At 36.7% G+C, this 288,358-nt stretch overlaps 16 protein-coding genes and 1 long non-coding RNA gene across 18 annotated transcripts; 7 read left to right on the top strand and 10 right to left on the bottom strand.

The window, feature by feature from the left end:
- Positions 1-21,242: 21,242 nt before the first annotated feature.
- On the top strand, positions 21,243-23,037 carry LOC123662372 (all trans-polyprenyl-diphosphate synthase PDSS2-like). Its single transcript, XM_045597218.1, has 2 exons — positions 21,243-21,589; positions 21,983-23,037. Exons 1-2 carry the CDS (start codon positions 21,350-21,352, stop codon positions 22,946-22,948), a joined length of 1,206 nt encoding a protein of 401 aa, XP_045453174.1. The 5' UTR covers positions 21,243-21,349; the 3' UTR covers positions 22,949-23,037.
- Positions 23,038-26,959: 3,922 nt separating this feature from the next.
- Positions 26,960-31,395, bottom strand: LOC123662434 (all trans-polyprenyl-diphosphate synthase PDSS2-like). The gene is made up of 5 exons (XM_045597277.1): positions 31,310-31,395; positions 31,082-31,250; positions 30,043-30,346; positions 28,684-28,839; positions 26,960-27,516 (listed from the first exon to the last, which is right to left on the bottom strand). The coding sequence occupies exons 1-5, from the start codon at positions 31,393-31,395 to the stop codon at positions 26,960-26,962; spliced, it is 1,272 nt and encodes a 423-aa protein (XP_045453233.1).
- A 15,225-nt stretch (positions 31,396-46,620) lies between these two features.
- LOC123662307 (exosome complex component RRP46) lies at positions 46,621-50,406 on the bottom strand. Its single transcript, XM_045597165.1, has 5 exons — positions 50,286-50,406; positions 49,853-49,979; positions 49,266-49,374; positions 47,998-48,196; positions 46,621-47,272 (listed from the first exon to the last, which is right to left on the bottom strand). Exons 1-5 carry the CDS (start codon positions 50,380-50,382, stop codon positions 47,148-47,150), a joined length of 657 nt encoding a protein of 218 aa, XP_045453121.1. The 5' UTR covers positions 50,383-50,406; the 3' UTR covers positions 46,621-47,147.
- A 415-nt stretch (positions 50,407-50,821) lies between these two features.
- On the top strand, positions 50,822-69,588 carry LOC123662093 (nuclear export mediator factor NEMF homolog). Its single transcript, XM_045596981.1, has 18 exons — positions 50,822-51,035; positions 51,861-52,032; positions 52,452-52,654; positions 53,282-53,418; positions 53,804-53,979; positions 55,325-55,519; positions 55,950-56,132; positions 57,507-57,736; positions 58,394-58,589; positions 60,272-60,450; positions 61,805-61,976; positions 63,117-63,243; positions 63,669-63,979; positions 64,275-64,344; positions 66,602-66,801; positions 67,466-67,618; positions 67,889-68,016; positions 68,994-69,588. Exons 1-18 carry the CDS (start codon positions 50,980-50,982, stop codon positions 69,190-69,192), a joined length of 3,087 nt encoding a protein of 1,028 aa, XP_045452937.1. The 5' UTR covers positions 50,822-50,979; the 3' UTR covers positions 69,193-69,588.
- A 6,742-nt stretch (positions 69,589-76,330) lies between these two features.
- On the bottom strand, positions 76,331-84,632 carry LOC123662223 (radial spoke head protein 6 homolog A). The gene is made up of 13 exons (XM_045597098.1): positions 84,502-84,632; positions 84,234-84,423; positions 83,885-84,010; positions 83,695-83,783; positions 82,559-82,646; positions 81,565-81,649; positions 81,167-81,300; positions 80,236-80,355; positions 79,722-79,875; positions 79,227-79,372; positions 78,241-78,455; positions 77,350-77,494; positions 76,331-76,472 (listed from the first exon to the last, which is right to left on the bottom strand). The coding sequence occupies exons 1-13, from the start codon at positions 84,630-84,632 to the stop codon at positions 76,371-76,373; spliced, it is 1,725 nt and encodes a 574-aa protein (XP_045453054.1). The 3' UTR covers positions 76,331-76,370.
- Positions 84,633-84,716: 84 nt separating this feature from the next.
- Positions 84,717-87,024, top strand: LOC123662224 (mitochondrial GTPase 1). The gene is made up of 4 exons (XM_045597099.1): positions 84,717-85,424; positions 85,555-85,763; positions 86,337-86,524; positions 86,747-87,024. Exons 1-4 carry the CDS (start codon positions 85,021-85,023, stop codon positions 86,942-86,944), a joined length of 999 nt encoding a protein of 332 aa, XP_045453055.1. The 5' UTR covers positions 84,717-85,020; the 3' UTR covers positions 86,945-87,024.
- A 16,589-nt stretch (positions 87,025-103,613) lies between these two features.
- Positions 103,614-114,868, bottom strand: LOC123662022. The gene is made up of 3 exons (XR_006744432.1): positions 114,855-114,868; positions 104,109-104,110; positions 103,614-103,736 (listed from the first exon to the last, which is right to left on the bottom strand). It is a non-coding gene; the product is annotated as an uncharacterized LOC123662022 (long non-coding RNA).
- On the bottom strand, positions 104,215-113,966 carry LOC123662021 (flavin reductase (NADPH)). The gene is made up of 4 exons (XM_045596913.1): positions 113,809-113,966; positions 113,597-113,671; positions 111,534-111,920; positions 104,215-104,497 (listed from the first exon to the last, which is right to left on the bottom strand). The coding sequence occupies exons 2-4, from the start codon at positions 113,667-113,669 to the stop codon at positions 104,340-104,342; spliced, it is 618 nt and encodes a 205-aa protein (XP_045452869.1). The 5' UTR covers positions 113,670-113,671; positions 113,809-113,966; the 3' UTR covers positions 104,215-104,339.
- Positions 114,869-115,144: 276 nt separating the features above from the next.
- On the top strand, positions 115,145-130,481 carry LOC123662058 (rRNA biogenesis protein rrp5). The gene is made up of 20 exons (XM_045596946.1): positions 115,145-115,353; positions 115,421-115,564; positions 115,910-116,065; positions 116,773-116,920; positions 117,694-117,813; positions 119,009-119,172; positions 119,745-119,852; positions 120,760-120,897; positions 121,536-121,668; positions 122,275-122,463; positions 123,608-123,699; positions 124,110-124,265; positions 125,024-125,143; positions 125,669-125,749; positions 125,836-126,840; positions 127,150-127,362; positions 128,239-128,367; positions 128,955-129,210; positions 129,689-129,854; positions 130,288-130,481. The coding sequence occupies exons 1-20, from the start codon at positions 115,279-115,281 to the stop codon at positions 130,445-130,447; spliced, it is 3,753 nt and encodes a 1,250-aa protein (XP_045452902.1). The 5' UTR covers positions 115,145-115,278; the 3' UTR covers positions 130,448-130,481.
- Positions 130,482-130,584: 103 nt separating this feature from the next.
- Positions 130,585-131,573, bottom strand: LOC123662194 (N-alpha-acetyltransferase 80). The gene is made up of 2 exons (XM_045597073.1): positions 131,460-131,573; positions 130,585-131,240 (listed from the first exon to the last, which is right to left on the bottom strand). The coding sequence occupies exon 2, from the start codon at positions 131,231-131,233 to the stop codon at positions 130,640-130,642; it is 594 nt and encodes a 197-aa protein (XP_045453029.1). The 5' UTR covers positions 131,234-131,240; positions 131,460-131,573; the 3' UTR covers positions 130,585-130,639.
- Positions 131,574-139,852: 8,279 nt separating this feature from the next.
- LOC123662176 (EEF1A lysine methyltransferase 1) lies at positions 139,853-141,936 on the top strand. Its single transcript, XM_045597060.1, has 4 exons — positions 139,853-139,922; positions 140,110-140,269; positions 140,669-140,819; positions 141,258-141,936. Exons 2-4 carry the CDS (start codon positions 140,117-140,119, stop codon positions 141,599-141,601), a joined length of 648 nt encoding a protein of 215 aa, XP_045453016.1. The 5' UTR covers positions 139,853-139,922; positions 140,110-140,116; the 3' UTR covers positions 141,602-141,936.
- Positions 141,937-148,597: 6,661 nt separating this feature from the next.
- On the bottom strand, positions 148,598-207,947 carry LOC123662259 (kinesin-like protein Klp98A). Its single transcript, XM_045597125.1, has 28 exons — positions 207,761-207,947; positions 206,012-206,081; positions 203,352-203,462; positions 179,846-179,954; positions 172,313-172,320; positions 170,533-170,772; positions 169,959-170,134; positions 169,510-169,637; positions 169,104-169,213; positions 168,655-168,825; positions 167,958-168,197; positions 166,640-166,829; positions 166,134-166,305; positions 165,781-165,937; positions 165,425-165,598; positions 163,080-163,205; positions 162,213-162,332; positions 161,072-161,219; positions 160,372-160,504; positions 159,587-159,821; positions 158,211-158,298; positions 157,163-157,311; positions 156,497-156,705; positions 155,982-156,138; positions 155,549-155,588; positions 153,533-153,699; positions 149,139-149,327; positions 148,598-148,633 (listed from the first exon to the last, which is right to left on the bottom strand). Exons 1-28 carry the CDS (start codon positions 207,805-207,807, stop codon positions 148,598-148,600), a joined length of 3,900 nt encoding a protein of 1,299 aa, XP_045453081.1. The 5' UTR covers positions 207,808-207,947.
- A 621-nt stretch (positions 207,948-208,568) lies between these two features.
- Positions 208,569-209,978, top strand: LOC123662003. 2 transcript variants are annotated; one of them, XM_045596902.1, is made up of 3 exons: positions 208,569-208,679; positions 208,862-209,034; positions 209,843-209,978. In XM_045596902.1, the coding sequence occupies exons 2-3, from the start codon at positions 208,872-208,874 to the stop codon at positions 209,908-209,910; spliced, it is 231 nt and encodes a 76-aa protein (XP_045452858.1). In that variant the 5' UTR covers positions 208,569-208,679; positions 208,862-208,871; the 3' UTR covers positions 209,911-209,978. The 2 variants fall into 2 exon arrangements, with proteins under 2 accessions (XP_045452858.1, XP_045452857.1); XM_045596901.1 differs by having other exon boundaries at positions 208,579-208,679; positions 208,851-209,034.
- Positions 209,979-214,670: 4,692 nt separating this feature from the next.
- Positions 214,671-241,683, bottom strand: LOC123662220 (bromodomain adjacent to zinc finger domain protein 1A-like). Its single transcript, XM_045597095.1, is given in 24 exon segments — positions 214,671-215,134; positions 215,568-215,731; positions 216,339-216,475; positions 216,669-216,739; positions 216,883-216,982; positions 223,412-223,578; positions 225,214-225,326; positions 225,693-225,967; positions 226,296-226,499; positions 226,770-226,902; positions 227,649-227,810; positions 228,888-229,073; positions 230,537-230,715; positions 231,586-231,777; positions 232,449-232,683; positions 232,888-233,012; positions 234,535-234,704; positions 234,880-235,018; positions 235,250-235,535; positions 235,923-236,122; positions 236,490-236,739; positions 237,326-237,515; positions 241,045-241,374; positions 241,571-241,683. Coding segments are annotated over 24 exon segments (4,251 nt in total). The 3' UTR covers positions 214,671-215,004.
- Positions 241,684-246,501: 4,818 nt separating this feature from the next.
- Positions 246,502-271,480, top strand: LOC123662308 (DNA-directed RNA polymerase III subunit RPC1). The gene is made up of 27 exons (XM_045597167.1): positions 246,502-246,545; positions 248,491-248,626; positions 249,197-249,346; positions 250,536-250,877; positions 251,643-251,797; positions 252,598-252,775; positions 253,369-253,506; positions 256,316-256,513; positions 257,172-257,296; positions 258,229-258,340; positions 258,679-258,911; positions 259,652-259,752; positions 260,048-260,183; positions 261,152-261,265; positions 262,274-262,393; positions 262,717-262,796; positions 262,977-263,090; positions 263,374-263,531; positions 263,863-264,035; positions 265,641-265,745; positions 266,097-266,286; positions 266,769-266,987; positions 267,473-267,591; positions 268,208-268,420; positions 269,149-269,242; positions 270,782-270,982; positions 271,198-271,480. The coding sequence occupies exons 1-27, from the start codon at positions 246,502-246,504 to the stop codon at positions 271,408-271,410; spliced, it is 4,161 nt and encodes a 1,386-aa protein (XP_045453123.1). The 3' UTR covers positions 271,411-271,480.
- A 1,859-nt stretch (positions 271,481-273,339) lies between these two features.
- Positions 273,340-284,078, bottom strand: LOC123662233 (retinol dehydrogenase 13-like). Its single transcript, XM_045597105.1, has 8 exons — positions 284,018-284,078; positions 278,914-278,989; positions 278,286-278,412; positions 277,189-277,325; positions 275,957-276,113; positions 275,244-275,412; positions 274,468-274,672; positions 273,340-273,945 (listed from the first exon to the last, which is right to left on the bottom strand). Exons 2-8 carry the CDS (start codon positions 278,985-278,987, stop codon positions 273,813-273,815), a joined length of 1,002 nt encoding a protein of 333 aa, XP_045453061.1. The 5' UTR covers positions 278,988-278,989; positions 284,018-284,078; the 3' UTR covers positions 273,340-273,812.
- LOC123662433 (patj homolog) lies at positions 281,838-283,823 on the bottom strand. Its single transcript, XM_045597276.1, has 2 exons — positions 283,415-283,823; positions 281,838-283,345 (listed from the first exon to the last, which is right to left on the bottom strand). Exons 1-2 carry the CDS (start codon positions 283,821-283,823, stop codon positions 281,838-281,840), a joined length of 1,917 nt encoding a protein of 638 aa, XP_045453232.1.
- Positions 284,079-288,358: the final 4,280 nt, after the last annotated feature.

Below are 288,358 nucleotides of genomic sequence, written 5' to 3'. Positions count from 1 at the left end.
GACATTTAACTTTTTGAAGTGAATCGTCTTTTATATCACTAGTTTGGCAAACAAGCGTACGGCTCACCTGATGGTAAGCGATTAAAATCAAAATCAAAATCAAAAATAGTTTTATTCAAATAGGCTCCAAGAGTACCTACTTTCGAATCGTCATTTTACAAATTAAAACTTTAAAAATAAATTATTATTTTTGTAAAAGTGAAGCTACCACCGATTCGGAATGTAGATTCTGCAGAAAACAATCGGCAAGAAACTCCGCAGTTACTCTTTTGAAAATAATATATAAACTGTGTTTTAGTACAAAATTACGGAAACGTTTACTTTGCGCAGTCGAAAACTTGGAGTTACAATTTTGTTATTCCGTCTCGTGTTTACAATGCGATTATTACTATTTATTTCAAAACAATAAATATTTTGGTAGATATACATAATATTGTTATAAATATACTGCGACGCGATCGTTAATATGTCCATCTTTTGTAAAACATCCCGTAGGGAGACACGAGCTCCAAGATCGTAAATGCCGCGAATAATTACCGTAGCTTATAGACGCCTGCAACACCAGAAGAATCGCAAGCGCGTTGCCGACCCAATCCTCAATCCCCCCAGGAGCTCTGGTCACCTTACTCATCAACAGGAACACAATACTGCTTGAAAACAGTATTATTTAGCTGTGATCTTCTGTAAGGTCGAGGTACTACCCCAGTCGGGCTGCTCCATATTTTGAGCAAGAAATTCCTGCTGTGCCCTACCTCAGTTAAAGTCTACCAGTCTTTAAGCGCATGAGGGTAAAATTTTCACGGATGAAACGGCAACGTTTTGATGAAACGGTAACGCTTTTATCAATGGCGCTGGAACGGAAATCTAAAACTTTAGATTTGTATCAATGTAAACGAGACTTCAAAATTAGTTCGCCAAAGAAGTTTCACTTCTGACATTGTACCTTGTACACGCGCATTTTTTTTCCAATTGTTGCGTTTTCACTTTATTGTAGGATTTATTATTAAAAATAACGACAGCAAAATTAAAATTAACAAAAGAAAATGTAACTTTTTGCTATTTCAACCTTTAAATGCCAAAAATGTTATTCAGTACAAGATCGTATAAATAACAATGATGTTGGGGGCTGGCACGTCTGTGTAGACAAAAGTCCCTAAAAAATGGTATATTGTCGTTTTTAAGTGTAACTGTTGAGATTATTTTTGGTTATTCACAATACCTATATTCCGAATGATATTTACTGTAATATAATTATTATTATTGTCTAATGATTATTTTAATGGTGTAATTTTTACATTTTTTAAATCAATACAATTGTCATACATATGTATCGAAGTCATTTTTGCGGTTACTGCTATAAGAGTAATAATATTTATAATTGTATTTGCTCGCAAACGAAAAAAAACCGACTTCAATTGCAATGACAAGTAATACAACGTAGATCGACGAAAAAATAGTCAAGTAACTACGCGTTATCAAAGATTACTCAAAAACTTGTAATCAGATCTCGATTAAATTTAAAGGTGAACACATGCTAAACATCAACTTTTGATTAAATTAAAAAACATCAAATTCGGTACACCCAGTAAAAAGTTATGCCGTGTAATACAACGTATGTCGACGAAAAAATAGTCAAGTAAAAACACATTTTTAGATATAACTCGAAAAGTAGTTGTTAGATCTCAAATAAATTTAAATGGGACGAAATGACACGCGCCCCCTTTCGATTAAAATTTTTTTTGTCGAAATCGGTCCACTTAGTCAAAAGTTCTGAAAAAAAATTAATAAAAAAATACAATCGAATCTAGAACCTCCTCCTTTTTTTGAAGATGGTTAAAAAATAGTGACGTTTTCGTGAAAGCAACGACGACTGCGTTGCCACAACGATCACAGCACTGGTTTTGTTGCTGTTGCGCTGGCGGGTTCGATCTCTGCACATGACAAACATATGTACTGACCATACAGATGTTTGCTGTGGTCTGGGTGTTTGTGCAGTCCTATTGGGTCTCCCCACCGTGCCTCGGAGAGCACGTTAAGCCGTCGGTTGCGGTTGTTATCATGTACACTTGATAGCGATCGTTACTCATAGCTCGTGGATCCTCTGATCCTTCTCCTAAATGGCGAAAGAGGCCTATGCTCAGCAGTGAGATATTACAGACTAAAGCGTGAAAGCAAAAATATCAGAAAAAAAGTTAAAACTAAATTCTGGAGGGGATTCTATATTTTTATATGATAAAGAAGGTATTTAATCTTTAAAAAAAAATATTTTGAACCAAAAAAGTAAGAAATTAGGAAAATAATTATCGTCATCTACACAACCAAATTCTCACATGCATAATTACTTCTACGACAGATAATTTTATATTCAATTTGTGTAATTACATTTAAAAAAAAAGATTATGTAACCGCCTTTTAGACACATTTCTTTTTTTTTTTTTGTCTAGCATTTTTTATGTTACAGTATTGTTTGTGGTTGTACAATAAAGTATATTTGTATTGTATTGTATGTAAATTGTTTTTGAATATGAATTGAATAAATGTAAAGATAAAAATACTTTTTTATTGATTAAAACTGATGCGTCAAAAACGAAACTGGAAGATTGACGGGAAACTATTCATCTATAACTACAAATTCGTTTTATGAAATATTCAGTCTGTTGCAAAGAAGTTGCATTTTTGTTCATCAGTTCTCTTGTTAAGAAGAAACTCTCGACCGTGTCATGTGTTATGTAGTTGGTATATTATTTCATCATTATTAATAATTTCAGGAATTATAATAATTAACAAACAAAACGTGTACGTACTTTCAAATCACAATCCAAATACTCTTAAAATGAATATCTGTGTATATGTAATATGTGTAACCACTAAGAGAAAAAAAAAATCTACAAATAAAAAATATAATTTATTTTATATTGAAATTTAAATTTTAAAATATAAGTTGAGGTTGCTAGTTTATAAGTCTAGGTACATTACCTAACTAACCTACCCAACGTTAAGACGTAATTTTTTATTATATTAGTTGATATTTTTGCTACCTTAACTTTCTTTTATTTTTGTAGTTTTTTGTTTCTGTAAATGATATTATTTTTACGTTCACTAAATGTGTGAATACCTTATGGCGAAATAAATGTTTTCATTTCATTTCAAAAACATTGTAACCGCGTTGTAAATTTCGTATGAAGTTAAAGAAATGTTTTATATGAAATAAATTTATGGAGTTATTTATAAAGAAATATTCTTGGACAGATTATTCTTCTGTAAATATTATCATATAATTTAATATAACGTATTCATTCGACAAAAATACGAGAAAAGTATGCAATATTGTTATCAATATATGTACGTAATTTTTATAGCACAGCTATATATTATTATTATTTATATTATTTTATATACTTCAGAGCATTTTATCAAATTTTATTATAGCATATAATACTAAGGATGTCAAAAAAGTAAAATAAAAAAAAAACATTTAATACAGAATGACTTGGAGACGATCTTCAATATTAGACACACTTTCGTTTAGTACCTGAAAAAACTTATCAATATTGTTTATACCTTTAAAAATAAATAAAGAATAAAACAACAGAAGCTCTATCTGTATACAAGTTTACAAGGACCTTCAAATTGTAAATCTACTTAATAGAACTAGTATTTCTTCCTATAATAAAATATTTTCTTTTATAATTATAATTAAATAAGTATTAGTTTCACTAATATATCAGAAAATATTGTAAAAATATATTTGAAAAATATATCTGAATAAACTTCGATACGCTACTTCTAGCGACATCTATCGTCTAATAGCTAAACTGATATACATAAAGGTTCTGTTACGTCTTTCGTCTTATATTTTCATTCATTCTATAATATTGCAATTAAATTCTATATACTGCTATTATATGTTAAAATATTTGTATCAATTAAGTGTATAAAAATATTAAAATCATTGAACAGAATGCTCAAATAAAGAGTTTAGCAGAAAGACGTGTAATTTTTTTTTTTTTATTGTAAATGATTTTTCAACTCGAAACTATATTTAGCTTTGTTTGTAAGTATCTTATAGATATAATCATAAAATAACCTTTTATGATATCAATGATCACCTTTGTTTTTAATTTATCATTGAAGACGTTTAAACCGATCATAACGCTTACCCGGTGCAAACTTGATAACGTCTCGGTAAAAAAATTGCTTAGAAGATGAATTTAAATTTAATTTTCTTGTCAGGATACTCGAGTCATAACTATGTGACCAAAAATGGGTAAGATGGGTAAGATAACAAAATGGTCCACACCTTAGTGCATCATATATGAAGTGTTAATATAATAATTGTTTCAATTACATACAACGTAAGTAGACGAAAAAAATTAACAAACGCACTAATCGTCACTAAGATTTTCGAAGGATCCCCACGATTTCTCTGAGATTCCATCATCAGATCCTGGTTTTCTTATCATGTTACCACCCTTAGGATATCATGTGTAACACATAATGATCATGTCATAGTATTTGTAGAAAAGCGAAGGAAAAACAATGTTCTGTAAGAATAAAGAATGAGCACACTTCATATATAGTTTGAGCAAGACGTCAATGTTCAGGAGTTCAGCATTTTTTTCTGGCTTACAATAAATAATTTATGATGTAATAATACAATTTCTCATCAGTTCAAATGCTTTTGAGAGTGTGAGCTCCTCTTAGTCAGACGTTCTAGAGTCGATTTATTCCAAAACAAATACCTCTAAGATTGAGAATTTATTTTAATATAGTTATGACAATCACTCTGTGTTCAGTTCAGCTTATTTCAGTCCACTGCTGGACATAGGCTTCCCCAAGTTCGCGCCAGACATCTCGGTTTTCCCTAATCCTCGTCTAGCCTCCACCTGCAATCTTACGTAGATCGTCGGTCCAGCGGGCCGGAGGACGTCCCACACTGCGCTTGTCAAAACGCGATCTCCACTCCATGAGATCTTGCTTGATGATGCTTCAATGGCCATCGGTCCTGCGAAACATGTGACCGGCTCACTGCCACTTAAACTTGCTAATTCTGTGGACTATGTCGGTTACTTTCGGTTACTCGCGGATAGCCTCATTTCTTTTTTTTTTTTTAATTGGGTTCACAAATTGATTGATACAATATTTAAAAAAAGGTTTTTGTGTGTAGCAATTTGAAAGATGTACAATGTTCATACTTATTACAGTGAACACAGCATACATTTCTAATCCTAGAACCCCAAACATAGCCCGTTCTACTCACGTTTAACGACTTTTATCTACAATATAATATTTCTATGAGATCTTAATGCTACTAAATCTTTAAAGAACACGATTGAAGACTTGAAACCTATTACGTCTTTAAGACCGATTCTTCATAATTACGAGCAATTCCTTTCCAAACAATTAGAAAACACAGCTTCTGTTTCCCATAAAGTATATAACATAAAAACAGACAGATAAATCGATTCCTTACTTTCGAATATAACTTTCATTTTTACGAGCAACACTTAACACACTAGAACAGAAATGTAATAAACTCACTTTTTAATTTATATTTTTATGTGAAATGTTATCTCTACATGACACTCTATTACTTAAGTAAAACTAATTGTCTTTTGTTCTTCAATTTATTATAAAATTATCTAAGAGTTTATGTACTAGTTTAGTTCGGTAGCTAAATGACTAGTTCCTAAGAAGGTTTTAAATGGAGAACTGTAATCATAAATTGCAACAAAACGTACTAAAGTTTTAACTCAAAAAGGTTTTTAATGAAAATATTTCGTTTTTTTTTTTTTTTTTTAATATTTATGGAAACATAAAAACTCTTTATTTGATTATTGAAGTGATTTTGAAGCTTATTTGAATAAAGAAGTTTCTGATTTTGAGTTTTAATTACACGATCTCAAATTGTATTTTTTCACTATCGATCAGAAGTATGTATAACAAAATAAATAAACACGTTTCCATTGTTATTTATTAACGTATTTGAATCATCTCTCTTTGATAGATTTATATGACATTGTATTATTTATGTGAGAATTATTATTTTTTATTTCACATTATTTGTAATAGCTTTTTTATAAATTTACGCAGTAGTATTTAATACAATAATTATAAGATAGCGTAAACAACTCGTGTAAAGTTACTTATGATTAGAACTAGACGTTCTTTGCATTTTACAGTTTTTTTTTTCATATACAACAATGACGACAAACAAGCGTACGGCTCTCCTGATGGTAAGCGATTACTGTAGCTTATAGTTCCACTACCACCTTGGAACTTAAAAAGCCGACCGATGGCGGGATAACCATCCAACTGCTGGCTTTGAAATACACAGGCCGAAGACGGGCAGCAGCGTCTTCGATGCGACAAAACCAGCCCTGCGGTCACCAACCCGTTGGCGCGAACTTGTGGAGGCTTATGTCCAGCAGTGGACTCTATTAGGCTGAAGCGAGTGAAGTGAGTGAGTAGCTTATAGACGTCTGCAACACCAGAAGCATCACAAGCGCGTTGCCGACTTCCATTCCTTCCGAGAAGCTCTGGTCATCTTACTCACCAACAGGAACACAACACTGCTTGAAAGCTGTACTATTTAGCTGTGATCTTCTGTAAGGTCGAGGTCATCAGTCGGGCTGCTATAGACTTTGAACAAGATATTTCCTACTGTAACCTATCTCAGTTAAATTTTTATTTCGATTAATTGATAATATTGATATGTCTTGCTTTGTTCTATGAGTATGTAACCTTTATAAATAGGTACTGTTAATTATTGACAAAGCCTCTCTCGATAAACCAATTTTAAATGACTTTTGTTTTCAAGTTGGTTTTAAAAAGCTGAGATTCAAACTAGAATAAATCGTCATCTTTACTTATATAATAATAACAAAAAATTGGATTCATTGTTTCTTTTATGAAAATCTTAAAAATAACTCGATTGATTTTAAAAATTCATTCACTTGTAGAGTGTTACCTGAGTGTCGTAGGCTATATTATAACGTATGAAAACGGAATAAACAAAAAAATATTGAAGTCGGTTGTATGCGGAAAAGTTCCTGTTAAATATTTTGTATGACAACTGCATCATGCCAACACTATTCAAATCAATACCAGTATCAAAATTATGGTATTTATAGTTGATAAAAATAATTGGACTTACGAGTAGTGTCGCTGTATTTCGTGCAAGATATTACTAATTTTGTACTAAAACACAGTTTATATATTATTTTCAAAAGAGTAACCGCGGAGTTTCTAGCCGATTCTTCTCTGCAGAATCTACATTCCGAATCGGTGCTAACTTTTTTAAATATAATAATCATCTTAAAATTTTAATTTATAAAGTGATGATTCGAGGGTGCTTTTGAAGTCTATTTGAATAAAACTATTTTTGATTTTAATTAAACGGGTAAAACCGAGGGTAAAGGTAACAGTACAGGTAAAATAACCGAGTATAATAAAAACAGTATTAAAAAACGAGCAAACGCCTAACAAACGCGCACTAAATACTCAGATAGCGGCGGATCAAACGCGCCACATTGTACATTGTACGCTAATGCGCTATTCAGACGGATGGATGGACCTTGTTACTATATACAGCTCATATAACTCTCTATATACTAGCTGTACCTGTGACTTTATTCGCATTCTCAATACTTTAGAAGATGCAGTATATACTACAGCTTAAGTTGTGCTGTGTTTTCAATAGTTTCTGTACATTCCCGGTGTCAACTTATGGACGACGAGTGACCGTATATTTGCGCCAACTCGGCGTTTATATTATAATTAAATTTATTATTTTTTTGCATGTTGAGCAATAAGTTCAGTTCACATATAACTCACTCAGTAGCAATTCTTATTATTTTTTAACTATCATTTATTTTATTAATAAACATTTTTGTATATCATTTCGTGTATCATTTAAAGTTGTGTGGGACACCGTACAACTTATTTGGACTAATTACTGAGGGTAATGATGTCTGTATTTAATTACTGCTCCTTTCATTAAGCTTAAAGATGAAGCACTCCAGCTTAAGATGAGGTGTATGTTCAAAGTTTCCTTTAAATTCCAGGTGTCAAATTTGGGCAAAAGACTGAGGGCTCTGATGTCTTTGATTCCTAAATTAGTATATCTCCTTAACTAATACAAGTAACTACAATATTTACGGAAAAACTTATCCGTCAACTTTCTACAATAAACAACTAACCAGAAAAGAATAAATAAAGTATAATTCAGTAAAATTATACTTCGATTATAATTTCCTCTCCCAAGGATCGTATGGAATAGCCCCCGAATTCGGTAATTTGAAGACGGTTACAAAAGACAAGCAAACACGCAATATTAAAGATAACTCAAATTTAAATGGAACCAAATGACAAGTACTAGTTTTCGATGAAAATATAATCATAAAAAATCGGTAAACCCAGTAAAAAATTGTAAGGTAATACAACAACGGTCAACGAAAAATTAGTCAAGTTAACACGAATTATTAGAGATAGTTAAAAAAATACTTGTCAGATCTCAATTAAATTTAAATGGGACCGCATGACAAGCACCACCTATAGTCCTAAGTCGAATTGAGAAACTCCTCCTTTTTCGAAGTCGGTTAATAACAACAGATATATAAGTTGTGTATTCCGTACTTGTATGAAAACGATAAACTACTACGATAATTTATTGTGCGGCTAAACAGTACAGTACAGTAAATCAGTACTTGATAACAGATTTAATAAGTTCATAAATTGTTATTTTTTAAGCCAATATTCCAAGCTTTAAGATGCATCCAAGGTGTGACGAAAGGTTGACGAATTAGTCACAGCACCTGACCGACTTTATTCTGGCTTTTTTTTATGCAACTAGATTGGCAAATAAGAGTACGGCTCACCTGATGGTAAGCAATTACCGTAGCTTTTAGACGTCTGCAACACCAGAAGCATCACAAGCGCGTTGCCGACCCTACACCCAATTTCCCTCAGGAGCTCTGGTCACCTTACTCACCAATAGGAACACAACACTGCTTGAAAGCAGGATTATTTAGCTGTAATCTTCTGTAAGGTTGAGTTACTTCCCCAGTCGGGCTGCTCCAGGTTTTGAGCAGAATAATTTCTGCTGTGCTCTACCTCAATTAGAGTAATTAATGTCTATCTCCTACGCTCATTCTATTAATGACTGTTGTGTAAAAGGCATTACATTTTGTTATCTATGTTATTATACTTAGTATTTTTTTACTTATTTCTTTTTTAATTTAATTGTATTTACTGTTTATATGTGTCTGAAAATTTTCTGCGATTTATGTGATGGCCCGATTAAATATGTATCTTTCGTTCTTTCGTTCTTATTTTATTAATTGTGAGTATTCGGCTAGTTTTCTTTCGATGCTGTAGATACCTATATAGAAGCCACGCCTTAAAAACGTCGCAGTTCCTACTAAGTTACTTTTTTAACTTTCTTATGAAACCTTTTTCAAAATACTTCTTTAGGAGGTATAAATACATTATATTTTATCTGTTTCATTGTGCTATTTTACTGTCAATAATCTCTAATACTTTATTTAATAAATTGTATCTATGAGTTCTAGTTCCTTTGCATCCGTTAAAAATAATGTATATCGAGTCTTAAAAGTCAACAAATACATACTAATAATATTTTCAAAGGAATATTAAAACTTAAATAACTATTAAAACCCATTCTAATAATAACGGAAAACGTATAAAAAATTCAGGACTCCACGTCTAAGTCTCCTAAAAGAAATACTACTACTACTACCTAAGTATATTTCTTCATTTATTTTTAAGTACAAGTTCCATTTGCGTTATCAATATTAAAATTACTTACAAATAGTACAAAAAGTTTAAAAACTTGATGAAAATATAAATAGCATATTTCAGAGCAAAAGTAATTTAAAAAACTAATAAGTTATGAATGTAAAACGATTATTATCGCCTTTGGCTAAATTTAAAAACTAAAATGCCTTATTATGAACCGCCTGCGGCGATCATATGGTTAATTATAGCCGCCATTTTGGGTTAAAAACATGGCGAACAAATTTTCGTTTAATATTTTTTATTGTATGTTAAAATTTTGTAATAAAACACGTTTAAAATTATTCAATATTAATCGTAATTTATAAATTAGTATTTCGTTAATGTTTAATATATTCTTTTTTTGTTTTATAATTATTATTTTTTATTTCGTTTCTAATTCTAAATTACGACTCTTACATTCTAATCGAAAAATCACATACTACATAGGTACATAGAATGACTGATGACTTTTATTAAGAAATAACTTAACTTTTGACAGTTCGCATTAATGTTCCATTAAGCTAAAAATTTTTAGTTACAAAAAAAAGAAGAACAAAAGTTAATTTTAATTACTGAAACGTTGTAGGTTCGTCGACCTCAAGAACAAAAGCCTTCCGCGACCCGTCGAACCCTCGCGATCGTGATAGCCTATGTAACTCATTATATCCGATTTAATTTTATATTTCCAAGCGTCCATTAGGCCTCCATTCACAATCAGGCATCAAGACAGCTCGCCCGTGCCTGAGCGCACTACATGAAAAAAGAAAAAAAAAAGCCCGCGCTCGTTTACGGTACACAGATACATATAGACTCAACATGGTCTAAGACATCTGTCAATAAACTTATAATAAAACACATTTTTTTATTATTGTATGTTTATTTTATATTAGTTTTGTACAGAATAGAAAGGATAATCTTTAAATTATTTCAACTTACACAGACAGACATACAGAATTCACAAAATACATTTACTTTTTGACAAACGAGACTCAAGTACCCACTACTTATTATTTTTAATTTTCTATACTTATTTGCCTCTTTTATACTGTTGTAAGCCTATTTATAAGTATTTTATATTCGCGCAAAAATGTGTGTACAACATAATTTTCTTACGATTTCACTATAATATTTATTCTATAATTACACTCAACTTCTAGTATACTACTAAGATGCAAGCTATAGCAGTTAAAGTTAAATTACAGCTATGAGACCCCATTACAATTTCGTACTGCAGATTTTGCATTATGCCAGAACCAACATAACAAACAAAAAATTTTAAACATAGTTGTTTGGCTTCTATCGCTCATATAGAGATTCCTTTATTCGTTTCTCTAAATATCTCTTATGTACAGACATTAGCCGCTTACAGTTTTATGGCATGGATTACATGAACCAAATTCAATACGCGTCTATGTGTTAACTTGTCTATGGTCAAGGATTGTCTGTCCTTGACTAACTCACAGGCAGCTATTCTCCATCTCTCTCACCAGGCTGTAATATAACATAATTGCTTTTAAATGGATAGGATTGGTTATTGAGAATATCCAAGAAGCAATTTGCCGAAGGAGCGTACTTCACTATTGAAAAGGTATCTCAAAAATAGCTCTATGAATATTTATAATCTGCGACCATAATTTTTCTTTTTTTAATAAAAATATAAATATGCAACAGCTAAATTGATTTTTTCTTACGTTGAAATATGTAAGTACTTACCTACTTAGTACCAAGTAACGTAACTAAAAATAAAATAAGTATAGGTAATACTTATCCAGTCGTATGTAAAAAATAATTATTCAAAAATAATATCATTCTTAGTAATTGAATTAAAATAAAACTAGACTAAACGAACTTATTAAAATATCAAAAATAAACCAAAAAAAAATCTTGATAACATTATCATTTAGAAGTCGTTTAAAATACTTCCATATTGCTAAACGTTTTAATATTAAAATATAGATAATGAATAAATATAACAATACTAGCTGACTCGGCAAACGTTGTCTTGCTGCTAAACGCTATTTAAAAATAGTTGCTGGTAGAAGGGTGAAAATTTAGGCTTGTATGTATTTTTCAACGCCAAATCATAATAAAATAAAAAATAAATAATTTATCTAAAAATTAAAAAAAAATACGGGTGGACTACCCTTAACATTTAGGAGTATGAAAAATACGAATGTTCGATTCTCAGACCTACCCGATATGCACACAAAATTTTATGAGAATCGGTCAAGCCGTTTCGGAGGAGTTTAACTACAAACACCGCGACACGAGAATTTTATATATTAGATATATAAAATTTTGTATGAAAATCTCATTCAATCCCATGAAATAAAAAACTTCTATAAAACACACCACACATCAGGTATATTCCACAGGCTTGGAATGTGGATTCTATAGTTTTTCCTTTCATGCTTATTCGTTTCTGCAAAACATCCATTCCGAATCGGTGGCAGTTTCACTTTTAACAATAATTAATGCCTACTCGCTACGCTACGCTTCAGCCTGTAATATCCCACTGCTGGGCATAGGCCTCTTTACCCATGTAGGAGAAGGATCAGAGCTTAATCCAGCACGCTGCTCTAATGCGAGTTGGCGGATATATTCCCTACTATGAGTAACGATCGCTATCAGATGTACACGATAACGACCGGGTCCGACGGCTTAACGTGCTTTCCGAGGCACGGTGGGGAGCCCCACAAGGACTGCACAAACAGACCACGGCAAACATCTGCATGGTCAATACAAATTTTGTCATGTGCGGGGATCGAACCTACAAAGTCAACGCAACTGCCACAAACCAGTGCTGTGACCGTTGTGTCAACGCGTTTTTTATTCATAAGTGCTTTGAAGCCTTCTTGGATAAAGTAACTTTGGATATTGATTACAATTGAAAAGGATCAGCAAGAATCTTTCAGCTACCAAAAAAATGAGTTAGCTTTAGACCACACGACTGAAGTAAAACTTATTTAGCTCCGTCTAGCTTATATCTCCCTCTCAACTTCAGTTCGTCTCGCCTGATAACACTTTTCATAACGCTCTCGTCACACATTCACCCGACTTCCCGACTCAAGCGTGCGTAAGGAAGTTTTACTTCAAAATTGCTAATTCAGTCATATTATGGTACATGATATCCGCGTTATTAAACACACTGAGTTCAAACATCATCATCATCATCATCATATCAGCTCACGGACGCCCACTGCTGAGCATAAGCCCCTAATGCTTTCCATGACGATCAGTCCTACGCAGCACGCATCCAGCGACTTTCCGCGACCTTAACCAGATCGTCGGTCCACCTCGTGGGGGGCCTGCCAACTCACTGGGCTGGGGCACTGCCCGGTACGCGGTCGCCAGTCGAGAACCTTTCCGCCCCATCGGCCATCGGTCCTTCGAGCTATGTGCCCTGCCCATTGCCAATTGAGCTGTATGACCCTTCAAGAAATGTCGGTTACCCTGATATTCCTACGTCTGTCCTTCATTCATTCTTGCTGAGTCATTTATCATAATTTATACCAAAAAGACTTTTATCTGCAATTAAAAACTATAGTCACTTAGTCATCTTTAAAATTTATTTCATTTTTAAAACTAATAATATGGTTTGGTCACTATAAAAGTTTATTAAACTTCAAATAGGTACTAATGGCTATCATAAAATCTCACAGAGACACCTCTCATTTTAGATATATATGCTACTTAAAATATCATTCGTACCAATCGGAGCGAGTCCGGTTTTTATATTCGAACTTGTTAACTTCCTACGTAACTACATAGTTGTACAGTCCACTCTGTACGTAGCTGTAGTAACAGTACACTAATGAACTACTTCAGGCGAACGTGATTACATCCTGATTGCTTGACGTCCGTCGTGCTATAAAACTGTGGTAATAATTAAATAGCGATATATATCAAATATATTTTTATACAAATAGTATAAGTATTAAATTTTGGAAATTAAATTTTATGCTGTTCATTCATAACATAACTTTGTAAAAGAAATGACAATCTTCAAACTTAACCTCTACAACAATTACTTTAAAAAAAATCGGTCCACCAAAATCAAAATCAAAAATAACTTTATTCAAATAGGCTTAAAAGGCACTATCGAATTGTAATTTTACAAATCAATATTTTAATATGAATATTATTTCTTCACAGAAGAATCGGTAAGAAACTCCGCAGTTACTCTTTTGGAAATAATATATAAACTGTGTTTTAATACAAAGTTAGTAATATCTTGCATGAAATACAGCGTCACCCGTTCGAGAGCTTTGACGCCACAGACGCACAGACGCATATTTGGTTAAAGTTGTAAAACCCATCCATTATAATGTAACTTTTTCGGATTTTATCGCGGTTTATTAGATTTTTTACATGCCGACGTTTCGGATACTTTAACGCAACCATGGACACGGGAGGACCATCCTTCCTCCTCCCGATATTTTCAATGTCTGTCGTTATTCATTCTGACTTCTAGGGAATTCTTTGCCGTTGTAAATGTAGTTACGGGTAGAGTCCAAAAACCCAGCAGTCAGATTTGAAAAATAATTTTGTGGCAAGGCCTGTTTGCTGACGATGTTTATATAATGTAAAATCTACGTGCTATGACTAATGTAAGCAAATCATTTATCATGAAACTGATTTGTAACAGGTGTTTACCGGAAAATTTAAGAAAAATGATAAAGTAATAAAGTACTTAAGTATATAGTATGATGGAAATGTTAAGGTCGAATAAAAGTCAAAATATTATGTCGATTTATTTGTAAGTGCGAAACGCAAATAGGCGCTAATAAAACTCGATAGAGATATAAAGACACTGTGAATATACACACATCTATTGATATTAATGTAAGATTAACCTAAATATTATCTTAACATCAATTACGATACTATTATTTTCAACGGTTTTCAACCAACTCTTAAAAATAAAATATGACAGTTTAGTAGATATAATCTAAAAAAGTTTTAATTTGGGACTTAAAACTGTTTATTAAATTACTAGAACAATAAAAACGTTGTCTTAACTAGAATTCTATTTAAAACCTACTTATTCCAAAGTCCATATTAGACACAAATATTAAATAAAATATAACAATAAACGTAAAACAACTGACGTTCCACTTTAAAAATCAATTAATAGTTAAAAACTTTTTTTACAAAAACGGCTAAAAAAGAAACTAAGGATAAGAATTTACAGCACAAAAGAAAAAGAAAAAAAAACAAAAATAAAAATTAATCCCTCGCAGAGCTCGGCCTCAGTCAATCAGAAATGCGCCGATCAAAATGCGGACTAACTTTTTATACGTTTTGCGGCAGCACCGAATCCCGCAACAAATTGCACATACATTTTGTTTTTAATTGCTAAGGACGAGCCACCGTCTTCGCCAGGGGCCTCTCGACCTTATTTTTGAATTATTGCGCGCAGACACGTGATTGGCCGGTGTAGAAGCGTTAACGCTCACTACCCGGTATTTTATTAGCATACGGTGGAGATAAGATCACTTATAAAATACCTAATTGCAGCAGCGCTGTCTCGCTAAATACCTCCGCCTGTCTTTCTTATTCAAAACGGGTAACAAAACACTGGCTCGATCGATACTATCTACGGGCTTTGAAAAAAATAAAAGGTCACGATCGTTTTGTTGATCTTTTAGTGCATTTGATATTTATTTTCGAATTGAATAATGTTTTATTTTAAATTTATTTAATAATTATGTATCAAGTGTAGTATATAAATGTGTTTTATTTACTGGGTAATAGGCAATGTTTAAATCAAGAAAAACATCATGTATAATTTGATTACAAAAATTAAATTAGAAACTACGAAATTAAAAATATGTAGCATACAACAAGTGAAGTGAATGAATTTAGTAATAAAGCGCGTAGTAAAAGATCGTGGGCTTAAATACATTTTAGTTGTATTCTTATTTACAATCTTGCTGGGATAAAGAAAGAGATAAGATATATGTGAACAGTTTGTCGAGCTGTACAAGAAGTAATGACTGACTGATTTCTGAGTAGCATTATTAACAGCAATGAGCATTCATCTTAAGGTGGGTTAAAAATGTTCAGGGTAGTCCACTCCAATTTTTTTTTTTTTTTTTTTTATATTTAGATAAATTATTTATTCTTTATTTTATTATGATTTGGCGTTGAAAAATACATACAACCCTAAATTTTTATCCTTCTACCACCAACCCCTATTTTTAAAATAGCGTTTAGCGGAAAGACAACGTTTGCCGAGTCAGCTAGTCTAATATATAAAATTCTCGTGTCGCGGTGTTTGTAGTTAAATTCCTCCAAAACGCCTTGACCGATTCTCATGAAATTTTGTGTGCATATCGGGTAAATCTGAGAATCGAACAACATCTATTTTTCATACCCCTCAGTTACTTGGGGAGGGGGGGTTAAGAGGGTTAGTAAAATATTATGAAATTTTGTGTGCATATCGGGTAGGTCTGAGAATCGGCCAACATCTATTTTTCATTCCCCTAAGCTATATTTGGGGAATTAAGCAGGTTAAAAAAATATATGGCAAAACAACGTTTGCGGGGTCAACTAGTATATATATATCTGACTGCTGACGTTGCCGTTGGTTGTACAATAAAGTATATTTGTATTGTATTGTATTGTACACTAGCTGTTACCTATGACTTGACTCGCATAAAACCGTCCGGTTTTTCTTTTCGAGAGCATTACTAAGGGTCATAAACGCGCTTCTGATGTTCCTTTGATGCTAACTCCTACTAATATTAGAACTTCGATGCTGATTTATGACAAACGTTGATGAAAGTCATGTGTTTGTGTGGACAATAAACAAATGATTCTCTGTTTACTTAAAATTATATTTATATAAATAAATATATTTTAAGTTAAGCAAAGAAAATGAGACTTATAAAAGCGATCTTAAAACTAGAAGATCGATTTCCTAGCAGTTAGGCTACAGATAAATAATTGTAGAAATATGTTAAACACATACATACATATAATCACGCCTCTTTCCCGTAGGGGTAGGCAGAGACCACTTCTTTCCACTTGCTACGATCCTTACATACTTGTTTCGCTTCATCCACTTTCATTATTCCCTTCATACATGCTCGTCGGTTTAGGGTACTCTTGACCTGGCCTTTTTTCAAGACGTCCCCGATTTGGTCTTGAAATGTCCGCCTAGGTCTACCCCTTCCAACACTTCCACTCACACTCGCCTTATACACTTTTTTTGTCAGTCGTTCTTCATTCATTCTCTCGACATGACCAAACCATCTCAGCATACCTTTCTCAATTTTTGTCACTACATCTTCTTTCAGACCACACCGTTTCTTTATCTCACTATTTCTCATCCTGTCACTCAGTTTAACTCCTATCATACTTCTTAACGCTCTCATCTCAACTGCATTTATTCTGCTTTCATGTCTCTTCTGCCATACCCAACTTTCACTTCCGTACATGAGTGTCGGAAGCAACACCCCCTCATGCACAGCCAAACGAGCCTTTTTAGACACCTTCCGACTGCTCATAAAGGAGTTCAAAGCTCCGTTCACCATGTTTCCTGCATTCACTCTTCTTTCAATATCACTCTCACACTTTCCATCTCTTGTAAACTTCGAACCCAGATACACAAACTCATTCACCTGTTCAATTTGTTCATCTCCAATCACGATATTACAATCTGTCACTACCTCATCTCTTTCAAACACCATCACTTTCGTCTTCTTTACATTCATCTTCATTCCCTTTCTAACAAAAGCTCCACTCATAGCAGTTACCATCTCCTGCAACTCCTCGGCCGAGGACGCAAGTAGTACTTGGTCATCAGCATAGAGAAGACATTTGACGAGTAACTCACCCATTCTCAACCCACTTTCATTCTCTTTTAACTCTGTCAAGCAATTGTCCATGAACAAGTTAAACAGCCACGGTGACGCTACACATCCCTGTCTAACACCTTTTTCGATATTAAACCATTCAGTGTATGCCCCGTTTATCCTCACACAGGCACTAGAATCCCTATAAAGAGATTGTAGTGCTCGCACGAGTGCGCCGCTCACACCGTACACGGACAATGCTGACCACAATTCATTCCTCGCCACTCTATCATAGGCCTTTTCCAGATCCACGAACGCGCAATAGACCTTTTTGTTTTTTGCTAAAAACTTTTCGGCTATGCACCGCAAGGAAAAGACCTGATCCGTACATCCCATTCCCTTTCTAAATCCCGCTTGTGCATCCCATACTTTTTCATCTGTTACATTCACAACCCTTTCAATCAACACTTTCGCATACAATTTACCGACGACGCTGAGAAGGCTTATACCGCGGTAATTTATGCAGTCCTGCCGTGACCCTTTTCCCTTATACAACGGCACGATTACGGCTTTGCACCAGTCTTCCGGTACTTGCCCATTTCGCCAGCACAAACTGAAAAGGCAGTACAGCTGGCTAGCCACTATACCCTGTCCAGCCCTCAGCATCTCGACGGTGATCCTGTCATACCCTGCAGCCTTACCTAATCTCATACTTTTCAGCGCTACACTAGTTCATCCATGCTTATCTCACTTTCATCGACATTTATACTACTCTCAATGGAAGGTGCCGGATGTTGTACCTGCACTTCCTCTCTTTCAAACACACTTTCAAAATACTCTTTCCATCTCTTTAACACACATTCTTCTCCATTTATAACGCTCCCATCTTGACTCCTGATTGTGCTCAGCTCCGAGGGAGAAATTTTTCCTCTGGCTGTTTTGATGGATTTCCAGAAAAACTTAATGTTTGACTGGAAATCTTCAGTGAGCCTCCTATCAAAATCATCCTTTCGTTCTTCTTTCTTTCTAGACACAACTTCTTTCGCTACTGATTTCAATGTTTTATACTTCGTTCTTGCTTCCTTTACCTCGTCATCCGTTGCCTTTTGAACCTTTTGGTTAGCTTTTGTTGCTAACCAATCCAACCACGCTTTCTTCTTTTCTTGCACAGCCTTTTGTACATCTTTATCCATCCACACATTATAGTTCTTTCTTCCTTTCCTTCTTTTAGCTACCCCGCACACCTCAATAGCACTATTCACGACCCCTTTCTTAAAAGTCTCCCACAAATTCTCAATCACACCTATCTCTTCTATGCCTTTAAAACTTTCTTTCAGTTTCTCTACATACTCATCTTTCTTTTCCTTTCCTTGTAGATTTTCCACTTTTATTCTGGCTAAAACACTCGTAGGCTCGGCCCCTCGGTGGCGCCATCGTTTAAAGAGGCCACGTATTCGGGTTATGACCAGGAAGTGGTCTGTGTCGAGACCAACACCGCGGTATGCCCGAGTGTCAAGCACTTTCTTTCTCAGTCTTTCATCCACAATTACAAAATCAATCATACTTCTAGACTCACCCTCATCTCTTGTATACAAATGGATCTTTTTGTGTTCAAACATTGTGTTGACCACGCAAAGATTCCATTCCAAGCATACTTCAAGCAGACTTCTCCCATTGTCATTCACTCTTTCGTCCCCAAACGTACCCAGAACTCTTTCATACCCATCACGCTTTACTCCAACCCACCCATTAAAGTTCCCTAACATTACGATCCGTTCATTTTCTCCGCATTTATTCAAGACCTCTCTCATGCTATCCCAAAATTCCTCTCTCTCTTGTTGGTCTTTTAATGACCCACCTCCGCGCAGATCCGTCGGTGCATAGACCCCAAGGATAAACAAGCGAGTGAGTCCGACTTTCAACCTAATCCAGAGGAGTCTTGGGCTTACACATTCATGCTCCATCACACATTCAACCATTCGAGAGGAAAGGATCACACCAACTCCCTGACAGGCTCGGCTGGTTTGGGGGACTCCCGACCAGTATGCCGTGTAGGGTCTATGTACCGTGGTGTCACACCCTTTCCTCTTGGTTTCATTCACGCACAAAATATCTATGAATCTTTCATCCATCATCTGACATACTTCATCTACCTTACCATCCATTCCTCCTCTTACATTCAACGTAGCAAAGCGGCTCTCCATGGGCCGCTTTTCGCCCCCGCGAGAAACGAGACGTGATGGGTGGCGAACCACACCGCGCCATTTTTGTGAATAAAATTTTTTCGGTTATCCATTGCGTTCCCACGAGTAGCTAGGGAAAAGTTTGTCCACCCTGGCAGAGCCCCGCATGCCAGGGTAAGGCTGGCCTTATTCTAGGTCGCCCGGTCCCAGGGCAATATGGCACGCTTACGACTAGGCTTGCCCCTAGCCATGCATCCATCCGCGCGGCAGACGTTGGATTGGCGGGGAGGGTAGGAATAGGGAAAGGGAAAGGATAGGTGGTGTGAACAAGGAAGATTGGTAAGTTAGAGTGGGAAAATAGGAAATGTAGGATATTACCACCCAGGAGTGCAAGGGATAGGGCAGTAATAGCTAGGGAAGCCGGGGTCGCATACCCGTATACCATACCACAACTACCGGACAGGTAAGTTGGGATGAGTATCCCATGGCTAAAATATGTTAAAACAGAATATAATAATCGTATAATTAGACTACATAAAGATGTACATAGAAAATAAATATATAACTAAATAATGAAAACGAGTTAGACCAATAGATAAAATAAATCAGCCGGTAAACATCTTATCGTTGGGCGGAATCCTCTTCTCCATGAAGGATAAAATTTCGAGCTTATGAGTCCATGTAGTATCTATGCTAACAAGTGAATGCGATAACTTTACGTGCTCTTCAAAGCTCGTTGGCAAGAAACCAGAAGGATAAAATAAAATTATTAAACAGATACAAATATCTGGTCCGAGTAGGAATCGATGCGATTAACTAGACCATTTGCGTTAAGACGACTTGCACCGCTACGCCAAGATAATACATGCAACCTTATAACAATAACGCATATTCTAAGCTTGCAACATTAATCAGGCGCTTGGTGTAGTTATAAAATATGCGATTTCATCCATTTCCAAAACTTTTTAAATTCATAGACCAGGGAGAATGCTTACGTTTCTATGAGTTATTAAACGTTTTTAAATAAACAAATTAACTTAAAATTTCAAAATTAGATCAAATATAAATATATAAATAAATATCTATAAATTCTATGATTGAGTTTCTGTAAGCAAATCACTAGTAAAAAGTATTAAAGTAAATTAATGTGTTCTGTGTATCACAGTAACGGTGTTGCCTTGCTGTTTCTTAATTTGACTGCACATTCTTTATTAAAAACAAAATAATAAAAGAAATATAATGTTTTTGTAGTGTATGCGTTCGGCAGAATATAATTCTATTACACAACATTCAAAAAACCTATTTACCCTTATAATATCATATTATGAATCAGAAGTATTCTGATATTTCTGTTAAAATAACCTGCAAATTTTAAAAAACCACTGTCACTTTCAATGAATTCTTTTTGCGTTACTGAACGCAACGGAGAAACGTCAAAATAAGTAGTGACATAATCGCAAGAACGTAAGGCGCGCGGTGTACATTTTTTGATCATTAAAGTTAAAAACGTAACATAAACCAGGCGTGAACTGTTTATAAAATAACATTCGTGTACATTACAAAAATATGTCGTACGCTATGATCCGACATTTGAGGAAAACAGCCATGTTATCTCAACAAATCAGGGTTGAAAGCACCATGACCAACCTAACTCAGGAAGAATTCGTTTTTCGGCCTCCCTTGGCCCAGTGGAGTAAAATTATCAGAGAAGCTGAGAAAATTGTGGGATACCCAACATCTTTTATGAACTTGAGATGGCTATTAAGCGATGAATTTGCCAATTTAGCCGTGCATTTGCGCAAAATTGTAAGTAACATTTTTTGTAATTTATCTGATTATTATCTAATTACCTTACCTTAATTAACCAAATAGCTAAGGAATTTTAAAATTAAAATCGTTTATTCAATGTGAGTGCTTATTACATTTTTGTGTTTTATAATAATGCAAATTTTATTTTGATAAAAAAAATTATTTTAGAATATCCTTGAGTTCAATGAGATTCTTATTCTTAAAATTTAATTTATAACTTGTCAAGGCAATATGCCTTATATTTTTTTAAAGTAATTATTACGTAATATTATGTAAATGATTTTCCTGTTTATTATGCAAGGTTTCATTCTAATATCACGTTTATATAATTCTTTAATATACACAATTTATATGTTATCAAGTGTAATGTGCTCATGCATATGTTTGTAGGTGGGAAGCAACCATCCAATAATGAAGACGGCAAAAACAGTGTTGTACAATGAACAGAATAACTTACAACCCTGGGGTCTCATAATTCTACTCCTCGCTAAAGCTATCAACCCCGCCACACACTCAATTCAAACAACCACATTAAATGAACATCAACGTATGCTAGCCGAACTAACGGAAATGATCCGCACAGGCCACTACATACACAGAGGCTTACTAAACATACCCATCGAAGAACGAGACAAAAAGATAGATACATCAATGTTTGCAAACAAAATTGCCATTTTAATCGGTGACTATTTACTTGTAACTGCTAATGGTATGCTTGCACGCTTAAGAAACCAGGATCTATCATATTTAATATCAACAGCACTACGAGATCTAAGTGAGGGGGAATTCTTTGGACCGAGAGATAGCCAAAACATGCCTTTACCCGGTAAGCCATTAAACAGAAGTACAGATAGCTTTAAGATCAACTGTGACACAATACCATTGAACGTTACGGATATATTAGGATCACCGATTCGTGAGTGGACTTTACGGACTATGTATAATGGAGGGTCGTTATTCGGTCGAGGCTGTGAAGGTGCGGTTTTATTAGCAGGGAAGGATGTTGCAGAGCAAAAGAAAGCCTATTTATTTGGCTGCCACTTGTGCCTAGCGTGGCAAGCTGCCAGTGAGCTACCAAAATTTGCCCCGGAAAACAAAGAACCATTTTCCTTAGTTAGTGCCCCTGTTTTATTTGCTTTAAACGAATCCCCAGAATTATACAATGAAATAAAAGATACGAACAATGTTTCTAGTATAAATTTTGCAGATTTGAAAAACAAAGTATTAAAAACTGACTCAATACAAAAAACAAAGTTACTGTACACTCAAAATGCAGATAAGGCAAAAAGTTATATCGAAATGTTTGGAGACAATCAGTCGGTAGATACTATAAAAAGATTAATAAATACAATATAGTATAATTTATAGGTTAAGATATAAATACAGTGCTTGTATTTGAGGGTTAATTTGCCAAAGTTAATGAGAATTAAATGCTGTTATAACCATTTTATTTATTGTCCTCTTTTGATGATTGTTCTCTACCAAGCGTAGAGTCCGATATCCAAGAATAACTAACAATTTTCAAGTATTATATGAAGTCATATCATATTAATTTTAAAAAACGTTTTTAAAATTGAATTTGACCAGTATAATTAGCATATTTATAAACACCGAAACGTATTTTACGTTTTTAATCATTTTTTATAGAAAAATATATCTTGTATTAAAATAAAACCTTAGATTCAATACTATGCAGTTAGTAAGTCTTATCTAATTCACAAGTTTCAATCTGTTAATGTGATAATCAAATAGATAACCGTTACACCTGACAGTAGATATACTGACATAGTGATAATGTGATAACAAATAAAGCAGACCATTGATGTTAAGATTGTTGCATGTTTGCAGTTGGATAAATACAATTCACAATAATTGTGTTTGTAGGCAAACGAAAAAAAAGCGACCTCAATTATATCGTCAAGTAATACAGCGTAGGTAGACGAAAAATTAGTCAAGTAAATACGCATTATCAAAGATTACTCCAAAAGTTGTAATCAGATCTCGATGAAATTTAAATGTGAACACATGATAAACACCGGCTTTCGATTAAATTAAAAATTATCAAAATCGGTACACCCTGTAAAAAGTTATGCGGATTTTCGAGTTTTCCCTCGATTTCTCTGGGATCCCATCATCAGATTCTGACTGCTTTATCATGATACGACACCAGGGATATCTCCTCTCCAACAAAAAAAAGAATTATCAAAATCGGTTCATAAACGATGAAGTTAAAATAGATATATACGGTTGAATTGAGTAACCTCCTCCTCTTTTGATGTCGGTTAAAAACAGTATGATATCTGTGAAAAACAAAGAAATTCTTCTCATACTCATTTGTTAATATTGATATTGTTATTAAGGTATTAAGGTTTTTTCTATATTTGTAAACTTAATATAATATAAGAGATTTATTTACACATAAATTTGCTTAATTTTTTATAGAAACCTACCAGGAGTCGTGTTTTTGTATTAGTGATATAATTTTCATTATTATGAATTCATTGATGTTAGTAAAATGCCGAAAAATAATCAAAATAATTCGCGAAAATCTATGCGACAGGCGTAATATGAATGGTAGCTTTATATAAAATAAACTATAAGTGTGAATAATGTTAATTATTAAATTAAAGGTTAATCAAAAATGTTGTGTGCACTCGCGAGAAATATGACAATGCATTTCAATTGCTTCATGTTTTTTAACATTTTGTTATTTTGCTTGAATTATTGTTAAATCATGATAATTAATTATAAATTGTAAGTTAGCAAAAATTTTCAAGTTTTAATATTACTATTGTATATTTTTTGTACTAATTTGAAACGTAATATCCAAAGATTTTATTGTTTTAAATATACATATTACGGGTTTTATTTCTTACAATGAGAGGGCACAACTTAAGTAATTTATTTGATGAGACCTAATCTAGTTGCATCGCTTTACTGTTATTATTATTACTTTTTATATATTTATTATTATTGTTATTACTTTTTATCGGCTAAGTTTGAAGATTTATTTTACACATATACTGGCAATTAGAAAATATTATGTGGAAGGTTATACACCCCAATTGGAGTAAGTGCTAGATCTACACAGTAAATTTCCCACATTGTACCCTCCTGTTAGTTATACCGTCTTTGAAAATATTGTAATTTTTTTTTATTTGTTGAGATTTGTAACCTTGTTTAGTTCAGACATCGCTTCCTCCTTAACTGACCATGTTCATGACGTTTAAAGTCACTTGATTGCAAGACCCTGACCTTTAGTTAACAGTTACGAAACAGCTGTTTTTTTTAACCGACTTCCAAAAAGGAGGAGGGTCTCAATTCAATTTTTTTTTTTATGTGACTTTACGGTGTGGTAGACCAATTTTGATATTTTTTTATTTATTGAATGGTAGTATGTGTCATGGTTCCATTTAAATTTAATTGAAATCTATCAAGTACTTTTCGAGTTATGTCTAATAATGCGTATTCACTTGACTATCGCCAACCCGCATTGGAGCAGCATGGTGGATTAAGCTCTGATCCTTCTCCTACATGGGGAAAGAGGCCTATGCCCAGTAGTGCGATTTTACAGGTTGAAGTGAACTTGACTATTCTTTCGTCTACTTACGTTGTATTGCAATTGAAATCGGTAAATTTTTTCGTTAGCGAGCACACACAATTATGGTTGAATAAATGTGATATTTCTTAAAGATATTATAATGTAGATGTGTTTAAGTTGAGCGTGGAAAAAGAACTGTGAAATATAGTTATTGATAACTATTCTAGTAATAAAGAAAATTACAGTTTTTTGGCAAATTATTTTAAAGAAAATATTGAAAGCTGATTTTGATTTTAGATAAATTATTATATTTATTAGTTTTGCCATGAAATCACCTCCTTGATAACAAATAAGTTTGTGGACTAAACTAAATGTTAATAATTAAATTTAACAAAAACAATTCAATTTGGCTATAGCATTAAATTTATTTTGTTAATTTAATTTTCTTTTTAAATAAATATTTGAATTTAAATAAATAAATCGATGAATTTGTGGATTTTTCAGCTTGTTAATGTTTATTACTAGTAGCTCTAGAGTTAGTCAAAGTGCTTTTATAATTTTCCACCGGGAAATAAAAAAGGGCGCCAAAGGAACCCAGTCTGTCACAGGGTTTATGTATGAAACTGAGTTTTTTTTTTTTTTTTAGTTTTTAGCTTTTTCCTAAAAAGTATTTACTTAAAGAATACTTAATGTGCGAATTAAATTTGCACTATTTTATGATAGGTATTTTTTGTCCTTAATGTTTTTTTTTTTTTTTTTGTTGTCATAATAACAACCATTTTTTTATTTGAGCCTATCGATTTAACGTTTTACTACCGTATTTTTTACGTATCCTTTCTTTGTGTTTTTGTAGTGTTTTGTTTTTATAATGAAGTGTTACATATACACCTTATTAAAAATGTTAAGAATAAAATAATTTATAAATAATATTTTTTTTTATTACATTGAATAAGGGTATTTTTGTGATATACATTTAAGAAAATGTTATAATAAAAAATATGGGATGTTAAAAATGTTTTTATTTTCCACAAAATCTAATAAAAACAATAATATTCGGAACGCAGTTGACATGGCGCTTGTTTCATTTCCCGCCCATTTCCTAGCCGCCATATTATCGGTTCAGAAATGAACATTTAATTTATTGTGTCATCGACATCACATCACGACTGACACCAGAAAGAGATTTGTATATCTTCCGTTAATTTAAATTTTACGGGTGAATGTTATTAATTTTAAATTAAAAACAAAAAAAAAAGTAACTGTAACTAGCTCTAAATATCTATTTAATTATCATACATATTCTCCAACAACCTATCTGGTCTAGTGGTCCATGTAGGCAACTAAAACACCGACGATTTAAGGTTCGATTCCCGTTCGGGGTGGATATTTATATTTGTACAAATATTTCATTCCCGTTTGGATGTCTGTAATGTGGGTGTCGTCTTTGTGCCTCGAAGAGCACGTTAAGCGGTCGGTCCTGGTTACTATCATAAATACTTGATAGCGATCGATATTCTTAGAAGGGAATATATCGGCGAACCCGCAGTGGTGCAGCGTGGTGGATTAAGTTTTTAACTTCATACACTGAGAATGAGGCATATGCCCCACACATATAATCCAAAAGGAATTTTAAAAAAAATCTCAATACTAAAATTGTTTAGTCCCAGAGAATATTATTCATATTAAAAACTTATTCAATAAAATTGAGATTAAAACATATTAAAAGAAAATAAAACATACTTCTAAAATACATTATTTATTTTTTTAATAACACAAAAGTTAAACGCTATGTTCGATCAACACCCTCATAATCGTAATTTGTTTTTTTACTGCATATATTGAAGAGTTTCATCGTGTATCATCAACGCCATCTTCTGTATTGCATTTCGTGCATCATCTATTGGGAACCTGTCACTAATCTTCAATATGGCAGCCGTTTCATCCTCTAGAAACAAAGTCAAATATTCCAAGGCCCTTGTAGATCTCACCGCGTAGTACAATTGCTTGTATTCGATCGGCCTTTTCTCTATCTTTGCCTCCAATATGTAGCTGTACACCGTTGGATATTCCCAGATAGCCAAGACCACGGGCGCACCAACTAAAGAATACGAGTATGGGTGTGTGAAGAAGTCTCTCACGTCGAGATAAAGTTGCCAAATTATTGCTAAGTGGCCGCCAAGTATGTACGCGTCTCTCTCCATCTGCTCTCCTCGACGTGCCAGCTTCATGGCACCCTGGCATCCTTTGCCAAGCAGACTGCCAGACGTGAGCATTGTGCGTAATAGAAATTCATCTTTTCCTCGACCAAGATAATCGTTTGAGCCAAGTTTGCTGAGATTGTCTTCACTTTGCCAGTTGTAGTTAGTTTTGAAATCGTTGCTAGCTACCAAGAGATAAATTATTAGTTAAAATTATAGAGACTAGTGGTTGCCAAGTGTTCGGAATTCGACCATAATTAATTTAAATTATAAGTTTAAACATTCTTTTGTTTATTATTTGTTGTCAAAGTCTATACTTTTGTAATAATAAACAAAAGAGTATATATGTGTCAAATACATGGTAGTGTGTGTAATATTTTTCTTTATTGGTTTCATGTATTTTTATGCACAATTTAAAAAATATATTAGCATTCTGCAGTCCTCGATATAATAAAATATAAGTGTGCGAAATTTGATACTCCTCCGTCCGCACAATTTTCGTAAAAAGGGATAGGTACAAAGCTTTTGCTTCACGTTATAAGATTTAGTCTTTAATCAAAACAATTAATTGATTGTTGCACCTCATGGTCATATCAGTATAGCTTTCGATCGCATCAGAATGTTGGGAAGAAAGTCTATTTGTTATTCTGGTACTCTAGACATTTTTATATACCAAATTAATTACAATCTTTTCAATAGTTCTTGCTAACAAATATCCATCAAAACTTAATAGTAAATAAAAATGATTAAGAGAGCTAAGTTACAACGTAACTGTAAATTATTTTCGATTATATAATTAAATTTCCAACGCTGCGCATATGCAATAAAACATAATCAAAATTCCTCCACTAGAAATGTAAACATTACGTAAGCACTTCCGTACATAATTCGAGTTAGAGAATGTGAAATACGTAACATGGACAATTGAACACACTAAGGTAACCTAGATGAATAAATTATAATTCATAGATATACGTAAAATAAAACTGTAACGGGACCAATTTTTATTATTTTTTAAGACAGTTCTATAGACATTTTTTATATTTTTTCCGTATATCTTTATTGAGCACACACTCATTAATCACACTGATTTAATCTACTAAAGATGTATTGTACTGGACTGAAATTTTTTATATATACTGACTATTGGACAACTGAAACCAAAGTAGAGCCCAAGCTTAAAATCGACACAAAATTTTTCAAGTCGGGTCGTCTTCAGGTTTTAATATTAGTATACCTAGAAGTGTTTATCTCAATATAACTTGTCTGAAGCAGAGAATTTAGTTTTGTATAAAGCAAACTATTCTTAACTTTCTTGAAAATTTTAGACCCTTTATAATTTATTGTGGTACCTTTAGGCCTACTCGGCAAGGGATTGTTCTCATAATCACGCTCTCCCAAAAAGTCACCCTCGACGAGGTCCCGGAGACCAGTCGATATAAGTTCAGTTACGTCGTTATTACGAAGCTTACCCAAATTCTTCAAACATGTCGCTAGTAGATAATCTCCTAAAATAATAATCGATCATTACTTACTGGAACTACCTACACCTTTACACACAGTTTCACACACAAATTTTCTTATCCATTTTTCTCCTACAATTACAACAAAAAAATCAAAATTATTTTATTTAAGTAGGCTTCAAAAGCAGCAGTCATTTTACAAATTAAAATTAAATTAGTTTTAATCAATGAATTATAAATAGTGTTCGCCTAGTGATCGTAATTCGATAATTTAACAAAAAACTATAAACATGGGTGTATGCGTGTGTGTCAAATGCATGGTAGTATGTGTAATGTTTTTTTTTATTTATTTATGTAATGTATTTTTTTGCATAAATTACAAAAAAATTAGCATTCTGCACTCCTTCTCTATATAAACTATAAGTGTGCGAAATTCCATACTCCTCCGTCCGTGCGATTTTTGTAAAAAGGGGTACAACGTTTCTGCTTCATGTATTAATATTATTGTTATAATTAAAAGTTAATCTACCGTCAACTCGAAATGTAGATTCTGGAGAGAAGAATCGGTAAGAAAGTCCCCAGTTACTCTTAAGTTACCGTTTAAAGAAGGACTTAATCTTTAAATTGACGTGAGTTGGTTTAGATGATATTAGATCAAAAACTTGTTTAAAGAATTCGAACACATTACATGACCTTTCTTTGAACACAAAGCACTGCAAAATTGCTGCAGCAACTAATTCCTCGAGACAGACATTAAAACGAGTGTATCGTGATATATTACTGACAAGGTTGTTTTGTTTCTGGCAACCATAATTTTTGTTATTTATTATCAACTAGCTGACCCCGCAAACGTTGTTTTGCCATATATGTTATCAACCCCTCTTAGATTAACCTCCCCCCATTTTATTTGCTGTATGAAAAATAGATGCTGGCCGATTCTCAAACCTACCCGATTTAGACAAAAAAAAATCATAAAAATCAATCCAGCCGTTTCGGAGGAGTATTGTAACTAACATTGTGACACGAAATTTTTTTATATAAGATTTTTCATTGAATTTCTTGTTCAATCACAGTAAAATATAGCCTATGTCACCCCTGAATTGTGTAGCTTTCTGTTAGTGAAAGAATTTTCGTGATCGGCTCAGCATTTGCGAAGATTACCCCCTACATACAAACAAAGCTAGAAACTTTACCTCTTTATAATATTAGTATAGATAACCAATGTGTAACTTATCTCCAAATACTCACCAGTCAAAAGAACAATTTTATTTCCGTACAAAAGATCATTGTATTTATCCCCATGTTTTTCCTTATCCTGCAAATTGGCCATCGTCTTATGTATTATGTGACCAGTTCTCTTCATCTCGACGATTTCGGCTAAAGCTCTCTGAGCGTGGAGAACTCCAGATGTGTGCTGATCATTCGTATGGTCCCGGGGTAACCCGGCGGCTTTTGATACTAGGAGAATTATCAGACCGACGGATTGGAGGTTGCTTTTAGAACCGATGAGTAGATTTTTAGCTGACTTCAAGAGTGGGTGATTTGTTCCAACCTTTGAATTAAAAACTTTTATCCTTTTTTTATACAGCTAGGTCGGCAAACAAGCGTACGACTCACCTGATGGTAAGCGATTACCGTAGCCTATAGACGCCTTCAACACTAGAAGCATCGCAAGCGCGTTGCCGACCCTACCCCCAATCCACCCCAGGAGCTCTGGTTGCCTTACTTACAATAGGAACATAACATGCTTGAAAACAGTATTATTTAGCTGTGATCTTCTGTAAGGTCAAGGTACTAACCCAGTCGGTCAACTCCATATTATGAGCAGGAAATTTCCTACTGTCCCCTACCTCAGTCAAAACTTTAACCTTTGATTATATTTAGTAATAAGTAATTACAATTAAATTGTAGAAGCATTATTAAATGTTGTTATTTTTATCAAAGACGTAGACATTGTTAAAAAATGTGTACGAATTTTAAATCCCGCTAAGCAAATCGGTCACCAACCCGCCTGCCCAGCGTGGTGACTATGGGCAAAACACATGAGTGCACGTTATTTTTGGCGTAAACTTGTGGAGGCCTATGTCCAGCAGTGGACTGTATAGACTGTAATGATTGAAGCATATTAAAATTTTATTTGTAAGTTACAAGACCTCCTAGCAAATAATTTTTAACTTTTTTTGTTCTTTAACTGTCTAAGAAGACACGACACTCTGTATAGAATTCCTGATTAGAATTGGGCATTCTTTTAGCTCAAATTTGCCAAACATTATACAACTCAACTAACCAATTTCCTTAAATGTATAGCCGTATTTGCTATTTCGTCGTTTAGCAACCATCTCAAATTGAGGAATGAAGTTGGATAGCCAACTATCTGCTCGGCTTCAGTAACAACATCGCGCCAATCTAGCTCCTCTCGCTGACCAGCGCCGACTTTACTCCAGCTTGGGTATGACCTACACAAGCAGATTATAAAAAAGTGTGCTGGCAACTCCGACTTACGACTGGAGTTTACTCCCTTACAACGATGATCGTGATATTGAAAAACTGCAGATACTCACTTAGACACATGAGTGGGCAAATCACATGAGTTCGCGCCATTTTTGCGCGAAGTTAGAGAGGCCTATGTCCAGCAGTGGACTGTTATAGACTGAAGTGATGATGATGATATGGTGGTGCTCACTTAGATAATTAATGTATGGTTAATTACAGAAAATGCAATTACTCTATTATCCTAAATTTTGCTTAAGCCAAAATAACGAGTGTGCTTTAGACCACACGACTGAAGTAAAACTTCTTTAGCTCCATCTAAGTTATATCTCCCTCTCAACTTCCGTTCGCCTCGCCCGATCACACTTTTGTAATGCTCTCGTCACGCATTTACCAGCTTACTCCCCAAGTCAGGGGTGCTTAAACTTTTTTTTTTCATCGAAAGGTGGTTCATGTCATATAGACCCATTTAAATTTAATTGAAATCTGACTAGTACGTTTCGAGTTATATCTAATAATGCGTATTTACTTGACAAATTTTTCCTCGACCTACGTTGTGTTATACCCCATAACTTTTACTGGATGTACCAACTTTGATTATTCTTATTTTAATCAAAAAGTGATGCTTATCTTGTAGTCTTATTTAAATTTGATCGAGATCTGATAACTACTTTTTGAGTAATCTTTGATAACGCGTATTTACTTGACTATTTTTTCGTTTAACTGCGTTGTATTACTTGTCGATGTAATTGAAGTCGGTTTTTTCCGTTTGCAAGCAAACAATTATAGTTGAATAAATGTGATATCTTCAAGTTAAATTGGTTCTAACTATACACTTAATATTTTACCTTTTTATAGCAGTACTTCTTGCGAAGATTTTGTAATTACATAAACACAAAAGTTTAAATGAAAGCATGAAAATAATTAACAAGTTATTGATATAAAAATAACTTTAATCAACAATGTTTAGCCTTTCATTATTGTCAAAGAAATGTACAGAGTAATAATATAATGTTGATGACCATTCTTCTTTTTCCAAAAAAGTTTTTAATCAGTTTCTTTCCTGCCAGAAACATGAAGTATACAACACATACTTACATTTTTTATACATTCGTATGTTATTGAAAGAAGTAATCTGCAGTTTCAGAAGAGAGCTATTGAAAAAATTAAACGTAAGTAACTTATTTTTTATACAGTATTAGTTACCTACTAGTACCTCACACGTAACTCATTAACATTTAGGAGTACAAGTTTTAATTACAGGTTCAAAATTAAAGAAGAATTACAGGTGTCACCTGTAATTTTACTTCAAGGATAAGGCTTAGACTACAATATTTTAGGTCATCAAGAAAAAGCTTTGGCTTAATAATGCATCTGCAGACCGAAAGACACATTGTTATGATTTGTGTGTAAATTATCTGATAGGTATACCTATATAATAATAAAATAATAAAGTTTCACACTCAATGACCCCCAGTAGGATTTTCTTCTATGTCGGGGGTCCGGAAACACACAACACACATGACAAACATCTATATGGTCAATACAAATGTCTGTAGTGAGCGGCGATCGAACTCGCGACCGCCAGCGCAACCGATGCACTAACGCGTCGTTATATAATTATGGTCTATTGAAATAATTATACCGTATTTACCATGGTTGTTGTTAATCATTTTAATTCACAATTGGCACTATTAAAAGTGCCACAATCACAGATAGGTACTTCTGTTTTAAAAGCAAATCATTGCATTAGTGACCAAGCAAGTTCAATAACGTAATTATTTTAAAAAGTACGTCGTGAGACGAACTCAAGATCGTAAGTAGCAGTATTTTGACCAGCCTTATTACCTATATATATAGGTCGTAACATAATATTTAAAAAAAAAGTTTATTTTTGTTCAATATTAATTTCTTACAGTTTGATATACCGTATGAAACAATTTAAAGCGACTACCCTATAAATAACGATGACAGAGTAATTGAAACGCCTTCATTAATTACTAAGTTACAAAATTAAAAGAGACCTCAAACGGAAAACATAAATGCAACAGTCATAACTGTGTTATTAAGTTAAATAAATAAAGCAGGTTTTACTTCTAGAACGTTGACATTTAATAATTGTAACTGAAGTGAACTGTAATTAAAAAAATATAAATAATATTTATGTTATTATACGTTATGTTTACCTTGCATGGAAAGTATTTATTATTACTGTAATTAATTTAGTCTTTAGTTATGTTTAATTATAAAAGAATATAAAAATAGCTTAGTCAATCAAAAAAAAGAATGAATTTTAATGTATAATTGAAAAAAAAAACGGACTCCATTTTAATTCTTATAATATGTTACTGGATAGATTACAATTGTATTCTAAGGGTCTGTTTTACCAGTTGTGGTTAACTCTATTTGTCAGATAATGGTACGGAAGTTTATGATTTGTTCTTTATCACCATCGGATTCCATTAAATTGTGTAAAATTGTTGTTTTCATAATTGTAGCGAAACAAGTCTTAATATCTATTTTGTTAATAGTAACAATAATATTCTGTTCTAAATAATAAAATTTTATTTATTAGGAATTAATTTTAAAAAAAAAAGTACTACGTGATATCTATATTCAATACAAAATTACTCAAATGGAAGTTTTAAGAAATAGATATTATAAATTATAACAATGAAGATGATAGGTAATAAACTTTTGCCCTTTAACTTTTTTTAATAGGTACGTATAATAATTAAAGCAAGGGACATCGCAGGTATTAGCTAGCTTACGTACAAAGTTTGAATATTGCCTTTAAACATTCTGAAATTTAAAAAAAAAAAAACTTAAAAAAACATCTGCATTTAGACCATGACCATAGACATAACAAAATAACATTTTTTTTTTTCCAAGTCGAGTCGGCGGGGTTGCTGCAATTAAAAACGCGCATGCTATCATTAGCCGCTCGGTAAAACGCTGGTGTTTATAATTATAACGAAATAACACGTATGCTCAAGAAAACGGAGATAGTTGGGGGGAATCAGAATTTAATTTTATAATTACGGACAGAATTCAATGGATGGAATTGGATTTAATCTCCGTTCTGATCTCAGAGATGGATATGTGTTCGTAATCTAAGTTGTAACTTTTTCTTTCTTTTTTTTTAAACGTGTGTGCACCTTGATGGTTGATTTAATCGTTTAATAAGGAGGTTGAAGCTTAACATTCTACAACATGAAACAGAATACACATTGCCCTTTATTTTACATATTCTTCATATACTTACATTAATTTTAACGAATTACATTTTATAGGCTTAAAGGTATTTATAAAGTATAATATGAAGACCTATGACATATTATTTATAGTAAGACATAATGTTTATGTAAGATTATCAATAGATTGTATATTAAATAAGGACATAATCTAAGAAATAAATCTTTAGACTTGGAATATATCTATTTCATGTTTTTTTTTTTTTGCTCGCGTTAAAATAAATAGGTACTATAACTTTATTTATATAGATAATAGGGCTGTATTATAATTATAAATATTAAAATTCATACCTCGTATTTTGTTATTAATTTTATTGACACTATTCATATTATTTTTAATTTTTTTATTAGATACAGTTCACTTTAATTACAATTGTAAAATGTCAACTCTGTTTAATATATATTAAAATTAGTATATAAATTATTTAATTTACGTTATTAAGGTCGACCAATGTTTATATTTATTAGCTACACAATTGCCTTTGACATGTGAGATTTAATATTATCATTATTTATTACTATTTATTCATTTTTATTTAATGCTATCCTAAATCTCGATAAACAGTGAGTAATTATGTGCCCTTTAACACTTAACACTGGGCTTGTCCGAATTGAACCCGCGACCTTTGATTTCGGTACACCTGTTATATCCACTGAGTCATCTCGGGTCTCTATAAAATGTCATTGATAAACTGATTTAATTCAATATTCGAAAGAACAGCCAAATAAATTTCTATTTCACTTTTTTTTTGTATAAACTATGCAAGTGATTCTTATATGTAAATAATTGTGTTTATATTGTTTCCATTTAATTATCGAAAAACTTATTTTATTTATATAGCTCGCTTTTAGCTCGTTATGTTCAGGAAAAGGTTTGTACAAAAAAAAAACAATAGGTATAATCACGCTTTTTGTTTCAGCTGGGATAATAATTATGACGATAACAATAAAAGGCTGCCGATATTTTATACAATGTAAATACATAATACGTAATTAATTAATAATAAATAAGCAACGGTAGCGTCCATGTTTCAATAAAACAGATTATTTATTGTCGATTTTGAAATATTGTTAAACGTCCTCTTCCAACATGGCGTCCACGGTGGTCAGCTGATGGCGCCACGCAGAGCTCTCGGAGTATTGCGTTGTAAATTATATATTTTACAACGCTGAGTTTTAACCGCTTATGTTTTATATTTTGATGACCACATTGATAAATTAATATATACCTACCTACATATCAATATATACAACCTTCTAGCTAGACTAATACTAAAATCCAATGACTTAAATAAGCTTTCGTATATGAAATACTTATGAAAGTATAGCAACGTCGTTGCCGCAGTGGTTAAGGCAATTGGTTGATGTACAACATTCAATGTTCGAACTTGTCTACTTATTACTACTACTATACTTTCTTTGTATAACTAACCCGTTGGCGTAGTTTGTAGTGACCCTACTTTCTGCTCCGGGGTGGGGGTTATAGGTTCGATTCCCACCCCGTGTCTAAGTGTAATATAAATATTTATTTATTTATACATTATTTATATGTATGTTTATCGTAAAATAATATATTATAAATTTTGTAGCTATACCAGTCGGCTGTTACCTATAACACAAGCATTAAGTTGCTTACTTTAGTAACAAATGACCATGTGTATGTTGAATATATTTATTTATAAGTTCTAAAACTGTAGATATTTGGCAATGCTACTAATGATTGCATATAATTACAAGAAAAAGAGTTTAATTTTGAAATTGAAAACTAAAACTCGTATTATTTTTATAAAACACATTCCCAATAAATACATAAGGAACACGATAAAAAAATCAATGTAACACATAATTTCGTACATAAAGCGTCAGCCATCAGTCACTCGTCGGGCACATAATTTAAAAAACCGAAAGATGGTCGATTTACGACGCCAGTAGGCGCTTCGCCACGCCTTTAAATTATATTGGTAATTTTCACTAAACCAGTACCTAATACCTACCTTCGTAGTGGACGAAACGATATTAAAATGCAAAACATCGTGGCCGGGGGTAGCGTTACCAGTGTAAAAAAGTTATTCACAAATTATGGCAACTCTTTCATCGCCATTTTTATTTAAGTTAATTTCAGAGCGAGCTGGTTTTTCTGTTGAGATACCTACGCGTATGTTTTGTTATGTAGTGTTTTGTTTTCAATTCTGTTACAAGCTGCACATAGTGGTTTTACTTGGGCAACGTCCCATTCCAATCCAAAATATAATAAACTTAAGTAGCTGATAAAATCTAAGATTGCGACAAACCGGTAAAATTGGCCGTACTTGTTATTTTACATTATTAACATTATTCATCATCTACATATCAAGTTGTTTTTTTAATTCAACTGTATTTTTGTGTGTTACCTCTTAACTTTTATTGCGTACTGGTGCTTGTCATGTATAGTTCCATTTAAATTTGATTGAGATATGACTAGTAATTTTGAGTTACACTTATCCCTAACTAGCGATCCGCCCCGGTTTCGGACGATTGCAAAAACTATTAGTGTTCCTCTACTACATTATGCATGTATTATACATATAAACCTTCCTCTTGAATAACTTTATTTACTAAAGAAAACCGCATCAAAATCCGTTGCGTAGTTTTAAAGATCTAAGCATATCTACAGACGCGGGAAGCGCCTTTTTTTATACTGTGTAATGATAATGCGTATTTAATTGATTATAATTTCAAATTTCTCCGTTATACTAGGTACATGTCGATGTAAAATGTAGTCTTTTTTTACGTTTAAGAGCAAAGATAATTATTGAATTTAAAAAGAAGCGTCTGTCGAAACATTTAGGTTAAAATCTAATATATAAAATTCTCGTGTCGCGGTGTTTGTAGATAAACTCCTCCGAAACGGCTTGACCGATTCTCATGAAATTTTGTGTGCCTATTGGGTAGGTCTGAGAATCGAACAACATCTATTTTTCATCCCCCTAAATGTTAAGGGTAGTCCAGACCTTAATTTTTCATTTTATTATGATTTGGCGTTAAAAAATACATACAACCCTAAATTTTCACTCTCCTACCACCAACTCCTATTTTTTAATAGCGTTTAACGGCAAGACAACGTTTGGCGAGTCAGCTAGTATTAGTAGAATTTACAACAGTATGTACGCATTTAGAAAGAGATTTGATTATTCATTATACCTCATATCTATACTATCTTTGTAAACCTTCAATGTTATTATCCTATTAATGTCCCATTGTTATGGAGAAAACAAAGATACGCTGTATAGAAAATTAATGATTACGTACACATCGTACAGCTTTTGAAAGACACGGCTTAGTCATGATAAGATGTACCTACTACTGCTAGTCTTTTAGGAAATATAAAAAAGACAATTCGCTTCAGCCTGTAATATCCCACAACTGGGCGTAGGCCTCTTTCCCCATGTAGGAGAAGGATCAGAGCTTAATCCACCACGCTGCTCCAATGCGAGTTGGATATATTCCCTACTACGAGTAGTGATTGCTATCAGGGCTATCAGGTGTACATGATAACAACCGAACTGGAAAGAAGACAATAGCAGATGAAAATACTAAAGTCTAAGTCGAATACGATCGATTTGCTAATACGATCAGGGCTTTTATAACTCGTTGGAACTGGGCTAAGTGCCCTTTCATGGAGTCAATTACGCACAGTCCCTAACTATTCTTTATTCAAATGTATGATGGTTTTATGTAGTATATTTTATGTAGGAATTACTGCCATCATCGGCGTTAATGTTTACAACTATTGCTGTCGTAATGAGTTGTTTCATGATGTTTTAGAGCCTAAGTTACGACCATTATTATTAACATCAGTTTAGCAATTTCCTAATTTCGCCTAGAAGCAAATCTTCATAATAATGGATGTTATAAGTTACTTTGTAATTAGGTATTAGGCAGACGCCGCGTTGGTGCAACGGTCACAGCACTGGTTTGTGACTGTTGCGCTGGCGGTTGCGGGTTCGATCCCCGCACATGACAAACATTTGTATTAGCCATACAGATGTTTGCCGTGGTCTGGATGCTGTTGTTATCATGTACACCTGATAGCGATCGTTACTCATAGTAGGAAATGCATCCGCCAGCCCGTATTAGAGCAACGTGGTGAATCATTCTCCTATATTGGCTAAAAGGTAATAATTAGGTATATGAGTCAACTAATATAAATAAAGTCTAATAATTACACAGTATAAAACAAAGTTGATTCCCGCTGTCTGTATGCTTAGATCTTTAAAACTGCGCAACGGATTTTGATACGGTTTTCTTTAGTAAATAAGAGTGATTCCATAAGAAGGCTTATATGTATAATACATGCATAATATAGTAGGGGAACAGTGACAGTATTTGCAACCGCGCGAAGCCGGGCGGGTCGCTAGTTTTATTTAAAATACTTCCAAGTAAAGTAAAATTTATTCGATGCATATTTCACAGCAGGTTGCCAACACGATGTTAGTCCTAAAATCTAATCGGACATTCGTCGCCTCGACGCAATCCGCATAGTTTAGTATTTAACCATTCTATTGCCAATGTTCCCACGAGATCACTAGAATCTTTATTAGACGTTCAGGTGACTAGCTATGTCCTAGAAAGATAACTCTCGTTTCTAGTGATGTTTGCATTTGTTACTGAATAGTTTTCTCACGCGGTTTCGTTTACGATTGATATTTTATTGTGTTAGACGCTTATAAGTTGATCTGGCCAAGCTAATTGATTGATTAAAAAAATCTTAAAAAGCCTTTTATAACTCTAAGTTTTTAACCGACTTCAAAAAAGGAGGAGGTTACTCAATTCGACCGTATATATTATATTTTTTTATGTATGTTCGGGGATAACACCGACTTTTATGAACCGATTTTGATAATTCTTTTTTTTTTTGTTGAAAAGGAGATATCCCTAGTTTGGTACCATGATAAGGAAACCAGGATTTGATGATGGGATCCTAGAGAAATCGAGGGAAACTCTCGAAAATCCGCATAACTTTTTACTGGGTGTACCGATTTTGATGTTTTTTAATTTAATCGAAAACCAATGTTTATCATGTCACATTTAAACATCGAGATCTGATTACAACTTTTGGAGTAATCTTTTATAATGCGTATTTACTTGACTATTTTTTCGTCTACCTACGTTGTATTACTTGTCGATATAATTGAAGTCGGTTTTTCTTCGTTTGCCTGCAAACAATTATTATAACTATGTTTGCATCATCATATTTGCATCATGCATCTATATTTTTTTTCCTTGAATTGACAATCATTTTGTATCAATAATTTAATACCTACACCATTATAGTTGCACTTGTTGTTGTTTTATAGTTACACTTTTCGGACGTGTTTTTTGTAGTTGATACTTATATGTATTGGGTATTCTTTTTTCCCATCGATTTAATTATTAATTTAATTAATTAATTATTTTAATTAGCAAATATGAACTAATAGTTGTTGCTTGTCAATTGAGAAGAAGCAGCTACTTAAAAAACGAGCGTGCTTCAGACCACACGACTACAGTTAAACTTTTTAGCTCCATCTATATGTATAAATCTTTCCTTCGCTTCGTCCGATCACACTTTTCGTAACGCTTTCGTCACGCATTTGCCAGCTTACTCAGAAAGAAAAGAAGTCTTACTTCAAAAAAATATTGCTTGATTTAACAGAAGTGTACTCCATAGGTAACGATATAAGGCTCGTAGCCTAAAAAAAATATGGGAAATGAAATGATGCTTATTATATTATTATACTAGCTGTGCCCGCGGCTTCGCCCGCGCTGAAATTAGTGTGTCACAAAGTTTTTCCGGCAAACTTCCAGTGAAACTCTCATCAAAATTGGCGTAGCCGTTCCATAAACTTTCCTCTTGCCAATGGTGGAGCCCTCTCTCGTATGGTGAAACCGCATGAAAATCCGTTCAGTAGATTTTGAAGGAATCGATCACATACACTTTTGGGGACTTTATTTTATAATACACTAACTATTGCCCGCGGCTACGTCCGCGTGGTTATGAATATGCATTACTATGAAGATGTTTACCGCAAATTATTTTTTTATTTCAGTAACTTGAAATGCTTATCAAACTGAGTAACTTTTTAAAAGGCACAATTTAGTATAATTTAATAGTTATTTTTATAAAACCTCTCTATACACCACATTTTTAGTTTTATTTTCAGGCTGTATATGTTTCATACAAACTATCAACTCCAATTAAACTCCCTTAGCGGTGGAATATCGTAAAATCCGTTCTTAGCGGACGTCTGCTAACTATAATCTACCTCCCTGCCAAATTTGCTGCCAAATCTTTGTCCAACCTGGATGGATAGACCACCCAGCGGTTTCTGAGTTCTCGTGATGAGTGAGTTAATGACCTTTCTCTTTTATATATATAGATTACGATGCATTATTTGGACACCTCCTCACCATCTATAGAGAATATATTTTAAATTTCAAGTCTCTTACATCAAAAACAAAAGACTTACATACAAACTTCCGATCCCCGTTTTATCCCCTTAAGAGTCGATTTTCGTAAAATCAGTTCTTAGCGGATGTCTACGCCCTATAAGGAACCTGTCTACTAAATTTCAAGTTTGTAGCTGTTATAGTTCCGGAGATTTCGCGATGAGTGAATCAATCTACCATCCCCCGTTTTAACCACAAAAGGGAGTTGCTTTCTAAAGATACATTATTTGGACACCTTCTCACCATCTAAAGAGCAAACATTTTGAATTTCAAGTCTCTTACTTCAAAAACATAGGACTTTCATACAAACTTCCATGCCCCGTTTTACCCCCTTAGGGGTTGAGCTTCATAAAATCAGTTCTTAATGGATGTTTACGCCCTATAAGGAACCTACCTGTTAAATTTCAAGTTTGTAGCTGTTATAGTTCCAGAGATTTCGTGATGAGTGAATCAATCTACCATCCCCCGTTTTAATCCCAAAAGGGAGTTTCTTTCTAAAGATACATTATTTGGACACATTTTCATCATCTATAGAGCATACATTTTAAATTTCAAGTCTCTTACTTCAAAAACATAGGACTTTCATACAAACTTGCACCCCCCGTTTTACCCCCTTAGGGGTCGAGTTTCGTAAAATCCGTTCTTAGCGGATGTCTACGTCCTATAAGGAGCCTACCTACCAAATTTCAAGTTTGTAGGTGTTATAGTTTCGGAGATTTCGTGATGAGTGAGTGACCTTTCGCTTTTATATATATTATTATTATTATAGATTGACGCTGAAAGGCGCTTAGAGTGACATTTTACATCGCTTTTAGATGTTTTTGTAAGATACAGGTAGACCATCATTCACTGTAGGTAAAAAGTAGGCGAGATTTATGTATTTAATTTTAGTGTTTTATTATTTCAATTCAATACAATTTCATTCACTTAATAAAACATTTTTCTTTTTAAATATCATAGCAATCTTGTAGCTGTCACGCTCACTTTTCTTACATACCTACATAAAATATAGAAAAAAAAAATCAATATACAAACATCTTTAACGTTATAATTTTGTAGTGGGTAACATTTACAAATCCTGATTCCAGTGCATCTCGTTAGAATGTCGTAATTGTGTGGTTATTAAGATAAGGTCGTAAAGATTTGTTATGGCAGTGATGTTCGGACGAACATACAGTGCTGCTTATTTAGTTATTTTACATAACGAGTCCATATTACTAACTACATATAATTCTGATATTATAATAATTTAAACGTAGGTTAACCTAATTACCTATGCAATAATTTGCGAAACGCATTTATTACGCTCGTAAGTAAACTTTTTTTTAATTTCACCTTTTTTGTCAATATTTTCATTTTTTTTTTGTAACACAAAAGGTTATCAAAACGAAAATAAAAAAGAATTATCCAATTGGATACACTCGTGCAGAAGTTACGCACATACACTTTGAGGATTCATCTTGATTTACATAGGTATATAGATAATGTTAAAAATCAAAATATATACGATATTTGTTTTGATATTTCTTACGTTAATTCTTAGTATTATATAAAATATGAACGATTGATTAGAATGACAAGACTAAAATTATAAACACTATCAACCTATTAGCATCTTAATTAAAAGTTTAAGAGTTTGTCCGTCAATTTTCAATCCGTCCCATTGCGTGTATCTACATATCAAATTGCATATAATACCGTTAATTGATTCATGTAAGTGTCAGACCACTGTCAGACTGTCAAAGATAAAGAAATATATATATAAAAAAAATAAAACTGTAGAACGTTTGTACTTGTTTGCAATTGTTATGATGATGATGACACGTTGGCGTAGTGGTCACGGCAACCGGTTAACGCTCTAAAGATCACGGATTACATCCCTGTACAGGACAATTTTTTGAATTTGTATAATATGTATTTCCGGACCCCTAACACACGATTTTCATCCTAGTGGGTGCGGTAGAGTGTAATATTATTAATTAATATTTATTTTTTAATGTTAATGCAACAAGTAAAAACAGCTGATACGATTAATACAATTCCCAATTAACATAATCATACACACATAACAATGTACCTACATTTGTTTTATTATATAAGTAGTGCACAATTAAATATAACAATCCTAAAATGTCAAGATATTCCTTGCTATTCACCATCCATGTGCTCCTTCATTACTGCAGCGAATAATTTATCACACCATCAAAGGTCGCTCGCAAGGTGAACAGTAGTATTTGAAAGGCGCAAATAGTTTAGACGTTTTAATTGGCGGTAAAATGACCAATTTAGTTTGAATGTTCAGTTACGCGATATCAGTAACAGAACAATAATTGTTTTTAAATAAATTTTAATATTGCATTTGAAGAAATTGATCTGACATAATTTAAGAATATTTAAAAAAGGATTTTTTGTAAGGCATAGATTTTTTTATACTGTGGCTGTTTGCATTGACTTTTGGTTTTTTTTTCTTTTGGGACATGATGATGAGGGGCAGTATTATTTCCAGCCAGATTAAATTAAAATAGACATTCAAATAGATTATTAAACGAAATTCTCCCATAACCTGTAAACATTCATTTAAATATCGCATGCCGTAACCATTTGATTCAAAGCGGTTGATTCTTACGGACAATGCAGGAACCGGTAAATAGAGCAAAAATGACGCTCGTCGTGGAATCGCCATCAGCGGCGACATTTAAATGAGCGGCGGCGCTTTTACGTCCGCCATTTGCATCCGAGATCGCGTCGATCGGCCATCTTGCTCCTTTTTTTCCCGCCAATGCGTTGCTACTTTTAAGTAGGTATAGGGTACACTTAGAAGTACCTATAAATTATTGTTTATTTACTTTCTTAAAGAATACGTTTCAACCTGTAATATCCCACTGCTGGGCATAGGCCTCTTTTCCCATGTAGGAAAAGGATCAGAGCTTAATCCACCTCATTACTCCAATGCAGGTTGGCGAATATATTCCCTACTATGAGTAAGGGTCGCTATCAGGTATTTATGATAACAACCGGAACCGACGACTTTACGTGCTCTCCAAGTGCTTTACAAGGTCTGCACACACACCAAAACCACGGCATCTATCTATACGGCCAATACAAATGTGTTTCATGTGCGGGGATCGAACCCTCAACCGCCATTATAATAGCCCCAAAACCAGTGCTGTGACCGTTGCGCCAACGCGTCGTCTTAAAGATAAAATCTATAAAAAATTGTATTCGTAAAAAACTCTTCAAACTTGTAATAAATTAAAAATATTTATTTGTACGGCTATGTCTGAAAACAAGCGTACCTGAGCCCCAGGAGCTCTGGCCACTTACTTACAAAAGGAACACAACACTGCTTGAGAGTCGTATTAATTAGCTGTGACTTTCTGTATGATTAAGTCTTACTTCTTCTTTAAGTACTTCCTCTGTCAGTTTGCTCCAGATTTTGATCATGATATGACCTTCTACGCCCTACCACAATAGGTACCTGCTGAAATGTAAATATATTTTTTTCTTTAATCATCAAACTAGCTGTACCTGGTGTGTCAAGAACTTTACACGAAAACAATTTATATTACTTTCTGCCGCATCTTTTATATTCGGGAGCGGCTTCACAAAGGACGCCATTCAATTATTCAAAGTGGGTACTCCTGTTTTGAACTAACACAACGATATAGATAATTAAACATTGTATTTTCGTAGTTGACGCCGTTAACTAGTACAACTATTAATACACAACAAAAAGCCACAAAAATGTGACGAGAAAGTTCTATTAACGAAGAACAAAACACTTGTTTTTAAATATTTGTTTCTAGTCTGATTTTTTTGGGTATTCCTACCGTACTTCGGAAATCGGTTGATCCCAATGGAATGATAAATAATCTGCCAACCATTAATATGTAATATTTTTCCCATATGGAGTTTAAGCTACCTAACAGTGACATTTACGAGCATTTTTTGTTCAATTCAATTTCACTGTATGATTTAGAAAACGATTAAATTCATCAGTAGGGTATGCGTATGTGTGATAACTTGTACACTATTATGATAAGCTCTGGTGGGGACCGTTGGACAAAGCTCTTTCCTCAATTAAAAAGAAATTTAATCCGCTACGCAACCAAATTTTTTCTTTACACTAAAACTAGCGACCCGTCCCGGCTACGCACGGGTGCAATGCTGATACTATCAACAACAAAAGATACGTTAGAAACCTCTAAAATTATCAGTGTTCCTCTCCCATATTATGCTTGTATTACACATATAAACCTTCCTCTTAAATCACTCTATCTGTTTAAAAAAAAAAACTTAAAAAAATTAAAATCCGTTGCGTTGTTTTAAAGATCTAAGCATACATAGGGACAGACAGCGGGAAGCGACTTTGTTTTATACTATGTTAAGAAGGTGCCAAAAAAGCGTATGTTTCATCTGATGGTAAGCTGTTACCATCGTCAATATCGCCAGAATCTTACGCACTACTTACTTGATAGCATTATTATTTGGATGTGAGCTTCTGTAAGATTGGGGTACTTCCCCGATCGAGCTTCTCAAGATGTTTACTGTGCCATAGTTCAATAAGTCTTAGTGATGTCACTACAGTCACAATACGTGAAATTGGATACACTAACTGATATACTACTATATCTACGATAGGGTGGACATCGAAATAAAAAAAAACATCCTTGTCATATTTGTTTATTAATTATTTTTAAAGGTATAATTCAACCAGTTTGTCAAATTAATTTCGTTTAATTTGTAACCTTACACTATAGGTTCCCAACGAGAGCAGTACCCCCCTAAAATTGTGTTTATTAATCTATACAAATAAATAAAATTAGCGTAACTGTTTCTAATATTAAATAACCGCTTTTTACTAAAGTCATATGTATCACAGGGTACATATGCCAAAATAACATTTTTTATAATTTTTGTTTGTCTGTCGGTCTGTTTGTTCCGTCTAATCTCTGAAACGGCTGGACCGGTTTTGATGGGATTTTCATTGGTCGATAGCTGATGTAATAAGAAGTAACTTAGGCAACTTTTAATTTAGATTTTTTTTTTATAACTCTGCGATCTAAACAATATTTTTTTTTGTTAAATTCCACGCGGACGAAGTCGCGGGCACAGCTAGGAACTACATAAAATTGGTATAATTTTAAGTATTATGTGAAGGGTTTGGAATTTTGTTTTCTTGTAAATGGGGAGGTAGTCTATTAAAGATCAGGAACTTATTCTATACAGCGACATTTAAAAAATATCAAATACTCGTAATTCCTTATAGATAGTAGTTTCTAGATATAATTAGACGGCAGTGTTGTTTAGGAGTGTAAGTTATAAATTTCTACTAGAAAATTTAAAACAAAATGTTACTAATACACAAGTAAAAATCGAGAGTCGAAAGTAGTGACTTATTTAATCTTTAATTTTTTTTTTTTTTTTTGTAATGTTGGTATTACTGTAAATATTTAAAAAATTACAAGAAAATATCAAAATTGGCGGTAACGTAATTACATTTTATCAAGTATCTTTGTAATTATATCACGCGAATACTATTATTATATTTTATTAATTCATGGAAATGATACGTTCAATTTCTTGATACATAGTCAATATAATTAACACGTAGTTTATTTTGATTATTATAATTAATTTTATTTAGTTACTTCATAGAAATATATCGACATACCGGGTAATAATTGACAATTCATATACATAACTCTTTTCTTAAAATTAAATTACAATAGTTAACATACTAAAGACATTTTATTTAACTTAAACAAATTTTACCAGTGCTTGTACTTGAGAATTGGAACAAATAAAATGCCTTTCAAAGCTATACTGACACAGAATATAAATCCTAAAAAATATTTTCAATTTAGTGTAATTTAAATAATACACTGCTACAAATACTTCCTCAAAAACTGGCAACACTCTGGAGCAACTGCTCTGCTATTTAACATCACATGGATATGTCTGCTTGTTTGTCCCCATTCTCATAAAAAATGCATTTAATTTTACATACTTTTGTGGGAGGAACTGTGGAAATAGACTTTATTATTTCTTGGTTTTAAGTATGTCTTAAAGAAACGTAACTTTATAAAGAAACTTATTTAAATATTGAAATTTAACAAAAAAAAAAACAATAGTTTACTGTCATATAACATTAGAATATTTTCTAACAATGTCTCTGTAGAAGTCGAAGACGACGTCGCTGGCGAGGCGACATCTGGCGAGTGCTTCTTCATACGTGTCTTCGCTGAAACTACCCTCCGTGAAGCCTGGCAACAGATATAAAATACAGATTGTAAAGAGTACAGATTATATAAGAACTAAAATTAATGGAATAAACAAAACGATTTAATAATCATTACTTTTAAAATGTTTGTCTGATTTCACTTATCAGAGACTATATTTTATTGTAAAACTTGACTATGCTTTGTGCAACAAAATTTGACACATAGTATTGTTGAAATTATTAAGTATATCTACTTATCAATTCATAAAATAATATAACATTTAGATAATCCGAGTATAAATATATCATCTTTTAGTTTAAAAAAATACACCTATACATATTTGCAACACAACTTCAAAAGTAATAAAACTGAGTGCCAGTAATAACAAAAATATGTTTATTTAACTAACTGTGGTAGGGTATAGCAGGACATCCTGCTTAAAATCTGGAGCAGTCCGACTGGACTCGATCTTATAGAAGACCACAGCTAAATAATACCGCTTTCAAGCCAAGTTCTGGTCCTGTAGTGAGTAAGGTGATCAGAGCTCTTGGGGGGATTGGGCGGAGAGTCGGCAACGCGCTTGCAATGCTTCTAGTGTCGCTGGCATCTATAGACTACGGTAATCACTTACCATCAGGTGAGCCGTACACTTGTTTGCGAACTTTCGACTTTTGAATTCTGGTAATCTGGATATCTATTTTACCTATAAATCATAGCTGTAACTATTAAACACTTTAAAAGTAATAATAAAACCTAAATCAACTAACCAGTGACAAGATTCTTCTCCCGGCTTTCAAAGACGAAGTTCAATAGTGCTTTCGAGTTCTGCACTTGTTGATAATTCGGCTCGAGTACTAAATTACCGACATCGTCTACAGCGCAGCTGACTGCTGCGACCATATGCCTCATTGCCATTCCGGAGTTGAGGAGAGCTAGGCACGCACAATTGACTGCGCAAGTTAGCAACTAGAAAAAATAATATTAGGAAGTCTATAAGTAAAGAATATTGAAGAGGTTACTATTATCTAGTAGTTAGAGATAATTGACAGATTTACTGAAAGGCAGTTTTAACTAAGTTACCAAAACCTTCCGATTTATTAATTCTTTAATATCGTTATATTTTATAGTAAGTGTTTATAAAATTGTTTCTGTCGAGGCAAACATTAACACGGAACGAAAAAAGGAAATCGTGTGATTCGGTCAAGTCGACGAGACGTCAACGCGTCTCACGATACTGAATTTTTTTTCACAGTTAATTAAAAATAATAACAGTTATTGACAATCAAAATCAAAAATTCCTTTATTCCAATAGGCTTCAGTGCTGTGTGGTTACGGCAGTAAAGAATATAGCCACCCTTCTCTTCCCGTGGGTGTCGTAAGAGGCGACTAAGGGATAACACAGTTCCACTACCACCTTGGAACTTAAAAAGCCGACCGACGATGGCGGGATAGCCATCCAACTGCTAGCTTTGAAATACACAGGCCGAAGACGGGCAGCAACGTCTTCGGTGTGACAAAGCCAGCCCTGCGGTCACCGATCTGCCTGTCCAGCGTGGTGACTGTGGGCAAAACACACTAGTTCACGCCATTTTTGGCAGTTGACTGGGATAGGTTGAAGTGATGATGATGATGAATAGGCTTCAAAAGCACATTCGAATCTTTATTTTACAAATTACATAGACGTAAGTGCTACAGATTGAAATTTTTTTTTTTGTCTATATCTATTTCACTACATCATATCTATATTCAAAGACTTGCATTATGTTTATGTTGGATGTTAGTTTCTATATGTGGTAGCTTGTTTTTGGCTTTTTTTGATTTTTATTCTGTACTAGTTGTACCCTGCGTGCGTTTTTTTTTGACAGTACCAACCTTTGTGGGCTCATGCACAACACTTAGCTGAAAGATCATGACATGATCAAATGCATAGTTTACGTTTCTATAAAGGACATACAAACAAGCATTCATTATATATATAGATTAGTTATAGTTATAAAAATTAAATCTTAATTTTTCTGTTTCTATTATAACTCACCCCACCAAAGTCCTCAAGTTCCTGTATAGTCAGAGAGATCCCAGTCCGTGGGTACATGGTACCAAGTATTGCTGTTTCACATGTCTGCCTTATCACATTCTCTTTAAACCTGTAATATTTAAATATATTATTATTACATATATAATAACTATTACAAATATATACTTATATTCCCTTTTGGTCTAATGGAAAAAATGTATAATTTTATTCAAATTCATTCAACCCCAGGCAGAAAGCTAGTCATACCTAGTTTTAGTACATACAAATCATACAAACAAACAATACACTACATGGAAAAGAGGCCTATGCCCAGCAGTGGGATGTTACAGTCTGAATCGTTTATTCTTCATATGTTAGTCTAAGTGTTATAATATACTGTTCAAAATATAGTACTGTAATAATACCAAGTAAATTTTTTAACATCTATTAGAGAGACTGAAAATAGTTTGATTGAGTTTTTGTCTGTATGACTTTTACCTTTGAAACTATATCTCTTGATTTATTTAGAATCACTAATAGAAAGTACAATACAGTATAGTATTAGAGAAATAGTGTAAGTATAGAAAAGTAAGAAAATATAAACATACCTATCTGCTACTGAGGGCTTTCCACCTTTACTGCAGAACAACACTTCAAGGGTTGCTTTTTCAATACTCTGGCTGGTCGATTTGATGTCCAAAGGACCGTTTACACTAACCAGTACTACTGTCTCGCCTGGAATTGTTATATTTATTTATTAAACATTATAATAAAAGTATATGATATAAAGTATAAACAATAGCCCTACTTTCCCCTACAGTATTATGAGTTCCAGACTACCTCGAGGTGGGTGTCTTATTAATATAGGTATTTGTATAAGTAGATTTATAACAGAAAAAGTTGTGTATATCAGCCGTTACCTATAAGACGAGGAGTATGTTTACACCCCGTAAATATTTATTATTAGTTTTAAAACATCATTAAGATCAATTAGTATCATAATTTTAAACAAAAGGATCTTGAAACACTGTATGACTGTACCTTGAGCTAAAATAGCGGAACCGTCTGATTTACTAAGATAATTAAGTTCACACTTCATAGGCCTCAGTTTAAAGTTATTTTCTTCTTCTCCACCCATTTTTAATTAATTGTAGAAATTATTTAAAAATTCGAATTACTTTTTGTCATAAAATTATTTTCGAATAAACCACAAAATAAATAACCTACAAATTATGAAAACATTGAAAACAAACGTGAAGTTGAACTTAGTGTTTGTGTTACTATAGCAAAAATCAATTAAGTATTTACTAATTATCTAATTTTACCCATTACGATATTTGTGATTGTTAAAAATCAATTTACCAGACTTTTATATTCATAACATCTGATAAGATACATCTTACTCATTAGTGGTTTTATTTTTTATTAGAAAAAAATTATATTTTTAAAATATATTAGTAACTGGCAATATTTTTCAGCAATAACTTTGACAGTTGGCTTAAAGGTCCAGATACCAGGCCATAAACTCCAAAAAAAAAAAAAAAACTTTGACAGTTGTCTCAGTAATCATATGTGACACCTGGGTGACATCAATGAGAAAAAAATACGTGCAATTGCAATATTACGTTGGGTTACTGGTTAGGTGATCGCTGAAACGAAAATTTTAGTATTATACTAAATATTGGCATGAAATTGCCTTTAATTAAACTTATGCGATTATAGTAAATAAATCAAAATGAAAACACGTTTTAATACGTACGATATAGTGTGCATGGTGGCCGAATTACAGAGGTGATCAATTTTCCTCTTAAATTAATCGTGTTCCTGTGAATATTAGGCATAAATATTAAAATGTCCATATTTATAAATAATATTTCATTACTAGAAGTATGAAATCTTAATAGAATTCTCTTGAAGAAATAAAATTTCATATTTCGTATTCATCAACTTCTTGTTGACATTGCAAAACTATTGAAATTGCATTATGCTGCGAAATGTTTCATAATTATTTACCGAAAGCGTTTTCTCAATTCCGGAAATGGTTTGAACCACAATGATCTCTAAATAATATTTTTTAAAGTTTATTTTGTAATTATTATAGTATTAAGAAATTCCAAAAGAAATATTTTTTAATTCTGTTAAAAATTACAATTAAATCTTTTAAGTCATAAATTAGATTTTAGTATATCCTACACTGTTAAAAGTGCATTATATTTAATTTTACGATTTAAATAACCATTCGTATGATTTATTTTTTTGTTACCCACACATGAGGAAATTCTAAACAATTTTTAATATCATATCAAAACCACAGTCGCTTAGACCGAATATAAAATCATCATATCAAAAATTTCGATCTAGCGGTTACATCAGTTCATAGCTTAATTGGCTAAAGCACCAACACGGTAAGTCGGAGATGCAGGTTCGATCCCCGCTGGAACGGCAGAGTTTTGATATGATATTAAAAATTGTTTAAGAAACCATTTTTCATTATATTAGTATTTATTTATTTTGAGAATACAGCTTTGTAAAAAAATTAGGTACCTTAACATTATAACTTTTATTATTAAATAAATATAGCACAACAGCAATACTACATAATTGTATTATTTTCAGGCTGATAGGTATGAGGGTAAACCAGGTTTACGATATAGACAACAAAACCTACGTGATTCGGCTGCAGAGGTCTGAAGAAAAGTCAGTCCTATTGTTGGAGTCGGGGAACAGATTTCATACAACACAGTTTGAGTGGCCCAAAAATGTAGCCCCATCTGGGTTTACTATGAAGGTATTAATAAATAAAAAAGTTGTGTGTGCAATTCACACACGTCAGAAGTGAAACTTTAGAAAAGTCAGAGGAAGATAGGTCGTAGCAACTTGTTCTATCGACGATGATCACGGTATCGTGAAAAGGTCGTAAGAGCCATTAAAAATGCTTAGGCATTTTGAGCAGTAATGTTTTCTATCTCCTCTGCTATACATTACTGTATTTCTTTATCGTGACATATTTTCGTTTTCTCGAATTTCAAACCACATAATCTTAAAGAAGTTTCACTTCAAAAAATATAAAAATAAAATAAGCAAAGAGTAAACAATAGACAGTCTAAATTTAAAAAAAAATGAACATTTGATGATTTTTTTTTGTGATTAATTTTATGCTAAGTTTGATCAGTACAAAGTTGTATAAATCATTTATAAAATTTTTAGCTTCGTAAACATCTGAAGAACAAACGTCTAGAGAAATTAACACAGCTAGGTGTAGACAGGATAGTGGACTTACAGTTTGGCAGTGGTGAAGCAGCGTACCATGTCATACTAGAACTGTATGACAGAGGAAACATTGTTCTGACAGACTATGAGTGGACTATTCTAAATGTTCTGAGGCCTCACGTCGAGGGTGACAAAGTGAGGTAATTAACATGTGCAGACATTAATGAAAAAAGACTTCTAGATAGAAGTATAATGTAATTTTTATTAAAAGAGTCACTGCCCAGTTTTTTGTTGATTCTTCTCTGCAGAATCTACATTCCGTATCGGTGGTAGCTTCACTTTTACCTTTAACTAATTATGTAAAACAAATTTAATTTTTAAAACTACGATTCCAAAGGGCTTTTGAAGCCTATTTGAATTATTTTATAGTAATTTTGAATTTATTGAAGCTAGGAATCTTGGTCAAAATTAAGAGCAGACCGACTGGGGACGTACCTTGACCTTACAAAAGATCTTATACTTCTTTCAAGCAGTGTTGGGTACCTGTGGTGGTAAGGTAGCCAGAGCTTCCGGGATACCTTCCCTAGCCTATCGCACTGCACTTGAAATGCCCCTGTTGCAGGTGTTCATGGCCTATGAATACTTACCACTTAACCTAACTTTAATTGGACTGTCTGTTTTCCTTGTCCCCTTTCTAGTACAAAAAAAGTAGTTAGTGAACACATTTAACACTAAAAATTAGTGTTTAAATTACAACAAATTTTCTAATAGATTCACGTTATACTGTATGTAAAATATATTTAAATTTTTTTTGTCTTCGCTTATAGGTTTGCAGTTAAAGAAAAGTATCCGCTAGATAGAGCAAAGACAAGCTATAAAGCTCCCGATGCAGAAGCGCTGAAAGAGATACTAGGAAAGAGTAAACCAGCAGATAATTTGAAAAAAATTCTTAATCCAAATCTAGGTAAGTTTTAAGATCTATAACAAATAAAATATGATATAGATTTGTCTATATATTTTCAAATCAGTGACTACGGAGTTTCTTGCCGATTCTTCTCTGCAGAATCTACATTCCAAATCGGTGGTAGCTTTACTTTTAAAAATAATAATCATTTAAAAATTTAATTTGTAAAATGACAATTCGAAAGTGCTTTTGCTTTTGCTGAAGATGCTACTTTTATTTTTTTATAACATTAGTCACTTTGTTAAGACTTTTATTGGTTCGCGAAAGTGTGAATAGATAAATAAATATATAAATATGTCATGACCCTCTACCGGCCATTACAGTAATTTTCACATACATATCACTTTCCTTCTATACTTATTAATTTTGAATTCAACATCGACAGAGTATGGTGCGGCTGTAATAGATCACGTATTACTTGAAAACAGCTTGACTGGTAACATGAAGATATCTCAAGATCCTAACAAGGGATTCTATCTAGAAAGAGATCTGGACAAACTTGTCACCGCACTAAAACAGGCAGAGAGAATGATTGACGAAGGAAAGAATCAAACTGCAAAGGTAAAATTAATTATATTTTGTTTCAGCCTTGTCACTAGGTTGGCAAACAAGCGTACGGCTCACCTGATGGTAAGCGATTACCGTAACTTATAGACGCCTGCAACACCAGAAGCATCGCAAGCGCGTTGCCAACCCAATCCCCAATCCCCCCAGGAGCTCTGGTCACCTTACTCACCAACAGGAACACAATACTGCTTGAAAACAGTATTATTTAGCTGTGATCTTCTGTAAGGTCGAGGTACTACCCCAGTCGGGCTGCTCCATATTTTGAGCAGGAAATTCCTGCTGTGCCCTACCAAGCCTGGCCCAATGAACTTCGTACCGCAATTATTTTTGAAGTAAAACCTCTTGACGCACACTTGACTTGTGGAGTAAGCTGGTGAGTGCGTGATGAGCATTACGAAAATTGTGATCGGGCGAGGCGAAGGGAGAAAAAGAGATAAACTAGGCTAGGCTAGGTGAGCACACATTTTCTGTCTCTTTCTCTCATAGCCAGTTACGTTTCGTATATCTAAGACACTGCAGGCCTATTGCCAAAGAAGTTTTACTTCAGTCGTGTGGTCTAAAGCACACTCTTATTTTTTAAATCAATGTATTGTTCTTTTTCCAAATTTTCTTTATACAAATTGTGTCCTGACTGTAGTAACAAACGCAAAAAAAAATAACATCCGATTTGTTGCCACGTTTATAAGCTATTTACGTGTATATATTTCGGATATTCACTTTTTATAAAGATATCAATAAAATTACTATATAAACAGTTTTCATTATTCATTATATTGATATATTTAATTTAATCTTCCTGAACCATATAAATCCATAGATTTAGTTTTTCTAGGCAGTCTAAGGACTGCTGGCTTGAATTGACAACATATCAAAAAACTTATCATATATGAGCAATAAAATGCTATTTTTTTAAAGGCACAGACAATGCGATGCTTTAAATTTAAAAAAAAATTATATGTTGTGTACGGTTTACCGCACATTCAGCAAAATGATTGTCTTTGCAAACTAATAACCTTAATTTAGGTTATTTTTTACGAAATTGCTGTTTGCCTGATTATGACGTCTGTACTTCTTCTATATAATACTCAAAAATAATCGTAATAAACTTAGTTTTAGATCGACTTTCGTTGGGTTTGGTTTACCTCATGACTTTCCCTCACATGTCATCTCTCACTCTACCGTAGACTGTACCATACAGGTTTTTTTGGTCCTTCGAGCCGGACAAATGTGTATGGTACATGTGTGATTGAAAAAATTTATGTGTAACTTAAAAAAAAAAGAGTTCGATTTTCATACAATATTTCGTACATATTATTATTAATGTGTTTCAATCTACCAGGGCTACATAATTCAGAAGAAAGAAGATCGACCAAACCCAGAAGGAGGTGGTCCAGACTTTTTGCTAACCAACCAAGAGTTCCACCCGATGTTGTATGCCCAGAACAAGAATCAGCCTCACACCGAGTATGAGACTTTTGACAGAGCCGTTGATGAATTCTATTCAGCCCTGGAAGGGCAGAAGATAGACCTCAAGGTAATGTAGTAGTTTTTTTTTACATAATTACCTCGGCAAACAAGTGTACGACTCACCTGATGGTACGCGATTACCGTAGCTCATAGACGTCTGCAACACCAGAAGCATCGCAGTTTGTTACCAAAGAGCTTGGTCACCTTACTTACCAACAGGAACACAACTCTGCTTGTAAGCTGTATTATTTAGCTGTAATCTTCTGTGAGGTCGAGGTACCCCAGTTGTGGTAAATTTTTAGTTTTGTCGTAATTTACACCATTTATTAATACATAGTTATATTCTGTATAGACTTTAGGTCTATATAACATAGACTACACTCGTTTCTTGATATACTGATAAAAATTAAGCACAACGGTATGGTTAACAATAGTAATAGTTAACAGTAGTAGCACGATACATCAGTTATAAATTAAAAATTTATATATATATTTAGACAATCCAAGTGGAAAGGGAGGCGCTAAAAAAGCTCCAGAATGTTCGCAAAGATCACGACAAGCGTATCACCGAGCTGGAACGTCTCCAGTTGGAGGATAGGAAAGCGGCCGAGCTGATATCCAGGAATGAGCATCTCGTTGAACAAGCGAGACTTGCTATACAAGTTGCTATCGCTAATCAGGTAACTATGGTCTTATTAAAACGCGATTTTTCGAAGTTAAACTTCTTATTTGACTTTGAAACGTTTGACTGTGTTGACTTGCGCGAAGTATCTAAGACACAGTGAATGCCCATTGCTAAAGAAATTTTACTTCAGTCATATGGTCTAAACCCGCTATACTCAAACTGCGGCCCGCGGGCCGCATGCGGCCCGCCGGGCTTTTGTTGTTGGCCCACCTGAAGTTATCAATTTATTGTAAGCCAATTTAAATTTTGTGCCCATTAGAAAACGCGCGTTCTGATCAAAAATGTGAGACGATCCAAATTGTAATTACTCTGAGTTTTTCGATGAGTTCATTCATTATAAAAACGACACTAATCTTGAAGTTTTGTTTAAAAAAAAGGGAAAAACAGAGAATATGTAGAATTTTGGAGTATTGTTCCTCAAAAGTATAAAAACGTCCAAAGATGTGCCCAAATTCTACTAACATTTTTTGGATCTACGTATGAGTGCGAATCGGCTTTTTCAAAAATGAAAACCACAAAGAACGTTTATAGAAACAAACTTACAGATTCTCATCTGGAACATGTAATAAAGATAGCATGTAGCGCTAAGCCAGATCTTGAAAAAGTTTTAAAAAGTGTTCATAAATACCAAAATTACATTAACTGCATTATTAACTTGGAATTTCGTTTTAATTAAAACCTAAATAGTTTTTGCTTGCGGCCCGCGACACCATGACTGAAACGTGTTTGTGGCCCCTATAAAAAAATGGTTGAGTATGTCTGGTCTAAACTCACTCGTTTTTTTATTTACACATTCTTTATAAAATACAATTTTTGTTTATGTATGTGGCAACTCACATTCAAACACAATACAACATATTATACATTTTTCACTCTACACACAAACGTAACGCACGCAAACATTAACAACATACGCACACAAACACACTGTACATTCGCACACGAATGCAATGTATTAACTCAAAGCTTGCTTTTAATTATAACCTTTATTAATATGTGCATAAAGCGCTGTAAACTCTTTTCGTTTTCAATACGAGTACTTTTCGTCGCTGCATTCGTTTTTTTTCAATTTTCTCAATAATAAATTATCATTTTTAGTTCGGCTAAACTCGATAAAAACAAAAGCTGGAAATAAGATTTGTATTCAGGAATTACATCAAGACCAGCGTTTTGAATATATTCCTAAAGATATTGTTAGAAACTATGAAATTATAAATAATTATGTACAGCTGTCAACAGAACACAAATTCTTATGTATATAGAGATACATATATATACAGTAATTAATAACCCTAAAAAACTTACTTACATAAACATATTGTTAACACACAAACGCTAAACAAATTTAAATGTTTTCTTCAATTTTCAGATGTCCTGGGATGATATTAACCTCCTAGTGAAGACGGCTCAAGACAACAAGGATCCCATCGCCTCCTGCATCAAACAACTGAAACTGAACACCAACCACATCACCCTGCTACTGCACGACCCATATGATGATGGTAGTGAAGTTGGTGATGGTGATGAAGATGATGGACGGTTGAAACCGATGACGGTTGACATTGATCTGTCTTTGACTGCGTTTGCTAATGCTAGACGGTGAGTTCAAACTTTTTTTCTCTTTAACACACACACACACACACACACACCCTGTCGTCTGTTCCTAAAGTAAATAACCCTAATGCTTGTTCTAGGTAACAGCCAACTTTAAAAGCTATTTTATTTTTTTATTTTGATAAATATACGTAGAAAAAATCTTACTAATATTATAAACGCGAAAGTTTGTGTGTAAGTTTGTGTGCTTAAACTACGTATCAAAAACTATTACTCAAATAGCGTTATCCACAACTAGTGCAACAGGCCCATTAGTATTTAGATTATGTTATTCAAATACCAAAAATCTAACTTGTGTTCACATCACTAAAATGTATGAAATATATAAAATATTTTTATATTTATTGAATTTGGAAATTAAATTTAATATAACAAATATACTAAATTTTCATTCCGTAATACCCTTGAAAATTTTCAAATCGTAAAAAATATATATTAGTCAACTAAATAAAAAAAACGAGTGTGCTTTAGACCAAACGACAGAAGTAAAACTTCTTTAGCTCCGTTTATGTGTATATATCTTCCGTTCGCCTCGCCCGATCACACTATTCGTAACGCTCTCGTCACGCATTCACCAGCTTACTCACCAAGTCAAGCGTTCGTAAAGAAGTTTTACTTCAACAATAAAATTTCTCTCATCAGATACTACGATCAAAAGCGTACAGCCGCCAAGAAACAACAGAAAACGCTCGAGTCAGCGGATAAAGCGCTTAAAAGCGCTGAACGTAAGACTAAACAGACGTTGAAGGAAGCGCACACGATCAGCAACATCACTAAAGCAAGGAAGACGTATTGGTTCGAGAAATTCTACTGGTTTATTTCGTCGGATAATTATTTGGTAAGTTTATAGTAACGGTCAGGTAAGGTGACCACTGAATCTAAATCCATCAACGGTAGCTGATTGTAGGTAATCACGGGTTACGCTAAAATAGTTCACGTCTCCTGACCAGTGAATCTCAATCTTTTTTATTCCCCACACACAATAGAAAGTCCCACAATAGAAAAGATTGAGAACAAATTTGAATTTTTTTTTAAATAATTTTGAAATACACAAGAAAATTTAATTTTTTTTTTCCTTCTGTTACACTGTAAAATTATTTATGCATTTTTTTCAATTCAAATCAAATGTTAATGTTAATCAATAATTACTTATCTATACCCCTGACCGTGACATTAAAGGCAATCCTTCAGCTAGTTCATCTGCCCTATCCAAATCTAATTAAATGATTCGTACAAGACTTACAAAATTCAATTATTACCCTCTATCTCATCTTTGCTATGTTGTTTATCTCTTTCAAACCTTTCCATTAGAAAGAGATACATCTGCACTCAACTGTCATCGCTATACGATGCAGGCGAATGCGGACGATAAGTAATCTGTAAATTAAATTGCTTATCCGCCTTTAATACCGTTTGTCATAAAGAGACAACACTCTATTTATACTCAACGCTATTACCGTCCGTAAACGTTACTTTAACCGCTTCAGACGAGTACAGATCACGTTTAATCTCTCATCTCGCTCTAATGGAATTCGTTAAAAAAAAGACAGAACACGCTATCGGTAATAGTCGCCATTGCCGTCCGTAAACGAAACTCACCGTTTTAGACCAGTCACACCAAATCTTTCATCTCGCTCTAACGTAAGTCGTTTTGTGATATACCTTTTTGGGGAACACTTCGCTACAGATGGTATTTGTAGATATATAATTATTTTTATTTTTTATTTTATTTTTATTTTTTTATTTAGGAAACAAACAGTTCCATAATACAAGGAAAAAAAAACTTATACAACTGATACAAAAACCAATAAAGTTTCTAATAGTAAATAATTCATCAATGAGCTAAAAAGCACACATTAATAAGAAATAATTGATTAATTACACATTGAAAATATAAATAAGTTCAACAGTAGTAAATTGAATAATCGGGTAAATAAATACGAATAGAAACATTTTATACAATTATCAATTGAATAATAAATAATTAAAAGATAACAAATTCAGTTATATACAACATAAATTAATCATACCAACTACAAATACAATTGTAATGAAGTTAATTTAAAACAAAATCAAACTAACCTACAAAAATTTATAACATTTATTTTATTTATTTATTATTACTTTTCTTGTAATAAACGAGTTTTTTTTTTATAACTTTATGAAAATTTTATATTTTAATTTCGATAATAGTTTTTGTAGTCTATATTACTGTTCTTGTAAATTTATACTTCGTTTTTTTTTTTAATTAATTGTATTAACTTATTATTTATTTTTGTTTAAAAACTGTCTGCGATTTGTATGATGTCCCAAATAAATGTGTTCCTTTCTTTCTTTACGAGTGTGCCTTAGAACACAACACTGAAGTAAAACTTCTTTAGTTCCATCTAACTTATATCTCAACTCCCGTCAGCCTCGTCCGATCACACACTTCATAACACTAGTCACGCATTCACCAGCTCACTGTCCAAGTGAAGCGTGGGTAGAGAAGTTGAACTTCGGTACTTCCGCCTGCCGCAGGTGATCGCGGGCCGCGACCAGCAGCAGAACGAGCTGCTGGTGAAGCGCTACCTGCGCGCCGCGGACGCCTACGTGCACGCCGACGTGGCGGGCGCGGCGTCCGTGCTGCTCAAGTGCCGCGGCCGGCCGCCGGCGCCGCGCGCGCTGCTCGAGGCCGGCCAGGCCGCCGTGGCCTACAGGTGACGCGGGTGCCGCTTAGCCTTTTCGAAGTCAAACTTCTCTAGGCTACCTGGCATTTATTATTTGTTTGTGTATATTATATTTATTTGTATTACACATATATTAACTTTTATTATTTAATTTATAAAATATTATTTTTTATATATATTTAATAAACAAGCACATCCGCACGATACCCGTAGTATACGGCGTATTTGACATTAGTTATTTCTCTCGCGATTTTTATATTCAAATTAATTTGTCATTTCTTAAAAAACGCTCTAGAAATAGCACACAACGCATGATCGAGAATTTTGACAAAGACTAGCGAGAAAAACGTAATTTGATTTTGTAATAAATAAAACTGTGGATATCGAATAAGTATATATTGTTTGAGTGCTAAACTGTAAATAAATATATTGTTTAACTCCCAAACTTCTTTTGACGCATGACGGTACAATTTTTACGGATGAAAGGACAACGTTTTCGTCGAACAACAGTTAATGTTGTTTTCGGTAGATAGAGCCACCTAGCGTGTACTATAGAAAGTACAAAGGTTGTTACATTAATATCGATAGTATTACATTGCAAACCAACTAGATGGCGCTGGCAAAAATCGCCGCTGGAAATCTAAAGCTTTAGTTTTGTATAAATATAAACGAGAATTAAAAATTAGTTTGCCAAAGAAGTTTCACTTCTGACATGTGTACTTTGTACGCACGCACTTTTTTTTAAAAATAAACTACGCCTCTAAGACATTGTTCAAAGTCCTTGTCTACTAATAACTCATTCATGCCAGTTCTCACATTTATGCTTCTCAGACTTTCATTCTGCATACTAATTTTCTTCTATCATCTATCCACATTCAAACTTTTTTTTTAATATATCAGTTTTAAAATCCATGGGCTCTTAAGTGCCCATGCCTTTTTTATTTAATTTTTTGATTTCCCTTTTTGAGGCCGTCTAAACAACGTCTAGGGGTTGAAGGATAAGGTTGACAACGCGCTTGCGATGTCTTGTATTGCAGGTATCTATAGGCTACGGTAATCGCTAATTATCAGGTGAGCCGTGTGGCACATAATTAAGTAAGATTTTTTTTTTCATGACGAATAATTCTTTATTGTCACATTTTCGTAAAGCACTTTCACATTACATCATACAGCCTCTTAAACTTCATTTAATGATGGTCAACGCCCCACAGACAGTGCGCGGGTACATCTGTTATACTTTTTCACGCCGCTATAGGAAGGTTAATGGGCGAAAAAATCATATAAAAGACAATAATAATTACACTCGAATATTAACCCCAAATTCCAATTTACTACTAACCCAATCTCTTTCTACTAATTATCCAATATAAATGGTCTCTTACAGCGTTGCGTGGGAAGCTAAAGTTCTAACGCGAGCGTGGTGGGTGTTCGGACATCAAGTGTCGAAGTCAGCACCAACCGGAGAGTATCTCACAACTGGCTCCTTCATGATCCGCGGCAAAAAGAACTATCTCCTACCTGAGCAGTTGCAGTTCGGGTTCAGTTTTATGTTTAGAGTAAGTTTTGGACATTGGTTACTGGATATTGATAGAGGTATTCAAATATATAAATAATTAAATAAATAAATATTTACAACATACGCTGTCATCTGTTTAAAGTAAGCAACTTAATGCTTGTGTTGGTAACAGCCGAATGGTATAATTACCTTTTTTTTGATAAACTATAAATACTATAAAAACTATAAATATATATATTACACCTAGACTCGGGGTAGGTAGCGAACCCACAACCCCCCCGGAGCAGAAAGCAGGGTCACTACAAACTGCGCCAACGGTCTACTCAAATTTATGGGCTGAGTTGTTCAAGTCCGCTCGGTGATTTAGCTGCAGTTCGAATTAGGCTTTAATTTTAACAAGTGGACATGTTGTAGTTTAGCATTGATGTACAATAGATGATGCATCAAATATTGCGTAAAGCATAAATGTATTGCCCGAACAATACCACTAATTATTAGTACCCATCTAATTTTATCTGAGGTAGGACACAGTAGGAAATTTCCTGCTCAAAATCTGGGACAGCCCGACTGGGGAAGTACCTCGACCTTACAGAAGATCACAGCTAAATAATACTGTTTTCAAGCAGTGTTGTCTTCCTGTGGTGAGTAAGGTGGCCAGAGCTCCTGGGGGGGGATTGGAGGTAGGGTCGACAACGTGCTTGCGATGCTTCTGCTGTTGCAAGCATCTATAAGCTACGGTAACCACTTACCATCAGATGAGCCGTACGCTTTGCGGACTTGGTCGTATAAAAGAAAAAAATTAGTACTACAAATTATCCCCTTAATGAAACCGTCAAAAGAGTATTTAACATTCCTATGTAAAGTAGAACTTTGGTATGTTTTTTTTAACTATTTCATTTCGGATGTAGCGTGTGTATTAATTTTCCATAGGCTTAAAGAAATACTGACGAAAGTAGCTACTATCCATTTTTTTTAACGTGGGGAAAATCCATTATGGATCTCCAGCGCGGTGGCGCCAGAGGTACCTCGCCCCAGCGGTAGGCCCGGACAAAGCCTCCGGAAAGTAGCTACTATCCATAACTTAACCCATATTATATTTTAGTAAAATTCTAATAATCCATCGATTTTCGATTACAACATTAAGATTTCTAGTTTTAACGTAACAATATATAAATGACAGTTGGAAGATAGCTGTATAGAACGTCACCGAGATGAACGGAAGGCGATCGTGCACGACGACGCGACCTCTGACGTCACTTCCACGCAGGATACGGAGGAGGAGCAGGAGATCGTCGTTTCCGAAGATGGTAGTTTGATATCTACTTAATCAGTAATAACTACTTACGTGTCGTAAGAGGTGACTAATGGATAACATAGTTCCGCTATCACCTTGGAACTTAGAAAGCCGACTAATTGCGGATAACCATCCAAATGCACAGGCTTTAAAATACACAGACCAATGTCGGACAGCAGCGTCTTCGGTGCGACAAAGCCAGTACTGCGGTCACCGACCCGCCTGCCCAGTGTGGTGACTATGGGTAAAACACATGAGTTCGCGCCACTTTTGGCGCTAACTTGTGGAGGCCTATGTCCAGCAGTGGACTACGATAGGCTGAAGTGATGGATAGAAAAAAGCTAAAATGTCTATTCTGCTGTGTACATAGACAGTTTTTTTTATTTTTTATATTTCAAATAGGTATGATTTAATTAAAGTAACTCGGTTATCTTCTAGATGAATCATCAGACAAAGATGATTCCAAAAAGAGTGCCTTAAAATCAATATCCGAAGAAGCAACTGAAATATCCAATAGTGAACACAATGAAGAGAAATCATCAAAGATCAGTTCAAAAACTTCTACAGACAAAGAAATCAGACAAGAAGAACCAAATAAACCAAAAGAATCTCCAAAGAAAAATATTAGTAAAGAAAATCAAGAAGAAACTAAGGAAATCAAAGAAGAAATAAAAGAGAAAGAGGGCAGTGATGAAGAAAGTGATTCTGACGATGACTCTGACACCGGAGTGTTTGATACTCATATTAAGGTATTTGTAATGTGTATTCATCAGTTTTATTATCTTCATAAATGTTTTTTTTGTAGATTATGAAATCATCAAAAGATTTGACTAATAGATTTTGGGTATTCCCCTCGTTCTCCATGTTGGAGATGGATCGAACTTGTTCGAGGTCGTCACCCATTATTACTTTTAGGATTACATGTTATCCGGGGCAAAGTGGTGAGACCCACAAGGATACATCTAGACCGGAAATAAATATTTATATAAAAACAAATTAATATCCACGCCATGCGGGAATAATAATAGTACTCATAATTTCCAGGTGGATCATGGTACTGGTGAAGTTATCATCGCTTCGAAATCCAGAACAGTTTCAGAAGTATCTGACAGAAGTAAGTTAAAACAAATACCATACAACACAATTTTCTTATAATTGTGTTTGCAGGCAAACAAAGAAAAATCGACTTCAATTATATCGACAAGTAATAGAACATAGGTAGACGAAAAAATAGTCAAGTAAATACGCATTATCAAAGATTACTCCACAAGTTGTAATCAGATCTCGATTAAATGTGACCACATGATAAACATCGGCTTTCGATTAATTTAAAAATCATTAAAATGTACACCCAGTAAAAAGTTATGTGGATTTTCGAGAGTTTCCCTCGATTTCTCTTAAGTTATCCCCGAACATACATAAAAAAAAATATATATATATATATATATATACGGTCGAATTGAGTAACCTCCTTCTTTTTTAGAAGTCGGTTAAAAAAGAGAAATATAATAGAGATAAAAGTTGGGCTCATCGATAAATTCTCCATTATTAACTTGTTTCAACTTGTTATAATCTCTATACCATTTCTTTCAACTTTTCAAGCTTCAGTGTATATTTGTCAGTAATTAGACTATACAAAATCATAACTTTTTTGACCGACTTCCGTAAAAGGAGGAATTTCTCAATTCGAGTATATACACATATATTTTTTATGTAGAAGAACTTGACTGGGTGGGCCGATTTTGATTTTTTTTTTTTTTTTTTTTGTTATCGAACGCTGATGCTTATCTTGTAGTCCCATTTATCCCGAATTCGATCGAGATATGATGATTACTTTTTGAGTAATCTTTGATAAAACCATAGATCAAGTAAAAAAAGGTAGATAACGCACCTAGAACAGAAAACTGAAGCCACTTTTTTAAAGATGTGTGAGTGAGTGAAGTGTTGACACCTTTTAAAAAAAGTCCCTAAAATTTTTATTAAACAATTAATTTAATATAGGTAAAATGGGTATGTGAAAATAAAAACCTATTTATAGTTTTAAATAAATTTACTAAAAATAAAACAAAAAATCGGTAGAATAATAAAAAAAAATATTCGTAAGATAATCGTATGAATGGACACTTCCTATCCCCTCTGTTTATCTCTTTTCAGTTTGCAGTCGGTTTTTTTTAACTATTTTTCTTAAACCTAGAATCCTTTATGTTGTATAAGTTTTTTAAATTTTTGTCGCTTAGAACTCAGAGTCATCGTCATTGTTTGCATTTTACTAATATGATGTAGTCTTATATTCAAATATTTTTCAATCACTAATCGTATTAAATTGACTTTATGCGCATGGCCAGCATAATCGTGGTTATTTTCTCAGTCTTACAGCCGCTACCCATTCACCTCTTATTAAAATATTCGTTGGAAACCTAAAACCATGAAATTTGATAGTAAAATATGGGTACCTAGTTTACTCAAAAATTGTAAAAAGTTAAAACATAAAACAAACGAGTTAATAATTCATAAATATATTTTGATTTTTTTATTTTCAATTTATGTAACATAAAATAACACGAGAAAAAAAAAATAACTGTGTCTACTTTTTACTTAATTATTTTTCTGATTGCGTACAATTTACTTACCCACATTTTGGGGTATTGAAAAAAAGAACTACTGGCAACACTCTTGTGGTACGTCATTTCGTGACATTGAAATTATAACCTCAATATTATTTTGGAATAACAATAAATTTAAAGTTTTATATGTACTTACGTGTGAAACGATATTCATTCAGATTTTTTGTTTACTTTGGTATTGTTTTTGCACCATTTAATCACACAAGACGGCATTTTATAAGCAAAGTTACTGTATGAAGCCTCGTGACATACTAACGAAAATGAGCGTAGTTTGTTGCATATGTGTGCGTGAGCGCGTGTATTTACTTGGAGCCGAGTTTTGTGGCTTCACTAACAACAAAGGCCGCGCATTATCTACTTTTTTTTACTATATCTATGGATAAAACGTATTTACTTGACTATTTTCTTTGTCTACCTACGTTGTATAACTTGTCGATGTAATTGAAGTCGGTTTTTTTTTTCGTTTGCACGAAACACAATTATATTATTAGCTGTAATGCCGGCGTAGATAGTAATAGCTCTAATATCTTGTTACAAGCTTTATTCTGATTAACGGCAGAATAAATATTACACAATAATGGCAGTCAACCAACTAATCTTCTAAATACATTTTCTACCCTCTTGGTACAAACATAACTAAATACTTTACTACCCTAATTAAATAAATACCTGATAAAAATTAGTCTAATTATCTGTGTATAAGTTTAATTTTACTTTTCAAATTTCAATTGTTAATATTTATAACAGGTGACGATTCAAAACTCCTCTCTTTTCCGTCTCTACCAAAGAAAGGCGGAAAGAAAGCGCAGAAGCAACAGAAGCAAGAAGTTAAGAAAGAAGAAAAGCAAGGTCCGAAGCGCGGGCAGAAAAGTAAATTAAAGAAGATTAAAGAGAAATACAAGGATCAAGACGAAGAGGATCGGGCGCTGATGATGGAACTGTTAAAGGTGGGTTGGAAATTGAATTAGTGAGAATATTTGGATGTTGAATTTTATGAAAAAATACAATTATGTATGTTACGTTATAAAATATTAAATAAAAAAAACGAGTGTGCTTTAGTCCACATGACTGAAGTAAAACTTTTTTAGCTCCTACAGTAATATTCGAAACTATTATCTTCACTAACTTATCACACACCCCAAGTCAAGCGCGCGTAAAGAAGTTTTACTTCGAAAAGTTATTTAGAATTAATGAAATTGATGGTTGTATTAAAAAGAATAGTTAAAACTTATTATTCGGTACAAGATTGTATGAATGATAAAAGATGTATGATATTACCAATTTTGTACTAAAACACAGTTTTTTAAAAGTGTAACTTGAGAGTGCTTGTATAAAGTAATTATTGATTTTAATCTCAAGATATAAAAATGTAAATTCATTCCATTATATTTTAACCAAGGATATTTGGGAAATAAATATATTATTACGACTAGCCGTGCCCCGAGGTTTCATCCGCATTAATTTAAGGAAAAATTCATAATCCGCGGTAAACAAACTGTCAAAGACAAAAAGAATTTTCAATTGGAACCAGTAGTTCCTGAGATTAGCGCATCAAACAAACAAACTTTTATATTTCTAATATTGGTATATTTTATGTTACTATTGTTGCAGCCGGATAAAGGTTCAAAGGAGTCCAAAAAGGCCCAAAAACAAGAGGCGAAGGGTGGTAAAGGGAAGTCTTCGAAGACGAAGATGCCCAAAATCCCTGCACCCGCGCCAGTCTTATTGGAGGCGGAGTCCGATGGAGAGGAACCAGAGCCCGAGGTGATTGTAATATTATTTTAGCAGTTGAGGTAGGACACAGCAGGAAATATCCTGCTCATAATCTTTCCTCCCGGTCATGTGATAGTGATCGTTACGCATAGTAGGGAATATATCCATCACTCGCAGTGGAACGGCATTGCGGGTTAAGCTCCGATTCTTCTCCTACACGGAGAAAGAGGTTTATGCCCAGCAGTGGGATATTACAGCAGACCCAGTGCTAGTACCAGGGCCCAGTGCTATACATAATAATATACGATTATGCCCCTACAGCTGGACCAAGCAGCGCCAGACGCCGACTTGGAGCTCCTCTGCCAGCTGACCGGCTGCCCGCTGCCCGACGACGAGCTACTGTTCGCAGTCCCGGTGGTGGCGCCCTACTCCGCCCTGCATAACTACAAGTTAGTATTAAAGGCATGGCACAGCAGGAAATTTCCTGCTCAAACTATGGAGCAGCCCGACGATGGTACCTCGACCTTACAGAAGATCACAGCTAAATAATACAATTTTCAAGCAGTGTTGTGTTCCTGTTGGTGAGTAAGGTGACCAGAGTTCCTGGTGTGAATTTGGGATAGAGTCGGCAACATGCTTGTAATGCTTCTGGTGTTGCAGATGTCTATAAGCTACAGTAATCGCTTAGCATCAGGTGAGCCGTATGCTTGTATGCCAACCTAGTTGTATGAAAAAAAATTTATAAATATAGTTTCTAAATCTCGTGCATTGGTATTTAAGTCAACTGGGAAGACTATCTTGATTATAATTAGGAAATATTTTACTACCCCTTGTTTAGTGTTAAACTAGTTTTAGTGGATTTCGGAAGGATCGCGTAAGTGCTTAGCGTCCCCGCGATCCCGCCCCAGGCGAGCGAAGGAACACCCCAGAGGTTTTAGTCCGTGCGAATCGGACATACCCTCCAGCTCCCCATAATGATTTAATATTCTACATAGCTTACAAAACAAAGTATATACAGTTATGTATATTTTAATATATGTTACAGATAATTAATAGTTCTGGTGAGTGAGTTCTGGCGGTGTGAAAACATCAGAAGCTTATTTGAAGACATTTTAAAAAGAATTATTTAATTATTATAAATTACTATGTAATTGTAACAGACCTATGAAGACATTAGCGTAGCGAGGGGGGGGGGGGGCAAAAGGGGGCATCGTATCCTGGGCGCTACTCGCAAAGGTGCACCAAATGGTCCGCAAACCAAAAAAATGCTGGTCATATTATATGGTTTTCGAATGGGGGGATCAATCAAGATAGTACAGTTAAAAGTTTTAACTAGATACAGTACAATCGGTTATCACGTATTTATTTGTACATTTTTATAGTGTCAAGCATTCATGAAATTTAAAAATTAATTAAACATTTCCAGGTATAAAGTGAAGCTAACGCCAGGCAGCAACAAGCGAGGCAAGGCCGCTAAGACCGCGGTACAAGTCTTCCTAAAGGACAAGAACAGTACACCGCGTGAGAGAGATCTTCTGAAGGCGGTCAAAGAGGAAAACGTAGCGAGGAACTTCCCGGGGAAGGTCAAGCTGTCCGCTCCACAGCTGCATAAACATAGGAAATAGAATTTTATTAGCTATAGGACCTTTAAATAAAATAATTTCCAAACAGCGTATCTGTCTTTAAAAAAAATATTACCTGACACGATGAACTCTGTTCCGTATTTTTATTTCATAACATTTTTACTTTATTACCTTGTTCTGCCAATATCGAAAGTTATGAACGCAATACATTTCGGTATTTCACTTTCATTTATATTGATAGAAATCTTAAAAATACAAGTTCCTAACAGTGTAATTTACTGTCATATATAATTTAATATCAACTGTAACTTGGTTTTCTATTGAGACAAATATTAATTATTTAAGTAAAAAATCTTGTTATACGTTTTTAGTACTGGAGTAAGTAATTCGTGATATTACTGGTACTACTCATATTTGAATAAATTAAATAATTTGTTATTATGTCGTTCTTATTTTCAATTTTCACCATAATAAACTTTTTTATTTTTGATAAATGAGAATTTTCTGGATAACTTAACTAACTCATCTGGCTCAGTGACCCCAAGTGAGTCTTTACCTCCGGAACAAGATTTCTCCACTTCGCACGATCTTGCGCTCCCGCCAATTATTGTCTTCGGTCTCAGTCAGTCTGCTTCAACCACGTCCCTCCAGCGGTATCTGGGGCGACCCACCGGTCTACGTCCAGGTGGTCGACCTAGATAAGCTCTCCTAACTGCTCGATCCTCCCCATGCGTTCGACATGTTCGAGCCACCGCAACCGATGGAATTTGGTGACTCCAATGATGTTTGGCTCAGACACCAGGTTGCAATTTCAGCATTAGTTTTTATATTTCTGGATAACTTATTCAAAATTATCAATTTACATCATATTTTGTCATTAATCTTTTTTTAATTATGATACAAAGGGAACAATCAGTTTTCTAAGCTCTTAAGAGTGCTTAGGAAACTGATTTTTCGTCTTATCTCTTTAGCGGCTCGGTGGTATATGATGAAAATAATAAACACGAACAACTGAACGATATATTTAATATGCGTGCGAGTATCTCATTCGAGTGTCTCATTCCAACTGAGGGCTGGGCTATACATATAATGTAATATGCTGACGGCACATCTCTAAAGGTGGCCATTGACGATCTGTTTAACTGATCAGTTTTTGGCGTCAGTTAAACTGATCAGTTTTTCGCGTCAGTTGAAATATTTGCCCACTGACTGGCGTCACTCCGGCTCTTCAGTTTTCGTCCGACCGGGCTGTTTAAAGGACGTGTAGGTGTTGTTGAGAAAAAAAAATGGGTTCTGATTCCTAAGAAGAAACATTAATTATTACAATGGCTACTGTTTGTTGCCATATACTGACCAAGAAACAAAAAAGAAAGCAATTGATGAAAGAATAGCTTAAAAAAAGAAATCAATTCACTCATGTCAATTTATTAAATGAGTTATCGCTACCAAGTGACTGGCGAAACTATTTAATAATGGACGAAAAGACATATTTCAAGCTTTTAAAACTTGTAATTCCATTTATTGCTAAACAAGATACTAATATGAGAGAAGCTATTAGCCCTCATGAGAGATTGACTGCCACTCTTCGTTTCTTAGCATTGGGAATGAGTTACGAAGAATTAAAATGTCCAACTGCAATATCTCCACAGCGTCTAGGAGTTGTCATTCCAGAAACATGTAAAGCAATACTGTGTATTAAAGGATTATATGAAGGAACTAATAAACGACTCAATAGTTTAACTGTTAAAGACATCACATATCATGAGACCCGAGTTGAATAATTACGATTAAAAGCAGCAATGATTAAAGTTTACAAAAAATAATCATGATTACTTTCAATATTGACTCGACTCTACTACCATGATGCCATTATGTCTATAAAATATAATTATATAGAATCCATGGTCTACATCAGCCCTTTTTTATAGGGGCCAAAAATACGTTACAGACTACAGTCATGGTGTCGCGGGCCGCAAGCGAAAATGATTGAGGTATTAATAAAAACGTAATTCCAAGTTAACAATGACAAAATAATTTTGACAAAGATATATAAGCGCCCGCGAGCCGCAGGTTGAGTACAGCGGGTCATACATGAACAGTTTTTATTATTAATTGTATCTTATCTGTTATAAGTATGTTAATAGTCAATCGATCATGCACGGTGTCATTAAATATAAATGTATTTATTTATTTACAAGTATTAATTTTATGTATTTATCAAAAAAAATGTAGCTATATCAGCCAGCTGTTATAAATATAAACAAAATATAACATTCACACACGGTCGTCTATGGTAAGCAACTTAATGCTCGTTACAGGTAACAGCCGACTGTTATAAGTTATAACTATATATTTTTTTACAAATATAGCTAGAAATAATACATATATAAATAAATACACATATTACCTGCGGAACAGAAAGCATGACCACTACATACTGCGCCAACGAGCTAGTCTTACCTATTACACAAGCATTACAGCATTACATTGCTTACTGTAGGAAGAGATGACCGTATGTATATGTTATAAATAAAAAATAAAAAAATAAAAATAGTAGGCGTGTAAAATAAAACTTCCGACAAAAGGTAAGCCGATTCTTTAATTAACACTTTTCAACTAAACATGCACATATTAAACATTCATAGTTTTACATTTAAAAAACAGTCAATTTTAATTATTAGTTCTAAGCTTAAAAATCAAATATTTCTTCATTGAATCACAATCGCTTTCTGCGACGATCGGTGATGATAATGAGTTAGCATAGTCCTGCTGATCCAAACAATCTACAATTTCATTAGCGTTATTAACAATAATTGCATTTAACTCTGATGACCGTCGAAGCCGTTGCTCTGGAGGCTGGTAGGGTAATTGTTTCCGGGTGGATAATTCAATTTGGGTTGCTGGTGATCGTAAAGTCTGTCTAACTGTTCGTTCGGTGACTGGTAGGGTGATTGAGTTTGTCTATAATAGATGATGAACGGTAAGGTCTGTCTAACTGCTCATTCGGTGACTGGTAGTGATTGAGGTTGTGTGGATGGTGTTCGGTAAAGTCTGTTTAACTGTTCGTTCGGTGACTGGTAAGGTGATTGAGGTTGAGTGGATGGTGATCGTAAATATCTGTAATAGGATGATGAAGTTTGGGTGGACGGTGATTTAGATGGTCTTTCTAAATAAATAATTGTGTTTGCTCGCAAACAAAAAAAAAACCGACTTCAATTACATCGACGAGTAATACAACGCAGATCGACGAAAAAATACTCAAGTAACTGCGCGTTATCAAAGATTACTCAAAAAGTAGTTATCAGATCTCAATGAAATTTATATGTGACATGACAAACATCAGCTTTCGATTAAATTAAAAATCGGTACACCCAGTAAAAAGTTATTGCGGATTTTCAAGAAGTTCCCTCGATTTCTCTGGGATCCCATTATCAGATCCTGGTTTTCTTATCATGGTACTAAACTAAGGATATCTTCTTTCCAACAAAAAAAGAATTATCAAAATCGGTACACCCAGTAAAAAGTTATTGTGAATTTTCGAGAGTTTCCCTCGATTTCTCTGGGATCCCATCATCAGATCCTAGTTTCGTTATCATGGTACCAAACTAGGGATATTCCCTTTCCAACAAAAAAGAATTATCAAAATCGGTACATCCAGTAGAAAGTTATGCGGTATAATACAACGTAGGTCGACGAAAAAAGCGTCAAGTAAAAACGCATTATTAGATATTATAACTCGAAAAGTAGTTGTTAGATCTCAAATAAATTTAAATGGGACCAATGGGCACACACTACTTTTCGATTAAAAAAAATTTGTCGAAATCGGTCCACCCAGTCAAAAGTTCTGATGTAACATACATTAAAAAAAAATACAGTCGAATTGAGAACCTCCTCCTTTTTAGGAAGTCGGTTAAAAAATACAACGTAGATCGACGAAAAAGTAGTCAAGTAAAAACTCATTATTATATATAACTCGAAAAGCAGTTGTTAGATCTCAAATAAATTTCAGTGTTACCAAATGACACGCAACACCTTTCGATTAGAAAAAAATACTCGAAATCGGTCCACCCAGTCAAAAGTTCTGAAGTAACATACATAACAAAAATACGATCGAATTGAGAACCTCCTCCTTTTTTGGAAGTCGGTTAAAAAAATAATGTAGTGTAAATAAAGTTCAGTAGATTAAGTTTATTATGTTCTAGTTTAAATAATTGACGAGAAAAAATAAAATAATAAAACTTTACTTAAAAAAAACGAAGCGTTACGAAACATAAGTCTTAACTTTATACTTTCACTAACTTATGTTTCCCTCTCAACTTCCGTTTGCTTCGCCTGATCACACTTTTTGTAACATTCTCATCACGTATTCACCAGCTTACTTCCCAAGTCAAGCGTGCGTAAAGAAGTTTTACTTCAAAATATCGAGTGTCGATATTTAAATTTCAATATCGAACTATCGATATATCGTCCAAAAACGTATTAGTAATAAATATCGATATTTTATGGATTTACGTGGCTTCATGTTCATACCATAGTACTCTGTGTGGCGCGTCGTCAGTTAAAACTCTGGAGCGATGGTTCTACACTCACGATCAAATTTTGAAGAGCGCGCATAACTGATCAGTTAAACTAATCAGTTAAACTGATCGTCAATGGCCACCTTAAGAGTTCGCGAAAGAACTATAGTTCGGTAATACTCCGCTACTGATAAACTAAGCAAAGTTCTACCCAGACACTCTTTCAGGTCTTAAGTTGTTAATTTATGTAAAGGCGGATTTATATTTGACTCACGTGTCGGGTCGTGTCGCATCAGAACAGCATCGGTATCATACTTTTTTTTGACAACGTTTACATTTATGTGTTGTGTCATGTCGTGCTGGCCTCTGATGTGTCGCATCAGAACCGATCCCGATTCGCGTCAGATAAGCGGGTTGCGGGTTTGCTGAAACTAGCTGAATTAATGGATGACTTAATTGAAATTGTACGACAATATAATGTTATCTATACATATAATAAAATGGTAGGAAAGTCAAAAATGTACATTGAATATTTTTTTAAAATAATACTTGGGGTGTGATCTACAATAGATACCGAAGTCAAAAATATAGTTTTTAGAATTTTTGTCTGTTTGTCGGTTTGTCTGTTTGTCTGTATGTATGTCCGGGATGAACTCAAAAAGTACCGCATGGATTTACTTCAAACTTATTTTTTAATTTATTAATTTATTTCTTCAACGCATTCTGTAACAACGTGTAATCTAACGACGCATATTTGAATGTTGTTGTTATTATGTTAATAACCATGCTATAAGCTAGCTTCACACTATAATTAAAGACATTCTGTAGTATATTTAGTATCAGCATTGCACCTGTGCGAAGCCGGGGCGGGTCGCTAGTATATAACATATTTGATTGGATGAATCCAAAATCTCCTTCTCTTTCTTTCTTTTTTCAAAAGAGTGGCGAGTATTAAAAATTGAATATCTTCTTCAAAATTTGAATCAGAATCCGATGACTCATAGAAGATTTCAAACGTTTGACCTTTACTACTCAGCTCTACTGCGGCTGTATTGATTCAAAATATAGTTCTGATGCGTCAGAACACGACATAATAATGTAAACGCTAGCCATCACGTCATGACACGACACGACACGACAGTCAAATACAAATTCACCTTATCTGTATTATATTGTTACGAAAACACAAAGAAACAAGCGCGCCATCTAGCGGCAACCATTGAAACCACACAAAGACAGCGATAACATGAAACTCTCTACTCAATGCTAGATGGCGTTAGAGAAACTACTGTGGAACTATATAGAAGTATAGTCTCGAAAACCGAAAGATGGTCTGGGCCTCGTGTCGGCCGATATAAATAGCCGCAGGTAGGCAAGCGAGTTCAGTTCAGTTTGAACGATCTTCGAGGCGACTTTAAAGTGAAAACTAGTGATCAAGAGTGGTACCAGCGAAACCTACGACATTGGCTACGACTTAGGACATCGTTAGTGCTTAGTGTTTGAACCTAGTGCTTTGTGTTGGACCTAGTGCTAGTGAATAAAGACTCCTAAAGAGTCAGCAGGTCTTTCTCTCCAAATCCTTCGAACCCTAGCACGTAACAACTGGTGTCGGAAGTGAGATTTGGTGATGCCATTGACTCCGAGAAAAGACTTCAAGGACTTCAAGGGCGTCAGGACAAGGGCACAACGAGCTGCGGAGGCCACACCAACTGGGGACCAAGCTCCGCCCACCGTGGACCAAGCCCCGCCTACTGACCCCGCCTATCATGCCCCGCCCACTGACCACGCCCCATGGCCCCGCCCACTCGGACTCAGGCCCCGCCCACTCGGGCTCAGGCCCCGCCCACTTGGACGCAGGCCCCGCCCACTCAGGCTCAGGCCCGCCCACTTCGTCTCAAGCCCCGCCCACTGGATCCGCCCACCTTACCACTCCCACCAGCGACACTAGCTTCTACAGACTCTCAAGTGGCTCTTCAATTAGGAAGTTTAATTAAATTAATGGAGCTGCAAAGGGCTGAAATTCGTGCTTTGCAAGAATCACAAGAGCAACAAAAGGCTGAAATTCGTGGTGCTTTGCAAGAATCACAAGAGCAACAAAAGGCTGAAATTCGTGGTGCTTTGCAAGAAATCCTTCGAACCCTAATACGTAACAATATTCATATATTTAATATTCTTTATCATTAATCGCGTGGAAAGATAAGATTTTGATCACAAGCGACAGAACAGATCTCTATTGTTTGATCGTACGTTTTAACCAAAATCAAAATAGAAGTTTTTTTTTTTTAATGTGTTACTAGGTGGAGCGATTATGACGATTATTTTTTTAATTGGAAGCTGGTGCTTGTCGTGCGATCTAAATTAAAATTTGATTGAGTTATTTTTGAGTTAATCATAATAATTTAATTATTTTAACTTAATACTTTTATTAGTTCTTACTACACGTATGCCGTATCCACCGCCTTTCTACGCAATTCCTTATTTGTAATATTTGTTTTTATTTTTTTGTATATAATGTGATATAAAGTGTATAAAAAAAGAGTATTTTTTCGCCTATGATAAAAAGTAAACCTTTTATTTACTTGTCGATTTAAATTGAAGTCAGTTTTTTTCCTTTGTGAGCAGAAAATTATGTGACAACATTTTACCAATATAATAAAACGAAATATTTGTGACACGTTTATTTATAAAACGATATATTCAAGTCTATTCTTCATCTTCTTCCTCTTCTTCTTCTGGCAAGTCTTCTCCTTCTCCCTCCCCGTGCATCACAGGGGGTGGTGGGGGTAGGTAGGCGATGCGATATGCCTAGCGATATTGTATAAAATATAAATGACGTTATGTTAATATGTACGATTTTATTTTTGTGTTACCCACACATTAGGAATTCTAAACATTTTTGAATATCATATCAAAATTTGACCGCTCCAGCGGGATCGAACCTGCATCTCCGACTGTCCGTGTCGGCGCTCTAGCCAATTAAGCTATGGAACGATGTACCCGCTAGATCAAAATTTTTGATATGATGATTTTTATATTCGGTTTAAGCGAACCGTGGCGCCGTCTATAGTGAGTTCTTTACAGAAACCCGTAACTATTCAGTTTCATATTACAACGAAAGTCTTTGACAGGCGACGACACCGTGCTATTTTTAATATCTACGATTTTATTTTTGTGTTACCCACACATTAGAAATTCTAAACATTTTTTAATATCATATCAAAAATCGACCGTTCCAGCGGGGATCGAACCCGCGTCTCCGACTGACCGTGTCGGTGCTCTAGCCAATTAAGCTATGGAACGATGTACCCATTAGATCGAAATATTCGATATGATGATTTTTATATTCGGTTTAAGGGAACCGTGGCAAGACATTTTTACACCACGACTATGGAGAGGTCTGACTGGGGAAGCATCTCGATCTTACAGAAGATCACAGCTAAATAATACTGCTTTCAAGCAGCGTTGTGTTCCTGTGGCGAGTGAGGTGACCAGAGCTGGAGGGATTGGGGTTAGGGTCGGCAAAGCACTTGCGTTGCTTCTTATGTTGTAAGTATCTATAGGCTACGGTAATTTTTATAGTCAAATCACTAAGAAAGCTGTTATAAAATTATCCTGAACCTTGAGATTAGAGAACATAAGTGTTCTATCAAAAAATATCTGTTTTAAGCTACAATATGTTTACCTCCTCGTCTGCGAACGTGGGGTCCGCCATCTCCATGACCTCAGGGCCGATCACATACTCTTCCTGCGGTCGAGGCAGCTGTAGTGGACTGAAGTTTGGAGGCTGGTTCTTCAAACCCCACCCAACGTATAAACATTCCGACTTCCTGTTGGTTACATATTTTGATTATGTACCTACGGACATCGATTTTTGAAGTTAAACTTCTTTACGTACGCTTGAATGCGTGACGAGTGCGTTACGAAAAGTGTGATCGGGTGAGGCGAACGAAATTCGAGAGGGATATATAAGTTAGATGGAACTAAAGTCGTTTTACTTCAGTGGTGTGGTCTAAATCACACTCATTTTTTTAATAATATTTTAAGTTCAAACGTTTCTCAACTCTTTTACACAACTACTACGAGATCGATAGTAATAGATTTCTTTAATTGATATTTGGGCCATACAGAAAAAGTCAAAATCGTGATATTTCTAGTGCTTCAGTTTAGGTCATTATAGTGCTTTAAGAACAATTTAATCATTCATCAATTAGGTGTTGCTGATTTGCAAGACAAATGGCTATCCAAATATCACCACCTATATATACTAGTAAGTATTATACTTATTTATTTTAAGTCTTTAAAGCATCCGAATAAAAACACTTTTATCTTCTTTTCTGTCTTTCAAAACTAATTTACTTTGAATCTATCGCACCAACTCAGTTTCCACTAACCTTAGGCAGATTGGTGCACATATGGAATTCCGTAACTTAAACACAAACACTTAAGGCTAATAATTGATTTATTTATTTCTTAACTTGTCTATTTATCAATTATCATCATGAATCGGTTCAAAAGTAACGCAAGAGTCTATCTCATCTTACCATCCTTACAAATTTTGTTAGAAATAACTAACTTCCCAGTTGTAGAATAAGCGACGGCACCCGGCCACACGTTGCTCCTTAAAATAGCCACAGCTCTGTCCGGTACTAAGGTCGAGCTGATGCGAGCTGTCCACGCATTCTGACCTTCAAGTCGACTGTCCTCAGAAAGTGGGGAAAATAGGGAGGGACCGGTTTCTGGTTCTATTGGAGGTATACCTTCATCTTCTTCCTCTTCAATAGCTTCGTCCTGATGAGAAAAAAGTTATACCTAACAATTATGCCCTTACCCACGATAGGGTAAGGTGGGGCATTTGTCCCATCCTAACTCTAAGCCAATTATTAATATTTTAGATTTTAATAAGGAGATTTTAGGTAGATTTAGCCAAAATTTCTGCAAGTTGTTATTGTAGTAGTATGATAGTGATAGTAAATAAAAATGTTCTAAATTTCTAATAATTTTTGCGTTTTACATTTGTTTTTGCCTTTACGAAATTCTGGGAACAACATATGCCGCTTACAACATATACAATATTTTACTGTTAGCTTTTAGATTTTTGTAAAAACTGATCTTGGTAATAGGTTGCTGAGTTGACTCAACTTATATAAAGATATGCTTGTAATAGAGGGTAGAGCGACTTCGTCCTAAGTTGAGGTACGATCTCGTTAAAAGACACCCTTAACCCTTAGAACGAACGGACATCCCGAGCCCTCCTAAAGGGCTCCTCTTTTACGGCTGAGTCTCAGTACCCAGTCACCCCAACCGATGACGCTGCCAAGGCCGATAAGGCAAACAACAATAGATAATCCGAAAAAAAAGCAATGGGTATTCATTTTATGAAGAACAGTAAGAACTACAAAGTGAACAAGTTGGTTGCTATAAAAATAAATGTAACCTTGGTGAGGAGATTCTAATATTATAATTTTACAGTTCATAACGTGCTCCAAAACAGCTATACCTAATACTTTTTACAAATAAATCTAAGTTTAAACTAAGCTTTTGTTAGGTAAATTATATCACCATTCCCGCATTCGGATTCCACCATATAGTTCTTCCTTGCTTGAGAATATGTCTTCCGTGGTGAACCCAATAAGTCAAATTTGAATCCACAAGATCTTTAAGAGTGTGACCTTGATAGAAAGGGTTTGGATTGAAGGCCAAGTCTCCTGAAAATACGGAAATCTATTAAGTCTTGTAACCTACATTTATGGTACATAAAACTTTCTGGAACTCTGCTCTCGTGTATTTCTTTTTTCATCGATACACCTTCTTGTATTTTAGGCATATGAAAAAGGCCTTTACGTGTAACAAACCTTTCGGCTATTTGATAAAAATATTAAATAGGAAGGATAGGTTGTGTTCCTGAGGTGAGTAAGGTGACCAGAACTCCTGTGGAGGATCGGGGCTGCCAATGTGCCTGCGATGCTTCTGGTGTTGCATCCGTCTATAGGCTATAAAAATAGCTTACCATCAGTTGGGCCGTGTACGTTTTCCACCCAAGAAAAAGAAGTATACCCGCTCCCTCCTCCAAGTCAATGTCTTCCTCCTCCTCTCCTGATCCAAACGTGTAGAAGCCCTGCGGTGAAACGGAAGTGGCGGCTTGGATGCGAGCAATCTGAGCGCGGAGGTAGTTGCGCTCCATGCCTTCGAATGGCGGGAAGGTGATAACCTAAAGATACATTAGAGAACTTAATATGTTATATCTGAGTTTTTCCACAGGGCTGAGGGGGGTTCGAGTACATGAATTTTAAAATTGGAATGGCAGTATAAAATCGTATAAATCTAATGTCATTAACTCATCATTACTTCAGCCTATCACAGTCCACTGCTGGACATAGGCCTCAACAAGTTCGAGCCAAAAATGGCGTGAACTCATATGTTTGTTGCCCATAGTCACCACACTGGGCAGTCGGGATGGTGACCGCAGGACCAACTAATTATAACTAGTAGTAAAGCAATAAAATATACCTACATCGCAAACGTATTAAAAAATTCAAAAGAAAAATCCTGCTTTAATTTATGCCCATACCTCTGCATCTAGGTCGCCAGTCATACAGCGCACCCACAGTCTTGCCACTCGGATCTGATTTGGCGTGACATCAGGAAGACAAACCCAGGGTTCTCCTGGTTGATTGCAGACATAGTAAACCTGTGTGAAAATAGCTAACATCACATAACTATACTAAAATACAATATGTAACACAATATACAAAGCTACACTATTGTTAGTGAAATGAAGTAAGTACTTAGTGCCAATGAGGAGTCGTTTTACACCAGTGTTAGGTGTTGGATTTTGATACCCTTTGTGATGCTCTGTTAAAACCTTGTGATTTCATAATATAAGTGTGGAGAAGCAGTCTAAATGAAGACCACTTATGCTTTTTTCAAACTGTAATAACTTTCCTATAGAAAAAATCTTATATACCTTATAAAAACATGGCCAAATGCAGACAAAACATTTTCTGGTGGGTAGGACCAAATTCTCTTTGGGTCTGCACTTGTCTATGTTTTTATGAGGTTTATGAGATATTTCCATAGATTTCGTGATGCAGCGGTAAGATCGCATTCAACCTGTAATATCCCACTGCTGGGTATAGGCCTCTTTCTCCATGCAGGAGAAGGATTGAAGCTTTATCCACCACGCTGCTCCACTGCGGATTTCGCGGATATATTCCCTACTATGAGTAACGAACGCTATCGGGTGTATATTCTAACAACCGGGACCGACGGCTTAACGTGCTCTCCGAGGCACAGTGGGGAGACCCACATGGACAGACATCCAAACCGGAAAGGAATATTTGCACAAATACAAATATCCTTCCCGAGAAAATCGGAATCGAACCCGCAAACCGCCGGTGTTTTAAACGACTACTTGTACCACTACATCATATGAGTTTTTAACTATATAAATGTGCAGAAGAAATTGTCATTAATTTTATTAGATTCAATTCGAGAATAACCTTTTTATTAACACCTTGGCCGGGTCTCTCGACAGGAATGGGAGAGGGAGGCTGCCATGTGGACACAGGGATTGGGGGCAATTTAGGAGGCACTGGTTCTTTGGGCTTTTCCTCTTTACCTTCACCTTCACCCACTAATTAAATAAAATATAAAAATACAACTATCTGATATTTGTTTAAGGCTTTATCTACTAATTACGTTCTTTACTTTCGTTTCTTAATAATAGCTTAATAGCCATAGTTATGTACAAAACAATCCTTTTACCATCTAATTTCTAGAAAGATTTATTATATATATTTTCGGTCGTCCAGGAACTATTTATTATTTACTAGGGCAAACGCATGATACACCATTTTTAAAACAATACATGGATTTCATTATATTTGCTTGAACTAACTCATTTCCTTTTGTTCTTTCATTTCTTGTGGACGATCCTCTTCGCCGCCTTCTCCTTCACCAGGCATATCTTTCATTTCAAACTCCTGACCAGCACAACAATTTTCTATGTTACTAGGATCTATTGACCTAGCGTGTTTATTATTTAACAGAATCATACAACGTATGGAACTATTAAGTTCAAGATTATCTTTCTCATCTCTTAGCCTCTTTTACTTCTGTTATATTTATTTATAAATTTCTATTTAAATTTTAGGCTAAGATCTATACTAGGTAAAACCGAATTAGAGAAACCGAATTATGGGGTTTTTGGGTGTGGAGGGTGGAGGGTGTAGGGGAATCTATACAAGGTAACACTGTCACACCTCAAAACCCCATGGTTATGGAGATATCCATGGTTAAAGTTTTGAGGTTAGAAGAAGAATTTAAAGCTATTATAATACCTCTGAGCTCGTACTGTTTGCATTGTGTGACAAATCGACACTTTTAAACAAAATAACGCGTCAGACATAATATTCTAATAAAATTAGTAACATTGCGTGCTAGAATATAGGTTTAAAAATTCGAAAAATACCCAAAACCGAATCGGAGCACCCCACTGTCCACGTGGTCTTGGTCTGTCCTACCCCTAGAGTGTTTTTTTTGTGCCGCGGAGGCGCGGAGGGAGCGTTCAAGCGTTCCTCTAATTTTCGAAATTCTTCTTCTAACCTCAAAACTTTAACCATGGATATCTCCATAACCATGGGGTTCTGAGGTGTGACAGTGGTACCAAGGGTAGCGTTCCCCACCCTCTCCCCCCCTTCACCCCACGGTCCCGAAATTCGGTTTTACCTAATCTAAAACTTTACCAAATTTTATTCTAATTGAATAGAAGTACAGACGAAAGAGACAGAAAAAATATAAATACAAATTTCCGAGCGTGTTGATGGCCAAATTTCGTCACTTAATTTGTATGTTTTACATTTTATTATCATTATTAGAAAATGAATACAAACTCTAATGCGTCTGTCCAATTCTTCTATAGTCAAATCTGCTTCCGCTACGTAGTAGTTTGCCTTGGTTCCAAAAATCTTTCCGAAAAATCTGCCATTCGATTTAAATGTTAGTATGTTGTAAAGGTTCATTTACGATTACGATTAAAATTAAAAAGTAAAAAGATCTGTTCAGTTATTTTTATTACTGAAAAGCTTATACAGAAGTAACTTAGACAATTAAACTTCGAACCGCTACTCGAAAATAATTGTGTTTGCAGGCAAAAGAAGAAAAACCGACTTCAATTATATCGACAAGTAATACAACGTAGGTAGACGAAAAAATAGTCAAGTGAATACGCATTATCAAAGATTAGATTAGAGATCCAAAAGTTGTAATCAGATCTCGATGAAATTTAAATGTGACCACATGATAAATATCGGCTTTCGATTAAATTAAAAATCATCAAAATCGGTACACCCAGTAAAAAGTTATGCGGATTTTCGAGATTTTCCCTCGATTTCTCTGGGATCCCATTATCAGATACTGGTTTCCTTATCATGGTACTAAGCTAAGGATATTTCCTTTCCAACAAAAAAAGAATTATCAAAATCGGTTCATAAACGACGGAGTTAAAAAACATATACGGTCGAATTGAGTAACCTCCTCCTTTTTTTGATGTTGGTTAATAAGCCTCGTGTATAGAGTGATAGAGATCAGGAATTAATCGACAATACTATTTTACTTCTTAATAGGTGTCCGTATAATTTATTCACCTAACCCATCAAGAGACGATATGAGCTAGTACCGACGATCTTAGACGATTATGATAAAAACTAGGATTAACGACTCTACGTGCTTCACAAAAGGCACAAGGACTAACAACCAGACCAGAAATAAAATTTGTACAATAAGTCGTACCAGCTCTAAGTAGGTAAAATAAAAATTAATGAAACAGCGAGGGTCGTGGCGCTCAGTGACCTATAGGATGAAACTCTGTTTTATCTCCGGAAGCACAAGCGACATAAACACACAGGCTTATATTTGAGTTGAGTATGTGACAACATTTGTCATGAGCAGGGATTAAGCTCATTCCACTAACACACTAGCTTATCTTATGTATTAATCTACTTGAATAAATCCAATATCATCTACTCACCTTACAGTAGCTACCGGTTCTTTAATACCCAGCATATTAAGAGCCACATATACTGCATAGCATTCCTGTTCAGAGAGGCCGTAACCACACTAGGAAAATGAGAAAATAACTTGTTATCTGAAGATAAAAGCAGTCCGTTCGTGCATTTGAAGACAAAAACAGAACACAAAATAAAAAAAAGAGTACTAACCTCACGAAAGTAGTAATTGTGTTCAATGATATCAGCAATCCTAGGTCTCATTGACTCTTCTTCTAAATCTAGCTCCTGTTCTTCTTCGCCCACATCTTCCATTTTCTGATTCTTGCTTGCTAACAACTGAATGTAACATCAAAAAAAAAAATGTTCTGAAGTTAAGGCATTAAAACAAACTATCTATTCCGCTTTGTAAACAATATTCGCATAGATACATTACATATTCAATGGAGGAATTCAAATGTAACGGAGTAAACTAATAAATAAACTCATTTATTAATGAGTGTTATTTGAATGTCCCAAAGAGTATTAAAATAACGCCACAAAAGAAAATTTCAAAAAATACCCGAAACATTTCATCCATACGTCTAATGAGAGCAAGCTGCGGTGGCGCAAGATAGATATCGTTTAATAAATCGAAATTAGGGCGAAACTTTTCTTGCTTGACCTGCCATGAATACTGTTCAAAATTATCAACAACATCAGGAGGCTTTTGTGATAAAATCTTGTGTACAACATCCACCAAGTGGTCATACCTAGGTGAGAAATAAATTGTAATTATAACGCTCGATTTAATATCAAGTCATTATGGGATTGAAAAATAAATTATTTACAATGTATCACCAGTAGCGCCAGATTGTTGTTTTAAGAAATTTTTAGCAAGTACCAAATCGTTATTGAGATCAGGCATAACATTTTCTGTAGCCGCTATTATATCTGGTTCTAACATAAAAGTTTGAGACATTCTTGTTTATTTTTATTAATATATCAAAATAATATCATTTAATACCAATATGTCACTTTAAACACGTTATTTAATTTTTTATTTTTCATGAAATTTTAATGACCGAAGAAACATTATGCAAAAAAAGGTTGTGTTAAGCTTCAACTATCATGAATCATGACTTCTCATTAATTTCTAGACTGACACTCGATGACATTTATGTAATAAATAATATTTATATGTCAAAGAGTCGAATGTATAAAATAGGAATATTTAAGTTTTCTTGTGTATTTTTGCTTTATTCGTTCTGTATATCAGTTTTTTTAGTTAATAGTGATTAATTTAAACATGAACTTGGGCACTGAACTCATATGAACACATAACCTCAAAATCAAACCAAAACAAACAAATGGCAACTAAGTTTAACGTCGCTGCGTATAATTTTCGTACGAAATGTCCCTACGTCAGCAAAGACCTCCTTCGTTGGTTCCCTGGCCACATGAATAAAGGGCTAAAACAGATGCAAAGAAAACTCAAATCAGTTGATTGTGTTATCGAAGTCCACGATGCAAGAATACCGTTTACTGGTCGAAATCCTATCTTTACGAGCACAATGACTGGCGCTAAGCCTCATATACTAGTTTTAAATAAAAAAGATCTAACAGTACAATCATTAATACCAAAGATCAAAGACCAACTTACTGCTAAAGAAGGAATAGAAAATGTAATTTTCACGAATTCAAAAGACCAGCATTGTCGTGGCCTTAAATCTTTACGACCCCGTATGGTTGATATTATCAAGAATTCTAATAGGTATTAATTTTAATTATACACATATATATAAGCTGAAATGATGATATATATCTGTATAGTACAAAGTAGATCTTACAGTTGTTAACAAAATACACAAAAATCCTAATTTATAACATATTTTTGTTTTCAGGTATAATCGGAGTGAAGAACTAGACTATAGTGTAATGATCATAGGTGTGCCGAATGTTGGCAAGTCATCACTCATCAACATGCTTAGAAGTCGCAATATGAACTTAAAACACGCCCTCCCTGTTGGTGCGGTGGCCGGCATCACCCGTAGTGTGATGACAAGGATTAAAATTAATAACGACCCAAAGATATTTATGTTGGACACTCCAGGTTAAACAGCTTTGATAAATATTCTGTATGATTAAAATTTGTCTGTCTGTGTGTTTGAATGCTTGAAATGTGATGCCACAAGTCATCACCATCATCATTACAGCCTATACAGTCCACTGCTGGATATAGGCCTCCACAAGTTTACGCCAAAAATAACATGAACTCATGTGTTTTGCCCATAGTCACCATGCTGGGCAGGCGGGTTGGTGACCGCAGTACTGGCTTTGTCGCACCGAAGACGCTGCTGCCCGTTTTCGGCCTGTGTATTTCAAAGCCAGCATTTGGATGCCACAAGTATATCAGTTGAATCGTATCTTTTTATTGTTATTGTTATATCTATAAATGTTTTGTTATTTCTATAATGAAGTATATAATAAATTTAACTTGCCTATGTTACTTGTTACAAAAGAATTCTTATACAAGAAGAGAAATTCTGACTTCAAGTCATAAGACATGCCTTTCGTAATTTACCAAATTAAGCTAGTTTTTTAGTTAAAAGTTTTTTTTTATACTTCACAAATCAGAAATCAGATCTGCTTGCTATTTGTTTTTTAAATCAATTACGCACTTCAGGTATACTAGAGCCATCAGTGAAAAATATAGAGATGGGACTGAAGCTGGCCCTCTGTGCATCGCTACAGGACCACCTTGTGGGTGAAGAAATAATAGCTGACTACCTCCTGTACTGGCTGAACAAACACGGCAAGTTTAAGTATGTGGATTTCATGGGCTTAGAAGAACCCAGCGATGATATAAATAAGGTATTGGTTATTTTGGCCTCTTGCCCTTTAAGTAGATTCTGTATTGTTCGACATATGTTGTAATTCATAAAAACTTTTTTTTTCAATTAATAAAAAATGTCATTTATTAAAAAAAAAAATTGCTTAAATTCAAATTTCAAGCAAAAAGCATTTTTGTCATGACATAAATAAGTCACGTCCTATACATAATTTATATACCTTAAGTTTTCTTTTAATTATCAGGTTCTCATAACAGGTTCCATTAAGTTCAATCGAGTCAGAAGAATAAGAGACTATGATGGACAAACTCGGGAAGTTCCAGACGTCATAGAGGTTGCTAGAACTATGATCAGAGCGTTTAGAACTGGGGAGTTAGGGAAGATATTACTGGATATTGATCTGCTTAAGAACGATAGAGAGGAAGAGAAGATTCTTGAGTGACAAATTAGAAATAGGATAGTTTTAAATTTGTGTAAAAATTTGTCCTAAGAATAGCTTGGATATAAATAGTATATTAGCAATTCAAATGTTATTATTACATGCAGCCAAGATAATTTACAGTTTTAAAATAAAATAGAAATTAAGAATACAATATTGTTATGTATGAATATATTATATGTATGTATGTAATGGGACTGACATTTTCAGCCTTGCTAAAATATTTACTTTGAATTGTAATATAAAATTTAAAAAAACCGTGTGTGGGACACCAGATAGGAACAAAGTTCCTTATTATAAAATATTAATTTCAAGTTGTATTTGAGATATAAAGAAAATAATTACTCAGGTATACATTTTTCATTATGATTTTTTTATCGATAAAAATAAAAAACTACTTTACAAAATTATCTTAACATCTTTATTTTATTTCCAATGATTTATAAAAATAAGTAATAGTTATCGAATGATATAATAATACTAGCAAACGACTCTACTTTATGGTCGAGTGTTAGTTACAAGTGCTTTGTATTGTTATTGTGTAATTATAGTTTATCAACAATATCTGTTGTAATATCTGTCTGTTTTGGTTGTGTTGTTGCTTATATTGTGATTGTTTAACTGTAAGTATATATTAAATTACATTTTCGCAATGGATGTCGAACCGCCAGAGCCTGGTGGAGGTTATGATCCTGAAAATTTAACGATCCCATTAAGTAATAGAAAAAGGCGTCCGAATATTGATAATTTAACAGATACAAATATATCTCAGTCCAAAAAAGCCGTGACTTCTACCTTAACATCACCTTCTATGCAACTTACGTACATCCACCCGGATTTTAATAATGAAAAGTTACACTATTCTGCAAATGATTCCGCCCCTTTTGTTGTCCATGTTTCAAAAAGTGAATTGGAACCTAATAGTGGGATGACACTCCGACCCATACAGTTTGGACATTTTTTATTTAAAAATAATATAAAAAACGTGGTTATGGATGGTATTAAGAGGATCAGCTGACCACGCCAATTCCTTTTTGGACTTACCAGTAATCAGTACTGCGGGTTACATAGCTTCGGTCCCCTCCTACAGCGTTTCTCGTATGGGAGTGAGTGCCCGTTGAATGGTCCATGGAGGAGTTAGTAGAAAACTTAGAAATCCCAAATGGTTATGGAAAAGTAGTTAGAGCACGGAGAATGAGCCGGAAATCATTTAATGAGAATAATGCCCCTGTATGGATCCCTACACAGTCTGTTGTTCTCACATTTACGGGGCAGAAACTTCCTCCCCGTGTATTTTGTTATTTCACATCATTACCCGTTGAAACTTACATTTTACCTATTATTCAATGCAATAAATGCTGCCGTTTTGGACACGTAAAGGCACAATGCAGGTCTAAAGCTAGGTGCTACAATTATATTAATAGGTTCTGGAATGCATGATGGAGAAAATTGCTCAGTGCAAACCCCCTCTTGTCTGTTCTGTTCTGGTCATCATAAGGCCAATGACTCATCCTGCCCTGAACATTCTAGACAAAAATCTATTAAACTTGTTATGTCACAGGAAAGCATTTCTTACCTTGAAGCGTCTGCTAGATTCCCGCAGGTCAGGCGCTCATTTGCCGAATCAACCAGAACCAATTCTCCCACTTCACCATCTACTAGTGTTATAAGACAACCATCTCCTACAACATCTTCCTATAAAAAAACTGTAGTTACACAGCGACGTCCCTTATTGCCTACAAGCCCTGGTTATGATCATCAAGCCCACCAGGCAATTATCGAATCCCCTCCTTCAACCTCACATAATGGGTGTGCTATCCCACAAAACACAATCTCACCGAACGACAATCTAATAGAACAATTAATTTCTCTTCTTGTTAACATGATTTCCCGGTTCAGTGATACCGGCTTACCGTACGATACTCTCAAAAACTTAACTCAGCTGACTTCTCTGTTAACTCAAAATGCCCAACCGGATCATTCAATGGAACTGTCGTAGTGCCCGAAATAAAAAACAAGAATTAATTTACTTATTAAATAAACATAATCCATTTATTGTTGCCATCCAGGAGACGTGGTTGAGTCCTGGTTCTCATTTTAGAGTTCCAGGCTTCTCAATCCTCCGGGATGACAGGAATGATGGAAAAGCTGGATCAGCCATTCTGGTGTCCAGTAAATGTGTATATTCCTTAATTCCTACTTCATCACATAGTGATGAGATTAATGTTGTAGCGGTGCGTGTATTAAATGTCTCTTTTGTAAGTGTATATATTTCTAGGCCTAGCCCTACCCTTCTTACTCAATTTTCAACAATTTTGTCCTCGGTACCTTCTCCCGTTATTGTTTTGGGGGACTTTAATTTGCACCATATTTCCTGGGGTTCCTATTTTTGTGATAATTTATCCTCTCTCTTCCTAGACATAGTTGATAATAACAGCTTAGTAATACTTAATGATGGATCACCCACTCGTCGGGTTCCACCATTACAAAATCCTAAAAGTGCAGTGGATATATCACTTGCCTCCTCTTCACTCTCTTCCCAACTCTCCTGGACAATTCTCCCTAACTCCTGTGGTAGTGATCATTTCCCTATAGTTATCACTTTTACTTGCTCACCTAGACCCTTTATAATAAATTATCAACCGAGACAAAATTTTAAACTGAATAAGGCTAACTGGACCCAATTTGCTGTAACTTCAGATGAAGAAGTATCGTATATCCCCTTAATAAACCCTAGCAATGTTCATTCACTGTACCCTCTTTTTAAAAATGCCCTTTTAAGAACTGCAGAAAAAACAATACCCATCAAAAAATCTTCCAATTTTCGAATTTCCTCTCCTCCATGGTGGGATGCCGAATGTACAGATGCATGCAAGCGCCGCAAACGTGCTGAGTGCTTGTACTCTTTATCCATGACCACAGAAAACTATTTGGCCTATAAGAGAGTTGCAGCAGAAGTTGCCAATATATTTTCACAGAAGAAGAAGAAAGGCTGGCAAATTTTTTGTGAAAGTATATCTCCTTCCTCGCCCCCCTCTTTAATTTGGAAGAATATTAAAAAATTTCGTGGCTCCTTTAGAGTAAGTGATAGCCTCCCTTCTAATGATTCATCAACTTGGATAGATGCCTTCGCACAAAGGTTGGCACCTCCATATGTACCCTCTTTAGAAAACTGCAGTATTTACCTAAGTCCCCATCAACAGCCTGTAGTGATTTTGATGGCCCCTTTACTGTGGAAGAGTTTCGGCTGGTACTGGGTACCTTGAAGGACTCTTCGCCAGGGGTGGATTGTATCCCGTACTCTTTCATCATAAATAGTGGTGAGTCTGCCCAAAGAGTCTGTCTGACATTCCTAAATGAAATATTTCAATCCGAGACCCCTCCAGAGGAATGGAGAACCCAGATTATTATCCCTATATTAAAACCGGGTAAAGATGGTAAAGACCCTTCTTCCTATCGCCCTATTGCGCTATCTTCTACACTGGCCAAAATTCTGGAACACCTCATCAAAAATAGATTGGAATGGATAATGGAGAATAAGGGTATACTAGCAAAGACTCAATTCGGTTTTCGGAAAGGTTTTAGTACAATGGATAGCCTTAGTATCTTTGTCACAGATATCCGCATCTCTTTCTCGAAGAACGAGAATGTAGTAGGAGTATTCCTTGACATATCGTCCGCATATGATAATGTCCTACTTCCGGTGCTCAGGCAGAAAATGCTACCGCTGAGTGTCCCTGTGAAGATAGTGAACTTTATCTATAATTATTTGTCTCCCCGTTCCCTCATAGTTAACTATCAAAATTATTCCCTCCCTCCTAGATTAATTTGGAAAGGTCTTCCCCAAGGTTCGGTTCTTAGTCCTCTCCTCTATAACATTTACACTTATGAACTGGACCTTTCAGTCAGTTGTTTCTGTAGAGTTTTACAATATGCGGACGATTTGTCGTTGTATACTTCCTGTAAAGATATTACAGAAGGTTCGAACCGCCTTAATTCGGCCATTATCTACCTTAACGAATGGTTAGACAGACATGGGCTTTCAATTTCGGTAGAAAAGAGTAGTGTGGTCATATTTTCCCGTGCAAGATCTGTCCCTGACATTGCTATTACTTCCAATAACCGTGTTCTATCAGTTAAAAATAATGTAAAATTTCTAGGAGTTTATCTTGACTCTAAAATGACTGGCATCCCACATATTCATCATGTCCATAAGAAGAAGGAAAAAAACCTTAATATCATTAGATCTTTGTCTGGGGTCTGGTGGGGTTCCCATCCATACTCCCAGAAACTTTTGTATAATGCCCTAATTCGTAGTCACTTCGATTACGGATCTTTTCTTCTTGAACCCTGTAGTAAATTATCATTAAAACTGCTAGATAAAATACAAGCTAAATCACTTCGGGTCATAATTTGTGCTATGGCATCTTCTCCAATTAACGCACTTCAAGTGGAGTGTGTCGATCCCCCCCTTCATTTACGCCGGCAGTATTTTTTTTTTTTTTTTTTTTTTATGACAAATAGGCAGGCATTTGACCACAATCTCACCTGATGTTAAGTGACGATGCGGTCGAAGGTGGTGCATGCCTGCCTAATAACAGCCTATTCACTCTGGCCTTGAAGGCACCCAGATTGTATCGTTCGGGAAACACAGACGCGGGCAACGAGTTCCATTCCTTAGCTGTGCGCATCAGAAAAGTAAAGCCAAAGCGTTTTGTGCGCGTAGGTGGCATATCGACGACATAAGGATGGAACGATCGACCGCGCCTAGTGTCCCGATGGCGGAAGGTTGTTGGGGGAATTAGATCGTGTAATTCCTTCGCACACTCACCGAAATATATTTTGTAGAACACCGACAGACGAGCTACCCTACGCCGATGATCGAGATTCTGCAACTTGGTGTCTGTCAGAGTAGGGTCACCTATGAGTCTCTTAGCTCGTTTTTCCACCGAGTCCAAAGTTGCCAGTTGGTATTTGGCGGATCCATCCCAAAGATGGCAGCAATACTCCATACAAGACCGAACTTGTGCTTGGTACAGTTGAAGCAGCTGTTCTGGAGTGAAGTATCGCCTGACCTTAGAGAGAATACCTAGTTTTTTTGCTGCAGTTTTTGCTTTGGACTCGATGTGTTGCCCAAAGTTCAGATTGGACGATAGCTCTACACCGAGGAGCAGTAGGCAGTCGGTAATTTCCACAGAAACATCCCGGAAAGTCGGAGCCAGGTGTAAAGGGCTCCGTTTAGAGGAGAACACACACGCCTGTGTTTTTGTAGCAGTTAGCAGTTAGCAGATAGCAGTACCTATCAGATAGGTTTCTCTATAAGGCATTGCAATCCTCCTCTCATCCTATTATTGACAAACTTCATACACTTACTCGACTTACTTCCTCCTCTTCCTATTGGTCCCATAAGGACACTCCTTGTCTTGTAAAATCTTTTAAAAAATTTGTTAGTCTTCCATGCCCGATTGTTCAGTTTAACCGCAATCCCCTTTATGATACTCCTTTCGCCTCACTCATATTTTCACCAAATATTATTCTTAATCTTCCTATTGATAAAGTTCCTCCTTTAGCCAACTCACAATTCAATACAATTGTCAATAATAAATTTAGGGACTGGCTTCTTATTTATACTGATGCCTCAAAACTATCTGACATTGGATGTGTCGGAGTGGCAGTATGGATTCCGAGAGTAAATGTCATATTAAATTTCAAATTACCACCGGTGGCTTCTGTTTTTACTGGAGAAGTTTTGGCCATCTTCGAAGCACTAAGATTTATTGAATCGCATAATCTTAATAAATCAATTATATTTTCAGATTCTAGAAGCTCTTTGGAAGCCATCCAGTCTAACCAATTTAGGTCAAAATCCAAATTCTCTCTTATTTTCAAAATTAAACAAATTCTTTTTTCTTGTCATTCTAAGAATATTCAGGTTGCTATTGCTTGGATACCAAGCCATTGTGGCATTACAGGAAATGAAAGTGTAGATTCCCACGCTAAGGCGGCTACTGTTTCCGGAGGTCTTAGCCAATTTAGGGTTCACTGTCAGGACCTCATGCCACTAGCCAAGGCTCACTTAACATCAGAATGGAATAAGCTTTGGATCCATTCTAGCAGAAACAAGGGCAAGTATTATGCAGAAATACAACAACTAGTACCCAGCAAACCTTGGTTCTACAAATACAGAAAAGCAAACAAACCAGTTTGTTCCACAATCTGTCGTCTCAGACTCGGCCATTCATGTACTCCGGTTTTCCTATCTAAAATTAGAGTGAAAGACAGTTCACTTTGTGAGTGTGGACTGGACGAGGGCTCTCCTGATCACATTTTCTTTACCTGTCCAAGGAATCTGTCCTCCCTTTACGATTATCTCCCCTCTGATATACCGCGCCCTATTGACCTTAATTCTGTTCTGTCATATGTACATACTCCATTTGTAGATATTCTATGTTCATTTATCTCACTAAATAATATTAGGCTGTAAATTGTTTGTCTTATACTAACCCATATATGTTTGTATATATTTGTTTGTGTCTTGTTTTAGGTGGATCAACAGATTTTAAATTATTCTCTTTCTCTGACATAATTTTGTAATCTCACAAAACCAGCACATTAAGTAGAGTCAATTTCAAAATAACAGAACAAATTCAATTACTCGGATATTGGCAAATCCTAGAGGAAGCTAGAATTTAAAAGAAGAAGAAGAAGAATAATAGCAAACTGCAATAATAATAACAGTCACCATGTAGACTATTCATTAGACACTGTATAGCCATCATCCATCATACATAAAAATCTTGCGCTTTTTTTTAACGTTACGGGCGTTTTTTGCCGGCTAGGGTACCCCTCCATGAAGCCCCATAAAGAACTTCGTTCCAAAAATATATGAATATGATAGTTGTAAATTCATGTATAAAATTCGTCTTAAGTTAATCTTATTTTAAGATTGTTAAGTATTATAGACTGAAAAATCTGTCATTCATTAAAGTTGCTATGTGATTAATGCAATATATGAGAGAATATCTGTGACTTATTATTTGATACTTAAAGGACTTTAAAAAATTAGGAACGAAGTTCCTTCGGATAGTATAGAAGCAACACAATTTGAAGAAAAAAAAATATCAGAATATTATATATATTAACTATAACTAACAGGCCATAGCCTACTCAGTAGGTATGGCCCTGACCCACCGGGTCAAAACACAGATCCCGAGGGCGTAGTCCCTCGGTGATGACAGCCCGGGTGGAGAGGCTTATGCCTAAAAGCCCGTACCCGGACAGGCCCGCAGGCCTGTCAGGAAGAGCCATCGTTCGTTCGTTTTATATATTTTCTAGTTCTTGATTTTTTTTTTAAATTTTGATGATTGGTTTTTAATTAAGTACTTACATAAAAGTAGGTATTTAGGAAATTTAGTACTTTAGAAAATAACAAATACCGTAAAATAAAATAAATCAAACAAAATAATAATTATTCTTATTATTCAAACTATTAAGTGAAATAAAAAACATGTATTTTTATTTATTTTTGTCGACAGTATAAAATTACATAAATAATTTTAAAAAAAGGTTACTAGTAATATGTTAATTTTACAAACGTCATATTATTCCCTCGTGTGACTGATATTACGTCACTTCTGTTATATATTTTTCTTACGGTTTTAGTATCATATTTTTTTCAGCTCGCTCGCCCAGCCAAATGTCAAGCCTGCCGTAAAGAACTTCGTTCCAAATATTGACAAAATATGAAATTCGAGGGCTTAGACAAGTCACTTCTCATATACAGGCTCAATAAACTGATACAGTGTGTAGAAACAGTTGACTTTTTACTTTTTTTTTTGTTCATTCAATAGCGCCAAAGTAGCACAAATGATTTTGCCAATGTTACGTAAAATCCAAACGGAATTGCGAAAAATAAAATCAAAAGGCATATGCTGTAGCTACTATCAGCTTATCCCGCCTTTAATTTATGTTAACAATGCTCAAAATATATGAGTGTAACTCATCCATAAAGTGGTCAACTATGGATGTTTATGTAAATAATGTAAAAATGTCAATATGTCATATGACATAGTATGAATAAATAAGTACAAAGTGGAACCACCTGTGGCTGCAAAAAAAGTAACTAAGAATTCTAAGTAGGGTGTTACCATACTTATTATCGAAACATGCGCCCCTGCTTTACAATGTTCAGGTCACTCCCCGTCTGGGAAACTGTGCAAAAATTTAGGCAGGAGCTCCCCTATAACAACTCCATCAATTTGACTCCATTGAACGCCAGATGGTTCGCATTGTCGACGATCCAAAATTTATGTACGGTGCAGAATCTTTAAGTATAAAAAGAGACGTTGCCTCGCTGTATGTCTTTTACAATCGCATCGTTCACCATCAGGACTAGATATCACTCACACCGCCTGGATCTTCTCTCATTTTTTTCGCGTACGTACAAACTGTCGAATGACCTTCCTCCTGAGGTTTTCTATAAGAAATAATTTCCTTAAAAGCCTTACTCGCGTCTCTTCTAAATTTGCAAATAATCCATCACTATAACAAAAATGGATCATTCAACCTGTCTTGTCTCGAATATGATTGGTTCAAACATGACCTGTACAAAATTCCATACCTAAAACGGACTTTATGTAAAAAGTCAACATTCTCAGTCAAAAGTTCTGAGGTAACACATTCAAAAAAAAACAGTCGTATTAGGAACCACCTCCTCTTTTTTAAATTCGGTTAAAAACCAGCAGTACTATCCTACGCTTGGTTTTTAGTATTGAAATGGGTACGTTCGCAATGAATTGATTCTTGTAAGTTACGTAGCAACTCCGACAATCAATCGAAATAATAATTATTACATTACCTAGTTGTTTTTAATTTATTTATGAATACGTTTGACTTTTTACAACGATTTGTACATAAGTACCTGGGTGACCGAGCTCAGCTCGTTATTTTTAGTAAATCGTGAAGGATTAGTAGAAGAGAGAGTTAAAATGATTCGGGGCCAGTTTGGATGAAGTATTTTTTAACCGACTTCAAAAAAGGAGGAGGTTACTCAATTCGACCGTATATATATATTGTATGTTAGGGGATAACTTCGTCGTTTATGAAAAATATTTGATAATTCTTTTTTTGTTGGAAAGGAGATATCCCTGGTGTGGTACGACGATAATGAAACCAGGATCTGATGATGGAATCCCAGAGAAATCTGAAAACTATTTACTGGGTGTACCGATTTTGATGATTTTTAAATTAATCGAAAGCCGATGTTTATCATGTGGTCACATTTCATCGAGATCTAATTACATTTACTACATTACATCGATTTTGGAGTAATCTTTGATAATGCGTGTTTACTTGACTATTTTTTCGTCTACCTACGTTGTATTACTTGTCGATGTAATTGAAGTGGGTTTTTTTTTCGTTTGATAGCAATGACAATTATTAATCGAAAGATTGTGCTTGTCATGTGGTCACATTTAAATTTTAATCGGGATCTGGCAAGTACGTTTTGGGTTGTTTTTAATAATAATGCATATTTACTTGACTTTTTTTACGTCTACCTACGTTGTATTTACTGGTCGGTGTAATTAAAGTAAGTTTTTTTCGTTTTCGAGCTAACATAATTATTAAGTAGGAAGTTAATAATTTGCCGCTATAAAAATTATCCTTTAAGATAAAACTAAAATGTAGGTATACATAATTAATACAAACAAGTAAACTTAAAAGTAAAAAAAATAATATTGTTTGTTATTATTATATAAAATTAAAAGTTTATTTTAATTCAATGTTAAATGTTATTAATTAATATAACAGATGGCATTAAAGATAGACGCCGCGTTGGCGCAACGGTCACAGCCATGGATTGTAAATGTTGCGCTGGCGGTTGCGGGTTCGATCCCCACACACGACAAACATTTGTATTGGTCATTCAGGTGTTTGCCGTGGTCTGGGTGTTTGTGCAGTCCTTGTGGGTCTCCCCACCGTGCCTCGGAGAGCACGTTAAGCCGTCGGTCCCGGTTGTTATCATGTATTTACAAATATCCATTCCGAGCGAGAATCGAACCCACAAACAGTCGATGTTTTAGGCGACTACACGCACCACTACACCAGAGCGGTTGTTAATACTAATGAAATACCTAAATATTAATTTTCATATAAACTTGCTGACCTGGCGAACTTCGTAACGCCTTAAGGCTTTTTTTTTTGTTAAAAATGTTCATTAATTAGATTTTTTTTGTGTATTTTGTTACGCTCTAAAAACAGAATATACGAATTAGGAATGATGACTTAAAGTTCGAAGGTGAAAAGGTCAAACCAAAAGTAATTTTAATGTTTCCCATTTCCATAATATTTTACATACACAGTTCGTATGTTCGAAGTTTTATATTGATTATTCGTTCGATTTATTCGTTCCGTGCGAACCCGGGGCTGGTCATTAGTAATAAATATTAACCGTCAATATTGAAATCGATTATCGGTTATTGAATTGCTTACCGATAACAGAATGTTTAATAATATGGTCGTTCTGTTCACATTGCAAATATTAAATATTGATTTATATGTACATAGATACATTACTGGTCAAAAGTTTTCAACATCACATAAATATGTGTTTCAGGCTATTTAAAAAGTGCGGTACTCATTGCTCATGTCGAAGGAAATAATTTTATCTTGTTTAATAAATATAAATACTGTAGGTATACGTACTGTCGTAAAGGCTAATAAACGCACTATTTTCATACGTAGGTACCTAATATTTAATTTCAGATATTAAAATAAAACTTGCGACGTAGTAGCATACCTACTAATATCAATTACAAATAATGATAAATCTGTGTACTTATAATACAAATTCAAATGTATCAACAGTTTGAGTTAATATCTTATACTATTAAACGAGCAATTCTTGTATATATATATATAATCTGAATCTCGGAAACGGCTCCAACGATTTTCATGAAATTTAGTATACAGGGGATTACGGGGGAGATAAATAAATCTAGCTAGGATTCATTTTTAGAAAATGTCGTTTTATCCCTGTTTTTAGGCAATGAAAAAATGGCTACAATATCGTTAGAATAAGAAGGTAAATTTCGCATCTGTCAATAAAGTTGTAATAGCTCAGAGGAAATCGGCCGATCGCGCTCGGCCGAAAAGATCATGGTTCGAATCCTCACGTATTCCAGATCGATTATCGTTTTTTTTCTTTTATTTCTAAAAAAAATAAAATCGAAAAATATTATTCATATTTTATCAATATGTAATTCGTATTTAAATATGATTTTCAAAAAACACGATTTACTAAAAATACCGAGCTAAGCTCGGTCACCCAGGTCCTTTATTTTAATTAAACGGACCTTCATTATTATTTTACTGCTAGAGTATATTTTGGTAATGACACTAATCTCTCGATCTAATAACGGATAGTCCACTTGTCTAGAAAGACTGTACACACGGCCTTATACACTGTATAACATCACGCTACGATTAACAGGTTATAGAATATCAATTTTTTTTTTTTACAATAGCACAGTTGCCAGCGTATCATTACAGATAAACAAATAATGTATCTTCTGGATTTATGCGGGCGAAGCCGCGAGTGGTAGCTATTACGGATTGCTTATCGTGGATTCGACAAATGCTGGGCATGTTGGTCTATTGATCTTTGGTTTTTTAAATAAATTAAAATGACAATAACTAGACGAGTACCTAGCTACTAAATACCATATGGTCTAATAAAATATAGCTAAACGTGCAAATATCTTTTTCTTTTTTTTTTTAAATAAAAACAAAATATTTCTAAATGCTTAACATTATAATCAGCTTTACCGTTAATTTAATTACAACAGAATAAATTCAAATGTGATTGTGATTAAATTGCAGACGTCACAATTAAGTGAAAACAAAGTATAATATATTTAAATAATTGTACCTAATTATATTTTTAATGTATATAATTTTAAACTTATATTGTAATCATGGGTGTAACCAAAATGTTGTAGTAAAAAAATTACTGCAGGTTTTTATTTCATGACAAAAAATTGCTGTCAACCTTTTCAAAGGCTCTATCTGGGAGAACGCAAAAAGTTAAAATAAACAATAACATCAGCAATGAAGCGAATCTTACGTATGGAGTACCACAGGGCATTATATAATTCCCGCTCTTTTTTGATATACGGTAACGACATTTGCAATCTTAAAATATCAAACGGCATAACCGTAATATATAGCAGATGACACTGCTTTTCTCGTCCATGGTAAAAATTGTGTTGAGACACGTGGACATAGCGAAATGGCACTCGCTGTCATGATGAGAGGATTGTCTAACATCTTAACTTTAAATAATTACATAGTATAAAACAAAGTCGCTTCCCGCTGTCTATCTTTAAAATTACGCAATGGATTTTGATGCGGTTTTCTTTAGTAAATAGATTTATTACAGAAGACGGATTATACACATGTTTATTACATGCATGATATAGCAGAGGACCACTGATAGTTTTTGCAACCGTGCGATGCCGGGGCAGGTCGTTAGTTAAGAGTATATATGACATTGGGCTACAAACGCCGTTGTAATTGTTTATAATGTTTTTAATAATGGTTATATTCACAAAGCGCCACAGTTAATTACTTTCTGTAAAAATTACTTTTTTAATGATTTGTTAAAAAAAGTTTTTATGATATGTATAAAAATTAAATAGATATATTATTAGTAAATGTAAAATACACCTTGATAAAGATTTTGTATGTAAGTAAAAACAAATTAAATTCGTAACTATTTACTTACCTTTATTTTTATTTAACTTTTTGTAAAAGACAGATACTTTGTGCCTTAGACAAATACAAAGAATAGGTATACCTATATATATGTATATGTCTACTGGTCGAGTGTTCAAACTTCGATTAATTTAGGGAATTTAATTTCTTACATTATTATCTCAAACATTAATAACAAGCTAAATAGCATTTCATATAAAAATCGATTCGAAAATTAACAAAGCTTGGTATTGTAGGTAGTCATAGCAACTGAATGTGGTCGCTTGTGTAACAAGCGGTAACGTGATCGATTCACTCATGAAGAGTATTCCGTAGGCCATACAAATGTTGAATAATAAATTAGTTATTTTTATGTATTTGATCTGCCGTCGCTGTAAGTTTAACTCAAGTCAACTAACTCTTTTAATAGTGTAACCAGTTTTTTTCTTGTTTATGATGAACCGTTAACGATTTAAACATACATCACATGAGTCACATAATAATAAATATCTTATAATATACAAACACGGTCGTCTGTTCCTAAGGTAAGCAACTTAATGCTTGTGTTATAGGTAACAGCCGGCTGATATATAGCTAAATACTTTTTTTTTTTGATAAATATACATAGAAATTTTAAATACATATATAAATATTTAAAAACAAATATTACACCCAGAGTCAGGCGGGAATCGAAGCCGCAACCCGCGGAGCAGAAAGCAGGGTCACTACAAACTGCGCCAAAGAGCTAGTCAAATCATCAAGTGAATCGTCAAGTTATGCTAAAATTATTTAAAACGGGATATTTACCATTTTTTTCATTTTCACTCTTCGGAGCTCGATATTTCGATATTATTTACGAATGTCTGGTTCACGAGGCGAATACCGTTTTAAATAATTTTAGTATTGAATATAACCATGTTAATTTAAAATCTTATACGAGACTTACAAAGTATATTTTATAAGTAGGTACCTAGTCCATATACGTTAATCAATGTTTCAATATAAATAGTAATTTATTATTTTTCATGATAAATCGTTATTTATATTGATTAAACAGTAAAGTATGCGCGATTATTGGTTTATTGAACTCTTAAGTTAAATTTATTCAAGTATACAATGCGAGCTTCTTAAAATGAAATATTTTATTACTACAAGTAAAATATACTTAGAGCGCAAATCGAGGTTTTATTGTACTAAAGTATATGAGGAAACATAATATAATAATTTTGAAGTAGCTCGACAGTGAAGTACAACAACAACAACACAACAACCTTGCAACTTTTTCAAGTAACTACCTACCTATTATTATTAATTACAATATACCTAAACACGCAACACTCAATTTATAAACCAACATGTTCTTAGACGTCTTGTGATGTTATTGTTTGATGCCATATTAAAGTTGAATCTCACTCACAATCAGTGTCTGAATCAGCTTTTGCGTCTGTGGCTGTATTTTTCTACTTATTCGATCATTTTATTTTGTACCTTTTTTTTTATTTAGTTAAAAAGAATCCCGCCAGCGTTCTTAGCACAATTTCACGCGGACATGATTTATACCGTATCTATCTGTAAATATTCGTTTGGAACAAGTATTAAATAATTGTGTTTGCTTGCAAACGAAAAAAAAACCGACTTCAATTACATCGACGAGTAATACAACGTAGATCGACGAAAAAATAGTCAAGTAACAACGCATTATCAAAGATTACTCAAAAAGTAGTTATCAGATCTCGATGAAATTTAAATGTGACCACATGATAAACATCGGCTTTCGATAAAATTAAAATTTATCAAAATCGGTATACCTATTAAAGTTATTGTGGATTTTCGAGGGTTTCCCTCGATTTCTCTAAGATCCCATCATCAAATCCTGGTTTCCTTATCATGGTACCAAACTAGGGGTAATCCCTTTCCAACAAAAAAAGAATTATCAAAATCGGTACATCCAGTAGAAAGTTATGTGGTATAATACAACGTAGGTCGACGAAAGAGCGTCAAGTAAAAACGCATTATTAGATATAGCTCAAAAAGTAGTAGTTAGATCTCAAATAAATTTAAATGGGACCAAATGACACACACCACCTTTCGATCAAAAGAAAATTTGTCGAAATCACTCCACCCAGTCAAAAGTTCTGAAGTAAGATGCAGAAAAAAAAAATACAGTCGAATTGAGAACCTTCTTTTTTGGAAGTCGGTTAAAAAGAAATTGTATATCAAAACCAAAATCGTATGTCGAGCTAATGTTAAGCATTTTTTTTTTCGGCAACCGTTTTATTCAATCGATTTAATTAATATAATTGTAGTACATAAACAAAATTTTACTGTCGCCCGAAAATCTCCGTAATGCACGTATTCATATCAAATCCAACCACATTGGACTCGCTCTGTTTTTTACTTACTTGTAGTGGTTCAGTTTTATAATGAAAAAGACACTAAAATTCAATATTAAAAAGAAAATAACTATCAAATAAACTTCAAAATATGTCAAATGCAGCTCATACATAAACAGAATTTTAAATGCAATAAATAATAATTTATTTCTCTGCTACCTTAAAAAAATATGGTCTAAATTATCAACAAAAGTTGAAGGATCCAAGATGAATCCTTTAGAATATCTCCAAATATTTGCCGATTGTGTCCAAGAGTACCGATGGGTCATAGACGCAGCGAGCGCCTGCTACCCCATCGTCATGATGTCTAGAATACACACAGCGTAAAACATGGTAACCCAACCATATCAAAATCAAAATGGAGCAAGCGAAGATGAAATACCGGACCGTGCCTCTATAACATCGTACAACGTTTCATTATCCACATCAAAGTTAGGCACGACTAAATCAATATCTGAGACCCTAGTCAGTACATCTTCAATTTTTTCCAATAGATCTGACGACACGCTCAACATGATATCTACTCCTTGGACAACAGAATCCTGGTCCTGTCAGACTTCCGTTCTGTTTGACAATTCCTACTCTGGAATATTGACTGATACTGTCACATCAAGTTATAATCCGAAGTCGTCCTCGTCATACGGTGGACTCAGTTTGAGCGTAAGTTATAGTAGAAACACGAAGACTATATTACCGAAAATCTCCATTTCTTCCGAATCGCTAACAATACAGCCTATGAAAAACACTTCTGAAGTGGACACCCTTTCATCTTGGAACATAGAATCATTTACCAGTCCGACGTATTCAGATTCGATGAAAAAATTTCTATCAATAACTTCGAATATATTTTCTGAAACGGACATCTATCCGAGCACTAAAGAATCGTTTAAAAGCAGTGATAACCACATAGCCACGTCTAATACATTTGATTATGAAAATGAAACTGTTAATTCCATAGATAAAGAAGATAAAACAGAAATAGATGGAAAACAAGAATTGATAAAATGTTTTAGTTCCCAATCTTTTGGAATAGAATTAAAAACCTAAAACCTGTGGATTTTAAATAAAAACAACGTTTGTTATATAATTTTATTTTGACAGTACGCAGTATATTAACGTAATACATATTTATAAAAAAAAAAAACTATCATACATTTGAGGTTTGCTGGTCGATGTAATTATTATGTTAATAAATACGGTACAATCATTATTTGGTTTTTAAATACATTTAACATTTCTGACCTTTACTTGCAAATTAGAACTATGTACTCGACGAAAAAATAAATTCTAAATTATATAAAATATTTAACTAGGTACGTTGATACCGCTTCAATAACAACATTAAATACTTTTTTTTTATAATACAAACTGAAGAAGAAAGCAAGTTATACAGCTTAGTGAAAATTGATAATTGAGAAAAAAAAGTTAAAAAAAAACTAAATACTCTTTTGACAAATATTTAAAATATTCTTATTACGGTATTAATTAATAAATAATAATACTATTAAAAATAAAACTGACAATAATCCGTACATAACATGAAGCTATATTACGAAAAAATCATCAACAAAACTCACAAACCTTGGTATCTTAAAATTTACAGATTAATATTAAGATTGTGGATTAAAAGGCAGTAAAGTATGAAATAACTAAGTAATTTATTTTTATTATACTAAAAAAAATTGTAGCGTTGAAATAAAAACTATTTTTATGTTTTATACCTTACAACCTTCGTTTAATTACACATCTATTATAATTATAAATCATAAATTCATAACAGAACAGGATTGTACGCGAGCCAGGATTGTCACAATACATAATAGCGGTACAAAATTTATAATTCACGGTAATTTGCTTCACTAATCACATCATAAAATCCACTTTATTCGAATTTTCTTTAAAATTTTTATTCATTATTACGTTGTTCAAAACTGAACTTCACATTTACAATATTCATAAAACTATATAAATAAATCTTTACCACAAAACTATCTAGTGACACCCCTGTACATTACCTACACGTCTGACCGGTCATTTTTTGCAAAAACAACAACCTTATATAATCCTTTATCAACTGTTAAAAACACCAAAACGAATACATTAAAATTTCAAACTAAAAAACCTCGATACAGTAAGAACTTTTTTAAATTTTTGTAACAGATAATAGTAAAATCTTTTGTAACAGCTAATAAAGCGGTATTCACATACGTCGTAACTGATGTAAAGTCGCGTTTACATGGCCCTCCCCTAGATCACTGTTTCGGTACATTGCAGAGGCCTATCACGGACTTGTAGTATTTATCCTCTGACAGAGCGTCGACTAGGAACTTGCCGAGGTCGTGCTTCGAAATAGTTCGACCGGGCGACGATTTCGGGTTGACCTCGACGATTATATCTCGGCTGGGGTCATCTGATGAAACGAGAAAAAAATATATATAATTTTCATTTTGTATGAAACTTACCTTTTACTGTAAGACATCGGCATGTTACAATTTTATTAATATTAATATATACTAGTTGACCCGGCAAACGTTTTGCTGCTACGCTTCAGCCTGTAATAGCGTGGGATATTACAGGCTGAAGCGTGAGTGCTGGGCATATATCCCTTTCCCCATATAGGAGAAGGATCAAAGCTTAATCCACCACGCTGCTCCAATGCGGGTTGGCGGATATATTCCGTACTATGAGTAACGATCGCTATCAGTTGTACATGATAACAACCGGGACCGACGGCTTAACGTGCTCTCCGAGGCACGGTGGGCAGACCCACATGGACTGCACAAACACCCGTACCACGGCAAACATCTGCAAGGGCAGTACAAATGTTTGCCGCTAACCGCTATTAAAAAATAGGGGTTGGTTGTAGAAGGGTGAAATTTAGGGATTTATGTATTTTTCAATGCCTAATTATAATAAGATAAAAAATGGAACGGTCGATTTTTAATATGATATTAAAAAAAATTTAAAAATATGTTAAGATAAAAATGTTGGCAAAAAAGTAAAAAATTTTTGCGGTAGGTCATCTTTATAGCTTATAGGGTTAAAAAAACAGTTTACGACCGATTCTCAGACCTACCAAATATGCAAAAAAAATCTTAAGAATCAGTCAAGTCGTTTCGGAAGAGTTTGGCCCCTAACATTGTGACACGAGAATTTTTATATATTAGATCAGCCTTTTCCAAAGTGAGCGATAACGTCCCCTTTTGGGGCGCTGCAGTACTAAAGCGGCGGTAATAGAAAAAAAGTGGTGGCGTTGCGTAGAGGCTTTGGGGGTGATTAGTAATTTAATCTATAAGGACTCTCAGACATCAATTGAGCTCTAGACTCTCGACTACTACTTGTGAACATCAACTAATATTAATTAAAACATTGCTCAAAGGGGTCCTTATAAAATAATTTATGCTCAAAGTGGGCAAAGTAGACAAAATAAGTTTGGGAACCCCTTGTATTAGATGACTTTGCATACATATTTTCGTTCTATTTGTACATATTAGATGAGGTAATCAATACATATAATAAAAATGTAACGGGTCATCAAAAATAACACCCAAAACAATGATTGTTAGTATGTTTGTCTGTGCGTTTGTGCACGCTAATCTCATTCTCCCTTTTCAATGGTAGATGAGGAACTTTAGGCCCTGTTCCTCGCACCCCCAAATACGTTATCCGGTTTAGATGTGGTTTTCATTAATATATTGAAGGTAAGTTTCACTTAATATTTAGTGTTTGTTTTATGTCAATCGGTTCATAAATAAAAAAGTTATACCCATTTATAGAATCACGTTGTTCTACATGACATTGGCGAAATCATCTGTGCTCATTTGGCACTATTGAAAGCCATTTTAAGAAGAAGAAGAAGAGAATCACGTTGAACATGTAAATTCCCAAACGAAGGTGTTTATAATATCCAAAATAAACCAAAAGATATATCCAAAAACCGCTGTACAAAGTCAATATTCCACGCGGACGAAGTCGTAGGCACAGTTAGTAAGACATAAACATCAATTCGAATAAATACACTTGCTTCCACATCTAATCTGTTTACCGTTCGAGAGTGCACCGACTGGATTTGTCTCAATGACTAAATTGTTGACGATCGCTCGGGATCAATCAATTTATTAAATAACAAATTCCACAGACATACATACACAAACATATTTTATTTATGTTAAAAAGGATTACTGTAAAATAAAATATTTCTATTAATGAAAACGAATCTGCTTTAGACCCCACGGCTGAAGTTAAACTTTTGCACAATGGGCCTGCACTGTGTACTATGTAGATATACGAAAAGTAACGGTTATGAATGAAAGAGAAAGAAAATGTGTGCTAGCACCTCCTTCCTCTCACTCGTATACCAGATAAGTCACTAAACGTCAGCTTTACGGATTTTATATCATTTCGGTAAGTGCTGCGAAAGCATAAAGTAAGCAGTGGTTCGCTTTCGGTCCGCAGACTTTACTTTGGACAGCCCTGTTGTCCATGATATTGTAACTAGCACATCTACGTTTACATAAAGCATCTATACGCAAGTTATCTATACGCAAACATACATACCTAGGTATTTGATCACAATAAGACTGTGCGAATTTTTTTTCTATATCTAAGTACACTACCTCTATCGATATCGGTAATACCAATATTTAGAAAAGTTACAGGCCTACGATAAGATAAGATGCGGTTTATCTTTCGCTGTATTACCGATGACAGCCGCATGATACGGAAAGATAATAACCGTAAAAATACAATTATTTATTATTTTGCGTTGCGGTCGATACAATTATTAGAAAATAAAACCGCCAACCCGAAGTGGAGCGTCCGTTGTGGATTAAGCTCCTTCTCCTACACGGAGAATAAGGTCGATGCCCTCTCTCTTAAAGGTCTTTGAAAAGGATGTGGGATGTTCCAGGCTAAATCGATCGATCAAATATAACAACTTATTCTAGAAAGAACAAATCTCACATTGAGTGAACTGCATCCAAGGATTACGATCAATTTGCCACTACAAAAATAATAGATTGATTAGCACCAAACCAAACAAATTAATTGCATATACGGATGTGAAACACTAACACCAACCCCTAATATTGCGGTAAAATTATACAGCATTTATATAATATAACTAACGAGTCGTAATATAACAAGATGGGGAAGCGATAACCGTAGCTTACAGATGTCTGCAACACCAAAAGCATCGCAACCGCGTTGCTGACCCTACCCCCAATCCCCACCAGGAGCTCTGGTCTCCTTACTCCTCAGTTACCACAGGAACTTAACACTGCTTGAAAACAGTATTATTTAGCTGTGATCTTCTAGTCGAGGTAGTTCTCCAGGCGGGTTGCTCCAGATTTTGAGCAGAATATTTCCTGCTGGGCCTTACCTCAGTTAAATCATCAATCGATAATATCTTCAATCATTAATATCCGTAAACGACTTGCATTACGTAGTAAGATTCTAATGTAAGGATTAACATATGGGTCATAAGTTAGCAAATCTAATATATAAAATTCTCGTGTCGCGGTGTTTGTAGTTAAACTCCTCCGAAACGGCTTGATTATCATGAAATTTTGTTTGCATATTGGGTAGGTCTGAGAATCGAACAATATCTATTTTTTTTTATCCCCTAAATGTTAGGGGTAGTTCACCCCTAATTTTTTTTTTAATTTTTAGATAAATTATTTATTTTACATTTTATTGTAATTTGGCGTTAAAAAATACATACAATTCTAAATTTTCACCCTTCTACCACCAACTCCTATTTTTAAATAGCGTTTAGCGGCAAGACAACGTTTGCCGAGTCAGCTAGTATTATGTAAAAACAAAATACATAACTACCTATGTCTATTTATTTTTTGTCTTAACATTATTTTAAATCGTCGATTTAAGTAGTTTATGTAATTTATGTATTCTATTCTATTGATATTAGAAATACGACGTTTGTGACGATGTATAAATAACTAAACAACTTTTTTTTCCAACATACACTCACGGTCGTCTAATCTTAAGGTAAGCAACTTAATGCTTGCGTTATAACTAACAGCCGACTACATGTTTACACCTTTTAACGCAAATAGTATTAAAACTAATTGAGTGAACATGACTCATTTTTCCATTTTCATCCGAAATTTCCCACTGGATCGGATGTAGCGCGGGTGGAATTGCGGGGTACGGCTAATTTCATAGTAAAAAAAATCACAAACGCCGCGAATTACAAATACAACTGAAAAGTACTTACAAAAAAAAATCTATGGCTATGTTTTTTTAAGTCTATGGCTATACAAAAATAATGTATATTTATTTGCTAATATTTCTAATTATAATTTTATTCGTAGACTAAGGTTGAACCTTGAGTGCTATCGTAAGAGCCTTTGATGATTGATTGCTATGATATAAAATTGTTTATATTTTCATAAGAATATTATTATCGACTTCAGTCAAGACTTTGATAATACAAATAATAATAATATACTTCAATCGAGAGATCTTTTTACGCACTTTTAACTCCATTACTATGTGTATAGTTCTATATCTTTTGAAATTACTTCAAAAAATTCACCACCATCATCACTTCAGCCTATCGCAGTCCACTACTGGACATAGACCTTCACAAGTTCGCGCCAAAAATCGCGTGAACTCATGTGTGTTGCCCATAGTCACCACACTGGGCAGGCGGATTGGTGACCGCAGGGCTGGCATTGTCACACCGAAGACGCTGCTGTCCGTCTTCGGTCTGTGTATTTCAACGTCAGCAGTTGGATGGTTATCCCGCCATCGGTCGGCTGTTTACGTTCCAAGGTGGTAGTGGAACTGTGCTATCCCTTAGTCGCCTCTTACGACACTCACGGGAAGAGAGGGGGTGGCTATATTCTTAACACAGCTTGACAGTTATTTGTTTTGAACACAGCTAAATCAAAAAATTAATAAATAAATAAATAAGCCTTTTTATTTCTCATTTCATTTAGCATACATTTTCGTCGACAAATAAATTATCATATAATTTGTTTCATTATAATTTCATTTAAGCAAATTTACTAAAACAAAAAAAAATTAGATGTTCTTAATTCGAATCATTTCTTTTAATCTGTGCTAACCATGCTGTCATAACTCTTTTTTGTTATTGAAGTAAAACTTATATTAGTGGAATTATATATTAAATCCCGTTCACAACAGTTATTTGTGTTGGCCATATAGATGTTTGTCGTGGCCTGGGTGTTTGTGCTTGTGTATTATATTTCCGAAACCCCAACACAGGGGAAATCCTAATCCTACGGTAGGGGCCGTTGGATGTGAAGCGTTTGTTATAATTGTATAATTGAATATTAAAGTAGCATGTATTTATAACATAATGTTAAAGTAATAACGCGCAATTAATTTTTGCGCAATTAATTGCGTTTTTGCAATTTATGTTTCATATCTTTAGCGATCTATTTGCTTCCGTCGGGAAGTTTGAAACCGTAATTATTATTATTTTCGTTAATTCGTAATTAAATTACCATATTACAATAATAATACAATATGCATTTTTCAAACGTAACGTGATTTAACATAATTGTGTTTGCTTGAAAATGAAAAAAAAAACCGTCTTCAATATACATTAACAATTAATACAACGTAAGCAGTGACGTATCGAGCTGAACTCGAATCCGGGGCACAATACCTTTTTAGCGCCGCCCCCCATTTGAAAACCATATAGTAATATGTCCAGCATTTTTTTTTTTGTGGACCACTTGGCGCTCCTTTGTGAGTAGCGCCCGGGGTATGATGCCCCACTTGCCCCTCTCTCGCTACGCAACTGAACGTAAGTTTGTCTCCAAAATAGTCAATTATCATTATTTGAGGTGTCACAAAAAGTACTCAACAGATCTCGATAAAATTTAAATAGCATCATGACATTAAATAGAAACATGACAAGCATCAGCATCCGATCGAAAAAGGAATCATCAAAATTGATACAACCAGTCAAAAGTATTATTATCCCCTTTTTTTTGAAATCGTTTAAAAACCAACTAAACTTTATTTTATACTATATAAAAAGCACTATAATATTGTAACTTTTCGTCAAATTTGAGGAGTGTCTTTACAAAAGGGGATATTTGCAAATTTGTTTTTTATGTCGACGAAAAAATAGTCAAGCAAAAACGCATTATTAGATATAAGTCAAAAAGTACTCGTTATATCTCGATTAAATTTAAATAGGACCACATTACACGTACCACCTTTCGATTAAAAAAAGAATCGATCGGAATCGATCCACCCAGTAAAAAGTTCTGAGTACAGAACTAAAGGGGATATTTATAACTAGAACACATGGGGGGGGACATTATTAAGATTTCTGTGCAAAAGGGGGTATTTCATTTTTTGTTTGTTTTGTACCACAAGAAAGTCATTTTTTTTTTTAATTTTCATTCAATATGTTCTATTGATCTTATTACATAGTACCTAAACGAGTCTCAGACGGGTTTTTTCATTTTCTGAAAAATAAATGCTAAAGTGGAGATATCCCCATTTGTAAAGACACTCCTCATTTTTCGTATTGTTCTTCATAATTTAAATACTAATGCGTGTAATGACAATGTAAAAGTGCTTTTAACGCCTACTGTATAACGGTTTTTTGTTATTGATTTTTATACACAAACTATTCAGAATTTGAAATTTCTAACAGTTAAATAATTCTCATTTTGGTGTCTTTATTTATCAACAAAACGTCGCTAAACGAAACCGTACGATACTTAAATACTACTTACAAAAATGAATAAAATTAAATCTTATTTTCGTAAACATGTAATTCTTACGTATCCGATGACTTTTGTTGTTTGTAACACAATATTAAGGAAACGTTTATATAATTAATTAAGCAAATAAAAAATGTTTAAAACATCCAAATTTTCCACAAAAATAGGTAAACGTTATGCCGATGGATTTGTCGCGGTCTGGGCGTTTGTGCTTGTGTATTGTGTGTGTTTCCTGTGTCGAGGACAGGAGAAAATCCTACTGGGGGCCGTTGAATGCGAAGCGTTTATTTGTTATTATTTTACAAAAAGCTGTTTAAAATGATGTGTCCGGACCGAAGACGTAGAGCGTCGACTTCTTTACAACATAATCTACTTTCCGAATCGGCGGTAGTTACACAATAATTAGTTAATAATTAATACGAAATGGTATATCTTCTTCATTCTACATGACATCATTGCTGTCTTGGCACTAGTGAGAGCATTAATTCTAAATAAAGTAAAGGAGCAGTTAAAAACGTATTAAAGCCTTCATCAGGCATCCATATGCCTCCACAAGTTCGCGCCAAAAATGGCAATCTCTGTCATCTCTGTGTTCTGCCCATAGTCACCACGCTGGGCAGGCGGGTTGGTGACCGCAGGGCTAGCTTTGTCGCACCGAAGACGCTGCTGCCCGTCTTCGGTCAGCATAATTAGCATATAAATATTTTTACTCACCTGATATATGAGGTGGGAAGACAGCAACCCAGTTGAGTCCACTCTCCTGAAGCTCATCGTACATCCTCTTATGGTCTTTCGTGACATTCGCGAATATTGGAGGAACCTTCTCCGGCTCGTAGAACAAGAAAGCCGATATACACGCAGACACGTTCTTGACATGCTTCGCCCTCATAGCCTCTATTATATTCTTCGTACCCTCTGACATATCAGAGGTTGGCTCTAAATTGCCTCGTGTACCGAGAGCGATGACCACTCCATCGGTACCTTCGACCGCATGCGTTACTGAATCCGGTTCCAGGACATCACCTTTGATGATTTCCACCTGACTCTTCAGGTTCTCTGGTAAGAGAGACGGATCGCGAACGAAGGCACGGACTTCGAGACCTAATTTACATATCCGTTTATAAGTTTTTAAGCTTTCAGTCACAATGTACACAGGGCCGGATTTATAGGTCTGGAGGCCAATAAAGGAGTGGAAGCTCCTTGGCCCCAATTTATTTTCCATATAAAGTGGACAATTTTTTTAAAAGGTCAAACACGAAAAAAAAATATGAAAGGAAAAGTTGTTAATAGTTAGTGCTTACTAGTCTAAATTTGAATTTTTTTTCAGGTCTGTATTATGGGGACTCTTTTGTAGAGGCCCCAGGGCTGTAGCCTCGGTTGACCTCCCCTAAATCCAGCCATGTATATCCACTTTGAGTTCTACGGGACTTAATCGTAGGTATATAGAACGCCTCCAACGACGCCGAAACAGAGGTTTCGGGAGTTTAAAAAAACTAAAATCGCGGTAAGTCCAGTAAGAATCCAAAGTTTTCATATAATGATAAATTTCATTTATTTAATTACGTCAAAGGTAAGTAATGTAAAAAACGTGAATTATTTTTGAATCGCTAATTGAATTATGTAAACATTATTCAAATAAGTTTTTTCAAATACTTTCAAATTGTGTAGTCACCCATTAATTATTTTTACATTGTACATAGATAAGTATTTCTCATTGCGATATTTATTTCATACATTCAAATATTTAATTTATTTATTTTATTATATTTTTTTTAAATTTTTTTTAGTTTTTCTTAATGAAGATATAAAAAAATGATTTCGTAATACAGTTAATTAAATCAAAATTTTAATTATCTTATTTACTAGCTATAGTTTGAGGAAAATACTTAATAAAATATTATATAGCCTAAAACCTTCCTCGGTAAATGAACTATCCATAACAAAAAGAATTTATCAATTCGAAGTAGTACTTTCTGAGATTAGTATGTTCAAACAAACAAGCAAATTCTTCAGTTTTATAATATTAATATAGATGGACCACTAAAATCTCACAATACTTGCTTTCAAGTAGAGTTTTGTTTCTCTTATGAATAAGAAAGCCAGAGCTCCTGATGTTACAGGAACCATGGGTATTTGCTTACGATCAGGTGGACCATATAAAAATTATTTCCTATAATTTCTGACTCCAATTTATGCTTCAACATGATCAACAGAGAATTTGATACTATATTTCAATTTTCTTAATTATAGTTAAGGAATTAGACAAAACATCATGTCTATGTAATTTAAATATTTTTTTTATAAAATGCATAATTAAATTTGTTTCCTATGAAGGTTCTGTCAATAGCTGTTACATTAGGTCAAGGTAACATATTATGGTAATATAAGGAATTTTTTTTAATACTAAATAAACATATATGTGCATTTATTTAAGAATGTTTGCAACATCTGTTATATCCATATTTGAATAGTACAAGTAATTAGCACCATAATTGGACGTTGTAACAACTCTATAATACAGGATCATAACCATATTTAAAAAAAAAACAATATTATATGTAGTAGGTATAAAACTTATTTTTTTTTTCTCAAATTTTTTAACATACAGGTACATATTTCACAAAATGAAGAGTACTTAATAGAATAATATTAACGATCATGTTATTTCTATATTGGTTACGTTTATTATTTTCCAGCAAATTTACTATTTTCCGATAATGCTAGATCTTTATCTTGATTACATAAAAATAGTTTATTCAACAGAAATAATAAATTACCTTTTTTTAACGCCGCTTCCACGGCGCAAATGCCGGTCATACCGGTTGATCCGAAAACCACGACTTTCTTCATTTCTGTTGGTAATTAACAAAATATTTTTAATTCACAATATTCCACCGAAAACCGAAATCGGTATAAAACAAGACGAAAAAAATATTTTATTAGTTAAAATAGATTAGATTAATATTAGTTATTACGACTCAAAACGCACCTCTGTATTAGATCGGCTTCCTTCACAAACTAGAATCTACTTTCAAGTTACGTATTAGACGAAGCTCGCAAAAAAATGAGTATTAAGCGCTAAACGACACAAACAGAAGTCCAATTCAATTCAAGGTGCATTTGCCGCTCAATGAATAAATTAGCGCAATGAAATAATTGAAGTTTCAATTATTTGACATATCGTATTACGAAAATATTGTAAGGCATATCTATATAAACTTAATATATACTTTTGTCTTTTTTTTGGAACCGTAATGCAATAAGTAAGAAAGAGAAAGAAAAAACATTATTTTTACTGACAAATAATACGATACCTTTTCCAAGAAGTCGTATTATAGTGTTGTCAGTTAAAAATTTCGTAAATTTTTTATTGTTCCGTCAGCGTTACATTACACATTACTATTAAAATAGAGAACACGGATAGTGAGATATACAAAGTGCACTGCATTTTTTATACTTATTAAAAATTTAACAATTCCCCTGACCATGTTGTAAAGCATAATCGAACATAGCAAGAGTTTTCTTGATAAGTCAGCAATTCTTCTGCAATTTAATTTGGTTGGCATGAAATTGAATCTCTTACGTGAAGATTCCTTTCATAGTTTAGACTGGTCAGAGTTTTTTAGTGCCTCTGGGTTTGATGATAAATTACTTTTTTAAGCATCGTCTGATTTAGTTATTCGACAAATATTTTCCAATTCAATCAGTACGCACACCAGCCAATTTAGCTATGTTGTGCTATTTAGTGAATAAAGTAGTGAATACCTACATAGAGCAAACACTCCGTGTTGCTCTTTGGAATACCTAGCAAAAGCCTATAGTAGCCTGGAAGAAATCACTATTTTAGCAAAAAGACCACCTGTGTATATTTTCCTCTTATTCTTCTACCTTTTGTAGGTGTACAATAAAAAATACTATATATAAAAAATAATAAAATTATTTGTGTAAGTTTGTACGAACTGGATAATTTCAAAATTAATGGTTTATTTTTTGTAACATATATTTATTTTCAGCACAAAATTCTAGTATCATTACATAGTATATAACAAAGTCACTTCCCGCTGTTTGTAAGCTTAGATATTTAAAACTAGACAACGGATTTTGATGCGGTTTTCTTTAAAAAATAGAGTGATTCCAGAGGAAGGTTCATAATTGTGTATAACACATGGATAATATAGTAGAGGAATACTGATAGTTTTAGAAGTATTTAATGTGGTGTCGTAAATAAACGCATTTTTTGCGCTTTCATTGCAAATATATATTTACCTAGTAAACAATGAAATTAAAAAAATAGAATTATTGGATACTTGTGAATTATATGACATTGACAGCTGCATGGATAAAACGGAACGCTTCTATCAAATTTCTATAACCTCAAAGGTTCATGCCTGTTGTGTTGTTGTGTTTTTGTAAAACAACGGTAACTATTTAATTTTAAACTATACATAAATTCAACACGATGGCGGATGTCGAGGAATACTTTCCTCGAGGAGGCAAAAAGCCGACTACCACGTATTTTAAACAGAGCGAAAATGTAAGTAATTTAAAACATCGAGATATTTAAGAATTAAAACATCATGGTATCATATTTTATGGTTTAGTTCCTAGGAGCTGCCGTGAAAGGTGAGAGAAAAAAGAAGAAGATAAAGAAGAAGTCAGATGATGATGATGGTTATCTGTCTGATGAGGTGCACACAGAAGTCGATCATTCAAATAAAAATTGTGGAATATATCTTAACTATAAGGTGAGCAGTTAGTCTATTTTCTAATGTGTTTTTTAGGATTATCTATAGCTTCGTTATTATTGTAATAGAAATAAATATAGTTAAATTATTTATTGATAAGTAATTGAATTTGAATCATGTTTAATCATGTATGTGTTACTTTTGTGATTTATAGTTTGGTTTTATATTTGACCTGTAGCTAAATAGCCTAAAATTACTAACTGCTAAACAAATCTTAATTCTATATACACGATCAATTTCTTCTTATTTTCCTGTCTTCATTACTAGAAGTTTTTAACTTTATGTACATTGAAAATGATCCTCTAAATATACATGCTAAGTGTAGCAATTTTAAAACGATTCCAGGTAGTGAAAGAAGGATTATTACTGTTGGGTAGAGTCCGTCAAGTGTTGGAGACTAAAGTAAATGTGGCACTACCTTGTCGCATGAACGGCGTCGTCATGGCGTGCCACGTCAGTGAAGCTTACAATAAAATACTTGAAGCTTATGTTAATGATCAGGTAATCATTTTTATAATTATTTTGTGTCATATAATACAAGTTAATAGCTTTAGCTTTGGTCTGTAATGTTATTTAAAAACTTATTTAAAGGATATATTAGTCTTAAAATATTTTGCTTAGAATGAAAAAATATGTATTTTATTCAAATACTATTTCAAAAAATAATATATATTTATGAATGTATGAAATATTTGAGTGAAATTGTTGATGTTTTATATATTAATATAATTTGTGTTGAAATCAAATATTCTTTAACTTTTGGAAATATTTTTATATATAACAGTATACGCTTCAGCCTGTAATACCCCACTACTGGGCATAGGCCTCTTTCCCCATGTAGGAGAAGGATCAGAGCTTAACCCGCCACGCTGCTCCAATGCGGGTTGGCGGATATATTCCCTACTATGAGTAACGATCGCTATCAGGTGTACACGATAACAACCGGGACCGACGGCTTAACGTGCTCTCCGAGGCTCTGTGGGGAGACCCACAAGAACTGCACAAACACCCAGACCACGGCAAACACCTGTATGGCCAATACAAATGTTTGTCATGTGCGGGGATCGAACCCGCAACCACCAGCGCAACCGGCACAATCCATGGCTGTGACCATTGCGCCAACGCGGCGTCATATAACAGTATGTCAGAGGCTTATTATAACAATGCTAAAAAAGTTCAGCAAATTAAGATAAAAAGAACATTTCCAGATAGATACAGTTCGTGAGTTGCCACAAATGTTCCGACCGGGGCAATACGTAACTGTAAAGGTTTTGGAAGTCACTCAGACACACCTCATGTTAACCATGATGCCACAGCATGTCAACAGTGGGAGATCACACGCTGATCTACATAAAGGTATTGTATATAAAATACTTATATTTAAAATACAAAGAGCGTATTTTGTTTAATATGCAATTAAACAGTACATAGTTATTACAAAATTAATTATATTACATGCATGTTTCTTATACTGACACGTTTTATGCACGACATACATTCATCCCAAAGAATTAATCCAAATTGTATTCAAAAACTGGTGTAAATCAGACTTCAGAAGTAACAGAAGTGTAACATGCACTCTATGTCTAATCCTACTCCAAAGTTTGAAAAAATACTGAGATATTCCATTTTACTTGAGTTTTTTAGCTGAAACAATTTAGTAAAAAACGAAGTTTATCAAAGAAATGTTATACATATCTATTAAATATTAACAATTGCTGTTCGTTTGTCTCGCTAAAACTCGAGAATGGCTGGGCCGATTTTACTAATTTTAATCTTGAAATATTTGTGGAAGCTCAGGGAAGATTTAGACGGTGAGAAACATGAATAGTGAAAATGACAATTTAATTTTGCAATACAAGTTCCTAGCTGTGAAACTGATGTCTTTTGTCGAAAAAATTGTCACTTGGTTGTCAAATATTTATAGGTGCGTTAAGAAAGTGTTTTGTCCATATTTTTCACAAATATACATAGGTGATACAAAGTTCACCGGATCATCTAGTGTGAAATAAAATATATTAGCTAATATTTATCAAACCCTATACATATTATTGTTAAAAACAATATTTTCAGTTTATTGTACTGGTAGTAATGAATTTCAGTTTTCATAACATGTTTTTTTTTCATAGGCGCACTGCTACAAGCAGCAGTTACGTCGGTGGAAGACCATGGCTATGTGATGGATGTAGGCATACCCAATATAAGGGCATTTTTACCTAAGGACTCGGCTAATCCTGAAATAGAATTGGGTAAATATTACCAATTATAATATAAATTCACTTTCCTTATAATACTCCTGGTTTGGCAGGAACCTGCCGGCCACATTAAACACTTGTTGAAGTAAATATTGAAAAGTATTGGAGTCATAATGTTCATAGTAATTGTGAAAGTAGCTCTTAAGCGTAGATAGTATTGAATATTTTGTAAGACCTATGAGGGTGGCATCGTCTGACTGACGAAACCCTCCATAAATAATAAAGAAAAAAAAAAAATGTTCATAGTAATTATTAAGCTGTTGTCAGTCATGTGTTAAGCTGTTGGTACTGGTTGTTGTCATACGGCCAGTTTTAGTACTCTAAATTTGCTTACTAGAGATACAATTTCGACGTAAGCTCCATACAAATTTTGTCAAAACTAGGCTAGGAGGCAAAACCAGATATAGGTAGACAATTGAAATCGGTTGATAGTCATCTGACAACGTTCATTACTAATAATAGGGAATATAACTGTCTACCTGCAATGAAACAGCATGGTGCATTAAGCTCAACCTTCTACGTTTATTTTTGTTTTTATATAACTAGGTCAGCAAACAACTGTATGGCTCACCTGATAGTAAGCAATTTCCATAGCTTATAAATGTCTGGGAAACCAGAAGCATCGCAAGCGCGTTGCCGACCCTACACCCTATTCCCATCAGGAGCTCTGGTCACCTCACTCACTACAGGAACACAATACTGCTTGAAAGCAGTATTATTTAGCTGTGATCTTCTGTAAGGTCGAAGTACTAGTCGGGCTGCTCCATATTTTGAGGAGGAAATTTCCTGCTGTACCCTATCTCAGTGACATACATTACATTGATAAAGAAGCCCAATGAAACCTAAGAAGCCTATAACCCAGAAGTGGAATGTTAGAGGATGAGTCAATGAATCATATAAGTCATTAAAATTTTATAACAAAGCTTGTTGTTTGATTAAACCGTTGGCGCAGTTTGTTGAGACCCTGCTTTCTGCTCTGGGGGTCGTGGGTTCAATTCCCACCCCGAGTCTGGGTGTAATATATATATTTATTTATATATGTATTATTTATATGTATGTTTATCGAAATAAAAAAATATGTAGCTATAACAGTCAGCTGTTGCCTATAACACAAACATTAAGTTGCTTACTTTACGAACAGATGCTTGTGTCTATGTTGTAAATATTTATTTATTTGTTTTACTTCTAGACACTGGTATGCTAACATGGGTGACGGTCAAGACTGTGTCCCCATCCCCAGAAAGTGGTGTAATCAGTCTTTCCAGTGAACTATCAGCATTACAGAAGGCTGTACAACGTAATAAGACCAATGTTCTGTTCCCCGCTACTGCTGTGGAATTCATGGTTGATAAGGTAAATAGATAATGTAATAGGAACTATTGTCATTAAATGTTGTATTCATATTGTGTATTATTAAAACTTTGTTTTCGGGGCCATCCATAAAATAAATTATGATAAATTGCTACCACACTTGTAGAACCCCCCCCCCCCCCCACCAAATAATAATTGATGGAGAGTGAAACATTTCCTTGGAATTCCCCTTCCCCTTTTTTTTCAGTCATGTTTTGTCATGCTGCCCAGCTCTTCTTATGTTCGAACGTATTCTATAGACAACTTGTTTTGAATGTGCCAATATCTCAAATATCTTCCTAAATATATTACGCATAATATAGCATAAAATTACACACATTAAAAACTAAATGCTAATACGAATATGAGTATGTCCCGTACAAATATTTGTCACATGCGGGGTACAAACCCACCACAGCTAACGTAACAGCTATTGACTGTGACCGATGCACAAATACGTCGGGAGATTATTGAATTTTATTAGGTTGTCATTTATTATAAATATATAATAAGATTATGTCTGTATTAAGAAAAGGGCTAAGTAAACGTAATTTCAAAATGTACCATTATTTCAGGCACTAGACAACGGTATAGAAGGTCGTATTTTGGACAAAACAGTGGCTTACATACAGAGGAATCACGTAGACACTGTCAAAGGGAAGAAGCCAGCACTAGGACAGAAGGTAAATAATAATATTCCTTTATAAATTTATTTATTTCATAATTATAATTCAAAATGTATTAAAAAATAGTAAATAGTAAGCTGTATGTGCCTATAATGCTATCACTCAATTGTTTGTACCCTGTGCTGATGATTATAGTGAATTTATTAGTGTCTACCTTGTTGGCGCATTAAAACAAACAAATAAATAAATAAATATAGATATACACTAGCGGACTCGGCAGACGTTGTCCTACCCGGAATCCAGCTACCAAATACGTACCGATAGCAGCGCCACCTACCAGGTTCAATCGTGTTTTCAAACCATCCATGAACTAGAAATATACATGTAAAATTTTAACTAAATCAGTCCATCCGTTTAGAACTAGTTCAGTGACAAACAATGCACAGAAGAAATATATGTACATATGTATACTAGCTGACCTCGCAAACGCGTTTTTGCCATATATGTTATTAACCCCCTTACCCCCCCCCCCCCCTCACCCCCCTCTTATGAGTTAGGGGTATGAAAAATACATGTTGGCCGATTCCCAGACCTACCCGATATGCACAAAAAAATCATAAAAATTGGTCCAGCTGTTTCAGGGGAGTACGGTAACTAACATTGAGACACGAGAATTTTATATATAAGAAATATATATGTATATTAATACAATTTTGCTTTGCAACAATTATGTGTGATATGTAAAAATTACTCTTTGAAAATATATATTCCATAGTCACAATTGGCTGCAATACACTTACACTACATATATATATATATAAGCAGCAAATTTAAGCTATAAAAACTAGTTTTTAAAGTTTTTTGCAGTAAATGAATTAATTTAAATTGTATAAGACTTAAGTTGTTATATCATAAATTTTAATTCAAATATATTTTTTTTATAATTACACTTATGTAATTGCAGATTAGAGCGAGACTGTTATACGCTGTGCCGCCGAAGAAAATACCATTTCTAACAATGAGGGGTATATTTGACACCACATACCCGGACCTGGCCGAGGAACAGAAACTGCAAGAAGGTGACATAGTCGAAGAGGCGAAAGTGAGGATTTGTGTATTATGTAGTTTCTAAAAAAAATGTGTGTGTCAGCTCCGACGCACGACTGGAGTTTAATCCTTCAGATCGTCTGTCTAAATAGGCACAAAAAGGCTTACTAGTCTAAGAAAACGATTAATATCATATCAAATGGTAAATAAACGAATAAAATAACGCCATCTATCGGCGTTATTAGAAAACGTCCTAACGCCATCTATCGGAACCCAATAGGGTACAAAAACGTAACGACGTCATTCGCTCAGTAGATTTTACACTTCATATTGTTTTGTACAGCCTTATTATAATTTTAAGAAGTTTTAAGGAGTTAACTCTAAAAAATGTTTAATTTTTTTGTCAGACAGTTGTAGTACAGATTTAGGAATATTACAAGACATGCTTTTATGAAAAAATTAAGACATTAATTTTTGTATTATTGTGTTATTTCGAAGTTAAAATCATAAATAATATATATGCATAATATAAAGTCACCCACCAACCTGCAGTGGAGCAGCGTGGTGGACTAAGCTCGAATCCTTCTCCTACATGGAAAAAGAATGCCCAGTATGGATGTTACAGGCTGAATTATATCGTTGTATGAAGTAAGTGATCTTATTATTGTAAAGTTTTTGTTATGTTTTTCATAGGTGCTAAAGATTACGGGTCGCTCTGTCCACATGAAGCTAGGTGAAGGCAGTATAGGCATCTTGAGTCTACGCAGAGTTGCCATTCATGAAGAACTCACTGATGAACAGGTTTTGACGCAGTCATATCCAGTAGGTAAGTTTTTTTTTTTATATCAGACACAAATGTAATTATACTTGATTAGCCAAAAAGATATGAGTTGTGTTGAGTTTTCAATTTATGTCAATAAATAAAATAACTTTATACAAACTTCCATCTTATATTTTCACGTCATCGGGGGATCGTGATTTCCTACAAGAGCGCTCTGTGTGTATCCATTATAAATTTATTTATTTATTATTTAGCAATCAATATGCCTGCACAATAGGCCTGTACTGTGTCTTAGATATATGAAACGTAACTAGCTATGAGAGAGAGAAAGAAAACGTGTGTTCGCCTCTCTAGCTTGCTCAGTTCGCCTCGCCCGATCACACTTTTTGTAACGCTCTCGTAGCTGACTTCCCAATTCCCAAGAAGTTTTACTTCAAATGTTTTTTTAATAATCTGTCATCGATACCCTACCGCTTTTTCACTACGCTGTGTCCTATATGCCCAAAGGTTGTCTGGAAGAGATCGCTACTCTAGCGATAAGACCGCCTTTGTACACTGTTTTTTTATTTGTAATATGTTATTGTGTTGATTGTTGTTGTGTACAATAAAGAGTATCTATCTATCTATCTATCTATCTATCGATGTCCACAGGCAGTGCCCACAAGGTCCGAGTCCTGTGCTACAACCTGGCGGACCACGTGTACTCGGTGAGCGACGCGGCCGCCGTGCTGGCCCAGCGGCCTTTCCGCCTCTCGGAGTTACGGGTGGGCGAGCGGGTGGCGGCCCGCCTGACGCTGGTGGCGGACGACCACCTGAAGGTGGTCGTGGGCAGAGTGGCCGGTGAGTGCTGTAGAACCGGACTGCAGTCGTGGCATATCATCATCATCATTACAGCCTATACAGTCCACTGCTGGACATAGGCCTCCACAAGTTTACGCCAAAAATAACGTGAACTCATGTGTTTTGCCCATAGTCACCACGCTGGGCAGGCGGGTCGGTGACCGCAGTACTGGCTTTGTCGCACCGAAGACGCTGCTACCCGTCTTCGGTCTGTGTATTTCAAAGCCAGCAGTTGGATGGTTATCCCGCCATCGGTCGGCTTCTTAAGTTCCAAGGTGGTTGTGGAACCTTGTTATCCCTTAGTCGCCTCTTACGACACCCACGGGAAGAGAGGGGGTGGCTAAATTCTTTAGTGCCGTAGCCACACAGCACAGACAGACAGACTGATAAGCGGTGCTCTGTGGTTACTGGTAACTGGCACGGTGATCGATGGTACATATTAAGATTTAGCGCGTTTGGCCTATAGAGCTTTAGCCTATAATTTCCCACTGGGATGATACAGGCTGAAGCGTATCCCACTGCGAGGCATAGGCCTCTTTCTCCATATAGAACAAGGATCGGAGCTTGATCCGCCACGCTGCTTCACTGCGGGTTGACAGATACATTCTCTACTTATGGTAACGATCGCTATCAGGTGTCCATGATAGTGATCGGGACCGACAGCTTAACGTGCTCTCCGAGGCATGGTTGGGAGACCTACAAGGAGAAACACCCAGACAAGAAATAAAAATATGTAAAAATGCAAATATTCACGGCAATCGAATCAGCAACCGCCGCTGTGTTGACGCTAACATGGCCGCGCACCACTAGACCAGAATGTTCGAAGAAAGTTTGGCGCCCCATAAATTAATAGAACAAATCGAAAGCAATGCGTACATATCTTTGGCTTGCGCCTCCCCTTGCAGCTTGCCTCCTAGGCCCTTTTGGCCCTAGGGTCAATACGAGCCTGACGGTGTCCGTGGTCATCAAGCGAGTGTTTTATTACGTAAAGACCCTCCCGCTTTGATTGATTAAGAGTTACAAAAATACTTTTCGACCAGATCATAATCCTTACGTATTATAATCACTAAGATTTTTTTTAGTTAGTACTTTTTTTTTCTTTTTTGTTAACATTTTTGTGATGACGATTTGTTCTATCATCTAGGTTACGTACCCAAAAGCCACATGACAGATACGGGTGTTTTCGTCGATCCGAAAAAAGCGACCGATTCAAAACTTTCCAAGAAGAAGTTTAAGGTAAGACATTATGTTTATTTATGTGTAATTTTAATGGACACACAATACAAGCTGGGGACAAGAGGACCTTCTGATACCCTTATACAGTCGCCTAGCTTGAGGGGTGCCGGGAGGGCCATGGCCCCAGACGGTATATGAAATGGTAAAATCCCTACGATTTTTTCAATTCACAAACAAAAAAAAATTCAAATTCAATGGCGCAATGTAATACATAAAAAATACAGTAAATTTGAGAACTTTTTTTTTAAAACATCATGAAAATGCTTGCAATGAGTGTGTTTAGTTAATTCGGTAAAAAAAATTGTGCGGCAAAAAAACCACGCTATACCATTGCCCTCATACAGTCACTCATATTACGTGAATAATATATAAAAGAGCAGTAATATAAAAAATACTCATCGCATTTAAAGGTCGGACAAGAGGTAAACGGCCGCGTGCTATTAGTAGACCTTGCGAAGCAGCATCTGATAATCACCTTGAAGCCCTCACTGTTAGACTCGGACTTAGAGCTACTGACAAGCTACGAAGATGCCGTCGTCGGGAAAGCGTACACTGGAGTAATAGCGGTAAGGTTTAAATTTTAATCTAGATTTCATCATCATCATCATTACAGCCTATCACAGTCCACTGTTGGATATAGGCCTCCACAAGTTTACGCCAAAAATAGCGTGAACTCATGTGTTTTGCCCATAGTCACCACGCTGGGCAGGCGGGTTGGTGACCGCAGGGCTGGCTTTGTCGCATCGAAGACGCTGCTGCCCGTCTTCGGCCTGTGTATTTCAAAGCCAGCAGTTGGATGGTTATCCCGCCATTGGTATTAGTATAAGTACCAATGTGGTAGTGGAACCTTGTTATCCCTTAGTCGCCTCATACGACACCCACGGGAAGAGAGGGGGTGGCTATATTCTTTATTGCCGTAGCCACCCAGCTTCCGTGTAGTTTAGTCACTTCAAAATCAAAATCAAAAATAGCTTTATTCAAATAGGCTTCGAAAGCACCTTCGAATCGTCATTTTACAAATTCAGTTGAGTAAAATGGAGTGTGTGAGTTTGACCTAACTGTTTTATATAACTTTCCGAAGATATGGATAACAGCACTTATAATATACAACTAACAACAAATAATTGGATATTTTTTATTTAGAAACTATTTAAATTAAAAAAAAATCGAATGTACTTTGTAATAAGGACCTCTGAATATGTGTCCCAATGAGTTAAGACAGTTTGCAACAGAATAAAAGATACCGCTTAATCACACGTCCAAAATTCAATAATAAAGAATATTTTAATGTTAAATTTATTTATGTATTCTATTATTTCAACAGCATATCAAGGATTACCTATTGATCTCCTTCTTCAACAATGTTTTGGCATACGTTCCGAAGCGATTTGTTTCCGCCCAACCGCTCGATAACTTGACTGAAGTGTTCCATGTCGGCCAAATTGTAAGTATTATTGTAGTACGGCAATATTGCCGTTATTTACGTTATTTCAACGATTGAACATAATTCTATCGTTTCTAAAATATAATTAATAATTTTAAAAATAAAAAAATATTTTAATTCATAGCTTGTGTAGTATTAATAACGAATAAACCATTGCATTCATTCTTATTAATTTTTTTAATGGCTTAAGTAGTATTTATTTATCAAAAAAAAAAATACAATTCACTCCATGAGCAATGTACACAAATCAGTAAAAATAAACAACAATTTTGTACGACTCACAAACGTAAAATATTTTATGCCAAATGACAATAAAATAATTCAAGCGATTTCACGTAACATGCACTTAAAATTCACTTTAACACACTAATAATTTTTTTTTCAAGTATAAAATGTAGTCTTACTTCTAATTTGTACTGGTTATGTCTGTATTGTAGTAATAATTACAATTAACCAGCTAAATGCAGGTGTCTTAATAAAACCAAAAATAAGTATGTCTGTAAATAATAGAAATAATTATTTCAGGTAAAATGTACGATCATGTCAGTGAACCCTCAGACTAAGAAGATGTGCGGCAGTCTCACTAAAGCGCCTTTCATTCCCTCCGTAAGTAGCTCCTCATCTAATAAACGAAACTTACTTTTGATGACATAAAACATATACATTTTTTAAATATAATTTGTCGATTTTAGAATAAACCAAAGAAAGCTACAAAAAGGAAAGCAAATGACGAAGAAACTAACTCTAAAAAACAAAAATCAGGTAAAAAAGGAGAAACAGCGAAATCCGAAGAAAGCACTAGTAACGAAAACGAGACAATGGATGCTGACGAAAGTCAAGCGAGTGGCGAGACAAAAAAGAAAAAGAGAAAAAAAGATAAAAAGAATGCAGAAGAAAAAGATTTGGTTGAAGAAGAAGTTACTACCGAAGAAGTAGTTGAAAGTAAAAAACGTAAAAAGAAAACTAAAAGCAAAATTGACACGAATGAAGATGACAAACAAACTACAAATGACGAAAACACCGATTCAGTAGTAAATACCGAAAGTGACAAAAAGAAAAGTAAAAAGGACAAAAAACAAGCTAAAGCTGATAAAAAAGAACAGGAAAAATTAGTCTCAGAGGAAAGCGACGCTATCGAAACAGACATGCAAGACGATTCTGAAGTGTTAACACCCCAAGAATTAGGACTTATAGATTTATCCGACTGCGTTACACGGAAAAACTACAAAAAGCGGGTAGTGTCTTTAATCAAATGTATAAACGCCAGAACGAAACGCTTAGATAGAGTTGAAGAGAAGGTTGCCAAAATCGAATCTAAAGGACTTAACGCAAAAAACAAGAAATACCACACAGCAATGAACTTAGAAAAACTTGTAATGGAAGAACGTATAAAGAAACTGGCTGACGCACTTAAATTAGCACAAGATAAGCTAAAGGATTTCGATTTGAAAGCAAATCCAGATTACAAGAAGAAGAAGCTTGAAAAAATTGCCGCGAATAAGACCAATGAACAGATAAATGAAAAGAAGGCAAAGGAAAATGAAGTTGTAAAAGAAAAAGCGAGTGCTTTGAAGGTAAAAGTTGTGGAAGATTTGAAGCCGGTGGTCGAAGTGCCGAGTGCGAAGGAGTTCTGGTCGATGACACCTGAAACTGTTAATGAAACGAAGGATGAGGAATCGAGTAGTAGCGAAGATGAGGTGAGTAATCTTTATTAAGTTTTTTTTTTAATATAAAATGTCTGAAATCAAGGTACAAAATTTAATTGTTAATTTAATAATTGATCAATGAAATTGTTGCAAAATCTAGTAAATAAAATCGTGAATATGAATTATTGTTTTCTAATGTTTACGCGAATTTCATTCATTATAATGAAACAACTTTTTCGGAATTTACCGCATAATATGTAGTAATTATTTTTATAAACTTAAATTGGGTACATAAAGGCTACAAACGTCACCTAAAGCTTATTTGTGAATTTGGATAATATTTTTGTGTTAATATAATAGGAGCAAGAAAAACCTAAAAAGAAACGCAAAAAGCTAACGTTAGCTGAAAAGACGGCTAAAGCGAGGGAGGAAGAAGAGAGGATACGAGAGTTAGAGAAGAGAGCGATCGAGAGCGAGAACGCGCCTCGATCGAGCGATCAGTTCGAGAGGGCCTTGTTAGCCGAACCGAACTGCAGCCAGTTGTGGATTGCGTACATGGCGTTCCACTTGCAGGTAATTTAATAGTAAACATATCGTTGTTGAAGTTCAAACTTAATGTACGTCAGAATTAACAACTTTTCAGACGAGCGAAAAAATTTTATACTTATATGGATAACGTTTATTTTGCCGTTATTTTCTTATTTTTTTGAACGACGGTTATTTTACTTACTCACTCACTTCAGCCTATCGCAGTTCACTGTTGGACATAGGCCTTCACAAGTTCGCGCCAAAAATCGCGTGAACTCATGTGTTTTGCCCATAGTCACCACGCTGGGCAGGCGGGTTGGTGACCGCAGGGCTGGCTTTGTCGCACCGAAGACGCTGCTGCCCGTCTTCGGCCTGTGTATTTCAAAGCCAGCAGTTGGATGGTTATCCCGCCATCAGTCGACTTTTTTAGTTCCAAGGTGGTAGTGGAACTGTGTTATCCTTTAGTCGCCTCTCACGACACCCACGGGAAGAGAGGGGGTGGCTACATTCTTTAGTGTCGTAGCCACACACCTTGACAGTTATTTGTGTTTTGATATTCTTACGAATGGAATATAATTTGACTAGTCCCTTGGCGCAGTTTGTAATGACCCTGCTTACTGCTCCGAAGTTATGAGTTCGATTCCCACCCCGAGTCTGGGTGGTCTAATATATATATATATATATTTAAAAAAATGTTGCTATAGCAGTCGGCTGTTACCTATAATACAAGCATTAAGTTGCTTACTTTAGGAACAGACGACCGAAAAAAATGTTAGTGTAAATAGTTAGTGAACTTTATTAGGAACGGTGGCTTCCAATAGCTCTAACTCATTTTTTTATATTTTGTCTAAAATTATAAAAAAAATGACAAACTGCAATCAGAATATAGTTTTAAAAATCTGTACCATTAAATTTTTAAAGGCGACGGAAATCGAGAAAGCTCGAGCGGTAGGGCGTAAAGCTCTCAACACGATCAACTTCCGGGAGGAGCATGAGAAACTCAATGTTTGGCTAGCGCTGCTCAACCTTGAGCACAGGTTTGGCACAAAGGTAAGATTTTTGTCATATAAACAGCATAGTCTAGTCTACGCTTAAGCCTGTAATATCCCACTACTGGGCCCACAAGACCCACAAGAACTGTGCAAACACCCAGACCACGGCAAATACCTGTATGGCCAATACAAATGTTTGTCATGTACGGGGATCGAACCCGCAACCGCCAGCGCAACAGGGACAATCCATAGCTGTGACCGTTGCACCAACGCGTCGTCGTATAGTCTAGTCTGGTCACCCAAAAAAACTTGCAGTATCAGAAGAGAAGAAGGTCTCCCCACCGTGCCTCGGAGAGCACGTTAAGCCGTCGGTCCCGGTTGTTATCACGTACACCTGATAGCGATCGTTACTCATAGTAGGGAATATATCCGCCAACCCGCATTGGAGCAGCGTGGTGGATTAAGCTCTGATCCTTTTCCTACATGGGGAAAGAGGTCTATGCCCAGTAGTGGGATATTACAGGCTGAAGCGTGCAAGTATTAATGTACTGTACGCACCGCTAAACCAGAGCAGTTCTCCACCAGGTCATGTTTCTTACGTCTAAAACTCAGTTATACGAATTGTCCTTATTTTCCCATAACTAGGAAAGTCAACAAAAGACCCTCGAAGATGCGCTCCAAATGAACGACACCTTCCAAATCCATTCGAAACTTCTGGACATACTCCTCGAGACAAGCAAGCAGCAGGAAGTACTTCCTGTTGTGGATCTCATGGTCCGGAAATATAGGGGGCGACCGGAAGTGTACAGCGTGTGTGGAGCGGCGTGCTACAAGGCAGGGCTGGTGGAGAAGGCGAGGCAGGTCATGCAGAAGGGTGTTGCGGCGTTGGAGAAGAAGGAACGTAAGTATTTCTTAAGCAGCGCAAAAATTTAGTAGACTAACAATTTGTGTCCCAAATTATTTCTGTATCCGTCATGCAGAAATTTGAATGTTTTTCAGATTAGACCGATTTTGATTTACTGTTGTAATTTTCCTTATTGGTTTGCAATGAAAAAGGTTGTCCAAAAAAAAAGGAAAAACCAATACTATACAAATACGACACAATAGGTGCTTGTATATTTGTGTCCCTATTCAGACTTCGGACATATATTTCGAACTATAGTTCCTAATTAATCAAAAAGCAATTTGTTGCCCAATGTTTACGCGAATTTCAATCATTAAAATGAAAAAAAAAATCAGATTTTATCGCAGTTATTAAGTTTTTTAGATGCTCGAAATTTCGGATACTTGACAGTAATCATGGTCACGGGAGTACTGGTTGGACTTAATAGCAACCGAAAAATCAGTTGGTTATGACCGATTTATTTTAATTATCGCAGACGTGTCCCTGCTGGTCCGCTTCGCCCAGCTGGAACGCGCGCACGGGGAGCGGGAGCGCTGCGAGGCGCTGTTCGAGCAGGTGCTGGCCGTGTACCCGCAGCGCGTGGACGTCGCGGCCGCCTACCTCGACAGCTTGCGGGCCGCTGCGGACGTGCAGCGGGTCAGGTGAGCGGGGCTGATACAGTTCTCACAGCTAAATAATGCTGTTTTCAAGCAGTATTGTGTTCCTGTTGGTGAGTAAGGTGACCAGAGCTCCTGGAGAGGGGGGATTGGGGATTGTCGGCGGTGTGAGTCGGCAACGCGCTTGCGATGGTTCTGGTGTTGCAGGCGTCTATAGGCTGCGGTAATCTCTTACCATCAGGTGAGCCGTATGCTTGTTTGCGGACCTAGTGTTATAAAAAAAAATTATAGCGTCATCGGCGTTTGTTCGTTTCATTTTATAGTTTTCAATGACGCCAAGATGCACATCAGGAGTGAGGAAAAGTTAGGTTATATTTTAGAATGTAAATACATCTTTAGTAAAATTAACTACATACTACATGTATGTACTGCTTGTACACAGATGAGAGATATTGCATTAACTATTTTTTTTTCACAGGCAAGTAATGGAACGTATGACGTCACAAAAGTTGCCAGCTAGGAAAATGAAAGTTCTCTACAAGAAGTGGATAGAAGTAGAAGAGAAGATCGGTGACGAAGAACACGTTGAGAGCGTGCGAAAACGCGCGCTCGAGTTTATTAATAATGCTAAGTTTTAAATAAATTATTGTAATATATGTGATAATTATTTTATATTTTGTTTTATTGAAAATAACCTTTCAAATACTTAAAAAGTTAAATTATTACTAATCTGTAAGAAATATCAATACTATTTTTATGTAAAAAAAGTCAAGTATAATCGTTTCTAAATCTACTTTTATTGTAAAAAAAAATATAAAAAGCATTTTTTATTAACTTAAATACTTAAACATGTATGTTTTACTCGTTTTTATTGTGTTATTTACAGTTGTAGGCTTTGAAATCGGTAGGGGCGGTGGGATGGGAATATTACTGGTCACTTTAACAGGAGTATCTTCCCTTTTAATAGGATTACTGACTTCTGTAACAATATTGCTAGGAATGCAGCTACCGTAAATAGAAACTGGCGCGCAAAATTCGTATCCTAACTTAGTATAAAAATTCTCTTGACCCTTTGTAGACAAATGAAGCATTTCTAATTTTAATACATTTTTACAATACTTCTCAACTTCTTTCATTAAATACGTGCCTAATTTTTGACCACGCATTGATTTGCTTATTACTACGGTTTCAATAAAGCAACTGTTTGGTATACTCGGTATAGCAGTAAGTTTACAATGGCCTAAAAGAATTTTATCACTGTTAATTAAAATTAAACTAGTCGGTAATTTTTCGCAGGACGCTTGGAGAGACATCATTCTTGCCGTTTCACTGCGTGGCCATTCTTCGTTTATAAGTTCGCAACACGGTCTCAAATATTGTGGATATTTATGAAGTTGTAAAACTTGTAGGCCTTTGTGTTCCATCGTGACCCTGAAAAATATTTCTTTTATGGATATAGCTGACATGTGAATGGCAGAATAAATATTGACTTAAGCGAAAAAAATTAGGAAAAAATGATGTGTCACTGTCACGGCGTTTAACGTCATTTGTCAAATTTAGAATGTCATTTATGAATTTATTCAATATATTTACATATTTAAATGCAATTATTATATTAAAAAAATAAAGACATTTTAAGTTGATACTTACAAGAATTAATTAATCAATCTCAGGTACGAGTATCACAATTCAGTAATCATGTCAATGTATTTGTTTTCGATTTTAAAGTGCAGTGTATCGATATCCATGCTTGCTAAAACACAACTAACTAGACTTGTGTAACTCATGAGTGAGTGATACAAATGAAACATATCTTTTCAAGTGAGCTAATCTCTCATCAGCTCACTTACGTTTCAAATATATCTCCAGCTCACTAGTCTTATGATTCATTTTCGAGAGACTGACGTACTGAGCGGGAGTAAACGAGACTGAGCTAGTGAGCCACTCGATCGGACGATGGCGTTTATCATGCGAAAGAGAGAGATAGTTAGTTATGGCTCTGTATCTTTTCGATTCATATTTCACAAGGTCATAGACTCAATCGTCTTGCTTTGAACAAGCGAAAAAGTATTTTTTTCCAACCACATAAGGTTGCATTTTGGTTGCTTTATAAAATTATTTCACTGAGCTAAATGAGCTGAAGAGCTAAATGAGTGATATTTGCATTTTGGTTGCTTTATAAAATTATTTCACTGAGCTAAATGAGCTGAAGAGCTAAATGAGTGATATATATCCTAAGATCAAAATGATATATATCTCTCTTTTCTTTTCAGTGATATAAACATGCCCCGGTAACTTGGTACAAAAAGTGATTTTGACCACAAAGCGCCATCTATCTCCTAAGCTAAGAACTTTTATTCTCAGTGTGACCACTTTTTAACTGACTTAAATAATTTACTGATACCTAATGGCAACCCTGCATATAAGATGTGAACTTGTCAAAAAAAAAGAGCGCCATTTTCGTCACTCGTTCCTTCGTAAATGTTTGTGCTTTTATTTCGTGTTTTCAAGTGTTTAGTTTATACGTTGAGTTGAATTTTAATTCCTCCGTACCTAGATGTGAAGTAGCAATATTTCAGCATTGACTGTTTTGTGAAAGTATTCGTTTTCTGGCCCTCCGTGTCGAGTTTGGACCATACGTATTTGTGTTAGTTATTAACATTTTCTATCATGCCTCGCTATGTTTGCTGTGTTCCTGGGTGCCCAGTCGTAGCAAATGATGGTAAGTATGCTATTTTTGTAAAAATAAGAATAACCTGAATGTAGCGAGATTCATGATGGCTGCACTTACGCTTGAATTTATCTCATGTCAGTTTATACTTACCTTATAGGCTCATACTTTTTTATGTTACCGGGCTATCATGTTCATCACAGGTAGATTAATTTATGGGAGGTTAAATTTTTGTTATTTCTGACTCTACCTTAATTCCGGTGCTGCGGGAAGTGTACTCGTGCTTCGTTCTGCGACTATCACGCGTTATTTTCGAACAAATTTACGTAAAAACGATCTTTACTTCAAGATCAAAATACGATACGAACTGACCTTTAACGACTGACAATTAGACACTTTTAAACAAAATAACGCGTCAGACATCATATTCTAATAAAATTAGTAACATTGCGTGAATGCGTGAGAATATAGGTATAGAAATTCGAAAAATACCCAAAACCGAATCGGAGCACCCCACTGTGCACGTGGTCTTGGTCTGCCCTACCCCTAGAGTGGTTTTTTTAAGCCGGGGCGTGGAGGGAGGGCATCCCTCGCACGCAAGGGCGGAAGGGCTGCACTTTCCGCGGCGCCGGAGCCAAGCATTACTCTAACCTCAAAGGTGGTAGGTTAATTTTTTCTGATTTAAAAATTGAACCTCAAAACTTCAACCATGATATCTCTGTAATAACGGGGTTTACACAAAAATACTTGTCCAGGGGGGTGAAAAACCCACACTACCCCAACCCCATAAATTTCTTACTGGCGATGTACATAATTACCTTAACATTCTGGCTCGGTTAGATGGCTAGCAAAGTAGCAACACACTTTTTACTATATATATATCTTACATATACATACATATCTTAGTGAAAAGACAGAATAAATAAATAAAACGCACTGTGAAGACTGAAAGACTGGCAAAACTGTTAGGTTTTTAATTTTATTTAATTCCTTAAACTATGTTCACTTTAGTTTTTTATTTTATTTCAGGAGTACCTCTACATTACTTTCCGAATCCTGAGAAGGATGCAGAGAGATTTCAGTCTTGGGTGAAGAAAATAGGGGGTGATATTAGAAGCTTGAACAGTGCTGTTATTTACAAAACTCGAAGAATTTGTCGTCAACACTTTGAGGAAAAGTTCCTGTACCCAAAAAACAGACTTTGCAAGTTGGCTGTTCCAAACTTGCTGTTGTCCTCCGATGACCTGTTAGGTACAATATTTTAAATAATTTTAGAAACACAAAATCTACATATAGTGGATTTCATTCGTAACGTAAACAGTATAATTTGGTTACTAATATGTAGGTAATAATGAATAAAAAAATTATAGATAGATATATTATATTGCACACCACATAAGACAGAGATCATAATTTAGTCTGCATAAGGCCTTAATTCAGGCAATTCATCTAAAAAATGTTGAACACTATATAGTCCAACATGGCAGTTTACATGTCTAAATAATAAATATATCGCTGTCCCCGGGCAATAAAGCGGTAATATCAAAAATCAAATTTTACAGGAGAAATAAAAGAAGCTAATTTGTTTATAGTGCAGTGTACAGTGATCCAAAACAGACGTTCAATATGTCAAATGAAAGCTATTTTTTTTACCAATTTAAGCTTTTAAAAATAATTTTTTAAAAACAAATTGTATAATTTTTTAATGAAATAATTTAAAAAAATGTATAATACAATTCATAGATGATACTATTTTAATTGCAAGATCATTAACAATTACTGTAAAGATGTTCACCGGTTTTTTGTGTTATTTTTCTTAGAGTAATGCAATAATACATAGCTTAGTCGTAAGAGAATTATCCATGCAATAAAACGGTTATTGTCATTTATTCTAACGAAATATTAATAAAAAAAACTGAAAAAAATTAGAGTGATAGATTGATACTCAGAGAAGCCAAAAATTAAATAACATTAAAAAGGGTGTAACCGGCGTATACCGCTTTATTGCCCGGGGCCAGGGATATATAAAGAAAAGGTAACTGATCTATCAAGCACAAATTAATAGACAGATTGGACTGTGTGTGTGATAAAGTTATGTTGTGGAAATCTGCTAAGAAGGGTTTAAAAATTCAACTGCTAAAATAGAAGTTTGAAATTTTAGTAGAAGTCAGTCAGTTTTGATGTTTAAATTCAGTAGTCCACATATTATACAAAGCTTTTTTTACCTATGTAATGAATTAATGATATAGTGCAACTTTTATTTTGTATTTTACAGCATCAAATGAAAGTCCATTGGCTCCAGACTTCCAACCATTTCAAGAAGCTACATTATTGAATCCTATTGCAACTCCATCTTGCAGTACAGGTATGTTACCAATTTGAATAAAATAATAAATACATTTTAATAACAAATATATTTATATAAGTACTTCTTACTTGTATTCAATGTATTCAAAACACAAAATTTATAGATATCCATATAACTTTCTTTCTTAACAAATTAAACTTTTCTAGGCATATAATGGATATACATGAGTTTTCTTTGTTTGTTGCTGGTTGTTGTGATTTCAATACTTAATGTTGGCATTCAGTATTGAAAAATTAAAAAAGAGATTTCCAAATAAGCTGAAGGCCTTATCTACCTACGTTGGTATATTTACTATCGAAACCCCCTGACAGCCGCAAAACGCGTAACTGATTTTAAGTTATTAAACTTTTAGAGATGTATAAATAAATATAGTATAAAACTCATAATAGAGCCAATAATATTTATTTTTGTTTAAGATTTTTTCATGGTAAAGTTGTGAATGAAGATTGGTCCATAAAGGCCTTAACAGTAAAAGACATAGTCAAATGATATATATTATTTATTTAAGTAACATTTATCTAAATTTAAATTTTATTTGCTTTTCAGCACCAACTATAAATCCATTAGTTGCTAGCAAACCAACTACATCCCGAGATGCTACATTATCGCATTCCAAGCCAAGAAAACCTGTTGAATACAGAACTCCAGGTACCTATGTTATCTATATACTGTAGTTGCTGGGCTTGCCCATTAATTTTGTAATTTTTTAATTTTCTTTTCTCACTTGTTCATCTTCATAATATCCATAAGTACCGGACCCCACTTTGCACTCATGGGACCTATGTACTATAGTTAAAATTAGTCTGCCTCCCACAAACTTGGTTACAGCGCCCTCACAGGATTCCATTGTCATATTACAATGTAATCCTGACAATAGTTTTGGTGTAATGCCCAAAGATACAGACTTTCTCCAATTAAAATTTTCAAAAATATTCAATGTACAGAAACTATCCATTTACAGTTTTATTAAAAGTATAGATAACTATATCCTCTCTACATAACTATTCAACCATGAGAATAGAGTTTTTATTTTTTTACCATTGAGAAGGTGAAATCTTTCTCCCTTGAGTGAGAGATTCTGTAAATATTTGATTTCCAGCTAAGAGGACATTAAAGTTAATAATAATAATAATAATAATATTTATGTCCATACGTACATAAATTTCATGTGACAGTTTGATGTATGGAAACAAAATAAGCATTTTTAATATACTTTTCTTTAGAAAGATATGCTATCATATAGATGTGAGTAATGACGGTGTAGGCTACCTGGCATTTATTATTCGTTTATGTATATTATATTTATTTGTATTACACATATATTAACTTTTATTATTTAATTTATAAAATATTATTTTATATATATATATATATAATAAATAAGCATATTCGCACGATACCCATAGTATACAGCGTATTTGACATTAGTTATTTCTCTCGCAATTTTTAAATTCAAATTAATTTTGACAAGGGCTAGTGAGAAAAACGTAATTTAGTTTTTGAATAAATAAAATTGTGAATAACGAATATATATTGTTAAAACGCTAAACTGTAACTAAAATATATTGTGTAATCACTAAAACAGAATTATTTTTATTTTATTTCAGTAACCGTCTTGAAAGCGAAATATGAAAAAAATGAATTAAAAAAATTGGAGCTGAAACTTCGTCATGCACTGAAGATGAAGATGACTTACCGTGACAGATATTTGGTAGCAATGAGATTAAGTAAAACAAATGCATTTAAAATAGTAGCGGAGAAAATGTCATCAGCAGCGCAAACATTGTTTTTAATGCAAGTGAGAAGCAGTGGAAAAAAACCTAAGGGAAGGCGTTTTACTCTTAATGAAAAAATACTAGCACTGTCATTATACAAATCTTCTCCTAAAGCCTATCGCTTGCTAAGTCAGGTTTGTACTCTCCCAACCCGAAGAACACTGCAAAATATTTTACAAACAGTAGATTTAAAGCCTGGCTTAAATGAAGAAATATTTGCAGACTTGCAGAAAAAAGTTAGCATAATGCCAGAAAAACATAAGTTTTGTTCTTTATTATTTGATGAAATGGCAATTGCTTCAAACATTAGTTACAACAAGACACATGACAATATTAATGGTTTCATCGACAATGGCAGCAAAAGGAAACTAATATTTTCTGATCACGTGCTAGTCTTTATGTTGAGAGGCATAGTTAAAAAATATAAACAGCCTTTAGCCTACACGTTTTGTTCAGGAACTACAAAGACTGCAGATCTGAAATCCCAATTAAAAAATATAATAGAAAAAGTCCAAAGCACAGGTCTTCAAATAGTAGCTACAATATGTGACCAAGGAGTGACAAACCTAGCTGCTATTAATCAATTGTTAGAAGAAACAAAAACAAAATACCTAAGAAATGATGAGGATTATAATGGTGGTTTTTTTGAAGTTGGCAATGTTGAAATTGTACCATTATTTGATCCACCACATCTAATCAAGGGAGTTCGCAATAATTTGCTCACCAAAAATTTAAAATTTAAAATGGATGGCAAGGTACGCTTAGCAAAATGGTGTCATATAGAAGACCTATTTCAAAGGGGCCCGACATACAGGGGTATAAAGTTACTGCATAAGTTGACAGCTGAACATGTGGTACCCTCAATGATACCGAAGATGAAAGTCAAACACTGCACACAAGTGTTCAGCAAGTCTGTTGGTGTAACACTAGGAAGTATGGCAGGTATGTTTACATTATGCAATTACTTACATATTACACCTTATTATTACAGGTAATTAATGGCTGTATGGATAATTCTTGTACGTAGCTGACCATGCCAAGTAATATTTATTAAGACTTCTAGCTGTTGCCCGCAGTTTGCTCTATATATAGATTTTTTATAGATCAGTCAGTCTTATATACACAGATTAACTATTCCTAAAATTTGTGAAAATATCTAATTTCTTAGTCATTAACTCATTACTGTTTTATATCTGACATTAAAACTTAAAACTAAATCTAAATCAACTTAAAATGAATCTAAATATAAAAGGTGATTGACTGACTGACTATCAACACACTGTGTAAACAACTGGGCGCAACGGGCTTTAATCTCTACATGTTGAAATATGTGTGATTCACACAGACAAAATCATAAAGGCTAGGCTTGCTAACTAATGGTTACTGAAAATAAATTTTATTATATTTTTATTCCATGTCTTTTTGTAATGCAATTTCAACCTTTTTAATTTGATTCAAAAAATGTATAAAAACTCATTCATATGATACAAAATGTTACAACAGTAATAGCAAATTCCAATATTGAATTTTCATTTACAGAAAATGGGAGCATGCCAGCGGAATGTATGGACACTGCAGATTTATTACTATTGTTTGACAGTCTATTTGACTCTGTGAATTGTAATAACTTCAATAAAGAAGAGGGAAAACCATACAAAACGCCTGTGACGCGGAACTCACCTCATTTACGATTCTGGAATGAAATCTTACCAGTTTTGAAAACTATGAAATATATTCAAAACAATGGTAGAGAATCGACTGTAACGTCACTTACTAGCTGGGTAAAAACAATTGAAGGTTTAAAACACATTACAAGAATGTTACATGCAAAAGGCATACAGTCAATACTGTTGCGTCATTTTAATCAAGACCCATTGGAAAACTTTTTTGGGGCAATAAGGTCTCATGGCTACAACAATGTAATGCCCAACTCTGCAGCATTCGAAACTGCATTTAAAACATTATTAATAAATAATATAACTTCACCAAATTCACCACAGTCTAATTGTGAGAAAGATGACAACATTTGCCTCAAATCATTAAAATCATTTTTAAAAGTGAACTATGATAAAAAGAAAGAAGCTGCAGAGGATGGGCAAATCGAAATTGAGGCTGAACATTTAAATATTGAAATCATAAATACTCAAATAATTATAGAGAGTAGTTCTCGAGTTAATGTAGAGAAATGCGCGGCCGTCGCTTATTGTAGTGGGTGGATGGCAATTAAAGCAAAAAAGAATGTATTTCAAAACTGTGAATCTTGTAAAAGCTATTTAATAAGTGAAAGTAATGAAGATTTTCACAACTTTATTAAAAAAAAAGAATATGGGGGTAAAAAATGGTTATGCTATCCCACCCGGGCATTGTTTGACTATTTTGCCCAAGTTGAACACCTGACAATGGAAGTTTTAAAAAATTATGGTCACAAAGAAAAAATTTGTGAATACATTTTATTAATTGCGTCAATCCATATTGACCAAAATTTTATAAAATGTGAAACACATAAAAATATATTAAAAAAATATCTGCTCAATAAAAGTGTTCAATTTTTCACAATGGCTTGGTGCAAACAAGTAAGCAATGTCCTCACTGGAAAAAGTTATATGAATTTCATTCATTTAAATGATAGCGATAAAATAGACGGCATTTTCCTACAGGCTCGAGAACATTTTAATAAAACAAAGAGAAGGAAACGGGCGCGGCAAACTGCTGGTGTTTAATTATAAAATAAAAAATGTTAAATATTATGTATTTGTTTTATTTATTTCAATGATATAACTGCGTACTTTTTATTCACTTTGCGTTCGAACGAATTGTCTTTTTTAAAGTGGATCGGTTCGGCTAAGTTATAATATTATTCTCATTTATAATATACGTATAGTATATATAGGTTTCACCTACATACGAATAAACTATAAAATGTAGTTGTAACATTATTATCTATGCATATGAATCCCTCTAACGATTTGTTCATATGCAAAGATAATAATGATAAAACTTCATTTTATAGTTTATTCGTACGTAGGTGAAATCATATATATACTATAGATACTACCTATAATAAAAATATCCAGTACAGCTATACCTACATTATACGTGCATATAGCTATATAGAATTAGTTTTTAGCTTGGCGTTCAGATGGCGCTGATCCCAAGGACCTCAGTTGCCAGTCTATACCCTATATTACATTACTTGGTCTATGGATATAAACTTCGCATGGCTACAACTAACCTATTTTTAGCTGTCACATTGTGTTGTGTACGTAAAATCGTAAACTTACTACATAAGCACATACGGTGTTAATTTCTTTCAATTTGATACTTTTTTTTAAATTAAAAGAAAACTTACACAAACAACAATCGATTTATAAAAAAAAAATTGCGGTATTTCAAATCTTTTAATATCGCGTAAAATATATTCCTATTATATTATATTGTCATATAAAATTATCTTTATTTATAATTATCGTTCGCGTTCCAATTTAGTCCAGCAATGGAAGACGACGACGATGTCCCAGCACTATCCGCCGAAACATTTGCGGCCTTACAAGAGTTTTATGCGGAACAACAGAAAAGACAGGAGATACTTGAAAAACTGGAGTCTCAACAACAGCTTACTGAAAATATTATATTTGAAGAAAACTGGGTAGTTATTTACTTCTTCAGCCTTCATCCCACTGCTAGGCTCAGCTAGGGCATAGGCCTCTTTCCCCATGTAGGAGAAGGATCGCTACAATATATAGGGTAGCTATTTATAAGGAATCCATTTAGTCTAGGCCCTGTTATATTTGTTATGATAAAGTTTATCTGGCACAAGTTACTGATTTGATTTATCAGTAGGTGGTTAAATAAGACTATTACCCCTACAATTCTTGGATTTATATGTTAGGAATAACATATATCTAAAAGATAAAGTACCATAATAAACACAACTGCTGAAAAATAATAGTACATTAATCTTTTATGTAATGGATACTTCTTTAAATTAATAGGTCTCAGTTATTGTAGATATATAAAATATTTAATATTGTACATGTTTTTACAGCAATTGAGTCAATTCTGGTACAATGAAAAAACCGTGCAGTCCCTAGTAAGGGTCATAGACAAGTCTCTACAGGACAATGGGAAGGTGGCTCTCATATCTTGCCCCACTCTCTTTGTACCTGTCAAGAGGCAAGTAGGAAACAGAGCCAGTGGTATGTAATTTCATTTTATAAGAAAAAAAAACTTATTATAATATATACTCATTCATTTAGATTATTGCTTATGGTTATTATTTTTTTTTTTTATAAGAAGGTTTTATATATTCAATACATTTCCATATGATTACATTTTTAAATGTATTTATAAAAAGACAAAAATATTTAAAATATATATTCAATTATTATTATTGTATAAATATTATGCAACTTTTGAACTGCAGGTCCTTTTTTGCACTCTTATGATTACAATAACTTTCTCTTAAGACAACATGACAACTAGCCTTACTGAAGACTTAAATTAAAAAAAAAAAATTGGCTCATCTCAAAACTAAAATATAGTGACATCATACTAGAAAAGTAACTATGTAGGTATATTTAATTTATCATTTTATTGAATATTTGGTTTAAAAAACTATTTTGATTTATTCTCAGTAATATTGCTGGAATATGACAGAAGATTTGAGGTGCACGGATCAGATTTCATCTTTTACGATTATAATGCACCGCTGAAGTTACCGTCTGATTTGGAGCATACCTTCGACTTGGTTGTGGCCGACCCTCCATTCCTTTCCGAAGAGTGTATTGAGAAGACATCAGAAACTATTAAACATTTAGCCAAAGATAAAATTATTGTTTGTACCGGAGCTATTATGAAAGAATGTGTTGAAAAATTGTTAGACTTAAAACAATGTGAGTTCCAACCTCAACATCGGAACAATTTGGCTAATGAGTTCTCGTGCTATGCTAACTTTGATTTGGATAATGTTTTAAGATGATGGTCTATTATTGTTTGTAATCGCTGTATATAGAAAGTGTATTTTTTAAGTACAGATTAAAGATATCAATACATAATGTAACAGCAAAATCTTACTAATTACTTACAATATAATTAATTAATTATTTACAATGAATTGATTAATTAACAATATACTTCTAATTAAGAGAAGTCTACTGCTGCCAAATGTTATAATATATACATCTTCTTTTATAAATAGTTTTAAAAATTGCAGTCGGAGTGTTTTCCCTTAATGACTTCTGAAGACTCTGCTCATAAGATTAGCGTTATGATACTAAGGTTATGTACGGTTTAATATATACATATTTAGATTTTCATATTGTCTCATTACCACTACGTAAAATTATCTATAAAAACATCCCTTTTTTCCTACAAAGGTGAGGAAATAAATAAGCATAAATCAAGAATTCATCATTTTATTGTTCTTAACAAAATTATTAATTTGTTGTATTATGCCGGTTAACATTTCAAATATTAATTCAAACATTAAAGTTTAATGTTTATCAGCAACATCCTCAAAATCTATATAATGACTTACTCCCAATAAATGCAGCCGTCTCATACAAAATTATAACTCTAGCCTACACTCGAAGGCGACTTAATATTAATGATACTAATAATAGTTTACTAATAAAATATACCTCTAGTAACATTCCAACAGTATATACAATCTTTCTAATCCATTCCAGAGTTCTCGTTTATAGATATAAATATTTATACTATTATAACATTCAGTATTCATTGAAAACGAGATAATTATTATTAAATAATTTCATTTGAGAGTAAGTTCATATATTTATATAGAATACCCATTTTTATTCGAATATAACACACATTCAATTGATTAAAGGCCTTTTATTATGTATACCGGAGCTACCAGTATTAGAAATTTATTATATTTAGTATTAACTAATTTTATTCTAATCTTATTCTAATCAACTAATGATTAAATTACATATTCATTTCAGAACACATTTAATAAGTAGTGTAGGTGATGAGAACCGTAAAATAAATTACAAAAGATAAATATAATATTGAACATTTGGAAGATTTTTTTCTTTTACATAAAAATAACTAAAAATAAATAGAAATTGTAATTCAATCCGTCGCTTAAAACTACATAACTTATAGTGTTTAAATATTTCGAAAAAAGTTGACAAGCGAAAGATAAAAACTGAGATTTACTATAAAAAAATAATAATTCCAATTATCTAAATAAATATTTCATTGGTAATATAATAAAACTTATATTGTGAAAAAGAGAAACATTAAATACAATACGGAATTACCTATAAATTTAAAATTTTCTTACTATAAAAATTGGCGCCAAATAAAATAGCAGCGACGATTCATAGAAATTTGTTGTCTTAAACGATGTTACGATGTTACATCATAAATATTGCACATCGTATTTTTACACAAGATAACATAAATGCATTCCGAAGTATTGAAGATACTGCCCAGTGACATTGACACTTGACATAAATCCCACAACTTACTGGTAGTCACTGATAGTTACTTACTGGTGGTATGTCATATTTCGGAATACACGCAATATAATAAGCTACGGAACTACAGAAATATCTCACGTAAATATGTATTTCAACTGTAACAGTTGTTACTTATAAATATTAAATTCGATCAAATATGAAATCCTTATGAATTCTAGGCCACTGTACAACTGACATACACATATTTTTATGTAGTGTTATGCATTTCATACATAAACATCGAATTAACGTTAACAGAACTGTATAAATATTTAGTATTTAATGAAATTACAATATTATAAAAGAGAATTTCATTACTTTTAAACTAAGCCGACGGTGTTTCTATTATATAATATTACTAAATTACCTCTCATTAATATTACTATAAAAATGGTGGCTCAAATGGTTATCTTTTCTTTTTTATTATTTATAAGTATTAAATTTTAATTTAAAATAATTACAGAATATAATATATTTTCAAATTAATTTTTCGGTTTGTATTTTTCTATAAACGCAAATATATTATAAATATTTTCAATTTTATATATTAATATGGAGTAAAAAAAATATGAATGGTATTTTGTGCTGTGGTATTTGAATTTAAAAACCAAATCACAACCTAGCAATACGACACGTAAATACAGATAACATATAAAGATTTAAAGAAAAAAAAAATTAAAAAAATAATAACAACGTTACCATAACTAATATTTTAAGTTCTATTAGTTATTAAACAAGGTCTACACTATCATTATTTTCTGTTAAAAATCAATATATACAGCTTTTTTTTTACATACTTATTTAAAAACAAAGTAAATGACAAGATATACATATGTATTTTAAATTGAATATTGTTAGGAATGAAAATATGCGCAATTTTACAACGAGTAATAAATGTAAGGTCAGGTTTATTAGTTATTACGACAGGTGATTTAAAACTAAATTTTGTTAATAATTTATTTATCTCAATGACATTTTACTCTAGACAAGCCGTTGAACGTAACGAATTCATATATTTTAATTTACTTTTGCAATATTTATCAAAAAATATTAGTCAAAAATATACTCTTTAAAAACTAATCAGGTTGTTATAAAAATATCTCCCAACCTAGATTTAAAGTTCTTTTTTTTAGTACATTACACTTTAATGAGTAAAAAATAAATAAAGGTTACATTACATATATAGGCCTATTTATTAATGTTATGATATTTTACTATCAATTTTTCGTGTAAACATCTAATCTACAGATAAAATGTCATTGAAAGATTCTCTCTATCAAGAGAGCATACACTTTTGGAGCTGGTGACGCAAAATGTCTGCTTTCGGGCGCTTTATATTTCAACTGTATTTATAAATTTAACCATAAAATTCCAATTGCAGTTTTCTGGTTTGTCCTTAATTAAGAAAGAAAAAAATGCTCAAAATATATAGACAAAAAAAGATCTTAACAAGAGAAAATATAACTGTGCGTACTAATATAACATAACTTATAAAGTAAATGTCTTTTTAGAGGAATAGCAACAAGAACACGATATTTAATTCAAATATCTTACAAAAAGTTAATAAAAAAAAAAAAAAAATAACAAGCCCACTTGATAGAATCTAGAACCAGTGCTTTCGAAAATTGAATTAAGTCAGTTTGAATTATAATTAGTTCAAGAATGGACGACATTATCGAACTAGCAGTTGCTAATTAATCGTCAAAGTTCTGTATTTTATATTGGCCGTTTGTTATGCCCATCATAACCTACGAGTTCTAAATATATTTCCAACTAGATCAAATATACTACTTTATATTTTCAAAATAAAGCACGGCCATGAGTATTAGACTAAAGGTGCTACTGGTCTTCAAAAATTTAATCATCAATCGAGTTCTTGATGCATTAAGCTTAAACAAATGCACGACGCAATAGTTTTATTTTGAGAAAACGCAATACGTAGGGTAACAGATTGAGTAACTAAAAACATTGCAACTCTTAAAGAGATCTCATTGTTAGTATTTTCTGACTAACTTACATTTGTGAAAGATATCGGATGCATTTCAAATGATTGATTATTTCAGCCGGTAATATCTCATTGTTAAAACTCTTTTTCTATATATGGGAAAGTTCGTAATGAATTAAAATGCCAGCTGAAATTGATTACTCGATGAAAGCGTATTCAAACAGGTTTTCCATTTTACTGCAATAAAGCTCCAATCCTTCTTCTACATGGAGAAAGAGGCTTATACCCAGCAGTGGGATATTACAGGCTGAATTGTGATCGTGGCTAAACTAAGAGACAACGATGAGTCACTATTTTATGTACCTGAATATACTATATTATGTCCAAAACAAACAAGTTGCAATGTTTTTAACTTCTGTCAAACTACCCACATCATTCACTCATAAAATTATGAACTGTAATCAACATTTGCGTTATAATACTCTCATACAATAAAATTATTTGTACATCAAAGAAACATTACCGTCAATAAGAATTTTACTCTATGGAAGCCGTAATTTCGTAGAAACTGTTTTATCAAAAATATAGCTAGCGCAATAAAATATTAAAAAAAAACTGCTATTAGACAAGCTACCTTAGGTATTTGATGTTCTTTAACGTTTTAGACAGTCAAAGTTACGATTGTCCCTTTATAGGACTTGTCGGAATGGAATCGAGGAAAAAAAATAAGATAATTTAAGGACATCCCTTGGTCGAATCGAGTTTATTAAAAAACCACACGAATCCAGAGGAAATTAAGTCTAAAATGTATCATTCATACTGTTTCTTATACACATGCACACATTCTTTGAAATTTATTTCAGATTATTATTTGTCAAATCTTTTCATCATTGCTCCTTTTGACTAAAACTTAATTTTTAGTTTAAGGAAACTAAACGATTTTAATACGTATGCTTTTTCTCCGAAAAACAGCTCAATGTGGTTTTCTCATAAACTTGACAGGTTAACATTTAACAGTAAAAGGCACCCAACGCGCTGCTACCTACCCGACACACTCGTACTAGCAACGATGATACAATACCCCCACTTACAAAGAAACGCAATTTAATTTGTAATAACTTACAAGGATAGCTACAATTTTTGCTCTTACAATAGTATATACTTTTTATTTTCAACAAATTAATTTTACGTACTGATAATTAAATATGAATTTCGTGTCGAAACGGATATAGACAGAGTACATTCGACCACACCCCAATTAAGATATATTTTCTGAAGTTAAAAAGCGATATAAGGCTCATGGTATGAAAAGAATGGGAGTGTGAAACATTCATTCACTGAGATTAATGGTTGGGAGTGAAACCGCATTAACGAGACCCGCCTTATAAGTGACATTTTACATTGCAACGTCTGTTGCTAGAAAGAGATAAATATATTTTTAAATACCACGGTAATTATTGTTAAGGAGTTAACTCTAGTTACGTCCGAGTTAAGACAAGCTTTTTTTTGAAATTGAAAATACTGATGCTGATTTCATCTCTTTCTGACACGTATTTATTTTATCCTAAGACATTTCTACAGAAGGCCATAACTTTTAGTATCAAGGGATATTTTACATTGGAAACTACGTACAAAAATAGGAGATTTTATGCATTGATAAAGTCAGGGATGTATTACAAAATTATATATGTTTATGAAAGGCACAGGAGTGATAGGGTTCACACTTTATACTCATTAATATTTACTATTTACTAGTTTATAAAGAAACTGGCTTTGTACGTTCGAACTACGGATTCAAAAATAATATGGCCTAATTTTAATGATACTTTTTTTATAAAAATATTATTATTAGAGGTTGTATATAATATTGAATCGAACTTTATTTGTCGAAGACAATTATTAACCATGCCAATATACTCTTCAACCGACCACGAACTAAAATAATGTATTTATCTCAGATTTTTTTTTCTATTTAATTCTATTGTATAGTAGTTTATAATCCTGGTATCTGCTATATTTTATTCTATAGAATACTTACAAATAATATTGACTATTAAATACATAATTGTGTTTGTACCTTATTGTATGACTGTTCTGAGTAATAAAACTATTTTGTGATATATGACCCCGTATATCGATAACGTGAATCTCGGAAACGTTACCTTATTCATAGTATATTTACGATGTAGTTGGTGTTAGGCTAAACCCAGACATACGCGCAAAATCTCACAAATATATAAATCTATATAGTATTTTAACTTTTCATTTTATACTTATCGAAATATCATTAGGTTATAGGTTGTTTATCCTTACTTTATACGATAAAATATGAAGTGATTCTTATAAGCTCAAAGCAAAAATTTGTTACTAACTATTGTTGAAATAATTTACACAAATGTCTGGCATAGTATTAACTTCGAATAAAAAAACATATCTTGACATCGACACTTCGAAAATAGTATACAGCACGTAGTTATGCGTTGTTTTAAAACATTATATCCATTCAGGTACACATTGAACTAATTGCCATTATAAAATGTTGAATGTATACACGTCGATATTTTATTGGAAGTAGGCCTTACTGTCTCCCTGTACGTCTCCGGTACGGTACATATTTGTGACGTCACTATGGTACAAGTCTCTGACATATTGCCGCACAGCACGCTATTGGTCCTTGCGCGTTTGTACGCTGCACGATGTCATTGGAGCAGTAGTCTGTGACGACACTGAAGTAGCACCAATAACTTGTATCTGTATCAGAAGCACATCGACGGTGCACGTGTTGGTCCATTGCGTATTGGTCCACTGCAGACCGATCGTACACGTATTGGTTCATTGCGTATTTGTCCGCTGCTAATGGACGGCTCACGTGTTTAGCGACTTGGAGACGCCTCATTGCGTATTGGTCCACTGTTGTCTCTGACATGTCGGCGGGTGGTACGAGTATGCGTGCTGTTCTATCGAGGAACAGCAGCAGTAGCAGCAGCACACCAGCGACATCTGGAAACGCTCTATTGGTCCACTGCAAATTGGCGTCGCACGTATTGGTCGTGCTTCTGACGAGTTGGTCTTGCGTTCGCGTATGCGTGCTGTACAACATGTCTGTTTATCAGCAACACAGTAGTCTGTGTGTCAACAACAGAGCAGCGGCACCTGGAGACACTGTTGACCTCTTGACGTGTAGTGCGTACTAGTATGTGGGGGTGCTATCTGTGGCAACTAAGGAACAGCAGTAGCTACAGCAGCAGCTTCACTGCTGACCTCTGCCGCACAAGTGAGCGCGTCTTGCGTACGAGTATGCACGGGGTCCTATCTGCGTCTGTCGCAACAGCAACAACACCACCGCTGACACGTGCTGCGTCGCTGGTGCACACGAGCCCGCGCAGTCCTACCTGCGCCGGCCGGGCAGCAGCAGCAGCAGCAGCAGAAGCAGTAGCAGCAGCGCTGCGCAGCGCAGCAGAAGCGCCGCAGCGGCCAGCAGCAGGCGCGCCAGGCGCCTCACGTCGCGCCGCAGCGCGCGCGCCACCAGCTCCGCGCGCCATCATCCCGTGCCGCACTTGCCGCTCTCGAACACGCCCTGTATACACATCTTTTTATACAACTAGTTCAGCAAACAAGCGATTATCTGCCGCACCAGAAGCATCGTAAGCGTGTTGCCGATTCTAGCCCTAACTATTATTTAGCTGTGCTCGAAGGTCGAAGTATCGGATTCCCCAGTCAGGTTGCTGCATATTTTGCACAAGATATATCCTGTTGTAGCCTATCCCAATTTTGACATATAGCATACCATCACTTGCATCGACCATCATTGCACTTGCTCGACTTTTCTAACTTGTGGTACTTTATATTAATTAAGAAAAATAAAAAAATACTACTCATACATTTAAGAATTAATTATTTTTAGTTTTTGTCACTCACTTGAAAAAAAAATAGTCATAAACTCTTTTTATACGCCTAGCATGAGTGAACAATAAATATTCTCCCCCCCCCCCCTTCCTTATACAACTGTCACATGTTCCGAAAACTCCTACAGCATAAGCACAATTAGCACCAGCGAGCAGCATAGAAACGTGGCGGGCGACCTTTCTGAAGAAGGGCGAGAAGGCGACGAGCGAGTCGTGCGTGACGGGCTCGGCGTGCAGCGGGCAGCGGCGGTCGGCGGCGCAGGCGGCCAGCAGGCGGCGCAGGAACGCCTCCAGCTGCGGCCGGCGCGCGCGCGCCAGCGCCTCCGACGACCACAGCGCGCGCCCGGGGAACGGGATGGCCGCCACCTGCAACGCGGCGTCGTTGATCAGATGAATGCTACAGAGTAAACGCCTTCGTTGGATCTTAGCATCGGCTACTACATCTTTACAAGAAAGAGCAGTATTTATCTATTATATTTTATATTCAATTAATCATCCCGACCTAGGTTACCAAATAGAGCAGGGCCTAAAAAGGAACACTACGGAAAGCAACGTTTAGGTATATTAGTTATAACGCTATACAGGCGCACCTTGTGCTCGTGGGGTAGTATCGAGTGCGAGTCCTACCTTCTCCCCGTAGAGCGCGCGCGCGGCGAGGTAGAGGTCCCGGAAGCGGCGGTAGCGGCGCAGCAGCGCGGTGGAGGCGTGCGGCAGGCGCAGGCGCACCTCGTACTCGTGGGGTAGGATCGAGTGCGAGTCCTACCTTCTCCCCGTAGAGCGCGCGCGCGGCGAGGTAGAGGTCCCGGAAGCGGCGGTAGCGGCGCAGCAGCGCGGTGGAGGCGTGCGGCAGGCGCAGGCGCACCTCGTACTCGTGGGGTAGGATCGAGTGCGAGTCCTACCTTCTCCCCGTAGAGCGCGCGCGCGGCGAGGTAGAGGTCCCGGAAGCGGCGGTAGCGGCGCAGCAGCGCGGTGGAGGCGTGCGGCAGGCGCAGGCGCACCTCGTACTCGTGGGGTAGGATCGAGTGCGAGTCCTACCTTCTCCCCGTAGAGCGCGCGCGCGGCGAGGTAGAGGTCCCGGAAGCGGCGGTAGCGGCGCAGCAGCGCGGTGGAGGCGTGCGGCAGGCGCAGGCGCACCTCGTACTCGTGGGGTAGGATCGAGTGCGAGTCCTACCTTCTCCCCGTAGAGCGCGCGCGCGGCGAGGTAGAGGTCCCGGAAGCGGCGGTAGCGGCGCAGCAGCGCGGTGGAGGCGTGCGGCAGGCGCAGGCGCACCTCGTACTCGTGGGGTAGGATCGAGTGCGAGTCCTACCTTCTCCCCGTAGAGCGCGCGCGCGGCGAGGTAGAGGTCCCGGAAGCGGCGGTAGCGGCGCAGCAGCGCGGTGGAGGCGTGCGGCAGGCGCAGGCGCACCTCGTACTCGTGGGGTAGGATCGAGTGCGAGTCCTACCTTCTCCCCGTAGAGCGCGCGCGCGGCGAGGTAGAGGTCCCGGAAGCGGCGGTAGCGGCGCAGCAGCGCGGTGGAGGCGTGCGGCAGGCGCAGGCGCACCTCGTACTCGTGGGGTAGGATCGAGTGCGAGTCCTACCTTCTCCCCGTAGAGCGCGCGCGCGGCGAGGTAGAGGTCCCGGAAGCGGCGGTAGCGGCGCAGCAGCGCGGTGGAGGCGTGCGGCAGGCGCAGGCGCACCTCGTACTCGTGGGGTAGGATCGAGTGCGAGTCCTACCTTCTCCCCGTAGAGCGCGCGCGCGGCGAGGTAGAGGTCCCGGAAGCGGCGGTAGCGGCGCAGCAGCGCGGTGGAGGCGTGCGGCAGGCGCAGGCGCACCTCGTACTCGTGGGGTAGGATCGAGTGCGAGTCCTACCTTCTCCCCGTAGAGCGCGCGCGCGGCGAGGTAGAGGTCCCGGAAGCGGCGGTAGCGGCGCAGCAGCGCGGTGGAGGCGTGCGGCAGGCGCAGGCGCACCTCGTACTCGTGGGGTAGGATCGAGTGCGAGTCCTACCTTCTCCCCGTAGAGCGCGCGCGCGGCGAGGTAGAGGTCCCGGAAGCGGCGGTAGCGGCGCAGCAGCGCGGTGGAGGCGTGCGGCAGGCGCAGGCGCACCTCGTACTCGTGGGGTAGGATCGAGTGCGAGTCCTACCTTCTCCCCGTAGAGCGCGCGCGCGGCGAGGTAGAGGTCCCGGAAGCGGCGGTAGCGGCGCAGCAGCGCGGTGGAGGCGTGCGGCAGGCGCAGGCGCACCTCGTACTCGTGGGGTAGGATCGAGTGCGAGTCCTACCTTCTCCCCGTAGAGCGCGCGCGCGGCGAGGTAGAGGTCCCGGAAGCGGCGGTAGCGGCGCAGCAGCGCGGTGGAGGCGTGCGGCAGGCGCAGGCGCACCTCGTACTCGTGGGGTAGGATCGAGTGCGAGTCCTACCTTCTCCCCGTAGAGCGCGCGCGCGGCGAGGTAGAGGTCCCGGAAGCGGCGGTAGCGGCGCAGCAGCGCGGTGGAGGCGTGCGGCAGGCGCAGGCGCACCTCGTACTCGTGGGGTAGGATCGAGTGCGAGTCCTACCTTCTCCCCGTAGAGCGCGCGCGCGGCGAGGTAGAGGTCCCGGAAGCGGCGGTAGCGGCGCAGCAGCGCGGTGGAGGCGTGCGGCAGGCGCAGGCGCACCTCGTACTCGTGGGGTAGGATCGAGTGCGAGTCCTACCTTCTCCCCGTAGAGCGCGCGCGCGGCGAGGTAGAGGTCCCGGAAGCGGCGGTAGCGGCGCAGCAGCGCGGTGGAGGCGTGCGGCAGGCGCAGGCGCACCTCGTACTCGTGGGGTAGGATCGAGTGCGAGTCCTACCTTCTCCCCGTAGAGCGCGCGCGCGGCGAGGTAGAGGTCCCGGAAGCGGCGGTAGCGGCGCAGCAGCGCGGTGGAGGCGTGCGGCAGGCGCAGGCGCACCTCGTACTCGTGGGGTAGGATCGAGTGCGAGTCCTACCTTCTCCCCGTAGAGCGCGCGCGCGGCGAGGTAGAGGTCCCGGAAGCGGCGGTAGCGGCGCAGCAGCGCGGTGGAGGCGTGCGGCAGGCGCAGGCGCACCTCGTACTCGTGGGGTAGGATCGAGTGCGAGTCCTACCTTCTCCCCGTAGAGCGCGCGCGCGGCGAGGTAGAGGTCCCGGAAGCGGCGGTAGCGGCGCAGCAGCGCGGTGGAGGCGTGCGGCAGGCGCAGGCGCACCTCGTACTCGTGGGGTAGGATCGAGTGCGAGTCCTACCTTCTCCCCGTAGAGCGCGCGCGCGGCGAGGTAGAGGTCCCGGAAGCGGCGGTAGCGGCGCAGCAGCGCGGTGGAGGCGTGCGGCAGGCGCAGGCGCACCTCGTACTCGTGGGGTAGGATCGAGTGCGAGTCCTACCTTCTCCCCGTAGAGCGCGCGCGCGGCGAGGTAGAGGTCCCGGAAGCGGCGGTAGCGGCGCAGCAGCGCGGTGGAGGCGTGCGGCAGGCGCAGGCGCACCTCGTACTCGTGGGGTAGGATCGAGTGCGAGTCCTACCTTCTCCCCGTAGAGCGCGCGCGCGGCGAGGTAGAGGTCCCGGAAGCGGCGGTAGCGGCGCAGCAGCGCGGTGGAGGCGTGCGGCAGGCGCAGGCGCACCTCGTACTCGTGGGGTAGGATCGAGTGCGAGTCCTACCTTCTCCCCGTAGAGCGCGCGCGCGGCGAGGTAGAGGTCCCGGAAGCGGCGGTAGCGGCGCAGCAGCGCGGTGGAGGCGTGCGGCAGGCGCAGGCGCACCTCGTACTCGTGGGGTAGGATCGAGTGCGAGTCCTACCTTCTCCCCGTAGAGCGCGCGCGCGGCGAGGTAGAGGTCCCGGAAGCGGCGGTAGCGGCGCAGCAGCGCGGTGGAGGCGTGCGGCAGGCGCAGGCGCACCTCGTACTCGTGGGGTAGGATCGAGTGCGAGTCCTACCTTCTCCCCGTAGAGCGCGCGCGCGGCGAGGTAGAGGTCCCGGAAGCGGCGGTAGCGGCGCAGCAGCGCGGTGGAGGCGTGCGGCAGGCGCAGGCGCACCTCGTACTCGTGGGGTAGGATCGAGTGCGAGTCCTACCTTCTCCCCGTAGAGCGCGCGCGCGGCGAGGTAGAGGTCCCGGAAGCGGCGGTAGCGGCGCAGCAGCGCGGTGGAGGCGTGCGGCAGGCGCAGGCGCACCTCGTACTCGTGGGGTAGGATCGAGTGCGAGTCCTACCTTCTCCCCGTAGAGCGCGCGCGCGGCGAGGTAGAGGTCCCGGAAGCGGCGGTAGCGGCGCAGCAGCGCGGTGGAGGCGTGCGGCAGGCGCAGGCGCACCTCGTACTCGTGGGGTAGGATCGAGTGCGAGTCCTACCTTCTCCCCGTAGAGCGCGCGCGCGGCGAGGTAGAGGTCCCGGAAGCGGCGGTAGCGGCGCAGCAGCGCGGTGGAGGCGTGCGGCAGGCGCAGGCGCACCTCGTACTCGTGGGGTAGGATCGAGTGCGAGTCCTACCTTCTCCCCGTAGAGCGCGCGCGCGGCGAGGTAGAGGTCCCGGAAGCGGCGGTAGCGGCGCAGCAGCGCGGTGGAGGCGTGCGGCAGGCGCAGGCGCACCTCGTACTCGTGGGGTAGGATCGAGTGCGAGTCCTACCTTCTCCCCGTAGAGCGCGCGCGCGGCGAGGTAGAGGTCCCGGAAGCGGCGGTAGCGGCGCAGCAGCGCGGTGGAGGCGTGCGGCAGGCGCAGGCGCACCTCGTACTCGTGGTGCGTGCGCGCCCCCGCGCCGCGCGTCACCCAGCCCGGGATGCTCACCACTTGCGCTACACACGTTACACGAATTATGAATATTTGACAGCGCGTTAACGCAACAGTCACGGCATTAGCTTATGTCTGTCGCGCTGGTGATCGATCCCCGCTCATGGCATACTGATGCTTGCCGTGTTGTGGACATTTGTATATGTGTATGTTACACAAAAGTGAGTAAAACATTTTTTTTTACATATATAAAACTAGGTCGGCAAAGAAGCGTACGGCTCACCTGAAAGTAAGCGATTACCGTAGCTCATAGACGTCTGCAACACCAGAAGCATCGCAAGCGCGACTCTATCCCCAATTCCCCCCCAGAAGCTCGGGTCACCTTACTACGTTTAGTGAGAGGAGTTTTAGGTCGACTAAATAGGTCGGAAAAAGTATTTTCGTATTGTCTAATAAAAAGTTGGTTTAAAATCTTTTTGGTTCTAAGAAAAGGTGACATTTTAAAAATGATATTAAAAAGTAAAAAACAATTTCCCGCCACTTTTCATTTATTTTTCTATCCGCCAAAATGGGTGAATCCAACTAAGAAATTTGGTACATTTTAAAGTTTTACTTCAAAAAAGGGTAAAAAATGGACTTTCAGATCAAAAAAAAATGTAACGTTTATGGATATTATGGTAGCATAAAATTGCTTTAAACGTTTTCAGTCAGGAAATCTTGATGTCAAAGATGAATTTCGCTCTGGTCGCCCAGTTACGGATAAACGTGACGATATTTTTGAAAAAGTGGATCTAATCGACATTTGAGTAGTTACGCTATAGCTGAAGTTTGAAAACAGTTTTGACCCATTTGAAAAAGGTTGGCAAAAAAGCTCGATATATGGATGCCAAATGAGCTCGCTGAAAGAAACCTAATTGTCTAGGCTGTCACTAATATGAAGATTTTTATTATAAATATTTTAAGTTAAAAGTTTTATTGTACAAAGTTGCAACACAGGAAATTAGTTTTTACAACTGGTAACACCGTTGATGCCCAGGCGTCACTTTACTTCCAAGAGAAAATCTAAGATCACAAAATGGAGGTCGAAATAGTCTAGTAGTAATTAAATCAATCATTCTTATTCATGTAAGCGCAAACACTAATGGACCGTGTAAGACGAAGACATCTCTTAAAACGTAATGATTTCGAACCATTTTTTGAAGAGATTGAGGTGAAGATAAGTGGATCACCTACGATAAGAACGTACGAAAGAGATTGTTGGTCAAGCTGCACAGACTACAGAGTTTCCGCAATAAGGTGATGTTGAGTGTATAGTATCAGAGATTATGAGCTTTTACCGCCGGGCAAAACTACCGATTCGGATTTCTACTGTCAACAGCTGATGATAAGAATAAGCGGCCAGAATTGATCAACAGAAAAGGTGTGGGCTTTCATCACGACACCCCCCGACCGCATACGCCTTTAGCCACTCAACAAAAACTGAGAGTTTCGATTGGGAAGTCTTAATGCATCCACCATACAGCTCCGATCTTGCATCCTCAGATTTCTATCTGTTTCGGTTTCTTCGGAATACTTTAGATTGTGTAAAGTTAACATCAGAGAGGACTGTCAAATTACTTGTCGCGGGTTTTTAATGAGAAGTCTCAAAATTTCTACAGCAACGGAATCCCGTCACTACCTACGAGATAGCGGCACATTATCTAACAAAATGGTACGTTTATATTATAATTAATGTAAATTAATTTTGTAAAATCTAACCTTGAAGTTCTATATAAAATACGAAAAAACTTTTCCCCGATCTAATATTATTTATTTTATATATAAATTGAAAGAAACCGTTCAATTAATCACATAATAATGCTATCGCTCTACTTAATAATAATAAGATACATATACAAAATATATTGTACTTACAAAAATCAACAGGGTGCATAAGTCCTTCGACTTCATAGTTCTGAAATAATAAAAATGCACAATTTATCAAAGAGTACAAAATGTTGAATAAAAAATAGGTATATTGTTTGTTTGTATTAAATTAATGATACTATAGTAAAAATATTTTAAATTAAGATTTTGCTGCACTACCACACATCCGGCAGGGAAAAATACGCTTAGTGGAGACCGTACGGGTAGTACAAGTAGTGAAGGTACTGTGAGTAAAATAAGTAGTGTAGGTAATGGAGGTAGTGTAGGTAATGGAGATAGTGTAGGTAATGGAGGTAGTGTAGGTAATGGATTTAGTGGAGGTAGTGAGGGTAGTGCAGGTAGTACAAGCAGAGCAGATAGTATGAGTGGCACAGGTGGTGTGGGCAGTGCAGGGCGCGCCCGCAGTGCCGAGTAGTGCGACCCCACTCACGGAGACGGCTCGCGGGATGGCCAGGCGGGGCTCCCGCGGCGGCGAGGGGCAGAGCGCCCGCAGCGGGTCGCGCCACGCCGGCTCCAGGGGGAGCTCGTCGTTGGACGTCGACACGTTGTCGGACGCTTCTACTTCCGCCTCCTTTAACCTGGAGATTCCAATAGAGATGTAGATTAAAAATATTTTTAGAGGATAAATTGGACGAGTGGTCGTGGAGACAACATGTGACCATCAGTCATGTCAGAAGACACAACACATGAAAATAAATTACAAAATTTAAACTGACTTTAGGACATTTATAAACTAATTCTAGAATATGTTTCTTTGTTTACGCTTTGTTTTGTAAAGAGTATAGTCAGCATTCTAACTCTTTCACCGGATTTTCGTTTCCTTTTTATTCTTCCAGAATTTTTACCTCTCTAAACCATAAAAAAATAATTTGGTCCACCCAACTTTTCCAATTTCCTATAAACTTTTTTTTGGCTACATCAGTAAAAACTAATCACCTGCTTCTTAAAGGGTCCTCAAAGTGTCCATTTTGGATGTTTTCATCTGGCTCGTTGGCTACTTGCATGTCGCTCTCGCTGAGGGTCAGCGAGGGTGTCTCCTGTATGGGGGTGACCATGATGGTGCGCTTGTTGGGCTGGTTGTCGAAGAACGAGTACTGGAGCGCCATTTCTAACCGGACGTACTTCTTTTGCAGGTCTTGAAGCACCTGTTTATAAAATAAATTAAATTGCGCATTTTAAAATTTGTTTATAATAATTAGTTTTACTGCCAAGTGTACAAAGTTCGACAACAAACACATTTTGAAAAATAATTTTGTTTGCTATATTTGACGTGTTTGTATGTGTGTCCGTGTGTGGAAAAAGGCCCATCTCACCAGTTACTGATAAGTCTTATTTTGCACATTAGCAACTGATAGGCTTTATCGGGAAGTCTTTAGAGTATGTTTAACATCAACTAGTAAACTTTTAGATTTACAAATTGCAAATGGAAATATCTGACTGACAAAATGGGCACCGATGATTTGAATAAAATCAAGACACTTTTTACTACTTGCCGACCTAGTTGTATAAAAAAAAACATAGCTTAATTATTAATCAGTAACCGGTTGAACAGGCTAAACCACCAGTTATATAATTATATGTATATAAAAAAAAGTATGTCACCGCAATCTGTCTGTTCAGCTCTTCCTTCGAGCAGTCGTTCTCTAACGAGGATATGACGAGCATTTTCTGCGAGGCGATTCTGGAGCAGAGACGCTGCATTGCTCGTAACGCTTCCGCCTCTGTTACTTGGCGACGTGACTTGCCGTCGCCTGAAAATTTAGTGAACTCATTATGAACAATTATCCAATTTAAATTTAAGTCCTAAGTAGAAGAGTAGTCTAACTAAGGTAGGGCACAGCAGAAATATTCTGCTCAAAATCTGGAGCAGCCCGACTGGGGAAGTACCTCGACCTTATAGAAGACTAGCCTTTTCCCGCGGCTTCGCTCGCATTGTTTTTTTTTTTTAATAAATAGTATCCCATGTTACTTCTAATACCTCCAAAAATATGTGTACAAAGTTTCATGATGATCGGTTAAGTAGTTTTCGCGTGAAAGCGTAACAAACAAACATACATTCATATTTATAATATTAGTGGGGATTACAGTTAAATAATACTGCTTTCAAGCAGTGTTGTGTTCCTGTAGTGAATAAAGTGACCAGAGCTCCTGGTGGGAATGGGGGTAGGGTCGGCAACACGCTTTTGATGCTTCTGGCTTTGCAGGCATCTATATGCTACGGTAATCGCTTAACATAATGTGAGCCGTACCCTTGTTTACCAATCTTAATTTAAAAAATATGTACAAAAAAAATCAATTAGTTATGATATAGAATAAATATAACCGATTCTTAAATTACAATGATTGAAAATGAAATGAAAAAAAAAAAACAAGTATCATTTTATAAAAAAAAAAAAATAGTAATTCGGCGAAAATTCAACATTAAAAAAAATAATTAAAAATATAAGTATTACTTAAGCAGCAATAATAAAAATAAAAATGTAAAAGTGAAAAAAAAAACAATAAAAGAAAGTAAAACAACATCAATTCCTATTCTCAGTGGCATTTATGTAAAAAATTACTATTTACGGAACATTTAAGCTTTCATCGAGTGACTATTGTTTACGGTATTAGTTACATATTATTTATATATATAAGCATATATACATACTGATTCTCCTTCTATATTTCGTCCTCTGCTGTCGTTCCTCCGGCGACCTCTCCACCGAACTCGACGACTGTCCCTCAACTATTCGCGGCTAAAATTATTATCATATTTTAGAAAGTTGACACTTTCTATTTATGCACATATTCAAATACTTCAACGACAAAATCATATAAATATCATATGTGATACTGCAATACCGCGCAGCTAACACATGCTAATACCGCGATACAATAAAACAAAATTGAGATTTCGTACAGGTACTTTATAACAGTTGGTGTCGTACCACGAGGTCTGCTGACCTTCCTCTTGAGTTCCTCGTTTAATAAAAATTCATCAAATGATAAAAATTCAAAACCGCGTCAGGATGCGCAATCATAAAATCATGAGTTTTTTTAAACATTTACATATTTAAAAAAAAAAAAAAAAAAAAAAAAAACGTTAAAAAGATCAGGATATAACTAAGGAAATGAATTTGAAGTGGTAAAGATATAACAAATTACACGGCAATATATTCAGATTTAGTCAAATCCAATGTTTCATTAAAAATTAGGAACGTGTAATTTGTGTAGTAGTAGTAGTAGTTAAAATAGTTCAATTAGATTTTGTTAGACATCAACATTCGGTGCGACTTTCCGACCTTAGGGAAGCGGAAATAAAGTAACTTGCGGTATGTCAAATAACACAATATGTCGGTTGATTCTGTTCATGTTCTGTGTCAATTTCTTTTGCCTTACAAAAATTATAAAATATTAGTACATTATTTCTGTGCTATTATTTTTACACGTTAGATACATAACAGATTTCATTTCAGTTCATTATGTAAGAGATACGAGGTGAAAGTGAAACTGAGTCTTTGAATATAGATGGAATAAACACTAACACTTATTGTAACTCCAAATATGCCGACGGTGATTCAATAGAAAATACTGTTATTATTTTTCCTAACTACCCTCACACTTGACGCACTTTCATCCCAAACACTTCACAAAAAACCTTAACAGATTATTCGTTTGATAAAAATAAAAGTTAAATTTTCAAACATTGCACAACGGACTCCAATGTCCCTTCGCTTCGCTTCAGCCTGTAATATCCCACTACTGGGCTATAGGCCTCTTTCCCCATCTAGGAGAAGGATCAGAGCTTAACCCGCCACGCTGCTCCAATGCGGGTTAACGAATATATTCCCTACTACGAGTAACGATCTCAATCAGGTGTACATGATAACAACCGGGACCGACGGCTTAACGTGCTCTCCGAGGCACGGTGGGGAGACCCACAAGGACTGCACAAACAATCCAATGTCCCTTGGTCCCATATAATTAACACAACCTATGGGATGTAGCGATTATAACTGGTTCCCGGAATATGTTATAACTCACCTTGTGATAGTCTTCAGTGCTTGACAGATCATCGCTATCATCAGGCGCTGGTCCGAGTTTGAACTGCGGCAGGGGGTGTACCTCGCTCACAGGTACCGATACCTCGGTAGTGGAGGGGGTGGTTAGGGATGATTCTGAGGGAAAAGGCTTGGGGGAGGACGTCGCTGTGTGGAACGTGTCTGGGGTGTTTAGGGTGGAGTTAAGGGAGGGGAGGGGGTCGAGGCTGAGGCTTAAGCTGCGAAAGAAAAGGCTTATGTTATATTGTGATTTATTTACTTATCAGACATATCAAATTAACGTATAATTAAGGTAATAATTTATATATCTATCTCACCCTTTAAATCTGTAGTACCAAACACATTTTTTTATGGAAACCTCCATTTTATGATTTGACTCTATTACAATTGAAAATATGATATATTTTATACAAAATCCAGACGCTCAGACATACCGAAAGTAAGGTTATAAAGAAGGTATTGAACAGATCTTTTTGCACAGACGTATAAACACGTCGTAAATCATTTTTGAATATCATATCAAAAATTGACCGCTCCAGCGGGATTCGAACCCGCGTCTCCGACTGACCGTGTCGTCGTAAATCGTTTTGTAAATCAGGCAGAGGTCGTAAGGAAATTTTCTTCAGTACAAAAATAATGTAAAACTAATTTAGATCTCATTCGATTAACTAAGCATTAGATATCTATAAAAGAAAGATTGAAGTAAAGTTGTTGGAAAGCACTCAGCATTCAGTATTCGCATCATCAGTAGTCGCACCAGACACATACCTAAGTCGCTTATTCCGGAAGTGCTCCCTTTCGTCAGCAGAGAGTTGTTCTGGAGTATCTCCTCGACCACGAAGGACCAGCTCTGACTTACTGCGCTTCACTCCATCGGATGGAGACATGTCGCTATCGCCATCTAAAGACAAACCAAACATGACCAATGCAAACTGACGACACGCTGGTGTAGCTGTCATAGCACTGGATGTTGCTTTTGGTATTGGCCATATATTATTGCTTGACGTGGTCTGGGCGTTGCTTGGTAATGTGTGTGCTTCTGGATACAGGTGAAATTGCTAGTGGGGGCCTTTCGAGTGTGAAGTGTTTATCTCAATTTTGACGAGATATTTCTGGTCATTTACTTCAACTTGTGTAGTGTTAAAACTTTGTTATTAATATTTTTGTATTTATGACGATATTGTAACGCTCTGGTCAACTGCCATCCGCTAGCGATAACTGATCTAAACCCCACACGTGACAAATGTTTGATTAGAATAGCAGATTATTTTGTGGTCTGGGGGTTTTGGGTATATTTCCAGAACTCCTGACACAGGGTTCAGATCCTATCAAAGGATGACCTCGAACCAGAAGACATAGCCTACAGAAGGCTGGTGAGTGTGAAGCGTTTGTCGATTTTTGTTTCTGTTTATTTGTGTGTGCGTGCGTAGCGTAGCGTGTCTGTATGTGCACATACCCCCATGCTTGCCCCCGTCAGCCAGGGCCCTGGTGAGCCCCCTCTCCTTAGCCGCCAACAGCGCCAGTTCCTGTTGCAGACGTTCTACCTTCACGCGGTGAGCGGCAACACTCGCGACGCGACCTTGTAGCTCTTGTTCAAGGTTCTCTAACTTTTTTTTCTGGATGAAAGAACAAAGTACAACATGTTGTATTAGATTACTAGCTCTGCCCTGCGGTTTCACTCGCGATCATTTAAGAAAATAGCACACTAGAATATAATATAGCCCGTTGTTTAGTAAATAGACTATCTAGCACAAATAGAATTTCTCAAATCGAACCAGATGTTCCTGAGATTAGCGAATACCCAAAATTTTTAATATTGGAAATATTTCAGACACTTTTTCAAATCTTTTTTTTTATATCACTAGGTCGGCAAACAAGCGTACAGCTCACCTGATGGTAAGCGATTACCGTAGCTTATAGACGCCTGCAACACCAGAAGCATCGCAAGCGCGTTGCCGATCCAATCTCCAATCCCGCCCCCCAGGAGCTCTGGTCACCTTACTCACCAACAGGAACACAATACTGCTTGAAAACAGTATTATTTAGGTGTGATCTTCTGTAAGGTCGAGGTACTACCCCAGTCGGGCTGCTCCATATTTTGAGTAGGGAATTCCTGCTGTGCCCTACCTCAGAATATTAGTTCTTTTATAGTTCCTTCCCATTATTACTTCCACTTTGTTACCCTGTTTTTTTCTTGTTAGTAATTAATTTAGACAAATGTTCCTGGTATGCAATGCAATTAAGTATAAATATTAAACAATATTATATCCCTAGTGGTAAGTGTTATAGTAGGAGATATAATGACAAAATTTAAAGAAATTATAAATTAATATGATTGTTATATACTAAAAAAGCTAATAGCTAAATTAGCTAAATTAGCGTGTGTTTTTTATTTAATTGTTTATTAAGTACCTTATGTTTATTTCGGCGATCATTGTGTCTAAAAATGCCAGATATTTGTGTAATGTCCAAAATAAATGTATTTCTTTTTTTCTTAACATTACCACCGAATGAAAATGTAGATTCTGCCGAGAAGAATCGAAAGGAAACTCAGCAGTTACTCTTTTACAAATGACATATTTAGTTAAATTACATTAAAAGTTACTCACGTGTCTTTCGACAGTTTCTTTAATGCTGTTGGCGGTGTTGGGCTCGCACTGCTGCAGTAGGTGCATCAGGCTCTCGGTTGAGGTCTCTGAAGCTGGACTATCTGGACTTGGTGTTAAACTCTGTGGGTAAGGAGGATGTTTTTTTTTTTAATTTAAAATCAATAATACTCTTAACGTTACCATCGATTCAGCCTTTAATATCCCACTGATGGACATAGGCCTCTTTCCCCGTGCTGCTTCATTACGGGTTGACGGGAATATTCCTTACTATGAGTAACGATCGCTATCATATGTAAATGACAACAACTGAGACACGGTGTGGGGACCGACAAGAACAGACAATCAGACCAAAATTAAATATTTGTATAAACGCAAATATCCACTCTGAGCGGGAATCGAATCTGCGACCGCCGGTGTTTATGCGCCGCCGACATGCCACACGCACCATTACACAAGAGCGGTCGTCACAACATTACCACAACGATGTATATTTTAAACGTTTTTGTTTTAAATCTCATAATTCGAAACTTTAGTGTTACAAAAATCCGCCCGAATGACGCGTTCAATTCCCAAAATAGAAATTAGAATTTATTACAATAACTTACCCTACATTATAAACAAAAAATTTGTATTATAATATTGTATTTCTCGGTTTAATTAACTCGACAAACAAGATATTTTTCATTTATATGACATAATTTTTTTTTTTATAAATTGGACTAGTTTTTCGTCAGTATAAAATAAAAAAAGTCACAAAAGCATTTTTTAGGCAATTCAAAACTTTATAATTTTAATCTAAGCTCTACACAGTATGGCAGTGGATCAACAGTAGCCAATTTTTCCAGAACAACTAAAAGCATATCTCACCTCATCCAAGCGGCAGCCCTGCGCGAGCAGGTCCTGGGTGGTAGCACTGACGTACTCCTGCAACCTCTCCTGAGCCCCCCCCAGCCGTCTCCTCAACTCAGCTATCTGCGCTTCCTCCTTCTCAATCTACGGGGAACGGGAGTAGCAACATAATCGTAAACATGGAGTTCTTTTCTTCGAGTTTAAAATTTTGAATGAAAATTTTAAATTTCGAAAACGGAATCGAAAATTTAAAAATACCCACTAAATTGCAATTAATGGTAGACACTTTTTTTGTATATTGTAAAAAATATAAACCCTAAAAATTTTTTAACCTAATGAACAACTATTTGAAGCCAATTGGTCTCGAAATAAAAAAACTCCACACAATAAATAAAAATAATAACTAGCGCACGAGGAGCTACGCTAAAGCCAGCTGCAACACTAAGTGGAACGTTTCGTTTATGAGAAAATAAAAACACACGTATTGTTTACACGAATATGAGTGGGTACAACGCTACTATGAGTTCTCGAATTGAATTAACTTCACAAGTGTCGAGTGGAGTACAAAAGTGTAATTGCCTGATTTCATCGATTGTTGATTGAACTGTCTAATGAAAAACAACTCCAATATCAAACAACACTTTATCTGTCAAATAACGGTATTCTATTAATCCAAATTTGTATTTACTAGTAGACGTAAAACAAGGCACTAAGGGCTTATTTTACTTTCTGTTTAGTGACTTATGTGTGACTTTATCAGCGACCGTTGAAACAGGCCCTAAATGATACACACTAAAACTCCAAATTTACGCGAAACGTTCACGAAACTGTATTGAACAATTAATACCGAATTATTTTATTTGTTCATTATTCATTATTATCAAATTTTTAGTAACTTTTCACTTTCATTTTATTAGGTCCAGAAAAATAAAAAAACAATCAGTAACTATAAAATTTTTATATTAGAATAATCTGGTACTGACAAGAAAAATTTATTATTTTGTTATTTATTTTTTTTTAATTGTTAATTATCAGTATTAATTTTAAAATATCAAAAGCGAGAACCGATAGTAAGTCCGCAGGTGTGGTACAGCGACACGACTGATTACAGACGTTACGTATACAATGCATTCATCTAGGAGCACTAGATATAAGAAATTATTATTAAAAAAAAACGTAATAAGTGATATATAATGAATGGCTTCGAACGTTAAGTGGCGAGAAAAGTGCGCAATGCACTACGAGTGCCGATTGTGTCGTGTTTCCTAATGCACTTACATACGGCAATTTTCTCGTAGATTTATTATGAAAAGAATAAAAATTAAAATGTAACTGAATTGAATACTTACTTAATACTCGAGTTTCACAGCTTTTCTGAATAAATTGTCCGGAAATAAATTAGTAAGGTAAAAAAATAAAACCGTGCGGTACTTACTTTTTTGTTGCTATTGTTTCACACTGAGCTCAGTGTCTCGTGTAGAGCCTCACTGAGCTCAGTGTCTCGTGTAGTCTCACTGAGCTCAGTGCCTCGTGTAGAGCCTCACTGAGCTCAGTGTCTCGTGTAGAGCCTCACTGAGCTCAGTGTCTCGTGTAGTCTCACTGAGCTCAGTGCCTCGTGTAGAGCCTCACTGAGCTCAGTGTCTCGTGTAGAGCCTCACTGAGCTCAGTGTCTCGTGTAGTCTCACTGAGCTCAGTGCCTCGTGTAGAGCCTCACTGAGCTCAGTGTCTCGTGTAGAGCCTCACTGAGCTCAGTGCCTCGTGTAGAGCCTCACTGAGCTCAGTGTCTCGTGTAGAGCCTCACTGAGCTCAGCGTCTCGTGTAGAGCCTCACTGAGCTCAGTGTCTCGTGTAGAGCCTCACTGAGCTCAGTGTCTCGTGTAGAGCCTCACTGAGCTCAGTGTCTCGTGTAGTCTCACTGAGCTCAGTGCCTCGTGTAGAGCCTCACTGAGCTCAGTGTCTCGTGTAGAGCCTCACTGAGCTCAGTGTCTCGTGTAGAGCCTCACTGAGCTCAGTGTCTCGTGTAGTCTCACTGAGCTCAGTGCCTCGTGTAGAGCCTCACTGAGCTCAGTGTCTCGTGTAGTCTCACTGAGCTCAGTGTCTCGTGTAGTCTCACTGAGCTCAGTGCCTCGTGTAGAGCCTCACTGAGCTCAGTGTCTTGTGTAGAGCCTCACTGAGCTCAGTGTCTCGTGTAGAGCCTCACTGAGCTCAGTGTCTTGTGTAGAGCCTCACTGAGCTCAGTGTCTCGTGTAGAGCCTCACTGAGCTCAGTGTCTCGTGTAGAGCCTCACTGAGCTCAGTGCCTCGTGTAGAGCCTCACTGAGCTCAGTGTCTCGTGTAGAGCCTCACTGAGCTCACACTCACTCACCTCGTCGCCGGCGGAGCGCGCGGCGGCGGCGTGCGAGTGCGCGCGCGCGCTGAGCTCCCGCTGGCGGCAGCGCAGCGCGCGGCGCCGCAGCGTCCAGCCGCGCTCTAGCGCTCGCCAGTCGCCCGACAGTCGCTTACACGCCGCCGCGTACTCTTTCTCCATCGCTGACCGCTCCTGCCGATCGAGCGACTAGTTATACACTACAATCCTTTGGTTGGTGGTGGAGGGCGTATTTGAACATTGTGAGTTTGGTCATCATGTGGCTGTCTTATAACCATTACATTTTTGTACACATTTTTTTTGTCTGAGTGAACCTAACTATCAAGGACATTTGTCGTAAATACAGCAGCAGTGACCTCGTCCAGCTGCCGCTGCGCCTGCAGCAGCTGCTCGCGCTCGGCCCGCCAGCGCCGCTGCCGCTCCTCCTGCTGCAGCTCGAACTGCTGCCGCTCACGCTCGAGCTCTGCGCGCTGAGCCTCGATGCGTTCACAGCGAATTTCACTCTCCAAGTCACTGTCACAAGTCAGTTTGAAAATCGTTAGTGCATATATGTCCGGCTCGAAGGACCAGAATGTAAGTTAATTTTAAATTATTTAAGCATCAGATTTAAATTGTATATGATGTTGAATGTTGTTGACTTCCAAATCTAAGTTATTTTCATTGTTAGTGATAACGAAAATAATTTTAATATCAGTCATTGAAAACATACGAAAGTGTAGAGTTGAGGTTTTCATTGCTCGCTGCTAAATCGGTAGTGGACCAGGAGAGTAGAGACAGGCGGGAGAGATTCATAGCAGAGGCGCCCTCTTGTCTCAGTTTCGCAGCCTCCGCAGGATCATTGTAGCGGAACATGTTCGTGCGACCGAGGAGGAGAATGCAACCTGGATAGAAAAATAATAATTGTAAACTACCTGAGTACCCCAAAAATAATATAAAGTTTCTTATAACGTCATAAATGTTGGCGAAACTCGTCACAATTGTAAAATAAACACAATTGATTGATTGGCGATCATGAGAGAATGACCTGTGCCTAAACATATCAAAACATTCTGGTAGCGCAGATTTTATCAAAACTAGAGTAGAGACTGATATCACTATAAATTATTTATGAATATTAAAAAAAAAAAAAAAAAAAACGATTATTTAAAACAAAATTCACGGATTGCGCGATAGCTGTGCGAAAATCACAAGTCCGTGTATACGTCAGCGGCTCACCCTGGCTGAGCTTGGCGGGGCGGTCGAGCAGCACGGTGTTGAGCCAGCACTGCGCGCCGGGCGCCGGGCTGATGGTGGCCACGCCGTCCGCCAGCGCCACGCGGCAGTGCAGCGGCAGCACGCCCGCGCCCGCCAGCACGATGTCGGGCGTCGGCGAGTACTCCTCGCTGCCGATCAGCGTCTCGCCCTCCTGCCGACACCTCGCGGTCACTACTCTCTCGAGCTGGGGCACAGCCGGGGACATCCTGCTCAAAATCTTGGCCAGCCCGACTGGAGCAGTACCTCAACATTCACACCCAAATAATACTGCTCCAAAGTAACCACAGGGACACAACAATACACAGGTGGCCAAAGCTTCTGGGGAGGGTAGAGTTGGTAGAGTAGGCACGTTTTTTGTTGTTGTTGTGTTTATGTCAAAAGAATTTTGAATAGTTTTCTTAAATTTAAGATAATATTCATTAAAAAAAAAATATTATGGTAGGTATCAAGCTACCAGCGATTCGGAAAGGAAATTTTACAAAGAAGAATGAAAAAGGCAGGAATCTCCGAGGATATCCTAAAGTTATGCTTTACTTTGAAAGTAATGTTAGAGTCGGTAAATATAGGCTTTATCGTGTTTGAGTCTCAAAACATAGTGCTATAACTAATAGACGGTGCTCATCCATTCTATTCATTATAGCATTGTGCAACCACAAAACCGGTAGTTTCTGAGTGGAACAAAAAGATTAGAACTTCCCAAAAAAAAAAAAAAATACGTCTAAATCGTAAATACCTTTTGGTCTAAGAAGAAACTGTCGAAAGTGATTTTATTGTTTTTTTTTTTCTTTCAAGTTTCTATTGGTTTACTATAGTGCGTGATTCGTTGAATACGAAAGGAGATACCAGGCGCAAACAATGCCCATAATTTACTTGTGGCAACGACGAAACAAACAAAGTATAGCCGTCTATCTTCAGCGCGGCTCTCGGCTAGGGACGGGCAAGATCAAATGAGACTATAGATGGGTTTGAAAACATTGGGACGTCCCTTTGATTTTGTAGTTGTTTATTTTTATGTCATTCCGTGTCCTGAAGCGATACATAGAATAAATTGACATTCAAGAATAACTAATTGTTCGTTTAGATCATATAATTATATAAGATTTAATATTTTTTAAATAATAATTATCAAAATATAAATTTATTTTACATTTTCAAAATTCGTGTAAGTAAAAAAAGGTTACGAAACTCTGCATAGGCGAATGAATTGATGTTTTGTTTGTTTATGTCTGGTATGTCCTTTCGTTCAACGCACTATACTCATCTTTTTTTACTTACTCACCTTAAGATGGTAGAGCGTGACGCCAGTAGAGAGCAAGTTGTCGTCGATACCCACTAGATGTGGCATGTCGGAGTCCAGAACGACTCCCAGCCCACTCTTCCTCAGACCCAACGCCTTTTGCTCCTGCAGGATTTGCTGAGTTTCCCTCCATTTCTCCGTCCACTTCTCTGTGAGGACTTTCTCCTGAGCTTCCTTGCGCTGGAGAGTGGCGAGCACTGCTGGCTCCATCTCGATTGGATCCTGAATAAACAACAAAGGCTCATGATTTTGTTAAATTGAAAATAAAATTATTACATAAAAATAATTGAAATTTACCTTGTTTAACTTTAGGTGTCGCTATAACTGTGCACTAACGGCATCAAAGTCTTCGCAATTTATAATATTAATAAACCATACTTGTTAAAATTATAAGACAATAATTATAATTTCATGTGTATCCAAATCCTTATCATGCCTATATAGTAGTACTGTACTGCTAAGGATTCAATTCAAAATGTCCCATATCAAAATACTAATCATACACCTAACTGTACCATATTAACAGTATTATTATTTTGTTATTATATAAATGTATTTACCAAAATGATAAGTCAAAACGATTAAACTCGCAATAAGCTATTGTGACTATATTCTTAATACAAATTATATAAACTGCATATAACACTAACACATCAAAAACAAAATCATATCCCCTTACCGTGTTGTGTGATATCTGTTTGCGAAGCTTCTCGATCTCTTCGCGCAGTTCTCTGATGAGTTTGACGTTGGGGTCCTCGTTGATGGTGGGCTTGTTGATGATATTCTTTGCCCTGTTGGCGTATCTGAGGGTCGACAGCGTTTCACCATAGTTACAGTCAGCTGGCGATATCTAGAAATACATTGAATAAAAATATATATTCAGGATATTTAACTGCAAAATATATATATGTATTATAAAGTTAACAAAATACGGTGGATGACTCTTTTTACTTTGCATAACAAAACGTATTAACAGACATACAAACGTATTTATATACGCAACAGACATTTATTTTACCTTTATCTGCCTAAACACGATAATATTTTAAATTAATTATAGAAATGCTATAAGTATATTGAAATAATTAAATAGATATTTAAAAAATATATTCCAAAAATGTGTCTTACCGCAGCAATCATTATTGTTTTTGAGTTTCCTCCGAGTGAATCCTTCAGAAGCCATGTTAGCACCGAATCTCGATATGGAATGAAGACTTTCTTGCTTTTCGGTGTACGACCTTAACGAAAACGAAAAAAGAATCGAATCGAATACGAATCTTAAAGCTGACAAGTTCATATGAAAAAAATAAAGATGGGCCAAAGTTAGTACCTTGTAGAACTCCTGTTGCAGCAAAATTAATAAAAATTATGAGTTAAATATTTCAAATTTCATGAAAATTCATTACCTAAGATTAACTTTAAAAAAAAAAAAAAAAAAAAAAAAAAAAAAAAACAAAATAAGTCAATTGTAACTAATTTTATAAATACTAATATTTATGATAAAGTTTATCAAAAGGTTTTCAAAGTTCCTTACTGTCCACTGGTTGGTTAGTGGCTTCAGCTAGCGCGGAAATGACGGAACCAAGCGTCACCAGCGATTTGTTAATATGTGCGCCTTCGACCAATCGCTGGCCAGTGGCTCCCGTAGCATCGGCTCGCTCACTAAAATTAAGAAAAACATACGTTATTAATATATAATTGTTTTTGTATGCAATGAATCTCTAATGTAATGCAGCAGCAATACAGCTTTTATCATAACACTGCACCTAAATTTTTGACAGTTTAGGATGTCTTCTAAGCTTTGACAATATCAGAGTTTCTTGTAAAAGTTATTTGTATACAATCGTCAGCGCTAACAAAATTAAGTTCAGTTTTTACTCCTAACTAGAAACCTGTGTTTTGTATATCACTTCGGCCCTTTAAAACTATTTACAAAGTTAAATTGGATTATGGGAAGTGTAATATTTAGGTAAGAGATATTACCTGCCAGCAAGATCAACGAGATGAACCTTCGAGACGGTCTCGCTGGGCATGTTATTGTGGCGCAGGTAGCTCGCCTGCACGAAGGTGATCGTGAAGATGGCGTGTGAGCGAGACGACACGTCGTTCATCTGCGTCGATGCTGTCGTTCGGTGAAGGTTGCCGCGGTGCATGCATTCCTAGATACAAATGGGTAAATTAGCTCTTACGATTTTTCATGTCGTAACGAAGACGGGGGTTTATTTGTCTCATAAATTAATTACTGTCAAAACATTGAGCATGATGGGCAAAAAATTTAAATTGTTTTCTATATTATTTTCGATGGTTTATTAGTAATGCTATCCAACTTTTTTTCTTTTTCTAGGAAAACTTCTAATATGTAAATTAGCGGATGAAATCTTCATCTTGTGTTTTCTTTTTACTATACAAGATAACATCCACAATCACTTAGCTGGATCTGCCCTTCTTAGATTCATGATAATTTATACTACTTATCAGCATGCGATTTATCGTAATCCTACGATTACATATGCTGCAATTATTCAAAATCACTAAAAACTTTAGTAATCCAACATACCTGTATATCATCATAATCGGACACCAAATGTTTGGACAAATCCTGCACATAGGGACCAAGCTTGGGATGTTCTCGGACCCTCAGCGAGTGACCCGAGTCAGTGGCCAGTAGGTCCTTCACCCTCTCGTTGTATATTTCGAGGTAGCTGACCTCCGTACGGTAGGACGCTCCCGATTCCTTACCGGCGGCGACACGAGAGAACAGCTGACGACATATCCGCGGTATTAGGCCCTGTGATTCCTGTTGAACGTTAGAAAGATTTGTTAAGCGAGTAGCTTACATTTTACACTTTTAAACAACCTACATAAGTAAATATTACATCCAAACTAGGGGTGGGCGTCGTATTTACCCTGGATTGGTAGGCAAAGTCAAAGTGCCTACTGTGTCGATTTATTTATTTTTGGTTGAATTTTACTTAACTGCAAACGAGGAAGGTTTGTATATATATTATCGTATGCCAACTTTTATTTATCATTTATTCTTTTGTATTATATTGGACTTAAGTCGGTGTATTGCATACAAACGATACTGGAACTCTTGAGATGAGTATTTTTATTTGACATCATATCAATTTAGAGTGATTGCCATCTGAACTTTAACCAATTAAATGCTAATTATCTAATAGCTGTTTTAAATTATAATTTTATTGTTTTATTATAAGTAATTAGTTTTATCCAATAAATAATTATCTGATTGCATAAAGTTGAGACCACATCTGCGAAATTGCTTCAACACTGTGCGAAAGTGCAAAACATATTTAACTCTAACTTAACAATTAAATCTTAGAATTTAATTTACCTTAATAAATAATACATTTTTAATTCAACGATTCCCTCCGCAACAAGATCAGCTGGAAGAGATTGCTTTTCAACGACTAGGCCGCCATTGGTATCATATCTTTTTACGAAATATTTCAATGTTGCATTATTATTTAGTTCTTCCATAATACAGTACAGTAGTAAACTGAAACATGTATTTATAAAAGGCTAGCTTAATGCTGCCAGCATTTTCTACCAACCAATTTTGGTATGTTAAAAAAAGTAGAGTGTAGTAGAAGTATGTATAGTAACAAAAAAAAAATTAAACGAGTGTGCGAGTGACCACACGACTGAAGTAAAACTTCTTTAGTTCCATCTAACTTATATCTCGCTTTCTATTTCCGTTCTCAACACAGATAACCGGACCTTTAGATAATAAAAATTCTTAAACTAAATATTTACTTCAAAACTGCCGAAGAATTAAAATTAATGTTGATTAATAAAAACAAAATTAATTTATAATAAAAAAAAGCCATGATTAAAACTGAGCGACATTAATCAATCGTTATAACGCATTAGGGCCATAAACTATTAATAACAGATAATATATAACAGATAGGCAATGTCGGCTAATTGAATAATATTGACTTTATCGTGGCCACCCATTCATTTTTGTGTAGCCGGTTGAAAATGAGTTTTAAAATTGGAATTGAATAAATTTATTTCTTATACTAGGCATTGTATACAGTTACACTTCTATTCATCATTCCAGCCCATTGCAGTCCACTGCTGGACATAGACATCCACAAGTTCGCGCCAAATATGCGTGAACTCGTGTGTTGCCCATAGTCACCACGCTGGGCAGGCGGGTTGGTGACCGCAGGGCTATTAGGCCTCGCTAATGATAACACGGTTTGTTTTATTTTGTGGTATGACATTAGCAGTGCCGGATAACTTTCGTGTGCTATTTTTATTTTCTCGGTCGTCTCTGGTATTCCCCTCTGGTCTTCCCCCTATTATACGGGTTTCCCTAAGCAATTGCTTAAATAGCTTATAAGCTAATCCAGAACTGGACATTAGCGTGATATAGCTTAGCTTATAAACATTTTGACGGTAGCATGCGAAAGCGATTCCGTGGCGCCCGCTATGACAATGGGGTCACCCCTGGGTAGTCCGGATAGGGAGCCCCACATCCCTCACCACCCGGGTGCGTAAAAGCCCGCGCTAAAAAAAGCTAGTAAACAAACGAATATAATTGAGATGCGTGTAACTTATCTACATGATGTATAGGTACTATTTCTAAGCTCTATAAAACAAAATCCTTTATATGTATAAAATAGTCTGTAGTTTCAACACAACATAGGTTTACGACTGGTCTTAAATTACTAATCAATAACATTTTCTTTTTGACAATTCTTTTTTTTTACTTGACATTAGTATGTATTACAAGTGTTGTGATTTTTGATAATATGTTAAAAAAATATTGTATTATTATGATTAATTCATCAATTTATGATTAATTCATTTCTTTTTTATAATGTATAAATTTATTAGTAACTCAATTTATTTTCTGCGCGGTCTCGCTTTCCTGTTTACTGGCGACAACCGATGCGGCGGCGAGTGTTGTTAGTATTTGTCGTTAAGAGATCGCAAGACGGTGGACGGGATTCGATTACATAGCAAGAAACCCATCAAGTCTATTCAGTAATTATATTTATAACTAGCTGTGCCCACGACTACGCCCGCGTAAAATGGTGACTTTGGACAGAATTTTATGAATATATCCTTTGGTTTATTTTGGATTATAAACACCGTCGTTTGGGTACGGAACCCTAATAAAAATGAACAGGTTTCGAAAGTGAACGTATAAAAAAAAATTAATATGTAAAAATATTAATAAGATAAGAAGAGGACAAATACATCTCATTTTAACACTTCGTAAGTGCCTAGCGAATGGCTCGGTTAATTAATTATTATAAAGATGTCCCATCTATTTCTTTGAGAAATCTATGGGTATATAATTATGACAATGATAAGAATAATGTAATGTAATGTAAATATTTTTAAGTATCAATAATATTATTATTGTTTTAATATATGACCTTTCTCTGTTAAAGTTTTTGTAACAAATTGTCTTTTACTTAATCAATACATATAATAAAAATGTTTTTGTCTGTTTGTCTGTGCGTTTGTGCACGCTAATTTCAGAAACGGCTTATACGATTTAGATGTAGTTTGTTTCATATCAATCGGTTCAGAAATAAAAAAGTTATGCCAATTTAGAGAAACACGTTGAACGTGTAAATACCCAAACGACGGTGTTTATAATTCGAAATAAACCAAAAGATCTCCAAAAAATGCTGTCCAAATTCACTATTCCACGCGGAACATTTTTGAGCCTAGTTGCATAAACTGGCGGATATCTGATAAGCGGTTGATTTATGATACAGATCATTCTTAAAATACGTCCACTAATATTGGGGGATATTTTGCTTGATATGACGGGAAGTGTCGTTTAAAGTTATATCGTCTTATACATTTTTTCGTAAATGGGTTAGTTGAAATTTTATGACATAATATTGAAAGATGATCGTGACGTAGCTTGATGGAGGGAGGTTCAAAAAGTATTATTTAGCGTGACATTATATTAACTGCCTGTTCTATTAAGTTTTTATAGGCTATAAAATAACACGTTATGACTGAGTTTAAAGGTAACGGTAATTTATCAAGTATCGAAATTAACGAGAATGAGCGAATCACAGAGTTGGTTCGATTTGAACAGCGAAACAAGCGATTTCGAAACGAAAAGGAAAGAAGTTATTTAAAAAAAATTTGGTATTGGAAATTTTTGTTAAATAACCGTGCGAAGCCGGGGCGGGAAGCTAGTATATTATAAAATCAAAGTAATTAATTTCTATACTCAAGTCGGTAAAAGCATTTTAAATCATCATTTTACAAATCGCATTATGTCTGTATAATTAGTCTTCAATAAATGAATTGTTGTGAAGCTACCACCGTTTTGGAATGTAGTTTCTGCTGAGGGAAATCGGCTTCTAACTCAACGACTTTTTAAAAATTTAACGGTTTTCAATCATTATAAATTTAGTCATGTCTTGCTTGAAATATTGTGGCACTAAACACACATATCTTAATCATTAACATAATCTTCTACCGTACAATATACCTGAACTTCAGAACTTTTGACTGTGTGGACAGATTTTGATATTTTTTTAAATTAACAAATGGTGCTTGTCATGTGGTCTCATTTAAATTTTGCGTTGGCGTGTCAGCGGGTTGGCGTGTTGGCATGTTGGAGTGTTGGAGTGTTGGCATATTGGTGTGTTGGCGTGCTGGAGTGCTGGCGTGTTGGCCTGTTGGCCTAGTGTTGGAGTGTCGGCATGTTGGCCTGTTGGCGTGTTGGCCTGTTGGCGTGTTGGTTGTTGGCCTGTTGGCGTGTTGGCCTGTTGGCGTGTTGGCCTGTTGGCGTGTTGGCCTGTTGGCGTGTTGGCTTGTTGGCGTGTTGGTCTGTTGGCGTGTTGGCCTAGTGTTGGAGTGTTGGCGTGTTGGCCTGTTGGCGTGTTGGCATGTTGGCGTATTGGCGTGTTGGCCTAGTGTTGGAGTATTGGCGTGTTGGCCTGTTGGCGTGTTGGTCTGTCGGCGTGTTGGCCCAGTGTTGGAGTGTTGGCGTGTTGGCCTGTTGGTCTGTTGGCGTGTTGGTCTGTTGGCGTGTTAGCCTGTTGACGTGTTGGCGTGTTGGCCCAGTGTTGGAGTGTTGGCGTGTTGGCCTGTTGGCGTGTTGGCTTGTTGGCGTGTTGGTCTGTTGGCGTGTTGGCCCAGTGTTGGAGTGTTGGCGTGTTGGTCTGTTGGCGTGTTGGCCCAGTGTTGGAGTGTTGACCTGTTGGCGTGTTGGTCTGTTGGCGTGTTGGTCTGTTGGCGTGTTGGTCTGTTGGCGTGTTGGTCTGTTGGCGTGTTGGCGTGTTGGCCTGTTGGCGTGTTGGCTTGTTGGCGTGTTGGTCTGTTGGCGTGTTGGCCCAGTGTTGGAGTGTTGGCATGTTGGCGTGTTGGTCTGTTGGCGTGTTGGCCTGTTGGCATGTTGGCGTGTTGGCGTGTTGGCCTGTTGGCATGTTGGCCTATTGGCGTGTTAGTCTGTTGGCGTGTTGGCCCAGTGTTGGAGTGTTGGCATGATAGCGTGTTGGCCTGTTGGCGTGTTGTGTGTATTTTTAGAAGTTTCTGTTCTAAGTACTTAAGTGTTAGTTCTGACTGAGGACTTAATATTGAGCGTGTCAAAATTTAACCGAATATTCTGGCCCTGTAAGTTGTATTTGTTTTTTATTCAAGTTTATTTTCAATTTTATGTGTAGTGATTTGATATGATAGCATATATAAATTTTTTTGTAACAATAACAATGTGTTTAAATAAAAATGAAATGAATAAATGAATGAAAAAGCCAAATATACAAAAGAAATTATATTATATCTTTAAATCATTTCTAAGCAACTAACTAGATTCCTAGTTTATTGTTAGTTGAAAAAGTTTTACTAATTTATTTATTTACTAGCTGACCCCGGAATCGTTGTTTTGCCATATATTTTATTAAGCCCCATCTATCTCCCCCTTTTATAACTTAGGGTTATGAAAAATAGATGTTGACCGATTCTCAGACCTACCCGATGCAGACAAAATTTCATAAAAATCGGTCCAGCCGTTTCGGAGGAGTATCGTAACTAACATTGTGACACGAGAATTTTATAAAAGATTAGTCTATACATACAAGTTACAGAGCTTTGCTCCAGATACGAGTAAGTCATACAAAAAAAAAAAAGTCAAAATACAGAAAATAATTATAAATGTACAATTTTTTATGTAGAAATAATGAAATGTGAAGTTTAAAAAAAATCATAATTAAAAAAATAAATCGGATTCGTTATTTTTGCAATGTATTCGATAAATGTTAATTTAAATACATACATATATAGCGCAATACCAAACAAAAAAAACACGTTACTAAGCCCTCGATTTCCTGCAGGTAGAATATTTAATCATTATTATAACTGAGTAAATATTTTTTTAATCTTTTTTTTTGTAGTTGTATAATACTTTTTGTGGGTTGGTTATATTATCTACTAGCTGACCTAGCAAACTTCGTATCGCCTTATTTTTTTTCTTAAATATAATAATTACATATATCAAAACAAAATAAACCCTATCTTTCAAGTTGGATCAAACTGCACACGGTGTGCAAATTTGATTAAAATCGGTTAAGTAGTTTAATAGTTCATCGCGGACAAACATTGTGACAGGAGATTTATATATATTAAGATATACTAATTATTTTGACCAATTCACATCAAGATAAAGAGTATAGGACCAAGCTCTTTTGTACCGTAAATAGGAAAACCAGTTTTTTTTAAATGTACTACAAAGGTACTGTCTAACTGCTGGTTAGCGAATATCGTAGCCTATATATATCCAGGAACATCATCACCTGCATTTCAAGCGCATTATCGACCCTTAAGCTCTTATCCTTCCTTACTCACTACAGGAACACAACACTGCTTCTGTCTGAGACCGATAGTCTACATTTTGAGCAAAAGATATTTGTGAGGTGTGTCCTATCTAAATAAATAAATTATTATACATTTTTTTTTATATCACTTGGTCGGCAAACAAGCATACGATGGTAAGAGATTACCGTAGCTTATAGACGCCTACGATACCAGAAGCATCGAAAGCACGTTGCCGACCCAATCCCCAATTCCCCCCTAGGAGCTCTGGTCACCTTACTCACCAACAGGAACACAATACTGCTTAAAAACAGTATTATTTAGCTGTGGTCTTCTGTAAGGTACTACCCCAGTCGGGCTGCTCCATATTTTGAGCAGGAAATTCCTGCTGTGCCCTACCTCGGTTAAGCCCATATTATAATTAGATCGTGAATCAACGTGAATAACCATAGCTATCAGGTATGCCGTGTGGTGTCGGCCGAGTAGAACAGCACCACCCCCTTTCTTCCTGTGGGGGTCGTAAAAGGCGACCGAAGGATAAATCTGGCCCAAAATTATCAGGGTCCTGGAGAAGGAAAACTTCATTTGAAACCCGGAATGGGGTCTCCGTCAAGCATTCGTAGCATAGCTCTTAAATGCGAGAGACTCCTGCAGCCGAACTGGCTCTACACGTATCGACTCGTCGTTCCTGTGGGCCTAGCCAGTGAGGACGAGAGGGTGGCGCAGAGCTTAGAAAACTGCGTTTTCCTGAAGAGTGACCTAGGCGACACAATGTCTGTCTGACACTGTCTTAATCGTCTGCAATAGACGGACTCAGGCCAGTGAGATCAGGTGTGATGACAGCCAGGTCCAACCTTCCAATGCAACCAACCCGAGCGGAAATTAAACCCAGCGACCACCGACGTCAGGGTTAATTATACAAAATTAGTTTTTCCCCATCCTTAGTTCATTACTTTGAAGGTACAAATGACCAGAGTAAGCTGTTATAAATTCTCATCATTTGGCTTGCCAAAAATTTGATATTACTGTAAAAATGGACTCTTGAACATAATGGCAGGTCGTCCATCGTTCTCAGCAACGAATTTGAAATATTACTTATACTAGATATCCTCATTAACAAAAGGATTATAGTTTCTAATTATCATTAATCAAAATAATATTATACACAACTAATTATAAACTTAATTAACTTTTACGACATATATTCTATATTATAATTAGGGGCCATCAATAAATTCCAATCCTGCCTCATGGCGTATATCTGTATTGGCCATTTTGACGTATGACGTGTTCTGGGCGTTTGTGCTTTTTGGATGTTTTTCCGGACCCCCGACACAGGATTAAATTTTACTGCGGGGACGTGGAGTGCGAGGCGTTTATTTATAATTGTGTTTGCAGGCAAACGAAGAAAAACCGATTTCAATTACATCGACGAGTAATACAACGTAGATCGACGAAAAAATAGTCAAGTAAATACGCATTATCAAAGATTACTCTAAAAGTTGTAATCAGATCTCGATGAAATTTAAATGTGACCACATGATAAACATCGGCTTTCGATTAAATTAAAAATTATCAAAATCGGTACACCCAGTAAATTATGCGGATTTTCGAGAGTTTCCCTCGATTTCTCTGGGTACCACACCAGGGATATTTCCTTTCCAACAAAACAAAGAATTATCAAAATCGGTTCATAAACGACGGATATATATACGGTCGAATTGAGTAATCTCTTCCTTTTTTTGAAGTCGGTTAAAAATATACAAACAGAACGATGGAATAAGTCTTCTCTTATACTGTGACCTTACTTACCTGTGAGATGGATATCGGTAGACCTTTAATATTGTTACTTAATCCTAAATTGAAATTAAGTATTCATAATATGTTTACTAAAGATATTAGTATAAAAGCTTAGTATAAAGAGTGTATTAAAAGTATAGTTTGTTTGTTTAATTTACGTAGTATTGAATTTTATTTTCGTTTTTGTATTAGGCCGTTTACATGTAATTATTAAAGTCACAGGCAGTAAAAATATCACGCAATGACGTATAGAACAGGATCAACAACCAAAATATTTAAATGTTGTAAATGCCAACTTAAGGATAGACAAAATCACGCTGAACTACTAGTTGTGTACAGTAGAGGTCGCTAACCGTTAATAGAAAAACATCAACCTCAAGGGTATTTTATTACGATTATAAAATGAAATTATTCCATACACGCAACGTCTAAAATCCCTGGTAATATTTAATAGTTTAAAAAAATACTGGCCTATGATTATGGTGTCCATAATTACGAAAAAAAAAAAATGGAGATGGCTACGTATATCAATTTCATTTTATACTAGCGACTCGCTCCGGCTTCGCACGGTTCATCGTTGTTCCTGTACTATATTACGCATGTATTATACATATAAACCTTCCTCTGAAATCACTCTATTTACTTAAAAAAACCGCATTAAAATCTGTTGCGTAGTTTTAAAGATCTAAGCATACAGACAGCGGGAAGCGACTTTATTTTATACTATGTAATGATTTATTTAAAAGACAATGGACTTTTACCTAAAACACAGCCGTTACAATTGCATACCTTAGGAACATACGATATTGGCAAGCTCACGGCTAATCTTTCAATAGTTTGTCAAAGTTTTTAATGCCTACACTACCATAGGAACAGACGACCGTGTGTACATGTTATTTATTTATTTATTTATTTATTCATTTAATACTTACTATACTCTCCCAAACAGAGCCCATGCGGTCTTTAGCCCCGGTTATTATCGTAAGTGAATCAGACAAACCAACTGTAGACCAACGTGGCAGAGTAAACGCCTACCCATTTGGTATATCGATTAAGCTTTTACCCTACAAAAGGGTATCAATAGAGGCATCAGTCATATAACAGTCGGCTGTTAGTTATAACACAGGCAAACTTGCTTCTTATCTTAGGAACTGACGACCGCATGGGTGTGTGTGTAACTTTTATTTATAACTGAGATAGCTAGGTAGTAAATTTTTATAGGGCATGTTCACGTACCGCAGTACCGCTACCCATCATGGTGAAGGTTTTCCCGCTGCCCGTCTGTCCGTACGCGAACACGCAAGCATTGTACCCCTCGAACGCGCTGTCTATCACGTCCAGACCTAGGTCGGCGAACACCTGGAAACAACAGATAATGTTATAGTACAAGCTACAGTTAAGGGTTGTCAATGAGATATTTACTGGAAGAGATTCCATCATGGGATAAGTAGTGCCTTTGTACCAGCATTGTTTATAAGAGCTATTTCCTTTTGCTATCCTAGTGTACATAAATTGTTAAATAAATAAAATAAATATTTCTCAAAAAAGGGCGAGAGTAGCCTTTCGTTGTGTGATATGAAAGGGAAGATTTTTTTCATATCTTTGAAATAAAAATGTATTTTTTTCTGTAAGCTATTTTTGATCAAATACTTTATGAGCCTAATATCTACGATTTTATTTTTGTGTTACCCACACATTAGGAATTCTAAACATTTTTGAATATCATATCAAAAATTAACCGCTCCAGCGGGGTTCGAACCCGCGTCTCCGACTGACCGTGTCGGCGCTCTAGCTAATTAATCGTTCCATAGCTTGATTAGCTAGAGCGCCGACACGGTCAGTCGGAGACGCGGGTTCGAACCCCGCTGGAGCGGTCAATTTTTGATATGATATTCAAAAATGTTTCTGAGCCTAGCTTTTGTGACGTATTATTTGTTAGGAGGTCTCTGAAAGTGTGACTTAGCATGCCAGAGGGATAGGTACAAAACGGTTAAATTTCGCATGAATATTTTAAGAACGATTTCTTAGTAAATATTGTATTTATAATTATAAGTTTACTCGACTGCTTAAGTAGAGTTGTTTTGAACGTTTTTATGTAAATTTTTTTTTATATCAAAATTTTGTGTTTGCATAATTAATTTATGGTTCTGTAAACCCCCTGAGCGACAGCAATCAGGTAAGTATTTTTTTTTAATGTCACTAGGTCGGCAAACAAGCGTACGGCTCACCTGATGATAAGCGATTACCGTAGCTTATAGACACCTGCAACACCAGAAGCATCGCAAGCGCGTTGCCGACCCAATCCCCAATCCCCCAGGAGCTCTGGTCACCTTACTCACCAACAGGAAGACAATACTGCTTGAAAACAGTATTATATTCGAAGCAACCCGTTACCTGATAGGGGAGGCGCCCCAACCTTACACACAAACACACAGACGATCGCAGCTAAATAACATAGCTCTCAGTTTGTGTTCCCGTGGTGAGTAGGTAGCCAGACCACGTGAGAAGTGTTAGGGGTAGAGGCAGTAATGCGCTAGCAGTACTCCTTGTGTTACTGGCATCCATAAGCCATGGGATCCGCTTACCATCAGACGAACCATATGCTTGTCTGCCACCTTTTAAATAAAAAGATAGAGTTCATGAGAGTTCGTATACAACGTACGTAGCTTCTGTTATTTAGAGCGATCATTCCTACATATATTGAGGCATACTAACTGTAATAACTTAAAATGTACTTTCACTTTTTATTAAACTGAGCTAGTAAACGGTAAATCAAACGAAATCAACGACTTCTTATATAAGTATGCTTCAAAAGCGTTTTTGTATCGTCACGTGCGATACGTGACGCCTTTCGGAAGCTTCGACAACAACGGAATGTATTCGCTTGATGGCGACGATGTGGCTGCAACTTAACAAATTATATATTTCAACAATATTGAATTGAACTATCCATTAAAAACATGAGGCCGCACCTGAACTAAACATTTCAAGTACCCAATATCTTTCGTATATCTCAAAAATATTCAATATACCTTTGTCATAAGAATTGGCAAACATATCAAAACTGTTATACAACAAGATTCATAACTGTATCGTATATTGCATTAATTTCGCTGCCAATGTTACTTGGGATAAGTCCAATATAAATGATGTTCTACCCTCAAAATGAGATGTCCTTTCATAGTCCTTATCGGTGGGGGCTGGATGTGGATCACGGAATAGCGGGATGTTTGACGCGAACTCGGGGAGGTCTACGTCCAGCTGTGGACTGCGATAGGCTGATGAGTGTTTGTGTAATTACGACACGCTTCAGTCTGAAATATCCCACTACTGTGCATAGGCCTCTTTAGCTATGAAGGAGAAGGATCAGAGCTTAATCCACCACGCTGCTCCAATGCGGGTTGGCAGATATATTTCCTACTATGAGTAACGATCTATGGGGACCGACAGCTTAACGTGCTCTCCGAGGCACGGCGGAGAGACCCACAAGGACTGCACAAACACCCAGACCGGGAAAACACCCGTATGGCCAATACAAATGTTTGTCATGTGCGGGGATCGAACCCGCAACCGCCAGCGCAGCAGGTACAAACCACGGCTGTAACCGTTGCGCCAACGCGGCGTCAATTACAACACACAAAGAAAGTAATGTGTAAACATCAACAAAAATATCTTTAATATTCAGAATTGGGCACAGTTCTAATAATAAATACAGATTTCTCCACCGCTTCCTTACATTCTATTCGTGAATGTCATTACGATAACCACATGGCGATTTGTCGTACGCGTGAGGTAACCGCAACCACGTAACAATTGCTCACTCATTGCCTATTGCTTACGCGTGGCTAAATAGATTAGCAACAGGTCCTAATGTTGGCGAAATCATTATTGAAAACCAAAAATGTTTAATTTTCATAAAATTTGAAATAATATTATTATTACATAGCCGTGTCAGTGTAGTGTAGGTCGCGGATACGATTCTCGCTCGCGGTTTTATTTTTATTAGCACAAAATATTGAACCACGTTACGAAGATCATCCACTAACCCGCAATTAGATAATGCGTTAGCCATCGCGGGTTCTATCTGAGCATATAACTTTTATCTCGCTATCAGTCCGTCAGCCAGTCAGCTCAGCCTATTGCAGTCCACTGCTGGACATTGGCCTCCCCAAGTTCGCGCCAAGCATCCCGGTTTTCCGCAATACTCATCCAGCCTACACCGGCAATCTTACGTAGATCGTCGGTCCAACGGGCCGGAGGACGTCCCACACTGCGTTTGCCAAGACGCGGTCTCCACTCCAGAACCCGTCTGCTCCAACGACCATCGGTCCTGCGGCACAGATGGCCAGTCCACTGCCACTGCACTTGCTAATTCTGTGGGCTATGTCGGTTACTTTTGTTCTCTCGCGGATAGTCTCATTTCTAATCCTGTCTTTGAGAGAAACCCCAAGCATAGCTCGTTCCATCTCGCTATCATTCCGTAAAAAAGATATTAACTCCTATATGTATCCCCTATGTATCCTGTGCGTGTATGTATGTCTAAAATTTTAAGTCGACACAAATGTTGCCACAACTAGAAACCGTATTTATTAGTATTATGTAAACACGAGTAAGGAAATTTTACGTAAGTTGATGACAATATTAAGATTAACTAATTTAAAAATATACATGTATAATGAGTTTATTTACAAACTCATCAACGATATGCTGTAAATTGAGACCGGCTTTTGAAGACTAGATTAATTAATAATATGAATTCTACTTTTACACTGATTAATAAATATAACATATTTCAATAACGCTTGATTAATATTCAATACATATAATAAAAATGTAAATTTAATATGTTTGTGTTTTCACTAATATATTACGGTAACTTCATTTGACATTTAGTGTTTAAGTTATGCCAATTTAAAGAAACACGTTGAACGTAGAGAGCGTTGTTATTAAGTGTACAAGTCCTTTGACTCTGGGGTAGGAAAATTTATTTTTTACGTAAAAATACTTGACTTATTGTATGAGAACTAAAGAACTTCGCGTAGTTACTTGCAGAATATCAAAAAATATTACGATTCAACTAGGGATGCTATGGAGCCACGCAATTGACATCCGAAATAAAAAATCTATGCGTAACTGTAACATAAACCGGTAAAGTTTCGGATAATTTTGAATAGGAAATTTTAATCGTACTTTTTGGTTATGTTTACAAATATTTCCGGTCAAATAACCCCAGCCGTGCGTCAATCAACTATGCAACTAAATCATTGTGGGAATCGTCGCTGTTTAAAGAGTATTCAGAATTGTAATAGAAAATAATACAACAAATATAAATCATTAACTCATTATAGTAATTAGTTTGTCATATAGCATGTACTTTTTTTTTAGGCTTCAATAACGTTCCACTTATGTTGAAATGAAAAAGAAAATTTTGGTTATTATGGTTTGATCAATCCGGTCCGGATAGGTCGGATTATCATCAATCTGATTGAAAACGACACCGGACTGCAATCCCTAATGAAGAAGAAGCCAGCAGAAGATTTTAAGAAGATTTTAGCCCTCTACAATATTTTGAAAGTAGCAATCAATTTGCTACGACATATTTTGTATGATGCCGGGACAAAGAGGGATAAATGGACAGAGAGATAAACGGACAAAAGTTTCTAAAAATAATTATTGTGGCTTCTATTACTCTCCCGAGGACTACAATAATTCTTTTTTTTTCCTAATTGTTGCAACAATAGATAATTAAAGAAGAAAAATTTAACTTTTAAATACTTGTCAGGTTGGTTGTGAGTGTTCTTGCGATAGAATAAACATATTTTTTTCAGTAGAATATATATTTTTTTATTACTAACCTTAACACTAATTATGAATTAGAAACAAAATACGTATATCTAATATTCAGACATTTACAATCGTGAACAAATTCGCGGGTAAGGATTGTTTAGTGATATAACAATGATAACAAATATATTTATTATTAAATCGCAATAAAAAAGGTAAAAAATAAAATTATGTTACAAAAATTTTTAAAAATAAAAACGTCTCTATAGAATTCCATTTTTTATGATTCTTCATTTTCATTATCTACGGGTCAGACGTGGTCAAGTGATCTAAAGAGAAGCGACCCTTGTCCAAGCGCCCGACTCTTGACATTTTTTTTCGTTTTTGGATATAACTAAGAATATTGTACATCAAAATAGCCTACATTTAGGGATGGGCATATCGCCGTCAATTAACACTTGCTTCGCGAAGGCTTCTCCTAAAATAAAGTGATAAAGTACAAGGGAGTTGAGCAAACAAACACAATTGACAAGACGATGGCATACTACCTTCTCACCCGAACATAACGTTAGGTTCTTTAACACTTCTAACCGATTTTCTAAAAGCGCGGTAATACTTTTAGGAGAAAAAAACCAATAGATAATTTTCTGTTAATGATAATTAATGTTATTACTAACAATTTTCTTTCTTTTCTCTTTTATTTATTTGTATTAGTTGTAAAGCTTAGTTTGCTTCGTCTTATAACTTTCTATTAAGTATGAGTGTGTTAAGGAAGAGTGACTCCTTCTGGCACGGGAGCTTATTGCACTCAAAAGAAGAAGTCAACCTTTGTGTTATTATTGTAATGTGTTGGTTATTGATGAAATAAACATTTATTATTATTATTATTATTATTAGATAATGCGGTGGGGAACAGCAGTAAATATTCTGTTCAAAATTTGGAGCAACCTGACTGGGGAAGTACCTAGACTTTACAGAAGACAACAGCTAAATAATATTGCTTTCAAGTAGTATTGCGTTCCTGTTCGTGAGTAAAGTGACCAGAGATCTTGGGGCCAGAGGTAAAGTCGGCAACGCGCTTGCAATGCGCCTGGTGTTGCAAGCGTCTACATACTCAAAAAGATTACCATCAGTCGGCCCGTACCCTTATTTATCACATTTATAGTATAGTGTTTGCTCGCAAACCTGACAAGCACCTGCTTTCAAAATAAAAAGAACACACAAATAAATATAGTCGAATTGGGAACATCATCCTTTTGAAGTCAGTTAAAAATTTCCATTGTCAACTATTCAAAAGTCCAAATCCCAATCGCTTTGTCACTCAACGTACATTGTACAATACGTCGAAAAACCTTGTAAAATCGTAACAACAGTGTACATATACAAATGATTCGACGATTACTATGACTCACAACGTATTAAGTCAGACGCCATTATATCTTGCGATCGCTAAACGACTTGTTTATTGCAACGAAAATGATATTTCCCTTACCTGCTCTGCAACATTTTGCACATCTAGAAACTTCTTACATAATTTTCATAGTTATAATGATACTACTATTATCTTTATTTTGTCATATAATTATTTTAACTATTGGTCGCTCAGTGGTCGAAATTCGACCATCATTACATCATTACAGCCTATACAGGCCACTGCTGGGCATAGGCCTCCATAAGTTTACGCCAAAAATAACGTGAACTCATGTGTTTTGCCCATAGTCACCACGCTGGGCAGGCGGGTTGATGACCGCAGGGCTGGCTTTGTGGCACCGAAGACGCTAATTCGACCATAATTAATTTAAATTAAAAGTTTGAACATTATTAAGGTTCTGTTGTTAAAGATTCTTCTATAATAATAAACAAAAGAGAATACATGCGCGTGTGTCTCAAATAAATGGTAGTGTAATGTTTTTTTTTATTGATTTAATGTATTTTTTGCATAATTTAAAACAAATATTAACATTCTGCACTTCTTCTCTATATAAACTATAAGTGTGCGAAATTACACACTCGTCCGTCCGCGCAATTTTCATAAAAAGGGGTACAAAGTTTTTGCTTCACGTATTATTTAGAAGAATATATTATAATCGGTACAGCCTGCTGAGCAGTGGGATATTCCCACTGCTCAGCATTGGCCTCTTTCGCCAAGTAGAAGAAGGATTGGAGCTTAATCCACCACGCTGGTCAACCGCGGTTTGGCGGATATATTCCTTACGATTAGTCACGATCGCTATCAGGTGTAGATGATAACAACCGGGACTGACAGCTTAACGTGCTCTCCGAGGCACGGTGGGGAGCGCGTTAAAATGGTACAATTCGTTTTCTTTTGTCGTACTTCCAACTTTAAGTTATTTAATTTTTCCTTTAATTATAAAGAATTTATAACTTTTTACCTAAGCTAAAGAACGAGAGAACTAAGCTTTAAGAACTTCAAATAAAATTCATGAAAAGGTAATCCCCCTTCTTTACGATATGCCGAAATAATCCTAGCTCTTATAATACCATCTAAGTACCTATTAGCCAAGTTAATGAATGACATAAAATCAAATTAAACTTGGTTTTCACGCCGTGACCATGAACTTGACCATTGCGTTCTAAAACATCTAGAGCCCGAAATAATTTACGAAAAATATAATAATTACCTGTTTTAAAAGTTGCTGATAAGACTATCTGACATATGATTATCATGGTATCCAACAGATAAAAGTTACTGATATACTTTTCTTTTACATCAAAATCAACTTTATCTCACAGATATTCCGATTCGTATTTGAATCTAAATGTTGTAGTTTACTATTTGAGATGAAATTGGCCTGAAAATTATTTTTACATCCTACTGATAAATCCTATCAATAATTATGTTCGTGATACTTAAAAGTGAACGGTAAAACAGGATCCACGTCTCATATTAGTATTATTGTTGCAAACATTATCTAAAACATTTAGTTGCCTACCTTAACAACAGAGGTATGTGTATTGTGATAGACCATCCCTAATCCCTAATTATAATTATATTACGAGTACTCGTATAATATTAATAAATGTGAATGTAAGTTTGTTTGTTACGCTTTCACGCGAAAACTACTTACCCGATTATCATGAAACTTTGTACACATATTCTTGGAGGTATTAGAAGTAACATCTTTTAAACCGACTTCAAAAAAGGAGGAGGTTCCTCAATTCGACGTATATATATATATATATATATATATATATATAAATTTTATGCATGTTCGGGGATAACTTCGTCGTTTATGAACCGATTTTGATAATTCTTTTTTCTTTTTTGGAAAGTAGACATCCCAGGTGTGGTACCATGATAAAGAAACCAGGATCTGATCATGGAATCTCAGAGAAAACGAGGGGAACCCTCGAAAATCAGAGTGACGACTAGTGCGTTTGATAATTTTTTTCGTCAACTTACGTTGTATTACTTGACTACGTAAATGAAGTCAGGTTTTTTTTCGTTTGCGATCAAACACAATTATTACTAAAAAAATTCAATGAGAGCGAAGCCGCGGGTAAAATCTAGTATTATATATGTAATAGTTCGTTCAACATATGTTTAGTCAATTAAATTAAATTTTATATTTTAACCAAATTAATAAAATATACGTAGTAAAAAAAATAAACATCTTATTTTAGTTTCTGTAATAGATTATGTAAATTGGTAAAAGAAAAGATTATAATAGTAATACATTCTAAAAAAGTACATAATATTATAGCATTTATATAATCACATCTTGTGTTGTTTAAGTAGCTATACTCATTGTCATTGTCTGGGGGATTGACGCTGCATGCTCTAACACAGGTTTTCCTAGTATGGCAGCAGAGGCATCCTAAATATAATTACTGTGAAATTGCTTGTAACTAATAACATTTAAGTACAAATGTAAATCTTTTTATTTCGAAAAATAAAGTATTATTATTATTATTATTAGTTCTAAAATTTTCTTTGCTCGCAAACAAAAAAAAAACGGCCACGTGCGAGTCGGACTCGCGCACCGAGGTTTTCGCACACACAAATTATTATTAAAAATTTTATTATTATGATGTAACTAAAAATTTATTCTTTTCGCAATTTTTTCTTTATCTGTACTATAAAACGTTGCTTTGTACCAAATTTCAAGATTCTGAGTTCACGGGAAGTACCCTGTAGGTTTTAATTCTCTTGCGAGTGTCGAAAATTTGCACCATAAGCGGCTGTATCTTTTCTTAGCTTAGCTTGATTTCTTTTCTTAGCTTGATACCTCTACGCGTTAAAGGGGTTCTGTTTTTTTCATTTCGAGGTACGGAATCCTAAAAACCAACTATAATTCACTTAGACAATACAATGGTATACGAAAAAATAATCAAATAAATTCGCATTATAAGGGATAACTCATAAAGTAATTGTCGGATCTCGATCAATATCAAATGGGACAACGTGACACGCTTGAGCTTCCAACACATAAAAAAATACATTATCATTGAGAACCTCCTACTTTGCAGTCGGTTAAAATACATTGAAAGTAAAAAGATACTGCTGTAATATCTAAATAACTACGACTAATCAGCTATTACGTAAAACAAGAACAGATGGCCAGTCTCCGTGCAACATACTTCAAATGCACTAAAACTTAACCTTGACATTCGAAACGCGTATCAAATAACGCCTATCGTCTATTAATATACGCGCTTACTCACCGTTTAAATTGGCCTCGTTGCCTTTTTACAAATATAATAAAATTATAAACGATAACGATCGACTAAATCTAATTTTTACAAATAAATAAAATTGGAGTGTCTGTTTGTCTGTTTGTATGCATATGGATGTATACATACATATACACGGTACACCAAAATGAAATTTTTTACAATTTTTGTCTGTCTGTCTGTCTGATTGTTCCGGCTAATCTCTGAAACGGCTGGACCGATTTTGATGGGGCTTTTACTGGTAGATAGCGGATGTAATAAGGAGTAACTTAGGCTACTTTTATTTTAGATCTCTTTTGTAATTGCGTACTGAACAATATGTTTTTAATTCCACGCTGATGGAGTCGCGGGCATAGCTAGTATATTATATATCTAGACCTTGGCATTTGTCAACTGGATTATCAGCAGAAATTAATTTTATTTATTTATTCACTTTGTTTAATATGTTTATCTTTCTATCAAAGCAGCGGATCTAGAACTAATTGTGTAAACATATTATTTTTTAAAATTTTCTTTTATATAAATGCTGTCCTGACAATAACGTACACAAAAAAAAACGAGTGTCCTTTAGACCACACGACTGAAGTAAAACTTTTGCACAATGGGCCTGCACTGTGTCTTAGGTAAACGAAACGTGATTGGCTATGAGAGAAAGAGAGAATGTCTCTCTTGCTCCGTTCACCTCGCCCGATCACCGACCAGCTTACTTCCCAAGTCAAGCGTACGTAAAGAAGTTTTACTTCAAAAAGAAATTGTCTAATTTATCAAATTTGGTGCAGTTGTTTGGAAGCAATGCACAAACACATTACAGTGTTCCAATTTTAAAATGTCTTTACGAAGATCACCAGGTTAGCTAGTATTAAGAAATCAAACAAATAATCATTAAAGCGCTGCACGTTAGACGGCGCTAAACTTGTTACTTTTACTCTCAGCAGTTGCATCACTTGAGACGCATCGCGGCCACGGACACATGTTCCGTTAACCCTTCACGTTCATTTCCGCCCTTCGTACTGGTCAGAAAAACCGACAATTGACGAAACAATTGACAGAGCGCCGTCCTTAGGAACAATACACACAACTGTTTACCGCGATACGATGAACAGACACAAATCTATTTATAGAGATTAAACGAAGCATATTAAATTCTACAACCGTCGGTATGGCATGGCACAGCAGGTTTTTGAAGTAAAACTTCTCTACGCACGCTTGACTTGGAGAGTAATCTGATGTGTATGTGACTGGTGCATGTGTCACGAAAAGTGTGAACGGGCGAGGCGAACGGAGAAAGAGAGGTGCGAGCACACATTTTCTTTCTCTCTTAGCCAGTTACGTTTCGTATACCTATCTAAGATAGAGTGCAGGCCTATTGTGCAGAAGTTTTACATTAGTCGTGTGGTCTCAAGCACACTCCTTTTTTAGTTTAAAAATCGAGCGTTCAACGAAAAATAAATACACGTGTTATCTCAATAGCCCCCCCCCCCTCCTTGTGATATTTCGTGATGTTTTTCCGATGCCCTCTCCGTCCCCCTTTAGAGCCTCTCGTGATTAACGGATGATCCTTAAGTATACTGTACAAGTACTATGGGAATTTACTTCTTAATCCAGACACGCTATACATAAACAATAGGTGTGACATCATCTGTTAAAGACCCACTCTGCGAGTAATCTCTCACGGAAGTGTAACAAAAAATATACCATAAGCTAAATTATAATAAAAACTAATAAACTTATTTCAACGTTTGGAACCAAATATCGTCCTTGAGTTTAAAGACACCAAGACATACGATTTTTCTTTTTTTTTTAAATACCTATAAACGTGTTTTTATTGACTACGTCACCTACCTACGGGTAGTCCACTGCAGCTTTGGACGGGATCTCTCGCTGCCGAGTGTCGTAAAGGCCATGCTTGACAGCGAGAGATCGTGGCAGGCGGCGATCTCCTTCTGCGAAGAGATAATGACGCAGAAGGAGACCGCGGAGCGGGCCAGAGAGGAAGACGCCTCTGCTGGCCCACTCCGGCGTAGACGTACAGGGGCAAGGAGGAGACGGTATGCCCGCCTCCTCCCTCGTAATAGTGGAGTCGCCGCGGAGTGGGCCGGACGACACGACCCCACACGTCTGAGAGTGGCCTTGTTGTGAGCGAGGCCACCCCACCGGGGTCCGGAAGCTTTGCCTGGGCCTACCGCCGGAGCGAGGTGGCGAATGCTAGCGCGACCCATCTCGCCCCACCCAGGCGGAAGACTGCTCACACGTGATAGTTTTTTAGTCAGTAGGAGTCTGACATAACCCTCTGGCACCCCCCGCGCTGCGTCCAGCGCCAAGCCAAGGTCCATGATGGATTTTCCCCACGTAAAAAAAAGGTAGTGCACTGCAAGAAATATCCTGCTCAAAGTTTGAAGTAACCTTACTGGGAAGTACCTCAAGTACCTCAACTTTGCAGGAGAACACATTTAAATAGCACTGCTCCCAAGTAGTTTTGTGTTCCTGTGGTGAGTAATCGAGCCAGAGCTCCAGAGGAGAGTCAAGGGTGGGTCGGCAAAGCGCTTACGATGCTTCTAGCGGGCACTTGTTTGCCACCTCTGTAATAAAAAATATATGCTCCCCGAGCGAGAGTCATACCCACTACCAGAACAGATTACACCAGCACGTTTTTCGTTCTTTTTGTACTTTCATTCTAAAGTTATAAAATAATTATGTTTGCAGGCAAACGAAGAAAAACCGACTTCAATTATATCTACAAGTAATACAACGTAGGTTGACGAAAAAATAGTCAAGTAAATACGCATTATCAAAGATTATTCCAAAAGTTGTAATCAGATCTCGATGAAATTTAAATGTGACCACATGATAAACATCGGCTTTCGATTAAATTAAAAATCATTAAAATCGGTACACCCAGTAAGAAGTTATGCGGATTTTCGAAAGTTTATCTCGATTTCTCTGGGATCCTACCATCAGATCCTGGTTTCCTTATCATGGTACCAAACTAGGGATATCTCCTTTCCAACAAACATCGGTTCGTAAAAGACGGAGTTATCCCCGAACATACATAAAAAAAATATATATATATATATATACTGTATATATATATATAAATAAATATATATATATATATATATACAGTCGAATTGAGTAACCTCCTCCTTTATTTTGAAATCGGTTAATAACAACGAACAACATTGATATTCGTAACAAAATCAATATCCTATGGACACCGGAAGCCACGCACAGACAACAGTTACTCGCACATTAATATTACAATGATTGGCGATTAGTCGTGACCTCCGGCAAGGTCACTGCGAACACCTACTCTGCTACTACGACTATATATACTTCAAACGTTTTATTGATATTTTAAAATACTGCAAATAAAATATTTTATTGTTCACTTGAGTAATTTTTATGTTCTATATTCTTTATTGAAGTCAAACTTCTTCACCGCACGTTTGACTTGGGGAGTGAGGTGGTGAATGCGTGACGAGAGCGTTATGAAAAGTGTGATCGGGCGAGGCGAAAGGAGCAAGAGAGAGAGGTACGAGCACACATTTTATTTCTCTCTTTCTCTCATAGCCAGTTACGTTTCGTATATCTAAGACACAGTGCAGGCCTATTGTGCAAAATTTTACATCAGTCGTGTGGTCTAAAGCACGCTCGTTTTTTTTAAGCAATCACTCAGAAATATGAGTAGAGTAGAGAGTTTTGTATGAACATAACAACAAAAATGTGGCGTTAATTGTTTTAACTCATATATTTCCTTCAGTAAATAGCACTCGTGTAACAAATTGCAAGACGTAAAAAATGTGGTTTTAAGATTTTTTTAAATTTCAATTTTTTACACTCTGTCATATACGGGGATCGAACCCGCGACCGCTAGCGCTACAAACAATGCTGTGACCGCTATTCCTACGTGTCGTCAATAATATTTATATATCGACGAAGCGGTAAGCAGGTGAAACAGCGTGAATATTGCTGTCTTGCCTGTAGCAAAACCCGTCTGCTATTATCGTAAGCGATCAACTCCTGAACGGCAATATGATTAACTATTACCGTCAATTACCCTCGTTTATAAAGAGCCTGTCTGGTGTGTAGCGTTTTTCTAATCTTGGGTTTAAGGTTTCGGCGTTCAAACATCTATTAATAATTTATAAGTTTCAGCTTTTGTTTTTATTTTTCTATTTTCTCTATAAAATACATTCAATCATAAATTTTTCCTCAGAATAAAAGAACGTAACTGGTTACTTAATATTTTTTTTACACATTACAAGAGTGACAAACGACCTAAGGTCCGTCTGGTGGAAAGTGTATACCTTAGCTTATGGACGCCTGCTAAAAGTCCAAACTGAAACGCAGCTAAGTATACCAGCATTTTCAAAACACCTGGACCCTGAGAAACGTTTATTTTGTATGCTTGATTTACCCACTTCAGCTTATGACAGTCCACTGCTGGACATAGGCCTCCACAAGTTCGCGCCAAAAATGACGTGAACTCGTGTGTGTTGCCCATAGTCACCACGCTGGGCAGGCGGGTTGGTGACCACAGGGCTGGTTTTGTCGCACCGTAGACGCTGCTGCCCGTCTTCGGCCTGTGTATTTCAAAGCCAGCAGTAGGATGGTTATCCCACCATCGGTCGGCTTTTAAGTTCCAAGGTGGTAGTGGAATTGTGTTATCCCTTAGTCGCCTCTTACGACACTATTTTTTTTATTGCTACTATATATCTATTGCGTACTAAATTCAGTATGTTATTAATTTTATTACGGCCTGCAAATAAAAAAAAAATAAAGATTTTTTTATTATATAACTAGCGACCCGCCCCGGCTTCGCACGGTTGCAAAAACTACCAGTATTCCTCTACTATATTACGCATGTATTATACATATAAACCTTCCTTTTCAATCACTCTATCTATTAAAAAAAAAACGCATCAAAATCCGTTGCGTAGTTTTAAAGATTTAAGCATACATAGGGACAGAGAAAGCGACTTTGTTTTATACTATGTAGTGATGACTTGGTCGGCACATAAGCTCACGTACGGCTCACCTGATGGTAAGCGATTACCGTAGCTTATAGACGTCTGTAACACTCAAAGCATCGCAAGTGCGTTGCAGATCCTACTCGCAATTCCCTCCCAGGAGCTCTGGTCACCTTACTCACCAAAGGAACACAACACTGCTTGTAAAAAGTATTATTTAGCTGTGATCTTCTGTAAGGTCGAGGTACTACCCCAGTCGGGCTTCTCCATATTTTGAGCAGGAAATTCCCTGCTGTACCTCAGTTAAAAATATACAGCACAGCATATAATATAAATGCACAGTATCAATATACGTGATAAAGATAACAATATTAGGTTATTTAACGGGCATCGAATTCGTATGTCACTGTTGACCCGCTTTTCTCAAACGAGTGATATATTTTTTAAACTGTCGATTAGATCCTACTTATCAAACACGAGATTACTTCCCTTATCTATACTAATATTATTAAGAAGAAAATATATGAAATTCTTTATTTAGATAAACTCAAAAATTAATACACCTTTAATTTAATTTATTTAGCGACGTGTTATAACTTTTTACTGGATGTAACGATTTTAATGATTCTTTTTATATTCGAAAGCTGATTCTTGTCGTGTGGTAAGATTTTAGTGAGATCTGACGATTCGTTTTTGAGATATAAAATCGTTTTTTGAAACGACTTCCAAAAAAGGTGGAGGTTCTCAATTCGATTGTATTCTTTTATGTACGTCACCTCAGAACTTCTGAGTGGCTGGATCGATTATGATGTTCTTTGTTTTAATCGAAAGGTGGTGCATGGCATGTGGTCCAATTTAATTTTAATTGTGATCTAATAATTACTTATCGAGTTATATCTAATAATGCGTATTCACTTGATTATTTTTTCGTCCACCAACGTTGTATTATACCGCTTAACTTTTCACTGGGTGTACCGATTTTAATGATTTTTATTTTATTTTATTCGAAAGCTGATACTTGTCTTGTAATGTGATTTAAATTTTATTGAGATCTAATCACTACTTTTTGAGTAATCTTTGGTACCACGTATTTACTTTTAATATTAAGATTATTAGAGATTTTAAAACTTCTATCACCAGAAATATGCGTTATCACCAAGTAAAATAGGTTGTATTTTATTGGGAGAAAATGGAACAGAAAAATCGTTTAATCTTTTTTTTTTTATGTCACTAGGTCGACAAACAAGCGTACGGCTCACCTGACGGTAAGCGATTACCGTAGCTTATAGACGCCTGCAACACCAGAAGCATCGCAAGCGCGTTGCCGACCCAATCCCCAATCTCCCCAGGAGCTCTGGTCACCTTACTCACCAACAGGAACACAATATTGCTTGAAAACAGTATTATTTAGCTGTGATCTTCTGTAAGGTCGAGGTACTACCCCAGTCGGGCTGCTCCGTATTTTGAGCAGGAAATTCTTGCTGTGCCCTACCTCAGTTACAATCTACGTGGACGACGCCGCTGACGGATACTATTAATAAGAAAATTCTGAAAAGCATATATCAGTGGATAATGTGTTTATATCAGAACTTAAAACTTGATAAATATTACGACCCCGTCTTATGACAAAAGTGTGTATGGTCCATACAGACGATTTTCTGGGCGTTTGCGAATGTGTTGTATCTTCAAACCTCTCCCCACCCTGACACATGATTCACTTTCTACTGGGGGTGTTGAGTGGGAAGCGTTTTTTTTAGTAGGCAGGTATTTAAAAAAAAATCTCTAGGTTTTGGAAACCACGTAAATCTATCGTTTCCCATAGTAATCTTAAAACATACGATAAAGAAGGTATTCGCAAATTCGTGGCGGAGCGACGTGACGGATTAAACTACTTACTCTTTATATTATATTTTTTACCAATTAAGTATAAAATAATTGTGTTTGATTGCAAACGTGAAAAACGTGAAAAGAAAAACCGTGTTCAATTTACATGGACAATAATCAGTGGGTTGAGAAAATAATCAATTTGATACGCATTATTAGATATAATTAAAAAGTACTCATCAGATTAACATCGAAATGGGACCACGTGACTTGTGACTAGCTTTTGATAAAAAAAGTTCATCAAAAACGATATACCCAATAAAAAGTTATGAGCTAACAGTGTAACGCACATAAAAAAAACAGTCAGCTTGTGAACCTCTTCAATAATATAACAGAGATCACACAATTATGTAATTAAAACACATTTTACAATGTATTAAAGAGTAAATTGAATGGACGTATTGTGTCCACAGGAAGCCCTCTAAATATACATACAAATGTTCCTCACAGTGTATAGAATTATTTCAGAGGATCATCCTGCATTGATGTCTAGACAGGGCTTTCATACGGAATGTATGAGACAAGGCGCCCAAGTGGCTGAAGCCTCACTTGAGACAGCTTAATTTGTGCTGACATATTTTTGGTAATAATAATTAATATTAATAAAAAATATTAATAAAAAATAATAATAAAAAAAAAACGCCTGCTTGGAGAATAACTAATAGAAAATCAACCGAAAAGGCTGGAACAAGATAAAACCTCAATAATTACAAAAAGCCATCGAAATAAATCGAAACAATATCAAACATTATGTACTGTACACTTAAAAATATCAATAGGGTAGTCCTTCGAAACTTGCAACATCGCACATAGCATGCAGAGAAGTATAGTCTTTGACAGACCCTAATAATGTTCAAACTTATAATTTAAATTAAATATGGTCGAATTTCGTCCACTGGGCGATCACTAGTTGAGATAGCTACGTAATATCTCTTTACCCACTATAGTATCTGTCTATCTATGTAGGAGATCAGAGTAAATAATACTGCAATAAGGTTTCTATAAAGATGTATCTTTGCCGAATTTAATAGCTATACAACAGAGATAGAAGAAGAGAACAGCTATATATAAAGACAACTATAATAATGATTCGCATGTTTTATAAATATACTAGCTGACTCGGCAAACGTTGTCTTGCCGCTAAACGCTATTTAAAAATAGGGGTTTGTGGTAGAAGGGTAAAAATTTAGGGTTTTATGTATTTTTCAACGCCAAATCATAATAAAAAAAAAATTAAATAATTTATCTAAAAATTAAAAAAAAAATTAGGGGTAGACTACCCTTAACATTTAGGGGGATGAAAAATAGATGATGTTAGATTCTCAGACCTACCCATATGCACACAAAATTTCATGAGAATCAGTCAAGCCGTTTCGGAGGAGTTTAACTACAAACACCGCGACACGAGAATTTTATATATTAGATAGTTAGGCCTCGTCATATTTAAAAAGATTTTATTTTCAAATAATTAATTTTTTGGCAAAAATATTAAATTGACAATTCACAAAAGGCACAGATAATACAACAATCTACATATCTAAAATTGTGAAAAAAAAGTTGGTTTACGGACGATAGTTTAACGTGACAACGTCATAACAAAACATCTTGGACGCATAGGCCAATCGAGTGGAAGAGAGATAGATGCGGCGCGTACGGAAACAATGAGCGTAACGGGACAACGAGTCATCCTTTTTCGTGCATGCAGCCGGCATTCATCGATTTATTAGACAAAGTTTAGTTTAAAATAAAATTTATATTTTGAATGTGACCTACTCTTCATCCTCGTTTCGAGTCATTGGCACATTGCATCGCGTATTTTTAACATTACTTTTTTCATAGATAGACCTAAGACGACTCTTGCCAAATTCTAAAACGAATATTGTAGATGCTTCCTGTTTTGAAATGTCACTCATTTTATTTTCAAGCTCGTTCGAAACAAAATATTATTTAAAATTATTAATAAATATTTTTATTGTATACTAGTTGTACCCTGCTCGCGATGCTACGCTTTTTATTTTATAAATATGTTAAAATTTTTACGGATGAAATGTACAAAGATGTGCAACATTTTGATGTAACGGCAACGTTTTTGTCGAACAAGAGAGCCACCAGTTTTTTTTTATTTTATTTTATTTTATTTTATTTTATTTTATTTTATTTGGAACACCAACAGCACATAAGACATTAAATGAGTACAAATTGTACATTTCGACTAAGCCATTTACAGGTATTCGCATATGGTTATTTAAATGATGAGACCATCAAACAATGACAATAAAGCTACAAACAAAACAAAAACAAAAATCCCTGAAGATGAGGAATGAATGTATTTAAGAATTTGTTGCACCCTCGACGCGGGGGCAAAAGAACTCCAAAGCAAATAATCTACTCACGTTCTGAGGCTTAGTACAGAATAATTCTAATTCGTCACAATTCATTGACAGTTTGTTAAAAAGTTCACTAGCTCGAATAATGAATGAATTGCGGCGGTAATTAGTACTAACTTTAGGAATTGCTAGCGGTTGAATACGTCTAGTTGGTAATCTGCGAGGAACCCAGATGCTAACTTTTTCCAGCAAAGCAGGGCAATCAATGGTGCCATTGACAATTTTTAAGAGATACGTAATATCAAAAAGTTGCCGTCTCTTTTCCAAGGGTAAGAAGTGGTATCTGTTGCATCTCGCCTCATAACCGCGATCCGATTGCTCGCACTTGTATTGTAGATACCTCAAGAACCTCCTCTGCACCGACTCAATACGGGAAATATACACGTTATATTGTGGACTGCAGACCATAGAAGCATACTCAAGGATACTGCGCACGTACGCACAATAAAGTACTTTAATCGATTTAATAGATTTAAATTCATGTGTAGACCTTATAATGAAACCAAGAGCCTTGGAGGCCTTTTTTACTGTGTAATCAATGTGCCTATCAAATAAGAGTTTAGAATCTTGAATGAGCCCCAAGTCTTTCATAGATGTAACTTTGTTAAGCGACTTATTGTTGATTTTATACAGATAATTTATAGTGTTATATTTTCGAGAAAAAGTCATAGCAAAACACTTGGAAACATTCAAATCAAGCTTGTTTTGAGTACAATACTGCACAAAATTGTTAAGATCAGACTGGAGGCGATCACAGTCACCAGAACTGTTAGTGGCCATAAAAATCTTAGTGTCGTCTGCATATAATAAAACTTTGGCAGATTTGAAACATAAAGCGATGTCGTTAATAAATATGACGAAAAGCAAAGGCCCTAACAAAGAGCCTTGAGGCACGCCAGAAGGAATCGATAGCCACGAAGACGTAAAACCATTTATTGCAACCGCCTGGGGTCTATTACTGATATAAGAAGTAAACCATCTAAATAAATTGCCATGTATACCGGCTTTATACAGTTTCTCGAGGAGCAACAGGTGATCTATACGGTCAAAAGCTTTACTGAAATCAGTAAAAATGCAATCGACCTGTAGCCCTGCGTCCATTTTTGAAGAGGTGTATTCATTAAAAACTAAAAGGTTGGACACCGTCGATCTCTGTCTTAAGAAACCGTGTTGTTCTGGAGTAAAAGAAGACTGCAGTGCAGCATAGACCTGACGGTAAACAACCTTCTCGAATATTTTGGCAAAGACACATAACTTAGATATAGGCCTATAATTTTCCACATTAGAACGGTCACCACTTTTATGTACGGGCGTGACGAATGCAGATTTCCAGGTCTTTGGCACTATACTTTGCCAAAGAAGTTTCACTTCTGACATGTGTACTTTGTACGCACGCACTTTTTTTTGTCGAACCAAACCTTTGTGGGCTCATGCATAGCACTTTGCTGAAGATCATGACATGATCGAATATATATAATATATAATATATAATATAATAATATATATAGAAGTAATGACCTTCCTTACGTTTCCACGGTAAAACCTATACGGTTGGTTCACATCTTTCTGTCTTCCTAGAATGTTAGACCTTCTTTTTGGTCAGTATTTGCTCTCCTTAAGTTTCCAAGGTCAAAGTCTACAAGTATGACACTGGTATAGCTCTTTCTCATTCTAGAGTATTCTTTCTTGAGCACGTAAAGCTATCGATCTCACAATTAGTTACTATCAATTAATTTTCGTTTCATTGACCAATTCAAACGTTGAATGATTTCATCTTGATCTGTTAGAACTTTCACAATTTCATCACGTTTGTCCTTCCATCTGTCACATTTCAATTTTTAAATAATGAAATAGTTTCCATAAAATTTTACAAATATTTACTCAATATCGAAATCGGAAATTAAACAACTATCTACACAATTTATCGAAGGCGCAATTCTCACTGACCTTTTATACAAGTTGACGCCTGCGGTTTTGTCTGTCTTCAATCACATGACTATGCTTCATGTTTAGTTTTTAAAGCAACATTTATAAATGATAAAATCATATTCCCACGAAACAGACTCAGTTTTACGAGAAAAAAATAAACAACATAACAACGTTCAAATCGCTAAAAATATAATCTCCTTTTTTAAAGTAGATTAAAAACGTTTTCAATTTCCATATACATATATACTACGTACTCATATGTATAGATTCATTTATTTTATACTTTCCGGCAGACTTCAAAGTTACATGAACGATAATTGCAAAATACTAACTAACAAAAAGCCATTAAAAATTATTTTATGACACACGTAAACAATATTAACCTCTAGTGTGAAAATAAAAAGTTTACATAAAAGAAACGCAAAGAACTCTTAACGATTTACATATTTGCAAAATATGATAACATACGCAATCACTTTTTTTTTTAATCTATACTAATAATATAAAGAGATAAAGTTTTTAACTTTGTTTGTATGTAGGGGGTAATCTTCGCAAATACTGACCCGATCACGAAAATTCTTTCACTAACAGAAAGCTACTCTATTCAGGAGTGATATAGGCTATATTTTATTGTTATTGAACAAAAAATTCAGTGAAAAGTAATAGTATATGTTAATCATTTAACTGAGGTAGGGCACAGCAGGAATTTCCTGCTCAAAATATGGAGCAGCGCGACTGGGGTAGTGCCTCGACCTTACAGAAGATCACAGCAAAATAATACTGTTTTCAAGCAGTATTGTGTTCCTGTTGGTGAGTAAGGTGACCAGAGCTCCTGGGGGGATTGGGTCGGCAACGAGCTTGCGATGCTTCTGGTGTTGCAGGCGTCTATAAGCTACGGTAATCGCTTACCATCAGGTGAGCCGTACACTTGTTTGCCGATCTAGTGACATAAAAAAAAAAATTATGTCGGAGATGTGCGAGCGACATGAAAACTTTACTATATATTTGCATCACAAAGATAATAAAATTAACGCCCAACGAAGTGGGCACGGGTCGGCTATTCATTTAATATAAACATCCACGAACTCTAAATTCTACATGACTGTCAAAACCTAAAATCTAAAATAAAAAACAACTTTATCCAAATAGGCCATCTATCCAATAAAGCACTTTCGAATCGTCATTTAACAAATTAAAACTTTAAAAATAAATTATTATTTTTGTAAAAGTTCAGCTACCACCGATTCGGAATGTAGATTTAGAAGGTGACGGATAGAACATCATGCATTGCGCTTATCCTACAGGAGATTTATTAGGTAAGGACTGCAGATCGACAGTCCTGTGACTGCATAGTAAAAGGACGTAGTCCAATCGTCCGCAAATTTTAACACCATCGACTTTAAAAAAAAATACTGCGTAATTCCGCGGACAGTTAATGTTAAAACTAATGGATTTAACGAAATCCGTTCATTGGCTTAACTTGTTTTCCGAGAGAGTGCGCTTGTATTTAATGGTATTTGCAGACGCGACGAGAGAACGTCACCTTTCATGCGCTTGCTGCAAAATTCAAATTAACTATTGACTATTAAACGCACTAGTAGTGCGTGTAGTCGCCTAAAACCGACGGTTCGCAGGTTCGATCTGTCTTGGATTTTGTATTTGTACAAATATTTCTTCCCGGTTTGGATGTCTGTCTCCCCACCGTTCCTCGGAGAGCACGTTAAAAGCCATTTCACAATTTTTCCTCTGCAAGTTTGGGTAAATCTGATCCCATCGCGCGAGTCTTTGTGCTAGTTAGTATAGTGTGACAACCAAAATACCATCTTGATCATTTTCTAATGTATAATAAAAATTAATAACTATGGTATAAAATGCTTTTTACATAATAAATTTGTTAAAAATTTCAAGTATGTTATATAACAACAGTCAATAAATTTAAAATAAAATAAAAAATCAATTTTATGAAACATTTTTTTTAAATTGATTTAGTTTTTTGAGTTTACGAATGAATCCAATATTTAAGATATGATACAATAGCATTTTATTATGCCCCAGAAAATCTGTGTGTGAATGTGAGTTGCATAGTTTTGGATGAAAGTAGACCATCAAATTTTGCCGTTTTCAATTTTTTTATCTCAGTGACACCGACAAACATATTAATTAACAAATAACAAAACCACAATAATATACCTATTTGTATTGATAACGTGAAAAAAAAATTAAATCATACATTTGTTTACAGAAATTATCATTATATTATTTACAGTCACTTTCGTAATATGTTTTTATTTTTATGAAAGTATCAAATGCGGTTTATCACACCATAACAACAGGCGCTTGGCGCGTGTGAGCGAAAGAGACGGCTGCGCAGAATTTGGCGTAGACCTTACCTCTAAAGAGCGCTGGCGCTCGACTGATTTACTGGGCTTGATGCGTGGTAATATATACTATCTTTTTATTATTTAATACAAAATGTATTAAAAATAATTACATATTTTAATCATTTTTTTTTTTTTTTTGTATTCCTTAATGATGTAAGTTTACTTTGATGAAGATAGTTCATTAAAATTTCTTGGTCTTCTAAGAAAAATATGGCTTTTAAATTTATACTTATTTGGATAATATTCGTAATTTTAAATTTTTTTTATCGATTAATAGAGATACAAATGGAATAAAAATCTGTTCTAGTATTCAAAAAAATTATATTCCACATATTACAATTTTTTTTTAAACGGTTTCAACGTAGAGATCATTGAAAAGTAGGATTTTAAAGTATACATTGCGACCGTTTACCCAGGGAGGAGGCTGACGAAAAGGTTAATAATTTTATACACATAATATAAATCAAAACTCTGATCTGACTATCTTACTACAAGAAAGGTTGCTCTGTTATATTTCAAGAATATAAATTATATTATTGCATCCAACACTGAGATTAACGATGTCAAAATATTACAATTTCGCGGATTTTTGCCGATTTTTGTGAAATGTCTCTTAAGTCAGTGTTTTTTTTTACCGGATTTGAACCAAAAAAGGGTCACATAAATCGGGATGATAGAACTGAAATTGACAACCCTAGTAACAGTGAACCCTGCACATCGACTTACCTGATCCTGCGTCGCGAAGTGTTTGTCACCGCTGTCGAAGGACCAGTACGAGTGATCGAATGTGAAGTCCTTGTACTTCTCCCGGCTGCCGTCATTTTGTTCTTTGCTATTCTGTGGAAATATTTGAAGTTTTAATAAAAAATATAAACAAATCATGACATATTGATTATAACAACAATTAAGTATTGATTATTATTAGGTAGAGTCTTTAAAAACAGGCTAGGAATATTTTTCCATGTGTAACGTGATCTATAACATCAACAGGAACGCAGCTAGGAGTCGAACACGTTTTTTATTTAGGAGACCAGTTTGACGGATTAAATATTATTATTAATTTCATAAAACTTTCAGTATTTCTTAAGCATATGTTTTATGTCAAGATTATGTTAAAATACATACAGACGTTCGTGACGCATTTAATATAAACTTGTCACATAAGGTTGTCGTTCAAGGTCAAGAGTAGCCTAAACCGAAGAGCATGTATGAAGGGAATAATGAAAGAGGACGAAGCGAAAGAAGTATGTAAGGATCGTAGCAAGTGGAAAGAAGTGGTCTCTGCCTAGCTCTACGGGAAAGAGGCGAGATTATATGTATTTTTTTTTATGTCACTAGGTCGGCAAACAAGCGTACGGCTCACCTGATGGTAAGCGATTACCGTAGCTTATAGACACCTGCAACACCAGAAGCATCGCAAGCGCGTTGCCGACCCAATCCCCAATCCCCCCAGGAGCTCAGGAGCATGTATGTATGTATGTGTTCAATACGGGTCGGTGACAAATACTTAATTGTATTTCATTGCAACGTATACAAATCTATACCAATATATAACAATCTGAGGCTGAGGATTGCGGAGGACCGGGATGTTTGGCGTGAAACTGGGGAGGTCTATGCCCAGCAGTGGACTGCGATAGGCTGAAACAAACGAGCTAAATACTCGTAAATAAAAAATAATCAAAATGTAAGCGCTTAATTTTCAAATGACCACATATAGTTGTATAACACTTTTATTTGCGTTCGTTATTTTCCAGGCAAGGTTTGTATAAGATTTTTTTTTTTTTTAATATTCGATACGTTCACGACAAAAAAAAATATAACGATAAGAAAAGTTCGCCGGTTCAGCTAATATATAAAAAAAATCGTTATAAAATAAAAATATAACAGCTCTAGTGTTAACACCGATACGAGAAAAATTGCATAACATCTGATTAAACATACCGTGTAAACTTGATAATGAATTCGGTAATACCAGACGAAAACAAAACATTCGTATATGAAAATTCTTTCTATAGATATAATATATATTAAAAAAAAAATAGCGTGTGCTTAAGACCGCACTGCGTAAGAGAAAACTTCATTGTTCAATATATAATTTTTTTTTTAATTATTTGATATATCCACAGGCTTAAAAGGTAATAAAAAAAGGTAAAGGCAATATATAATATTAGCACGATAAACGACTAACTACACACTAACCTTACAATGTAAACCAAATAATTGTCAAAATAATTATTATTATTATTACGTACCAATAATAATCATTGTACCAATAATAATATATTTACTTTATAATACTATGCTGTGTTGTTACGGCATTAAAGAATATAGTTACCCCCTCTCTTCCCGTGGGTGTCGTAAGAGGCGACTAAGGGATAACACAGTTCCACTACCACCTTGGAACTTGAAAAGTCGACAGATGGAGGGATGACCATCAAACTATTGGCTTTGAAATACACAGGCCGATGACGGGCAGCAGCATATTCGGTGCGACAAAGCCAGTCCTGCGGTCACCAATCCGCCTGCCCAGCGTGGTGACTATGGGCAAAACACACGAGTTTACTCCATTTTAGGCGCGAATTTGTCGAGGCCTATGTCCAGTAGTGGACTGCGATAGGCTGATGTAAATAATAACTATTAATTAATAATGACAATTAGTACGTGTTAATTTAATACACAAAACACAGCGACACAACAGCGAAGAGCAGCTGACTCTATCCTTCTCACTCGGGTCCACTCGGCGGTCCCGAGTTCACCCGATCGAGTCTTTCACCTCAGAGCGTGACGGATTAGCCTAACTTACTACCTACGAAAAAATGTGTGTGCGGTGCCCCAAAAGAAGTTTTCACTTTAAAAATTAAAGTCTACTTGGCTCAGCAAAAAACAATGACTCGCTGAAAAAAATGACGCGGCATAACTTCTAAACAACTGCACCAAGATGGTCAATTTTTGTTGTGTTCATCATTATGAATACAAGTTTCGTATAAGAGAAAATTAAAAATGATTGTGTTTGCTCGCAAACGAAAAAAGCCGACTTCAATCATATCGACAAGTAATACGTACAACGTAAGTAGACGAATAGGTAGTAAAGTTAATATTAAGACGCGAATATTGTAAAAAGCACTCATCAAATCTCAATTAATTTAAATTGTCTATCTAGTAAAAATTTCGGAAATAACATTCGAATTTATTGATAACCTACTCCTTTTTTGAAGTCGGGTACAAATGATATTTTTAACAAAAAATATGGCGGTAAAAAGTTCACCAGGTCAGTTACTTATTTAGGATTCTTAACTATTTGTGCTTTTTTGAGTGCATCATAGAGACATTGTTACAATTTTGCATTTTATAACACTAACTAGTTACACACAAAAAAATTAACTCACTTTTACAGTTAGCAATCTTGTCTTCTTGGCTTCCATTTGGACAATCAACTTGGCGTTCATGTCCTTCTCTCTGTAACAAAGAAATAAATAAAAATAAATTTTTATCAGACCTGGATCATTTTATTTCAACATACATACATAACATACATTGGATTTAATCATGACTATTTACAGCTGTAATGGTGCGTGTGCCGTGTCGGCGCGCCTAAACACCGCCCAGTCGCAGGTTCGATTCAAGCTTGGAATAGATATTTGTAATTATACAAATATTTATTTCTGGTGTGGTTGTTAGTCCTTGTGGGTCCCACCGCCGTGCCTTGCGGAGCACGTTAAGCTGACGGTCCCAATATATCCACCAGCCTGCAGTGAAGCAGCAAATTAAGCTACGAACTTTGTCCTAGAAAAGAAGCCTATGTCCATCAGTGAGATGTTACAGGCTAAATTGATATGTCAAACATTTGTATTTGCCATATAGATATTTGTCATGGTCTGGGGGTATGTGCTTGTATATTGTGTGTTTGAGAATATGTCAGGGGGACACAGGACACACATATATTACACTCAGACTCAGGGTGGGAATTGATCCCACAAACCCTGGAGCAGAAAGAAGAGTCACACTGCACCAACGGTTTCAAATTTGGTTAATTTTTTTAAGAACATAAAATAGGAATCTTCTAACAAATTTAAATTGTCAATATTTCAATAAAATTCATATTAATATTGAAATGGATTGAATAGGATTATAATCTAAAAAAATAACAGGTTTTATCATTATATAACTTTTTAAAATATAATGTCAGAAAAAATTAACCCTTAAAATACATTGACGAGTTGAAATGTAAAAAAAAAACTACACTTATTGATTTTTCACATTTTTTTTTTTTACTTTATATATTAGCTTAGAAAAAGATTTTTATGTTCTTTACTTTGTAGTACTTGAAGGCAAGAAAGAAAAACGAATTCAATACAAAATAAATAGTATGATTTTTAATATTTGTAGAAAACAACTTATACCTAAAATTACAATATTGGCTTATACTTAATTACATTTTTTTTTCTTGAAAAATTTAAGGACCCAAGTTATATGACTTGTGAACACTAGAAAATATATTTTTCTTTAATACAATATTGTTTAAAACAACTATACGATTTTAATTTTATTAACAAATTGAAAATTTTTCATTACATGTTTCAAATTAGTTACAACATATTATTTTTAAAAAATATAAAATATTCCTATTAACTCAATTCATCAACTTTTTATTGAATTCTAAAGCAATTAGCAATGCGATAAAAGTGTCTTAATATAAACAGTACATCAGACATGCAAGCATTGTATGTGTTTGTTTGTAAACAGTGTTGGTACATTCTTGTGATACTTTCAAAATTCGAACAATTATGGATGGCTGCATTCAGGTCGACTTTTTTAACATTTTTTTCGTCAACTTTCATTTAAATGGAGTTCCGAGGTACAGTTTGTGTTCCAAATGCAGCCGAACCGTGAAAGTCATTGCCGTTTCATGACATCATTGTTTTTTTGTACTTTCAACAACCTAGGACGTTTTCTCAAATCCTACTCCCCTAATCAGATTTATTTGAAAATGATTGCCATATGGTCGCTTTAATAACATGAATAAAGCAGTTTTGTACATTACGCGCAAGATTTTATGCCAGATACGAGGACAATACTGTCGCGACACCTTTTCGTTAATGTTTGTTAACGTTATGATGACTAATCGACCAGCTTACCTTTGATTGAATGGGCGCACCCTTACAGCTACTTTTACCGAGGCCATTGTCACACATTATATTGTCCAATAACTTTGATTCTTAACAAAATTACATTTAACGCGAATGCGACACTACTAAGCAAAATGACATTTTATTTGATTATCTTGACAGTCGACGGGACGTAGAAGCAACAATTCATAACAATGGACTCTAAAGTTGCCACATTTTACTTTTCTTAACAAAATAAATTAATAAAGTAAGAAACGGCTTACTGCTGTAAACACTTATAAGATTGTGGTTGCTGGATGAGGTTGCCGAATACTGTAATTCACTAAAAAGGTGAAAGTATTGATCATATTTTATCTTTTTCTGATACGGTTTATTTAACTAAAAACTGGTTTAATTCTAATTTCTCAATGTATGAATCATGAGATAAACGACGTTAATTAAGAATGTTAATAGATCTTCTTCTTCTTTAAAGACTATGGCTCCATCAGCTTTTCGCATGTTAATAGATCAATGGCATGGCATATTTGGCGTAAATTCAAAATAATTAAAAATAGAGAATCTTGTAGCCTTCGTTTTAAATATATAACTATACATACACTTTATTCGAAAGAAATAAATACGCCATAAGGAAGAATCGACTTATTATAGAAAGTACGTTATGACGACGATTATTGACTTTCATGGTGATAATTTAATACTAGAATATAAGAGAAACAGCTTTCTTGACAAGCTATATTAATCGTCGGTTCTAATAAGATAAAAAATACATGCGCTTGGCAAGTTGGCAGCCCAATTGGTCACCAATAAAGTTAAAATATAATCTATTACAAATCACTTGACTGTTAACTGTCAAATCTCAAATGTCATAAAGATTCTGTTAGGAACTAATTTTCTGTGGCAATCGATAGTGTTCTGCAATAGAGAAAAGGTTAGAATTTACAATCTTTTTCATATTTCACGAAATATTTATCAAGTGCCATAACTATTTTCTTTCTTTTTTAGTCATAATATACTTGATTAGAAGATCTTTGAGTTGACAAAGTTGAAAAATATTTTATAGAGGTTGAAACTACATCACATTACATAATAGGGTTTTCGGTTTCTTTCCAGTCCATTCACAATGTCGGACGCTCCCGCTCGCCCCATGAAATACCCCTACACATTCAGCGCCAAGATCGCACAGTTCCCCTTAAAGTTCTACCTTCAGAACCAGTGGATCTGGCGCTACTGGTTCATTGGGATCGCCGTCGCCACGCCCGTCTTCTACAAGATCCACAAAATGGGTAATTATTAAATTTCAGTTTAATTATTATTAATTACAATAATTGCCCCATACAGGTCTAATAAGTTGACGGTGATATTATATAAAAAGTAAAGGTTGTATGTACCCTCATATCAATCAAATTGAAATATAACTAAGAATTTTACTCATTTAATGAAACAACTTTTTTCGGATTTTATCGCAGTTATATTTGTGGAGGACTCCCGTGACCATGGTTGCTGTAAAGTATCCGAAACGTCGGGAATCAAAAGTTAATAATAAACCGCGATAAAATCCGAAAAAAGTTGTTTCATTAAATATAACTAAGAAGTTACATTATTAGTTTCTTTAATATTAAAATTTTAGCACTTCCAGGTAAATAGAAGCCTTATGCTTGTGATATTCTAACAACTAGGCTATTGATTTGTCATAGATTTATGTTATTAAAACCTTAATCATCCATCATGTCTAGTTATCTTTTGACCAGTTTCAATATTCTATCTATTTCTGAATTTGCTTAGTTGAAATAGAATTTGAGGTAAGCTTTATATAAAATGCATCAAAAATCTATCGCTTGTCGGCAAAACCACAGATAGAGTTGTTATGGAAATCAGCTGTTAAGGTGCTTGAGCTTTTTACAAAATGTATATAACTATGGTAACCTAAACTTATAAAACAATTATCAAAGACAAAATTGGTACGTAACCCATTGTGTCTGACTTACCTGGCATATTAATTTAAGTCAAACTTGTGAAATATATTTGAAATGGTTTCTACCTATAAAAAATCTCGAAATTATATTATTAACAAGTTTTCATGAAATATTTCAGCCAACTCTCCTGCGAACGTCAGCAAATGGGCCGAGATAAAGAAGAAGGAAGCCGCAGAACACCACTGATATTCTAGATAAACAGTTCAATCAAATATATTTATATATAAGTATGAATAAAATGTCATAGTTACAACTATAAATTTTTTATTTCCTATATTGTTCATGAATGATTGTATTATTATTTTTGACGTGACAACGTCTTATAAATCGATGCACGCTGGCTGCATGCGCGAAAAAGAATGACTCATTGTCCCACTCGATTGGCGTTTTGTTATAAGTATTACATTGTCACATTAAATATCTGTAAACCAACTTTACAGACAATCAATTTTTGATAATTATACATAGAAATAATACATATACAAATATTACACAGAGACTCAGGTGGGAACCGGACACTCCATGCAGATCGTTAAGAGTCGCTTGGTGATGTTGAGCTCTTGTAAAATTGACTCGTTCGTCCTCATGCCAGTTCAAGGGATTCGGAGTAGTCTTCGTCAACACCACATTTCCAATGCATTGATCTTGCTGCAATCGCAACTTCTGAGGCACCAAGTTTCCGAGCCATACAAGAATATCGAGAATACAAGAGCTCGGACCAGACGGACTTTGGTTTTGCGATGGATATTTCAATGTTTTTTTTTTTTTTTATGTCACTAGGTCGTCAAACAAGCGTACGGCTCACCTGATGGTAAGCGATTACCGTAGCTTATAGACACCTGCAACACCAGAAGCATCGCAAGCGCGTTGCCGACCCAATCCCCAATCCCCCCAGGAGCTCTGGTCACCTTACTCACCAACAGGAACACAATACTGCTTGAAAACAGTATTATTTTGCTGTGAATGTAATAATTGACGCCGCGTTGGCGCAACGGTTACAGCCATGGATTGTACCTGTTGCGCTGGCGGTTGCGGGTTCGATCCCCACACATGACAAACATTTGTATTGGCCATACAGGTGTTTGCCGTGGTCTGGGTGTTTGTGCAGTCCTTGTGTGTCTCCTCACCGTGCCTCGGAGAGCACGTTAAGCCGTCGGTCCCGGTTGGTATCGTGTACACCTTATAGCGATCGTTACTCGTAGTAAGGAATATATCCGCCAACCTGCATTAGAGCAGCGTGGTGGATTAAGCTCTGATCCTTCTCCTACATGGTGAAAGAGGTCTATGCCCAGTAGTGGTGTATTACAAGCTGAAGCGTATAATAATTGATTCCAATACTTATTTGTATATACATTTCTAAATAGTTACTGTAGTCTAAATTTTGATTAGAATGAATCATTATATTCGAGAACTAATTTTAATTGCAAGATATATTTCCGAATCGAAAAGATTTATGGTTTTAAATACAAAATTACTTTCATTTTAGGGAACTCATTAAAACAAGTAAGTTGCTTCTGGTGCTTTATTTACTACAATATAAATTATTATAAAACTTATAAATTAGATCAATAAATAATTGCAGACACGAGAAAAAAAAATGAAAATTAATACCTGAAAAACAAAATACATACTGAATGTTACCATACTAAGTTCTATGTTCCTATAGGAATGCTCTTTGATCATTTAAATTCACTGGGTTGCCATTGGCCAGAATTACCAACAATTTTATAAATATATACGAAACTAAAAAAAAAAAAAAACAATTTTCACGCATTTTGCTAATAAGCTAAAACAGCTCCAAATTAAAATTAAGCAAACAAAACATTTATCCCCATAAGTGGAACGTTTAAATATACGACAAAAAGAAATCACATTTCAGAGGAATTAATTTAAATACCAACTAGTCCTACATTATGTCTACAAATTAATGCACACTTCAGGTAATTTGATGGTCGTGGAAAATACAATACACACTTCTTAAAGGATTGGTTCAGGTCTAATGTGCAATGTTACAATGATAGAACTAAAAATTCTTTGTTTGATTGTTTCATTGTCTCAAAGTATGTATTTGAAGTTTAAAAGGACATTTTAAACCAATTGCTTGACTACAAATAGGTGCGATTATTAAATACAGCAAGTTCGAATATTTTGGTTCTATTGCAACATTTATATCACAAGTTTAATCATGTTTAAATAACTGTCATTTTATATTGATGAGTACAAACTGACAGACAGTAATCGTGTAATACTTTTTAGTTCGAAGTCTTTTTTCAACTCCGAAACTCAAAGAATGAACGGTACATTCTCTTACTAACTTTATATGAAAAACGAACTAAATCAGTTCTTGTTCAGCTACGAGTGATGCTTAATTTACATATTTTATATAAATTTATGAACTATCGTAGTAAAAGTAGACAAATTTAATTCTTCAATCATCATCAGGCACTGCTTTGTAATATAGATAACTATAGCTTGTATCTGTTACGTTATAACTCTACATATGTACATATGAATTTTTGTAGAAGTATGCAACCTGCGGACTAAAATATTTTAATAGCTCGCAAATAACTTTGCTATTCTGAAATCAAAAATTTGAGAAACATTATTCAAAATTATAGCTATCGCAAGACAGTAACCACATAACAAATAGACATAATTAATTATTATTCCTTAACTGTAATGCTAAAACAATTTTCAGCCATTATTGGGTACGTTCTCCTGAATGTCCGCAACGATTGTAACGTCACTGTTTGCGACCACATCGCCCACAAAATATAGGGGGGTCTGAGTTGGCTCTCTTCAAAACGTAGCGGGAATTTTCACGGGAATCCATTTTGAATTAAGTTTTACTTCAATCCATGCGAAATATTTACTCACAACCCTCACTGCTGCATGTTTTTATCCTGCTGCCATATTGCGAGCACACAGCGCTTAAATATGGGTTCCACATATAAAATTCACCAACAACGCCCGCGGCGTTTTTACGTTAATGGGACGGCAATTTAAGCTGTCGTGGTCGATGGCGTTAAGGGCCTTAAGTGGAACGTAGCCATTGTGTCGATTAAGATCGTGGACACATTTCTTTTGCGAGGGCAAAAATTAAAAAAAAAATCCGACCGATTCTCTAACACGGTAGTATGACTTCTACTAAAATCAAAGATGTCTAGTAAATATTGAAGCATACATTTAAGTTCTAAAAGCCATCAATAAAAAAACGATTTTAAAATCATAATTAATCATTGAATCACAAAATAACAATCATGATAAATATCAAGGATTCATCTCGAAAGCGTCATATAATTAAGTAGATATACAGTAAGTGCACATAGTATGAAAATTATTTTAATGTAATGTATGTGTAGGCTTTTTTACTTTTAAAATTGACTTATCTGTATAATCTCCAGTGTACTTATTAAATGATACCATTAATACGATTGTGGTACAAGCTCGGGTAAATGAAAATTAGTATAAATAGCCACTTTGATTAGTGGTGGGGAGCAGTCGTAACTTAGACGGCGTAAAGAACGGATGTACGTCCGAGCTCGCTTGATATATAACTACAAATATACAAAATATATTGTATATAATAATGTACGTTTATACAATTTTAAGCTTTTAATTGTACGTTATAAATATTTTGATATAATTATAATGCCAATATATAATAAGTGTTTTTGACAATTGAAATGGTATTAAATTTACAAAGTTACATTTTGATGATATAAAATTTTTATTGATGACAAACAAGTTATGTAATAGGCAGCAAACTTACTACAGATGAAACAAACCGCACGAATAATCAAATGTTTAAAAAATTTCCATTAATTTTATTCTATTATAAATTATATTTTATTCATGTTATGAATGTAATTTACAAATACAAGAAAATTAATCTTTTGTTTTTGATTTGTAAGTCACAAAACCATAAAATGTAAACCATACTACATATTTTCATTACTTTAATAATATAAAATGCTTGTACTACACTGACTTAAACAAAAATCTTAGAATTTAAAATCTCGAATGACGCAGAAATACTTAATGATGTTAAAAATTATTTATAAATGATACCAGCAATGGTTTTTAATCAATATTTACAATTCTAAAATAAAAATCGTTTATGTGTTATTTTTGATTATTTAAAAAAACAAATAATATTGATACATATTTGAAAAGAAAAACAATCTTTTGACCCGCAAAAGAGTATGCATTGTTAAACAGAACTACAATAGCTAAATGCAACTATCCAGCTTTATCTTCGTATGAAATGGCCAGTAATCACTCTAAACAGTAGAAGGCACACGAGCCATCTTATCGTCAATATTATCTCATTACTAATACCCTTAATTTTAATTATTAATTTAAATTTTAACCTAATCTTGTATTCTACTTTGTTCACATATACAGGACTCGTAATATCGCTAGCAATTTACCAATTAAAAACAAACTAACCTATTTTTTTTTTTTTACAAAATCAACATGAGCGTTTATACATTCTCTATGGTATCATAGATCACAATAATACTACATCTATAGTCTATGGTAGTGTTTAAAGCCCGACTAACTACCACTCTATACCCAGCGACACTTGCTCCATTGACCTGCATTATACAAAACCTCTATATTAAAAAGCAAATCTTATGGCTCGTTTGCAAATGTTGTGCAAGTGCAAGAAACCACCAATTTTGTATTAAAACTCAGTTTTTTTTTTTTTAAGGAGTAATTGTGGATTTTCTTTCTGATTCTTCTCTGCAGAATACATTCTGAATCGGTGGTTCATAACAATTCGAAGGTGCTTTTAAAACTTATTTGAATAATGCTATTTTGATATTGTTTTATAGACTACTCATTCAGACTAGCAGCAGTAGTAATCTTAACTACTTGAAAAACGAAACATGGAAATATACTAAAGCTTTCAATGTCCTATTTTGTTTTATCTGTTGTTTTGCATATTTTAAGTCATTTATTGACCTATGGGATTTTGAATACATGGCTCTTAGCCAGAGTATTTAAAATAATTAATTGCATATATGAAAGTACAATAGTGAATATTTCTGTAGAAAAATAAACAAGGGGCAGAATTTGTTGAGCCTTTAAATCTATTAGGAGGTCGTTTATCTGTAACTGCCGTGACAACCAAAAGCAAAGTTATTATGTACTTAGTGTATTCAGCTTGTCTTTTTTTATATCACTATTCCTGTTGACTATACATTGGTACATACATGTATTATACTTTCAGTAGAGCAAGTAGTCGCTGAGATGGGTTGGGGTGGCCGTACATCAGTTTAGCTTCTGTCTCTTGGCCTTTGGAGCGACGTTGTCGTCATCGTCTGCACTGGTGTTGGGGAGTGTTGGTAGGTTTAGTTCTGAACATCTCTTGTTGATGAACTTCTCCAGTCTTATTCCAGCTCTGAAATATTAATTATGAAATAATAAATCACTATTTGATTTCCAGCAACTGATTCTTTAGCTAGCGCAGATTTGATTCTCGCTCAAAACAATTCCTTTAATAGGCTATATAAGGGTTTGTGTTGCCAAATCCCTGACAACAAAATAACATTGAAGTACATGGTGGTGATTTTTGACAGCGGTAAAAATAAGGATAATGTTACGATTTTGCTACATTTCTTTAGAGGGTAACAAATCGCAATCTACATTAGATTTGAGACCTTCAAAACCCCAACTACCGCAGTCTATCGCATCTAATCGAAAATTCTAAAAAAAAACTTTTTAGTCATTATACTCTCTTATAGATTCTCAAAATACATTTTTACTCATTATCTCTCATGTTTTGATCTCAAGTCGCAATTTAATTCTATGTATAGACAATAAATGGTACAAACTTAGCGACGGGGTGAGTCTCCTCGTTGTAGGTGTAGCAGTTGGTCAGCATGAGCGCGATGTCCGCTATCATCTGTTCATTTGTCTCGTAGTCGCCGTCGTCTAACTTACTCTTGATCGTCGTGAAGTCCATCGGCGTTTCTATGATGTCGAGGTAGTCTGGTACCTAAATTCAATTATAAAATTTTTAATACAATAATCATGTACTGGCTGATTGACGCTATTCAGGTGAGCGTACACGTGTGAGTGCGTAATTATGAGATGTACACATGTATGTGTTTGTGTGCGTGTACGTGTTTTTTTATTTTATGTCACTAGGTCGGCAAACAAGCGTACGGCTCACCTGATGGTAAGCGATTACCGTAGCTTATAGACACCTGCAACATCAGAAGCATCGCAAGCGCGTTGCCGACCCAATCCCCAACCCCCCAGGAGCTCTGGTCACCTTACTCACCAACAGGAATACAATACTGCTTGAAAACAGTATTATTTAGCTGTGATCTTCTGTAAGGTCGAGGTACTACCCCAGTCGGGCTGCTCCATATTTTGAGCAGGAAATTCCTGCTGTGCCCTACCTCTGTGAACGCAAGTTCATGTAAGCGAGTGTGCGTGTTCGTTGACCATGTGCGCAATGTGCGAGCGCACACTAGTATGTATGTATGTAGGCGTGGAGTGCGTGTGCGTATTCGTTTGTGTGTAGTGCGAGTGAACGTGTGCACAATGTGCGAACGCGCATTAGTGTGTGTACGTATGTGCGGCGTGCGCGTGCGAACCTCCTCAGTGGAGACGGGGTCGTGGAAGGGCCAGCTGTCTCTGTGCTTCATCGCATCGCGCAGTAACGTCGCTAGCGTCTCTGGTTCCAGGCGCGCTCGCTCTAGAGCCTCCCGACTGCGTTTCTTACTCGCTCGTTCTTCTGTTAACGACATAATAATCATTAATATCTGTATTTTATATACAGTTTTCAATTCAAACATTTTTAACGTGCATTTGTTAATACATATCACTTGGTATTTAAGTAAGTTCCGATGTTGTTCTTAAAACAAAACTATTAAAAAGATATTGAAGAATTTGACCGACATAAAATTATAAATGTATAATATTACACTTACCATGTACACCGTTTGTTAGATCTTTTGCTTTTTTACTCGAAGTGCCGTTTACGTGTTCTTTTGGTCTGAAATACAATATAAATGTACTGTTATATAACTTAAACATATGTATGTGTCTTTTACAGTATGATGACTTCAGTTTTAATAAAATACATACATAAACATAGTACGTACATATACAATATTATTAATATCAATGTCAACTCACTTGCGCCCTCTCTTGGAGCCCGACGCGCTTTCATCACTGGCTCTATTCTTACGAGTCTTTAATTTCACGAGCGCTGTGTTGTACTCGCTATCTTCGGAATCTGTTTATATAAAAAAAAAAACAATAAAATATGTATTAATATAGATTCGAGCATGAAGCTCCGACGTGCACTGTAAGCCGTTCCTTTTCTATATTTGTCTCTTTCTAACATTCACCAAGTTTGAGCGTTAGAAAGGGATAAGTTATTTTATAATAATTTGAAATTATTATTATGAATGAACGTTATTTCCTTTACATTTCTACACGATTCATAAAATAGTCTCATAAACGTCATTTGACAATCTTTGATATGCTGATAATGATAATTCTTGAGATTTGTGTTTCCTTTCAACGATTGTTACAATTTTTAATGGCGTACAATAAAGATTATTATTGTTATTATTCTTTTTCTTTCTTGTCACAAAGCGTCACAATATCTTTGTTCGCTTGTGAATATAATGTCACAAAAGCTCAACACCTTTGTTTTCTTATAAGACAAAAGGATTGAAATTAATGAACTTCATGTTTCCTTAGCATCAATATATTTATAATCTGTGACACATTTTGTTACGTCAAAGGGGAGGGGCTGGGAATGTTTTCTCTTTCTATTTTGTGTATGAACGTATTTTATGAAATAAATATCTTAAAATATATTGAAATTAATATAGTTATGTATTTACAGGAGCGATAGGAGAGATAGATTTGTCGCGAGTTCAAATCCGAGATGATGTTTCTTTAATTTACTAACTAAAATATTTTCAAAATAAATGGTCAGACATATAGAAAAATCACCAAATTTGGGAAATATTTTGGGCCAAATGTATACTTTGCAAAAGAACAAGAGGTAAATTGTTTATCTTTATCTTCTTTAGAAGAGACTTTTAGCCCACAATGATACATTTAAAAGTTGTAGTAAGTCAATGTAATATGTATGGGCGTACCCACGATAGGGCATTTCCTGAATACCCTGACCCAAAGCCAATAATTGATATTTTAGTAATAAGGAAATTTTATATAGATTTAGACAAAACCTCCAGAAGCTATTACTGGAGTAGTGTAGATAGTGAAAGTAAGTGAAAAGTTCCAGCAAATAAAAATAATTTAATTTTCTACTTATCAACTTTTCCATATATTTGTTTTACAAAATACTGGGTACGCCCGTGAGTATATGCATAATACTTTGGAGCAATTTCAGAGACTGCTGATACAATTTATGGTTTTACAAATAGAAACATAAAAACATACGAGTAACTTTTATCTTTTGGTTAACTAATTAAGACTTATCAGCAATTAGTGAAATTCCCCCTTTGTACGATATCCTTAACATCACCGCTTAACTTATCAACACCTATATTACCGAAGACTATCGACGCCAGCAAAAAAAAAAAAAAAAAAAACCAAGCGATGAGAATAAAGATGAAATTGATCGAAGAAAACCAAAATAGGACCCATTTTAAACGAAGCATTAAATCAAGCATGTAACGTAAATTAAGAAAATTAACAGAACTTATAATATGCGAATGTTACAATGAATTGACGATACGATTGAATTCGATATGAGAGCTTTGTATGAAATTTTTGGCAAGTAATGATAATGTACAGAGTACATGCTGTTAGCAAAATGAAATCAAAGAAAAAAAAGACGCAAGCTCAGCGTTAAATGTAAAACGAGAGGCCATTCTTTAAGGTTGGTACTTGGTAATGAGTCAGCGCTACTATTTTTAAACAAAATAAGTAATAAGCCGATTCAATGAAACCGCATATTTAAAGCCTGGTTTTAATAGGCTATAAAACATATCTAATAAACATATCTTTAGTCAATGTCGGTAAAAGCGAGGATGGTAGAAAATAATGAAAAAAATACTACAAACGAGCTTCAAAACAAGATTTTTTATTAATTTTCTTCAAGTTTGCTTATTTCAGAAGTTAAATGTACTTTTTAGAGTTAATTCTGAACGAAATCGACCTTTTTTCGAATTAAGTGTTTTTCAACTTTTTAGAAATAGAATGCATGTGAAGAATTTATCTGAACGGTGTTTAAGTCTGAATGAAATCGATCGTTTAACAATATAAGCGGAGTATCCCCAGAGTACCAGCCCCACAGAAGCCACAAAGGATGAGAGCGAGTCCAAACAGCGGATATAGTAAAGGGCCACGAACCCGAGGAGTCGGCGCGGGCTTGAGCGCGGGCGTACCGCTGGATGTGGGACCGCGCCGCCGTGGCGCAGCGCCGGCGATCTTGCGCAACCAACCACGTTAGATATTTATCTGTCTCTCTCTTTCATATCTATCTATCTCTTTCTCTCTCAATTTACTTTTTCTTTCACACACACTACTTACTAGCTAGTGTAATAAATTTCGAATTTAAGTATGAATTACATACTGTGATAAAAAATCTTAAGCGTAAAAATTTATTGGTGTATTTGGAAGTGGACACACGAGCGAGCGTAGCAAACTGGAAGTTTAGCGGGGAAAACAAGCGAACCGCTCATTTGATGTTCAGCGATTACTATAGTTAACGGACGCTTGCAACACTAGAAACTACTCCTGACCCTCTCCGAGAGTTCTGGTCACATTACTCACCACTAGGGTTGCCAGATTCAAGCATGTCATTTCCGGGACAGTTCGAGGATTACGTATTCGGTCGGATGAAAAATATACGAAAATTGATAATATTTATTGTAAATTGCTATAAAACTAGTAGTATTTGAAATTTGGGTTAATCGACTATAATTCTTGGATATGGGACAAGACACGTAATTCCGGGATAATTCCGGATTTTCCGGCCACCTGGCAACCCTACCCATCACAGGCACACAAGCGCTCACGGGGCGCCCGGCACTGCTGGGTTAGTCCAGTCCAGTCACTTCGACGACACGGCGACGAACGGGGGTGCGTAGGACACGCTACTTAATGCGCCTCCAGTAACGCCCCTGTGCTCGTGTTGGGCCGGGATGGGAACCCGGTCCTGTTAGACACGGCGTCGTCGGGATCGTTCATAGGTGAGTCGGATAGTCCCCGTGGAAGAGAAGTCTGGCCTTTTCGCCGAGGCCAGCCGGTCGCTGGAGGGATCCCGTTGCCTGCAGATCTGGGACCCTTAAAGGGGCTGAAGGCTTCCGCAGGGGTTTGGGTTCCCCTGCGATGATAAACAAACAGAGTGCGCGCTCACCTCGGGGCGCGGCGCAGGCGGGGCACAGGCAGCGGCGCGCGCGCGCGGCGGGCGCGGCGCACTCGGCGTGCAGGCGCGCGCCGCACGCCCAGTGGACAGTAAACAAACAGAGTGCGCGCTCACCTCGGGGCGCGGCGCAGGCGGGGCACAGGCAGCGGCGCGCGCGCGCGGCGGGCGCGGCGCACTCGGCGTGCAGGCGCGCGCCGCACGCCCAGTGGACAGTAAACAAACAGAGTGCGCGCTCACCTCGGGGCGCGGCGCAGGCGGGGCACAGGCAGCGGCGCGCGCGCGCGGCGGGCGCGGCGCACTCGGCGTGCAGGCGCGCGCCGCACGCCCAGTGGACAGTAAACAAACAGAGTGCGCGCTCACCTCGGGGCGCGGCGCAGGCGGGGCACAGGCAGCGGCGCGCGCGCGCGGCGGGCGCGGCGCACTCGGCGTGCAGGCGCGCGCCGCACGCCCAGTGGACAGTAAACAAACAGAGTGCGCGCTCACCTCGGGGCGCGGCGCAGGCGGGGCACAGGCAGCGGCGCGCGCGCGCGGCGGGCGCGGCGCACTCGGCGTGCAGGCGCGCGCCGCACGCCCAGTGGACAGTAAACAAACAGAGTGCGCGCTCACCTCGGGGCGCGGCGCAGGCGGGGCACAGGCAGCGGCGCGCGCGCGCGGCGGGCGCGGCGCACTCGGCGTGCAGGCGCGCGCCGCACGCCCAGTGGACAGTAAACAAACAGAGTGCGCGCTCACCTCGGGGCGCGGCGCAGGCGGGGCACAGGCAGCGGCGCGCGCGCGCGGCGGGCGCGGCGCACTCGGCGTGCAGGCGCGCGCCGCACGCCCAGTGGACAGTAAACAAACAGAGTGCGCGCTCACCTCGGGGCGCGGCGCAGGCGGGGCACAGGCAGCGGCGCGCGCGCGCGGCGGGCGCGGCGCACTCGGCGTGCAGGCGCGCGCCGCACGCCCAGTGGACAGTAAACAAACAGAGTGCGCGCTCACCTCGGGGCGCGGCGCAGGCGGGGCACAGGCAGCGGCGCGCGCGCGCGGCGGGCGCGGCGCACTCGGCGTGCAGGCGCGCGCCGCACGCCCAGTGGACAGTAAACAAACAGAGTGCGCGCTCACCTCGGGGCGCGGCGCAGGCGGGGCACAGGCAGCGGCGCGCGCGCGCGGCGGGCGCGGCGCACTCGGCGTGCAGGCGCGCGCCGCACGCCCAGTGGACAGTAAACAAACAGAGTGCGCGCTCACCTCGGGGCGCGGCGCAGGCGGGGCACAGGCAGCGGCGCGCGCGCGCGGCGGGCGCGGCGCACTCGGCGTGCAGGCGCGCGCCGCACGCCCAGTGGACAGTAAACAAACAGAGTGCGCGCTCACCTCGGGGCGCGGCGCAGGCGGGGCACAGGCAGCGGCGCGCGCGCGCGGCGGGCGCGGCGCACTCGGCGTGCAGGCGCGCGCCGCACGCCCAGTGGACAGTAAACAAACAGAGTGCGCGCTCACCTCGGGGCGCGGCGCAGGCGGGGCACAGGCAGCGGCGCGCGCGCGCGGCGGGCGCGGCGCACTCGGCGTGCAGGCGCGCGCCGCACGCCCAGTGGACAGTAAACAAACAGAGTGCGCGCTCACCTCGGGGCGCGGCGCAGGCGGGGCACAGGCAGCGGCGCGCGCGCGCGGCGGGCGCGGCGCACTCGGCGTGCAGGCGCGCGCCGCACGCCCAGTGGACAGTAAACAAACAGAGTGCGCGCTCACCTCGGGGCGCGGCGCAGGCGGGGCACAGGCAGCGGCGCGCGCGCGCGGCGGGCGCGGCGCACTCGGCGTGCAGGCGCGCGCCGCACGCCCAGTGGACAGTAAACAAACAGAGTGCGCGCTCACCTCGGGGCGCGGCGCAGGCGGGGCACAGGCAGCGGCGCGCGCGCGCGGCGGGCGCGGCGCACTCGGCGTGCAGGCGCGCGCCGCACGCCCAGTGGACAGTAAACAAACAGAGTGCGCGCTCACCTCGGGGCGCGGCGCAGGCGGGGCACAGGCAGCGGCGCGCGCGCGCGGCGGGCGCGGCGCACTCGGCGTGCAGGCGCGCGCCGCACGCCCAGTGGACAGTAAACAAACAGAGTGCGCGCTCACCTCGGGGCGCGGCGCAGGCGGGGCACAGGCAGCGGCGCGCGCGCGCGGCGGGCGCGGCGCACTCGGCGTGCAGGCGCGCGCCGCACGCCCAGTGGACAGTAAACAAACAGAGTGCGCGCTCACCTCGGGGCGCGGCGCAGGCGGGGCACAGGCAGCGGCGCGCGCGCGCGGCGGGCGCGGCGCACTCGGCGTGCAGGCGCGCGCCGCACGCCCAGTGGACAGTAAACAAACAGAGTGCGCGCTCACCTCGGGGCGCGGCGCAGGCGGGGCACAGGCAGCGGCGCGCGCGCGCGGCGGGCGCGGCGCACTCGGCGTGCAGGCGCGCGCCGCACGCCCAGTGGACAGTAAACAAACAGAGTGCGCGCTCACCTCGGGGCGCGGCGCAGGCGGGGCACAGGCAGCGGCGCGCGCGCGCGGCGGGCGCGGCGCACTCGGCGTGCAGGCGCGCGCCGCACGCCCAGTGGACAGTAAACAAACAGAGTGCGCGCTCACCTCGGGGCGCGGCGCAGGCGGGGCACAGGCAGCGGCGCGCGCGCGCGGCGGGCGCGGCGCACTCGGCGTGCAGGCGCGCGCCGCACGCCCAGTGGACAGTAAACAAACAGAGTGCGCGCTCACCTCGGGGCGCGGCGCAGGCGGGGCACAGGCAGCGGCGCGCGCGCGCGGCGGGCGCGGCGCACTCGGCGTGCAGGCGCGCGCCGCACGCCCAGTGGACAGTAAACAAACAGAGTGCGCGCTCACCTCGGGGCGCGGCGCAGGCGGGGCACAGGCAGCGGCGCGCGCGCGCGGCGGGCGCGGCGCACTCGGCGTGCAGGCGCGCGCCGCACGCCCAGTGGACAGTAAACAAACAGAGTGCGCGCTCACCTCGGGGCGCGGCGCAGGCGGGGCACAGGCAGCGGCGCGCGCGCGCGGCGGGCGCGGCGCACTCGGCGTGCAGGCGCGCGCCGCACGCCCAGTGGACAGTAAACAAACAGAGTGCGCGCTCACCTCGGGGCGCGGCGCAGGCGGGGCACAGGCAGCGGCGCGCGCGCGCGGCGGGCGCGGCGCACTCGGCGTGCAGGCGCGCGCCGCACGCCCAGTGGACAGTAAACAAACAGAGTGCGCGCTCACCTCGGGGCGCGGCGCAGGCGGGGCACAGGCAGCGGCGCGCGCGCGCGGCGGGCGCGGCGCACTCGGCGTGCAGGCGCGCGCCGCACGCCCAGTGGACAGTAAACAAACAGAGTGCGCGCTCACCTCGGGGCGCGGCGCAGGCGGGGCACAGGCAGCGGCGCGCGCGCGCGGCGGGCGCGGCGCACTCGGCGTGCAGGCGCGCGCCGCAGCGGACGCACGCCGCCGCCAGCCGCCCGCCGCTGCCGCACGCTCCGCACACCGCGCCCAGCGGCGCGCCGGCCTCCTCCGAGCTGCACACGCGACTGCACGTTAGTCTGATCATCATCATCATCACCATTACAGCCTATACACTCCACTGCTGGACATAGGCCTCCACAAGTTTACGCCAAAAATAACGTGAACTTATGTGTTTTGCCCATAGTCACCACGCTGAGCAGACGGGTCGGTGACCGCAGGGCTAGCTTTGTCGCACCGAAGACGCTGCTGCCCGTCTTCGACCTGTGTTAGTTAGATGGTTATCCCGCTATCGATCAACTTTATAAATTCCAAGGTGGTAGTGAAACTATGTTATCCCATAGTCCCCTCTTACGACACCCACGGGAAGAGGGGGTGGCTATATTCTTTAGTACCATAGACACAGAACAGTACAGCAGGTGCTCAATTGAAGTTAAATGATGCTTATGTTCTTATCTCAGATAGGACACGGCAGGAACTTGCCTTTTCAAAATATAGAGCGGCCCGACTGGGGCAGCGCCTTGACTTTACAAAAGATCACAAATAATATTGCTTTTAAGCACTGTTGTGTTCCTGTAGTGAGTGACATGATCAGAGCGCTCGTGAGGAAATTGAGAGTAGAGGCGGCAACGCGTTTAGAATACTTTTGGTGTTGCAAACATTTATAAACTACGGTAATAGCTTACTATCAGGTAACGCTTGTTTTGCGACCCAATTGTATAAAAAAATATTTGTTCTTATTTTCACGATATATATATGAGATTACAATTAAATAATAATAATAATAAAATACACACACCGTCGTCTGTTCCTAAAGTAAGCAGCTTAATACTTGTGTTTATTAGTAACAGCCGAAAAATATAGTTACATTTTTTTTTTCGACAAATATACTTATAAATAATACAAATATAAATAAATATATATATTTCACCCAGACTCGGGGTGGGAATCGAACCCACAACCCCCGGAGCAGAAAGCAGGGTCACTATAAAGTACGCCAACAGGCTAGACAAATTTGAAAATGTTTCTATATTTAAAAAACAAACAAATATGAGCACTAAGCTTATAATAGAAGTGTATCAAAACTTAGTATAAGAGCGCGAAGAATGTAGTCGAGGAGCATGAAAGCGCTAAGCAGGGGACCGCACAAGGCATAGTCGAGGTCCAAAGGGCCTAATAGAAGACTGCACAAGGCATAGTGAAGTATTAAGGCGTTTAGTCGAAGAGTATGAAAACGCATAGACAACATTATGTCACGATTATTTAAGTACAATAAATATAGTCACATAAAGTATACAGCGTAATGAAGTAGTCATCATTACAGCCTATACAGTCCACTGCTGGACATAGGCCTCCACAAGTTTACGCCAACAATAACGTGAACTCATGTGTTTTGCCCATAGTCACCACGCTGGGCAGGCGGGTTGGTGACCGCAGTACTGGCTTTGTCGCACCGAAGACGCTGCTGCCCGTCTTCGGCCTGTGTATTTCAAAGCCAGCAGTTGGATGGTTATCCCGCCATCGGCCGGTTTTTAAGTTCCAAGGTGGTTGTGGAACCTTGTTATCCCTTAGTCGCCTCTTACGACACCCACGGGAAGAGAGGGGGTGGCTAAATTCTTTAGTGCCGTAGCCACACAGCAATGAAGTAGTAAAACTATATAATTAACACGATTATTAATACTGTAGATTACCTGTCATCTAACACATCATCCTCATTTTCCTCTGTGTAAAGTTTTCTCCGTTTTCTCGGTGTCTTCTCCTTCGGTTTACATTGATCACAGAACCAGTCGCCTTCTGGCACTTTCTGTTAAATAAGAAATATATTCGTATTAAATATTAGTTCATAATAAAATCGCTTAATCTAGGCAATTAATCTAGGCAAATAATAACACAAATTTGTCTTTTACAATTTTTGTGTTATATCAAAGTACAGTAGTCAAAATAAACATTGACTTGCAGATAAACTGATAATTTCTTTATATTACCTTTCTTTGTAATCTCAACTGAATGCATGGGAGACAAAAAAAATATTTTTTAATACACCTTATATTTTTGTATTTATAACATATTATAAATAATAACTAAGAAAACAAGAGTGCGTTTAGCTTCTCAGCTTGAGGAACATATAAGAGGGCGAGCAGCTGAGATAGTATACACAGGGCGCACTGACCGCCAGCTTGGGCTTGAGGCAGTAGAGGTGGTGGCCCTTGTTGCAGCCGTCGCACAGCAGCATGCTGCGCGGGTCGGCGCGGCGGCGGCAGGCGCGGCAGCAGGCGTGCAGCACGCTGGCGGCCCACGCCACGCTGCCGTCCAGCGCCAGCAGGTGCAGCGCCAGCGCCGCGAAGCTGCGGCTCTCCAGCAGCGACTGCTCCCAGCGCTCCAGCGCCTCCAGCTCCAGCGGCCGGTTGCGCGCCTCGCGCTCCTTGCGCTCCTTCTCGTCCAGCCCTGGGGACACGCCGTACCACTGTGCTCATACACAATGTAGCTCTCAATATTTGCGTCTCACACTAACCAGCCTCCACTAGGATTAACTCCTGTGTCGGGGGGCCTCGAAACACTCACAATACACGAGCGCAAACGCCCAGACCACGGAAAACACCTGTATGGCCAATACAAATGTTTGCCATGTGCGGGAATCGAAACCGTAACCACCAGCAGAACAGCCACAAACCAGTACTGTGACCATTGCGCCAACGCGTCGTCGCAATTAGATTAAAAATGTTTATTAGGGATTATATATAAAAAAAAAAAGAAAACTAAATTATCTACTCACCTAGTGGTCTCTTGAGGTATTTCTGGTGTATTGATTGTGCAACCTGCAGCAGCGCGCACGCGAGCCCACGCACTACTTCGGGCTTCGCCCCGGGGTCCTCTTCGGGTTCCGACTTAATACCGTTAACCTTCGGCGTCTCGAGCCAGTGACCAGGATCGCGATATTTATTCTCGGCTATCGAGTCCAACTCAGACTGATCCAAGTCTGGAAACAGGAAATAACAATATTACATAAAATATGTGAATAGGGTATAAAGGTGAAGGACGTTTACTAAGCTCTAATTAGTTTTCTTGTGAGTAAATGCAGCAATCTCAAAACCAACAAAAACAATATTTTATTGACAAGGTCTATCACAAACAAATTATAAATGAAGTTGCCTTTAACTCATAAATTGAATTACAACAAAATCGAGTCTTATAAAATCTTATTATTGACTGGTTATCCATTCCGTAAAAAAATATGTCAATGACTTACTTGGGGGTAGTTTGAGGTGTCCATCCGGCTGGTGGTAGTCGTCGCGGAACTGCTTGCCGGGCCCCCAGCTCAGGTAGTCGGCCTGTTTGTCGTAGCCCCGGAGCATGATGGTACCTCGCCACGCCTCACGGTCCTGAAACCAATTACAAGTGCAAAATCAAAACTTGAGATTTCATCATATATTGAGTCGTCAAATTCACGTAGAATAGAATGCTAGGTTTTAGAGGCTGTTTGCTGTTTTTCTTTTCTATATTGGATGGTAGGTAGTTTGAGAGGTATTACTAATTTTGTACTAAAACACAGTTTCTTGCCTAATCTACATTCCAAATCGGCGATAGCTTCACTTTTAAATATAAATAATCACTTAAAAATTTGATTTTTTAAAATGATTTAAAGGTGCTTTTGAAGCCTATTATTATATAAATTTATTATTGATTTTGATTTGATTTCTACAGAAATGCCTAGCTCTTTAATAGCCTGTCATGGACGACATTAACATTGGAGGATATATTTGATGGTATATGGAAAATTAATTCTGAATAGAATTCGCATTGTCTATTCTTCGCAAGTATTTACTTTTCAGTAAAAGTAACTATGCTTAACTTCAAAGCGATCAGATGCATTTTTTTTTTTTTAATATTTCATTATTTTATCACCAAGAGACGACATGCAAAAATAAAAACAAGTGTACTTTAGACCACACGACTGAAGTAGAACTTCTTTAGCTCCATGTAACTCATATCTCCCTCTCGACTTCCGTTCGCCTCACCCGATCACACTTTTCGTAACTCTGTACTTACTCCACAAGCAAGCATGCGTTAAGAAAATAATTTACAGAAAATAATCGCTCCCCTAAGTCTTACTCAAACAACAATTTACCTTAACTTTCAAGGAACCGAGACAACCATGGAATATTTTCTCTTCAAGTTCCAGAATGTGATCTCGAAGCGATAGTTCCAGTGCTTCAGAGAGTGAACAGTCGGGGGACACGAGTAGTGATGGCTGTATTTTCTTCTGTCGTAATGATGGAACATGTTGTGGCTGCAATACGAAATGTGATTATTTTACCAAAGTAGGATTTTTTCCTGTGTCGGTGGTCCCGAAAGACATAATACACAAGCTCAAACGCATATACCACGATAGACATCTATATGGCTAATACAATGTCTGTCGTGAGCGGGGATCGAACCCACGACCGCCAAACAACGGGCAGTGCTGTGACCGCTGCTCCGAGTCGTGAAAAGTCGTTTGGTAGTTAAAAAACCTTTTTTGAAAACAGACTTATTAACTATCCATATCATATATCATAATTAAACTATTTAAAAACTTCTATTGATAACAATTGAACTAGACTATAACATAAAAAAAATATTTCTCAGAATATCCCAAAAATATATAAATAAAAAAAAAATTATAGACAAAGAAGAGTAGACGAAAATATGAAATCTTCGGCTTTACTTTACCAGTCATCGAATCAGAAGAAAAATAAAGTTACTTCAGACTCGGCTCCGGCCTTTTGATTTATCAGAACGAAACTTACAAATTCAAACTAGTCTGTATTGATTATAGTCCTTTGCCTTTCCCTATTGGGGATAAATTTTAAAACAACAACAACTATACAAATAATCATGATATACCTTTTTAAAATCCTTGTATTGTGCCTTTCAATTTGATACCCATATTGTAGTATTCGAGAAAAAAATTTTTTTTTCACTAACTACAATGGCTTCGCGCAGCCGCCATGTTTGATTTTTTTTAATGTCACCTATCTAAGAACACTTGGACAGCTAAGACGAACCTAACGATACCTCAATTATGTAAATCCGTTCAGTGGTTCTGGAAATATGAGGTAGTAAAGAATATTACATACAAACATACATACATACAAGATACGTGCGAAAAACATAACCCTTCCTTGGCAGTCGGGTAAAAAGATCATTTACTGCCACAAAGATAAACGATAATTGAAGGGTTATAAAAAAACCTAACCTATCTAAAGCAGGCCTGTCTTTTATTTTGACATCATTTTGGAAAGTATTAAGCAGAGATACGTTTAAGAGTTTCCCGATATACTGCGTTTGACGATTACATTCAAAATGAAATAAAACTAGCACTTACCGCTTGACTGTTTGGTGTGAGTAAATGTATGGGACACTTCTTAACATAGTCGACAATGTTCGTGCGGTCAAACTCCAGTGTCTGCCGTAGATCACTCTCTCTCACTCCGCGTTTGTTTAGTGACTCTATGAGCGCTTGTATTTGTTCTTCTGTGTTGTACACCCACCATTGCGGTCTGTAGTCGCCCTGGATACGTTGATAAGTTTGTAAGAAATAAAACAAAAAAAAAATATTTAAGTATTATAAACTTAAAGAAAAAAAAAAATTACTTGTATGTATACATACATAGACAGCTCTTACTAAGAATTATGGGATACAAAAACCCTATGCTACCCTTTCTAAAAATATAGAGTAGACTGCAAACAGAATCTCAATAATAGAGTATTTAACAAGAAATTATTTATGTAAAGTCGTCAAATTTATATAAAACGTACAATTATATTATAGTAGTTTATGCAACTGTCATATAATGAAGGGTATTAAAACACGAGTGTGAGTTTATGAAACGAGCGCAGCGAGTTTCATAATAGTAACGAGTGTTTTAATACCCGTGTTATATGCAGTTGCATACACTACTTTATCTTCACTAATGCAATTAATCAAACAACAAGAGTAAAAGCTGACAATAGTTTATTTATAACAATTGTTCAAATTTTGGATGGTACAATTTTGAAAGTTAATGTTAATTATTGATCCAGCAGCTGTAGCGGTCGCGGGGCAAGCAGTAGAGCTCGTAGACGGAGTCGGAATAAGTTATTATATTCTTTTTCATATAATTTTCTAGATTTTTCTGGCAAAAGATTGTGAGTTAATTTTGTTGCCAATTCTAGAATATCCGGAGGCGTACAAATATCATCGTCGCTATCCATTTTTAACTTTTAATTTATTAACTTAAATTCACGCGTACGTGTATTGTCACAGTGATTTTGCCGCCATTAAAATCTAACCAATGAGAGCGCAGCTGCGCGCATGCGCGCGATGTTTTATTGAGATTTTACGATATCGATGTGGATATTATACCATCATGTGAAATTGCTTAAATTGAGTGTTTTGTTGTCTGCGCTATAACAGTAGTAATTATAAGTCAAGTATTGAAAACATAAGTAGAATGTTACAACATTAGTGTAGATAAAACATATTATTACATTTAACCTAAAAATTTCATCAACTGGGTCGAAACTATAATCAGTAATCGTCAAAAGTTCATTATAATCACTATGTTTAACTTCAATAACATATAAACTATTATTACATTTAACCTTGTATTACATACAATCTTTATTAATTTATACGTGCTATTAAACTAGCGTCCGTCCATTTAACTGCTGCGTCAGAATCAATATTATATTCTAAAAATGCAACTCATTTGCCCTAACGCTTATATGAAAATAATAAAATAATTATTATTTATGAAATTACCGTCGTGCGTACCCGAGTTTTGCAATTAAATCGGTTATTTGTAGCCAATTTTCCCATTTTTTATTATTTTTTATTTATTTATCGATTTTAAAATAACGTACTAATGAGTTAGTTACTACTGCTTAATTTTTTCATGTATAATTTTGGCCATGGTGTGCCTCCATGCATCTGTATATGGTGGTAAACGGAAGGACGCCAGTTTAATAACGTTGTATATAATTCATACCAACCTTTCCATGCACATAGCACGTTTCAATATTGCCAGTGCAAACAAGTAAGTCGCGACAGTGCTGCGTGACTGCATCTGAACCGTTTAGCTTGTGACTTAATCCATTCAAATTGGCAAGAGGCTTCTTCGGAGAGCTACCGCGTGAGTTTGCAGCTGATTCGTTTTCTTTGTCGCTACCAGCTGAAATTACAAAAGGAGGATTATAAAGTTTGGTGTCTAGACAAATTGTAAACAATTAGGGGTCGTCCATAAATCAGAAATATTAAAAAAAAAAAAAATTTGAACCCCTACCTCCCCTTGGCTTTATAAATAAATAAATATCTACACAATTTTTTTTAAAATTATACTTTAAAAAATTAGGTTCTCAATTTGACTGCGTTTTGTTTTATGTTTTTTGTTTCATAACTTCTTACTTAGTGAACCGATTTTGATGATTCTAATAATCGAAAGCTGACGCTTGTCGTGTTGTATACAATACAAACAGAGCTTCTTAATCATGACGCAAACTCTTGCTGTCTCATATCAGAATATTACATACTATACTACTTGTAGTCACTTGTGGGATGGCTCAGCTAAATATCAACTCGCCACACTAGACTCAGTGGAACGCAGAGCCAAGCGGCTAATCGGTAATGCCAGTTTGGTGAAATCTCTTCACACTCTGGCTCACCGAAGAAAGGTTGCCAGTCTAACGGTCTTTTACAGGTTGTACTTTGGGGAGTGTGCCCTGGAGCTGCACGAGCTCAAACCCCTATCTCCTTTCTTCCATCGGACTTACAGACGTACCGCAGGCTTTCATCCCTACCTAATTGATATACCTTTCATACGTACAAAGCGCTTCGAATCATCTTTTTTAATGCGCACAGGCAAGGAATGGAATTCCCTGCCGGCGTCTGCATTTCCGAGTTCATATAACCCGAACATGTTTAAAGCGCGAGTGAACAGGCTTCTTCTGGGCGAACTCGCTCCATCTTCGACCTCGTCTGTGCTCTAGAGCTAGACTGAGGTCAAGAGTAAGCCCATAGCATAATAAAAAAAAAACTAACTCACCCTGTTCCTTCTGCCTCTCCTTGTCCCGCTCGTGGAACAGCTCGGTGACGTAGGCCACGACGTCGTCGCGCGGCGCGGGCGGCGGCGGCAGCGGCTTGTGGCGGCACGGGCCGCGCGCCTCCGCGCCCGCCTCCACGAACAGGCCGGCCACGCGCCTGGTCAGCCAGTAGCGCCGGAACGCTCGGTCGGTGCCTGCGGGGGACATTCACTTGTCAATTTACATTGTCCAAAGATTATATCGATGCTTGAAAGGCAATTACCAAGCGACATTTTGGGCGATATTGACACTATTTCTTAAAATATTGGGAAAATTAATAATCCCTAAATATCAGCTTACGAAGCTTTGAAAGCTTTGTAAGCTGATATTTAATACTGCATTTAAATAAATAGACTAATAGGCGATTTTTGATAAATTTTTTTTTCAAAAAAAAAAAAAACTTTGAAATCCTATAGTGTAAAGTTGCCAACATGTCGCTTAGTAATTATTGCCTTTCAAGCGTCGATATATACATATATTTTTTTTAGATAAGGCATACTATGTGCCTCTGACTTATATTTGAAACAGCTGAATGATTATTTACAAAATATCTAAGAACTTTTGAAGTAAAACTTTTTTATGCACACTTGACTTGGGGAGCTGGTAAATGTGTGACGTGAGCGTTACGAAAAGTGTGATTAGATAGAGAAGTTAGTGAAGATAGAAAGAGAGTTACGTTTCGTAAGTTTTACTTCAGTAGTGTGGCACACTCGTTTTTTTTATTTTTTTATAAGTTTTTTTAGAAACTATAAACAATAAACGTCAAAAGTCCATTATAATCGTTACGTTTAACTTCTATTCAACATATAAACTATTTTCCACTTACCAACATATGTCGTATAGTCGAAGAGCTGAGCTTGCATCTCTTTCAACTTCTTCTCATACTCCACTCTCTTGAGTTCACTTTCCTTATTCAATTTCTCTATGGCCTCTTTTAACTCTTCGTCGGCTGCCTTCGCTTTATCACCAGTTAACTTGAGCTCCTCCTTCTTTTGTGCTGTTTCCTTCTTGAGCTCAAGACGTGCGGCCGCTAGTTGTGGCTCACGTTTGCGTTCATTTATCTATAAATATATAATTTTATTTATAATTACAAACACCTACAATTTAATTATATATACAAATATGCCGAAATAGGCTATTTACTTTACATTTGAACGTTTATTAGTGTTTTAGTATATAATATTTAATAGTTCATATATAATAAAGATAGAGATGAATATATCCATTGAAAGTTGATTTTATTAATGTACAAATTTTTCGTTCACCTGTAACGTCCGCAACGCGTGTTTCAAGTTTTTGTACTCTTCTAACTTCTCTTCAATCTGGTCGCGGACTGTTGCGTAGCTCATTATTTGGTTCATAAGGCACTGTAAGATCTCGAACTTGTCATCTGAAATTATGATATTTACTAATTAGTATTTCAATTAAATTATGACGTTAGTGAAGTGGCTGAGGATGCTGGAAGATCTCTTGGCGGTCAGTTTCGATCGCTGCACATAACAAATATTTGTCTGGTATTGATTTCCGACACGCTGACTGACTCAGGATTTGGTTTTCTATTAGTGACTATCGAATCAGAACGCCGCGCTGGTGGTGGCGCCACGCCTCGGCTCGGACTACATAACTAGAGTGTAGCTCACCCAGCGGCAGGTCAGCGAGGTGTCTCTCCCGCAGGCGCCGCAGCGCGGTGGGCCGCGTGGTGCGCAGGCGCAGCGCGGGGTCGTCGGCGCTGCTGTAGCCGCCGCGCTGGTGGTGGCGCCACGCCTCGGCTCGGACTACATAACTAGAGTGTAGCTCACCCAGCGGCAGGTCAGCGAGGTGTCTCTCCCGCAGGCGCCGCAGCGCGGTGGGCCGCGTGGTGCGCAGGCGCAGCGCGGGGTCGTCGGCGCTGCTGTAGCCGCCGCGCTGGTGGTGGCGCCACGCCTCGGCTCGGACTACATAACTAGAGTGTAGCTCACCCAGCGGCAGGTCAGCGAGGTGTCTCTCCCGCAGGCGCCGCAGCGCGGTGGGCCGCGTGGTGCGCAGGCGCAGCGCGGGGTCGTCGGCGTTGCTGTAGCCGCCGCGCTGGTGGTGGCGCCACGCCTCGGCTCGGACTACATAACTAGAGTGTAGCTCACCCAGCGGCAGGTCAGCGAGGTGTCTCTCCCGCAGGCGCCGCAGCGCGGTGGGCCGCGTGGTGCGCAGGCGCAGCGCGGGGTCGTCGGCGCTGCTGTAGCCGCCGCGCTGGTGGTGGCGCCACGCCTCGGCTCGGACTACATAACTAGAGTGTAGCTCACCCAGCGGCAGGTCAGCGAGGTGTCTCTCCCGCAGGCGCCGCAGCGCGGTGGGCCGCGTGGTGCGCAGGCGCAGCGCGGGGTCGTCGGCGCTGCTGTAGCCGCCGCGCTGGTGGTGGCGCCACGCCTCGGCTCGGACTACATAACTAGAGTGTAGCTCACCCAGCGGCAGGTCAGCGAGGTGTCTCTCCCGCAGGCGCCGCAGCGCGGTGGGCCGCGTGGTGCGCAGGCGCAGCGCGGGGTCGTCGGCGCTGCTGTAGCCGCCGCGCTGGTGGTGGCGCCACGCCTCGGCTCGGACTACATAACTAGAGTGTAGCTCACCCAGCGGCAGGTCAGCGAGGTGTCTCTCCCGCAGGCGCCGCAGCGCGGTGGGCCGCGTGGTGCGCAGGCGCAGCGCGGGGTCGTCGGCGCTGCTGTAGCCGCCGCGCTGGTGGTGGCGCCACGCCTCGGCTCGGACTACATAACTAGAGTGTAGCTCACCCAGCGGCAGGTCAGCGAGGTGTCTCTCCCGCAGGCGCCGCAGCGCGGTGGGCCGCGTGGTGCGCAGGCGCAGCGCGGGGTCGTCGGCGCTGCTGTAGCCGCCGCGCTGGTGGTGGCGCCACGCCTCGGCTCGGACTACATAACTAGAGTGTAGCTCACCCAGCGGCAGGTCAGCGAGGTGTCTCTCCCGCAGGCGCCGCAGCGCGGTGGGCCGCGTGGTGCGCAGGCGCAGCGCGGGGTCGTCGGCGCTGCTGTAGCCGCCGCGCTGGTGGTGGCGCCACGCCGCGCAACGCGAGCCCGCCGCGCCGCCCGACGACAGCAAGTGGAGTCTGCAACGACAAACGTATTCGTTCTACTGCTTCTACTGACTTTGTGATAATTTAAAGTAGCTACGACTTATTCAAAAACGCTGCATACAAGTTCATACATCTCAGCAGTCAGCTATATCTAAAATTAGCCTACAGTTTACTGGGAAACTATCGATGATAGACCGAAGTATATTACCGTAGCACCTCGCTGACGGTGGTGGGGTCCAGGGTCAGTTTACTGAGCGGAGTTCCCAGGTACGTCTGTGTCCATTTGCCCGCTTTTGTGGCAAGCTCGATCGCCCGCATTGTGTCTACGCTGTCTGTTTGAACCACCTCTGTAAAATACAACTATGGTGTGATTTTGAGGAAATCCATGCGTAAAATAATGCGAAATCTATGTTGCTATTTCTGATTGTCTAGAACAAAAGTGAACAGTTAAAACTGGCATTTTATACCCATTATATGCGTATGCCTACATAGTAAATTAATATTCATGTATTAATATCAATTAGTAAATTTTATACATAATATGTCAATTTTTTAGCACAAATATAATATTAACAAACCAGTAGACTCCTGGATTCCTTTGCTTTCATTGTATTCCTCTGCCTCATCTTCTTGCAGGGAAAATATTGTCGAAAGAAACATTTGTACGAGTTCACTAAACATCCACGCGTGTTCTTTGGACGTCAATGATTTCCTAAAGGTTTCCAAGTCCAGCTCATTGTGAAAGACATCTTTCACTTTCAGCAACTCGGAGAAATTGTGTACAAACTCCAGTACTGAGAGGAAATCACCAAAATGCTTATGAGGAATCCCTTCTACTTCTACTGGTGTGCCTTTTGGTATAATCTGTGAAGAAAAGCATTGATAAATATTTACTACAATGTAACTGATGATTAAATAAAATAATACCATAATAATGAGACCACAAAGGAGTTTTGGCAGACTTTTTTGTACGCCTATGAAATGAAATAACACTTTTCACTTTCTTTTTGTATAAACTGTATATATTCACACACAAATTCACTTTCTTTTTGTATAAACTGTATATATGTTCAGTTGTTTTCAGACGCACGGAACGACGACGACTTTATGTTATAAAGTGATTTTATGTAAAGAAAGGATTTTAAATAAAAATAATAAAAAATAAAATTGATAAAACTAAATAGATTTAGTTATAAAAAATGGATGAGAACAAATTTAATGTCTGTATTTAAGTCATCAATTTTTATATACCTTGTGATCTTCTAATTCTTGATCATCCTTGACCTTCTGCCATTCTTTCATATATGCCATAAGTCTGGCATTCTTTTCCTTTTTCTTTGCCTTCTCTTCTTCCTTGCGCTGACGCATCTGGTCTTCCGCCCTTCTCATCTTCTCTGCCAAATCCTGAGCATTCTTTCTTGCTTCTGGATCCATTGGAGGTTTTGGTTTTACTGTAGAAATTGTAAGAAAACAATGTTTCATTGATTAGTCTAATTCCTCTGGAGATAAATAAGATTCACCTGAGGTAGCATATAGTAAGGCGTACATATGTTTTGATTTCTATATTGACAGTAACAAAATTATTAAAACGAATAAATAGTATTGAAAAAATAAATTATAATGCCCAACAAAGATTGTGCATTCGCGAATTGCACTTCTGACAGTCAATACAACCAAGATGGTATAAAATTTGTGTAGTTTATAAAACATCAAGGTGATGCAAAAAAAAAAAATTCTAGGAAACTGTAAGTTGGATGGATTTGTCAAAAATGTAATACTTTTTATTTATATTACAACACTGTAAATTATATTAAATACCTTCTGATTTGTCCGTTTTCTTCAAAAACTTGTCCATAGATTCTTGTCTACCTTTCTTATCTGAACTAGGTTTTTTAAATGATTTATTAAATTTAGAAGGCGAACCAAGTTTGCCTGGCACTTTTGAAGATGAAGGAGGCGACATGCTGGTTTTCATGAGTTTCTTTGACGACGGGAAGTCTGGGGGACTCCCTGTGAATATCTGGTCGAAGTTCACTTTGGCTATGTTGTATTTTTCTATCGCCGATTGCTGTAAGTATAAAAACGTCACATAAAATATTAATAAAAATGACTCCTCTAATTGTAATTGGATAGTAGATCCATAAATTTCAAACAATAGATCCTTGAAATTAAAATTCATTGTAAGTTGTTTAAATTTAATAATATCGAGGTGTAAAATTGTAAAATATGTCGCACTAGGTAAGGATGGACTCTCAAAAACGACCGCCTGTGACAAAGTTAGAGAAAGGTAATTAAGGTAGGTTTTTTTTTGGACTTTACGCTCCTTAAGAATCGATTCTCATATAAGGCCCCCGGTATGAAAAAAAATATGAGGAGTAAAACCTACTGAACGAATGACTGTTACGTTTCTCGTTACGCCATCTATCGGAACTCAATAGGGTTCTTATCAATGGCATAACGACGATTTCTGATAACGCCGATATTTGGCGTTATTTGATTCGTTTATTTACCATTTGATATATAGTATTAATATTTTTCTTAGACTAGTAAGTCTTTTGGTGATCTGAAGGTGTAAACTCCAGCCATGCGTTGCTGACAGCTGACACATACTACACACTACTTTTATTTTTAAAATATTGACAAGACATAGTTACCTTAATACCAATTATGTTTCCTGGTGCTACAAACTGCTTAAGAAACAATCGATTCTTATCCCTAGTATATATTCCTTTACGACGACGGACTCTGTCATATGGCGCTGTGCCTATCTGCCCTGCAGTGGCTGGATCGTCATCGAATTGTTCTACTTCGTAACAATATGCCGATGCTGGCAGCATACTTTTACTGTAAAAATGAGAAAACATATGTTATATTATATTAAGAAGATAAACATTGATATTGTAATAAGACAGAAAGATAAAAAGAATTTAAAAAAATAGTCAACAATAGTCACAAAAAGGACATGAAAAAAAATAAAGCAGTGAGGAGGTGTACTTTAAAATAATAAATGTAAACACATATACATACACATAAATAGACATACCTGCAGGCATGAAACTACATATACATATGTAAACATACATATACATACACACACATAAAAAACTGTATGCTACATCTAATATATAAAATTCTCATGTTGCAGTGTTTGACTCCTCCGAAACGGCTTGACCGATTCTCATGAAATTTTGTTTTTGTGTGCATATCGGGTAGGTCTGAGAATCGAACATCTATTTTTCATACCCCTAAGTTGTAGGAGGGGGGATTAAGGGGGTTAGTAATATATATGGCAAAACAAAGTTTGCGGGGTCACCTAGTTTTAATGTAAAATGTTATAATCTTAATATATATAAATTACGCGTCATGTCGTTTGTCCACGATGTACTCCCTAAACTACTTAAGCTATTTTAATCAAATTTACACAACGTGTGCAGTTTGATCCATCTCGAAAGATAGGCTATATTTTTAACCGACTTCAAAAAAAGAAGGAGATTACTCAATTCGACCGTATATATTTTTTTTATGTATGTTCGGGGATAACTTTGGCGTTTATGAACCGATTTTGATAATTCATTTTTTGTTGGAAAGCAGATATCCCTGATGTGGTACCATGATAAGGAAACCAGGATCTGATGATGGGATCCCAGAGAAAAGGAGGGAAACTCGAAAATGCGCATAACTTTTTACTGGGTGTACCGATTTTTAATTATTTTTAATTTAATCGAAAGCCGATGTTTATCATGTGGTCACATTTAAATTTCATCGAGATCTGATAACAACTTTTGGAGTAATCTTTGATAATGCGTATTTACTTGACTAATTTCTGTCTACCTACGTTGTATTACTTGTCGATATAATTGAAGGCGGTTTTTTGTTTCGTTTGCCTGCAAATACAATTATATTTCGATATATATAATTATTATATTCAAGAAAAAAATAAGACGGTTCGAAGTTCGTCAGGGCGGATAGTGTAACATAAAATTACCCTGCATTTTAATTATTTAATTACTTTTTAGTGGCATTTGTTTTAAATGCGATTTAATACATTAAAGCAAAAATGATAATTACAACATACAATTGTAATTCTACATTCAAATTGTATAAATTACTGAATAGAGCTGGGTATTGGTAAAGCTACTTTATTATAATGTATAGAGGGTTTTTTTTGTACAATGCACTTCCTGCAGGACGTAACATTTTATGTAAAAATCATTATCATATCATTATATATAATAAAAATAAGTTGATAAAATGTGCGTGCCGTTAATACTTAAAAAGGAGTCCCGGCAAGATAAAGGGACTTATATAGTGTGATAGCCTTTTATCCTCCCTCGAACAAGAAAGTTCCCGTTTTCACCTAAAGGGCGTGTTTTTAAAGATATAAGGGCCTTTCCAACCCTTCAACTTGGAAATTAAGTGTAGTGGCGCCATCTGTTGTCGAGTATCAGAACTTCATTCAGAACAAAGATTATTTGGGTTGCATTTCAAAATGCGCTGCGAGCAATTGCAGCATGTGTACTAATGGCGCGTAATTTAAAATTCCAATATCAATAGTCTTAAATTACATTTGTTACTATAACAAAGTTATTAAATTTTATGTATTTATACAGCAGTAGCTAACTTACATTTTAGAGTTAAAGCGACATAATTTTAGTTGTTCAAATTAGTTCTGAAAACATTTTAAAATTTAACTTTTTAAATTTCGCGCTTTTACTACGTATGCTACAGCTGTAGAACCTATTGTTACGGCGGACGATAATGTCGAGAACATTCTAGAAGGTGTGAGAAAAAACTATTCTCAAACTTTCTCGAATATTCTAGAGCCTAGTTCTCTGAATATATGAGCCCAGTATCGGCCGCCAGAGTTAGTTCGAATTGAACAGCGAAACAAGCGATTTCGAAACGAAAAGGAAATAAGTTATTTATAAAAAATGGGGGTTTGAAAATGTTTGTTCGAGGCGCCCGTGCGAAGCCGGGACGGGAAGCTAGTTACATAGTATAAAACAAAGTCGCTACCCACTGTCTGTATGCTTAGATCTTTAAAACTACGCAACGGATTTTGATGCGGTTTTCTTTAGTAAATAAAGTGGTTTCAGAGGAAGGTTTATATGTATAATACACGCATAATATAGCAGAACACTGATAGTTTTACAGGTTTAATGTGATGTAAGTGACTCAGGCGGAAATCGACCCCGCACCCCGGAAAAAAGCAAGGTCACTACAAAATGCGCCTACAGGCTAGTCAACAAAAACATAAACTTGAAATAATGTAAATGTATTTAAAACTAAAGGAATTATGCCTGCTAGGCGGCTTGCTAGAAGTCTCGTTTTTTTTTATGGATATTTTTACAATGTTACATTTATACAAAAATAAAAAAAGGGAAGTGTGGTAATGAATAACTATTTTAATAATAATATGTAGGATGCACACAGTCTGTTGTTAGTCAGTCTAAGGTTGATAAATTAATGTCTGTTTCAGGTGTAACGGTTGATTGAAATACGAATTTGTAGACATTATGCTTCAGCCTGTAATATTCCATTGCTGGACATAGGCCTCTTTCCCCATCTAGGAGAAGGATCAGAGCTTAATCTACCACGCTGCTCCAATGCGTTTTGGGGAATTAATTCCCTACTATGAGTAACAATCGCTATCAGGTGTACATGATAACAACCGGGACCGACGGCTTAACATGCTCTCTGGGTCTCTGGGGCACGGTGGGAAGACTCAAAACAACACAAAAACTGCAGTACACATTATTTATATATATATATATGTGGTTTTTTTTTTCCGTAGAACATAACAATATCAAATGCATAGAAATATCAATTTTGAGAGATGATCTATATAGATATCTTAGAGGTAGTGTGATCGGTATATTTGCACTTTTTATAATTTCCTGTTATTTTATTTAAAATCAAATTAGAATTTTTAGCTATTAGAATCAAATCAGAGAAAAAAGTATAAGATTCAACTAAAAAAATGTATTTTAGCACAGAAAAGAAAGACAAATAAATAAGTAAGTAAACTATATTAAACATTTTTAACTTTAATATGTAGAGTACTAATAAGATAATGAAAAAAATGATAGTCAACATGAATATTAATTATAATAATGACTAATTTAATGTTAATAATTGGAAACAATTTGATAAAATGTTTCAAATAAATTATCCTGCTTTTATGTGTAGAAAACCATTATTGAACATATTTATGTGACTTGGTTACCTTACTTCTACCACTTATCAAATGTTTTAATAACAATGTTTTAATGAGATAAGAATATCAACTTCAATAGTTACCTCAGTATTATTTATTTAAATTTGTTACGAATAATTTTTTTAATTATGTATCAAATGCAGGAATAAGACGCACCTGTCTGGATGCTGTTTCTGTGCTGTGACGGAGAGTAGATGGGCCTCTCGCCAAATATCACCTTCGAGACAAGCTTCAACTGTCTCACCCACGAAGAACCTTTCCCTGACGAAATTAAATATGTCCTCTGACATCTCAGCAAACGAACACCTTTTGGTCTTTGTAGCCAGGTATAGGATTGGTATTCGGAGTTCCATAGGAAAATCCTTTAAGGACCTCCGGGCAGCCTTTTCACTCTCCAAGGCTTCCGCATACGTCAGGTTATTCTTCCCGGTCATCTCACACGTCCACACCATCGAATTGACCAGTATGATTCTTTCGCAATACTCTCTGCGAAAATAAACGCAAAAAGTTGAATAAACATCGCGACAAAACGACGCGCGCCGATAAAATTGTAAAACGTTTTGTCACGCTCGCGTTATTGCACAGCCTGCCGCACGGAATCAATGTCACTCGTCCTCTTAGCTCACATTCTGATTAAGTAAATGGTAAAATGCGCGAAAATTATGTTTCTCAAATTACTCACTCATAATCCTTGAATATTTCGTCGGTGATCTCGCAGTGGAACACCTCATCGTCGTCCCGCAAATACTCCGACACCGTCGATTTCTCGAAGGCTTTTCTTTTTAACAGAGGCATGTTAAGAGTTCGCGGCTCAAAGCGGTGGGATAGAGTACTATAACAACTTTTACGATAACACTGTTAATCTATATCACTTAATTTTTTCCGGCACATTGATAGCCGTAATTTTTCTTGTAAAACATTAGTGGTATTATAACATTTATCAAGATTAGTAAAGTGAAAATTGTTGCGTGGTTTCGGTTGACAAGCCAAAAAACGGCGCGCTGGGCGCTTCTTTTTACGCTAGAAACATATGAACTGTGTGGCACTCCACAAAAAACTACCATTTGGTAGATTATTATGCTTAGAAAATAAATTATAAACAACTCAAATATATTTTAAACACATTGTTAAGTGTATAATTAATGTATATTAAATGGCTTTTAATTAATTTTCATCTGAATAGCGTTTTACAAAGTATATATGTTTAGTATGTTTTAGATTATAAAAAAATAATACAGTTTGGAAGTTTTAATTAAAAAAAAAATTGTGTCGTAAATATTTTTTTAAGCAGTTATATAAAATATCGCATAGTAAATATCGCATCTTATTCATTAACGAAAAAAAGCCTCACTTTTTTATGTTATACGGTCTCTCAGTCTCACCGTGAAACACAGTCATAATGTTTATACATGGTTGTTTGTTGTGGCAACCTAGCGTACGCTTGCTATACTCTTACTCACCAACAAGATCACAACACTGCTTATAGATAGTGTTATTTAGCTGTGATCTTCTGTAAGGTCGAAGTATTACCCCTGTCGGGCTGCTCTATATTTTAAGCACGAAATTTCCTGCTGTGCCCTATCTCAGTGTTCTTAAGGAATACTACTTAATGCTTTTATTTTAGGTAACATCCGACTGATAATGATGTATAAGAGATAATGTGTATATGGGTACATTATATAAATTCAAATATATTTCAAAATTGAGTTGGAAATTAAACCCACAACTCTCGGTGTAAAATACATGGTGCATTAATTTGACCACTATTGTATTTAAAATATGAGATTTTAAACTCTTTGTATTTATTATAATGATAATATAACTTTTGCGCAACATTCAATCTATCCCCTCATATGTTAAGTTTTTCAATATCAAACATGTATAATTTTAAGGACCCAATCTTCAGGCAAAAATCATTACTCTCACAAATACAATTTATATTTAATGTGATTTCGAAGTAATTGGTGCGATTTTTAAAAAGTTTTGACTTTGGCTCTAAGGGCTATTTTCACCGCTTGTGTGTAAATTTTATTTTACACATAAGCTACTAATAGAATTTAATAGTAGCTGGTATAATAAGACCAATAGGACCTGTTTCTCCTCAATTCATAATATAATAGAAGTATGTGATAATTATAAAGTACTAATTTAGATTCAAATTGCGAAAAGAAATATCTCATAAATATAGTGTTATTAGATCTTAAAAAAGTATAATAAATATTTCAAAAAGTTTTATCTCTTGAATACTATAATCGAGATCAGTCAAATAGCTTTATCCACCGCCAGTGGAATAGGCGCCTAGGCGGTGCTAGGGATTACGTTTCTGTAAGTATTACTATATTCTGTGGGATTACGTTTGACTCTTTGACTGTAGTTGAGACTGATGAAACATGTCAAAACCAGATGTATTTGTATACGATACGCATACAATGTGTCACTTTTTCGCTTGCGTTCAGCCGTGGAAGACGCACGTGTTATATAGAGATTATGGTGTTTTAGTTATGATTTTGTTTGTGTTTATTCATTTTTCTCTTAAATGGTAAGAAATGCAGACATAGTTAAGGTAATGGGTTGTTTTTAACTGTATTATAGCTTTATACATGTTTTTTAAATCAACATGGCCCGGCACTTTGACCTCATGGTATTTTTACTTTATTCATTTTGTTGTTAAATAGTAAGAAATGCAGTCATAGTTAAGGTAATGGGTTGTTTTTAATCGTATTATAGCTTTATTCATGTTTTTTAAATCAACATGGCCCGGCATTTTGACCTCATGGTATTTTTTACTTTATTTATTTTTTTGTTAAATGGTATGAAATGCAGACATAGTTAAGGCAATGGTTTGTTTTTAATTGTATTATAGAGCTTTATTAATATTTTTTAAATCAATACGGCTCGGCTCCTCGACCTCGTGGTATTTTTTACTTCGATAAACATATTTTATGTGATCCATCCTTGTTTTTAAGAAGTTTGAGAAAGAATCCAATTTTTTATAGCCATACCAGTGTGTGTTGTGTGTTGCTGTCCTATGGTACGCCAATGGTACAGAGGACCTTCGTGAGACGTCTCCATCCGTTCCTGTCCTGTTCCTCTCGCTCCACGTCCCTCCAGCCGCAGCCCTGCCATTCGCAGCTCGGCGTCGATAGTTCGATGCCACGTGTGCGCCGGCCGGCCCCGTCGCCTGCTCCCGCGTGGTCTCCACGTGAACGCGACCTGGCAGTCTTGTCCTCTGGTCTTCAGAGTGAGTGCCCTATCCACTTCAACTTCCGCTGGGCAATTTCTTGCTCCATCGTGATTTGGTGGCATTGATTCCATTGCTCCCTGTGCTGATAGTGTTCCCCCAGAATCCGTACAGGATGGATCTTAGACATCTGTTGCATGCTCATCAGACCCTTTGCCTATAACAGTGATCTATCAAAAAAAAAAAACTATATATTCAGCTTGTCAATCTACCCACATAATTTTCACTCATTCGTTTTGAAGGGCCTAAAAGGTTCTTTAATAAGTCAAGGATATCTTCATTGCTTAAGTGTCATTTAAAAATGGCTCCTGCCATCACCACTGTTATTGATATTACCCCACTAGGTTAACAATCTAATATTCCTGTGATATTCTCCACCCTATAAATGTTCAATGTTTGTTAAGGTTGGTATTAAGTCGGTATTATGTATTTGTCTGTGACAAACGCTCTGGTGTAATGGTATCTGGTGTCGGCGGCGCCTACACACTGACGGTCGCGAGTTCTATTCCAACTCGGAGTGGATATTTGTGTTTATACACATATTTATTTCCACTCTGGCTATTATAAACCGTGCCCTGGAGAGCACGTTAAGCTGTCTGACCCGGTTGTTATATATACACCTAAAAATACAGTCATGGCATCACACTAAAGAATACACTTCCATCATATACACCTGATAGAGATTGTTACTCATATAGAATGTATCTGTCACATTGGAGCAGCGTGGTGGATTAAGCTCCTATCCTTCTCCTACATGGAGAAAGAGCCCTACGCCTAGCAGCGGGATATTACAGGCTTAAGCGTATATTTCTGTGTAAATATTTTGAAAGAAATAAAATTAAGTTGTAAATAAATCATGTCTCTGTCCAGGGGTAATTAGTTTGTAATAAATTAGTTACTAACAGCTATCATCATTACAGCCTATACAGTCCACTGCTGGACATAGGCCTCCACAAGTTTACACCAAAAATAACATGAACTCATGTGTTTTGTCCATAGTCACCACGCTGGGCAGGCGGGTTGGTGACCGCAGTATTGGCTTTGTCGCACCGAAGACGCTGCTGCCCGTCTCCGGCCTGTGTATTTCAAAGCCAGCAGTTGGATGGTTATCCCGCCATCGGTCGGCTTCTTAAGTTCCAAGATGGTTGTGGAACCTTGTTATCCCTTAGTCGCCTCTTACGACACCCACGGGAAGAGAGGGGGTGACTAAATTCTTTAGTGCCGTAGCCACACAGCACAGCTATACTAACAGCTATAGTCTTAGATTAACATTAAATGTTTTATGTTGTTTTAGGGTAAGGTGTAATATTGATAGTTTGACTATTTTGCATGTTTTCAAAATTAAATTTACACTGCTATCTCAATCGCACCGACCAATCTCCTTCCTGTGTTCTATTCTACGTCACATTGGCAGCATAAACCGTGCACAACCGGCAAAACTGAAAGCCATTAAACCAATCAATCAATAAAATTCCTAATCATCTTTGTGTATTTCCTTTGTAAACCGACCGCTGGATATTATCTATAAATTGACCTTAACCTTGCAAGAGTTTTTAGATATTTGGCAAAAATTTGAGAGTATGGTTATACCAAACGCACAAATGCAGCATAAAAAAACGTTTAGTTCAAGAAGTTTATATCATCATAATGATAGTTTAATATTTATAGTCCTCTGTGTAAATTTATATTGTATACTATTCTCGTTAACATAACTAATGCATAAATCTTTTGTGCTGTGTGGCTACGGCACTAAAGTATTTAGCCACCCCCCCTCTCTTCCCGTGGGTGTCGTAAGAGGCGACTAAGGGATAACAAGGTTCCACAACCACCTTGGAACTTAAGAAGCCGACCGATGGCGGGATAACCATCCAACTGCTGGCTTTGAAATACACAGGCTGAAGACGGGTAGCAGCGTCTTCGGTGCGACAAAGCCAATACTGCGGTCACCAACCCGCCTGCCCAGCGTGGTGACTATGGGCAAAACACATGAGTTCACGTTATTTTTGGCGTAAACTTGTGGAGACCTATGTCCATCAGTGGACTGTATAGGCTGTAATGATGATGATGATGAAATCTTTTTAAGTAATAATTTTTTTTTATTCTGAATTGTTTTAGGACTGGTGTCAAGATCACACTACAAGCTCCATTTTATCTGACTTTAGCCAAATAATGTGTCGACGTGCACATATTGAAGCTGAGAAACAATAAAAGCACACATGACTACATATTCGACACTTAATTTGTATCTTAAAGACAAGTAATAAAAGAAGGAAGAATTGATTTGACTTATTTTTGTAATTATTGTTATTAAAATTTTTTAACTGAAAGTTCGAGTTATATATATTAACTAATTTGACGTAAAACTATACAAAATGCCTAAGGAACAGTATCGTGAAACATTCGTCGGAAGAAAAATGTAAGTGATTTTGTATTTATAATATAAATATATTTATTTTTTCATTGTACACAGCACAGGAAATTTATAAAAGAAACAATAATGAAATATAATTAAGAAAAAAAAAAATATCATTAAGGGCAATTATGACTATCCATCCATTTAAAATACAATTAAAAAGAAAACAAATTTATTTTCATATTAAACTAATGAATTGGTAATTGGAAAGAGTAAATTATATTTAATGATACATTTGGAAATATAAATATAAAATATATTTATTTTGGATATGTAAATAAAGATGTGTAAAATGTTTATCTATTTACAATATGTTATATCTAAATATGCATATCTTATTGTTAATTTCACCCATATTAATTTATTGCTTTTATACAAAAAGAATAAAAAAACTATAAATTTTGATTGATGTAATAATTTTTATGTAGGTATTTATTTAGCTCATACTATAGTTACTCTAAAGAGTATTTGCTTATTTTTTATTTATGATATATATACAGGGTGACTGGTGAATTACTATCAATATTTGAGGACGTGTTAATTGACGATCATATATGACGAAAAAAAATTACATATAAAATAAATATTCATAAACTTCTAAGTAAAGTTAACCAACAGTTATCTCGTTAATTACGCGTCGTCTGGACGCCCTAGCTGCGCAGTCGTCACAAAGCAGGTGTGTAGGTATAGATACATAAGTTATCGCGCGGTCGTTTACCTACGTCCAAACACCGCCAAGTGTTAACAAGGTAGCAGGCTACTTTTGATAAACCAGTATGATCCATTCCCCGTTCATACTTTAATTTTGGCTTAGGACAGGCAAAAATACCAAGATAAGATTAGGCCGACCCCCTTCCCCTTGATAAATATTCCCCTTGATAATTTGATAAATATTAATTTATTACGTAAGAATCTAAACGAAAAAATGAATAATGGTTTGTTTCAATGTTTATTTTTATTTGTACTTTAGGTAGGTACTAATAATTTTTATTATTTGGTAGTAATAAACTTTGGTTTTAATTATTGATCTTTATCGACATAAGATTTTCAGTCCAGAGGCTTAACAAAAAAAAAAAAACAAATAAAAGAAACTATTCACACTTCAATAATCCATTTATTATTTCAACTACAATATTAATCAACGAAATAACGAATGTTGTTTACGAAAGCAAGTGACAACTAGTCGCCACTCGCGCGGTTGTCCGCGATTTTTCAAGGTATTTTCACTTTGCGCATTTTTGTAATTTTACCTAAGAACTATCGAGACTAAAGACATGATCGATCCCCTCTCCCCCTAAATCGTCTTACGTAATAAATGAACCATACTTATTGTCTTTTACACGATATAACACGAACGGGTCACTTTTAAGTACTCTGCATTTGTGTATTGATAAGCCATACCTAATTACTTATAACAGGTCACATTCATACTTGACATAATAAGTATACGCGTAAGATCGATCACTAGGCGCGCGCGCGGAAAGATGGACGTATTCTAGCGTACAAAACTTATGGCGGCGCTTGCCCAACTGACCTAGTGACCTACTAATCGAATTTAGGGGGGAATTAGAATTGGCGGTGGTTGCGGCGTGCGGCGGCAAGCGGCACAGTACAAGGCCAAGGCCGCACGCGCCGCCATTATGGCTGAAAATTAATATGTCTACATTTCATTTATTTAAATTGAAATTTATGGGAATTTTGTCAAAAATTAAGTACCTATTTTTTTTACATAATTCGAATGAGAATCATGTACCGAGTATCCTCTGCAAATATTGATAGTAATTCACCAGTCACCCTGTATAAGTAAGTCTAAATAGTATTCATAGAGGCGACCATATATATATACATATATAGAATAGATATAATCTCTTATACTGAGATAAATTTTTAACAAAACATCCAAAGATACAAAGAAGTATGTCTAAAGATTTTCTAAATTTGTTTTCAGCTCCCACGTCACATTTAATGTGGACAGTCCATCAGACATACAACAGGCGGCGCAAATACAGGTTATAACAAAGAACCTGTACGCACAGGACACACTGAGAGTACCGGCGAGCTATGGAGTTCTTGATCGCAGAATGGTTTGATCTTTTCTTTATTAGTTACCTACTAGGTAACCTGGCGAACTTATCATTACATAGTATAAAAAGTCGCTTCCCGCTGTCTGTACGCTTAGATATTTAAAACTACGCAACCGATTTTGATGCGGTTCTCTCTAGTAAATAAAGTGACTCCAGAGGAAAGTTTATATAAATAAATAATAAATAAATATCTACACAATACACACACAGTCGTCTGTTCCTAAAGTAAGCAACTTAATGCTTGTGTTATAGGTAACAGCCGACTGGTATATAGCTACATATTTTTTTTGATAAACATACTTATAAATAATACATATATAAATATATAAATAAATATTTATATTACACCCAGACTCAGGGTGGGAATCGAACCCACAACCCTCGGAGCAGAAAGCAGGGTCACTACAAACTGCGCCAACGGGCTAGTCAATGTATAATACATGCATAATATAGTAGAGGAACAATGATAGTTTTTGCAACGCGCGGGCTAGTTGCTAGTACATAATAATTTTCATATACTCGGAATATTATAATCAAATATAGATCGTAATTGTGTAATGAATGTTTTAGGGAACTAATCAAAAAGACGCAAATTGTGAAACCTGCGGTCTTGGCCTAGCAGAATGTGTTGGACATTTTGGTTACATTGACTTGGCGCTGCCGGTTTTCCATGTAGGATTTTTTCGATTGATAATCAATATCCTACAAACGATATGCAAGGTAAGAAAATTAAATCTTTATTTACGATATTTTATTTTACGATAATTGTATATAATATATAGTGTAAATATGATATTAGAGGTTGCCAGTGTGAGATCACTGTTAGTGATAGGATGCCATTCCTTAATTACGTAAGGGAATCTCTAAATAAACTTCCTGGGGGGGGGGGGTCTTAAACTGATTCTTAGTATACTTCTATATTTTTGTAATTTATTTAAAAAAAAAAGAAAACAAAAATAATAAACAGTAGTATAATTCGCGTCATGTAAAAAGAACGCTGGCCTTGAAGCTGCGCAGAAGCGATTTATCGGTCTATTTGGTGGTACGGGGCAGGGGGCGGGCGTGTTTATCACGTGTCGCATGCTTGCTGGTGTGCTATTGGTTGGACAGTTCGACGTCGACTCAAAATAATATCGTGCACAAAAGTTTTAAATTACGAAATAGTTTTACATATAGAAGTGAGAAAAATTATTTATAATATAATTGTTATACGTATTTAGTTCGAATTATTCGCACTAGTATTTCTAGTATTTTTTAATGTACCTACCAATAACCATTATACGAAGCCTCGAGTGAAATCCTAATTAAAAAATAAAACAGTAGTACTTTTGTGAGCGAGTATACCCATGCGCAAACGCACCCCCTCCAGTTTCTTTTAGCGTTCTTTTTACGTGACGCGAACTATAACACCTATAACAATTTGTTAGTCAATCACCATTTTAATATGATAAAGAAGTATTTTGTATCATTGAGGGGTTTCATTTGTTGTGGATAATGCTATTATTTGATGGACGAAGATATCCAACAAATAAAAAAAAAATCATGTTTTTTCATGTTCATTATTCTTTTTCAACATCGAATTCCACTATATTTATGAGACATTTCTATTCGCAACAATGAAACTAAAAGCTAAAGTTCATTCATCTAGGTCTATGATCTATTCGGCCTCCTGCAGTTAAAGTTTAATCGTGACTTATTTTTAGGATAACCTTTATCCGTAACTGGTTAAACAAGCCCTTAACATTTAAAAACTAATAATAAGATCGATAAAATTGTTAAAAAAAAAATTTGTTAATTATATTCTAATCAGCCATATGACTTCATAATATTTTTAACTACTTTCAAGTTTTGTTTGCATATGTTTACAATTAAAAATGAATAAAAGAAATACATTTTCATTATTTTGCAGACTTGCGCATGCGTAATGCTACCGGAGCAAATAAAAAACTCCTATCGCCGTAAGTTCTTGCATCCGGACCTAACCTACTTACAAAAGAAAAGCCTCAAGGCAGCTGTCCATAAAAAGGCGAAAACTTGCACAAAGTGCCCATACTGTAATTCGTTAAATGGAATAGTCAAGAAGAGCCCGGCCGGCATCTTAAAGATTATTCACGATAAATACAGGGGCAAGAAACCCACAGATCCAATGGTCCAGAATGTTCTGCAGGAGTTTAATGAGGCGGTCGAGGCTAACAAAGAACTGGAGTCGATGCTACAGAGTGGACTGATTATTGAGCTCACTCCATTGATGGTAAAATATCTCTTTGTATATTTTATACTAACATATTACTTATGTATTGTTAAATGATATTTAAAAAAAACGAGTGCGCTTTAGACCACACGAATGAAGTAAAACTTCTGCACAATAGACCTGTGCTGTGTCTTAGTATATCTAAGAACGAAACGTAACTGGATATGAGAAAGAGAGAAAGAAAATGTGTGCTCGCACACGCCCGATCACACTTTTCGTAACGCTCTTCTCAGGCATTCTCCAGCTCACTCTCCAAGTCAAGCGTTCCTAATGAAGTTTTACTTCAAAAATATAATGTATTTTTATATTGGTAAAACTTTTCGAATATTTTCAGACTTGCAGCATTCTTATATATTTTGAATTCAATTATATTCAACAACTATCTGATCCAATAGATGTTCTGTCTTGCGGATTATGAAACTTGCAGTTGAAGTTATGATTTTATTTTCTGAAACTTTCCCAAGTTTTTTTTAGAACCTTCTACAAAGTATTAGAAAACATTAGAAAAGCAATTAATTCTTGTTATTTTATTTGGTGAAATAAAAGTTCCTTTTATTAGTCTAATAACTATTTATTAAGCTAAACGACAGAAAAAGTAAATTACACGAAGAAAAAATGGCGCGTAATTCAAAAGATATGGAATTATTTTTATGACATGTCGAATTCTTTTTTTAAAAATATTCAAATCAAACGAGGTTTTATGCTGTGTGAAAATTTTATTCATGTGTCAATACGCAACAAATATAAATTTATTATTCTATACAGGTCCAACATCTATTCCGTCGCATCCCTGTACCAGACATCTTACTACTGGGTATGAACGTCAAGCTGTCTAAACCGGAGGATTTGATATTGACACGTTTACCCGTACCGCCGGTCTGCATCCGGCCTAGTGTAGTTTCGGACGTCAAGGCTGGCACGTGAGTGTTAAAACTTATAAGTTACATTAGTAATTTATTACATTTTTTTATATGACCAGAGTGCGAAAGCAGCATACGAACCGTTTGATATAGTCTGGCTAACGAAAGTATATACTCGATTTTTTTGCATACTTTTTAAATGGCAACACTGTAGGGTCTGTAGGGTTCCCACCATCGGGTATAGTCTTTAATTTGGGAATGTCTAGTGGAAACTTACTAAGATTTAAATATAAAACCAATTCAAAACGTTACTTAACCCAATTACTACATCTGAAAACATAATACTCAGTAACATAAATCTTGTTATAAACATTGACAAATTTCAGTGATTTTAACATGAACGAGATATGTCTTACTGTACGCTACACCTCACTCCTAACTGCTTTTTCCTGGTTCCTATATCCAGATAATGCACTTGAAATGTTTCTATTCTTACAAGCGTCCATAGGCTATGGTATTCACTTTCTATCTGGAGGATCGCATGCTTGTTTGTGCCACATTTGTAGTATAAACAAATCAATATTACAATTGAACTTTTATGACTAACCCATTGGCTTAGTTTGTAGTGGCGTGTGCTTTCTGTTCCGCGATTTGCGGGTCTGATTGCCTTCTGAGTCTGATTGAAATATTTGTATTTTAATATATATGTATTATTTCTATGTACATTTGTCAAAAAAAAAAATAGTTATAACAGTCGGCTGTTACCTGTAACACAAGTATTAAGTTCCTTACCATAGGAATAGACGACCGTGTGTGTGTGTATGTTATAAGATTTAAAAAAAAATTAAAAAAAATTCCAGTAACGAAGACGATTTAACGACGAAGCAGTCCGAGATAATGCTGATCAACGACGTGATATCTCGCCACATGTCTAGCGGGGGCAAGGTCGAGCTGGTGCTGGAAGACTGGGACTACCTCCAGCTCCACGTCTCTCTATTTATCAACAGTGAGATATCTGGGATCCCGTTGAACATGCAGGTTGGTTGACGGAGGACGTTTGTTAGTATCCTAATGATTCGGTGTAGGATAATGTTAATGATAGTAATGTGTGGATTTAGTGACGTGTATTTAATGTAAGACATTACCAATATTATAATATATGTATATGGCTAATATCATATAATTTAACTGAGGTAGGGTACAGCAAGAAACAGCCTGCTCCAAATCTGGAGCAGCCCGATTGGGGAAGTAGTTCGATCTTACAGAAGATCACAGCTGAATAATACTGGTTTCAAGCAGTGTTGTGTGCCCGTGGTGAGTATGGTGACCAGAGCTCTTAGAGGGGATTAGTAGGGTCGACAAGTCGCTTGCGATGCTTGTAGTGGGCCACCACGCTGGGCAGGCGGGTTGGTGACTGCAGGGCTGGCTTTGTCGCACCGAAGACACTGCTGCCCGTCTTTCGCCTGTGTATTTCGAAGCCAGCAGTTGGATGGTTATCCCGCCATCGGTCGGCTTTTTAAGTTCCAAGGTGGAAGTGGGACTGTGTTTGTCCCTTAGTCGCCTCTTAAGACACCCACGGGAAGAGAGAGGATGGAAAGGTCATAAAATTTTATTTTTTATTTTTTCAATAGCCGAAAAGACCAGGTCGGGGATTAGTGCAGCGACTCAAGGGCAAGCAGGGTCGCTTCCGCGGTAACCTCTCCGGTAAACGTGTCGACTTCTCCAGCAGAACTGTCATATCGCCTGACCCCAATCTTCAGATTCAAGAGGTATGCTGTTTTAGATAATTTTATTCTTTGGTCGTTTTAGCTGATTTTTATATATAAAGTGCTAATAAATTACCAAAAAAAAGCAGTTGTCGTAGCTATGTGTATTGCTTCAGCCTATAAATATCTTACTGCAGGGCATAGGCCTCTTTCCCCACGTAGGTAGGTCAGAGCTTAATCCATCACGCTTCTCCAATAAGGGTTGGTGGATTTGTTCGCTACTATGAGTAACGATCGCTATCAGGCGTACATGAAAACAACCGGGACCGACAGCCTAACGTGTTCTTCGACGCACGGTGGGGAGACCCACTAAAGCTGACTACCAGACCGGAAAAAAAATATATACTTGTATTAACACAAATATCCACTGGAAGCGGGGATCGCATTGGGTTTAAGCGCCTCCTTCACGGCACACGCACGATTACACATGTATGTGTGTATAATGCATATCATCATTACAGCCTATACAGTCCACTGCTGGACATAGGCCTCCACAAGTTTACGCCAAAATAAAACGTGAACTCATGTGTTTTGCCCATAGTCACCACGCTGGGCAGGCGGGTTGGTGACCGATAAATAATATAATGCATATATTATATTATAATAAAAAATAAATAAAATAAAATAAAATAAAATAGCCTTTATTGCTGCTTTTTCTTAACACTAATACATAATAATATATGCCTACTTTCTAAAAAAACACAAATTGATTTAATTAAATTTAACTTGTATTTGAATGATCGGCAACTGGGTGTTTGTGTGGAACAGCTTGTCTGTCGACAAAGGCCTCCTCTAAAGATTTCCACGTATTCCTATCTTTTGCTAAGCGTGACCATAACGGACCAGCTATTTTCTTGAAGTCATCTTCCCATCTTTTCGCTTGTCTTCCTCTATTTCTTTTACTATCTCTTGGATATCATTCTGTTACTAACTTAGTCCATTTCTCTTTACTTTCTCTTAACATATGTCCCGTCCAACGCCATTTAAGCTGTCTGTAGACTGTGTTTACATTTTTAAATTTTGTTTTCTTTTTGATTTCTTGCAATTTGACTCTATCTCCTTTTTTTATGCCTAAAATACTTCTTTCCATTGAATTTTGGCAGACTTTTAGTTTACTTTCTTGTAGTTCTGTTAACGCCCATGTCTGGCACCCATATAGTAAGCATGGCATAATGCATATTTCATATACTTTCTTTTTTCCTTTCATTGGCATATCTTTATCTTTCATTATTTCCTTTAGAGACCAAAATCGTTTCCAAGCATTAATTATTCTTCGTTCTATTTCTCTATTCATGCAATCATCTGTAGATATAAGTTGACCTAGATATACATATTCATTTACATATTCTATTTTTTCGTTATTTACTGTTATTTGTTCATTGTTTAGTGTTTGTTGGGCGTTTGTCATAATTTTGGTTTTGGTTAGATTCGTTGTTAGGCCGGCTTTAGCACTTTCATCGGATAATTGCTGCAACATTAGACCTAGAGTTTCTGCATCCTCTGAGAACAAAATCAAATCATCAGCGAAGCGTAGATGGTTGAGATTTTCGCCATTTATATTGAGCCCCTTTTTTGTCCAGTTTAGGTTCCTGAAGATCATCTCCAGTACTGCTGAAAATAATTTAGGTGATATAGGATCTCCTTGGCGTACACCTCTTTTAATAGGAAATTCTTTGCCCTTAGATTCAAGTTTAATTTGTGCGGTGCTCGCTGTGTATACGTTTTTGATTATTCGTATGTACTTTGCTTCTACCCCTTGTCTTTTTAGAGCATCCCATATATACTCATGTTCCAATGTATCGAACGCTTTGTTAAAGTCAACAAACCCTATGTAGTATGTTTTATTATATTCTCTATATTTTTGTAGTATTTGTCTTAGAGTGTGAATGTGATCTATAGTTGAGAACTTACTTCGGAAACCAGCTTGTTCTTTAGGTTGGTTTTCATCTAGTGTAGTGGTTATTCTGTTTAGTATAATTTTTGAAAATATTTTGTAAACATTGGACATTAAACTGATCGGTCTGTAGTTTCCTATATCACCCTTGTCTCCCTTCTTATGCAGCAGTACGATTGTCGATTTGGTCCAGTCTTCCGGGATGGTTTCCGTTTCGAGGATTTCATTGAATAAATCTGTAAGTCTTGGTGTTATCGCTGGTAACGTAGTTTTTAGTAGTTCATTTGTGACTAAATCTGATCCAGGCGCCTTATCCAGTTTTTGTGTTTGGATAGATTTTATTGTTTCTTCTTTTAGAATTGGTTTAATCTCCTCTTTATTTATTAAATTATTTTCCTTTATCACGTGTTCCCCTTTATGGCTTTGGTATAAATTTTTATAGTATTCTGTAGCAATCTCTAGTATTTCTGGTCTTTTGCTGGTTTTAACACTATTTTTATTCTTCATATTTGGAATCCAGTCCTTTTTGTAGTTCATTTCTTTTATCGCCTTCTTTATTCCTCCTGTTTTTTCTACATATTTTCTGAATGTTGCTAATCTTTTTGCTTTCCGTTCCTTTCTAAGTTGTTCGCTAATCTTTTTGCTTATTTCTGCTATCTTTTGGCGATGGATATTAGTACTTATATTATATTATATTATAAATTCATTTAAAAAATGTCAAAATTTATTACATTTAGTGTATGTATTTTTTTTTTTTCATAATTTATTTTAGTTTAATGACTGATATTTAACTACAGTACGGTGCTACTAATTTTTTATATAAAGTAAAATGGTAATTTAAATCTTAATTTCCTAAGTACTGTATTTTTTAAATTTCCCTGTCTTTTTAATACTAATCATCAAATCTAATTTCACCAGGTTGGAGTACCAGTCCACGTGGCAAAGATCTTGACGTACCCAGAGCGGGTATTCCCCGCTAATCTCGATTGGCTACGGAAACTAGTGCGCAACGGACCGGATGTTCATCCCGGAGCCAACTATGTCCAGCAACGAGGAGTCGATCACAAGAAATTCCTCAAATATGGTAACAGGGAGAAAATTGCGCAAGAATTGAAGGTTAGTTGTTGGTTTTATCCTTTTTAGTCCTAAATCCTAACTTGGTCTATCTAAAGGACTAACATTAATAGAAAAAAAACTAGCTTAGAAGACAGTTTAACTTGCTAAACTAGAAATTTGTATCATTGTTCACATAAGCTAGAGTAGAAATGTTTGGTAAACTTTGTAAAATTTCTAATATTTAGAATGTTATTAGAAAATAAACATGGTTTTAGTTCCTAGTATATAATATAAAATTTAATAATAATAAATAAAAATAGAAAAGAATAAAACTGACTTAAAAGACCTGAGTTACTGACGTTTTTTAGAAACTTTTAACCCCCTACTCCCCATTGGTGATGTGGTGTGTGGTGATGTGGTGAGGTTTTAGTATACTCCCCCCACCCCCTATAGCCAAAAATCAAGTGTATTTTTTGTGCAAATTATATTTAAATTTTCAGGATGTTATCTTTAAATACTGTCATAATCCAATGTCCATAAATAATATCCAGACTGATATCAAGGTTGCAGGATGTTTTTATTTTGATATCTTATTACAGACCCCTCCTTTGTGGTATTTGTAATTTTTTTCCGAACCCCTCTACCACTTTTGGAGCCTCACGAGGTTAATGGACGAACTCTAAGTTTCAAGTGTAGTGTACACTCCCAACCCCCTCAGTGCGGTGACACGGTGGAGCGCCACCTGGTGGACGACGACGTGGTGCTGTTCAACCGCCAGCCCTCGCTGCACAAGCTGTCCATCATGTGCCACCGCGCGCGTGTGCAGCCGCAGCGGACATTCCGGTGACTGCACACACACAACACACACACACACACACACACACACACACACACACACACACACACACACACACACACACACACACACACACACACACACACACAACACTCACACTAAAACACAAACACTAACATACCCCCACACACACACACACACACACTCACACTCATACTCGCACTCACACTCGCACTCACACACTCACATTTGCACACTCACACACACACTCACATACTCGCACTTACACACTCACACACACTCACACTCACACACTCACACTCAAACACTCAAACTCACACACTCACATTCACACTCACACTCGCACACTCGCACTCACACACTCACACACACACTCACACTCGCACACTCGCACTCACACACAAACACACACTCAAACTCACACACTCACATTCACACTCACACACTCACACTCACACTCTCACACTCACTCTCACACTCACACTCACTCACACTAACATACACTCACACTCACATACACTCATACTCACATACACTCACACTCACATACACTCACACTCACATACACTCAAACTCACATACACTCACACTCACATACACTCACACTCACATACACTCACACTCACATACACTCACACTCACATACTATCACATACTCACATGCACATATGGACATACATTCATACCTACACACTTGAACACACGTACAAACGTTTATACACACGTACATATAATGTGTTTAATATTACCCATTTGTCGTCTGTTCTTAACGTAGGCAATTTAATAATGTATGTGTATTAGATGAAATCCAGCTACATGAAAACATGTTTATGTAAATAAGGTATATATAAATAAATGTATATTACATCTATACTCGGGAATCGAACCCAACTCCCGGATCAGAAGCTGTATTAATATAAACTAATTTATGTTGTCTAAATATTTTTATATCGTTTAGGTTCAACGAGTGCGTCTGTACACCTTACAACGCAGATTTTGACGGAGATGAGATGAACATGCATTTGCCACAAACTGAGGAAGCGAGAGCAGAAGCTCTTATTCTTATGGGGGTTAGTTGATTTACATTTATACACTCCCTTAAGAAGATTAACTGACTTTTATTTTCTCTTACATTTTGTAGTATCTATTTATGCAAAAAATTTCTATAAAAAAAAAAAGAATTATTTGTGAAAGTATACTTACTTTATTTGGTGTTTGTCAATTTGATTTTACGATATTTCGACGCTATTGCAAGGGTTATAGTCACAGGTGACCAAGGCGAACATGTTAAAGCCTGGTTCCTGTAGTCTAAAATAAATCGTTTTTAATAAGCTTTGATGCCCTATTTTGCGTAGAAATGATATTAGTGACCAAAAGATAAAAATCTGTGTTGTTCATTCACCATCAGAACAAGTCAAATCTCGTGACACCTCGTAACGGGGAACTTCTGATCGCGGCAACTCAAGACTTCATTACCGGCGCCTACCTTATGACCCAACGGGACACCTTCTTCACGAAGGAAGAAGCTCAGCAGCTGGCGTGCTGTCTCCTGGCCGGACCTGATACCAACATGAGGATCGACATGCCACCCCCGGCCATCCTGAAGCCCAGGAGGTTTTGGACTGGAAAACAAGTGTTCAGGTAGGAATATTGGAGAGCTTGAGGAGAAATTTGAATGGTTGAGGAATGAAAGAGTGTCTGAAACCAGAATGATGATCACATACCGCTCCCGGCCATCCTCAAACCCAGGAAGATGTGGACGGGCAAGCGTGTGTTCAGGTAATTACTGGAATATTGAGGAGAAATTCGAATGAATAAAAGAGGATTGATGAAAGAATTAGGGACCGACACCAACATGAGGGTCGACATGCCGAGTCCGGCCACCCTGAAGCCTAGGAGGTTCTGGGTGGTGAAGCAGATTTTCAAATTATCTAGGAATCTTTTCGCTTTAGCCTGTCATAGTTCATTGGTGTATACAGGCCTAACCGAGTACGTGCCAAAATATATAATTATAGGAATATTAGAAAGGAATTTTTAGACATTATTTTAATTGTAAGTTTCGCTTTTACACAGAAAGCTTTTTTCTCAAGAAGGATTTATTTTAATTTCATAAAATATTTTTTGATTTTTTCAAATTTAAAATGTAAAAGAGATGTTTTGATGACATATTTGGTTAAAATTTGAAATTTGACGTATAGCAGGAAATGTCGTGGTCAAATTTTGGAGCAGCCCACTGGAGAGGTACAGATACCTCAACTTTATAGAAGATCGCTGTTTGATAGTATTGCTTTCAAATAGTGTTGTGTTCCCGTGATGAGTAAGGTAGCCAGTGCTCCTGAGGAAGGCTACATTATAATTTAAAAACATATCTTCGTTACCAGTATAATCATGAAGCCCAACAAGCGCTGCGAGGTGAAAGCGAACCTCGAGACGAAGGGCAGGAACTACACCGGCAATAAGGACATGTGCGTTCAGGACTCTTGTGAGTATTTCTACTGTTCTACATATCATGGAATTAGCTGATTTGGCAAAAGTTGTCCTGTTTTTTGAACTGTCGAAAAATAGACCACAAAATCATTTGATCAAGTCCGAAACATAGACATGACTATACTCACAAGGGACATTTTTTAAATGTATTTGTTAAATAAGTTTCTATTTATTTATTTTTGTTCTATTGTCGTTTCAATTGGTCAATCTTGCATTTACAAAATTTGTTTTAAAAAATATTTAGTACCTTTTTTTTCGCAATTAAATCAAGTACAACATATTATCCGCAGATGTCATAATCCGCAATTCGGAGCTACTTTGCGGGTCCATGGATAAGAGCACGCTGGGCTCCGGTACCAAGAGCAGCGTGTTCTACGTGCTGCTGCGCGACTGGGGTGAGGACGTGGCCGTGCGCGCCATGTGGAGGTACGCACGCATGGACACAAACACACATACACACACACACACGCATACATATGCATGCACACAAGCGTATGCGCACGCACTCACGCACGCATACACACCCAAGCTCTGCTTCTGTTTCAGTGTTTCATTTTCATTTCATTGGATTTTGTCGTCTTATATTTTGCGTCAGTTAGTTGGTCACAGATGGAAGAAAATCTTAGAATTTTTTTCGGTTCAGTGATAGTAAAAGTTTTAATATTGATTCAAGGTTTAAATTTTACACAAAAACTATATTAGAAGAGATAAACGGGGTCTGTTTTTAAGTGACTTCAAAAAATATCTTACAACATACACACACCGGTCGTCTGTTCCTATGGTTAGCAACTTAATGCTTGTGTTACAGGTAACAGCCGTTAGTTAAAAGGGAGAAGATTTTTAATTCGGTTTTATTTTTTTTATATGTGTTATCTCATAACTTGTTACTGGGTGTACCAATTTTGATGATTCTTGTTTTAATCGAAAGCTGATTCTTGTCTTGTGATCCCATTTAAATTTGATCGAGATCTGATCACTACTTTTTGAGTAATCTTTGATAACGCGTATTGGCTTGACGATTTTTTCATCTACCTACGTTGTATTACTTGTTGATTTTTTTTTCGTTGGATTTGACTATATCTAATATATAAAATTCTCATGTCGCGGTGTTTGTAGTTAAACTTCTCTGCAACGGCTTGACCGATTCTCATAAAATTTTGTGTGCATATTGGGTAAGTCTGAGAATCGAACAACATCTTTTTCATCCCCTTAAGTTATAACGGGGGGGGGGGGGGGGAGATTGAGGAAGTTAATAAAATATGGCAAAACGTTTGCGGGGTCAGCTAGTTTAAATATAGATTTAAAGTCTTTATTTAAATATAACCTCAAGCACATCTGATACAAAATAGATAAAGTATAATTCGGACAATGGTTTATAATTCTGTATTCCTCAGGTTGTCGCGAATGTCATCGTACTACTTGATGAACAAAGGTTTCAGTTTCGGTATCAACGACGTGACGCCGGGCAAGAAACTTGTAGAAGCCAAGAACAAGCTCCTGGAGTCGGGGTAAGTGGAATAATTTAAATTTTGTTACAATAACTGTGACTAAACAACACGTTACGACCCCCATTACAGTGTTAATTAACAAAAATATTTTTAATAATATACGATTTAACCGGCGGTCACTATGGGCAACACACATGGGTTCACGCCATTTTAGGCGCGAACTTGTGGAGACCTATGTCCAGCAGTGGACTGCAATAGGCTGAAATGATGATGATGATGATATGATGATGATGATGTATAATGTAACTGTTAAAACTAATAAAAGTAAGAGTAATATGAAAAAAAATTCACACTCGGACGACTTCACATGCCCTAAAACCAAGACCTACGGGCTCTAACCGTGGGACGTGAATTCTGTGTTGGTCCTGACAAACGTAGTATCACAAATGACCATGGCGCACATCAGTATGGTCTACACCGGTGCTCTTAACAGTGGTCCGCGGACCACTGGTGCCCCGTGGCAGCAACCGAAGTAGTCCACGAGAGCGTCTCGCAGGGCGAGTGAGTCTCACTAGGCTATTACTAAATATTCTATGTATTACTAATTAGGAATAATTGATTACTTCATATTTTTCTTAAAAATATTTAGTGGGCCGTGAAAAAACATTCATTTTACGAATGGCCCTTAGTTACTAAAAGTTTAAGAACCACTGGCACTATAGATTCTATACAAACATTTGTCATATCTGAGCCAGTTGCTGAACTTTTTGCTGTCTTCAAAACAGCATGTTCCTTATTGAAGTAAAACTTCTTTACGCACACTTGGCTTGGGGAGTAAGCTGGTGAATGCGTGACGAAAGCGTTACGAACAGTGTGATCGGGCGAGGCGAACGGAGCAAGAGAGTGGTGTGAGCACACATTTTCTTTCTCTCTTTCTCTCATAGCCAGCTACGTTTCGTATAGTTAAGTGTAGGCTTATTGTGCAGTCCTATTACTTAAGAAGTTTCACTTCGGTCGTGTGTTCTAAAATAGACTAGTTTTTTTTTAATTGTCAACTTATTACATCAGCTATTCCAAATGTGACGGCTACATCCTGGAGATGGAAAAGGGCACGTTGCAGTGTCAACCAGGTTGTACCATGGAAGAAACGCTGGAGGCGATGATGCTTAGTGAGCTTAGCAGCATAAGGTCAGTAGAGAATAGTTGATATGGCTGCAAGCCATGATATATTTATTCTAAATGTTGGTATCACAGAGTGATTGGTCATAACCATAAGTATCACAAAAGTTAAGTATTTGATAATTTGGGTATTTTGTGTCTAAATATTTTTATTTTTATTTTTCCTATATAAGATTTTTTATGTACATGATTTGTTGTATTAATCTCTCATGTTTTACTAATCTGTGGTATCGAAAAATGGAAAAAAAATTTGAAATTCGCATTTTCGATTCTGTCATAATCGTTTTCGTTCGCAATTTGTGTAATCGAAAAATGGAAATGTTTACTTATAGAGAGTTAGCAGCCAAGGCATGTTTTCGCGAACTCCACCCCACCAACGCTGCACTCATTATGGCCCAGAGTGGATCTAAGGGTAAGATTTTGCTAAGATCAAAAATACATCGATAATATACTTTCAATATATTTTTGAAATAAAACACTAACATTACTTTAGTCTAATATGTATTTGCCATTTTCTCTGTTATTGAAATAATGGTATACCATAAATAATTGTTTTGTCATGTATTTTGTTAGCTAAATACCATGCTTTCAGGATCAAATATCAACATATCTCAGATGATAGCTTGTGTGGGTCAGCAGGCGTTGAATGGCAAGAGAGTGCCCAACGGATTCGAAGACAGATCGCTTCCACACTTCGAAAAGCATTGTACGTATATATTTTTTTGTAGAAGTCCAAATAGATAGATTTATGGAAAGCACTCGCTTGAGATGAGTTAGAATGATTTCTCTACTTTGCCTTTATTTGGTATTGTTAATTAGTTGCAAGCTTTTTATAGAATGAGAGAATTTTTTGGATTAAAATCAAGAAGAAGAAGGTCTTTCTATTTATAATAAGTATATGACGATTAAGTTCCGATGACACATTTAATTGGTTCAACGGTGATACTTTGCTTTCTATAGATTACCGATTCTCATTTATTTTCTTGCAGCAAAAATCCCAGCGGCGCGTGGGTTCGTCGAGAACAGTTTTTACTCAGGTCTAACGCCAACCGAATTCTTCTTCCACACAATGGGAGGTCGCGAGGGTCTCGTGGATACCGCTGTGAAGACTGCAGAGACGGGGTACTTGCAGAGAAGACTCGTCAAGGTGAGCGGAACTGATAGGAAAGAAATGTATGATTGAATTGTGCAGGAAAACTTGAAGTCCCTTGTGTCTTTTATACACAACTATAGACGTCTGAAACAACAGAAGCATCGCAAGTGCGTTGTTTGCTCTGGTCACCTCACTCGCCACAGGAACACAACACTGCTGGAGAGCAGTATTATTTAGCTGTGACCTTCTGTAAGGTCGAGGTACTACCGGTAGATGCGCCTCCAGATTTTGAGCAGGATATATCCTGCTCTGCCCCGCCTCAATATTTGTCGGCACATGTTGAGCTCCAACGTTAAATAGTGTTAAATCGTTTCCGTGCCCGCAGTCGCTGGAGGACCTGGTGCTGCACTACGACATGACGGTGCGCAACGCCACGGGCGAGGTGGTGCAGTTCCGCTACGGCAGCGACGGGCTCGACCCCAGCTACATGGAGGGCCGCGACCGGCCCGTGGACCTGCCGCGCGTGCTGCAGCACGTGCGCGCCTGCTTCCTGTCGCCGTAAGTGACGTCACACCTGCTCCTGCCGCTCGACCCCAGCTACATGGACGTGGACCTGCCGCGCGTGCTGCAGCACGTGCGCGCCTGCTTCCTGTCGCCGTAAGTGACGTCACACCTGCTCCTGCCGCTCGACCCCAGCTACATGGACGTGGACCTGCCGCGCGTGCTGCAGCACGTGCGCGCCTGCTTCCTGTCGCCGTAAGTGACGTCACACCTGCTCCTGCCGCTCGACCCCAGCTACATGGACGTGGACCTGCCGCGCGTGCTGCAGCACGTGCGCGCCTGCTTCCTGTCGCCGTAAGTGACGTCACACCTGCTCCTGCCGCTCGACCCCAGCTACATGGACGTGGACCTGCCGCGCGTGCTGCAGCACGTGCGCGCCTGCTTCCTGTCGCCGTAAGTGACGTCACACCTGCTCCTGCCGCTCGACCCCAGCTACATGGACGTGGACCTGCCGCGCGTGCTGCAGCACGTGCGCGCCTGCTTCCTGTCGCCGTAAGTGACGTCACACCTGCTCCTGCCGCTCGACCCCAGCTACATGGACGTGGACCTGCCGCGCGTGCTGCAGCACGTGCGCGCCTGCTTCCTGTCGCCGTAAGTGACGTCACACCTGCTCCTGCCGCTCGACCCCAGCTACATGGACGTGGACCTGCCGCGCGTGCTGCAGCACGTGCGCGCCTGCTTCCTGTCGCCGTAAGTGACGTCACACCTGCTCCTGCCGCTCGACCCCAGCTACATGGACGTGGACCTGCCGCGCGTGCTGCAGCACGTGCGCGCCTGCTTCCTGTCGCCGTAAGTGACGTCACACCTGCTCCTGCCGCTCGACCCCAGCTACATGGACGTGGACCTGCCGCGCGTGCTGCAGCACGTGCGCGCCTGCTTCCTGTCGCCGTAAGTGACGTCACACCTGCTCCTGCCGCTCGACCCCAGCTACATGGACGTGGACCTGCCGCGCGTGCTGCAGCACGTGCGCGCCTGCTTCCTGTCGCCGTAAGTGACGTCACACCTGCTCCTGCCGCTCGACCCCAGCTACATGGACGTGGACCTGCCGCGCGTGCTGCAGCACGTGCGCGCCTGCTTCCTGTCGCCGTAAGTGACGTCACACCTGCTCCTGCCGCTCGACCCCAGCTACATGGACGTGGACCTGCCGCGCGTGCTGCAGCACGTGCGCGCCTGCTTCCTGTCGCCGTAAGTGACGTCACACCTGCTCCTGCCGCTCGACCCCAGCTACATGGACGTGGACCTGCCGCGCGTGCTGCAGCACGTGCGCGCCTGCTTCCTGTCGCCGTAAGTGACGTCACACCTGCTCCTGCCGCTCGACCCCAGCTACATGGAGGGCCGCGACCGGCCCGTGGACCTGCCGCGCGTGCTGTGTGGAGCCTCTCGACAAGCAGCCAGTGCTACTGTTATGCGATCACTCATATATTCAGTATAAAATTCGAAAATTTTCTTAATTTTAGAAGGAATATAAAAATTTTTGGACCCAGTAGTCAAAAATTCCATATCAAATATTTAACTATTGGCTCAAAGTTTCTTCTATATATACAAGGTTTTGGAAAAAAAAAAATACGATATCCTAACAAAAATACCTTATTTCTTCAACAGTGACGAGGAGCCGCTAGATGGCGATGGCATCGATCTGGCAGCCCAGGAAACCCTAGCGCTAGACGATTTTAAGACTTGTCCCGATGAGTTCAAAGCCGAATTACTGTAAGTATTCACATACAAATTACAGCGCACATACACATTCCCATCCTATAATCATTCTAATAATTGTATAAGACTCATTGACTTATTTTAATAAGTCAAGACAACATTTACGAATGAATTTTTTTTTAATTTTTATTTCTATAACAGTGAAAAAGACGTTAAAAATTTGACCATTTAACCTGGCACTAAGTATTTATTTTTGATTAATTATACGTAAGAGGCCTATGCCTAGTAGTGGGATATTACAGGCTGAAGCGTAAAAGTATGTCACTATTTTTCAAGATTTTACTGGTAAAGTAAGTAAAATGGGGGAAGAAATCTTTTTAAATATAAATATTTGTTCGCTTTCAGAAATTTCCTCAAAACAGTATCAAATAAAGTTCGTCTGTTGCGTGCGAGGTACGCTATGTGTGGCACGATAGTACACCAGCTCGAACGCTTGACTCTGACCCAGCTTGTCCAGTTCATCAGGACTTGTCACGACAAGTACCAGAGAAGCATTATGGAACCGGGCACAGCTGTTGGAGCGCTCGCAGCTCAGGTGAATTAGATTTTAAATTTACAGCCCGTTGTTTGTGTTTATATAGTTTTCTCTAACATGGTAAATATATGTAGAAGTACATAACTCGTGCCCATTTCGTTGAGCGTCAAAGCTTTTTACTTTAGATTCCTAGTGTACAACAGTCGTTCTACTAATTTCAGTCTAACAGTGGCATAATCCACGATACCTTTTATTTTCCTGTATCTGTTAAACTATGATTCCAAAAAACATACCTTTTTTGGCAAAGTTTTGATTTTTTATAGTATGCCACGCTTTAAGATATTGTTCATAAATCATTTTCCAAATTTTTATGTAAGAAAATAAAATATAAGAAATCATGAAGGTAGTAAAGTTTTTGTCCATGTAGCAAAATATAAAAGAAAAAAAAAAAAGAGAATTGTGTACAAAAGGTGATTTTATCGTGAAAAAGCAATTTTATATTTTTAAATTAATTAATATCTTTATATATCATCTTATTACAGAGTATAGGGGAACCCGGTACTCAAATGACGCTCAAGACATTCCATTTCGCCGGAGTCGCGTCCATGAATATAACTCAGGGAGTCCCGCGTGTAAAGGAAATTATTAACGCGTCACGCGTTATTTCAACCCCAATCATCACCGCAGAGCTGATGAACCCACTTGACCAGGAGTTTGCGCGGCGGGTTAAAGGTCGCATTGAAAAGACTACTCTGGGAGAAGTGAGTTGATCCTTTACAACATATAATCCAAGTTAAAAGTATAAGAAAATGATGGTGTTCAAATTTTTTTTTGGCATAGAAAAACTCGGTAGTTGCTCAAAGTTTTTTCTGTCCAAAAAAATGCTTGAAATACGACTTATAAGTTGGTAAGAGGAGGAAAATGTCTTGCTCTAAATCTGGAGCTGACTAACTGTGGAAGAATCTCAAACTTACAGCAGATCACAATCAAATATTTTTGCTGTCAAATCGTTTTGTGTTTGGTAAGTAGGATAGTCAAACTCCTGGTTGGGGTCGGCAACGTTTTTGCGATTCGTCCGTTGCAGGTTTCCATACACAACGGTAAGCGCTTACCATCAGGCGAGCCATACACTAGTTTGTCACATTTGTGATAATTTATTTTTTAGGTAATTTTTTTTGCAAGGTTTCTGTTTAAGGTATTTTGTAACATTTGTCTGTTGATGCTCAAAGCAAGATTTTTATCGCAGATCACGAGAGATATTGAAGAAGTTTATCTTTCTCACGAGGCATTCCTAATCATACGGCTGGATGTAGAGCGCATTCGACTGCTGTGTTTGGAAGTCAACGTGCATTCCATTGTGTATTCGTAAGTGTCAATGAATGATGTGACTGTTTTTTTTTTAAACGTAATTTTACCCTTAGCAATAATTTGACATGTTAGTAACAGTGTCAGAAAATTTAATTCATTAATTTTTTGCTTCAGATGATGAATAGTGAAAGCGTTTCACAATTACGCCCTCTTCTAAATTGTTTCGATAACTTTTGTTTTTCACTTTTGTATTAACGTATAGTTTAGGTCCAGAAAACCATATTTTAAATGGTCATCATGTGGTCAGCTGTGTGGTTAGAATATAGCCACCCCCTCTCTTCCCGTGGGTGTCGTAAAAGGCGACTAAGAGATAACATAGTTCCACTGCCATCTTGGAACTAAAAAGGCCGACTGATGGCGGGATAACCACCCAACTACTGGCTTTGAAATACACAGGTGGAAGACAGGCAGCAGCGTATTCGGTGCGACAAAGCCAGCCCTGCGGTCACCACCCGCCTGCCCAGCGTGGTTACAATGGGCAAAACACATGAGTTCACTCCATTTTTGTGCAAACTTGTGGAGGCCTTTGTCTAGCAGTGGACTGTATTAGGCTGAACTGATCATGTGGTCAGAGTTCGAATATATTCACATATTTAAAAAAACTTTTTTTCAGAATTTGCACATCAAAGTTGAAGCTGAAACCATCAAACGTTATAGCACTTTCCAACTTTGCGATTAAGATATACGCAGATCCAAGTAAACATGGGGGCTGGCTGAATATGGCGATGAAGCACCTCCTGAACCAATTGCCCAATGTCGTGGTCAAGGGTTTGTCCGGGGTGTCTCGCGCCGTCATCGCTTGTGATGACACAGGTCCTACCACTAAGTAAGTATGCTATTAACTGTTTCTTTGCTTGTGCCAAAAAAAATTACTTGATTTCATACAAGCAATTGCTGTTTCGACAGACGTTGTCTGTCTTGCGAAACCGTCGTCAATACGTTCCCCGAAATTTTCTATTTCTCGGCGTAATCTTCTCGATCTTTCATTCTGTACTAACTTTCTATAAAGTATTCGAAAACTTAAAATAAAATGTCAGAATTGTAGTTTAACTGTTTTTTCATTTTATAAAGTAAAATTTTGTATATATCTGTGTCTATATTATATGTATATCATAAGTGCAATTTGAGTCAGACACACACTCCAACCTTTGCACAAAAATTTATATTTTTTTTTATTCATGCCTGCATCACTGCCTTATTTTTGTATAATTTCTGGCATATTCCAAATATAGTTAGAAGGACAAATAATTAAATATTTGGAAGACAAGCTCGGAAATAAATGAGAGTATTCAAATAAACCAAAGGCAAGCATTTCGTGTTATATACATATTATATACTTTTACAAGTCAGAAACATGCTGAAATAGAAAGTCTGAAAGATTAACTACTATGGAATAATAATTTAATCAGTCACCACCCAAAAGCTATCTTTAAGATTACACTATTTAAGCAAGTAGCTAGTTGTTGCCAATTGTAAGTAGTGTATTTGTGTGAAAAAAGAAAACGAAAATTAATATTTAGGTAATTAATAAATTTCCAACTTTTTCACTTTCAGATACAAGTTGTGTGTAGAAGGCGACGGACTGAGAGATGTCATAGGCACGTACGGCGTAGACGGAACAAAGACATCTTCTAATAATATCTTAGAGGTACGTCCTGTTGCTTCATCTAATTCATTTTAATTTAATTTTTGATATTTGATAAGCATTAGATTTTGTGTGACGTTTTGCTTGGGTTTAAAAGTTTTCTACATATTATTTTACTTTTTACGATTTTATTTTATTGTCAACCAATATTTCTGATTGAGAATGCTGCAAAGCTAATACTTCCAATTAGACATGATAAATGGGAATTCCTTTGGAGTTTTTATTGAAAATTTATTCTTAAGTAAATTGTAATATCCACACAATAATAAAACTCGTTATTTTCTTCCAAATCACAATTAGGATTCTTAACATTGGGCAACGTATCCAGAACATATTTCGTTTTCTAGGCGTTCAAAACCAAGTTGTTTATCTTAATTAGCGATAAAGCACCGTTTAAATTTACCTTTTACTTTGCGAAAATAGCACTATATGACAAATATCCTTAACATAAAATAGCAGGTCATTTATGTATATTAGAAAAAGAAAAGGGCCTAGAATTGATACCAGCGGAATGCACATTTTTCCATAGATCTAGAGTTGTTTGTTGCAATCAGCATTGAGGTTTAATTCTATTTAAATAAAAAATAAATAAAAGAACGCCTCGCACTCAACGGCTTCCACTAAGATTTATTCCTAGTAAGGGGTCTGGAAACACAATACAGAAGCATAAACGCCCAGACCACGGCATATAATTATATAGCCAATACTAATGTTTACCATGTGCGAGAATCAAACCCGCAACGCTGACGGTTGCGGTCGTTGCGCCAACACATCGTCAATATATCTTTTCTTTTAAATTTGTATCTACTACTTTCTTGTTTCTAATTCTTTGTTATTATATCTTTTAACCAAAATTTATAGTTATCCTTATTACATCGATGATCTATTGTTAGCTGCTAGAACAGATTCTTCGGCCTTCCTTTTAATCATTTCTGAATTGCTTTCGTCTTCATATTCAAATAAATCGACAGAATTCTCATTGTCTTTAGCCTTTTATACTATTTGCGCTGTATCATGGTGCGGGTGACAGTTTCAGTAACGTTTCGTTTCACTCTTGAAAGTTGTCGCGATTTATAAATTATGACTTAGTATTTCAGCTGTACCACATTCGTAATATATTAAATCATTAATTACTGAAGTAAATTAAATTAAACTCAACCAGAATGTTCTAGTCTACAAATGAAATGTAATGAAAATAAAAATTAAGCAAAGTATTATGCGTATAACGTAACGCCATAGACGTATCTAGTGATGAGATGTACTGCTACGATGGATAGTCGATGTTTTTTTATAGCAAAAAATCATAAAAGCGATTTTTATTATTTTATATAAGAACTGAATTAGATTTATGCTGCGAGTATCGTTAGTGATAAAAATGAATTCCATAACATCGCATCCCTAGTCATGCGGTACTGACAGATGTCGATGTCATAAAGGCAACTGTCACCCGCACCATGCTACAGCGCAAACAGTATAATTAACAACCTCTCTAGTTTGAAACGTTAGTGTCACCAATAACCGAACGCATTCCTTGTCCGTCAGGTGTACAACACGCTGGGCATCGAGGCGGCCGCGTCCACCATCATGAGCGAGATCGAGGCGGTGATGGCGGGCCACGGCATGGCCGTCGACCGGCGCCACGTGGCGCTGCTGGCCGCGCAGATGTGCGCGCGCGGGGAGGTGCTCGGCATCACGCGCTACGGGCTGGCGCGCATGAAGGAGTCCGTGCTCAACCTGGCCAGCGTGAGTGCTCTGTGTCTTGTGGCGGTAGGGCACGGCAGATATATATTTATTGAAATATCTGAGCAGCTGGAAAAAATACCACTTTCTGGTATCGTACTCTACTGTTTCCGCTTGGTATCGAGTAAACTACTGTACAGTTGTAACAACTACTATAAAAAACGATTACGAAACTATATAATCGTAACAAAACGTTAAAACGCTCATTCGTGTTCCAGTTCGAGAAGACCGCGGACCACCTGTTCGACGCGGCGTACTACGGGCAGCGCGACTCCATCGAGGGCGTGTCGGAGTGCATCATCCTGGGCGTGCCGGCCGGCGTGGGCACCGGCATGCTGCAGCTGCTGCACCGCCACCCGCCAGAGCCCGAGCTCGTGCCCCGGGAGCCGATCTTCGACCGCCCGGAGTACCACCCCTCCATATGGGATTAGACCCCTCGGGCATATTTTTGAAAAATACCATCGACTAATTACTTGTAAATAAATTGACGTTTTACTTTTTTTTTGGTCGTTGTCATTTTTTGGTAACGAGGCCTGATTTTTTCTGTTCAGAAAACGATTCGTTTTTTGAATATAGGTACCGGGCTTCAGTTGATAGATAACGACGTGATGTTAAAATAGATTAGGCAATCATTTTTTTTTTACGTATTCACAAATTTAGGGCAGGTTATTTGTACACCGTTGATTTATAAACGTTAATTTCAACCCAAATATCTGCGTTACTAAGATTAGAGCGAAGTTAAAGTGAAGTATACTTTATTGCAGTATGTTTTGACGTACGTTGAAATTGACAGCAGTTAATGGGATTACTAATCAAAATGCCAACCATTTAAACAGTAATTTTAGTAATGTATATGTATGTGTATTTGTAGTCGATAGTTAATATCTAGGTGACACTAATTGTCACTTCTCTATGTACACTTCCCTACCGCTTTCACTACGCTGTGTCCTATATGCCCAAAGTTTGTCTGGAAGAGATCGCTACTCTAGCGATAAGACCGCCTTTGTACACTGTTTTTTTATTTGTAATATGCTATTGTGTTGATTGTTGTTGTGTACAATAAAAAGTGTCATCTATAATGCAATTAACAAAATCTGTTGTTATTTCGAAATTTAACTTGACGTTAACTGACCGTATTTCATCGGTTATTGTTAAAAATTATAATAGCCATCATTTGAGCAAAACATTGTCAAACCCTATGGTCAAACAACCCGCCCTAAATATATTTTTTTTAAGGATTAGTATATAAATGCTATTTTTTTATAATTAAATAATGTAATCTGTAGCTAGTAGGTATATTATCTACTGGCTAAATTATTTTTAATAAAGTGTCTGTTTTAAGTTTTCTTTGACGATATAATTAAACAAGTTTTGTAAATAAAAATGTTAACAATATTTTGAGTTCTTTCATTTTAAGCAAAATTGTGTTTGCACGCAAACGAAACAAACAAAGACATGTAATACAACGTAAGTAGACGAAAAAATAGTCCAGTAAATACACATTATTACCGTGGCTCCACACATGGCTATTTGTGTTTGCGTATTTGCCATATTTGACAAATAACTTCCATGTGTGGAGAGTGTATTTGCCAAATTTATTGCCGTATTTACCTATTTGGCAAATATGGCCAACAACAAATACGGCTTACCGAACTTCTGTCGGTTTTGCAAGGCACATCAAAGGCCAATATCAAAAAATATGTTTAATTTTTTGATATTTGGCTCCATGTGTACACGGTCGTATCGTCTATTTGCCCGTACCTCAAATATTTTGTCAAAAACAACAAATACTGAACAGCAAACACAAATAGCCATGTGTGGAGCCACCTTTAGATATAGCTCGCATCAACCTATCGCAGTCCACTACTGGACATAGGTCTCCACAAGTTCGAGTCAAAAATCGCGTGAACTCATGTGTTTTGCCCATAGTCACCACACTGGGCAGGCGGGTTGGTGACCGCAGGGCTGGCTTTGTCACACCGAAGACGCTGCTGCCCGTCTTCGGCCTGTGTATTTCAAAGCCAACAGTTGGATGGTTATCCCGCCATCGGTCGGCTTTATAAGTTCCAAGGTGGTTGTGGAACTGTGTTATTCTTTAGTCGCCTCTTACGACACCCACGGGAAGAGAGGGGGTGGCTATATTCTTTAATGCCGTAGCTATAAAGCTTTAGATATAGTTCGAAAAGTACTAATCAAATCTCAATTAAATTTAAATGGGACTATGACGCACCACTTTTCGATATCAAAATTTATCAAATTCGGTCCAAACCCGTTAAAAATTCTGAGGTAACATACATTTAAAAAAAAACAATCGAATGGAGAACCTCTGAAAGAATGGGAAAGATGAAATAAATAAAAAATGATTGAATTACATTTTTATTAACATACAACTAATACGTAACTAATTAACATAACTAAACACAGTAAATGCAAATAATTACACTTTTTACATTACTATAATTTACTAGCATTCTTTACACACCAACATTATCTCTTAGTAGTATCGTCAATGACAATCCAAGGATGCGACAATCAAAATATTAAATTTTTAATACCAAGATGATTGAAAAAGAAGGGCCTTATGCCCGGTTCCTAAATTCAGAGAGCGATTTGTTTTGCTCAAATGTCTTGTTCGTAATAGAATGGTAGAACATATTTTTTTTTTTCGAAATTTGATGATCGAATATGTCTGGTTCGAAATTTAACGGTCCTTTAATTTTCGTTTGTTTGGAAACAAATCGTTTTTTGAATATAGAAACCGGGCTTGAATCAAAGAACAGCCTTTCTTCTACTAAATGTCTATAGGTAAGTGTTTAAGTATTATCCAACAGTTCTATGCGGCTTGAGGCCGACCCAGCGCCGACTTGTGCGCGTCTGCTCTGGTCCACTTCTCGCTCACCTTCCACAGCCACATGGCCAGTTCGTAATCCTGAGCTAGTTCAGACGGAGCCGATTTCTTCATATCACTGCAATTTATATGATTTTCAATAAATTTTTCATCTTCTAATATAATAAATTGTTAAAGAGTTTTTGTACAAGAACAGTAAGGATTTTGGGAATGCTATTATCAATAAGGATATTATTATCCCATAAATAAATTTAATTTAATAAATAAAAAAAAAAACGACTGTGAGACGAATATTTAGCAACTTACTATAATTTATATGCCTGTGTGTTTGTGTATGAGCGCGTACATGGCAGCGCGCGCACATTTTGATTTTTGTGTGTGTGTTTGTTTTAGGATTTTACATAAAGGCTTATTGAAAATTAACGGGCAGAGAAAGCAAACAAATGTAACGTAGTGTACTGTTTAAATATTTTAAAGTTATTGACGTTTAAAAATTATAGCGCAAGAGTTATTCACCACTTTAATGTTTAAATTTCGAAAATCTAGTAGATAACTCATCATAATGTTTAAATGTTTCTGTTCAAAAATCTAGTAGATAGCTTATCATCATAATCGGGAAATTCTGATATAAATTACGCACACATAGTAGTCCCCAGCGCTGTCCTGCAGGTGAGGATCCAATGCCGCATGCAGTATGACCTGCGCGGCGGTTCTGGCCCTCTTCATGACCGGCCAGAACAGAGGGTAGACGAAGAAGCGAGTGAAGCTCTTCATCATACCCATATGTCTTGTGAGGTCTGTGTCAGCGAAGCCAGGGTCCACCGCTATCACTGCTACATCAGAACCTGTGATATGTCAATTTCAATGTTCTGCTCTCAAAGTTAAACTCTCTAAATTTGGTTTAACTAACATATAGAAGTTGGTCAAATAAACGGTCGATATCTGCCAAGAACAGCAGAGGTAATGAACGGATAAAAATTTAGTTAATTTTGGCCAAGTTGGTTTTGTCATTGGAAATTATTATAATTTGTCATTTTTAGCGAAGGATCAAAATGAGCAGCGAAAGGTTGATAAATGAAAAAGAGGTAACTAATATTCTCATAATTGTTTACGTCATGACGTAAAAAAACAAATAAGGCTTGTTTCAGCGGTGGCTAACAAAGTCCCTGATTGGATTTATCAGCAGGAGGTTAAACAGGATTTAAAGCTTTAACAATACAAACATTTGATGAATAAGAAAATTTGTGTTTGATAGTAAAAAGAAAAATAAATTTTTAGCTTTCTACGTTTGATAGTCTTATCAAAACCCAGTGAATCAAGCTCTCAATTTCCTCGCACTAGGTTTTTAAAAAGTAGTAATCTGATAATAATTTCTCCGAGATAATCAGGGCCCCAGTAAATTCCTCATCAACTTACCGAGCGTTCGTCTTCCAAGTTCTCTTGCAAACAGTACATTAGCTAGTTTGCTCTGGTTGTAGGCCTCTATGGGGTCGTATTTTTCTGTCATGTTAAGATCCTCTTTGTGGATCTTTCCTTTCTGATGGGCACTGCACGTTACAACTACTACGCGACTTGGGGCGGATTTCTAGAAGATATTTTAGAATTATTTTTGATACCATAATGCTGGTATTAATATTAAAGTAATTGTGCGAACTTAAAGCTGAACTGACTGACTGTGTCGGTACCGGTTGTTATCAAGTACACCTGATAGCGACCGTTACTCATAGTAGGGAATATATCCGCCAACCCGCATTGGAGCAGCGTGGTGGATTAAGCTCTGATCCTTCTCTTATATGGGGAAAGAGACCTATGCCCAGTAGTGGGATATTACAGGCTGAAGCGACTGACTGATCGTTCTGATTCAACAAAAAACAGACTTTAATTTATATCGGCAAGTATGTTACAGTACACATCTTGTGGTGTGCACTCAAAATTTGATTGGAACCACTTGACATGAACCAGCGTTCGAATAAAAAAGATTTATCAAAATTGGTACAAACAGTAAAAAATTATGGGTTTATTTGTCTCATAACTCGCTATGACAATTTAGTTTGCATTTGTCCAAAGTTTTATGAAATTTATGAGACTTTTTTCCATAGGAAACCCAAAAAACAATGTAATTTTTTCACCTTTAAAGTGTCCAGCAGTAACTCAGTCAGTAGGAAGTGACCAAAGTGGTTGGTTCCCAGCTGCGTCTCGAACCCTTCCCTGGTCACTCCTTTGGGAGTCTCCATCACGCCTGCGTTGTTTACAAGTATATCCACGTACGGTTCCTCTTCTTTAAATCTGCATTTAACATTACATATGGGAACCATTTATTTATTTTATAGTTACATCCACAAAGTACATAATATAACGCATCATATCGGATCATATTAAATCATTATGTAATATGTAGTAAAACAAGCATCTATACCAACAAAACAGTTTAGTAAAAGTTTAGTTATTAAATCACCCGAATTCAATCGTACCAAATGTCGTGCTGAAAAATTTACATTTCATATTTTATTTTTAATCTCGATTACTTACGTGTACATAGACAGAGATAGGTACACAAGGTCGTATATAATATCTATATATTAATACGTGAAGCAAAAACTTTTTACGAAAATTGCGCAGACGGAGGAGTATGAAATTTCGTACACTTATAGTTTATAATTTATATAGAGAAGTGAAGAATGCTATTTTTTTTTTTAAATTATACATAAAAATATATTAAATCAATAACAAAAAAACATTACACACCACCATGTATTTGACACACACACGCATAAAAACTCTTTTGTTTATTATTATAGAACTATGGTCTTTGACAACGGAACCTTAAGGAGCTACACTACCTCAGCTCGAATTCAGATTTCACCCGTACTAAATACACATGAGAATTGAGAGCGCTTGGTTGTTCATCGCGCGAGTTATATGTATTTTCTCTTCACAAACATTATCAATAGTTATGTTTTAAAAAACGCAACATATAAGATGTTCTTCATACTTATTTCAATTACCATGCTTAATCTCAAGTACATAACTTCTATATTTACTGAGATATTAAGGTTTTAATACAAAAATAGAGGTAACTTTGCGATTTTTTTGTATCGAGAAAATTTTATGGAATCGTGTTTTTGAAACATATGAAAGATAGTTTATGTTCTGAACTTTACCATACATAAATTTCAAACTTAAATATTCAGTAGTTTGGAAGATATGGACATCCTGCCGAGTGGAAAACAAGCAATTTGAGGTAGCATACACTCCAAATTTATACTTCAAATTAAATTATAGTCGTATTTCGACCACTGGGCGACAACTAGTAACAATAGAATACATAAAACAGATAGGTAACAATGACAAATTATCTGACCTCTCAACAAAACTCCTGATGGACTCTGCGCTGGCGAGGTCACAGGGTCGACAGTAAACATACTTGTTTTGAGTCTCCAGCACGATCTCACGCCGGACCGCCTCGCACTTGGTCATGTTGCGACATGCCATGAACACCTGGATTTATAAGTATATGTTTCTAGATGTTTAACGAGATTTCCTTGATGTTTTTAGATTATTCTTATATGTATGGAATGTCGCTCTGTTGGCGCAACGGTCACAGTCATGGATTGTACCTGTTGCGCTGGCGGTTGCGGGTTCGATCCCCGCACATGACAAACATTTATATAGCCATAAGCCATACAGGTCTTTGCCGTGGTCAGGGTGTTTGTGCAGTCCTTGTGGGTCTCCCCACCGTGCCTCGGAGAGCACGTTAAGCCGTCGGTCCCGGTTGTTATCATGTACACCTGATAACGATCGTTACTCATAATAGGTAATATATCCGCCAACCCGCATTGGAGCAACGTTGTGGATTAACCTCTGATCCTTCTCCTACATGGGGAAATAGGCCTACGCCCAGCAGTGGGATAATACAGACTGAAGCGAGCAACAAATACAAATGTGAGGTTCTTAGTACTTCTTCTGTTTTGCTCTAATAATAAGCCACCCTTTGAAATACACAGGCCGAAGACGGGCAGCAGCGTCTTCGGTGCGACAAAGCCAATACTGCGGTCACCAACCCGCCTGCCCAGCGTGGTGACTATGGGCAACACACATGAGTTCACGCCATTTATGGCGTGAACTTGTGGAGGGCTATGTCCAACAGTGGACTGCGATAGGCTGAAATGATGATGATGATAATGATGATGATAATGATGATGAAATTGATGATGATGATGAATGAGCCAATGACCATTATAAAATTAAGAAATTTTAGATTGAAATAAATAACGATCTTATTATAATATAATGAATGATTGTTAAGTTTTCTACTATTGTTCTAAAATTTAGATTTTAAAGTCTTAGATTTAAGATTTTACGTGCAAAGCAAAACCACTTATTGTATTTCTTTTTTGTATGATGATGTTTCACTAAATTTCCTTTTTATTTTCAATTTTTAGCTAAATATTACTTTACCTTGGCTCCGCGTTTAGCGAACTCCCACGAAGCCTCTTTGCCTATCCCGCTGGTGGCTCCCGTCACTATCACAGTTTTCCCTTCCGCTAATACCTTCTTGTCGAAAGGAACTCCGCCGTACATATCTCTATAAATATGTTTATTGTCAGATGAAAGAAAAGAAAACAATTCAAATCTATATATGTATATATAAATGAATGTTTGTCTATATGTCCTTTATAGAATCTTAAGCTATGCATTTGATCATGTCATGATCTTCAGCAAAGTGCTGTGCATGAGCGCACAAAGGTTTCCGAGTTGGTACGCGTAGCAACGCGCGCAGGGTACCTACAGCTAGTTAAACATATAATACTTTTATTATATACAAAGCTATTAATGATATTATGGTTTAGATAAAAAGATTAATGAATCTTTTAGTTATTCAAGATATTAAAAATGGAAAATTCCTTCTTGTATCTATATTAAACGTTCTAGTAAAGACGTTTTCATGGGATAAGGTATAGATCTCATAGCCTCTCATAACTTGGCATTTGTCCATGTTTTATGAACTTTATGAGATTTTTTCTATTCCATGATACGTCGTTTGAAACAGATGCATTAATCACTAATAAAAATATGTGTAACTTACTTAAAGAGGCACAACGCTCCCGCTCCCGCCGCCACTCCGGTGATGATCGTGATTGGTAAGCTGGGTACCCACATTTCTGGCGACAATATTTTTATCATACACATTGAAAAAATCTTTTTGTTTTGGATAATCCATTTCCCGAGGAAGGCTATAGATAGCCTAGTATATATTTTGTACCATTTTTTATTCAAATTAACGCGGATAAAACCGCGTGCACATCTGGTTTGAACATAAAATGTTAAATTCGAAAAAAAATTTGACTGGAGGGAGAAAATAAAAGAATATATTTACTAAGACATTTCTTATGTTTATTTCGATTTTAACTTCATTTAGTTTATTTCTAATGTGTCGCCGTACGTACAGTGCTCAACTAAATATACAATAAATAATATATAGAAATAGATGAGAATACTGTAAGATTTTTTTTTTCACTTATTACAACACCGTGTATAAACAATTTGCGACGAGATAGACAAACTGATATATTCATTTAGAATTATAATAAATATATTATGTATGCGCTAGCAGTTGGACTTTATTGGGATATAATTATGTTACATATTTCATTTTGCGCAATATTAAATAAAAAAATGTTCTACACTCACACAAACATTCATTTTCTCCAAAACTTCAAAATCAAAAGAGAGAACTTCTAAAAGTCCGAATAGAGAAAGATAATAGAACTCTATGGTAAAATTTCCCGCGTAAAACCTGAAGCCCTGTTACTATATTTAAAAAAAAAATACATTCGAAATTTTTCATGATCAATACGCATCGTTTTCTGAATATATTAACCGGGTATTAACCGATTATATAGGCATTGAAACAAACAGTCAAAACACGAAGTAAAATTGTTTATATACGGCAGTGTATAATTGAAGATTTAAAAGACAAAATTGACAATGTACCCAACGATACTGAGTGCACTTATAAAAACTTTCAACAAAAGTTTTACAAAATGTATTAAAGGTAAAAAAAATGGCAAGAATCAGCCCACAACCACGATATTCAGTAGGAACTACAGACGGCAATATTTTTAAGTATTCTCAAATATTTATATTTGACTATAAATAAAATATTTAAGTAAATATTTTTTTTTTATAAATGCAATATTTTATATTTTGTACAATTTAAATTTTTTAAATTAGACTTTCCAAATGAAAAATAATAATAATTCACTGAGCATAAAATACTGTTACATAAATATAACTGTCCATGTAAAGGCCTCCAACACAGAGGGCCGCAGACTATAACGCACAGGGTATTATTGTTTACTAATTATAACATATAGTTTTGTACACAGTCACAAAAACATATACAATACTGAAGGGTTACCACATGAAATTAACACTAAAATTCAGAGAAATTGTAAAAACTTACAAAAAACTTAGAGATTCTATATGAGGTCAGACAGTATATTGACGACACATGAGTTCTAGGAATCATTTTTAAACTCTAACAAGTCTAGACAGATATTGGAATTTATGGATATTAGAATATTACCTTCGTTTTTAGGGCAGACATAACCACATTGTAGTCAAGGAAAGAATTATAGAACTTTTAGTCAAACGACTTGGACTACCAACAATTAACAAATTAATAAAAAAAGATCGTTACAAATATTTTTAGATGTGGCAATATCTGCTAAGTCGACTAACACGAAATGTCTTAACCATATAATAATCTGTTAGAATTACATGAAATGAATCTATGGACTATAGTTAGCACTACCAATTTAAATATAAAAATTGACAATTTTGTTAGTATCATTATAAACGCATTGAAAATACAAAATGATTAATTATGTAAATGTTGAAATAATTGTAATAACAATAATGTAAATAAAAATATCACATGTGCATCACAATATTATAGTGCACTTAGTTTAGGGTACAATGACTAGGAACCCTTCGACTTTGAACTCTGATATAATATTAACATTGAGAAAAGGTAAAAATTTTATAATACTGAATATAATAATCTTATATTTAATAAATAAATAAAATACAAACAATAGATTTCAAATATTAAAACATATAATTATGTAATTAAATAAATATTTTTAAAGGGAAGCAAGATTTTTTTATTTTTATTTTTTTTGTAAAATATCTTATAAATAATATTTCTGTTTCTATATGTTATGAGATTCATTATTTACATATAATAGAAGATATTTTATTTAATTGCTCCCTTAGTTTAATGTCTACAATATTCGTGTTTATTCTATAGCTAGGTTTACGCAATGATCAAAAGTTGTGGTTTGTGATATTTTTATAAAGTTATAAAACCTTTTTGATCTCTTTAATTTTATGTATAATGCATTATAATATTCAAAAATAATATTAAAAAATCAATAATCATTTACTATATATTAGATATTTCTTTAATTGGGCAATGATTTACTTATTATGTTGAAAAAGAACAAAAAAAATAATAAATAAGAAATAATAGCCACTATACTTATGTTTCTTTGTTTGTATAAATGTTAAAATATGATATAAACAAAATACAGCAGCATTTTACCTGTATATAATCCATTAGATTTATGAAATATGGTTTTTTAATAATAAAAATATTTATACAGGTGACAAAGAGTGCGATATAAAAGGACATGTGACTTAAAAATGTACAATTATCTAGTAAAGCGTAAGGTATTATTGTATTACAGATGTTGAGCTCGGTCAATGCGAGCCGGGGACATTTAAATGCCGCAAGAGACTATACTATATGATTCTATGGTGCCTTTGCCCACCTAATGTCCTAATATTAGTAGTGTAAAACTTAGGCATAACTTTTGTCTACTGTTATATATTATGCGTTTTAAACGCTAAGTGTAAATTTTTCTTAGCTTACTAAGCGTACAATAGATATGATTATACATTGACTAGTTGTAACACAGTGAGATTTGATTGATGGAGTTAAGATTAGCTCGTTTTAGTATTGAGTGTTGCTGTGCTTTTTGATTTTATTGAATTGTCATGAGATGGGAGTGGCCTTGCTATGCCAACTCGGACTACACCTCTCGGAGTTCCTTTCAAAGCCTGTACTGCTTGGTCGAGTGTTGCATTTTTTATACTAATTCCGTTTACTGACATAACTCGATCACCAGGAGATATTTCACCATTTTTTTCAGCAACACCACCAGGTACGAGGCTTCTTACGACTATAACAGTACCATTAGGATCCACTGGATCTTGATAATCGAGGATCGAGAAACCGAGACCTTGGTCACCTTTTACGAGTTCCACAATATCTTCTTTACTTTGCCACATGGCTAATCCGGACACACACTCCAAGGATTTGGATTTTTTTGACTGACTGGAGTGATTGGTCAGTGTCGCTGTACTGGATGTGTTTATAGAGGTATCTGATTGTGCTTTAACAAGAGTCGTCAAGTTATTTAAGCTTCCTGATATAATTTTTCTTGCTTCAAAACCTTCTCGGTCCTGTGCTAAGTTAACAACTGGTCTGGGACCTCCCTCTGTGCTGCTACGTGCGCAAACTAAGCGCACACGATTTGGCAACTGTTTGAGTATATTTACAACTTCTGTGTGAGTCAAACCATGCAATCTGTACTCATTTGCTTCCAGTAGCTCGTCACCAGCAGCAAGCATACCTTGTTGTCCAACTGGTCCATCGGGTAGAACTGATCTGATGTAGTGGTGGGGCCTTACTTCCTGACCTCCTTCCACATCCACAGTTCCTTCTAGACTTATACCTAAACCGGACAGCTTGTGCACTTCTGCCACAATTATTTCTTTTTCTGATCCAATTTCATCTTCCCACTTCTTTTTGATTTCCTCTTTATCTATTGCCAGTATTGCATCAAATCTCTTGTCTAATTCTTCTTGAGTCGGCTCATCAATATCATTTTCTCCAACTTCTAAAACACTTGAATCAATTGTAGTGTTAGACTCAGGTTCTGGTTCAATTTCAATTGTACTATTATCAGCTTGTGAAGGCACTGGAAACCATGTGAGGGTTGTGGTGGAGGGGGAGGGAGAAGTGGGCCTATCCTCGTTGAATATGGCTAACTGAAGATGTTCAAACTTTGGACCTCTCAAGTATCTTTCTAAAACTAAATGCACCGATATACCAGTGTTCCTCAGTATCTCCACAGCTTGAGGATTACTCTTGTCAGCTAAGGACACACCGTCAACTTCAATAATTCTATCATTTATCCTAATTTTACCACTCTGCTCAGCACTGCTCCCTTCGATGATACTCTTAACAAATATACCAGATAACTCTTCCTTCTCACAAACATAACCAGCCACTGTTATACCTAAACCATACACGTTTTTATTCAGGTCTACATGTACGATGTCTACTTCAGGTAAATCGGGTATTTCAACAGGTACGGAAATTGTTATTGTCGGGGAAACCGATTCACCTATAATAGGATGTGCAGGAATCTGCTGCGGGTTGTCGCCTATTACACTGACAGCTGCTACCAAATTTTCAACGTCACCGTTTTGCCCGTTTATATATTCACCGTAACACTGAGACAAGTCATATACCGCACCATAACCAGTTTCGATAAGATGACGATCGAGAAGTTCAGGGTCAGCGAGCAACTTTGTAGGTACTAAAGCCGTACCCGGGAGGGGGGCTCGGAGCGCAGCTGCGGGGTCGGCAGGCCTAGCTACAAGCAAGCGAACAGTCGGTCCTGCTTGCCGCAGAACGGCGGCCACCTGTTCAGACGTAAATCCACGTAGGTTCACTGATCCGACCTGGAGCACGTGATCTCCACTCTGTAGCCGCCCGTCTTTATCAGCTATACCTCCAGGAAGCACATACTTTATCACCACGCCCGTGCTCCTTCCGCCGACTAAGTTGAAACCTAAGCCGTTGCCATCGTTCGTAAGCTCGACCACTTCCACCTGCGCCCACTCCGTGCTCAGCACCATCGTCTTCCTAACCATCGGAGCCTTTAGACGTTACGTGATGTGTATGACGAGGTTATGGCCGCCCAAAAGGTACATCGCGGACTGAACGATGATAAAAACTATTTTTTTCACTTAAACAATAAATAAAAATATAACGTTGGTAGCCGTTAACGCAAAATTTTTGTAAATTAGATATAAAAATGACATTTACATACTTGCTGAATCGGAGACAGCGAGAATGTGGCCAGCTTCCAGCGGGAATACTTAATGAATAGTTATGTTAAATGTCAAATTATTGTGTTTTATATTTTAATTGAAAAAATAATATATTTCTTGATGTATTATATATAAATTAAATGAATGAAAATCAGCCTTGTTTGTTAAATTGCAACACATTTTAGAGAAAAATATTTATATCGTTAAACAATAGAATTGTTTCTTAAGACAGACAATAGATGTCGCTGAAGTTATTGTAATGGTAGTAATACCACAGTTGACAAGATATTATAGGAGTATATTCTATTTGCTAAAAGTTAAGGTAGTTTTTGATAAGGGTTGATATTTCAATTTTATCCTATAACAGAAAAAATAATTTTACGTAGTTTGTTTTCTTGCCAATAGATGGTAAAACTAGTATAAACGAATCCTATTTAGTAGGGTTAGGTATAATGAATAATATGACAATTTCGGGTACGGTTACGGATATTTGAATACTTTAGTCACAGATTAATAAACAAAACCTTTTGTTTATTAATCTGAGACTTTAGTCATATGTAAGCCGTTGTATTTAGTTCATAATTCTTACTATTGTCAGTACTAATTAAAAGGTTTTTTTTTTAAATCGGAAAAGGTAAATTATGGAGATAGAAAGCTGGAGCCTTAAACCTTTAACATTTATTCGGTCACTTGGTTGGTTTACGTGCAGAGAGAGGTGGATTGTTTTTTTGCCAAGGGAATTGAAATTGCGATTCAATGGAGATATACATGCCAGAGTTCTGGCCACCATCCTACGCGTATACGATATACTTACTACTATCATACCACAACTATCACTTGAATCAGTTTTTCGCTTTTATATAATCAATGTGTAGGTTTATTATATTTATTGTGTACTTTTCCATCCAGATACACCGCTTTATCTAAAAAATCGCTTTGAGTTTCTCTGTGACACTCATGAGCGTTTCCTCAGGTCATCTTCAACCTTAACACTCAAAACTCCTTCCCATACTACTTCCTTTTATTCAAACTCCTTTTCTGTTAAAGCTGTACAACTTTGGAACTCTCTTCCTCTCTCTATAAGAAAAGCTCAAAATCTTGCTTGTTTTAAAAATATCTAAAGGCGCATTTTTTGTCTCTAAATACCTCATAAATATCATTCTCATCTCCATAAATATATATATTATGTAGTATTTTGTTTATGTAGTATATATGTATATATTTAATTGCATATATGTATGTGTATGTATATTTACTTCTTTCAATATCATATTACTTGTTAACTATATGCCAATTCTTTATCAACTGTTTGTACACTTCCCTACCGCTTCTGTTTTTTTACGCTATGTCCTATGCCCAAAGGTTGTCTGGAAGAAATCGCTCTTTGTGATAAGACCGTCTTCGTACATCTTTCTTTGCTTGTATCACTTTTTTTGTAATGTTTCTTTGTGGTGTACAATAAAGAGTATTTATTATTATTAATAATATTAAGAAATATAAATAAATATTTAGTTTAATGATGTCAAACAAGTCAATCAAGAGATGGCCCATCAGCCACGGCAAAGACACCGTGCAATATAGGTACCTACGTATATTGTTATCCGTTTGATTCTGAATCGTACGACTGACCGTGGAGGAAGACTCTTCAAGGGTCGGCAACGTGCAGCTCATGCTCTTGATGTTGCAAGCATTTATATGTTACGGTAACCGTTTACCATCAAATGCATCGTAAGCTTATTTGCTAACCTTGTAATTTAAAAATAAGTTTGCTTAATAGTCTTATCTACTGCGAGTCCTGACACACTCGTCGTCCGAAATTATTTTCGTTTAAGTTCAGCACTAAAAAACTCAGCGGTTGTTAGGTATTTAGCCAGTTGTGATAAGGTACCTGGGTCGAACATGACCAGTCGGAAAATATGGCCACATGCTATTATTTATAACACAAAACTTTGTAATAGCTTCAAAGTGATCATAACTTGTCGCTAATGCCGCATGTCAGAACAGCGTATTTGTAACCCCTCTCGAGCCCTCACTGGTCGCCCAGCGTCTATTATTGTGAAACATACTGATAAGGTTATAAAAACATTAAGCAAGTATTGTCGTGTATTTCGTTACTTTTCTAACAAAAATCGTTGCTGTTCACGCTACGATATTGTGTGATGATTGTAATTTAATATTTATTTGTTTATTTATCAAATCATTGTGTTTTTTATTTGTTTAATATAAAAGCAAAAAATTTGCATGGCCCAACGCTGGCCATATTTACAGTTACGTTTGCTCCACAACATTTAATGAGTCATATTCGACTTTTTGTGAAATTTTAAAAACTCCAGAGAAAATGTCAAGTCTAAAAACTACATCAAGGGCAAAAGCTTAATAGTCTGAAACAAGAGCTAACAAAATCGATGTTTACAGAGAAAAATAATGAGCCAGGATCATCTGAAGCTTCTTCACAAAAAATAAAACAATATTCTGCTAATATGAACAAGAGTGCTGTGTGGCTATGGCACTAAAGAATTTAGCCACCCCCTCTCTTCCCGTGGGTGTCGTAAGAGGCGACTAAGGGATAACAAGGTTCCACAACCATCTTGGAACTTAAGAAGCCGACCGATGGCGGGATAACCATTCAACTGCTGGCTTTGAAATACACAGGCCGAAGACGGGCAGCAGCGTCTTTGGTGCGACAAAGCCAGTACTGCGGTCACCAACCCGCCTGCCCAGCGTGGTGACTATGGGCAAAACACATGAGTTCACGTTAATTGTGACGTAAACTTGTGGAGGCCTATGTCCAGCAGTGGACTGTATAGGCCGTAATGATGATAATGATGATGAACAAGAGTGAAGCAGTAACTTCTAAGGTTTCTAACCAAAAAGCTAAAAGACATTCTAAAAAATCTAAAGACTTGGTATTGTTACGTTAGCAATGAGGATAGAGTAGCAGACATAAGACTATGCTTTTTAAGTAAAACGTATGCCCACGAAGACTACGTTGGGTTAACAAAAGAAGTACTGACAAATTTGTATGAACTCGTTTTATCTATATGAAGGATCTCAAAAGTTTAAGTTTTCTTTTTGAAATTTTTGTTGATTTTCTATATTTTGAATATCATTGTTGATTTCAATCTCATTGTTAATATTTTCAAATTTACATTACTTGTTAAATATTGTTCTTTATTTGTAATGAACGTTGTCCGAAGAATATCTTTTAAATAAACACTATTAAAATATAATATCCATTTTAATTTCAGTTACTGAATAGCGGTTTTTAAACAAGTAAATTATACACACAACAAATATTTCCACATACATTAACCTAAATTATGTATGCTATTTAACGAAATTATGGCCAATTTCTATTTTATTTTTAATCTGTTTAAAATACTATTTATCGTTTATTGTCTTTATATTTTTTGTCTTTATTACAAAGAATAATAGCCGCTCTATGAGAAAATGCTAAAACTTCTTTTTTTTAGCTTTGTTATTATAAAAAAAATGATAACAAACCTTAAGGTGGCCATATTCGACTCAGGTACCAGATGTGAGTTTGTCGAGTATCTTGGCATTATTTAATTAATACATTTTAGATAGGTAACATTTGCAGCTCAAAAATAAGAGCTACTTATATATTTGTTTATTTCGTTTCAAGAAATCTAATAACCGTTCTAATGTAGCGTGTACATCTCTGTAACTAGTTGGCATAATGCCGAGAGTGGTGGGTTTGATTACCGTTCGGGTCAGTATGTACCTATTAGTATCTAGATATTTAAAGAAATATTTGTTTCCGATCTAGATGTTTGTCCTTGTGGGTCTTTTCATCTTGATAGCATGTAAAGTGATAAATATCAACCTGTTGTTATAATAGATCTAGCTGATAGCAATGTTAGCACATGGACACATGGTAAGTAAATTATCTGCCATCCCGCAGTGGAGGAGTATGAAATAGTCAATAACCGAAGAAATGAAGAAAAATCCCTTAATTTGTGACCGTTTTTTAGTAGATTTAATTTATTTTGCTCTGCGATAGTTCAATCTGTTATACAAGTCTAATGGGATTTCATTAAATAAACATCCGTTACTTTCAACAATTTTATTGTTAAAATTCATAATCCAACTAACAAAAATACAATTTTACTGTCGTTGCCTATAGCTAGGTTACACCTATCTACTAATTTAAAAACACTACAAAAATTCCTCAGGATCTTAAATTGTATGGATGAATAATGAATGTATGAGATACAACTGCTAGAGAGTTAGTAACTAAATGTCTACTATCTACTTACTCCTTTTTCCATTAAAGCTTAAGACCTGTATATACCTATAATCTGTACCGAATAGATCAA

The sequence above is a fragment of the Melitaea cinxia genome, chromosome 18 (genome assembly GCF_905220565.1).
Source record: "Melitaea cinxia chromosome 18, ilMelCinx1.1, whole genome shotgun sequence".
Classification (NCBI taxonomy): Eukaryota; Metazoa; Arthropoda; class Insecta; order Lepidoptera; family Nymphalidae; genus Melitaea; species Melitaea cinxia.
The sequence above is the reverse complement of the archived record's forward strand: the minus strand, read 5'-3'. Positions and strand labels throughout refer to the sequence as shown.

What these genes read in the sequence shown, in the direction of transcription:
- LOC123662223 (XM_045597098.1), bottom strand. Translation starts at nt 84,632, where the DNA reads ATGTCTCAAACTTTTATGTTAGAACCAGATATAATAGCGGCTACAGAA. An exon ending in TGACTTGGAGGAGGGAGCGG is followed by an intron (nt 79,373 to 79,721) that starts GTATACTTCTTT and finishes CCGTATTTTCAG; the next exon opens with GAGACTTGGCCTTCAATCCA. An exon ending in GCTTATTCTACAACTGGGAA is followed by an intron (nt 77,495 to 78,240) that starts GTTAGTTATTTC and finishes TGTAACCAACAG; the next exon opens with GAAGTCGGAATGTTTATACG.
- LOC123662433 (XM_045597276.1), bottom strand. Translation starts at nt 283,823, where the DNA reads ATGGTGCTGAGCACGGAGTGGGCGCAGGTGGAAGTGGTCGAGCTTACG. An exon ending in GGTATATGACTTGTCTCAGT is followed by an intron (nt 283,346 to 283,414) that starts GTTACGGTGAAT and finishes TCAGTGTAATAG; the next exon opens with GCGACAACCCGCAGCAGATT.
- LOC123662308 (XM_045597167.1), top strand. Translation starts at nt 246,502, where the DNA reads ATGCCTAAGGAACAGTATCGTGAAACATTCGTCGGAAGAAAAAT. An exon ending in TCCTACAAACGATATGCAAG is followed by an intron (nt 249,347 to 250,535) that starts GTAAGAAAATTA and finishes ATTATTTTGCAG; the next exon opens with ACTTGCGCATGCGTAATGCT. An exon ending in CCAATCTTCAGATTCAAGAG is followed by an intron (nt 253,507 to 256,315) that starts GTATGCTGTTTT and finishes TAATTTCACCAG; the next exon opens with GTTGGAGTACCAGTCCACGT.
- LOC123662058 (XM_045596946.1), top strand. Translation starts at nt 115,279, where the DNA reads ATGGCGGATGTCGAGGAATACTTTCCTCGAGGAGGCAAAAAGCCGACT. An exon ending in GAATATATCTTAACTATAAG is followed by an intron (nt 115,565 to 115,909) that starts GTGAGCAGTTAG and finishes AAACGATTCCAG; the next exon opens with GTAGTGAAAGAAGGATTATT. An exon ending in AAGCGCCTTTCATTCCCTCC is followed by an intron (nt 125,750 to 125,835) that starts GTAAGTAGCTCC and finishes TGTCGATTTTAG; the next exon opens with AATAAACCAAAGAAAGCTAC.
- LOC123662176 (XM_045597060.1), top strand. Translation starts at nt 140,117, where the DNA reads ATGGAAGACGACGACGATGTCCCAGCACTATCCGCCGAAACATTTGCG. An exon ending in TTATATTTGAAGAAAACTGG is followed by an intron (nt 140,270 to 140,668) that starts GTAGTTATTTAC and finishes ATGTTTTTACAG; the next exon opens with CAATTGAGTCAATTCTGGTA. An exon ending in AGTAGGAAACAGAGCCAGTG is followed by an intron (nt 140,820 to 141,257) that starts GTATGTAATTTC and finishes ATTTATTCTCAG; the next exon opens with TAATATTGCTGGAATATGAC.
- LOC123662372 (XM_045597218.1), top strand. Translation starts at nt 21,350, where the DNA reads ATGTCGTACGCTATGATCCGACATTTGAGGAAAACAGCCATGTTATCT. An exon ending in CCGTGCATTTGCGCAAAATT is followed by an intron (nt 21,590 to 21,982) that starts GTAAGTAACATT and finishes ATATGTTTGTAG; the next exon opens with GTGGGAAGCAACCATCCAAT.
- LOC123662003 (XM_045596902.1), top strand. Translation starts at nt 208,872, where the DNA reads ATGTCGGACGCTCCCGCTCGCCCCATGAAATACCCCTACACATTCAGC. An exon ending in CTACAAGATCCACAAAATGG is followed by an intron (nt 209,035 to 209,842) that starts GTAATTATTAAA and finishes GAAATATTTCAG; the next exon opens with CCAACTCTCCTGCGAACGTC.
- LOC123662307 (XM_045597165.1), bottom strand. Translation starts at nt 50,382, where the DNA reads ATGGGTGGAGAAGAAGAAAATAACTTTAAACTGAGGCCTATGAAGTGT. An exon ending in AAGCCCTCAGTAGCAGATAG is followed by an intron (nt 49,375 to 49,852) that starts GTATGTTTATAT and finishes TAAATATTACAG; the next exon opens with GTTTAAAGAGAATGTGATAA. An exon ending in AACTTGAGGACTTTGGTGGG is followed by an intron (nt 48,197 to 49,265) that starts GTGAGTTATAAT and finishes TATTTTTTCTAG; the next exon opens with TTGCTAACTTGCGCAGTCAA.
- LOC123662093 (XM_045596981.1), top strand. Translation starts at nt 50,980, where the DNA reads ATGAAAACACGTTTTAATACGTACGATATAGTGTGCATGGTGGCCGAA. An exon ending in CATCTGGGTTTACTATGAAG is followed by an intron (nt 52,033 to 52,451) that starts GTATTAATAAAT and finishes TAAAATTTTTAG; the next exon opens with CTTCGTAAACATCTGAAGAA. An exon ending in GATCGTCGTTTCCGAAGATG is followed by an intron (nt 63,244 to 63,668) that starts GTAGTTTGATAT and finishes GTTATCTTCTAG; the next exon opens with ATGAATCATCAGACAAAGAT.
- LOC123662194 (XM_045597073.1), bottom strand. Translation starts at nt 131,233, where the DNA reads ATGGAACACAAAGGCCTACAAGTTTTACAACTTCATAAATATCCACAA.
- LOC123662259 (XM_045597125.1), bottom strand. Translation starts at nt 207,807, where the DNA reads ATGGCCTCGGTAAAAGTAGCTGTAAGGGTGCGCCCATTCAATCAAAG. An exon ending in TCACGCTCTACCATCTTAAG is followed by an intron (nt 166,830 to 167,957) that starts GTGAGTAAGTAA and finishes AGGTGTCGGCAG; the next exon opens with GAGGGCGAGACGCTGATCGG. An exon ending in CGCGCTCCGCCGGCGACGAG is followed by an intron (nt 163,206 to 165,424) that starts GTGAGTGAGTGT and finishes CGTTCCCCGTAG; the next exon opens with ATTGAGAAGGAGGAAGCGCA.
- LOC123662021 (XM_045596913.1), bottom strand. Translation starts at nt 113,669, where the DNA reads ATGAAGAAAGTCGTGGTTTTCGGATCAACCGGTATGACCGGCATTTGC. An exon ending in GGAAGCGGCGTTAAAAAAAG is followed by an intron (nt 111,921 to 113,596) that starts GTAATTTATTAT and finishes TATGTAAATTAG; the next exon opens with GTCTCGAAGTCCGTGCCTTC. An exon ending in CTTCCCACCTCATATATCAG is followed by an intron (nt 104,498 to 111,533) that starts GTGAGTAAAAAT and finishes TCGTTTCATCAG; the next exon opens with ATGACCCCAGCCGAGATATA.
- LOC123662224 (XM_045597099.1), top strand. Translation starts at nt 85,021, where the DNA reads ATGGCAACTAAGTTTAACGTCGCTGCGTATAATTTTCGTACGAAATGT. An exon ending in ATTATCAAGAATTCTAATAG is followed by an intron (nt 85,425 to 85,554) that starts GTATTAATTTTA and finishes TTTTGTTTTCAG; the next exon opens with GTATAATCGGAGTGAAGAAC. An exon ending in CCAGCGATGATATAAATAAG is followed by an intron (nt 86,525 to 86,746) that starts GTATTGGTTATT and finishes TTTAATTATCAG; the next exon opens with GTTCTCATAACAGGTTCCAT.
- LOC123662233 (XM_045597105.1), bottom strand. Translation starts at nt 278,987, where the DNA reads ATGTGGGTACCCAGCTTACCAATCACGATCATCACCGGAGTGGCGGCG. An exon ending in GGAGCGTTGTGCCTCTTTAA is followed by an intron (nt 278,413 to 278,913) that starts GTAAGTTACACA and finishes ACATATTTATAG; the next exon opens with AGATATGTACGGCGGAGTTC. An exon ending in ACTTGGAAGACGAACGCTCG is followed by an intron (nt 274,673 to 275,243) that starts GTAAGTTGATGA and finishes GACATATCACAG; the next exon opens with GTTCTGATGTAGCAGTGATA.
- LOC123662434 (XM_045597277.1), bottom strand. Translation starts at nt 31,395, where the DNA reads ATGGCGCGAACTCATGTGATTTGCCCACTCATGTGTCTAAGTGAGTAT. An exon ending in CTATACATTTAAGGAAATTG is followed by an intron (nt 30,347 to 31,081) that starts GTTAGTTGAGTT and finishes TTTAATTCAAAG; the next exon opens with GTTGGAACAAATCACCCACT. An exon ending in TAAAATTGTTCTTTTGACTG is followed by an intron (nt 28,840 to 30,042) that starts GTGAGTATTTGG and finishes TTATTATTTTAG; the next exon opens with GAGATTATCTACTAGCGACA.